General features: G+C 45.8%; 3 protein-coding genes across 8 annotated transcripts; 1 reads left to right on the top strand and 2 right to left on the bottom strand.

Annotated features, from left to right (window-relative positions):
• Window positions 1-5,297: 5,297 nt before the first annotated feature.
• MRTFB (myocardin related transcription factor B) lies at window positions 5,298-93,724 on the bottom strand. 6 transcript variants are annotated; one of them, XM_080556929.1, is made up of 17 exons: window positions 93,631-93,724; window positions 91,247-91,291; window positions 71,395-71,612; window positions 39,776-39,841; window positions 36,067-36,122; window positions 35,403-35,478; window positions 34,260-34,421; window positions 33,542-33,726; window positions 25,609-25,749; window positions 23,806-24,053; window positions 22,054-22,207; window positions 18,912-19,937; window positions 17,325-17,468; window positions 14,294-14,452; window positions 13,858-13,995; window positions 12,686-12,746; window positions 5,298-10,702 (listed from the first exon to the last, which is right to left on the bottom strand). In XM_080556929.1, the coding sequence occupies exons 3-17, from the start codon at window positions 71,546-71,548 to the stop codon at window positions 10,164-10,166; spliced, it is 3,309 nt and encodes a 1,102-aa protein (XP_080413055.1). In that variant the 5' UTR covers window positions 71,549-71,612; window positions 91,247-91,291; window positions 93,631-93,724; the 3' UTR covers window positions 5,298-10,163. The 6 variants fall into 6 exon arrangements, with proteins under 6 accessions (XP_080413055.1, XP_080413056.1, XP_080413058.1 ...); XM_080556930.1 differs by lacking the exon at window positions 93,631-93,724 and adding an exon at window positions 93,353-93,557; XM_080556932.1 differs by lacking the exon at window positions 17,325-17,468.
• LOC308178385 (DNA repair endonuclease XPF-like) lies at window positions 71,911-124,717 on the bottom strand. Its single transcript, XM_080556943.1, has 13 exons — window positions 124,390-124,717; window positions 123,671-123,851; window positions 120,666-120,861; window positions 119,098-119,305; window positions 117,863-118,043; window positions 117,392-117,520; window positions 116,696-116,806; window positions 114,868-115,459; window positions 114,011-114,103; window positions 113,211-113,323; window positions 93,631-112,135; window positions 91,247-91,291; window positions 71,911-90,787 (listed from the first exon to the last, which is right to left on the bottom strand). Exons 1-11 carry the CDS (start codon window positions 124,714-124,716, stop codon window positions 111,402-111,404), a joined length of 2,865 nt encoding a protein of 954 aa, XP_080413069.1. The 5' UTR covers window position 124,717; the 3' UTR covers window positions 71,911-90,787; window positions 91,247-91,291; window positions 93,631-111,401.
• Window positions 124,718-168,398: 43,681 nt separating this feature from the next.
• LOC308178391 (uncharacterized protein) lies at window positions 168,399-171,591 on the top strand. Its single transcript, XM_080556955.1, has 2 exons — window positions 168,399-169,143; window positions 170,322-171,591. Exons 1-2 carry the CDS (start codon window positions 169,115-169,117, stop codon window positions 171,529-171,531), a joined length of 1,239 nt encoding a protein of 412 aa, XP_080413081.1. The 5' UTR covers window positions 168,399-169,114; the 3' UTR covers window positions 171,532-171,591.
• Window positions 171,592-248,459: the final 76,868 nt, after the last annotated feature.

Below are 248,459 nucleotides of genomic sequence, written 5' to 3'. Positions count from 1 at the left end.
TGTGGGGTTTGTCTCCTGTCTGGCTCTGGAATGACAGTGTTGCTGAGCTCACCCTGGCAGTTTTGCAGGGGGCCGGTGCAGACTTAGGCAAAACACAGGCCACGCATTTCTCCCCTGTGGATGGTGATGCCTTAACCAAAACCAGTATGTCTGAAAGCAAATGAGATCTCTCTTTACAGGAGTCCTTGAGACCAGAGTATTTGACACAGCATTCCTGTGTCAGTGCTTTACCTTCTGGGTTCCTTGGACACTGTGGCTTCGTGACTTTACCCCCTTCAAGAGGGGACTGAGAGTAGGACATCCTAGAACGATGTTCTCAGAATTACCTTTGAGGGCAGGGGGCTTGCTGAGACAGACCTGCTCACATCAGAGATTAATGGAGAGGACTCACATGTGCTTTGGATCTGTCAGATAAGAGATTTCTGATTCTTCAGTCATTCTGCTGTATGTATGGTTTCTGTCTGACTCATCCTCTCCTCTCCTCTCCTCTCCTCTCCTCTCCTCTCCTCTCCTCTCCTCTCCTCTCCTCTCCTCTCCTCTCCTCTCCTCTCCTCTCCTCTCCTCTCCTCTCCTCTCCTCTCCTCTCCTCTCCTCTCCTCTCCTCTCCTCTCCTCTCCTCTCCTCTCCTCTCCTCTCCTCTCCTCTCCTCTCCTCTCCTCTCCTCTCCTCTCCTCTTCTCTTTTTTCTTGGTGTTCCAATTTATAGCTACAAGGACTTGAGGTGAACGTAGTTGGCAGAGGACCAGATAGATTCTTGGCTACTTACTCCAGTCTTCGTTGTCTGTTATCTCGGGCTATCATATCTTTAGGATAGACAATATTTGATTAATTTTGGAAAGTTCTCCTGTAAAAGGTTTCTGCTCATGTCTCATTTATACTTTTTGGAGGGTTTTGCCCAACACGCTATTGTAGTGTTTCTCAGGATTTTGATACAGGATCTCTTTGGTGACAGATATTATCTAATTTTTGCTTAACTCCAGCTACCTTAATACAGAAGTTAAAAGACTGAATCACTTTATACTTCTGTTTGAAAGTGTCTTTTATGCTGGTCATTACCCTTGTTTGAGCTCTGTGTTGAAAGCCCTTATTATTTATGCTGAATCCTCCTTGGGGAGCTTACTGTTCTGATAAAAGCTGCTTTAAAACACAACCCAAATTTACTAAAGGAAAGTCTTTAGAAGGCTCTGACACTGAAAAGATGTCAGAGATTTTGCCCAAAAAGAGAAAACAGCATTTATTTATTTCTTTATTTTTCCTTCCTAAGCATCATTCATATGAAACGAAGCTGTTGCTTTAAGACAGATCTTTGTTGTCTATTTTAATGTACAAGACTAGGGCTTTCTGAAAATCTCCCTGTTCCAAAGAGACAGGACAACAGTAACACAGTATTTGTGCACCTGTATAACTGTGTTTATACGCTGTGGGGGTGCTGCTATGCTCCTCAGTTACCAATTAGCGGAGGTCAGACTTTGTCCTCGCTTTATAAAAGAATGCTTCTTTACACTATTTTCACTTTTAATCAACAGCAGTTGTCTTGGAGGGATTCAAGAACAATGAAGTGCTATGGCAGAGTGATCCAGCAGTCCCAGTTCTGCAGAGAAGGCTGGAGACTCATTGTCAGGTAACTTGTGGATAAATTTGGTTTTGTCTCCTGTCTTGCTCTAGAATGACAGTATTGCTGAGCTCATGCAACACTTAAAGGGAAAAAAAAAGTTAAATCTTAGATGCTCCTGTAAGGAATGGTCCAGCAATTCGTGCCACTAAGGGATTTGAAGGGTTAACATTGAGGCCTGGGTTTAGGCGAGAAGAGAACAAAGGGATTTCTTCAGAGAAAAACTGCTGACTCTGCACGGACGTGCAGTAACTTCTGACAGCCGGCCAAGAGACCACTAGATAAGGAGGAAGAATATGAGCCTCCCCGTTCGAGCGGCCCCCGAGAGACTAATAGAGACTGATAAGCAGGCGCACCTGGGGGGACTTCAGATTCGGGAAACCAATTATAATAACCCTGCCTCTTCTAGAAGTAGTAATGAATATGTATTAGCCTAGGAGCATAAAAACCAGCCGCCTTACGTAACAGGTGTGCGTCCTGGTGGAGCAGAGACTCCCGGTGCACCCAGCGCTGTTTGCTTGCCTCCATTCATTTAATAAATTGTAAACTTTGATTGTAATCCTATTTGGGACTCAGTCATTTATAACACTCCCCTTTATTTCTTTGGTTCTCTTTTAGGATGTTCTCAATGGGGTTGTAGACTATATTGTGGCGCATGGGGAAATGTGTGCGATTTCTTTACTATCAAGGAAAAAATCCCAACTTGAGACAGCACAAATGTTCTAAGAAATCCATCATTTTTAAGCACCATTTTTATAATACACAACCAGCTAATAGGCAGAAGTAGATAACATTTAAAGTTGTACAGAAGAAAGGTTCTTGTGTTGATGCCATTTGTAGAGCATGGTCTAATATATTCAGTTCTTATTGAAAGGCAGGCTTTAGCTTGTGGAAGAAGTCAATTCAGCATGATCGCAAGCTTCAACAGCCCTCCCCATGTTGGTGTTTACTCTGTAACACTAAAAGGAGCACAGTTTGTGGGGGAGGGTTATGTGTTTATAGCTCTCTGTAACATTATCAAAATACTAAATTGCTAGTTGGGACCCAACAAGAGATTTATCACTGATACACTCTAACTATTATACTACTAATTCTGCAATGCACAAAGGCGTAATGAAAAACTGCTCTTGTTTTCCGATGTTTGTGTTCGGAGTGTGATACCTGAAGGTGAGTTTGTGGCACATACAGCCTAAAAACTTTTAGAGTGATTTAAGTTCATACAGAAAAGGTATTTTACAAGACTTACAGGGCATATTGTTCAGTTTTATGGGTTACTTCTATATTGATAGTAGATGTGGTTGTGTAATAAATCCTAATGTCATCAGCATCAAACAGCCTTTAATAAAGAAAGGGTGGGTGATCTATTATGGGGATTGCCTCCACATGGAAATATCATAGCAAAAAATGAAGCAGCTTCATGATGAAAATAATCGGGTGCAAGTTGAAAAGCTCATAGCACTTTCTCCTGAAGAAATGCATAGGGCTGTTTGTTCTAAAACATAAGCTGTGCAGAATACAAAATGCAAATATGAAATCCCACAATCCAGCACATCTCAAAAACTTTGAAACAATTTAGGAAAGTCATGAATGACAGTTGGTATAGCCCTGTCTACATCACAAATCACTTTCTAATCCTTTCTGTGACTTACCATTTTGAAATATCCCTTATTTTCTCATAGGATAGACTTATGCTTTGTACTTACTTGGGTTTTAGAAATTCTTTTCTGTTGTTCAAGAATTACAGGTAGGTCCTAACCAGAAAAATGGTACAAACACTATTCCATTCTTGTTTAATCCAATATTAGTACTATAAAGTGTCTTGTAGCTGATGAGAACACCCCTGTAAACTTACTTGGGCATTATTTCTGTCAGTGACACTGTGACTCAGTTGGGAGCAGAAGCCTGTGTTACAGGTGAAATACAATCCAGTAATCTGCAGTTATATTTTAACAGCTTTTGACTTAATTCTATGAGGCCTTAAAGGTTCATTTGCATAAGTGAGCAAAATGTTGCAGTAACAGCTGAGGTTACACTAACAGTCAAACACACACAGCAGCCTACCTGGGGAATGTTCATAAGCTTGTCTGGTCTCACAGGCACAGCTTTTTAAGAGACGTAGTGCTGTGGCCTGATCTGAGCAGGTCATTGGAACCAATCCCTCTGCTCCAGGGCAGTGACATGCCCGAGGCAGCAATCATTCACAGCAGGAGTGGGTGCCGATCAAATGCCTCCTTTGTTCTGTATTTTGAGTTGCCCTTTTTCTTCCCTGAAAAACCTCACTTGGAGGAAGCTGTAGGTTTTTCCTTCTTCCTTTTTCACCCTGGCACTGTGAGGCAGAGCAGTATCAGAGTATCGTCTCACTTTTGCTCTAGGTTTTACACCTGACTTAAAGTCAGATTTAAAATGCGTTTAAGATGTGTGGCAGGTTTATGATGCGTGGCCTATTGTTCCCCTCTCTACCAGAAAAGGATGTTGACTAATCCAATATTATCTTCAAGAGGATTTTGCAAGAGACTTGACTCTCAGTGGCTGACAAAAACATGTACTAGAATCATTACCCATACTAATTTTTTCCTAGTCTTACCACAGCTTCCTGACTTTTGATGGATTTTTCTTTTTGATGGGAGGGGTTTAAACTAGTGCTTGTTCAGTGATCTTTTTAGTACTCCCACAAACAGTCAATGGATACATTATGTAATTTTAAAGTCTGCTCTGGTGCTAGACTTTAGAGGACTTACATGAAAGGCTATTTGGCTCATAATGGAAAACAAAAAAAATTAGGAAACATACAAAGTTACTCAATACATCTCTGCAGTTAGTATGCTGTCAGAGCAATTACCACATGGTTACTCTTTGGATAGCCCAGGAAAAGTCATCCATTCCAAACTGTACTTACCTTCTAAAAATTACCGTGTAAATGTTGCAATATTTTTTGAAAGCTTATTTTTTGAAGATTGGATTGAGCCAAACAAAAAGTCATTTTTTAGTGAACTAGTAAATAGATGAAGTTTAGGGGATGGTGAACATCAGGTGCAGGTGCACATCATGCAGGTGCACATCATGAAAGTGAGATGACATTAAGTAAGGACTGTATGGCTCACAAGCTGTGTAAAAGGTCATTGTTTACAATTGTTTTAATTTTTATGAAGCCACTTCATTTCAAATATATTGAAGAATAGCACAGGTCCAATGTATGCATTACATAAGATAGTTTGGAACTCATACATAAATTGGGATTATTTTTTTTATGACAGAAATACTGAATAAAACACTTATTGAAGGTAAAAGAAAGCTTTGCCTATTGCTTTCGTCCTGATCTGTTTGAAGGTAGTTAATAGCTCTATAAATCAGGGTATCTGCATCAGGGTTCTTACCTTACATTTCATTGAGACAAGAATAACAGAGAAGACAGAGAAGGAGTTAACATACTGGTATTGCTTTTTGAAAATAAACAAAAACTTTGGAAGTTCAGGACATCTTTATTCTTACAGATTTTGTCTGACTCTAAAGACAAGCCGTCAGACTTTTGGAGTTTGTCGTCTAAGTCCAGATTTCATTCTCATTCCTTTCTGTGAGAAAGGTACTGGGAAGCATAGTCAAAATGTTTTTGACTCACAAGAATCAAAATTTCAGTAACTATTAAAATGGCATTTTTTGCTTTTATTAAGTAAGCACAGACAACTAAACACAGTTTTCATTTTTTATTTGGGACACTTAGCAAAAATGCTGAAATATCAAACATTTCCTCAGTAGCTACAATATTGCCACTATGTACAAAATATTTGATAAATGTACTACACATATAAAAATACAGTATGCATTACATATATACAGTACAATGTGCAAAACATATGGCATTCAAACATATGGAATTGATTTTAGGGGTGCAAACAGCAAATACAAAGGCATCATGGTTTCTTATAGAAAGGCAATACATAAACTGACGCCCTGATTGCCATAATTCGCATTTAGTAAAGTAGTGCTTAAATGAAGATGGCCCTAGAAACAGGTATCTATCTTCTTCTTTTCACAAAATGAGATGCTAAGACATAATTATGACTATGAAAATAAGAAGAGAAACACCTACTAGGGTTAGCGTTATTTCTACTGCAAGCAGTACTGTGAGGAAAATCCTATCTGGAAAAAAAGCCTGTGCTAGTACTTAATACAAATTTCTCAAACAACAAAAACAAATCTGCACTGTTAAACATCAAAAACAGCTTTGAAAATATCTACATCCTTTATTTTAAAAAAGTATGGGTAACACTTCCGGGATTTACTTTCCTATGCTTCAAAATACAAAGTGCCTCCTTTGGCAATATAAATGGCAATGCTTTGGTTCCTATTTAAATTTTTATATTACTATAATTTAATTTAGACTGTCTTTTGAATATCTGAGCTGTATTTTTTTTTTATAAAAATAGTGTGATTATATAGTTGTTAGCCATTCCCTGCCTCTTAGTGAGAATTTGCTCTCATAGCAAGAATAGCTTTTTTGGCTAGATTTCTAAAAATGCATTCATGCGCTTTTAAGTTATATGTCTATATATTCAGTATTAGACAGTACAGAATTATGTAGGTGTCTCTTTTTTGCACTTTATATTTTTTCTTGTAGCAAATAAAAGGAGTATTTGAGATTATTTCAGGTTTTAATGGATACTCTTTATTGGCCATGTATATACTATATGCAAGTCCATTCCACGTATCTCATGCAAAAGAAAAACTTGTAGTGTGGTCTAGAAATCATCAAAAGGTAATTTAAGAGACCACAAAATAAAGCGATTCGACAAAACGTTTACTAGAGATAAGTGGAAGATCTTTTTTTCCAGTTTTAATAGAATTTGCTGTAAGTTTATAATATACTGAAGATGCAATCCAAGTAATTGTATACATCAGTGAGCTTTATTGTGTTTTGATTACATAATGCCCTTCCAGTTAAATGTATTCTGTGATTGCATTTTCTCTGCCTTGAAAGCAGTTCAACAGCTTGTGCTTGGTTTCCAATTATGGTGCCTATGCTTTTCAGGCAACTGAATGTTTGAGATTATGTAACAGAGAAGTTTAAAGCTGAAACTTCTGTTTTGATCACCTGCTTCCTTGCAGACAAACCCTGTTGGTGAATTTAGAAGTACCTTGAAAGGAAATTTCAGCATTGACTGCTTCTAAAAGCTGTGGCCTCAGCTTTTTAACGGGCTGATTCTGCAAGCCCACACTGCTGGATTAGACCCTAAATTTCTGTAAAGAACAACTGCATAAACTGATTTTATTCTCAGATACAACCGCTAAATTTATGACAATGATTCCTTAACTATTTGTAATGTTAAATAAAATTTTGACTGTAAACTTAGTTGCCTTAACTAATGCTGTATGGCACTAAAAGTGCGTAACAAATACCATTTCTGTATTAAATGCAGGATGCTACTCCTCTTGATTAACATTAGCCCTGCAAAACATGGCCAAGCTCTCTCCATGTCTAGAAGTGTAAACACCAACTTTTGAATTTCACACTGATAAAACGGTATTCTTAATTACTTTGTAAGCATTTACTAAGAGCACATTTAATATTACGTCCTCTGTTAGCATATGGAAGCCATTTTATGGCAAATTTAGTGCCAGTGCATTCCTTTGCAACTGTTCTCTTAATGAGAAATATTCAGTTCTGTACAGTCAAACTGCACAGTCATGATTACATTTCTAAGATGTGTTGTATTTGTATTACAAAAATTGTCATGTAAAACATGCACACACAAAAATCTAAGCAAAATCTATTTTTGCCATAACCGGCGTATGTAACTATGGCAAATATATCACATTCCAGAACAAAGTCTAAAGCAAACCATTATATATAAGATTTTAATACACATAACCCTGAAATATACAAAAAAGAAAAAAAATCACACATTCCCTACACTAGAGTATTTGTACTTTAAAAACTAAAATGATCCCTTAATTTTTTTAATTATTATTATTTTTTGCAAATAGACTTTTAGAGTAAGAAAGCTATACTGTACTGGTAACAACACATCTCAGCTGTTTCAGTTTATTTCTGCACATAGATTCCTATGGATTAATTAACATCCTACACTGCCAATGAGGATAGTTTTGTAGCAAGATGACTTTGCCAGTTTTAAGCAATATTTACATGCACATAAAAAATGACAGTACAGTTGCTCTAGGTTAATTTATCCTCTAGCAATAAATTTACTTGCCTCTTATTTAATCAGGAGGCAGGGTCAAAAAGGGGTCATTCTAACCATACATACGTGTATGATGTGTGGTAAATCACACATAATTCATTGACAGTACTGTAGAACAATATAAATTTCATTCAGATTTGTTCCTATCAGACCAAGAGTCTTTAATTCTTATTTTAGTAATAGCTGAGGGCACTTAGTATCTCAGAGTATTAGCTCCCAAGCTAATATGATGAAAAGGAATGCAAAAAGTTGGATCTATTTGTCCAATGTTATTAAAGAATCATATAGCATCAAAATTTAAGGCAGACAGTCCACACATGATATTGTACTCAAGTATAGTAGGCACAGCAAGAATGGATGTATGTCTTTCAGCTTTTGTAGTGAAAATCTTGATAGACTGTTTTTCTGTCCTTAAAGTAAATCCTGGCCAGTAAAACTACTGAAGATATATAATGATTTAAAGTGCAGGTGGCTGATGTGATGCCAGTTTAAACCCTCAATCATTGATATAATTCAGTATTTTATCTGAAGTCAATGGAATTTTCTAACATTGGTAAAACAGACTGCACTGGTTATCTGGAGACACAGAACTTGCAGATAATTCCACGAAATTTTATGACAAAAGTATTTACTTTGATATTAACATGATTTTTTTTTTAATGTGATACAGATTATTAAGCAGTTAAAAGGTACTTTTTGTTTTGGTACTGTTTGATACATATTGTTACTCCAAGAAGTAAGCAAAAGCTTCATGCCATTTCAAATTTTGTTCCTACAGAACTTTGGATTTTGAAGTTTGGTGTTGAGGAAGGCGTTCTGAGATAAGATCAGTTTTCACACTGGAATATGTATTTCCTTTCAATTGTTCATGAAATAGGGGACTGTTTCCTTTTCTCTTAATTTAGAAATTCCCTCATGGAATAATTCAAATTGTATTTGATTATAAGCCTACGTCATCCATGACAACATTTAACAGCTATCACCTGAGATACAACTATGGAATTTTGAAGTATTTTGCTTATACTAGCTTTTTTTTTTTTCCCTGACTGCTTTCATAATAGACTGAGGAACAACAACTCAGGGCTTAAAAGTGTATTTTTACGTGCTGTGCTATGAGTTAAGAACCTTATTTCCACTGTTGTCTATACATATGAAATATGCCTTCTCATCCCAATACTGCTTATTTGCCTTTTATAGTTGTGTGCTATTTAGGATTCTTACTGAGCAATTTCTGTTTAGCTTCCCTGATGCTATGTAGTGGTAGACAAGGCTATTCAATAGATACAGATTCTGTTAGAAATGATGGTTGTCCTGTCAGTACTGTCCTGCAGCTTGGCCTGATCCTACAAACACCCTTCATTGAGGGCATTGGGACTGTTCTTGCACAGATGTTTGCAGGATCATAGAGCATAACCGCATTAATTAAACTTTTCTACTTCCTCCATATCTTCTAATATGCTGAGATACTGTATTCAATGAACTAACAAATATCCTGAATGACAAATTAAATTAGGATATTTATTATTTTCATTATGGTAATCTGTTGCTTAAAGACCACTGTTCCCCTCTGTTCACAAAAATAAGCTATACAAAGTTGAAAAGAGTATACAAATAACTGTCTGATATACACATTAAAACCTAGCTATTAAATCCAGAGCATTGCAATAGAAAATTCAGTGTTCTCAATATTACCTGGCCTAGCTACAGTGGATTTCTTGCAGTTACACTTAATATCCCTTTGGATGCAGTTAAATTCTTCCCTCATGATTAAAGAATGGGGGAAGAGTTTTAAAAACCACAAAACCAAAATATAAAAAAACTTGAACAAATTTAGAGACTAGAGATATGAAATTTCACTGAACCAGCCAGTGCTTCTACTTGCCTTTGCCCTCACAATTCATTTTGAACCTGGCTCAGGCTATCCACAGGAACAATGAAGTGCAGTGATACCTCACCCTCTCTCAAACGACATCTCACTGGGTCAATATAGACATTTAAGCCTCACTTTTTCTTCTCTAAGATTATCCACATTGTGTTGTTCATTTAAGCATTACAAAGTCAGAGACATAACTTTTCATATTTGTGATGAGTTTCCCATGGGGTACTTCTAATCAGTAAGCATAATCATCCTTTCTTGACTTGTGAAATACAGCTTCCAGAGGGCCCTGATCTGCATTAATGATAGAAGCATAAAGTAATTCACCGTTGTAAACTTGAACATCAATAAGGAATTACTTTCAAGCATTTGTTCTTCCAAACATTGCTATCTTAATTATCTTAACTGCAATCAGAATAGTGTAATAATGGACCTCTGCTGGAAAGAGATTTGCAGGTCATGTTCTCATTGGCTATAGCTTAATCCCAGTGCAACTGCAGGTCTTGTGGATCTAGAAAGTCAGTCGAAAACACGCTGGGGGCAGTAGAACTGAGAGGGGTGAGTCCAGATGAGGAGCTGGGCATTGTAATGTCTAGCCATTCCATATTGTCTAAATTTGTATCAGGAAGGTCAAGAGATAGACAAGAATTATTAGTGGTAAACTGTGGGTCAGATGTTTCCATGGGTGAATGAGAGTGATCTAAAATGCTGGAGTGATTAAGCAGATCATTCTGGAGGTCTTCAATTAAAGAAAATGACTCTCTGTCTTCACTGCTGCTTGTCAATTGAGGAATTTCATTACCTGAAGTTAAAGTTCCATCCAAGAGGGCTTCAAGCTGATTTTCCAGACTTATAGACAAGCTGGTTGTCGGTTCTAAGGACACAGGAGGAGGGGCCATTTGGATTTGGGGTGGGGGGCGGGATATCACTGTGTTCACTGGCATTGTAGTGATATTGGCTGTTACTGGTCTCATTTTAGAAATGGGAGATGGTTCCTCCTTTATTGGAAGGGAAATCTCTGTAATAAAACAAATAAACCAGAATTCAAAAAAAGATAATGACATATACTGTAAAACTTCTACACCTTTTTTGCCCACTTTGAGATGTACCTACAGTAAACTCAATGGAGTAAAACTCATTTTGCTGTTCTGATAGTACAAACACTACGTATACATCAGACTAACCATGCCAGATACTCCGTGAACAACAAAATATTTTAAAACAAATTCTGGAGTTCTGCTTTCAAGTAATACTCCAGCTGATGAGAATACTTGTATCAATGAGAAAAGGAATAGTTCTCTAGATGACAGCTTTACCTCCTTCATGTTTATAGTTCTTCTAACTAGAATAATTATAGAACCATCTACTTCCCCACATAGGAAACAGTATCTGAACCAATTTTCAATTCCATACCTGTTTAATACTGTGTCCACTGTGACGAATTATCTAAGAGATCATTTAATGTGATTAGGATGCTTTCATAACTGATTCTAGAATTTGAAAACTACTCTTCTGTCAAGGAGAGTAATTTAGTGGTAGTAGCAGTAAAAGGAAATAAAGCAAGGTAAGTTCCAATTAATTCTTACATGTGAATGGAGTCCAAAAATAAGATTAGGTCTAGAATGTTTGACAGACAAAAATATGTGAGTAAATCCTCTAGCACAGATGATGTTTCTGCCAACAAAAATGCACTTGACCATATATTTTGTACCTGTTTTCCAAGGAAAACGTACATTTTTTTTATCTGTGTAAGAGCATCAATAAAATGATTGCTCAGTAAAGGCAAAACATTAGGAAATTAACCTTCTCACTCTCCTAGAGTACATTAATAAACTAAACATTTTTCAATGTAGAACTTGCAATGTAAGTGCAATAGCCCTGAATACTTATTTCCTTTTTCATAAAGACAATCAGAAAATGTTCTTGCTTTTTGTGGCAACTTGGCAAATACAGAGCAGTTGTTACCTTAAAATCAAATAGGTTTAGTAATGCCATATTTGAAGCAAATACTTAAATAAGCACGCTAATGTTTCATACATTCTCTGTTTCAGAGGTACAGCTTCTTTGAACTACTGATGCAATGTTTTAATAAGAGCAATGAAAGCATTTGTAAACTTAGTATGAGTTGTTCACTGCGCAAGTCACTTATCTTACGCTGTCACTGTCTACTCCATTTTCTTCAGCTGACTTTGCAATTTGCTTTGAAAAAGAGAAAAATACTTGGATGCTTAGAATATGGCTAAAATCTTCTCACAGCCTACAATCAAATCACTTATGTTCTGGCATTCACTGCTGTCAAAATCTTTACAAGACAGTAGTACAAAACATTAAATTAATTGAATTGCTTCACACCAGAACTTTTCCCAGTATTGTAATGGCATCTTAGTCTACAAAGCCTAATTATGCCTAAAAGCCTCCTGTATAAACTGCAAAGCTACTTTATATATTGCTTTGGTTATTTCACTTCCTTTCTGATAGCTGTCTTGTTTCAACTAACATAGAAAGTTGTTGCTCATTAATGTCTCTATGTAGTTCATACATAACATTTCATTAAATATAACCCTGTGTTACCAGCTCTAAATATCAAAGATACACTACTGGAAAACAAGTAGTATCAACATGCTTTTGCTCTTCCCTTATTCTTTTTATGGTATAATTTCAGTATAATATGGACTTGTGCAACTTTTTCAATCTTTATAAAGTATGTCTCTGCTAATGCAAGGTGCTATTTTAATCACTTGAATACTGTGTGGATTACAGAGAAAGTCTGCCTGGGCTAATTTGCAAGAAAAGAAGTTCCATAGCTGCTTGACTGTATGTGTTTTCGTAAATGTTTTCTTTTATAGGTAATTAACACAAACTTTCAGGAATACTAGCTTCATTCAGATTGGATACCTCCTGTCACTGGCAGAATTCTTTCCTTTCAATCCATTGAATACAGTACTGAGTTTTTATTATGAGGTTTTAAATCTCTCCATCACACAGATGTTACTTGGCTTACCTCCACTCTTGATGAGAATATCAAAAAGATCATCCATCTGCTGACTGTGTGCACTGGAAATCTGTAGTGCAGGAGAAAAGGGTTATTCTTTTACATGCAGTATGAAAGTAGTATTTCTAAGCTGATTGATCCTAGCCTCTCTAAGTAGTACCTAAGTACTAACCTATGATCAAGACCAAAATTCTTCTTATGAAATTGTCAATCTAGATAATAGAGAGTTTGGAGAGACACTTGTAGAATTCCTCTGGTTGGTTTCAGTACAAAGGAATAGGAGAAAAAATATGAAAAGCAACACAAAGTTTTCATGAAGGCAACCTAAAAGAGAGATGCAGAAAACTAGGGATAAGAAGGGGAATTGCTAGCCCTGTTTTGCAGAAGGGAAATATTCGGAATAGCAACTAGACTATGGGGGTGCAACCTGAACTGCTTTCTCTAAGAGACAACTTGTGAATAACCATCATATACAATATAGTTTGTATCTGTTTTTTGTTGTTTTTTTTTTCCCCATGCCAATAACATATGAAATGGCATTAGATAGTCATGCTTCTGCCTGAGTGCCTGCCACCACAAAAACAGCACGCAATACTAAGTCAATATGAAAGTATCTCTTTTGGGATAATTCTGAAACGCATGAGGTTAGGGATGCTCATTAGGTTTGTTTGCAACTTTCTTAGAATCTGAAGGATATCACAGTAAACTGACAAAGCACCCTGTAGGATTATTCACCAAGCTCACTAAATAAAGCCTCCTTTCAAGCAAGCACGTTTGTTCAAGTGTGTATATATGTTTCCGTATGTGCGTATAAACACACTCATGCACACATTTTCCTCAAGTTTCCTCAGTTTGGGAAAGTACTTTTCAATGTACTTTCTATGCCTGAAATCTGGGTATCATACATCCTTGAAACAAGTCCACTGAATGACAGTTATTGTTAAGTAGCAATAGCAGCGTTATCCCGATTATATTTATCGTCAGCTTGATAATTTAAGACTTATTTACGTCTGTTAATTTCATCAAAAAAACATGAATCCTGCAGTTAAATACAGTTATGAGAATATTAAGAGTACCTTAGAAAATCTTGACGCCAAAGAAAAAACTGCAATAAACAATGACTCTGATAATTCTGAAGAAACAAAATACTTTTAATAAACTAAACAAGCAAAAATAACTACCTCACGGTGAGATGTCTGAATATTGCGGGTCTGTTTTATAGCCTCTTCATAACGGGGGGGATCTTTTGTCTTGGATACTGTGTTGTTGAAGAGAGATTGCTGAACGATATAAGGCTGGGCTTGAGAAGGAGAGCCAGGCTGCATGAAATAATAAAAAAAAAGTCTAAACATACATTTTAATGAAATTGAGATGTATCATGTTGTACAGATTATAGTATTCTGCCATACCAATCTAAATATTTACAAACAACAATAGTATAATATGAGGGATAAAATAAGTTTTTACTTTCTCACACACGATATATAAACATATGTATCATTAAAATATACAATATGTTATTCCTCCTTGAGAGACCTGCAATATATACAGTCACACATTATTTAAAATGATTAATATAAAAGTGAACTTCATGGAGCGCAGTTGGACTGATCTTACCTTACTAGGAGTAGCAGGTCCATTCTGAACAGACGGAGCCTGATTGCTTCCAGTATGAATGTTAGAATTTGATGTTTTATTAATAAAAGACTGTGAAGGTGTTGTAACTGGTGCAGTCTGATAGGAAAACACTGTATTGGATGTGGTAGGTGGAAAAACCTGTAAAGGATTAATATATCAGTCTTAGTATTTTTAATAATTAATAATATTGGGTAAATGGCATTTAATGAAGTTTAAGACTTTTTTTTTTTTTAAATACTTGCTTGCTTAAATTCCCTGTTAAGGGGATGTTATCTGTACCTGTTCTTCCCTCCAGTGGATTAATGTGTAAATCTAGAGCTATTATTCTTTTAAAGAAACTTTGTGCCATGACATGCTTTAGTCATCCCTGATAAGTAAAATATTCTCCTGTGATCTTCCAGGAAGCATTATGTAGTGTAATTTATTTTTTCTGATATACATTCAAAAGAGTATGGAACAGTTTAATACAGTGTGCATAACTTCCCCACTTAGTGGGTAGTCAATACAATGAACCACCTTCTAGCCCGATACAAATGAGAATAGAGTAGTTCAGTTGGAAGGGACCTACAAAGATCACCAAGTCCAATTGCCTGAGCACTTCAGGGCTGACCAAAGGTTCAAGCATGTTCCTGAGGGCATTATCCACGTGCCTCGTGACCACTGACGGCCATGGGGCACCAACCACCCCCCAGGAAGCCCAGCCCAGTGTCTGACTACCCTCCCGGGCAAAGACTATTTTCTGGTGCTCGGTATTACCCTCCCCAGGCACAGCTCTGAGCCATGCCCCGCATCTCATTGCTGGTTCCCAGGACCAGAGACCAGCACCACCCTCTGCGCTTCCCCTCCTCAGGGAGCTGTGGAGCCATGAAGCCACCACTCGGCCTCCTCTCCTCCTGACTGGGCAACCCCTGTGCCCTCAGCCTCTCCTCACAGAACATGCCTTCATGCCTGTATGAGGCAATCTGAGTGCATAAGACTGTTTTAATTCAGTTTCACTCCCGGATACCTTTGTGACAAAGGTGTGACAAATCTGAGATCAGGGATGGAGATAAGGCTAGGAAAAGCTCTGTGGAGTGCAGCCTGAATACCAACTGAGGTCTGCTCTGAGAGGGATTAATGCAGTTTGTTGGCCACGTGGATCACCTGTGTGAAAACTGTTGCCCTTTCTGTGGAGAGGTCTCCTTATTCCTGAATTAACTCAAGAACCAGGGCCATTTGGTAGCTAGAATGCGGAGAGACACCACAAGTATGTAGCAGCAACCAAGTGGAATAATCAGCTGGCTTGCATAAAAAGCTGAGCTGCCTGAGAAAGTCTGGAGGAATTTGAGGGAAACTAATTCTAGAAAACAACTGTTTATGGAGGTGATCGTTATTAGGAAGACTAACTTCACTAAAAAATGTTAAATTAACAAACAGCATTACTCACAGTTCATTAGCTGGAATGGCCCAGGCTGCTTGCTGAAACACCTAAGGCTCAGGAACGCAAACAGCAATCAGGTAGAACTAATACTGAATGCATATTACAACTGTCCTGATCTATTGTACTGCATTGCTGTTTTCCATTCTGACGTAAAAAATCATGCAATTACACTGTCTGGTTTCCTGTGTAAGGAACTGCAGTAGATGTGAGCAGATCAGCAGGACAGGCTGGCTGCTCAGCTCCAGCACCACCAGATGCAGGCTGAAGCCTGCTGGAGCGATCCAGCACGGTGTTCTCCACGGTAACTGCACTGAATGGGGAAAGACCAGAGGGCACAACTCCTGGCTATCTCCTGCAATCACTTCCACGAAGTCCTTCACAGCAAGGGAAGCAAACTGCCAGTCTCTGGCACAAGTATGTGCCTGAGGATGACTGGAAAATTTCTACAGGGGAGCTGTCAAATTACCAAAATACGGTTAGCCCCTTACCAAATCCCAGACAGGTTGGAGGAAATCTGCTTTTTGGATATGTGTCAGTCAGTTTTGGCTTCAGTAGGGTAACCTCACTGCCCATTAAACAGCTTTACCCGGCAGCCTGCAGAATGATGATGCTCATTTAGCTGTGTTCCCCTTTACTAGCAAGCTGTCTAGAGAGTGGCAGTTATATAACTTACCATCAAAATTATCCTTTTCATTTTGAAATTTTAATAGTTTCTAAATTATCTTTCTTTGGGGCAGACTGGAAAACCTTGTTCTCTTAAGTCATGGAAGCCATAGAGACCACAGCACTGATAAGGAAGCCAAACCAATCTCTTGGTTTCTGGATGTGGCTCAAAGGAAGAGAAAGCTATTTCTTTTGTGGTGGCTGGTACTGGTATCAGTTACCATATGAACATGACTGGGTTGGCACTCGAAGCTGTGCATCTAGTGCTGATAAACATCCGTTTTGGAATGGGAACTTTCAGGGCTGATAGTTTTGGATATAGAGGAAGAGAAGGATTTCTCTCTGCATTGTTCCCTGCATTTCTCTAAGAGAAGTATCCTAGGTATAGTGGGGTTTTGACTCACTGGACTTGCTGTCCCTAGTGCCTGAGTCCATAGCTTTCTTCATCAGTAAGGATGAAATCAGCAAGGAAAGGAGGAGCACTAGAAGGAACTCCTGGAAATGAACGAAGATCTGTAGTTACAGACAAAAGCTTCCTCTGAAGAGCTGCCTACCAGAATCTTCCATTTTGAGCTGGTGGCAAATAGGAGAAACTGACTGGTATATTGCTAGTATATTGCTTGTGCCAAGCATAAGGAAGAACAAAGTGAGCGTGTGCCATAAGAGTACCATTAAGACCAAAAAAAAAAAAATAGTCTTTAGCCTTGTATATTTATTTGCAGCTGAAAAAGCAGTCCTACAAGGACTGAAATTTTGGAAAGAGAATGAGTTACTAGCCCATGTTATCACAAGAAAAACATGGTACAGAGATGTTAAGTGACTTGATCATTTGTATGTGACACACATGACAAAAAAGACTGTAAAAGCACTGCCTAGAATTAGAATACACAACAGTACATCGCTTAATGCTTATCGCTATCCACAAACCTTTCTGATTTGTTGGGTCTGACCAAGTGCATGCTGCATGATGGTGTTTGGTTTTGATTGTGGAGTATGCATCTGAGGTGCTGTCTGGCCCAGGCCAGAGGAAGGTATTTGTGATGGGGTCTGTATTCCAGCTTGTGATTGAGCCTAAAGGGTGAAGATAAAATATTTTCATTATTTGTACCTCACAGTAAATCACATTATGTTAAAAGCTATTCTATAGGTTATGCAGAATATCTATAGCATTTATTCTAAGAGGTATCAATGAGAACTGTGTACAGGAGACAAAATGTTTTTATTCTGTCTGGTACTGGGGAGTTCCCAGCTAGAGGGTAGTGTTTATTTTGGTAACAGAGTTTAAAAAAAGATGAAGACAAACTAGAGAGGGTCCGTCAGAGAGCAATGAAAATAGCTGGAGATGCAGAGAGCACAGCCAGTAAGGAAGAATTAACTGTGTTTCAGTAACCTGAAAGACAAAACTGATGATGCAACATGACAAGACTTCCATCATATATAAAAGTTGTTTTAAGAAGATCATTGTACTTTTAGTGACTACTGCTGTTTTTAAAGGCAAGACGTGTCTGACTTCAAGAAAGAGCGTTTGAGTTGGAAGCTAGGAAAACTTTCTGCAATAGCAGTGAAGTGAAATACCAGAACAAGCTGCTTAAGGTTGTTAGAGAATTCTAGCAGGATTCTAGAACAATTTAGACAAAGATCTGTCTGGGTGGGCAGTTACCAGGAGTTGCTCTTACACTGTAGATGGTAGGGTCCAGCCCCATCAGAACTTTACAGCCCTCACATGTGTTGCTAAATGTGACGGCACACATGCTAACACAAAGCCCTGACTCACAGCATGCCAAAACAGCAAGCACACACCGGCACTGAAGAAGTGCTCTGCTAGCACAGTAACCGTGAGGCCTGCAGGGGATTACATCCAGCTAGCAGGCAATAGCAGCGCCATGAGGAGGTATATCCTTCATTCTACCACAGGTCACGATGTTAAACTGTTTCAACCTGGTCAGATACCTCATAGCTCTGCATTTATATCCTATTTGGGTTTATGCTGTATTTATTCACAGTGATACTACCTTATAATCAGCCTAGTAACAATATTTGTGTAACCATGGTTTCTTTTTATAACTCCACTGGAGCACTATAATCTAGGATTCCCATTTTTAAATGTAATAAGCCCTCACCACACAAGGAAGTTTGAACACATTTTGAAAACAGGTATATCTCAAAATAAAATGCTGATTTTTAAGCTGTTTCTGTTGGAGGTAAAGTGGTGGAATTTGGAAGTATAAATCTAAAACCACATGCACAGAGGCAGTAGCGGTATACAGTAAGACAAATACTATTCAAGAAAAAGAGTCTGGGAAGCCAGAACTCTTTGCAAGATTACAAAGAAAGCAAGTATTAGAAGAAGTTATAAACAGGTTGGCTAATAAATGTTACTAAGCTTTTCTCTAAAGCAAAAAACAAGACTGATTTTTACCAGTGAATCTTACAAACAGCACATTTATCTATCTATATTAAATTAAGCAAATATTGACATGTAGTTTGCAGGATGAAAAATGAAAACACCTATACCTGTAACTTTATATTTCCAACTGGTAGCTGCACTGAAGTGGTAGAATTCGGTCCCTGGATAGATAGTGGAAGGAGCAGCTGTGCAGTTCCTTGGGTAGTCAGTAAAGCTTGAGGTTGGGCAACAACTGCAGTTTGTGGCTGCCTCTGGGGATTAACATAAAATTGAGAAATGGCGTTCTGAGGTTCAGCTTTAGCCACAGGTATCTCCTGCTTGATAACAACCGCCTTTTTGGCAACTGGATTCTGGCCACTAGTGTATACCGATTGTCCTAAAGAATGACTAGCTGCAGATACAGATTGGCTTGTGCTCAAGCAGTCAGTAAGAGCATTTTCATCCTTGACAGCAGCACTGAATTGCTTCTGTTCCAAAGCAGCTGAGTTACCAGAAGTCTGAGAGTGTTGCTGTTGTCCCCTCTTTTCAACCTCAAGTTGCATTTTCAGTACCTCCACAAGTTTTTGCTCTTGTTCCAGTTTCCTTTTGAGCTCTTCAATCTGTTTTTCTTTCTCTTGAAGCTTGCGGTCCTTTTCTGCTACATCAAACTCCATGCTTGAGATGCTTCCACTGCTGCGATTCTGATTATCATCACTTGTATTTGCTCTTAGTGGTGAAGTACTTAAGAACTGGGATGGAGACATCATGGTCATCACTTCTGTGAAAGTATCTGCCATACTTGTATCATCTGTGCTTAGACTAGATTGTTCTGAAGGAGAGGGAGATATAGGCAAAGGAGAGCTAATGTTTTCAGTATTTACTACTTCGCAGCCAGGTCCAGTAGTTGTTTTTTCTGAAGGAAAACTGGATACTGTATTAGCCACTGTTTTAGTAAGTGTTGCAACAGGAAATGCTACAGCCACTTCCCCAGTGTTACCTGTGGCCCCAGTAGAAGTAGTTACTGTAACAGAGCTAGTAGTAGTGACTCCATTGTTATTAAGATCTTGATATGGTTTCAGACGCTCAATAAGATCTGTTTTTGTTCCAGACACTGGTAATCCCCTCAATTTCAACTCCATTTTAAGCTCTGCTACCTGAGATAAAATAAAGTTTGACAGTAAAATAAATAAAAACGTATTTATATATATTTTACCTTATTACATTTTAGTAAGAAAATATATTTTTCAGCATATTCACTAGTAATTCCACCTCTGGGTTCTGACAGTGTGCATGATCATAAGCACATTTCCACAACCAGCAACTTACTTTCAGTGGTTACCTGGCCAAAACCTTAGTAGTGTTCAGTTGCTGTACAATGAATAGTTGCAGAGTTACGCTGAATTTTCATACCTATTATAAATTTGAAAATGAAAGCACTTCAATTGTGGGCTAAAAACTTCTGAAGAAAAGCTGCAGAAGGTGGCAGCAATACAAATAAAAGCTCTGAATACTAGCATGCTGAACCCTTTTATCACACTACCAGGACAGGTAGATGTGTTTTACCTGAAATTTATCAGGTAATTTGCATGGCTCAGTAGACATATCAAACACAAAAGGCTTTCGTTCTAATTAGCAATTGAACGGTTACAGCTATGTGCTAAATGGGTTTCTTTCAAAAATTAAAAAGCAGAAGCAGTCAAAATTAATCTAATCTCTGATAGAAAAATATCCTCAATCCTCACAGACAACGTAGAATGCAAATGCGTTGAGTGTAAATTAATCCTGTGCTTCAAAACATGTTATAAACACCTCTCTCTAAAAGAAGTTGAGGTAGAGTGATCTCAGTAATCTTTCAGTGCTTTGCTGGTCTATGGTTTTGAAGTAAGATCTTCATGATTAGGAAATGAAGAAAAGTCATGGAAATATCTGTGCATAACAAGTTTCTAAGAACCACGTCAATTTTATGTTAAGTATCTGTCCACCTAACAATGATAATCAACTCCCCTCCAAGCTGCCCCCATCTAGTATCCCCTACAGACTTCCTTGAGATAGCATTCCAACTTTTCGATTTTTCTGCAGTGCATTTCTAAATTCTAAATTATCAGAACTGATTTAGATGACTCAGTGTTAAAAACACCACCAGCAGCAGGTATTGCTTAGGTTACTGTTATCGCACTAGCAGGAATACCAATAAATTATGCAGAAATGGTGAGAGAAGAACTTCAATCTCTGCAAAGAAAAAATTCAGGCATTAACTGATATGGTTTAATATCTTAATAACTTAAAGATTCCAAAGCTTATTTCAAACACCATAGTTTGAATTGCATCTTATAGACTTATTAAATATGGAATTATTAGCTTTATCTTATAAAAATGCATTACTGTTCTGAGAATCTCTTCTTCAGAAACCTCAACTTTTATTCCTTCAAGTTTTTAAAAAATACCCACCTCTCAAGAACCCAACGCCTCGGTAAAGGAAGAGAGAAATTAACGGCCCACTAGATGTCCCTACTCCTCAAGTTTGGCTCGTATGAGTACTTGCTATTGAAAGTATCTGAATCTAACTCCCCTCCCGCCCCCAATTTTCTTCAGATTCATTTACAGTAGGTCCCTCACAGTATTAATCCTTGTTAAAGTTTTTCAGAAGGAAGAATTGTACGCGGTACATTCATACTAGAATTTAAAAAGAGTCTATAGTTATTTATAACTTCAAGGTTTTCTGAAATTTAGTATTCCTTTTCAGATGATGTGCTGAACTCCGATGAGAAAATCTCTATTTTCTCTTCTCTCTTAGTAGTGTTATTTCCACGTAAACTTTATACCAGTAACCCCTCTGAATATGTATTAGGACATCTTTTCAATTTTATTGCTTAACTAAACCTCTTCACTGATATACTAAAATTATTGTCCCAGTGTTAAAATCTGCCAGAGGGAAATTTGACATGAAGTACACCTCACAGTTTAACAAAGCTACCATCAAATTACGTACTTATACAATGTCTGAAATTCTTTGTCCTCTTCTAATTCTTTGGGAAAGAGATGTCATTGTCAGAGCATGTGCTTGTGAGGAGGCTAAATCAAAACAAATATTTTAAGTCTGGAAGAGGCATGTATGAAAACTTCACAGCTCTATTCTAAACAGTTGAGAGAAAAATACACTTTTCCTTGTTAAATAATATCCAGGCTTATTCTTGACAGCAACGATTTCCATGAAATGACCTCTACTGATGTTTAAGAATAGACAAATTTAAATTTATTTATTTTTTTTACCTTCAAGTCATCCAAGCTTGAAGGTAGAGGTCCTGGTTTCCTGCTAGGAATATTACTGTTTTGTCTTGGTGAGTTGGCAGCTGATGTTTGTGTATTGTTGTTCAAAGTATTCAGTGGCGTTTTGCCATTGTTATTCTGTTTGTCATTCAGTGGCCTTCAAGTGATAAGAAAAATGGGGACAATAATGTTAGTGCTAAATGCATATTACATATATATATATTTATATATTGTTTTCAGTCAAGAATCTGTGATTCTGAATCTAGCACCTATCAACTTAATATATAAAATACATATTTATTATATATTAAATATTCATAAATACACATTGAACATGACTAACATAAAATATTTTTAATAGAACAGCACAGAGAAAAGAAAACATATAGAGAATATTATGTTGATATTTCATTTGTAGTTAAACATACAAATTTAAGCTTCACAGTTTTTACTGTTGTCTCAGTATCCCTGAAAGATACCATGGACTACAAGATCAGTTTATACAAATTCATCATCAACTAGGGCAACCTGTTATTTTTTTGTTTGATGTCAGTTAAAAAAAAAAAAAAAGCTTTAACTGTATGTACATACAGGTCCAGTGTCCACAGAAACAGAATAAGGACCCATGTGAAGGCAGTTTCTTCTGAAGATGATGTGTTGAATCAGCTATACTCCCATAAAAAGAATCTCATACAAGGATCTCAAAATAATTGTAAAAAATTTTAAAATGCCACCATTTACATTGGATACCATAAATCAGCTCTTTATTTCTTTCAAGCGATTTATGAGGAAACGTTTCTGAAATGTCAGTAAACGGAACATAAGAAGCGTGGGTAAGCAGGCAGAAACATCTCTAGTCCAAATGTTAGGATACATGGTAATTATAAATATAACCACAGATGGTATCTTTTACTTTTCTAGCCTCACTTGCTGAGGAAAAATAACTCAGCAAGAACTCACTATAAAAAAAGTTGAAAGCCACTTGAATTTAAGATTGTGACTAACTGTGGCATGTTACACTAGAAGCACTTCTAGGAAAAAAAATGCTGGTCTTAGATGGCAAGAATGAAACTCTGCAGACAGTCAGCTTCTCTTTCTGCTAAGAATTATTTTTCTGACTGCTTCTAGCTATAAATCAGAGAGTACACTTCTCAGCGTTGAAAGTGCTGAAGATCAACACTGATGGAGTTCATATAAGCATTAGCGATGAGGCTATAGAGAACAGGCAATTTCACCTAATTTAAAGACTCTTTTTACTTGAAAACAGCAAAAGTGGCCTATGCAACTGATGTAAAAAGACAATAAAAACACCAAAATAGTATGTGTCTTTGTAAAAGCCACTGTCTATATGTTTCTCTTCTGCTCGGCATACCTCTATCAAATTTGAATGAAAAAGGTTACAAAATTTTCTGGCTTTCACATAAATGCTTTTGAGCTTCTTTCATATATGCCTCTGGTTGGAAAACATGCATCTGTCAGGTAGGAGATTTGGTTTCCACATCAAACTAAAAATAACTAGGACCAGTTATAGGCTTATCAGACTTCAAGAGTATTTTAAGAAGAGAACTACCTCATCACTTTGCTGTTAAATGAGGTTAAATAATAACCACATTGATGCCATTTAAGTTTTCTTGGATTCCAACTGTCTATTAACATTTGCAAAACACATTTACTTTTAAGGCAAAAAGTCTGCAACTGCTATACATATATCCTCATTAAAGGACACTTAGAAAATACAAACAGAGCTTCACATACTTCAGTGGTGCAGGTAGAATTGCCTGGTAGTTGTAGTGTTGTTGTTGTTGGCTCAGGATCTGCAGCTGCAAAAACAGTTGCTGCTGTTGTAGCAAACGAGCATAGTTGGAGTCCATCTGTGGCTCATTCTTCTCACCTTTCTGATCAGGTGGAATATATTGATGATACTTCAATTTTTTCACCCTTGGCTTAGGTTCCTTACATTTCTTGCTCCGATGCTTATCATTTGGGTTCTTTGGGTGGCTTTGCTATTTATGGATGGAAAAGATTGAAACAACTATCACAGCAGCAAGCAGTTATTCAAGATACAAAGTATACAGCAATGTGTTCGTTGCAAAGAGAGTTGCCAAATACATATGCAACCCCACCCAAAAGCATTTCTCACCATCCTTGAAAAGTTAATGTACTCGAGCTGTTTTATACTGTGTGCACAAGAAGGGGGCCATCAGAAATTACAGTTGTTCTAATATGTGAAATATAATAATAATTGTATATATATGTGTTCTAAATATAGTTATCATAACATGTGAACATTCTGTTAATAGATGGCACAAATGAAGCTAAGGGATTCTGCTAATCATGACCTGTCATTATAAAGAAACATTCTTCTTAAAGAGCTAAATCCAAAGCCACTCAGCACTTCATACATGTAAACGCTACTACCTTAAACTCCATCTGTAAACAGGATTGCAGGTCAGTACCTACAGGTCTAGATTAAAAGCACAGACAGTCTTAAATACTACAATATTACTTTAATGGAACTTTCAGCACCCTTTTATCAGCAATACCTGCACATTTGGTAAAACCCTCTTCCTTTAAAGCTCTTTGAAATCATTTTGAGTGAAAAGTTAAAGGCAGTTACCTAGTCATACAGAAGGTATCAAAACAGAAATCCTGTGTTGATCCATGCACAGTTATTACACAGGTTGCCTGTTTTGGGGATATCTAAATTTGTCATTAAGGTCCTGCAATTAGGTAAGCTGGTACAAGCTTAGATAAATTCAAAGATTCCACTAGGTAACTCCAAATTTATACTACAAATTGCCTATTACAAGTTATCCTTGTAAATTTAATTGAGAATTAGTTCCATGTAGTTAGGTAGAAGTCTACATATACATATATATAATAACTACAGAGCTGAAGACCTTTGGCAAAGTTGCTGAATTGAAATATAAACATTTTTCAACACAAACCATTTTCTAATTGTATTTGAAAAAGTTTTCCATGCTGCTGGCTAAGTCAGTTCAAAAGAAAGAATTAAGCGCACTTTTCTGATCTTCAAATACAAGGATACAGTAACTTAATGGGGCTTTATGCTCATACAGTAAATGAACTATGAAAATAGTTGTGGGAAGGGAACAATGCTGTTCACTAGTTTGGCTACACATAGATTATCAATGTAGTTGCCTCTGTTCCTGTTAAATTATTCCCTGTACAAAACTAGATTAGAATATGAATTTCTCCAACAGAAAATCAACATTGCAAAAATCTATTCTTTGTATTTCTCTATGCATTTTCAAAAACTTCAGTAGTTATGTAGCACATAATTCTGCTTGAAAGTTTTGGTCAACTGTACTGTAAGGACCTCCTGAAATAATGAGCCAGTTCTTACACGTGGTTAATAGCTGATCTTAGCATACCAAATCTTTCAGTCAACAGCACAGTATGCTCTCCTGAACACTGACAGCAGTTGTTGCTGGTTATTGGCACTATAACATTATTCACTTTTTTTCATTAAATATAGCATTGGGAAACAAAACAGATTAAGAAAAGTCTTCAGATGCCATTCTTTTAGATATGTACCTTTACTAATGTTGGCCCGGGCTTTGCTGCAGATACAGTATTTGTGGTCATGGTGGTTGTAGCAGTAGACCGTGTAACCTGTTGTTCGATTGTAGGGGGAGTTTTGAGGAATTCAGGAACTGGAGAGGTTAAAGGTGGATACTAGTATTAAAAAAAAATATAAGGAAAAAGAGAAACATTAAAAACATCCACCATCTGAATAATCAAAAAAAATGTGAAAAGGTTAAGACAATTTACTATCACGTCAAATCTGAAAAATAATTTTAGAAGGAATGGCAAAAATAGGACTCTTTCATGTACATGTACACAAGTGTGCTATAAATGCACATTTTGGCACACTTCAAATATAGCAAGTAAGAAACTGTTTTCTTACCTTTACTTCTTATTTGCATTTTAACTGCTGCATCTAAAGGTATCCAAAATCTGCTTTTACTAATACAGGATTTACTTCTTGTCTCACCAAAGCAAAATAGGAATTGATTTTAATACCAATTTTTACAGTATATCATAATATTTTACAACAAACATTTTTTCTTATTTAGTATTATTTTTTTTTAAAGTAAAAAGCATGATAACCCAAAAGGATTTATAAAACATACCAAAAAAGCCCTCCAAAAAGGCTTTTTCATAACCTATACGTTGTTGTTTGCTTTGCTTTTTCTTCTCTTAACATACATGAAAAACAAATAAACAGAAAGGAAGCATCATGAGAAAATTTTATTTCAGTAAAAAAATTACTAACTGTCTCTCTTACACATTCATAAAAAAAAGAGTTAGAAGGACCTTCAGAAGTAACCTCATCCATTTAAGTCAGGAACATTTTGCCAAAACTACTCCTACCATATATTTGTCTCTGGTGGGTAGCCCCAGAATTAAATCAACAAATTGATGCTACTACTTAACTTTGTAATTGCAAAATTCTTCGAGAACAGACAGCTGTCACTGAAGTACCTTTGTTCCTAGCATTGTAATGATAAAAGAAGATAATGATAAAGGAAGAAATCATGTCTTTAACTTAAGTCAGAATTACAGGAAAAGCTGTAAATTTCTTTCCTTAGTAGTGTTAGCAAACACTTGTATATGAAGGCTTCTACAACCGGAGAATCACAGACTTTAAGGATGTCAAAAGTTCCTATTGTTTTATACAGAACTGTGTAGGGAATTCTATTAATTATATAATTTTACTAATATAAAAAGAGAGAGAAAAGTTAAACATAACAGAAGGAAGAATGGAATGCATTGTTACTAACTGTGACCAGAGCTACTACCATTTGTTATTACTCTGTTTGAAGCAGCATTTATAATACAACATTAAAATTTGACCCTGGGTACACTACACACTGCACTTATAGTGAAAGTGCCTACTGAAGTTAAAGAAAACACAGTATTTAGAAAAACACGACTTTATTACTTGCACAGTTGAGGCCTTCACAGTTTTCAATCTGTAAAGTCAGAATTGTGTGCAAGCAAAGACAATCTTCTCACCCAAGCTATTATTCTCAGGAAAATCCTTCATGAAGGTCAAACATACAATCTTCTCACCCACGCTATTATTCTCAGGAAAATCCTTCATGAAGGTCAAACATCAACACAAGAAAATGAACTTCTTGGTTCAGAACGATCACACAGCGGCTGAACAGACACGTAATTCGAAGGGATAACTTTCTATAGTAGTTTCACAACAACTACAGTTCTGACTGTGGCAGGAAGGGCATTTCTTTTGTATTTGACTTCCAACACTATTATGCTATTATGCAGGTATAACCCAGTAGCCTGGACTTTACTGAGTTTGTTCCCTTGCTGTTACAAGCATTAAGTGTATAATTTCTTCTGTAAACTCACTGAATTCCATATAGGCTTAGGATTTTTTTCATTATTATTCTCCTGGCACCACTGCTCCTGCCAGAAAATTCCCAAATGTTTTCTTACATAATAATAAAGTTTCAATGAGCTTCCCTTTGTCATATCCATTCATTCTGTGCTGAAATATTTTTCTAATTTAAAACCTATTTCCCTGGGTAGTGAATATCCATTAGATGGGATATAGAATCTAAACATAAGCAGATCTCAGACCTTGTCTTTCTAGCTAAACTTAGTTTTATTCTTTTCTCATAAAAGAGATTTTCCATTCTCTGTTCATCCTGTCCTCTTTGTTACAGTTTTCCGTAGTCTCTCTTGGACATAAGTAACTGGAAACATATAGAATATTCCACATTAAGTCTCACTAGATCCTGGTACAGTGGGATTAAAACTTCTACTGGGATCCTCTCTTCCAATGCACTTGCATTTTTACAGAGGATGGACACTGTAGCTCACAGTCACTCCGTTGTCCCCTAATTTCCTCCTCAGTCTTCTTTAAGTCAGAGTCCCCAGGTTTCCACATTTCTTTTTCATGGGAAGAAAATGTGGTATACGTTTCTTTTAAAAATTATTCCATTTCTATTACCCCTAAAAAACAAATCAAATGGTTCCTTCTGCATAATAACAGTCCAACTCTCTGCTAAATAAGCCTTACAACTTTTGCTATGTGGCCCATTCTTAAAAGTAATGTCAAAATTGTTAATGGTAATATGAAATCAGCCTGTCCCAAAATCAACTCCTGCAGACTGCTATCATCAACCTCCTTTCAACCCAGTAGTTCCTCTTTCTGTCTTATTTCTTCTAATCTCCATCTTCTCCAGTGTTTAATACTATTAACACTTCTATTCTACACTTCTATTCTGTTCTATTAACACTTCTGCTAGTGTTTAATATTGTACTGTGTTTATCCAGACAGACGACATAGTTCATTTCCCTTGGTTAAGAAACTCCAACTGCCAGCTGCAGTCAGCTATATCTACCTTGTCTTAACCTATCTAAACTACATAGTGCTTTTGATTCTTCTTTCCATTTTTTTTTAGCTAAATATTTTCCAAAGTCTCAATCAGCTAAACTCCTGGCAATTTTCACTTTGTCCATAAGACAGAACTTTATTTCTGGTAATATTTTTCCCACTTTCTTAACAGCAGTGTCTGTGAGATGTCTGTGATTTCAAAACTTACGTGACTGAAGCACAGACAGCTGCATATGCAGTACAACGTATTTGCAAGAAACCAGCTCTGTCTCTTACCACTAGGTGAAAAAGCAAAATGTAGCCCAGCCATCCAGAGGAGTAAGTAACTTCTGATACTGTTTTACTGAATTGCAAGATTCAGTATGCCATGCCTAGTCACTGAAACATTGCACACATGCCTGTCTTGCTGCCATGTCAGTTTCTGGTGTCAGGCTAAAGATATAAATGCCTCTATTTTTATAACCAACTTTCAAAGTGTTTGCTCTGGAAAGCATCCCTTATCTACACAGTATCTGTTATTTGCTGGACTTGCATAAGAATTGGCAGGGGACTTTAGAGGGACTTACCCTTTAAAAAAGGTGTGTGGATGCTGTATTCTAACATACTGTATTCCTGTTGCCATCAATTTTTAAAGGCCTACTGAAATTATAGCAGTAATGTTTAAAAAAAAACCACCTAGTTGGTCTTTGAATCAAAACGTCACATACCAGATTACCCTAAACAGGAGAATAGCCTATGAGAACAACTGCATAATGATAATACAATAAAAACACAATAAAAACCTTTAAAATGGAAAAGTTGGTGTCTTTCTAAAAACAATCTCTTAAATTCTATTGCTTGAAACTCATGGTGTTAAACAATCTCATTGCCATAGAGTAAATTACTTTTTCCCTACATTGTTATCTTAAACTACAAACAATTATTGACTACATGAAACACAAAGCTTTTTACAGACTTGCCCATTTTACTGCAAGTGCCAGATGAAGCAATGAACCATGCATATCATTTACTTATATTTTTAATCTTAGTTTAAAAAAAAAATTAACATCATAAAGTAATATAAAGATTACTTCTTATGAACAGATCTTCTATTTCCAATTACAGATTATATTATTTATAGGCATTTTCTTCTAACTGCAAACAAGCAGTTTGCAGGTCAATATATTGCAGTCACTTAGCAGTGAATCTATTACAAAAGCAGTTAACTACATTCTTTCTCATCAAGCAAACTTTTTCAGCTGTTTTAAAGATAACTGTTTTGAAGATAACTGTTTAAAGTCTTCAGAATTGTGAACACAAGAATCTGATCTGTTTAGAGTGGTGTGATTAAGCACCTAATCCTTACCAGATGCAAATACATCAGGTGAAATCAAGTTTTGGGTCATCAGTCAATGAGAGCTGAAGGTTCTCAAAGTTATGTTACGTTCTCTGAGGCCTAGAAATGTGTGGAGGAGGAAGCTTTGAAAAGAATGCTGGCTGTGCTTCACTATTTTCAAAACATTCTTTGTACTTTCTGTTGCAATAGAATGTAAAATTTGTCAAAGGAAATTAAAAGAACGAAGGACCAATTTTCCAGACACATCTCCTGTAGAGACATGCTGTGCTCTTATTCTTTAATTGAAAAGGAACAATAAGGTAAACATCTGCTTTATTCTGCAGAGGAACAGCTTTGTGTTTTAGATCTGTACACGGAAGTGGCTGTAATGTGTTATCAAATCCATAAGCAGAGGACTGTAGTTCTATTTGAAGTGCTTTTCCAATTAGCTTCAAGTGCTCTGTTACTTTGTTGGTGCAGTCGCATATCTATCTTGTGCTTCCTACTTGAAAAGCTTTTGGCATCTATTGCTTTGAGTATTTTTATTTAACTCTCCATTAGGAACCCAACTCTTTATTTAGGAATCTAATTTCATGTGGTTTGTTTTCAGTTTATTCAACACAAATTACATTCTCTTGACATGAAACTCAATTCATACCCTAATTTGTACGTTAGGGTACAATGAAATGGAACAGATGTGCTGTACTTTGTGTCCAGCATTGTTTTTGAATATGAATTCTGCAATACTTTTTGAATTACTGCAGTAGTAAGAAAAACAAGGAGAGAGTACTGAGTTGTCCATGGCCATTAAAACAACTGCACGATAACGTCCTTGGAGGACAGACAGTATCTATCTCATATATAGCTGTTTAATTTAACTTTACTTTGTACAGTAATAACTCACTATTTAGTTCTATCTTATCTTTTGTTTTTGTCTTATTTTAAAAATCGCAGCATAGTTCCCTATGCAGAGCTCTGGTTTTGCTACAAATCCTCTGGCAGTTTAAACACATAAACACATTTTCCAAAAGCATGCTTATTAAAAGGACAAGCATGAAAATAACACGAAGTGCAAAATTATGCTTCTTTTCTCCTTCGCGCAACTAAGAAAGTGATGAAGGAACCCTCTTAGGAAGTCCCCCTGGAAAAAATCCAGTACAGATTATAGTTGATCAGCAGTAACCTAAGAAGATGTATCACCCATCTATTGGTCAAATTGTAATACATCCTTAAATTTTTCAAAAATAAAATTTAATATTTGTGCCACACAAGCTAAACCAACTTGTTTTTACTGGGTACAGATGTGCATAAAATGAAGCAAGCTTAAGTGCTAAAGCTTTTGAATTTCCATCCTATTCACGCTATTAAAAGAAATACTACTGTATTTAATGGAAAATGTTTTTGCCAATTAAACAAAATTTACAACATTACTAAAATTTCTGCACTTGTATATACACCGTGTGGCATATTGGTATCAAGTACACAAAGCTGAATGCAATATTATTAAACTGATCTAATTTATAAATCACTTCACCAAGTGATTATAAATCACTTCATCACTTCACTTCATTTAGAAATCACCTAGGTGATGAAAACCTAAGTTTTTCCATCAAGGAAATTACCGAAGTGTAAATATAGTAAAACACATCAATCTAGAATATAAATAATAATTCTGTGATATTGTAGCTGCTTTTTTTTTATGCATAACAGGAAGATGGGCTTACTGGGAGAAATAGTTCAGGATCAAGGAGTTTCTTCTAGCATATGCAATTGCTCAGCAGATGTGTATTTGATTCAGTAACCAATTAAGCATTGATACAAGGCAAAATTTTTGTTACTATTAATTTCAGCACATATACACAAACTTGTGTTTGCTCTAGGCAAGTAGAACTCAAAATGTAAACAATTTGTCAGTTGTTTAGCTGTCAGTTTCAAATAACAAACAAATAAACAAATGAGCGGAGATGAATGCTGCTGAATCTTCACATGTGAATCTAGCTCAGAGAAGTCTTAAGAGTGCCTTACAGAAGATTGCACCTAGAAAATCCACACTTCTGGAGGAATCTCTATCATCATCTAACCTAACAATCCTAAGAAAAGTAGAACTGGCAATAAAAAATAGTAGTCTCTAAAAATATCTTCAAGCACTTCATAAAGGACAGGATGAGTATACACATCCATAGATCCTAACTCTTAATGTCAGTTACTATTCAATGCATATTTACTATACGTAATAATTATTGTAAGAATAACACACATAGATAGCAAGACAATGAATTGAATGCTTAATGTGTTAGTAAGATGCAAAAGAGGGGAACTAAAAATTCAAAAAAACTCAGGTGAAATATAGGAGGAGGGAGGGTGTTGTGATGTGAATTCATTAGAAAACATTCAGATTCAGTCACAAGTCAACTGGAAATTTACTTTGGTTTAGTTGCTCCGTGTCACCCACACGAGGCAAGTGCTAGATGCTATCAGACAACATGTAACAGCTCTGCTGCCTTTCCCTCCTCTGAAGTCTTAATTTGCATCTCTTTATCCAGACAAAAAATTTCGTGAAAGTTGCAGAAATCTAGTTAAAAGCAAAGACTTCACCTCTTTCAAACCGGGCTTAAGTTAGTCAGTGAATTTAAAATTATTAGCTGAGGCATGACAGAAAACAGCACAAGCTTCATCTTCTTAAGCTAAACAGTACCCTGTAAATAGATACATCCATCTCTTTATTAATGAATAAACTTAGTGATTAGTTCAAAGGTGAAGACAAAGATATGCGTGGCAAGTGCCTTGTAAGATATTCAAGAAAGCATGCAGGTAATTGACTAACCATGACTAACCAAGCATAACCATGTGCTTTCAGTAGTTAACAGAACATTAAAGAAATTCATTTGTAGCATGATGTTTGTTTCATTACCGTTTTGGCAAATTATTTTACATCAGTATTTTTATAATGTGTTTAAGGTAGAGTAGGCAATACTAATGTCCAATTCAGATCATAAAATTAAGTTTGGTTAGAATAGTTCTCTTTCAAAACTCATTTTTGGAACTCTTGTTAAAAACAGTGAAGTGTTGTTCAACTCAAGATCTCTCTCACTGTTCAGTGGACAGTAAATTTAACTTTAAAACACTAAATCAAACTTAGATTCCACGAATATACTGTTCTTTAAAACCTTATACACTTAAATGCTCTACTATAAAGACAGTATTTCATATGCCATGGCACAGTTACTTTCTTTTGCTTATAAGTTACTTAAGAAAATACTAAAAACCTCTTTGAAAAATCAACATGGAGGTTACTTTCAATGCTTAAATAGTAAATTCCTTAATAAGTATAGAACATCTATAGGAGAGAACATGTAAATTATACGGGAAATTTTATTTTTATGGACTGTCCTGGAGATAATGGAACTGACACCAACTGTTGTTGTTTCATCTAAGTATACTTCTAAAGTAAGTTCAAGACCTTGTCCAGAATGAAGACAAACATTAAGTAATCAATAACAGCTGGAGTAAACCATGGATATGATCTTTTAAGCAATTTCTGGGAAAGCCATAGCTGTCCTACTAGCCATACTGAATTTCAGTGAATTTATGGAATGGGAATTTCATCACTGCCAACAATCAAACCAGGACGCTAATTTATAAACACTTAACAGAAAAATGGAGTCCCAGACACTCCTTTGCAACAACAAAGGTATTCATTTCATATGAAACTATGCCCCATATCTATAATGCCAGACCAATAAAATACACTGTGGAGATTTTGCTTCAATATTTTAAAACTGTACCTGCGTTGAAGTAGTGGCATTTTGTGTTACTGGTGATGGTGAGTCACTTGTTTTTGGCTCACCAGGGGAAGCAGCAGAACCCTGGGATTCTTGGCTGGCTGGCTGATCTGGTGATAAAGCATCACTGCTGTCTTCATCAAAGGAATAATCATCCAAACCTTGAGGATAATTCTCTTGTCCAACTGCTAGAATGTTTACAAAGAAACAAGCAAAACAATTTATTTCTTTTTACTTATACATATTAAACTTAGACATTGGTGGCCGAATTAGTTAGTTGCTGGAAACTGATCAGTTTTCAGGACAGTCTGAGCATAATGTATTTAAGTATTAATTGTATTTTTAATAGTAATTACAGCCATATAAATCATATTAAATGAATCAATAAAACCGAATGCATAGCAGAAGTTCCTTTTAGTAAGAGACAAAAAGGTATGTTCAACATATTTGCAGTGCACACAGACAGCTATGACAGATTAATGGCCATGTTTATTTCATTATTGTTAGAATTTTTATTAAGAAGTATTTTTAGAGTATTACACTATGTATTTCTAACTTAGTTTTGAATTAAAATAGTTTTGAATAAAAAAACTATATTCAATTAAATGATGACAGTCATAATTCATGACAGAAAAATAAGAACTAGTAAACTTTTAAGTATGTTTTCTTCTAGTGAACTTTACTCTCAAGAGTTAATGTAAGCTGCGTCTCTTCTACTTGCCTATAATTGCTTCTTTAACACTGGAATCTACAGGCAGAATATTTTTTTCTACCAGCTCCATAGGGCCAGGCCTCTGAGCGATCTTCTCATTCAGATCATCTGCCAAGCGAGCTCTCTTCAGTTTCATCTGAGTGGCTTGTAGCGAAGGCTCTGCAAAGGTCTCTAAAAGATATGTTGATTTAAATACTCTGTTCCATCCCTTCCCCAGTTTCAAGACAACCAGCATTGTCTCATCTTTGCAATAACCCTTCTACTTGTATCTATCTTTATCTGTCTTTGCTACAACCATTGTACTTGTATTAAAAGCATTCAAGAATTATTTTAAAAATTCTCAAACTAATAGTAAGATTATAGATATATACTATGAATAGATGTTTTCCACCCCATTATCATGCTTTTTTTTTTTTAATAAATATAGCCTCTTCTAAAGAAGTGGTAATACTTTTGGTAAACATGTCCAAGTGTAAAGCAGGGAATATAAAATAGCAAATGCTAATTATAATCTGAAGATAGCATTTGCTGCTCTGATGTTTACCAGTGTGAGCTATGGTAAAGATTTAACTGATAACTGATTTTTCCATTAGAGAATCTTCAAAATTGTATTTCATGAAAATATGGAGATAGTCTGTCCATATGGAGATTCCTCTCTGGGTTTAGCATCCAAATGCACGTTTTGAAAGATAATGGATATTAAACTGACTTAGATTATGGTTATTTGGTAATGCCTGTATTTGGTGAGATTACGGTGAAACAGTAATCCAGCCCCATTCGTAAAAGAGACTATTGTTTCTAATGACCTGAGCAGCAAGGAAAATAACAAGGCAAGCAAAAAGTCAAGTTTATTAAAGATTGGGTGGTGTTTTTTTTGTTTTTTTTTTTTAAATGTACAAAACTGCCAGGTTATTTTAGGGTAATGAGTAGAACTTGAAGTTCTACTATACAGTTGAGAATACACTGCCACAGTTATATCTATTATACTGATTGAGAATACTGTTTACAACAGACACTGTAAAAGCAGAGAAACAGAGCATATAAACATTTAAAAATAATTCACATCAAAGCCTAATTCAGTTAGAAAGCTGAGTGTGTAGCAGAAGTTCCTTCTAACAGCAGCTGAACAGGGACATACATCTGGGTACGTACCTTCGAGGATGTGCATTCTGACCAGCTCAGACCGGTCTGGTCTGCTGCGAATCTTGTGCTTCAAAAAATTTTCAGTCTTCAAAGAAATGAAAAAATGTTACTAGTATTTATCAGAAAAAGCACAAAGAAGTTGGTACATTTGTAATTCACTGATGTCCAACAATGAATACTTGCAGTTGCAGTCAGATAGGTGGACATCTCTGTTAGAATGGGGATACTAGAGAGGATTTTGCTTTGCTATGTTTTGTTTTCTCAGTCAAGCAGTGTTAATGAATTTCTATCTTTCCAAAACAAGTTGGGAACACTTCTGGATTTGATCCCTTACCCCCCACACACTAAATCACAATGCTACAGAATAGATATTTGCTAAAGAAGCATACAACACAAGCATAATTTAACCCAAGGATCCTTTCCTTAGACTACAGGTAGATACGTGTTACAATTTGACCATAGTTTATCCTGCACACCTGTTTAATCTGTGAAGGATTAAGAAACTTCCCCTGAGATTTGACACAAGTATGTTAACAGATTCTTCTAAGATACAAGCACATATTATTACTGTAATGGTAGGATTTATTTTTTTCAAGCAATTTGAGAATTAGTATCCTGCAAACTGACTGTCCATTTTCAGATGTTAATAGCAAGTTTACAGTAAGTGGTTTACCCTGGCTCGCTCCAGGCTCTTTATCTGCTCATGGAATGCAGCTGGACTTTTCAAAGCTGTGAAGGGAAAGTAAAGGTTAAGTTACCAGGAAGTGATTTCCAAAAGAAATACTGTAGTCAGTAGGATTGTATGGCTGTTTAACACCATCTCAGATCTGTGTTTGCATCTGACCAGGCATACATTCGACTCATGACAGTTATACTCCTCTCTGTTAAATATAATTGAATATCACTCCTATACAGAACACACAGAATATATGATTTTAACAGAAATCACCACATAACAGTTAACTTTTTCACTATGTACTGGGGTCTGTTTACTGAAATGGTTCCACAGCAGAAATTTTATGAAGTGGGGTTTAGAGTACCAACACTGTTTCATTTATTCCACTGTATTACTATCCATCTATACCTCATCCTTGCTGTTGCTAGGGAGACATGAATTGTCCTTTAAGAACTATTTGTGCTGATTTTTTTTTAAGAATTTTGTAGAAGCCTTAAATGTTCAGATTTGAAAACAGGATGATCTTACATCATATATCATTTCAAAGCAATATTCAAGAAGACAGGTTGTATTCAGAAAGCCTGTTCCCTTACTATGAAAACCATGCAACAGCAGCAGAAAGCCTTTGTACTACAAAAAAAAAATGTGTACTTCTGAAATAAGAAGTAAAGTTCCAGGTAAATCGCTGGAACAGTACAGCTGGAAAGGACCTCGAGGAATCACCTAGCTCTTCTCTACCCACTCAACCCACTCTGGCAGACACTGCTGACTGACAGCCATGTGTATTGTCTTTCAAAACTTGCAGAGACAATTCCAAGGAAGATATGGCTGTGTTGCACAATTTGACTCCTCCTTCCTATGATTTAAATCCACTGCTTCTTTGCAGCACAGACATCTACCTCAGAGACGAAGCAAGCTTACTTAACAGTAAGTGGTGATTTTTATGATACACAGCCCATGTGTACAGTCCAACAGTAAGTGTATCTGTGCTTTACTACGGTAGACGAGAACATTATCCACAGAGGACAAACTCTCACTCTTCTTGATGCTTAGCAAAGAAATTGGAGTGCAGATGGTGCTATTTAATTGCTCTCACCCATAGGGCTGTATCTTGAGGAACTATGGGGGAAAGGAGAACCTTTGCAAGGTGCGGAATATCAGTTACAGCAAATAATCTTTTTCCAAGTGGGTAAGCACGTTATAGCAAGTGGTGAAAGGTAAATAATCGATAAACCTCTCCAGCTAGGAGGAAGATTTCAGTGTCCTTACTGTAATCAGTGATTGGTACTGGTCAGTGGCACACTGCACCAACCCTCGGCACGTTCTGCATGTTCTGTGCTGGTATGGCTGGGAGTACAGGTGGCCACAAACAGCAGCAGCCCTGCCATAGCAACTGAAAGCTCCTCAGCTCTGGCAGACTGTGCTCTGTGCAGGTGGTCTGCCTACAGCCCGCTATCTGCTTTAACAGCAGCTGCATGCAAAAAGCCCAGATCCTGCATTTCTTAGTGGTGTATACTAACAGCTCAAAAAGAATCTGTGCCAGTCAAAGTTTTAGAAAGCCATCCTGACACTGAGCGTGAAGTCTGCCCTAAAAACAGGAGGCTTAGAGAAGAAAGATGGCAGGCTTATTTCCTGTTTTTTTTCCTGGTTACAGTGTAACACCAACATCATCTTAGGATAGAGTCCGGAGGACATTATGGGGAATGATTCATAAATATATACATTTCTCCTTCTCTTGGAGCAGAATTAAAAGCAACCAGAAGAGCTACCATCAAGGACAAAAGTGAGCAGGATGCCAGGAGTACCCATCAGAGTCCATATCATGGGATTCAAGTCTCACCACAGATCTAGGTCCCAAAAGGGCATATACTCTGATGGAGTCTTCATTAACTGTAGGGTACAACAGAGGCTGTTATTTGGGAAAAAAACTGAAAAAGCAATGACTTGAACTTTTAACTGGAGAACAAAGCCTGGTAATTCTTCAGGTGAAGCTGAAGCAAGACCAATAGGAGGGCTCCCACTTTTTGAATGAAACTTATTCAGTTCCTGAAGATAATCAACACTACAGACCTGAGAAGGTGAAGATGCTTTAGTGAAGCAATCTGAAGCCTTATGAGTACTCGGAAACATTCAACATGAGATTAGCTTTAAGATACTGTACTTTCAAGCTAGAATTCACTGGTTCACACTGAGCTATTTATAATTATATATATTTTTAACAAGAAAAATCACTGCACAGCTGAATGTTTTCTACACTTGGATCTGTTATCTGGAGCCCGGTCTCATCCCCCACTGTCCACTTATGGATTCTCAATGTTCTCTGTGCACCTCTCATTCTAAGGCCAGGCTGCTCTCCAAAACAAGTTAGAAGACATCATACAAAACAATCAGCACAGTCACTGGGATCCCAAGTAGAGGAAACACCAAAAGATATCTAAGGGAAGGGTTAAATGCAGTTGACTTCTAGGCTACTGGATTTCTTTATTCAGGAGGACCCTCTTATGATTCCTAAATTGATTTTAGGTATCATAGTGCTGCTGAAACAACCACTATCTCTAGCAGACTGAAAGCAATAAGGGAGAATATAGATTCCGACAATAAAGTGCAATTACATGAAGCTTGCCAATTACTTTCAAAATACAAGTGCTGTGAGTTCAGACATCCAAATGTAACAAATATCCAAATTTACAAACATTATTTGCTTGTCAAAGTACTATAAACTGTAGTTAAATTCAAATGGTGGAACTGAGAGATAAAAATGGTTTACTGAATAACTGCTAAGTTCTTGCACAACTGTCAAGGATGGCAGGTATCCAGGTCAAAGAGTCAGGAGCTCAGCATTACAGAACCCTGACAGCAATCCAGCTGTATTTATGAACTTTGTGACGTTGCTGCCTTAGCAAGACACTTCACCCTAAAGGTGATCAGCAACATCTTAACTCTTCAAAGATGGCATCTAAAGGCACTCATTGAATGTCTACCAGTACATAATTTGTTTTGGAAGAGAAGAATACCAAACTCTTACACCAACTTAGATGGTTTGCCAGATGTGGAAAATAGACCAGGAACTTCTAGCAACTGGAAAAAATGTTCTAAAATGATCTTCTAAAGAAAAAAAACAAACCAACCCACAAACAAATAGCTTCTTTGTGTATTCCTGGAAATGTATTCATACTCAGTGACAGCAAGAAAGGTGAAGGCAAAAAAGGCCAATGCATAGCACCTTCTGCATTAGGTCATATGGTCCAGAGTACGATACCCAGCCGACGTCATTGCCTCATGTCCTGTAGCATCACAGCTACCGCCATACAAGATTTAACACAGAAGACGTTTCTTGGCATGCGTCATAAATTCTGTGTGTCCTTTGTTTTTGTTTTGGAACCCTTGCCATCCTACTCTTAAAAGACTGCTGGCTTTGATATTGATGTCTACTCATTCATAAAATTCAATTTATTTCAGTAAGATTAGTCATAATTTGAAAAGAGAAAATAAAATGAGATTTCTGCAAATCCTTGCATTTTCATCACAATGGCTGTTTTAACTGAATGCTCATTTAGATTACCAAAAAGATCCCACTGGTCCTTTCAAATGATAAAGCTATTTTTTAATGATTCTCAGGGAAGTGCTAATCTCCGTTATTTTACATACTGAGTTCATAATTAATACAGTATAGTAATAAAATTACTAGAAATAAAGCAAGTCTTACGTGGCATGATGCCCTGGTCCACCAGCTGTTCTCGTGTCCGTCTTTGTTGTAGCCTCAGCTGAAGTACTGAAAAAAGACAACATTTGTATGTAAACATACCTCGTAAAGTGTAAAACCAACTTTCAAAAGATGCCAAGTATTTCAACTTTAGAAATATTTTTGCTATATACATTCAGTAACCTGATAGTAACCTCTAAGACAACTATCATTAATGATCAACTGCTATTAACATAATTTGGAACAATTGCTTCCAATCCCTATTTATAATGGCTTTTGCTGCTTTTTAGTCACATCTGATAAAGGGTCTATTTCATACGTACGTCCACTCCTCCTACCGCTTAGGTCTCATAACAGGTATTAAGTATTAGATCTTTTTCTTTGTAACGCTATTATTAGATAATAGATTCCAGAGAACATAGTGAGGTATAAAGAGTTCATACCATAAACTGCAACGTGCAATGATTATAGAGCCTTTGTAAACGTGTTAAACCAATCCTACATGACTGCACTATGCTGAGATAGAGATGATGTTTGCAGGGATTTAAAAAAGAAAAGCTGTATACATTTAGTTGATCCTTATGGATTTTATTTTTAAAACATGAAGGCTTATTGTACATGTAAATCAATCAATATTGTTGAAATGCAAGGAGCTGAAGCTAGATTTTAGCTGACTTATTTAAAAAAAAAAAAAAAGGTGATACAATCAGGAAGAGTCCTTATCTCTAAACATCAGAAAATGTTGTTTTCCTGATTCAGAGACATGTTGTTATCATAATGATTTAAGGACCAAATAAAACCAATATTGTCAAATTTGGAAAAACAGGTTACAATTTCAGAGATAATTTATGTTCATTACATTTAATAAAATGTACAAACATTGTCGTTGCTACTCTAAGTATGACCAACACAACACACATTAAATACTAGACCAACAACCACACAAAAACTATGGGGAAGGGCAGGAGTGGCCCAAAACTTAGCTTGACCTGTTGAAATGATTTTAAATGTTTGGAATGAGACAAATGGATCTAAACTGATCCAGACTTTTAGTTCAGTAGACAGCATGAATTTCAACATTTAAAATATTAAGTCCTGAAAGCTACCCAGTTTAAAAAAAATAAAAATAACATATCTAGTCATAGACATAATCTTAGAAACATACTGTGTTTTGCTTTTAGAGAATACAAATCCTAGGGTTAAGGCTTAGATGAAGTGCCACTTCATGTTGTACCTTATTCAAAACAAGTCTGGTTAAAGCCTCTTAGTGTAAATAATTACAAATTGTACACGCCACAGACAGGAAAAGGAAACAGACTGAGACTTTGCTGATTAATGAGTGTCTCCCCTTGAGCTATATAATTTCAACTATTTAGGGTGAAAAGCACACCATCATCTAGAAGACAAAAATTTTCAGTCAAAGATCAGTAAATCTGAGAGATTACTTTTTTAAAAAATATTCTTCCTCTTCTTTTCCTATTTATACTGGCAACATCATCAAAAGTTAACAACATGCAGTGCATTTTTTGAGTCTGACAATACCTATTTTTAGCTATGCAAATAGGAAGAGCTACTCCTAACTGAACACAGAAATAACAGGAGTGCAAACTGAGCCCTTCCAGCTATTGCACCTCAGTAGCCTTCTCCAGGATATCACACACTCTTACTTGGGACATTGTTTATTCTGCCTTTAATTATCCCTGCTTCAGAGACAAACACAGTTTGAGATGAACAGCGTCTCACATCTGACAGGCCCAAAGAATTAGGCATTTCTGTGCAGGTGAACCACTGAAACATTTAAAACATCTTGTTTCTTTGTTATGTACTTGAATCTGCCATGATACCCATGTATAACTAAAGCCATTTCCAAGTTCTGTGCATTCACTAAAAAAGAGGACTCAACAAGGGCCTAAATTAACACCACTCATTCTATAGGGCTATTGAAGTGAGTGATGCCTTACAACACTGCATCTTTAAGCAAGCCATCGCTGTGGTAAATGATGAGTTAGTAGAATGGGTCCAGAAGAGGGCCACGAAAATGATCAAAGTGAAGGCAGGCTGAGGGAGTTGAGGTTGCTCAGCCTGGAGAAGAGAAGGCTCCGGGGAGACCTCGCAGTGGCCTACCAGTGCCTAAAGGGGGCTGCAGGAAAGCTGGGGAGGGACTCCGTGTCAGGGTGTGTAGGGATAGGACAAGGGGGAATGGCACTAAACTTAAAGAGGGTAGGTCTAGATGACATATAAAGAAAAAATTCTTTAAAATGAGGGTGCTGAGGCCCTGGCCCAGGCTACCCAGAGGAGCCGGGGGTGCCCCATCCCTGGCAGTGCCCAAGGCCAGGCTGGATGGGATTTGGACAGCCTGGGCTGGGGGAGGTGTCCCTGCCCATGGCAGGGGGGGGTTGGAATTAGATGACCTTTAAGGTCCCTTCCAACCCAAACCATTCTATGATATTGCTTAGACATAAAGGCCCCACACTTTCCAAAACTAGAGCATTTTGTTGTAAATCTTCCCAGAAAAAAAAAAAAAAAGTTTGTTTATTCTACTGTTCGCTCCCCCTTGTGGTTGTACTGATTTACACAGGACTTCATGTATAACTGTTACCCTAATGTGAAATTTCATCTCTTGTTCAAGATGCTTGGTCAAGAAAAAATACATGGAATATGCAATATTTACATTCTCAAATGCTGCCTTGATAATTTATTATGGATGTATGATTATGACATGCTGTTTCCATTGTATTTCACAAGGAAGCAAAACAAACTAATGCATTGTCCAGAACATCAAAATGAATGCAATTTCTAAAAATTAGGCTAAGGACAAACTTCATTGTTTTCAGAATTTGAAAGGAACCAGCTTATTTCCTGTTCTGCAGTACAGGAAGGATACTCCTCTGCCTTAAGCGTTACTACCAGGAATAGCAAGGCAAATCCTGAAAACAAGGGCATTATTTTCTTATGTGACACAAACATTGAGAATTTAAATACACACATTTCAGGGCTGTGCCACGGCAGTTGTGTTCAGAGTTCACAATATTGTTACACAAGAATTGCAAAGGACAGAAATGAGAGAACACAAAAGCAACAGCAGTAGAAAGTAAAGTGATGGAAAGTTATTCAAAATTTCCTGCATTCCTGTGAAAACTTAAAAATACCTGCTTTAATTTTTTGTACTTTCCAAGGAATATTAAATGGCTATAAGAAGTTAACTGAAGAATTATTTTATAATAGATTGATTGATTTATTTTTGGTCTTCCTTAATTCACGTTGCTCCATGTAAATTGTGACCTTTTCACATGGTGTCTTTTATTATGAGAGGCAAACTTGTGCTGCCTGTAGTCTTGAACCAATTAAAGAACTCAAATGGTGCTGGTGGCACACTCCTTCTATGGCTGGTTCTTAGGTTGGGCTTGGCAGCATCTTTCTTCACATCTTTCTGCAAAAAGCCGCTTGTTGTTGTTTTTTTTTTTTTTTTTTTTTTTAAGAAGAGGCCAATCTGACCCCAAAAAAACAGGGCATAATCATGTGCAAACACATTCCTATGCAACTGTACGCTCAACTTTAAAAGTCCACAAAGTTTATAAAAGTATATGTGAATTAAGAAAAATAATGTACATTACTAGCACATTATTAACGTACATCTTAGCACATTATTAGAGAAAACTGCAAGAAATGCACATTTCAATGGAAATGCATTTTAAGCATGCAGTGTAATGTTGTAATGTCACACTTCTAACCCCGGGGCTAGTTCTCTAGCATTTTTGTATTGCGGTATCACAAAGCACTGAGAAATCCACTAGCAGTTGTAGTATTTACAGGAAAACAAAACACTCTGGTACACTCTTGGTTTGGATTCTCCTGCTTGAAACTGATAGCTAGTCTTAAGACTAGATGGGCAATCCCTTTAAAACCTTAAATAAGTTTTACCTATCCAAATGACGTGAGACAATTTATAACCAGCATGCCAAGACTACTGTATTTCAGACCCAATATCTGTGGTCTTGAGTAGACTAAAACCTGAGTTTCTTCTTTCTTTGCTCATGGCTATGCTTTCTCTTACACTACTATGAAGCAGTGAAAAGGGCTGAAAAGCATGTCCTGCTCTGGGCAGGAATCACATTTATGCTATGCAGCTGTATTTAGTCCAGATTTACACCATACCTAGATTCATCTTTCCTGGAACACTAAACATACTACAAACCCAGATCGTCTATCAAACCTTTTACCTAGTTAGTTACAAGGTAATTTTGAAACACATGCTTCTTTATTGCAGGCTCAAGGTCTTCACGCAAAATTCTCTCTTCTACCATAAGTTGTGTTCAGGGTGGAGCTGATACACCTCATCGGACACAGCAAGTAAATCAACTAGTATTTCTTTGAAGAATTCCATTACCTGCAATGCAGTGAGTCAAGTAGCAAATGCAAGCAGAATTACAACCAGCATGGGAATGCTATCATTGATGTGAATCACCTACCAATACATAATAGGAAAGACATTTATTAAGAAAAAATGCATTTGTGGTATGTGGAATGCTTTTTACTTAGAAAAAAAAAATACAAGCTAAGAAATTAGTTTGACTGTTAAATTGCATAGAAAGGAGTGGAGATTTATCAGCATTTTGTTTTTTATTACTCCTAGACCTGCCTGCCCCAGATCCAGATATTGACATGACTCTCAGACTAAAGCTTTTCCATCTTTCATATGAAAAGAATCAGATTTCTATTTGGCATTCTACTGCACTAACACAGATGCTTACCACTAGGTCATGTGATTGCATTGCACAGTCTAAACATATCCTACCATCTCAGCATTTAGCAGTTATTGCATTTTAATTTTTCACTAGCAAGTTGAAAAGGCCTCATACTGCAGACTGCCAATACAATTAAGCTAATTAACTACTCCAATGCTTCTAATACATACTTCCTTGTATTCGTTTGAAACATTTTTAAAGGTTTGCCTGAGGTGCATTCAGCTGCTGAGATTTCTCTGGAAAAAAAAAATCAAAAAACCCCACAGCGTACCAAAGTCTCTGTGTCAAAGTGCTGTTTTGAACCAGCGCTAGGAATATGCAAGCTATAGTAAGGTACCATATGGCAGCACTGGTACACTGTCAGGGAGGTACACACTTAGAACACTGTAAGCCCACTGTTGTGGGCTGTTGTGACTTGTTAGGTGTGCTGCAGTTCGTGCAGCTTCCTGTTTCTGCTTTCTGCATGGTGGGAGTCAGGAACAGGGAAAGGCTCCGACTCCCTCTTACACGCAACTGCACACGGCCCTACACCACAGAAGCATCAACACAGCAAAAACATACCCAGTGGATGCGTTATTTGTATTTGTGCCTGATGGACTTTGTCAGTTCTTGAAATTAATGTAGCTTGGCCATGGCTATGATTGGCAGCATTCACACAGGAAATGCGGAAAGGAGAGACAGAAAGTAAATCTACTCAGCAAAAAATAACGCTAAGAATGTGGGTAGCTTATCTCTTATTTTCCACCTGCTTCCAACCAGTTCTTTAATGAACATTTATTTACTCCAAATGTAGATGATGGGAAATCCTGCTATATAATTTATGAATGTATTGTATCTATGGTTTGTGGCTTCAATTATGATCAGATATTTGGCTTAAGCTTTGCAGAAAGAGTGAAAAGTGATCTATATCCTCAACAATGTAGTCTTAGAAGATAGTATGTAGAGTACTATGGCAGAAGGATGAGAAAAGCTGTAAGTATGTAGCTGCACATAAACTGTATGTGCATAGATGTTAAGTTCTAGCATTTTTTGGCAGAAATATGTGTAACAAATATTTATGGTTTCTGATAATACTACTTGCACACCCATCACCTGTTAACCTACACTGGACATCACATATGTTTTTGAAGTTGTCCCATGTGTGTCTTGACCAGTCATAAAAACTGTGGATTTTGAAAGCTATCAAAATTGATGTTACTCACTCACTAAATAAATATCAGGAACGTATGTATTACATAGTCAAGAAAGGACAGCCTGTAGCATGACTAATAGGGAAGCACTGCAAGGAGAATACTGAAGAAAAGACAACTCATAAAGATAGGATCAGAAGATAATCATTGAATATTTTGACTTGATCAGAGCAAGGAGGTTCAACAGAAACAAAGCTGGATGAAAACCAGATGTTTGCTTTTGCAATCAACTCAAAAATTAAGAAGGAAAGAAAGAAGTTTGGTGTCAGATTTTTGTTGTTGTTTAAATATTGAACAATTAAATGTGTTACTAAAGAACAAAAAGTTTCTAAATAGAAATTCACTGTGAATGAAAAAAAATGTATTTTTTTAAAAATTGAAAAGCTGAAAAAAATTGTACTTTTCCAAAGCAAGCAAACCAGGAAAAAAGCTAGTATTTATACATCAACAAGATGTAAGGAACTAAAATAACTTTAGCCACATGGAGACAAAAATCAGGAAGCAGAGATGTTTCTAAGGAAGAAATGGCAATATCTTTACAAGAGTTGAATCATCTAGACAAAAGTCGAGTCAAAGAGGATATTTGACTTAGGTCTGAGTGCCAAAGCAGATGGTCATGGTACAGGCAGTAATGACCTTTATATTGTCATTATAGTTAGGCAGACTGAGCCCTACAACTGAGCAGACACGCATTTTAGACAGACTAGTATCGTTATAATGGAGATGAGCCTGTAATAGGTATAAAGGAAGGGAACTAAGAATGAAGTTTGTGAAAAGCTAGAAAGGAAATAGGAACCCACAAAGCAGCTGAAGTAACAGCCAGAATGGTATGGAAGAAGGCAGTCATGTAAACTAAATCACAAGTTTTTAATAAGGAAAATATGATGAAATTATATTCAAAGATGAATGAAAGATGTGAGAATGGAGCTCAGCTTTGCAATTTTGGCAAAGAATTGCTGATGTATTTCAGTGAGAAACTCTCTATACAATAGATTGCAGGTTAGTTTAACGTAATTAAATCTAATACAGACCTTGTTTACTATATAGAGACATAGAAATCCATATAGCAAAAGATTTCTTTAACAGTCAGTAGCACATAACAAGGTAAATCTAATAATGATGGTTGAGACAGGAGAATAGAGCTTCCAAATAACGTGAAACCTATTGAGGCATTAGACAAAGTTATTATACTGTATTTTTTGTTCAATTTATTATTGTTTTTTAATAAGCATTTACAGACAAAACAGTGACATCTGGGGAAGGGAGAATTCAAAAGACACAAGATATTATAAAACAAAGTCCCCCTGGGGGGTGCTTCTTACTCAAACATAGTATTTAACAAATTGTTCTTATCTGGCTGCACCCATTCAGCTTGTTGCCTGATTGCTTGCTTCTCACTTTCACACTTTTAAAATCAGTTACCTACATAACATCTAAAATCATAGACAGATCTCCAAAATAAAGGCCCAGAATTGACAAAGGTTTAAATATGTTAATATGCTGCAAACCTCAGTAATACCATTCCTCATTTTTAAAATGCATGTGCAAAAGAAGGGCTATGTTAACACCACTGAGCAAATATAGTCGCTAAAAGACAGAACAAATATTTTGCACTTTAAATTATCTGGCAGGAACGTCCTTTCACACCACTGCCATGCTACAGAATTGTCTTCGAACTGCTTCTGAATAAAAACCATGCACAGAGAGGTCAGCCAAACTCCTGTTTTGTCAGGGGAAGGAGGGCGTTTTGTTTTATTTTCAAGTCAGTGTATGATTTCAAAATTAACACTTTAGCACAAAGCCAAGAGATTCCAAAATGTCTGTATGTTTTCTCTGGGCACTGCAATTATCATTTAAACTTACATAGTTTATTTATTACTTAATGACAGAAAGATGATGCATAATCCTTCCTCAGAGCAAGGAGACCAGGTTATCTGACTCACAAAGTCAGTAGAAGTCTTCTGATTTCAGGGGAGCTATAGGTTTTTCACCATCTGAAAAACCACAAGTGCCAGAGGCTGGCGCTCCCAACTCTTACCATTTCTTCCCATGTTAGCATATCAGGGAACCACCAGTTCTATATCCACGGGAACGGAGAGGATGGTATAAAACGGAGAAGTCTCATCTTGAAACATATTTTCATACAGTAGTAAATTTTACCAAGTTAATGGCCTCTATTTTCAAACACTGACTACTGTTCAAGTTCACAAACACTAAGGCCTATAGAGGCCAACCAAGCAGATCCTCAACACCTCGCTATGCTGGTTTGAATGCAAGAAAGCCCAAATAAATAGGCACTTAATTAAGTATACATCCCGTTCCGTAAAAGATCCTTTGAAAGGTAAGAAATTTAGAATAGTCCGGTCAGGTCTTACTCAGTGTGAGCAGCAGAGTAAGTGAAAATTAAGTGTATTACTAAAGAGCAAACAAAGTTTGCATATGATTTGCAGCCATCACTCTGTTACAAATCTAATTTGTATCCTATAGAAAAGGTGTCTCAAAGTAGTACTATATAATCACAAGCACTGGAATGTAGAGGCCAAAAATAAATTGATAGTTGTCCAGCAGAAACAACACTATCTACACTGACTGGCAAGCTTTCACCACTGCTTCTTGTCTTGAAAAAATACCAGAACTCATACTGTGTGCAGTAATTCTAGCCCTAATTCCACATCTAACACAATTATGTATCCTATTAATTTCTAATCAAGTTTAAATTCTGTCTTTTTTACAGAGGTACTATGAAAGCATTAAAATAATTGTTGACATTTAACAATTAGAGATGAAAGACCAAATCACTGAGGTGTTCATTAGACAGTGCACAGTTCTTTAAAATGACAGCAAGAAGAAAAATCATGTACTGACTTTTCAAAAATGTTCTTTATGCAATCAACTCATTATTTCTTTCAAAGTTAAAATCCAGCCGATATGAGATATTTAAGTCCTTAAAACTGCAAGTAAAAATGGGAAAATGCCATCCCCAACATTCCTGTATACTCCCTTGGAAATTTCCAAGAGTGGTAGGAACTCCAGTGCGGGCTGCTAGGCTGGCTGCCATGGAAACAGACAGTGCTGGAAACAGGGCCGTTTCCTTTAAATTAAAATCTGTTGCACAGAAAGCCCTGATTTCTTTTTGCCAGCTTAGAACAGCTTTTACACAGCCAAAGTCTCTAACATGTTGGGCTTGAAGCACAGAGCAATAGATGTTAACAACAGATGTTCTAGCTGCACTGAAGGACTGCTGCAGAAGGTAATTCTATCTATTGTATTGTGCATATTGTAAAATACAATCCTCAGTCAGAAGTTATTTATAACTAGTTATTTGGCACCAGGACTATAAGATTAATACAAGTATAGGAGTGGCAGGGTGGCAGTACAGTAGGAGAGAGTATTATATCAGATGGCAGGTGGACTACACAAGCAATCAAAGCATCAGATTTGTATTAGAATTCTGGACTGACCTCACAACAGATTACAGAATTGCTAAAATCAAGCATCAACTACTTAACTACACACCTCTTTTCAGTTGTTACCCTTGCAACCCCAAACAGCATCTGTTCACACAAGTTTACGTGGCATTTTCTAAACAGAACGTAATTTACACTAAGTAAGGCAAAAAAAAAAAAGTAATTTACACTAAGAGGCAAAAGTTTTGCATTCTCCTGTCATAAACGTTTATCTCTGAACTCTATATGGTGTTGTGCTAAGTTTATATTAAATAACTCATTAAATGCTTCATTGAGACAAAAACAGTTAAACTTTTCAACTAATTTTAATTTTTCTGTGAATAAAAATGAAAATGTAGTAAACTGAATGCTTTATACACTAAGTAACATAAAGAACAGGTTATACAGTGTGCACATTTGAGGAAGTTTACAAAATATGGTAACTAGTTTGCACCCAGTATTACTCTTTTTGTATGTGTCCAAACCCAAAAATTTGATTATGTAGTGTTCTTTTCATTTGTAGGGCACGTCAAAGAAGGAAGAAAGGTGAGGGAAAAGCTATGAAAATATTTGCTACCTGTAATTTGTTGGAAGTGATTCTAAGTTGTACAGCATTATACACAAATGCATTAAAATTGTACACAAAATACATTAAATTTTTTGTACTCACCTCCCACCAGCCTGAAGATGTTAATATAATGTTAAATAATTTTAAATAAATAATTCAAAGAAATCTGACACTACCTAAACCTGTGAATGTGTTACTCAGGTTCAAAAACCTTCAAAATCCTCTTGTATGCCAAAGTACCATTTAAAAAACAAGTCTCTTCTATTTATTTTTACAAAAAAAATATCCTTACTCGTTCTTTCATATTTTAATGTATTTTTTTCTATTATTTTGTATGTGAATTTCTGCTAAGACTATATCCTACATAATTTAAGAAAAGTAAAACTGTCTCTTGTTCATACTCATTTTAAGCAGTTACTCAGTCATACTTCATTTCGGCATATAAATTATAGCAGTAAGACTACTGAGGGCCATTTCAGATAATCTCATCAGAGCTCTGGAGGGAAATCCTTCAGGACCTCCAAATCTTTTAAACTACACTGCAGTGATTTAAGCTTTGTCTGTGAGCCAGTAATATTGTACATATAACTGTTTCTAGAAGTAACATTATCAGACAAAGTAGAAAACAAAAAGCTAGATGGGAAAGATAGCTAGATGTAAACTTAACATTTAAAAAAAAATATGAAGCATAACTTATCATCAGTTGAGAAGCTTAAATGACAAGGAAACAGAACAGTCTGTATCATATCTTATTGCTATGGAATATGTTGCTTAGAAACAAGTCAGAACATGCAAAAGCCTCCAAACAAATTACTGAAAGGTCTGCTGGGATGAATATATACACACACATATATATATATATACGTATGTATGTATATAGATCTAAAAAGCAAAACCTGTATTTTCACAATTCTTTAAAAATGAAAAAAATCACTACCATCTCGGGTAGAAAGTCTAAATAAACTGAAGCTTTCATTTCAAGCACTTTGTAAAATTGCATATATTCAGTATATTAACAATAAGTACATATTCTAAATCTGCAATATTCCTCTGCTTAGTACAGTCTTCTGATTTTATTTTTTTAAACTTATTTGACATTTCCTCCAATACTGCTGTCAGCCAAGAAATGTACTGTCAAGGGACTCATGAAAGTTGGGTTCAAATTCTACATCTAGTACAGACTTGCTCTGTGATAGTTTGGAGCATATTACATTGAATGATGACAGATGATTTCCAGGCAAGCCCTCTTGAGAGAAGGTACTACCCTCCATTTTCCAGGCTCTTCCGAGGCACAGAAGGACCAGCAAACAAAACACATACCCAAGCAGATCATCCAGGTCACAAGATTACACGTCAGTTTAAAACAATGAAGAAGGTGGGTTTACACTTAAGTGCCTGATCGCAAACTGAGATGTAAGCTATGGCATTGTGTCAACTCTGCTACGTAAACAACATCCAATTTCTGTGGGTGCCTGCTCTGTGGATGACTCAGATTGCTTGCAGTGACAGCAAAGTCACTACATTAAAAAGAATGTCGCATTAAAAAGGCTGAGGTATATACATGCATTGTTGGATGCGTTGTGAAAGGAAAGAAAAAACCCTCCAGCACAGCAACAAAACAGACAGTGGTTTCAGAGTGTGGTTTCATATCTTAATGTGATCTAAGACCTGAATGCTGATGAAAAGACAATGAATGGTCTCTTCCTCTCTCCAACCACCGCTGTTCCTCTTGCATCAATACTGGCAAAGGTGCAGGCTGCCAGGTCAGTGCAATCTGGCTGAAAACTAAGACTACAGAAAAAAACAGTCTTCAGTGATACCGACTCACTGATCCAGCTTGCTTCAGGGTTACATAGTCACTAATACCAACATAAGGAAGAGGTTGGCAGGGATGGATGAGACTATGCCCACTTTTGGCAGCAGCAGTTTTAGGCCTAAACTCTGTGAAAGTTTTAAGAAATCTTGGCATGACTGGAATTGCCATAGCAAGTTTCCTTACAATTCCTGGTTATCCCTCATATCCTCTAACTGTATCTAGATTACATACAAAATCAAACTAATACATTGTGACCTTGGTTTATTAAAGTATTTAAGCGTGTATCTATTATAATAGTACTACCATATACTTATTGTCTGTTCAAGTGTTATACTGAAGAAAAAAAGTGGAATAAGCATTGATTTACTTGTAAGACATACAATTCTCTCATTGTCATCAAAGAAACTGTTTAGAGTAGATAAAGTTAAGAAAGTTAAGAATTTCAATACAGCCTCACAGGATCAGGATATTTGCATTTATAGTGCTTCCTTTACTAAGTCAACAGGCATACTATTTTTTCAGCATTTTACTCATCTGTGTCTTGAGAAATACATCTGATAGAATGCCACTGATGAGCGAGGACATAAAACACATCAAAAAAAAAAACAGAGCTTTTTTGAATTTTTTTTTTTTTTTTTTTTTTAATACCAGCAAAGTCCTTAAGTATTACATGCTACCACAGGAGAGCAGTAGAGGTCAAGAGTACCACCAATACGCAACATGCCATCAATAGCAGGAAATCTGTTAAAAAACAATTCTCATTCAATATTGATTTGTTGCATGGGAGGAAGGGAAGAAACCACTCCTGCCTAAATGTGGTAATCTATTAACCAGACAGCATGAAGACACTTCCAGCAAGCACCTGAGAAGTCCCTGTACTTCACTCATTCTACCCTGTATCCTGTTTCTAGCACTTACCAGTCTCCGGTTCCTCCCGAAGGCCATAAAATCGAAAAGGAATACAAATATAGGAAATAAATTATGCTTTAAGGTGGAAAAAAAAATCCTTCCTGGTTATTATTTTTTTTCCTTACAGTAACCTGCAGGCAACTAGTAACTCTGAAGCTCAGATTAATATATGAAAGATAGGACCATACTGATCTGTTTAATCAATTTTGTACTCTCTTCAACAATTTTCCTGCATGGTCATACACTCTTGCATGAGCTCAGCAATCTCTGTATCAAAACAATTTAGGGTACAAGGTAAAATTGCCAATGTTCACTTCACTCCTCAGTTAGAAACCTCATCTGTAGCCAAAACGTATTCCTAATAGACACATTGTTGATCACTACCTCTTTCTTCCTAAGCATATGCACAAAGATGTCCTGATTTCATCCAAAGCTTTTCACCTGAATTTTTAAAATATTATGGCTGCTCACTTAGCATTGGAAGTCAATGCTTTAGGAATTTCTAAAAGTTATTTAGCTATCATTGTAGAGTAAGCCTTAGAGAGGAAGTCTTTTTTATTCCTTGTTCATGCAAAAGGTAATTTGATAAGAAATCTTACTAAGAAATTAAGAAAATGTTATTAAGAAATTCTGTTTTCACAGAACAGACAATATGTAAGATTTTTTATTTTTATCTTTTTTACAAGAAAGTAGGATAAGTAAGAGGATTTCTTCCAGTGCTATCAGATACTTTAAGAGAGAGGGGGAGAGAGAGAGAGAGAAGTCATTAGCATAAGCAAAGAAAAAAAATCATCTTTGTAATGTAACCTTCCGATGCATTTAGTATTAATTTGCCGAAGTCAGTGTTGGGATTTGTGTTTCCACCAAAACTCTTCTTCCCTGTAAAGAAATACCAAGCAAAAAAAGGGCTGCACCTAACAATACTAATTGCTGAAATACGCAAACTATCATCTCAGGATTTTTATATTTATCAAATCTGTGCAAAATACATTAGGAAGCAAAGGTTATGCCACCTTCTGAATTACATAGACCTCTACATATTTCATCCAGGACTCCCCCCCCCCCCCCCCCCCCCAATTTTTTTAAAAATTTTAACCATACAGATGGTATTCGTATGTATTGTTGTTTCAGAGCAAGAAAGGGATGATGATGATTCAGGTGCTAAAATAGTCACATCTTAATTTGAATTTTAAAGAAAAAAGAGAAAGAATCCCGCCATGAGCTAATTTAATATATTCTGTAAAATGAGAAGTGTTTTAAAACTATTTATGCTGTTATCTAAATAATTTATTAAAATTAACTGCAATTGAATTTTTCTAAACCTGCAAAATACCTGAACTACATATGTATATTATAAATGGAAAAGGTGAAGGTCTGCTTTAGCTTCTCTTGTTTAAAACCAGTCACATTTGCTATGCCTTCAATAATTCATTCTACAATAAAGAAAATTCTTGGTTTTGCTTAGCTGTAGAAGGAAGAAAGGCTGGAAGAGGAGATCCTGTAGTCCATTCATACTCTCAAAAAGAGGTTCATTATTTTAATTATTAGGTTGCAAAATTCAGGAAAGATAAAAGAATTAGGAATATTCACTCGTGAAAAGTGAAAGCAGTGAATAGGTACTAAAATAGAGAAAATGAAGCAAAAATAGTGATCGTGGAAAACAATCACATATTCTTTTATGCACTGGATAAACTCCAAACAGTCATGAATTTAGACTGTACAAGTGTCCCCTAATTGTAGGTTTTTTCCTACTCTGACAGACAGTCATTATTGTAATGTACATTCTTTCAGCCACTTGCTATGTAACTGACATACTCAAAAAAGACTGAAGACAAAAATTAATGTGGTTACTTATTAGCCCACCTACAAGATCCATCATGCTACTGAATTTTTTATTTTACTTATTTCTCCCCTTTTTTCTTGGTAGTTTGCATTTGTTAGTATTTTCCCTACAATTTTTTCCAAAATTGTATGCTTATTCCTCTGTCCCTCTCCAAACTTCCTTGCCTTTCTTTGTTCCTGCTGCCCCACACAGCTTCAGAGGTCGCAGCAGCAGGTTTGAGTGAACCTGCTTGGGGTCGACAAGGCATCCACCATGAAAAAGAAACCACTGTTGGCCCTTTCTCTCAATCACTGTCTTTCAGGCAGTACCTTTGTGCTGTAAGGGAAGCAGAACTGTTATGCTCTCAGCCACAGACAGTTACATGCATCAGTGCTGTACTCATTCTCTATCTTTTTGATCAGTGTTTCTCCAGCCCTAACTTAAGAGCTAAGTAACGTGTTTTTTTTTCCTGTTTAAACAAACTGTCAGTTACTAAATTCCGTAAGGAATACAGGGTACCTTTTCACGATCTTAATTGTTATTAATTTCCAAATTAAAAACAAAACCAAACCCAGCACTGAAATTCTGAGAAAAGCATCCTGTATAGCAGGGGTAGGGGAGGAAAGCAGTCTTGTCACAAGAACGAGGAAAAAATCTCTGCATCACCAGACAACCCAATGATATCTGGAGCAAAAGCCAAGGCAGAGTGCTGGAAAAGGGGTGAAGGGATTTTGTCTGCTACAAAATACAGCTTGGTTTTGGCTCATTACAAAGTTGGAGTTTGAGTCTTGATCTGCAAAGAGCCTGGTATGTTAACATGCACCAGCTAACCAAGTGTCCTCTGCAGGGCTGGCAGCTGACCTGCAGAGGTCTCTTCCCTCTCTCCCTTAACACAGGCCAGCTAGATGAATACCTCGAGCTAGAAGGAATGAGACAACTTCCATGTCTCAGCTGTATTACTGCCACAGCCTAGCAAATACTTAAAATGTATGTTTGTCAGCCTTAAACAAAGCTCTATGTATCCTCAAACTATTGACATTTTGCAAACTAATGCTTGTAGATTGTGTCAATTTCACACACAATCTAAAAGCAATCATATACGGAGATATAAATTAATTTGATAAGCAGGTATCTGGAAAGCAGGCTCAAATCTAATGTGTCAGGGGGAGGAGGGTATTCTACAAAAGACAGTAGCTGAGAAAAGCAGTGCAGTGTTGACAATAAGATAGCAATTCATGTCTATAACGGCTTGTGGGGTTTTATTTTTAGTAGTGTTATATTTTACGATCATTGTTTCATTGTATTTATTTCAACAGTGCCATTTTGAAGCATTTTGTGCAATATTTACAGAAAATTTCAGTCCTTCACGAATTTAGCACTACATTTTACTCTGAAGAGAGTAATCACTCATTTTTCTTCATACAATTTCTATCAAGCTATTACCAGCATTATTTTAACAGTCTCAGGTAATTTCTAAATTTAGCTTTTAGAGGGTAAACAATACCTAATTTGATGAACAAAAATACTTCTTGACATACAGTACGACACCGCAAATACTTGAACTGAATATGCACAGTACTTCTGCATTTCCCGTCCCCAAGCAGCAAGTGACTAACCTTCCTTGAGACTTTTCTGGCTGTTCACCTCCAGGCATTCCTTCTCCTTCAATGGCTTAACATCTCCTGCAGGTAAAATCTCGGAAAAGCCCTGTTGCTGCTTCTTGGAGCTATCAATCATGATGAGAATCCTTTAGAATGGCAACATCCAGCATAGGAAAAAATACTAATAAGTCACCAAGCAGTACACTGCTGCCCCAAATGCTGCTTCCAGTTTCTTTCTCCTAACAAATGAGCAATTGCATCTTCCCACAGGCGAAAGCAGCCATCATCCTTCACTTTCGAGGTTGACCTGCAATATGCTCGGTCTGCTTTGGAGCCTGTAACTCCCTCAGACACCAGGCACAGAGCATGTGAAGCACAACTCCCAAATCCCCACCTCTCTTCCCAGACAACCACTCCCCCTTTTCCTTTAGTTATGTTTGCTTCCTCTGCACATTCGTGTTTCAATATGCAGCTTGATGGTCAATCATCTGACAAAGAATGAGTCAAGCAGTTAAAAATAAATCCAGCAGTTGCTGAAGGAGCAGCATTTGCTGATACCTAAGACAAACTAATGCTGAGGACTGTGTCCCTTCCCCCGCTTCTCTGCACGCTGCTGTAGGCAGCAGAAATACTTGATCTTTGCCTGACTGGCACATTCATTTCTTAAGTTTCATGAGTAAACAAAGCTGCCTATTAGCATTTGAAAAAATTATGTTGAGGAACCTCCTCCCTGCTACCCCCCGCCTTGTTTCAGAGATTTATCTAGCAGACCTAAGTGGGAAAAGCCATTCATGGTTCCCATGTGCTTCCTTGCAATTTAAGAGAGATTCCATTCCTTTTTGTACATATTGAAAAAACAAGTATTTTATTATTTTCCTTTCTGTATTACAGTTACACTTCTCATTGTTCCCAGCAGTTTTAGGAATATTACCTTGCACAGCTTCTGATCTGCCATTCTCTCCAGCATTTTACATTCATCTCACACGAGTCATTAATTTCAATGTCAATCAGGAAGGTTTGGAGAAAGGGATCTCCCTCAAATTACCTGGCATGAGCTGTACAGGAACAGAAGACTAGAAGACTAACTCACATTTCACTTACCTAGAGCAAATAAACTATACATCATTTTAAATAGTCACAGTATGTCAAAATTAACTACAGCAGATGCATTTTCCCTTCCCTTTGGCCTAAAAACATCATTATACAGACTTTCCATATCCCTACTTTATATTTTAAATCCTTCAGCATGAAATTATGAAGGCCATCTCCACTCAGAAAACACGTTTCGCTCTTACGGCATCAGATTTGAACAGATCGACATGCAACAACAAACTCCTGACTCAGAACTGGAGACTAGAGAAAAGTCATTTTGCCTCTTCGGATCTTTCTGCAAGACTAGCATCATTCAACACAAAGGAGTGCAAAGGTTCTTCGCCTGATCAGTGAACTCCCAGGCACTTGTGGTGGGGCTGCACAACAAGTAGCACCACTTGAAAGTCTCTCTTCCACTACCTTCCTGCTGCTGGGAGGAGGAATGCCAGAACTGCTCCCATCTGTGAGCTTACAGGCAAAAGAAAAATTCCTGCAGCATAAATGATTTGAGGCAGCTTTCCCAGCCTAAAGATTTGTTGTTTGCACATTGCGTATTTAAAATTTATCAGCTTAAATTACAGTTTGCTTAAATACTAATTATAGGCAATTCCCATACATCTACTTTTGCAGTGATTTTTCTCAAACACAAGAAGAAAAATTACCACGGAAGAACTCATCATAAATCAAATGAACTTCCTCACTGCCTCCAGCCAAATATTAAGCAAATATTAAACAAAACTACTGTTGAGAAACTCCACATATCCAGAAAATAAATTCCAAGCAAAATAAAAAAATTAGGGCTCAGGTTTTGGTCACTTTTTTCTTTTCAAATTCTTGTAGTGGATTCTCAACATGTAAGTTGGTTTTAATGCAAAAATTTAGTGGAAATTTGCTTTGTTGGCAAAAGGAAAGAAAATACTACATGCAAAAGTGAGTGTAGGAAAAAGATTCAAGAAAGCTGCTGACAAATGGCTGGCAATAGCATGGTGAGTAAGATGACCATGAGGCAAAGGCAAATAAATGCCTTTCTCAGGCACATGAAATACTGGGTTTCAAAGGAAAATATGCAACAGCTAACAGCTTTATTCATAGTTACTCTTCAAAGCAACAGAAGTATGGGAGTTAAAGTGCCATCTTTCACATTCCACACAATTTGTATTATTACACTAGACTGCCAGTCGCATCTTTTCTTAGTGTTGCATTAACAAGTTTGTCATTTTCCAATACTGAAAATTACAAACTGAGAAAAATTGAAACAAAAGTATCTTAATGTCCAGTAGTTAAAAAGTGTAGTATGTGTGCAGACTTTCTTTGAATTCTACATTTAGGACTTAAATCATTAGGCATATTTTAAAGATTGTTCACAGCACTTCTGTGTTTATACACATTTTAATGAAATTGTAATATTTAAATTAAATCTGTTGCAATTTTGCTGCTGTAAATATAACCGTCTAGTTAATCTAAAGGTTTCTTTCTAGAATGCAAATAAGTACTGTGTTTTGGTTTTTTTTTTGGCCTTGGGAAAAAAAAAAAGCTAGCCCTCACTAATAGTTGAGTACAAACTGAATTTTAAAAAATATTAAGGGACAATCACTTTTCATCCAATCAAAAACTAAAAGATTTCCTTAAGAGCAGGATATTCCACAGTGCTATCAGCCAAGCCCAGTACTTGAAAAATGTCTCTCTTGCATTAGGTTAATAAAGGAAAGACCCTACTACTGCAAGTAAAGCTGGACACGGATCCATTGGAATCTGACTTGGAAAACAGTTGAGCTGATAAACAAATGTCTTAATTTAAAGCCCTTCCCTGCCATTTTTATTCATATTGAATGGCACTTTACTCCAGCATTTAAAATTTTATTCAATGGCAAAGTACAGACTTCACAAGCAGAAGTGGGGTCGTTCTGCTTCTCTACCACAAGTATGTTTTGTTATTTTTAGTAATACCATGTTACCTGAGAGGAGTGAGTCACACTGCTCTCGAGAAAAGAAACAATACAATCTAATCTACAGTTTGACAGAAATGTTAAATCTTTTTTTTTTTTTTTAAACTGAATTTTCCCAGTTGAACAGCATTTGAAGAACTATTTAAGTGTCTTCTGCAATTTTAAGAGAGTACCTCTCACCTCAAGACTTTGCGGTAGAATCCGTTAAGCAAGAAGTATCGATACCACAGCTGCTAAAGATTTTGGGAGGGTTATCTTGTATAGGAGACGAACCTCCTCAAACAGCAGAGGAAAAAAATAAGCAGAACAAATGAAGTGAATCCACAAATTTAAAAGGTTCTATCTGAAAGAGGTTGGTCACATTAAAAATAAATATATATATAGGACTGTGCCACTTGATAATAATACTTTTGTTGAAATCCTAGTAAATTTCAGAGTTCAGAGAATGGAGGATTCACCCACTCTCTCTTTGTAAGGTCAGTGTTTATTTTCCAACATCACCTGTTTCTTACAAAACAGACTTACGAGTCTTACCAATGAAAAGTTACAAAAAGGAAACATAATTAGGCTGTTTTATTAAATATTCACTGAATAACACAACTACCAAATGAAATGCTATATATCTGTTTAAAATTGTCAAATGTCATTTAGTCCTACTATATACCAAAGAACATTTAAGAAGTGATGAAGGTGATAGAGGTTTCCCATTCATTCTATTAGAAAGACTCAACCTGCACAACTGCAGAGAAAGACGTTTTGGAGGACATGTTAGTAGACTGCAGATTTACACAGTAGCAATACATTTAAAAAATCTATTCCTATGGCTATAGTCTAACCCCAGATCAGGTACAGATGCAAGTCATTTTTATAGTTGTACAGATCAGTGCAGGGGCAGACATCAAGATGAAGCTAGACCATTTTTTCCCTGTGTGTTTGCAAGTGGCAGGGGTTTAGTGCAGAAAATTCCTGGCTTACAGAGAGATATAGAAATCTTGAGGCTAAGTAAATATGAAATCTGAGTAAATAAAATAAAAAAGATTCACAGGCTGGATCTCCATGGTACAGTACAGTGCAAAGACACACAGATTATCTCTGAAAAACATCTTACGTGGATACACATCTTATGTGTTGTGTTTTATACAGCACAATAGAAACTGTGAAAGCTTGAGCAGACTAGAGGGAACAAATGTTAAAGTGGCAGAAGAAGAATAATCTGCTAACAATAGAAAAGAGTGAAGGAGAAAGAATGACTGGAAGGAAAAAGGTAACTAGACACTTCATGATACCTTTGTATCTCAGGGAATCTCATATGAGCAATAACATTAAAAAAAAGCGAAGCAGTTTTGCTTGGAAGAACTACTACTATTCCCTGTACGTGCTGTATTTTAAGTAAAAAAAACACAGTTTTAATTCGCATCAAGTTGATTTGTGTTCATGTACATTAGAGAGTCTAATTAGATGATTTCCACAGGTCCATCTCAACCTTATTATTTTGTATTATTGTATTATTATAACTTAGGACAATATCCAACTTCTTGAGTACGAAAGAACTAAAGACTCATATAGGACCAGTGGATTGTGTCCCAAAAACAATCTACTCTTTGTCTGCAGGATGGACATACCACAAACTGTTACTGCTCTATGATACTCCCTTCATTTCCCATTTTGATTTTTAAATCATTGCAGATGGCATTTATTTTTTATTTTTTAAAAATTTCTTCATTACATTGTCATCTGCTAAAGTGACTACTACTTGCAATATTTATTGTGTTCTATATGCAAGTGGTAACCCAGCATTTAAGAATAATGCAAAAGTGTAGTATCATTCAAAAGCCAAATTACAACTTTGCCGCTGCCAAAGGAGATGTTTCCAACTTCTCTCCATTTCTCCTTCTCCCTCCTCTCTGTCCATGTTCCACCCCCAGCTCTAACCACACAATCATCTTGCCTCCTTTGTACTGGCTCTGGTCTAATCTCACAGTAACCCAGTTCAAATAGTTGGCCTGCCAAAAAACAAAACCAAAAAACACATTCATTTTCTTGCTAGGAAATTATGCCATTAAGCAGTTGCATTGGCTAATCCTGTAACTGGATGTACACAGGAGCCAATAAAAGAAATGCACTGAACAAATAAGGAGTGGAAAAGAAGGTAAGATTGGGGACCTCCACTTTTTGTGAAACTATCAACTGTTTTTAAGTGTCATTTCAAATGACCATCCTCAGATTTCAGTAACAGCAGTAAGGTAGCTTCAAGCTAAATGAGTACTAACACAGATTTTCTTCTGTACTTACATTTCAATAGCCAAAACCCTTTTTCAAATAGCTAAATTTTCACCTCATCCTTCTGCTGCTGACTGTGCTTAAATACAGAATGTTCTGTAATATCTGAAAGAGAACGACTCATTTCCAAAGTAAACGTTGAGTGTATAACCTCTCTGATCTAAACATGTACCTGTTTCCAAAGAAATATTTTCAGCAGTACAAATAGCTGGATCGCGCTGAGGATCATACAAAAATCATAACGAGCTAGAAATAAAACTGTGGCTAAAACACCAGTTTCTATCAAACACCAAAACACAACCATCTCTTACAGCTAAAAGATAATCGTAAGCCATGTGTATTGTATCTATCAATTGCAGGTTTAAACTGGGGTACAAATAACATCAGTGGATCAAAAATGGAAGCTGAAGTAAAAGATACATGAGGTGCTTTTTGTTTTGATATAGAATATATCTCTTGGAATTTGCGTTATATTCAGAGGGTAGAAGTACCTCTCCTTTTAATTTCAATTTAAGTTGTATATATTGCATATAAGTGGGTGAAATGAAGAATAAAGGCTTCAGAATGGAATGTCTCTGTCAGTTAAACGAAAACCAAGCAACACCTAATTTAATAACAATGTATTGCATAGTGTTTTCATACACGCCTGTTTGTTTTTAATGTAAGCAAAGTGGTATTGTTTCTTCCCATCCTCCTGCAACACAGACTTTCAAGTGCTCTACCAACCTTCAGCCTATAGAAAAATCATTATTTAGAAAGAGGAATTGCCTGCTTGAGGTTCTCCAAAATCACAAGGTACAGGAGGAAACAATGCAGCTACACCAGGCTCCCCACAGTGCCTGCCTGCCTGCCACTCGGCATAGCCCTGGTACCTTTTTATGCATCAGTGGCCTGGTGAGCCAAGCACTAACAGTGTGCAACTTTAACCTCGTTAAACAAATAACTAAGCAACAACTGCTTTAAAAGTACATTCCAAGTCATCACATCGTATGGAATTCATTGCTCTGCAATCAGATGGAAAACCCAATACAGATGAATTTAAACTCCAGACAAATAAATAAATAAGAGCAGAGGTAGGCATTTAAGCTGTTTCACTACCATGAGATTTTGAAGTGGACAAAAAAAAAATTAATGTTGTCAGTGTTCACTGTCTAAATGAAAGATTCCCCACCATTTTGCACCCATGTATATGCATCTAGATAAATACATATATAAAAGTATATATGTAAAAAATACATAAAAATACATAAAAATACATAAAAATACATAAAAATACATAAAAATACATAAAAATACATAAAAATACATAAAAATACATAAAAATACATAAAAATACATAAAAATACATAAAAATACATAAAAATACATAAACTATTTTTAGATAAATACTATTTATATGCAGTTTTAACTGCACATATACACATCTAACAGCATATAAATTTATACACCTATATAAAAGTATATTATACATAACTTTTTAAGGCCAGTATTCGGTCACCCACCATGCCATCTATGATTTGCTAAGAGCTCATATAATAAATTCTGCACATCACGTACCAGTTTGTTTGCACCACCTTACCATCTTGTAGTGGCTGTATCACAAGCTAACATTTCAATGATAACATAGGCAGCTAGGATTTAGCTCTAGCAATTTAAAATAATTATACAGTGGAATTTAAAATTAACATTCATTTCTAGCTATGCATGTAGTTATCCACAAGGAATTTTTTCAGGGGAAAAAAAAGTCAGAATAAGTCAGTTTGATCAAGAGATCTCTTTAAAAGAAAGCATACTTTCCATATCTCCTGTAATCAGTCAAATGCCAAGCCCTCTAAAAGGATTTTTTTCATATATACCAGATGCCTTAAATAGAGTCAGTCACAGGTCATGTCTCCCATCTTAATCTCTTCACAATAAGCAGACAATTAAAATAAAAATCTATAAATCAAGCTAAAATGACAGAATGTTTGTTTAGAAGTTTACCAAATGGAATGACCCTGCTGGAATTCTTTCATGTAGCCTGTGAAAATGTCAGAATATATTCCATTTAAGAGGTCACAGTCCCAAGAGAGCTCTGAGTTTTGGCCTGTATGTCTTTTCACATGCTTTAACATTTGAAAATTGTTCCTTGTAGACACTGACTGATGCCCTGGGAATGCTAGGATTGTGGGAATTGGCAGTACCAATGACAAAGACAGACTTACTGAGAAATGAGTACCTACTCATTTTGCTCTCTCATCTTATAACAGATAAGACAACATTCAAATTTTATGGGGGGAGGGGGAAGGCAAAAGAATCCTCACGAAGTCATTTGTTCTTTCTGCTGACACCATGCCTTAAAACAAACAAACAAACAAACAGACGAACATATATTAATTAAAACATCGTGTGTTCTTACAATGGATTCTTTAGTAGAATATTTGTACTGGATGTTCTGTGGACTATTAAAACTTAAAGGAGAGAGAAATCACAGAACAGCTGAGATCTTGAGATCATCTAATCCAACCTCCCTGTTCTAGCAGGGTCAGCTGAAACAGGTTGCTCAGATCTGTGCCCACTCAGGTTTTCACGGATCCTACAACCTCCCTGGGCAACCATTCTTCATTTATAACTTACTCTATACATCTATATGGTACATACTATATACAGAAGTATACACGTATGCACACACAACCTACGGTATTACATATATACACCTCTAGAGTGTACTTTCATAAATTGTATACTTCTTTATCTAGGTTTGTCTTTTTACAATACACTTCATTTTTTTTGTTGTTGTTGTTGTTTACTTTCTTTGCAGGAGGGCTTTGCTGTTAATCACATCTGTATGCTGTTTTCCAGATCTCATTGCTTACAGCTTAGTGACTGTGAAACTTTAAATTTAAGGTGACATTTCCAATTATTTTCTGTGCCACTCTATTACTTTAATCAGAACTAAGTTTTCCATTTGTTGTTCCCACTATCCATTTTTCTCTGCTTTTGTCTCTCCAAACTGTCTCAAGAAAGTAACTTCTATGCACATTAGCCTACTCTGTACCATTAGGAGAGAAAAAAACATGCCTAATCAGAGAACTTAAAGTGGGAAAAACTGACGTAGATGAACACAAGGAGAATATCCCAAATTTGCCCTGATTCCCTAGCATCAAATTTGCAGGTTGAAATCTATTAAGTGCAGAGAGGATTAAGAATTTGTTCAGAAGCCGTAAAGCTATTCAAGAACGTATGATACCAGTGCTACTTAATGAGGGAGTGAAAGATAAGAGATAACAGGAAAAACAGTATGCCCACAACTCTTCTAGATGCCAGAAAATTTCCCCTGGTGCATCAAGTTTATCTAAACAATATCATTAGGTTAAGTGCAACACAGATTTCATTTAGTTATTTTGAGAACTGTCTGTATCGCAGCTGGCTCCATGGATCTTTTAGGACTACACAATACACACCACTTGGATTTTTTTTTTTTTTTTATTATCTTCACAGTAATTCACTACAGTTCCCCCAATTCCTATAGGAGATATAGTGGCCTATAGGAAGCTGTCATTCTCATCTGACTCAATACCTTAAGGTCTTGGTTCCTGAATGTTCCTGTTCTTATGCAGCCTAAGGCACTAATTTCATAAGACTAATTTCTTTTAATAGGGATTTTTCCAGTCTTGCCTTTTAAAGATGTTCAATGTCCCTCAAGGTTTTTTTCCTGACAAACCATCCAACATTCTTATCTCTTCACAATTAGCTCAATTCTCCTGTAAAACATTAGCTGCTGGCCATTAAAGATTAATGCACAAGATCTAGCAGACAGCCACGGTAGACACATCACAATTTCTTCTACCCTCCTCCAGCACAAACGGGACAATTCGACACAGAACCGAAGGCAACCTTGTATGTAGCTAATCTGAGAAGCAGACACCCATGAGCAACATGGGGCAGAACTCTTTTGCCACACAATGCAAAGGACAGAGCATGTGCACACACACAATCTGTTTACAGCCAAGACCAAGAGCTGAAGTGGGCGGATAAAGTGGTAAAGGACAGTCAATGGCCTGTATAGGATCCAACCAATTACCCATTTTACAAGAACATAACCGAGCACTCATCTGCAGATACTGACTGCACAGAAGTAACTTACTGTCTCTCTTTCAGAAACCAGTAGCCATTGTCACATGAAGGCAATTCTGGCACAATGGGATAGGTTAGGAAGCCACTGGAAAGCCAAGATAGTTTGCTATTGAAGGCAGAAGCTAGAAACTTTTGACTCTGCTGGTAACCTTCAAACAACTCTGATTGCACAGCTCCTGACAGTAAGACCTTCACACCTACCTCTCCCAGCCCAAATGGCATGCTCACCAGTGCTGGGAAAGTACTAATTCAGCACGCAGAAGGCTTTGCTCTGGCAGTACTGCTTTTCTTTGATGGTATCCGCATGTGCGATCCCTTCCCACCCTTTGGCTCTGGAACAGCAGTTTGGAAGGCTGCATGCAGCACCATCCCCATCCACCCTCCTGCTGTCAGCAGCAGACAACCTGTTCTTCCCTCCCTTGCCACCTCCTGGCTCTCAGACAGAAGCTTGTGAAAGTGCGGTACAGTACGTGGGCAGCACATTGTTCTGACTAGTACTTCAGCTGTGCCATGCTGCCTGCCTGCCTGCTACTTTTGTCATTCTTCCTCCACTGCAGTCCAGCTACACAACACCTAGTCATCATTTTTCTTCCTCTCGCTCCCAAAGAGCCTCATCTGTGTCACTTTTCTCCTCTCCCAGCCGCTGGCCTTCCTAACAACATAGCAGCCTGACACAGATGAGTCCTTCCAGCTTCAAGCACAGGTGAACTGTACACAATCAAGTATCCTGCAGGCAGGAATGCAAACCAGGAGCCTCTTAAGACTACGGCACTCTGCTTCCCAATCTCCATTTACGTGAGCAGTCCAACTGCTATGCCACAGCCATGGACTATATGCCAGTGGCTGCTGTTAAGACTGCCAGAATTACAGGTATATCTTCAGTGTCCAATCACCAGGGATGAAAATCAGAAGCACTGAAAAGATAACTTTTGCTGCTTTCTGACAAGTTGAACAAGAACTGGCTTCCAGAGGACAGGCATGATAATTCACTGCAATCAACTGAGAACAAATTTACACAATCAATGTGTTGTGTGTATTGACTAATTATCCAGAAATAGATGCGGACTAATGAGAAGCTCAAATTTAATCAGCAATTCAGTATTCCCCACAGCTGTCAACCTGAAAACAGTTGGTCAAATTAAAAGGGAAATGTTAAAATTTTGGCAGTCTAGAAGACCACCATGTAACATCCTAGAAAGGTGATTCTTTGTTATTACACACAAACACATACACTGAGTTGTTATTACAGATCAATACATACAATGTTTTATAAACAGTTTGTTGTTCTAATCCCCCAAAATTAAAGTAAATGTTTGCTTTAGTGATGACTCCGTTAAAGTATTTCAGCCCTGCAATAAAACCTTTTACCTAGCAAATCAACTTGAAAACTCTTATTACTTGCCTTACAATTAGAATATGAAACGTTAATCAGTTAATATTTCTCTTTCAGAGTCTTTTTGTAATGGAATGAATTAAATTTGAGAGGACAAGAATATTTTGCTGCTCTTTTCTCTCCCTCACACTCTCCGAAGAATTTACCCCTTTGTCTTTATTCAGGGAGTAAACTCCTGCATTTAGTAAATGGCTGGAGAAGTTTAAGATGCTCTTTCCCTCCAACTGCTTGTCATTGGTCCTCTACTGGAAGGTACCACCTCTTCAACAGAGCTGGCAGAGCACGTAAATGTTTCTTTGTCAACTCAAAGGACAACAGTTCCTGTGGAGGTTAATCTGCACCATGAGATTTTGAACTAAAAAATATTGAGCTATGCTCACCTGAACCATAATGCTAGTTTTGCTGTATGACTGATTGCTGGAGACAGACTGGGCAGGGGAAGGGAAGTAAACTGTAAAAAAAAGAATGAAGTAGTATCATCTCAAACTCACCAGGCATGTGCCTGCAATTTCATTGCATGTTTCTGTTACCCTTCTATAATTGCCTCCATGTAAAACCAAACCAAACCATAAACCTCACACACCTGTAGTGTCAATGACAAAGCCTGAAATGCAGTTTCTGTACTGACTTGGGGAAGTCAGCTTAACACTATGCAGAACAACACTAGAATAATTCAGCCTTCTACTGGACTACTGCCAAAAGTCTCCCTCAAGTAAACAAAGTTTAAAGGATGACTACCGAAGCTCACAGTAATTATAATGCTTCCTGCATAAAATTATTCAACAACAAAAAACTTATATATTCCATATTTTTCTATTGAATGCCATTGTATTTTTGTGTGCTGAAGTCTCATATACTTACAGACTTTATAAAATACTGACATGTTAAAATACTCCAGAAGAAATCCAATTTTGGATTTTCTTCTTGTCCAAACAGATAGTAAGTATTGAAGCTACTTTTAGTATGAATACATCAAATTCACATTTTACTTCTATGATTTTTCTCTTGACTTTCACCATTTCTACCGAATTTTAGTCTGGATTCTCCTGTGAATCAAAATGACTAAATTTGAAATTACAGGTGAACAACAGTTTGGGTGCTCTGGAGGATCACAGAGCCCACAACTCCGACTGCTCTTTTAAGAAAATAATCTGAACACAAAATAGATATTTCTTCCAGAAACACAATCAGTATAAAGTCAGATATAGTCAGCTCTTCCCCATAAGGACAGGAAAAGTATTGGGATGCTCCTCTAAGTACACTTCAGAATTTACTGAAAGAGTATTCTCTGTGGCAGGATGCTTAAACAGTATTAGAAAGATCCATACAACTGAAAAGGATAGGAAATTGCACCGGTGCCCATCAAACACTTGTTTATTGTATCTACCAGACTGTATTCCTCCAAAAAACATGCTCCAACACTATGAATTCTGTCCCTTCTGCAGTTCTATTTCTTGAGCTTTTTCTTTTTTAAAAATCAATAAGCTTATGCTTACAACTGTCTTGAAAACAATTTTGAACCAGATGACTTAGTGTTCTAAAAAGACCTCGATGATGTGAGGCCATGGCCCATTACATGAACTTTCTACAATTAAACTTTGTCAGAGAGGACATTAAAATCTTTGTGGGTGGCCTGATACTTACTCCAGACAAATGCCCAAAAGGATCCTAAGTAATAAGAAGAATTGTGATAAATAACGATGGCTAACTGTTCTTAAGTCAACTGGCACAGACGAATGAAAGGCAGCTTCTCAAAATCTTCATCCTCCCCCCCTACACTTTATTTATGAAAATCTCTGCTCTTATTTCCACAAGCCAAGCATTAGAATCTCTTGCTGCTGCCATTTCTTTGGAAAATAAACAATTAGCAGCTTTTATTTGAAGACAACGCAAAACCTACCTATAAGTTATTTCACTAATTCATGAAAGAAAGAAAAGAAACAACTGTCTGATATGGAAGAACTAAAAATTAAATACTCAACAACAAACATGGTTAAGTTTAGGAGTTGATGCTGCACACCTCGTTTTACTGCTTGTTTGACAATTTATTTGTATTCCTAAAAGCAGAAAGGTAACAGAAGAATGAAATTAAGTGAACAGGGTAAATATATAATTAACACACTCATAGCAAGGTTGCTCATTAAAGAAATTTAGAAGCTAACGATCTTAGAAGGCGTTTTTGCTTTTAAATTTAGTGAAATCTTGTATTACTAGCCTTCAGAAAATGCAAGGTTTGACTTCAGAGTCAACATACACACCTGAGTCATCCATTTCAATTTTACAGGCAATTAAAAAAAATAAACAAATTTCCCAGGGGTATAATTACAAACAGGGAATGCATAAACCCACTACATTCTCTTCTTCATGAGGTTTATGAGTTAAGTGTTGGCATGTTTAGTCTCATTATGGAATAGCTTTCTTTAAATATGTATTTGTGGTGCTTCCTTGACAAAATGGTAAAAGATTATGAGCTATCTTGTGAGCTTTTGGTACAGAAAAACAGGTTATCAGTTGGACATCAAATAATAAGGGCTTTAAACTAGATAGGGCTTTAAACTTGAGTCGAAGGGGAAAGGAGATAAAACCAGGCACGCCGGTGATGAGCTAAGGGATGGTGCGCTAGAATCAGAGGGACCGTGTGCTAGTGAGGTCCTTTGGTCGGCTACACAAGGTGCTGCGTGTAGGGAGGTGCATTTGAAGTGCTTCTACACAAACGCACGCAGAATGAGGAATAAAATGGATGAGCTGGAAGTCTTGGCCCAGTCCCACATCTATGACATCATCGGCGTAAGCGAAACCTGGTGGGATGAGTCCTGTGGCTGGTGTGTTGCAATAGATGGTGACAGGCTCTTCAGGAGGGACAGGCAGGGTAGGCGAGGTGGCGGGGTGGCGATGTATGTGAAGAATGGGCTGGACTGTGTGGAACTTCAAGTCGGCGATGGCAAAGCTGAGAGCCTCTGGGTAAGGATTAAGGGACAAACAAATAAAGGGGATGTCATTGTGGAAGTCTATTACAGACCACCTGGCCAGGACGACAATGCTGATGAATTATTCTTTGCAAAACTAAGAGATGCCTCGAGATCAACTCCCCTTGTCCTTATGGGGGATTTCAACTTGCCAGACATCAACTGGGATCACCACACGGCTGACACTAGCAAGTCCAGGAGGTTCATAAAGCACCTCGATGATAACTTCTTGGTGCAGGTGCTAAGGGAGCCAGCTAGGAAAGGCGCCCTCTTAGATCTGTTGCTAGAGAACAGAGAGGGTCTTGTGGGAGACGTGGCAATTGGCGGCCGTCTCGGTCATAGTGACCATGAACTGGTTGAGTTTAGAATTTATGGTGACAGAAGGAAACTGCCACCAAAACTTCAGCCCTGGATATGGGGAAAGCAGACTTCAGGCTGCTCAGGGAACTAGTCAGCAAGGTCCCCTGGGAAACTGCTTTTGAAGGCATTGGTGTGCATCAGTGCTGGCCCATCTTTAAGCACTGCCTCCTAAAAGCACAAGATCAGACGATTCCAAAATATCGGAAGTCAGGCAAGCAGGGCAGAAGGCCGGCCTGGCTGACCAGGGATCTTCTACTGGAGCTTAGGCAAAAAAAGAAAGTGTACGGCTGCTGGAAGGAGGGTCAGGCAACAAGGAAGGAACACAGGGATGCTGTTCGTGTTTGTAGGGAGAAAATTCGTGTGGCCAAAGCCCAACTAGAGTTGAAGCTGGCCATGTCTGTGGGAGACAATAAAAAAGGTTTTTTTTAGATATGTGAACAGAAAAAGGAGAACCAAAGAAAACATAGGTCCGCTACTTGATGGGGAAGGTCTCCTCACAGACAATGACACAGGCAAAGCAGAGACGTTTAATACCTTCTTCGCCTCTGTCTTCAACACCGATGATGGACTTCGGGACCCAGGGGGCCCTGAGCTGGAGGACCATGACGGTGGGAATGACAAACTCCCAACCGACCCTGAACGTGTGCGGGATTGGCTGCTCCACCTGGATCCATACAAGTCCATGGGTCCGGATGGGATTCACCCCAGGGTGCTTAAAGAGCTGGCTGATGTCATCGCGGGACCTCTCTCAATTATTTTTCAACGATCTTGGGAATCTGGAGAGGTCCCAGTAGACTGGAAGCTGGCAAATGTTGTGCCAGTTTTCAAGAAGGGTAAGAAAGAAGACACTAGCAATTCCAGGGCTGTCAGTCTCATGTCAGTGCCTGGTAAAACTATGGAGAAGATGATCCTTGAGGTTATTGAAGCGCACCTGGGGGACGATGCAGTCATTGGTCCCAGCCAACATGGGTTCATGAGGGGTTTATTTATCTTTATTATTTTTGCAGAAAAATCTGTTCTTGCTAATTTTCCCTTTTTGTCTGGTATTAACACAACTCCTTTCAAAAATATCCTATTAATACGTCTCTTATATACTATCTGTGGCTTAAAAAATATTTAAAAATATAAACCTCTCTATTCTATAGGCCTCAGCAAAGTACTCCAGTTGGAGTTTTAAGGTCATGACAGGTGAAGCTGATCAGGACAGATTTTATAGCAAGCAATCACTGTAGCACTTTACATAATGTGGATTGGGAAAAGCAAGTGAAGGCAGTCAGTAACATTATTTGAAGAAAGCAAACAAACTACGTTATTCCCATTGCATACATTTAAGCACCCCTGAGTAAAGGAGAACAGTCACTTTTGCACTCACCATTCTTCCGTTCGTTGAGGGGAGGTAAGTACTGACTGGACTGCAAGGAGAGTTCCTTGAACTCATGTGCAACTGCTTCACTGTGAGGACTAGGAGCAAGCCGGGTTAGGGAGCCAGAGTCGTCCTCGGCATCCGCTGTCCCCAGGTGATCCATTGTGTTAAAATCGGCTGGACACAGGGAGAGCAAGTGGTCTCAATCACGCTACAGTTGATAAAAACTAATGAAAAAAAAATCATGTAGAAATGTTACTGCTGGCTTCTGGTCAGTTTCTCTGCACACAAAATTCTACTTTAAAATGATAAACTATCTAAAATTTTTCCACATAGAGCACAGGTTTGCAAAAATGCAGTTAAGCAACGTATTTACATGCAATTTAACAGTCATTTGGTTCTGAGAAGCAGGACAGTTTCTCTGCCAGTTTTACAGAAGACCTACAATGCTAACTTTCAGCACCGATATCCAGAAGCTCCCATGCACTACCTTCTAGCACGTTGACAGACAGTTTGTCAGTGAAATTTCTTTTTTTTTTCTGTAGATTTTATTAGGGAATGCTGAATTAACACATAACATACAGACAACTTTTAATTTTCTGAAACACTCCACAATTTTCCTTAGGTTTAATAATCAACTTTGATATTAATTCAGGACTTGATACCACCAAAGAGCCACATAAGGATTTGTTAATCTTTAATCGCTCTAACAAGGAAGGGTTGTTGCCATGAAAATTTTAAAATTAATTGTACTTCATACTAGCCACTCATTGTAAAATAACCTACAGACTGGAATATAAGTCCTAATTTATTATTTATTTCCTTTCTATCATTCATGTAGTACTTAGTTGGCAGTGAGAAAATACAGAAGCACGGATTACTAGTACAGGCTTTTCATAGCTCACAGAACTCTATCAAATCATTAAAACTTCATTAAAATCACTATGGACTTCAAAAAAGTTCATCCATGGATTCTTGGAAACATAAGCAATACACAATAAGGAAAATTCATGAGGATACATAAAGCCAAAGAAATGTCTCACTATTGTTAAATTGTTTAGTTATAATTTTTTTTTCTTCAGAAACACCACTGCTGCCAATACTCAGCCTTAAACTTCAAACTTTAGGTCTGCACAATATAAATACCTTATGTGTTGGGGTGTACATTTAAAGGCCATTAACATACAATCCATGTTTCAATGACCACAACCAGAATATATCAAGTGACGTTTAAAAAAAATTAAAGATGACAAAAATAATGGTCTACACTACAGAAGGGGGTAAAAATCTTGTTGCTGAAAGCACCAATTTGAAAGTAAGCAATATAACTAGTACTGCTTGATATGTACTTCAGTAGAACAATTATGATGGTTAAGTACATATTTTTCATTATTTTCCATAGTTACCAATTGGTGCTTTCACATTAAATGAAGACACATTAACTTACTGTTATGCAAGATTTTTTTCTTTGTTCTTAGCTTTTAGAAGAATAATTTACCCAGCTCTCATTTGATTTACTGACATTACACTCTCCTCAAACTCCCACTCACACATACAAATTAAGTACATTATTAACCAAGCAAGTTTCTTCAGAGCAGAATTTAAGTGAAAATTTAGCTGCTTATCTGCTTGTAATCATGGCATTTTATCCATGGTGTATTGGCTATGAGTTACACATTGGAGTCACTTTTCAAAGAGATCAAACCACATCAGCTGTATTCATTAATTTAAATCCACATGAAAATTAATAAAACACCTTGTATGAAAGGTTTAACATCTGTTATATGCTGCATGTTAGCTTTTGACTCTATTCCCTATGTCAGATAACTAAATATCTTGCTTTAAGTTAAGCCAATATAACTTTTATCACTTCCACAACATGCAGATAAATTAGCTTAAATGTCCATTCGTTAATTTTATTTCCAGGATTTTGTATAAACGTGGCTCAGTTATCCTGATTCAACTGAGCACAAGGCAGGCCAGAATTACAACCCACGTCAAATGATATCCCTCATTGCACTGCATTGTAACTCAAAGTGACTTCTTACACAAAAAGCAGCTCGAATCTGACTGAATCAGGTGAGAATGGCCCTTTTGTCACCTAATGAGCCCTTGCCCCAGAGTAGGGCTACCAGCTGCTCAGTATCTCGTCTTGGTAAGTTCTGAAAATGAAATTCCACCACCTTCAGGAAACCTCACCGAGAATTCTCCCTCTGCATCCCCCTCTTTGAAAAGAACTTCTGCTGCTGCTACCTATGACTGCTGTGTCTTGCTGTTTTGCTGTAACACAGGATGATACTGCTGTTTGTGCATCTCAAATCTGAGTTATTGCTATGGTTTCATACAATATCCAAACTCGGTTAGGTTACTAGGAAGCCTCTAAAAACAAAGTTCTCCAATTCAGAACTCTAACCTTAATTTGAAAGTTAAGCAAAGCCTCAGATATTGCAGGTTCCTTGTCTTAAAAACTTTGGAAAAACCTTAGTAAAAAATGTGCACCATTTTAACCACTAAAAGTAAATTTAAAAAATAATTAAATAAACACTAAGCCTAAACATCAACTATTTATTGATATACCATCCTTTAACAGTACAGAATTTCACAGCAACAGGACTCTATGAAGCAAAACCAAAAGATGCTGTAGTGTGCAATAGCAAATGCCACCTGAAGTACCACAGCAGATGTAGGAAGCTATTCCTATTGTTTCCTCAAGCTGCTGTCTGCACTGACCGACAGAGCTGGGTGAGGTCACAACGCACTGTTACATGCAGAAGGTCCTCCTTCAACTTTTGCTGTAAGGGTGCTGTAAGACCTTTCACTTTTTGGCTGTTAGAAGTCCAGGTATATTCCCAAGTGGTCTTCTAACACTAGAGCAAAAGCCAAACTACATTATAATGCTTCTAACACTTCTAATACAACTGCTTGGCGATCAGCAACTGAAACACGAAAACAGGAGGAGAAAACATTAGTTTACCTTGATTAAAATTAAGCCCTGACCAATGAATACTTTATCCAGACATCATGTGCAGATGTGAAAAACTCTTATCAGATTTACAATTTAATGTACCATACCACAATACAATTGTAATACCGTTACAGTGAAAGAAAATACATTTGCCTCCCCTTTCTCATTTATTTGAATCCTCCTCAGTCTTGAAGAAGTATTTCATATTTGCCATCTGCATTTACAGATGGTAACCATCATCTATGTAACCATTGACTTTAGGCAGGCCTAGACACAAAAGTGTATTAATAACTTAAAGCTCAAATGCAACAGTAAAATGCAACAGTAAAAAAAAAAAAAAGTACATGAAAAAATACTTTCTTTCTTTGAAATATCCAGACTGTTAATGGAAGTCTCAATATTCGACTCTGCACAACCTGAGAAAGCACCATTTCCTACAAAGCCAATCTGACAGACAGCAGTCAGTTGTTACTTCCAGGGTTTCCACTCCCTTCAAATTAAGGCATCTGAAAGTTGATTAAGTTGTATGAACCATCATTCTGTTCGGTATGAAAAACATTTCTATTTACAAAGTTTTGAAAAATGTAATACTCTTTTGTTTGTAGCAATTAAAATAAAACTACTCCGCTCTACCAACTGTCCCAAAGGCTTTCAGGTTTGGGGGATTTTTACACAGAATTAGGCAAAATGGGTAAGAGTAGTAAAGTGAAAACTAGAACAAAATTATTCTCCTACTTAACATTCAGAATAGGTTATCAAAATAGAATATGCACCAACCCTGGAAGCAAGGCTTCAGTTCCCATTTATCTGACAGGCATGCAGAAGCAATGTGCCAGTGCTGGCAAGGAGCCGCTGTACAGTGTACCCGTCTTATGTAAGCGTTCCCACAGATTGTAGGTGGTTGCTATCTTTCTTAACTGCTGAAGACAAACGCTTCTTTTAAACATTTTATCTTCAAAAGACAAAGTATATTTCCTTAGAAAAACCTTCAGAAGGGGGAAAATGCATACTTCTCTGCCACTTGGGACACCAGAGCTGGTATTTTATTCAGCATAACCTGTGAAATCTGGATGGTATTAGGTACTTAAGCCAGCTTGTGTTATACAAAATTGGCTGTAAAAAACAGCTCAAGAATCACAGTGCATTTTAACTGGCCAAGTCAAATGGCTGGTTTTTAACAGTTTCACTCATTTACACCTGCAAGGAACTTAGGTCACTTCCAGTTTCTCCATTTATAAAACTTAAGAAAATTTAAATGATGCAGCTATCAGTTTGTAATACACCAGAATCTTCAGTGGGAAAAATACTAGAATTGCAAATGGGTGTGGTTTTTTGTTTGTTTTTCAGTGTTTCAGGAAACACTAAAAAAGACTCTTAAGAGCTCAAGCACCATATCCAGCAGGTTACTGTAACAACTGCCAACAAAAGTCATTTCCATTAAGCTCTTTGACCTCCTTGTCTGTGCCTTGGAAGAATCAAAAATCTGCATACTGGGGACAATGGTCTCTAACTCTAGGGTGGTAATAAGCATTTAGAGGACAGCTACAGTTTCAAATATAATTTCAATTTGCCCAGCGAGCATTATCATTTTGTATCTGTGACAATATGCTCAGTCACAATATGAGACTAATTTGGCAATTCCTCTTTCCACTCTCATAAGGGCAAGAACTATGCTATCACAATGCAGCTGGCCCTATCAAGTGTGTAGATATGCCTACAATAAATTTCCTCTCTAATCTTCAAACTAGCTGAGTCCCAGTGGTCGGACTCTTGGAAGGCTCTCAGTACCTCCCTTCTTCCACAGAATCAATACAGACAGCACTTGGACATAAATATTCAAAATACAGAGGAATATTTGTAGCTAACATCTGCCATAGGGTTCAGTGAGCTGAGTGATTTCCCAGAAAGAAGAGCTGGGGATTAACTACCCACTTCAAGGAGAGGAAAAGATGCAACGTTTTTTAAAAAAAATGACTCCTCTTGGCATGCTACTTTATCAGCAAGGCACCCCTTAAGAAAAGAAAATTAAGAAAGAAGTAGGGCTGGGCTGCTGAAGTCCGTCTCAAGTCAGTTTACCTGTGCAATTTGCTCAAGGGAACCTGCTTTGGCAGGGGGGTTGGACCCAATGATCTCTCGCAGTCCTTTCCAACCACTACAATTCTGTGATTCTGAAGAAATACAAGATCCAGGTGTCTGCTACCAAAACAAATAATGCATTTACACGGTGCTGCTCTTCAGGCTACTACATAATGATTTCACGGTGACCTCTAAAACGTTCTATGATGTGTTCTAATTAGAAGATATTAGCACCTCTATGTACAATTTTATTTCAGCTGCGCTTGCATCCTATTATGCTTCTGAGATATTAAATTCCTACATGAAAAGCTATTAGGCCTCCCTTTATAGTTATTCTGAATACCTTTTTCTGCATGTGTATACAGATTTTTTCCCCAAATTCTGAAGACTTACAAAATCAAAAGATAAACAATAATAAAAAAACCTTTGGAAATACTTATAAAGTATTTAAAAGACACTCAGACCTATTCTGCGAAATCACTAGCCTGTGTCTTTTATACAAATTTTAATATATTGGTGTTTTAAAAATAGTGAGGATGTAAACCAACCAACCAACCAACAACAAAAAAAAAAAACAACAAAAAACAACCAACCCTTTTGCATGTAGCACTATAAGAATAAACTGTTACAGAAAAGTTGCCCCCCCCCTTCTCCTTGTAGGTTTCAAATCCACTTACTGAAATAGCTTTTCGAACCAGCAAAGCTGAACACACATGACTGAGTACAAAATGAACATAGACATGGAAAGTAATTGTTATTAATAACCATTATCAGTAAATCAACTGATTCATCTAATTAATTTTTGACATTCAGACTTTTACTGATTAGAGAAAACATTGTTTCAAATTGAGTTTGCCTCTGTTGCAAGAACAATGCTCATTTTGTTATCTGTTAAGATTTATGTCCCTCGTTTCACATAATTCCATAGTGGATGGGAAATTATTGAGATTAATTTTTTATAACTGTCTACTCTACCTATATTAATACAACTGAACAGACACTACAAGACCTCCAGAAAATTCACCACTTTTGCATATTACAAAGATAATGCTAAACTGAGTTTCTCTTTATGGAAATCTTGAAATCTTAAGCATTATGACCAATTAAAGTCTGAAAAGCAATGTGCTACAGTAGCTAACTATGTAAAGAACTGAAAATTACTTGTATCTGGACAGAGGCAGGGAATGAGTCAATAGAACACAGGGAAGCATTCCTCCCTGAACCATCTCCAGACCAAACAAAGGCACCTGGTACATAATGGGAGATGTGGCCTGCTCTAAGTGTAAATTAATTATCAGGTAGAGAGCTTGATTCTGTGATGGCAGCCTCTCACAGCTCCGCTAAACCCCAAAGCTGGTAGCTTACCCAGTTGTCATGTAGAGCAATACAGATGATTTTTCACATTATTGACCCCTCAAAACTCATCTATTTGAATATAATTTGGTAAAAACTTCTAGGTCTCCCATAAACCTTCAGCGGAAAGGATGTAGTTCATGGCAATGTTGTGAAGCTTAGCATTTAAATACTTCAAGGTCTCTTTTGAAATTTTTAAAGTAATTAGGTACATTACAAAAAAAGTTCTGTGTTTACCATTAGTGAACTTTAAAATGGTAATTAATAAAATTTTCCCAAGATTTTAAACTTCTAACAAATATTTTAAGTAAAACAAGACAGGGTTCAATATGCGTAGCATACAAGTCACTGAAACCAAACCAATCCCTCAAGATGGGATTAATGTTTGAATTGCTTACTGACTATAGAACTTTTCAAATCTACCAACTTCCTTTAAGAAACAGTTACAAAAATAATGCAGTGTGCACCAAAATCCATGAATAGATGGTCTGACAGACCAAACAAAAAAGCTGAGTCTAGGATTAGCTGCCTCTCAAAGATAATGTACGGTTAACAACTTTCTTGAAGGAAGGGTATGAACTGCTTTGCTAGTCTATCATGTGAAAGGGAGATATGGTCACCTATGCAGTTGTGCAAGCTATTTAAAATTAAGCATCGATGCTAGCATCTATTAACCCATTCTGATAACCCAGAACATCTTTTAACATAACTTCTGCTGACGCAGTCCTTTTTAACTAGAAGCTACATTATGCTTAACTTCTAGTACAGTACTATTTGTAGCAGAAATCCAGTAAGTTCATGACGGTTTAACTCATGTTGAACACTCCAGATCAGGATATGAAGATTTGTTATTTCATTTACAACTAGTAAATCCATCCTTCCTAACAGCTGCTACCTAAGCATTCAGTACCAGCAAGAATTACGGCAACAACACTTTAAAGGCTTGTCATTAGGAAAGGACATCCAGATACAGTCTTCAACATTTTATTTGTTTATTAATTTTGATCATCTTATGAACAGACATAATTTCATCTTATCATTTTTGTGGATATTGTTAGTATTGTCTCAATATGGGCATTGTTGGCTAAGTCATTCAGCTGAATCAACTTTTAAAATACATGTAAGGCTGTTATAGCACACCTTCACTAGTTCTACAAAAATAAACAGCTTCATAAAAATACCTTAAAATAGACAGGTAAAACATGAAACAGTATCTTGTTTAGATATGACACACAGATGCACACACATACATAGTACAGGGGATGGAAATATGCCCTTTGTAAATGGTCAGTGAAATCCAGATGTGACATTCCTATTTGTCAGTCTGACATCAATGTTGATCACCATTTTCTTTGCATTTGCTTTAGTACTGTACCAAAATTTAAAATGTCTGTGTTAACGCAAGTAGCAAGTAAATTTATACTCAACTTAGAAAACTACACAAATTCTATATAGAGTAAGAAAATGTAACTGCAAGATCAACTCCAATTTACCTGCCAGAAAGCAAGTTCAGTTCCTCTGGACTACGGCAGAACTCTATGGAAGGACTTTATAAGATAATGTGTCCCATGATTTTCTGTGGCTAGGAAACATAAATAGTGTAGCTAGCAGAATGTATTTATGTAATTGAAGTTGACAACCTATAAAAATCAAAACACAAATGTCCATTTTGGTATTATAAAAGCACTTGATAGCTCAAGTCCAGAGTAAGGGTCAAATATTTATACGAACACATCATATGATTGCTAGATATTTTAGTGTCATGTCCTGTCCTAAAAGTGTGCATTTATTTAAGAGAGAGAGAGAGCGCTTTTTCAAAGAAGAATTCTGACAGTTCAGAAAGTAACACTTATCAATAAATTGGATCAAACTCTTTAACATGTTCACAGAGTCCTTTGATAGCCAAAACATTGCTCAATTTTAAAAACAAGTGTTGGTAGAACTTCCAAGGCATTTCAGAAAAGGTTAAACAACTCCATGATTTCATTTGTTTGCTTAGCTACTTCAAGACGTTCCCATTTATGACTAAGCTGCAGGTGCTATTCTGTTTACTTTAGTGCCTGTAAACCAAGCCCTTGAATTGAACAAAGCAAGGAAAGCATTACGATTCAAGTCAAAGAGGAAGGAACTGCAGGACTGTTTCCCGTTAAACATGCTACTCTCTACCTTCCTTCACGAGCATGACTGAATGTCACAGAATGATTTCTGTAAAATGAAATTTCTTGAAAAAGATATACTTTGCTTCTTTTTATTTCTACACACTGTTACAGGGATTAGCAAAATACTGTATTTCAATACCAAAAGACTAATATTTAACCTTTAAAAATACAATAAACTTATACAGGACAGAACTTCAATTATTATTACATTCAACAATTAACTAAATACTAATTTGACATGAATTCAAAATCACGTTGCATAATTAGGGCTTGTTAGCAACTTCAATATAAGAGATTTTGCAAATATCAGAGCGAGTATGTCTGAACTGCAACTCAATGCACATAGCCAGATGATGCTGTTAAGCAGTCCCTATTCATAACCTCAAGACAGCACAGAAAATCTCTTTCACAAACCTATTGTTGCCTGTTAACTTGTACCAACACAACTATTTTCAGATATTAACAATGCAAACAATAACTTGAATTAGCTCCCATGGAAACTAGTCAACTTGTTATTCTTAATTTCTAAAACTTGTCCAATTTAACCCACTAGCGGACAAAAGAAAAACGTAGAAGGTGACAGATTAACGTGTGAAAAAATCAACATTCTGTAAAACCTAAGTAGCAGCTGTTTACCATGCTTTCTTCATATGATTTATGCTAAGTGCTTAGAGTTCTTCTAAAATAAGGATTGTCTTTTCTGGCCTCCTCTCATTTATGATCATATAACCTCCCTGTAAAAAGCATGGCAGAGCATTCTATGTCTTTAATTGTCCCAAACAACTGGGTTTACTTTGAAAGTTATTAGAAGTATTTAATCTCCTCCATTCTGTTTCTTTTAACTAGAAATAAAATAGAGGCCTAGTACCAAAAGATTAATGTCTGACTTAAAAGTTCAAGGGACCAGCTCTTCTTTTTAACAACTTAGTTTACATTGGACAATGTAACATTTTAAGTAGCAACAAAAGTACAAGCAAAGATAATTAAACTGTAAGTTTTTAGAGAATGTTTATAGTGCTGCTGTCCTGATCAGACCAAATCATTCGATGATCTACAACTGGAAGATTTTGAAGACTCCCAGGGTTTGTTACCCTGGGATAACTCACAGCTACATACATTATATACATGTATTCATCACACGAATGCTGTGTGGATATAAATGCCCATCTTTCTCAGCTAACCTGAAGCAGTGACACAAAGTTTTGGCAGTCCCAATCCCACTTCATTCTACTGCCTACCCTTCTACTAAACGTGAATTATTCTCCAATGTATTTATCATTATTCTAGAGTCAGAATGAGATCAATAGTCAATATACTTCTCGCATTTCCTACTCCAGTTAGCCAAAACTGTTACTGGAACTGGACAAATATGACTGTTTGGCTTAAAAGTATTAATCAGGGCTTACCAAGTCTACTACAAACTTTAGAACACACTTAAAAGGTAAACAGCACAGTGGTTTCATCACTTATTTATCAGCTGTTATTTAGACCATGGCTTTAGGAGGACAACCTCTTTCCTCCCCAGTCTTCAACTTCTGTTTTCTCGAAGTTTTACCTACTAATACAGCAGAGCCAAAGAACAATTATTACACCTTACCTAGAAGCAAACAGTACAAAGTGTCATATTAAATTTGGTAACAGTGAACCAAAACAGTGAACAGTTTAACAGTGGTTCTACTGCTCACATCCCACATCATATGAAGTGACCTCATTTTTTATGCAGCAGAGACAAAAGTCAGAATGTGGACGCAATTATATCATCTGTAATAGATTTACACCTCACAGCATCCTCCCAAGACCTGAAGTCCTTTTTTTCATAGATACAGTCATGAAGTATACCAAGAGAACGCTAAATCTATATATATAATCAGAGGCTTTCAGGTAAAAATAAACAAAAAAATAAAACTCCAACTTCCTAAACACTGGAAATTAAGCATGAAGATATATCAGAAACAGGATATTTTGGCTTTAAAAATAAAACAATACTTTTTACAAATCCAACCTTTTTACTTCTCAAATCTACAATGCATCTAAGAAGACCCACAATACTCCCTGCTACCAAGGGAAGACCACAGGAAGGGAAATCGTATCACATTGTTTCTTTACGAGTACTGAACAACAATTATGAGTAGATCAAGCTTAATCCCCAGATCAACACCCATACTCTAAAATAACCACAAAAAGTATGTTATTAGTATGGTGCCTGAAAACTCTGATGTTCTAAACAGTTTAATGCTATAATCCACAGTCCATGCCCTCACTGCTTTAAGAAGCAATTTCTCACGATCTCCAAGACTAAAATGAACTGGAATTCCATTTCCATACTGAAATTAGCTAAAGACTAACAGGGTAGAAACTTTGGGTCAGGAGAGTTTATGTTGCCTAAGGCCACTTTAAAAGAAGTCTTATCTGTTAAACTATTGTGTGTTCCTATATTTCATTCGTTACAAAGCTGTTTGATTAAAATAAATAAATAAAAGATGGTAACTATAAAACTGTTTACTATAGATTTCTGCACAAATTGTTAGACTTAGCAGCTGTAACACATCTAAATTCTCTATTTCTTGGGATTTTCTCTGATTAGAACTTCAAATGAGAAAAGCCTTCCCTTTGTAAAACAATTCCCCCTGTAAAGCCTTCAATCTTCCCCTTGTAAAACAATTATCATTCTCATGCCCCTCCATTTTAAATTAAACAGAAAAGGTTCTCCATTTATGCAGAAATGGCCGATTTCAAGAATAAGCTGATACAGAGAAGAACATACTGGCCTTCAGAAATACTTCAAAACCACTCAACAGCAAGTTAATAAACACAGAAAGAAGGCCTCTTGATTTGAAGATAAAAAATTTTACAGGTGTAGTCTGAAGACTGAGAAAGCCTGACTGCAACAAATTATTTCACTCAGCCAATTAAGACTGATTACTTCCAAAAATCATCTTAAAGGAAAATAATATTTATAAACTTACCAGTTAAAGTGATAACACAAAGAATCAACTTAACACTCATATGAGTTTGAAAGACAGACCGTCTGTAAACTGCCCCCCAATAAAGAACAGAGCATTTCTAAAATAAAAAAGGAAAACACTGTTAATGAATTCTGTTATACTAATATAAAAAGTGCAACATTGCCTTATTATTACCAAACTTCAACATCTTACTAAAGGTCACTCCCTAACGAACACCTGCTACTACTAGAACATCTACTTCAAAGGTTTAAATAATTTAAACTATAGTTATTGACTAAGTAGGTCTGATGACTAAACACAGGTCATTTTTCTTAGAAGCACCAAGTTCATCCGCAGTTATGCTGGATGACCAAATTACCCCCTTGTCAGATGACATGCACCATCCTATCTCTGGTTATTATGACCCTGTCTAAACTGCTGGGTCAACAGAAAAACCCTTAAAACACAGACCAAAAAAAATGTTTTTAATATATTTTCCTAGTATCCTTCTGCATGATGCAGAAAAAGCTCTTACTGAACATTGAGAACACATCAAAACTAGGGTAACAGACAATTTACAAACTCTTAAGTCTGAAAAATAGTTCAAGCCATAATTTCTCTCCTACACAGTAATTTAAATTTTATTCATGCAATAGACATTGTTGGTCTTCCAACAGCACAACAAGAAATGTACTTGCTGTAATATTCCTTCTGATATGTAAGACATTTCCATCATCTAACGGTCATCAAATGTAATTTATCAGGGTATGTTCCAAAACACTTTGGCTAGTGCAATTTACTAACTCTGAAACAAAGTATTTAATCATGAATATAGCAGTCAAAAAGGCTGAAAAATGTATCCAGTGCCACTCCTTCCTGAAAGACACATGGTTTTGAACCCCATTAAAACTGTTTTTGCAAAAATACTACAAAGTTTTGTTCGAGACTCTGTTGGGAAACTACTGATGATCTGATCAAAACAAGACACTCATCAAGCATTGACTGTTAAGATATAATCTCTAGACCATATAATCTCTAAGCCCCATTTTTTTTCTTGTGGCTTTATTTCATTACTTTTTTCTGGCAACAGATCACTGTTCTTCGCTTCTCTTGATCAATTCAGTAACTGCTTTCCTTCTCAATTCCTCTTCCCGTATTTGCTATTTCTTCTATCCTCCATGTATCACTAAATCAATTCTCATATCACACCTATCTCAGATTCCACTTTACCCATCAAAAGTGCTCTGTGTGTTTCCTGGCTATATCTTTTCTTCTCATGAGCACGTGCCTCAGAGAGAGAGAGATTATCTGGAAACCAACTCTCTTGACTACATCCACGTACTGCTACAGAACTCCATCTTTTGGATTATCTTCTGGCCCCGCTACTGCCCCCAAATATTTAAGAAACTGTCAATTTAGAACTGTGCCTAGGCTCAGAAGTCTCCTTTCAGTTAGTTGATCTGTTTTAGTCTGAAAAAAAGGAAAGAGAATGGTATGTATTGTACAGTGTCTTTTCCATCCTCCATTTCAGATTTCTAGTTTCTCTCCTTATTGTCTATGTTTACTTCTGCTCAAAGCTTCCTCAGGGCAGAAAAAGATGCACTAAGTAGGTTGCTACCATCTGCATTTCAACCCTTCCCAGAGTCGACCTTTCTGTATTTTCCAGTTTTATGCAATGCTTTTATAAGATTAGGCTCATTTTACAGGACCTGGTAAGAGAGCAGTCAAGTGGTTAAGCTGGCAGAACAGAGGAAGGGTGGAACATCTGGCAGAGGAAGGAGGGAGTCATTAACCACTCAACTCGGATCTACCGCAGCCAGAACAGTTTGCCTCACCATGCTGATCTGACTCCGCGAGAAATCAGCCATTACACGCTGTTATTCATAGAAGCAGAGAAAGTTGGTTTAAACTGTCTACAGATGTAGAGTGAATTATTTGAAGCTTGTTTCACCTTGGAAGATTTATAAATCCTGTAGCCATAAGGCTGGTTTACATTTTGCACAAACTGATAGCATTTGCTAAAACCTTAATCTCGCACCAAGTGAAAGAATGGGTACTGCTATACTGACATTGACACAAAGGAGCATTAATATAAATAACCCATACAAATTCAGAAATAAGAAAGACTGTGTAAGCAGCAACTTCTCTTTAATCAAATATTTACTAGAAACAAGGTGACTAGCACCCTCAAACAGGATATTTATTTTTTTCTGCTGTACAGAAACCCCAGATGAAATTGTAGTGTCATACGTTAACCAGAAAACGAGGTTTTCCATTATTCCTATAAATTCACATAATTGTCTGATGTTGTGATTATATTCATTATTTACCTAAACCATAGCCGAACTCCAGAAACATTGGAATTGTTTAAAGAAATAACAGCAAGTCTCAAACAAATAACCCATTACCTGATCAATTTTGCTTTTAGTCCTATTCCTCAGTATTCCATGATAGCAAGTATTGCTGTCACTTTCACCACTTGCAGTTGGTATTTATATCTTACTGCAGGATTCTCAAGAATACATTCATCACTACAAATTCAACTACTACCCTAGAATACAAGCATTAAAACCCACTATTTTACTAAACAAACAAACAAAAACACTTAAAGTGAAGATAAACTTTAAAACAGAGAACTAACATGCAAAGACATTATTGTCAATTTTGCATTCAATGGTGCTGTTGCACAGGAGTATTAAGTCAACGAGCATCTGAATTTGTCTGTCTTCAGAACTGTCTTAATAGGTGTGAACACATTTCCTTCTGTTGTTGGACACAAAGCTATAAAACAAGAGCTGAAGTAAGCGCAAGGATAACTAAGAGTGACAGTGTGTGAACAAGCATATTGCCATTGAAGAAAATTATGGTACAGATTTGAAATAATACAAAATCAGACTTCACTACTCAATGGTGTCAAGAGCTGGTTCAAAAAGACTTCTAAAATTATATTTTCTAATTCACGTGGCATATAAATCTTTAACAAAAATCTTACACTGAATATATTTATGTAGAGGATAGCTATACAAAGAGTACAACTTACATAATGAAAAAAAGCGGAGAATCATTAAGGAATTCCTTTTGGTTACCTGTTTTGAGTTGTATTTCCCACCAATGTGTTTTTGTGACGATATTTTTTAAAGAAGCAGCCCTAAAAATATGCTATAAAACTATCTCCTACCAAGTAACACGATATCATAATGAATAACCAAATGCTCCAAAATAGCCACAGAGATTTATTAGTCCATTCAAAAACTCCTTAAATAATACACAAATAGTACAGTTCAACTGTAATCAATGTAAAGATCCCATTAATTTCTGTCATTTTAGCATATTTAGCAAGCTCCATTTTCAAAATGCACACATTCCAAGTCCCTTTTCCACTGCATAAGCACCAAATAAATAAAATACAAACACATCCCTTTGCTTCCACATGTACAAAGTTACTTACGTATAAAAAAAAAAAAATCAAACCTGCTGAGAATGATGGCTAATTCGCTACATACAAAAATACTTGTAACGCATACCACTTATGCAGATAGCATTTTAAAACACAAAACGAGATTACTGGTGACGTAACACCTCCTTATAGATAACATTTAAGTATAAACACTTACTCAGACCATAATTCACTGCTTAGATTGATGAATATTCGGTGTAAAATTGATCATCTGTACATAAAACTTACTGCATCTATGATACTGTGATGCAAGAACAAATACATCCACCACAATGATATTTATACAGCGATTTCTTTGCTTATGCTAAGGCACAGCTATTATTTTCCTAAAGCTTCACTAGCGTCTGGTCCTAAATCCTGAAAAGCTTGAAGCGTACATTCAACTTTGTGTAATGCATGTAGCATCATAAATGAATGCTTAAAGCTTTTCAGGATTACTTTAACAAAGAATACATTCTCATTTTTTAAAAAAGGGGAACAAAATAAAGGATTGTGCCAGAAATGTAATTAGACAGAATGTCAGTAGCTGGCTTTTTTTTTTTTTTTCTTTTTTTTGCATAGGAAATACTGAGAAACAACAGCCACTTACAGGTATTAAGTGGACTTTAGTGGCATACACCAACTTGAACTCTATTTTCACAAGTTTCTTTGCTTCTGAATTTTTATGAGCTACCTCTCCTTCATTTAAAATAAGGAATGTCTGACAAACTAATGTTAATGTCTCCAGAATTTTTAAATCAAATTTTCAGCAAATGTTTCCTAGCCTTCTAGTAGACTTCTAACATTAGAAACAAAATCTGGAAATGAAAATGCCATTGTCCACACTTTTCAGGGCTATAATCTAGGGCTGATTACCTTATAAATTCACAGTTTAATAAAGGAAGAAAAACAGGGGTGTTGTCTTTTTTTATTTATTATTTTTTAAATGTTTGGTTCATTTGTGTTACATTCAGTGTGAAGATCAAAAAGGAGCTCAACTATGACTTCTCTCTCATTTTGTTGCTTTTGGCATCTTGCCCAGGTTTAAGCCAGTTTTCAAACATTTAAATAATGACTTTAGCCAAGTACCCAAATATGAAATCTTAAAATACTGAGTCAACGATCACAGAGATTCAGCTTATTGCACAAGTGCATAACTGTTATATTAACATCTGGATTTAATAAAAGTAATCTGAACACTGTTTAATAAATTCTGTAATGTGAATTTGCTTTGGAGATTCAGGATGTGGAAGATTTTTGTGGTAGTAGCTTAGACAGAGCCTCAACAACACTAAAGAGTAGTTTTACAGCAGTTGTCAATCTTTACCACAGAAGAAAAGTTTGAAAAAGCTTTGTTCCAAAGTGAATTATTATGGAATTTAGGCTCTCGAACTTCAGATGATGAATACTGTTTACAAATTGATGCCAGGAAGACGGGTTCACTGTGCTTAGTGCAGCAGAGAATAATTTCATTTAAAGATGCAAACATGAAACGTTCATGGTTGTGATGTGCAAATAGGCTTAATTTCAGTGTTTGATCTTTTTAGGCATGCTGCTAGAAAAGTAGCAGGTAGATTCACTGTAAGAATCAAAGGCTGCAGATACACTAAACCAGAACATGAAGTGGTTTGCCAAATGTAAGCCAACCAACCTTCTCTTCTACAAGTAGCCTGAATGCATCCCAAAACCACGCCTAATCTTCAGATTAAAACAAGTTCCTCCATCTTTAACTGTTTCCAGTTGCTAATTTTTTTTGCCTAACACTACAGTTGCAGGGTGCTGATTTATAAGTATTTGAACTGACTTCAGTTGAGATGTTTTTTCCCCCCAATTTCACCAATACTCTTTCTGGCTCTGCCCTCTGTTTTGCTTCTGGTACTGGCACTCACATACCACTGCCAATTTTGAGGACTAGAATTGCAAAAAAAAATGTATTTTTTTTATTTCTTTTTTTTTTTTTTTTAGAAACAGGATTTAATTTTCCATCAGATCAGCTACTTCATCTGACCCACTATGTGGCTCTCACTGCATAGAAAAGAGACCAAAAGATCACAGATAAAGCAACAGTTGGGCCACTCTTTTTCAGCAGCAACATAAACCTACAAAGTATTGTATTTACTTTGACAGAGAAAGTCGTTGTCATCCTCACCCCCCTTTCCTCATGCTGGATAGGCAACAAATACTGGAAACTTACATGAGTCTTGCCTCAGGGGGTTAAAGCAGCTCAGCATTAAGTTCACCCCTTCAACTACACATGAGCACAATTCCCACCATTGTCAGCAGAATGGTGTACTGGCTGTTCCTACGTACCACCTAAGTCTGTATTTTTGGTTATCATGAGAGATGAATAATACATCTATAATGAATGATTATTAATCAACACAGAACAAGATTTGGCACAACTACAAAATTGAGAGGACTTTTCATATTTACCTTTAGTATGCAGATAAACTGCAAATTACTATACTGTGATTAGAAAGAGACAGTAAGTTAACAAATCCAGCAGTGCAGTTATAGAATATTGAAGTGGACTATGATTACATTTTCATTTTGGCACCTTCCTGTTTACTAAGAACATCATTTATTCATTTCTCATGCTACATTTGCCTTTTTTAATACAACAGTTAAGAGTTTAAAAGTGATTTGACACAATACTGATACAACAGCAACTGAAATACTATTTTTAATTAGTCTGTTTCCTCATTTCTTACTGATTTTAGAGGTGAATGCTTATCACCAAATACAATTAGTCTTTGAAAAACAGTGATTTGTTAACAGTTCAATCTTCCACAATTTTCTTCCAGGTACATGCAATTGAATGATTTCTTCTCCTGTTTCCTCCAAAAGTTTAGACTCCGATCTCATCCATCCCTAACAACTACTTGATCGATTCTCTTGTCACTGTCATATACCCGTACAGTATATAAAAGTCTTACTGGAAAAAACATCATTACTCTTCATACAATACCAAATAATTGTCAGGACTTTTTTTGAACTCTGAGATGGATGTATTAATGTTTTGTAAAGTCAAACACTGACAAATCTGTTCCAAGTACAGTGGAAATTATAAAGTTTAGTTTCCTATAAGCTTATGTTCTCTGTCTTCTAAATATTTATCTGTAACTCCAGTTCCCAGCTGTGCCCCACTTGTGCTATATGGGTAGTCCAGAGTAAATGTATTTTGACCGTCCAGCCAGCTGCTGCCAACCACAGTAAATAACTGCTGAACTCTGTCTGCCTTTCCCTGACGAGGCTGCTGGGGGTTTTCTCTACTAACTTCAACCTGGTGAATATTATTAAGAAATTAGTTGTTTGAGATAATTTTCTCAGAAATGTGATTAAAGCTACTTGTGTAAGACCTGTATAAAAATTACAAGAGAAGGCAATATATAGACAAGGCAGCAGATAGTACAACCCAACTCAAAACCATCTAGAAGCTATCCAAGTCACCTCTTTGGTGCTCTTCAAAGGAACAGTTTTTCAACAGTCTTTCACAAGTGATTAGGTGTAGCACAGAGAAATGACATGTTGAGCATATCTAAGTGCATTATTGGTAGTGTTCACTGCATCTTAAGACTACGGAATAAATATGAGTCGATGAAGTATCTGATAACACTTAAAAACCAGGAAAGTCAAACTTACCCCATTAGTCAGTACGTTTACACATATGGTAAGTCTGCATGAAGGCTGACCACCACACTCTTAGAGCCATGCTTAACAATTCTTACTAAAAATGGAAATTGTCTTTGTTTTTTAAAGTCTGACTGTACATGTGCTTATCTTTACTACATCACACTCCCTAGCCAGGATACTCTGGTGGTAGATTCTGGTCTGTTTCAGTTTGTAAGCAGATTTGCTAGAACACATCAGTGCTCCAGATACATCGTACGTTCTGCATGCATCCAGAAGGTTTTGTACTTCTTGCTCTTCTTCCAGTCTCTGGAGCAGTTCTTAGCCATCAAACTTGTGTGCAGTGTCTGGCTTTTTCAGTAGAGGTGTAGCCAACACTCTGTAACTTCTTAGAAGGGCCTCAGTGGAAGTAATCAAGGAGGCTTTAAGCTTGGTGCTCTGCCTTGGTAATTCTGAAAATAAAACCATCCCTTCCTAGTTCCCCAAAACAAAGCTCTTTCTTCTTCCCATACAAAAAGGTGGGGAGGGAGGGGACAGGATCAGAGTTTTCACCAATTCTGTAGTAGCTGGACATCAGAAGCATGCTGTTTCAAAACTGCAAATATTTAAGTTGATATAACTTACGTCCTTATTTTATGAAGCTACTTGAGCCCCTAGTCTTACCCTAACACTTACTGAAGTACAATTCTAGCAGCAGCCGTTAAACGTTCTTAGTTACTCCCTTTGAGAAATAAGTTTCCTCATCTATAACTGGATGTAATTAATCAAAATGCATCGGTCTGGTGGTACTGTGGAAGTGCTGTACTGTAACGTGTTCTGCTGGTACTAGCCTGAGTCGCTGTAAAATAATTGTTAAAATAAACAAAATGCAGTATTGGCCAAAGTTTCAGTTACCAATATCAAAACTAACATTTAGAAAAAGTCTAACAAAATCTGCAAAGGCTTGCAAGCACGACAGTCCTTTAAAAAAGAGAAAATATGATTTAATCAGCATAAGAGTATTTAAAGCAAAATTCTAAGAGATGATTAAAAAACACTCATACCCAACAACTAAGCAGAAGTATCACAATGATTTGCGTTTAGCTTATATATCATGGGTAATATGTATCCCCAAATTCCTGATTGTATGAGAACATATCTCTTCGAAAACCTTCCCTTTCTGACAGTAGTATAAAACCAGCATAATTTAAAGTGATACACTGCTCATTAAAAAAATAGCAGCTACATCATAGTTTCGTTAAATAAAAAAAACCAACACAACTTAAAAGTTTTAATAGGTTTAAGATATAGCACTTACCTTGTATTTTTATCCTCCTTTTATAGTGTCTGTTTCAACACATTTCTGGTCAATGGGAAAGTAAAGATAAGAAAAACAAAAGTTACAAAAAACGTCACAAAGGTTCTTTATTTTAAAAATTACATATGGTATTTTGGCTAGGAAACTAATACATTAATACAAGTTGTTCTTTCTTAGCTTTTGCACTTTTGACGTTGAAGTATCTTCTTGGGTTAAAAACCCTGAAGGTAAACTGATTTCAATATGCTCTAGACTCATTCTTTAGCACCTTTCACATTACTGCCCAAACTAACACACTAATTTTGTCTTTCTAGTTACCTCTGGCAAGAATAACAGTGCTAGAGGTGCATTACCCACCCCTTTTAACTCAAGTGCAGTACAAAAGACAAGTTCTAGCTCCTTCAAGTCCTACTTGCATAATCCCTTACAGTTGGAATGTCTCCACACTTGAAAGTTTAAATGCTCTTTGTATCTAATCACTTGAACTTCATTTACTAACAGAAATATATTTTAGTTACGTCTAGATTCCAATATGAAGGAACCTTTATGAAGAAAAAGGAAACTGTTCACAAAGTTTGTCTTTTTGCTATGACAACACAAACGTATTTCCTCAATCATCAATCCTTAATTTATTTGTACATTTTAGAATATGTCTGTACATAGATGATCTTAGAGGTCTTTTCCAACCTGAATGACTCTGATTCTTTACACACACATGATTATGCCAGCAGAAACCTACTGCGTACTAAATTTAGGAAAGTTCAAAAATCACAGTTGCCTTTAGAGTTGGCATTTATTAAACGCCGTTTCATACAACATTAATGAGTTCTTCCAATTTTGGCTTTGATCCCATAGGTATCAAAATATCCCAGACAACTCAACCTCGCAGAGTGGTTCTTGTTCTGAGAGATGAGTCCTATAGATAGGGTTTTACTTCTTGTAAAGGTTTGCATGCCCAAAGGCTGAAGCTGATGTTATGGTTTCTATATGTATCAATGACAGAGGTTACAACACATAAAAAAACATACATGCCAGAGGAAGAGGTTAAAAGACGAATACCAAAATGGACTACAGGAGGAAATGGTCTAATACTAAGAGGTATCCCATTTTCCTTCCAATAATTAATTATTCAATAATCAAAATGTCATTTTATTTTTTAAAAAGCAAACACTACCAACTATATTCCATATCCAACAACACATTAATCCATAATATCATCGTGAATTATCTATGTTGATTTCTAGGCTGACAAGCAATGACTTATGTATATAAACATTAAATTTGGCTGAATATCTGTGTATTAACCTCCACCTTTAGAGCTTTTTAAAAAAAAAATTCAGCAGAATCCCACAACTTAAAAATGGTAAATATTTTTACATGATTTTCATGTTACTGTGTAACTGCTCCTAAAAATTCACCAAGTCCAGTCTTCTACTTTTCTCCAAATATATTTAAGTTGTGAAAGTTGCCCTGTGCTTCCAGTAACATACTATGGATTTTCAGCTTCCATGTGTTTTTATTTTCTTAAAAAACAGTGTGATTACCAGACAGCACTGATAACGTCAAGTTTTAAACACAAGTTATACCACCAAATCATAATTAGCCCCAACTAATTACATGGGAAAGAAAACTTCAGGAAGGAACTAGATAACATGTCAAACGTTAAGAAAATAACTTCATGAAATGCCAGCTGTGCCTTTGAGAGCTCTAAAACACCAATTAATTCAAAACCTGGGCATTCTTCCACCACAAGGCAAAAGAAGTGGCGTGAAGAAGGGGTGTAATCACCTTCCCATAAAGGTGAACTTTAGAACACAGCAGGCTCACAGCACAGTCAGTCAGTCTCGATCTTTTAGACGCTGACAGTGAAGTTATGCGCTGTTTGTCAAATATGCACAAAAAGATGATTTTATAACATTTACTTCCCAATTTAACAAATTGTTCACTTTAAGTCCTGTAGGTTTTTGCGCTGCAGTCGCAGAAGCCCCAGTAGCACCTCTCTGTACTCGGACACAGCACCAACCCCAGGGGCAGAATAAAGGCAGATGTTTATGGCACCCAAAACACACACAGGTACGCTGCTCCCTCCCTCCTGCAGAGCCTCACCCCACTCCTTTCCGTCCGTGCCCGTACAGCTGCTGCAGGCAGCTTCCCCTCCAGAGCGACGAGCACACACCCGCCTCCCTCCCGACCCACCGAGCGCCCGCCCCAGCTCGGAGCACCATCGGGCGGTGCAGGCCGAGCCCCACCGCCTGAGGCAGAAGCGAGGCGCCCACGGCAGCCTGCTCCCCGCCGGGCCAGGCCGACCCGGGCCCAGCCCTGCCCGCAGCCCGCAGGCCCCGCGCCCACCCCCCGCCCCGCCGGCCCCCGTCAGCCCCGCTCACCCCCGCTCGCCGCCGCGGCCATGTCCTCTCGCGAGCTCTGCGGCCGAGACCGCCCTCGGGCACGCGCCTCGGCCGTTGGCCCGCGGGCGGGGAGGGCGGCGGGCGCGCGCGCGTCGGGGTTGCGCGGCCGCCTCACGCGTGGGGAGGGAGGGGGCGGCGAGTGCCCGGATGGTGCAACTCAGCCCCTCCCCCACCCGCGCGCGGGGCTGCCCCGGCGCTGAGGTGAGAGGGGGGTGGAGGCGCGGAGGGGACGGCGCTTGGGCATTTAAAGAGTTGTTTGGGTTGTTTAGCGGGCTGTGAAGTGGTATTACTTCTATTCCTTTTGAAATAGGATACGTATCTTTTACCTTCCTCTACATTACACTTAGCTAATCAGATTTTAACCAGTTTCAGAAACAACCTAAGAAGACCAATGACCCAGATACTGAGCAGTGAGCTGTGTGCAGATCTCGTTAAAACCTGTGATTTACTCCAGATTTATTTGTGCCACACTTTGAGTAAAATAGTTCAGATGTGTGGCCGCTGTTAGAAGCAGCGCTGCAAACAACTTCAGCTAAGTACTCAATGTGTCGCATTTAATAAATTAAGGTTCCAAAGCAATTACGGTGAAATTCAACAAAATCAATTTGTATCTCAAATTGCATATTTCTAAGAAAATGGGGAAAAGGCTGTATAATGGCATGGAGGTTAAGATCTTACTTCTGCTTTGCCATTATGCTATTTGGAGATGATCCTAAAACTTCTAAAACAGAGAAAATGATAAAAGGCATTATTTCAGTGAGTGTCCATTGTGCCCAAATGTTACCATCGCACACTGAGAGAAATGACAGGCTGAACTCGGGGCTGGTTATAACATCCAACCAAACAGCTAAGCTATCGTTGTTAACAGAAACAGCACAAAGAGTAGCAGAGGTGGTGTGCCTAACAGAGAAGTAGGAAGACTTGCAGTTAAAAAAACTCCAGTTCCTTTAGTTCAAGGCCTTTTTCCATGAAATGATGCTTTTAATTTGGTCAGAAATTTGTAATGATAAGGGAAAGACATTTACGAACTGACATTTATTCAACAATATTTGCATTTTAACACAAACCAGGGATTCAGCTGAACATGGCTACATCTCTATCTCTAACATTTAGTTTCTATGGACAAATCAAGGAGGCTTCGTCAAGTCATCCCAACGACCATGCCTAGAACATGTACATCATCCTTCAAAATGACTAAATATTCAAATCTATTTTTTTTCACAGTTTTGGAGTAAAAACTTGCTCTAGGGAGTTCTAGGAAAACTTATAATTAAACAACAATTAAAAAATCCCCACCTACATATTCAACAGTGCACACAAAACCTACAGCAATAGAGGAAACTGATGTATTTATGTTATAGTAAAGAAGTTTGGCTGGAACTGGTACTGAAGATGAGTTTAATGCACAAAGGTATCTCCTGAGGGTATTTGGACTTTTTTTAAAAAACCGAGTTGCACTAGACAGTGCATGAAAAGGAAAATGCATTTAAACAAGCAAATAAGTACTTGAAAACAATTTCTGACTTATAATTGCTCCCTGGAAATGTCCAACACAACACAATAGCTCTGCTCTTTGAGCACCACCTTTCCTGTCTTAGGCATGAACTTTTACAAAACTTCCTTCTGTCTGCAGAAAAGTTCAACCACAGAACTCAGCACTTGCCTCCAAGAATAACAGTGAGCCCCTTATGCCCTTACTTGCAATACTTGTAAATAGAGGTGGAACAATTTGAACAGGTAGAGTAATGATGTTGAAAGGAAAGGTGGGCCTACTTTCTCACTGCTGCTGGTTTTGAGTTCTCCTGGTATAAACTGCTAAACACAAAAAGCAGACAAATTATACAATGTCAGTATTTCAAAATCCAAAATATTGCATAAATTCAATATTTGTTATGATTTATAACAAGTATTTATTTCAACGTGAGATTGTAAGCTGTATATTTTAGAGGATAGCATTTAAAGAAAAAATGCAAAAAAAATTCAGAAACTATATATGCTTTTTAGTTCTAGTACAAGCATTATGTAAAGAATTTTTTCTAGAAATGTAGACACTGATCAGTTTTATTAATGAGAGAAAATTCATTAAAGCACACCATAAACATATTCTGTAATTAATGTTAAATTAGCACAAAATTACCAAATTCACTCCTACAGTTTTATATAATTTTACACATTTCAAAATCATATCAAACACAATCTGTGCTAGTACAATTATCAGCATATTTGTCTGAGGTGTGCCTGTAAAAACCTTACATGCAGTGTGGTGCTCAGAGTGATGTCTTTTCCAAAAGCTTCCCAGCAGTTCTTTTCTCAAGCATACCAGACAGGAGCGGTTTTATTATGGGTCTTTCAGGCAAGAAATCCATATATGAGTTGATACAGAGAAGAAGCATATTCAGTTGTCCAGAAATATTAAGGATGTCTTGTTGTCATTCCTCATCTAAATATGAACGTGGAATTCCACTGCTGCCAATACAATAACCAGTGCATCTGATTGACTAATTATAAATAATAACTTCCTACTGCTGTTTATTGAAACACATGGTCTTACATGTATCCAGCAGGTCTTCAATTATATTTTTCTGTATCTGACATATAAGTATTTTTTAAATATATAGAAGAATCACATCGGCTTTCTGGGAAGGAAATTCATGTGTACCACTCAATAAAACCACATTCTGAGTAATCTCTAGCAAGGAGTTTTTAAAAATATTAGTGTACATTTTCAAGTAATGTTTTTTTTTTTTCCTTCAGGCATTGTGATGTTCATTTGTAACATCCTTCTCAAGAAAGCACTTGAAGCCTGCATCTCCTAACACAAATAACTCAAGTACTTGGTTTAAAACATAGCCAAATTTATGCTGCTTTAGAGACAAGCTTTATTCGTGGGTTACCTTGCCAACCACAATTAGCACCCACTCAGATGAAGTGTATCATACAGCTACACCTCTTTACAAACAGAAATGCCATACAAATGAATTATGCTAACCATAAAAATAGTTTTCTTATTTTTTCTCATCATAAGAGTATCTTGAAGCTGTTAGGACTTCTTTAAATGCTGTTGCAGAATGTGTTGGAAATATACCTCCACTGAAGCACTGGAAACAATATATCCATATCCATAAAATCAATTTCTGCATGTACCATGAAAATCTATGCATTTCAGAGTATTTCTGTAAATCTGTCTTTACCCAGGAGCACCACTGAACCACAGCATTTTTATTTTTTTCTGCTCAGGTTTCAGTTAGTACATAGGGTTTGAGATCTTGAATGGTTATTGAATGATTAACTGTAAGGAGTTTAAATTATGTGTTATTAGAATCCATCAGATGAGAAAAACATTTTATAATACTTCTTCATTGCTGCAAGCATTTTTGTCAGAAAGTAAGTCCAGTTTCTCCAGCATGTCTACAGAGCATACTCAGTCCTCAAAGGAAGACCACTGAAGCCCAAGAGTAGTTCAAATACAAGGTATGTCTGCAGAAACTGCTTGGTAGGAAATTTTGATTGTGTCCAAGCTAGAAGGAAACTTTCTGGTCACATTGCAGATGTAGTTACCTTATTTTCACTTTCCAGAGAAATAAATCCACATTTCTTTGGCTAGGTCTTTAAGGGGCAGATAATAACTCTGTCTTCTGTCACTCTCAAATGAATAGTAATTATTATATTCCAAAATATTCCTTAAAGGCCTGAGATCAAGATAAGAATGAAAAAAAATAGTGCATACATTAGTACAGGATATAGTTTAGAGGAGTTAGTGGAGCTCTTGTAAGAGGTCTAATGCTTTTATGAGTAATTTGAAATAATTGAGGGGAAGGTGGATAAGCTGACTTGTTGATACAGCGTGTTTGGATTTGAATAAGCTTTTAACACTTTTATTACAAAGGCTGTAACAAAAAGTAAGCATAGTTAAAAATGGATGGTTCTCACAGAAAGTCCAACAGCTCCTGAGTGCACCAGGACACAAAGGACAGGGGTGTTTCTGTGACGTGTCCTACCGTGGCTGCTCTCAGAGGGAGGACACTAGTCCAGGTGTACGTCTGGTCCAAGCTGCAGCAGTAGCGCTTATTTCTGTATGATAAGGAGACTGAAAGAGAAAAAGACAGTATTTGTCAGCAGAATAGTTAAGAGTGAAGCAAAGGAAACCCCCAGCAGATAACTGGTTAAATTAGTAAGCAGAAGTTGGCTGTTAATGCCTGAGGTTGTAGCATTAACACAGCAGTTACAGATATTAATTATGAATTTAAATTCTGTATTTTCATTTGTTTGAAGGTTGAATGTTAGTGATACTAAACATTAAAAGCTTCCGCATGTCTCTTTTCTCCAGATAACAGCAAGCAAAACAACCAGCACGAGAACCTTCACTAAATAGTTTTGTTTCTGGAAAAATGAAAATATTTATAACCTTTTGAAATTCAAAGTTAAAAGTAGAAATATATGCAACTACAAGACATATGATATGAATAGTCATCTTAAGCTTTTTCTTAACATATGAAAAATACTGAGGTCTGCGTGTTGCATGCCTTTAGCAGTAATAGTAATGCACAGGTTGTTGTGACAGTGTTTTCTTTAAGAAGCAGTTGTTGTCATTGATTATAAGCAAGTTGCCTAAACTTTTCCTGTAGCTAGCTTTTTCTGTAGGCGTGTGTTTATGGTTTGAATTAGTACCGTACACAGTTATATCTTCTTTTTTTTGAACTGAGTTTTTGATTTGCTATATAAATGGGATGTTATATGGTATCTCCTAAAAAGCAGAAACCAGGAATCAAGTATGGCTCAACAAAAATGGTTTGTTACAATGTGCCAGCTGTCCGTGTAGTCTGAATACAGTTTATCCAGATCTTCCCACTCTTTCCTTTCCTCTAATCCTATTCATAGCTTCCTTGTTTCATAATTTCTTCCTACGCAGTATATGAATCCCCTATATCATCCCATTGTGCCTGTGTTACGCTTTTCTACCTGTTTTTCCTCTTGTGTGGGTGCAGCCCCACCTCTGAACACATGCATATTCCATGTCTGCCACCTCATGCCTCTTCTCTCCTCCACTGCCTCTTCCTTTGAGCAACAGGAAGCATGCCAGAGCCCCCTGTTCTTTCATGTCCCAGCCCTAGTCCTGCAGATTCGTAGAAGTTTGAAGCGTGCAGGGATGAGACTGGAGTTGCCTACCCATAGGCTGCAGTTATTGTTGCCTGCTTCTTGTCCTTTTACTTACAGCTGCTGGGAAAGAATGGATAAATAAAACATTCTCTGCTTCTCTTTCCTCCAGGTGTACCAAAAAAGAGGGAGGCAGGCACTGCTGACTGTCACTGCTGTAAAAAATTTGGCGTGGGACATATCCTTGCTCTGTAGGTGTGAAGCATAGACCCACAGCTATTCCCAGGAAGCAGGTGACTATAAATGCCCAGGTTGTTAAAGTGATCTTGCACCTTATGAAATATCTGAAAGGTTATATGAAACCAAAAGCTTCTTCAGCAGGCAATACTCCGTACCCTAAATAGCAATGGCCTGGTCAGTGGCAGAACAATGCAGTTGCTCGGAATGTGGAGGGGTGGCTGCGCTCTGTCTGGGCACAACTGTTGCTTCTGTAAGTGCTGAAGCATCTGAAGGAGCACAAAAAGATGTAGACAGATGTGTGCGGTGTCAGGACAGCAGTGGTATGAGAAGTGGTTGTTAGCTGTGTGGCTCGAAAGGCTGCTGCAGTTAGCTGACGAGACTTAGGGAGCTTTCTGGGCATCCCTTGGGGAAATGATTTTCTATGGAGCTAAGGATGGATTCTGTGTTTCTGTGGTGGAATCTCCATTAAGTCTTCTTGCCAATGGGGAAAAAAAGAAGTTCTAATGAAATTACTTATTTATTGGTCTTCAGTAAAGGGTCTACCAAGAATTAGTATTATTGCATTTTGATTATTAGCATCTTGGTGCCAGTTTAGCTGACCTTGCAAGAGCCTCCTGCCCTTGAAAGATCCTGAACTCTTTGTCAATTGCTTCTCTTGGTCTTTGAGAATTAGGATTTCTGAAATGCTTGGTTGTGCACCAAAGCATTTGAGGAGAGCATATTTTAGGGGGGATGTTTGTTATTCAGTTTTGGAACACTGGCAGCCAGCTGTTTATGTCTAAATGAGAGAGAGAATTCCTCACACAAAGAGGTAGTTAATTTAATTTTCATTTTTGTCAGAATGCCCAGAGCATTGAATGGGGTCTGATCATTGGAACAACATCCTTAATACAGATTGGAAGAATTATTACAATTAGTTCACCACCACCACAAGAAAAAATCTGGGATCTTTTTAGTGCAAATTGAAACTGATGATGAAAATACAGAATCAACCATATGATCCTCTTGCCTTTTGTTTGATGTGAGTTCAGTTTCTCATGTAAAGCTCTGGTTTGAGATGCAAAAAGCACTTCCTATTGTCCTATTGTACACAGGATATGAAAGCTCTGCTCATTCCTCATTGGAGACTGGAGAGTTCATGGTCTACTTGTCCCAAGCAGTAATTAAGACCTTTTCCCAAGGGATGCAAATATCTCAGTGCCATCTTATTTCGTTATAGAGCATTTTGAAATAGAGTTATAATGAGAGCTTGGCAAAAGAACAGTTTAAAATGTAAAAATAGCAAAATGTGCGGAGGCTGCTGTTCATTTTGTAAGTCAGAGCTTGTGACTAAGGAATGCTGCTTAGCAACAAAGGGGGAAAATCTGAAGGTGATCACATCATCTTGCACTCCCTGAAAATTAATTATTCATGTTCATCCTACCTTTCCGGCACCATCCTTTGCATGTCCCTGTTCTGCTTGCTCCTTGTGATTAGAACGATGTGACAGGTGGAGTGGTGTAACCCAGCCTTATCGTCACCAATGCTCATGCTGAGGCAGCTGTGATACAGCCCGAGAGTGCTGGCTCAGGCTCCTCTTCTTCTCTGTCCCATGCTGCTGCATATGTGTCCTTATCCTCATGGACCAAGACATAAATAGGTCCTAAGGAGGATGGAGACCACAGACTGCAGCTTCTATAGATGGCTGTTCTATGAAGCACACACTTCGTCTCAACCAGGAGCACTCAGCACCCCTTGCTATAACTCCTCCTCTGCAGCTTCTCACACCTCCTTTTGGACACCAAAGTCCAAACACTTTGGCTTCATGTGTCTTTTTGTGGGACTTCAAAGAGCACAAGGTTGCTTTTGTTTCTGGGTTTGATTTTCTTTAGGAAATTATTTGGACCCCAGGTCAAAAAAAATATTTTAGAAACATTGCCAATTAATTACTCTCTGATTTGGGCATTTGGGAAGCTGTAAAGTTCCCCTTTGATTCACTTGCCACAGCCATCATTCAGCATGCACAGAGTGGAAGGCATAAATAGAGTGTTATAATTTGGCTAGTGTTTGATTTTTTAATCTGCAGATGCTTTCTGTGTGAATCAAGACTTACATTGCCCGTGCCATTAATCACTTTGCCAGGCTTAGAATGTAAGTACCTCATACCCGAGTGAAGAATTCATTCTTCATATTCGAATCATTCAATTCAAATACTTTAAAGGGATGCTTGTACTGGGGAATTAACAGAGATTTACTGGGGTGAACTTCAATTTTAAATTGTAGTTTTGACACAATGTAGCATAGGAGTTTTTTTTTTTTTTAATTTACATTTTTCTTAGTTTCTTTTTAGCCCTAAAACAAGGCTCAAGTGGACAAGTGGTATATGGTGTTGTCAGCTGTTCATGATCTACTATTGGTTCAGTAGAGGAAGGAACCCCACGCTCTTGTCTTGGAGATCATATAGGTCCATCTTAAGAGTTTTAGACCACCTTGACATATTGCTTACTGGGAACTAAGGTGGATTTATAACTGTAAAATCTGGGGTACTCTTGACAGGAAGGTAGTCTGATGTACCAGTGCATTTACAAAGTGATATAGTGGTACTATTTTTGGCTCCTAAAAAATTACAATACAATAACTGCTAAATAATGACTTTTTTTTTTGTGGTTACTTATATATTAATTCTCCAATGTCCTAATTAGTTAGTAAAAGTAAAGGTGGACTAGATCGCAAGTTACAATTTACGCTTTTGCAAATTTCAGGTTTCTGTCATTACCAGAAACTATTAGTTTAGGTGAAGAAATCTTATAAAAATACAAAAAAAATGCTGCCTGTAAAAACGTTCAAAAGGCTTTGCTACATAGTTCTTCTGGTGGTTGTATGTTTTTCACAACCATACTCAATCTAAAGTCAGCAGTTAGCTCACTGGTTCCATGTGAGCATTTTTATTATGAAATGAAAAACAATTTGTTAGGCTTTTAGGCTTCAGGTGTGCCCTACCAAAAGCACAAAGCCATTGCTCCTCCAGCTCTAATGACCCATAAGAGCTAATAGTAAGCACCTTCCTAGTGTAAAATGTGATTCAGAGAGATGTGATCACGAAATATTAGATCACGAGTGCAGGAAGCATAAGTTTTTCAAATACAGAGTGATAAAGCAAAAGTGGTAAAGTAAGAAGAGGGGATAGGACACATCTTCTCTGCTAAAAGAGAGAGGTAGACTCTCTCCTGTGTTGCATGACCATTTCTTCCCCATGTTTTCCCTTTTTCCTTTGCTAATGTTAAATAAAGAGTTCTCATTGCTATTTCAGTCTATTTTATGCAGTACTTATAAGATGCCTTGATCTTCTAGTTGGCATCTGCATATGTGAAGAAAAAAGCCATTATATACCTGACTGCTAATTTGAGTTTCCAAATTGAAGATTTGGATGTTTTGAAGACACAGTTGAAAATGAGGCATTATTTACTGAAATCCCAGTGTCAGCTTTGAAAATTAAGCTTATGATGAAATAAGATGTTTCAAAATTGAAGCACTGACTGCATTCTCCTTCTTCTCTAGGCCAAACATATGTTCGTAATCCTTTGTACTTATTATTTCTTAACACACAATAACAAATTGAGTCCACACAAGCTTTTTAGATAAATGAAAACATTTCATAACTGATTTGGCCTTGATCCTGTTTTGGAATCTGCTGGTTTAAGCAGAGGAACCCTAACAATAAGGGCCAAGTTAATTACAGTTGCTAAGAACTGTAGATTTTCTAGGTCTGAGCTGGATATCACCTGCCAGTCTGAATTTCTCTGTAGTGTTTGAAACTGATGCCTTGAACAAGGGCTGGAACTGCTGCTGTCATAGCTGAACAGTAACTTCTGGGCTCCTGACTCCGCACCACTACTTAATACCTGTTCGTCCTCTCTACGGGGTACGGTTAGAGACTACCCAGAAGGTAAGAAGAGGCTGACTGGAAAGGTTTTCCCATTGAGCTAGCAGTACCACAGCTAGCTGCCACACTGGAGGTGGCAGAATGTTTCTTTTGTGGCTGAGGCTCGCTCAAGGTGAATTGATGCAGAAGTGCTAGGAATCAAGAGAAATTCTTCAGTGTATGCTAGTCAAAGGAATATTAAGACTTTTACCTGAAAGTGGTAATAAATAACTGTATCTCAGAATTGAAGAAGCATAAAGAAGGATACAAAAATGAGACTAATAAGGTATGAACTGACCTACGAGTCAGTTTGTAATTTCAGTTTCATGCTTCATCATAGACTTGCTTTATCAACTTTGGCATATCCCTTTGCCTTTAGTTCTTCTGGCTCCCTGTTTGTCAGACAAAATAAATACATCACCAAGTGCACGACAGAATTAAGTTCTTTATTTTATTATCTATCAAACACGCACAATACTCTCCTCATGAGAGTCTGTTTGGTATTTGATTACAATTTCTGTTCTTTCAGCCCCAAAAGGGTCAGGTTACAGACCTTCACACAGTCATTAAAAAGACCATTACTGTATTCATATAAGAAATCACCAGCAAGCCTGTCCCATTACTGTGCCTGAATTACTGAACTTGATATGCTACTTTTTACCTTGTCTATGCATTATTGCACAGACCAAGACAGTGAGGACCCATGTATACTTCTGATACATTTGAAGAAACAAAGCAAAAGAGCAAAACCAGGATTTTCTTATCAAGCCTTTAACACCTATTACAGCTAGAGTTAAAAAAATAATATACCTGTTTAAATCTTTCTAAAATCTGTATTTTTTTCTGAGATAAAATTTGCAGTTAATTTATTAGTTTAAATCATTACTCAAGGTAAACAAGATCTGCACAATACCTTGGAAAAAAATGTGATGATAGTCTTCCCTGATTGACTGAGAATACTTGGAAGCCTCCCCTGCCCCATTAGAATCCTTAATTGTTTTTTGATTTAAGTGTTTAACAATTTTTACATTCAGTAAACACTCCAACCCCCACTTAAGAGCATGAATGCTTTGTTCTTGAAATATTGTGCTGTTCATAAGCTTGCATTTAGATAAGAGGCTGTTCATCTTCAGACAACAAAACCATTAAAACAGGATAGAAGATAGCTCTGATTTGCAGCAACTATCCTAGCTGACTGTTCTGGGAATGATCTTCAGAATTACCTCATTATTTATTCTTGGTGCAGTCCACCAATTAAACAAACAGTTTTATATATAGAAACAGGGATGGGCTTAGCTTACTTTTTCAGGGTCATTTTCAGAGACAGACACTGAAGATGTGCAGGCTCGTATTACCCAACATAGCAGACACTCTGTGTGTGTGTGTGCATGTGCAAATGCACATGTATGTAGTTACACGCTACTGGAAAAGTTGATAACGAAGGAAGGAAAGTCAGAGATTCCCAATGGATGTGAGTTGAAACTCCTCTGTCAGGGGTAGCACGTTATTCAAAGCACCAGAAATATGGCAGGGATACCTAAGAAGCTGCTGGAGGCAAGGAAGAAAAAATTAATCACATTTTAGTGGTAGTAAATCTTTGTGGAAGATTAAGATCACAATTTGATCATTCAAACCTTCCCATCAAGTAAATACAAGTCAAAAAAGAAAATAGTGATTTTGGACTTGTCAGGGGGTGATGCACAATATAACACCTTCTATTATTGAAAAATAAATAATAGTTTACTTTAATGGCTAAAGGAAATATAATACAGCAGATTTATTGCTGCAGTTCAGGGCATTGGTTGAAATATTTTCACTTTCTGAAAGACTCTTTATAGACAGCATCTCATGCATCAAGATTTGCAGTAGAACATGCCTCAAATGTTTCTAGGTGTTTTTTGTATTTGGCATGAGTTCCTTGAAGGATCTCTCAATTTTTGCTGTTTTGGTGTAGCTGAACATGATCTGAACGTTTACATGTCCATTAGGAGCATCTCTTGTCTCCAACTAGTAGTCATAGCACAATACTTTCAGACTGCAAGAATAATAAATGCAGTATAACATTCTGTAAGTTACAAAAAAAGTGGATCGACAGACTTCAGAATGCGTATGCTTTAGCAGTTAGACTCACATAACAGTTTAACAGAAACATACAGTGAATTTTGAAGTCTGTAGTTTTTTCCAACTCTGAACATCTGCAGATTTTAAAGATGAAGCAAGAACAAAGCGTACGTTGGCAATCAGAAGAGCCAGGTAGGGGGATTTGGTGGAAGAAAATTTAAATGGAAGTAGGAGACGTAGTCAGCGTTAATATTCTTAGCTGTTGCAGATCTCCAAAGTCCTGATACAAATGATTATGCATGGAATACAAGTTATTGCAGGCTCTGAATATTTGACAATTATATTACTGTAATTTGTTAAAAGGGTCATGTGATATAAATGCCACAAGAAAATTTGCAACTTCTTCTATTTACGCTTAAGATTCTAAGAATTTTGCTGCAGCTAAAGTTTCATTATTTCTAGGGTTAAGAATATTTTATACTATCAACTGATTATAATTTTATAATTGTATCTATATTTGGTCTGTTTTTAGTTCATTTCCAAAAAATTATATCCAAAACACAAAGATTACATCTTGCAAGAACTGCCAAGAGGTTGCTCTGTGTTTTCTCTACATGTCAGTTTTCCAAGCGTGACATGCCTCGAGTCTGAGACCAACATGGAAATGAAGCGCAATATATTTCTGATATAAGCCCTTTGATGTTCAGAACTGGACAAGGCTCCAGTGCAGCCAGTCTTAAAAAGAGCTCAGTGTTACTTCTGCTCAGTACACATCACAAACTGCAGCAGTACAGTAGCAGCATTGCTGAAAGGCAAACAAGTGGACAACAATACAGTTAGGGTAAAAGAACAACAACAACAAAAAAACATAGGAAAAGCCTATGAAAGGTAGAAGTTGAATGGAGAACCTGAGAATAATGCAAACACAGCAATCATAAGAAAAAAGTTTCAAAGAAGCCATAAAGCCAGTTTCTGTGTGTTTCTGTGGACAACGTGCAATTGTTGCTGAAGAGAGATTACAGACCTGTTTCACAGAATCTACTCTGGAAATTTCTGTTCTTGCTAATCCAATTATGTGTTATTCCAGCATATATGTGTGAGCTTTCTGAGTACAGGCTTATGGAATTTGAATTCAATTAACTAGTTATTGAAGGGAAGGTGGAGCAGTTGGGAACAGTGATTTTAAAATAAAACTTAGGAATTTATACTATATTTACAATATATATTTGTACTTATTCTGAAAAATTTACCATTAAAAAGTACACATTTTATTCTGGCATTCCAAAAAGTCCTCCTGTAAGGCTCCTATCTAAAAAACTTTGATTAGTATTCCCTGTTGGGGTTGCTAACTTAGTCATTTCTGAAATCTAGTTCAGAACCAAGTAATTTCTTTGAACCTAGTTCATGAAATGGAATCACCTTTTTATTTACAGAGGGAAGCTTTTGCAAACAGAACTGGTAAATGCCATCTAAAAACCAGTATCTATTTAACCGTAATTTAATATTCCAGGGAATACTGTTTTATAGCAGTTGTGGATTAAGATCATTTTGCCATGCTCTAAAAATCACACTAGGATTAGTACACGTGCAGGCCCATTTTGATGTATTGCAGCAACGTCTTCTGTTTAGACAACAAATCACCATAGCAGTGCAGTAGCCCTGGTTACACTCACTAAGTTCTGTAAAACTAAAGAACTCGTCCCTTAGGCAACCGTTGGCTAGCCAAGCTATTGAAAATTTCTTCCAGGTTTTCAAGACAGTGCTGCTGAGAACATCTCTTGCAGAGAAGATTGTAAAGAACAGATCAAAAAAGTAAAGTAAAAATGGCTATCCTACTTACATTGAAATATCTGGGAGATGAACTCTTAACATTTTGTACTCAAAATAAGAGGCACTGAAGCTTTAAAACATACTTGAGTATTTCCGTGTACAACCTTATCAAAACATTTAGTCACGTACATTCTCTCTCTCTCTGGCTTTTTTTACAAATGGAGTAACTTTTTTTCCCCTTCAGACTCTACTAGCTGATTTCAAGGATAAAAGGGAAGTTAATGGTTCTAGAGTTTGTTTTCTAGAGAATTCTCCTAGTCCCTTTTTATTTAGTGTCTGTTTTTCTGAGCTTTCCAATGTATACGTAAAATTAGCTGCATCATGTTAGTAGGGAAAAGAGCTAAGAGTTTGTTTATATTCAGTAATTAGGCTTCTGCTTCCCTTGAAGAGGCTGAAGAGAAGCTAAAGCTAAGGAACAAACTTCAAATCACAATGTTTCATCTATTGAAGCTAAAGAGAGAACTGTGGCTCTGAATTATCACTCCACTACATTCTGGGTCAAATTTCAACGTGACTGTGTCTGAACATGATTTTTAATGGCCAGTGGAGGGAGGCAGGAAGGTTTAATATTTGCTAATAGAGTATCTTTAAAAGTTTTTGCTATTTTTCTGTGCCACGTGTCTGGCAACCTTTCAAATTTATACTTTAGAACTTACATCTTGATTTAAAATAAACAGACCAAACCAACTACAGATTACAAGAGATTTACCTAACAATTACACACTACTAGTCTCACCAAACTTACTGTTAGCAGTTAAGTCATTTTTAACTGATAAACATTAAGAGAGATTCTTTATATTTAATTCTTCCCACATATCTTGTAGATGAGGGATATTATTTCTCATGCTAACTTTAGAACAAGCTAGAAAATAACAGAAAGGAGAAACATGACTGGCAAATGCATTCATCATTTATGGATTATTCTTGACTAGGTTGCTAGCCAACCATGGAACAGAATATTTAGAAATACTATTCAAGAATAGAAGTTTTGGAGAGGATGACTTAAAGAAAAAAAACTGTAAGGAAAAAGTGTATACAATCAAAGTTATGAACAATTACTGCATATATTGCCAGTGATTATATTTTCAAGTTAAGAAGGTAGATCAGTCAAGTAGATGTTAAGGACTTTATATCAAAACCAACAACAACAAACAATGGGTTTATGCTTGTGTTGATTCTGCAAACATCCAGGATTCTTGCTATTATATCCAGAAAGAGTAAATGTGATATAATTACAAAGTATTACGAAATCCTGTAGCAATAATTTGATTTTTTTCAGATTATAACCCTACTTGCATTTCTTAAAACCGCATACTGTAGAAAACAGATCAACTGAATATTAATTTAATTTAGACTGTCTTTGTGTAAGAGCTAAAGAGAACTTCTTCCTAAAATAGCACTTACAAAAGGATTGTAAACCTTGGTAGCACCCAGCTTATGGAGCCTGAAATAAAAGCTGTCAATTGGTTAAGCAATGCACGACAAGTTTCTTTAACAATCCTCTGTTATGTTTCTTTATGCTGTTTGGCACAACAAAAATGTATTCATTCAGTAACTTTTATGGCAGCTTTTGGATTCTATTCTGCAGTCACAGAAGTGGAATTCTGGATGACTGAGGAAAGTTTCAGAGACAGATGTTTTCATTTTTACAAATTATTTGTGGTTTTGCTGTCACTCTGCAAATGAGAAAGCCTCACAATCATAAAAATACTTGCATTCAAGCTTTTGCACTTCTTTTAGGAGTCGCTGCTTTTCCACAGTATGGCTGTATGTTTTATAAGCAGTGTGGATTTCTCTGCAGCTGGCTTATATTTAACTTTTGCAAACATAAATTTGAAAGCAATTAATGTTCATGCAGAAAAAGTCATTTTGAAGATAAAGTTTGTTTTGGTTAGGGAACTGCTCAGACAACAGGGCAAGCAAAAGGCCTTCTTGGCAGTTGTAGCTAGAAACTGCAAGTGTCACCACTACTGGAAATAGTATCCAGATAACCAGATAACTTAAACATATGAACTACAACACAACCTATCCTGTGCAAAACAATGTTTGCCAATATAAGCTGCATTTGTTCCAAAAAGAGATTTTGTTTTTATTGTTACTCTACAAGAAACATTAAGCAAGCAAAGCCTAGGAGAAAGCTCAGAAACAAGCAGCTTGCTAACTTACTTCCAAATGGTGCATAAAACACCCCAGTTTCATGTATTAAGTGTCTATTTGTTTTTAGATAGCACAAACTTCGAGTCAAGCAATGACAACATATGCGCAATTTCTTTACTTTTGATGAAAGCAAGCTAAAGAACACTGTAAGGCCAGGGAAGACATCATATGGATTTTCATCATTTACCCAAAATACTTCGTTGTGTCTGCATACAGGTGAAGTGTGACTCGGTGGTTTGGTTATTTCAGCATTAAGGGGTTTCACAACACAACGTATCTCCCCCATCTGTTCACAGTTAGTACCTACTGTTCCAGAAGTTCAAACCACTGACTTGCATTTACATATTACTATAACCTAAACAGTAATCTAACCTCATAACATAAGATACCCACTCACAAGTAATAAAGCCATGCAATAATTGCAATATATTTTAAAGAAAAAAATCATGCAACAGAAAAAAAAGTCACAGTAATTCTACACAAACAAAATTTAATCTGATTATTTCTTGATTGCCTTATATGACTTTGATCTAGCATACAAAACAAAGCTACAACTTTTTTAACCTGTTCACATACCCACACAAACAACCAAACCAAAACAAATAAACAGTTAATACCTTAATGTACAATACACGTTTGGAAAGGTTGTTCAGCTCCTTTTTTTTGTACCAAGCTCTATAGGACATGCATTCAAGATAGTTATGCTTTTAGTACCATTTTCTGTTTTCTTAGCACCACTTTAATGGCATTCTCAACACCGAACATTTCTGACCTTACTGCTTTGAATAAGAAAATCTCATGGAAAGACTTCCTTCTATATTAAATGAAATAAATTAGAATATAGGGCAACAGAAACCCTCATCTTAGCTACACATTAAACATAAAAAACGTTCAAATCTCAATACAAACAAATCAGAAAGAAGACGTATGTACAATTACCATAATTTTAAATTAAATTTGTTTAAATTAATCAATTTAAATTTTGTTATTGATCTATTTAATACTGAAATTTGCACCTGCAGAATAATGTTCACTTTGGAAATCTGTCACAGTTCAAGACTATAAATTAACAAATTCATAATTCACCCTTAAAATGCACAGCATACTTTAAATCTTAAAGTGCACAATACAGTTTTTTCTGAGCTTGAATACAAAAAAATTAATACTTTCTCCTTTAATTATAGAAATCGTGTCATTAGAATTAGAATCTTACAAATATATATATATGCAAGTCGTGACAAAGATTTTGTAAACAGCCAATGTGAATATGTTAGAGAAATTGGTAATGACCCATCTTTTAGCAATCACAGTTTGTTATATAGCTGTCATATCAAAGCTCAGTGCATAACACATGTTTTTAACAACGTACATATTCACAAACTATTAAAAAAATCATGTTTTCTCCCTGCTTTATGCTACATAGAATGCTAAAAGACACCTTCCAAGTGACAATAGCTTTACTGAATTTATTGACAGATGGTCTATTTAAGATATTAAAATGCAAGTGCAATAGGACATAGGAATAAGACAATATTCGAAGAACTGTTAATACTTTCAGAAAACTACTGCATTATATGAGAGGAAATATTCTCTGGTATAAAAGAATTGTCCCAATTGTATACCTGTATTTCTACTTTCAAGTGAATGAGGTGAAAGAGCTATCAAAACTGACTGAAAAGTAAAGTATCTTATAAGTATAAATAAGGCACATTGAGAATAATATTGTATTGTGCCATCATGGACATGTCACAGTGTCCAATCAAGACCAAAGGAATGCACTTTACAAGATGTAGTAAGACAGAGCTGTATCAATTTTGGAATGTCAAAAATGACTATAACTTCTAGTAAAGTAGGCAAATATAATGGACAACATACCATTCAATTACAGTTTACTGTGGCGAATGTTTATGATGAAGTTCTAAAATTCATGACTAATTCCAAGTATGTTCTTATAAAGTAGTTAAACTCCTGGCAAGTGATCATGATGTGTTTCAAACAGCTCCACCACTATCAGTGGAAAACTGGCAGTTTCAAAAAAGCAAGACGTTAATAACAAAAATGGCAAAAGCAAAGTGATATATGATGCATCAGGTGACACAATTAATCAAAATGTACATTTTTTGCTTTAACAAGACATAGCTTTCAAAAGAAAACACCTCTATCTATTAGTCTTAGCACTTAATTTTAATGAGCTTGATGAAGAATTTTATTTCATTCAGTGCTAATATAGAATTTATTATGTACTATAGAAAGAATAAAAAGTATTTGTGTTCCTCTATTAAAACTTTCTTTTCCTCATAAAGCTTGCCTACAGTAATAATTAACTTAAATGTTAAAACTGATGGAACAGCATTAGCAGGAAACAGCTGGTTAACTCAGAGGGCATTTGTTAAAATATTTCATGTACCTTGCCAAAGTCCTGTGTGAGAAAAGCTCATCTATAACTTATGTTGTTCAGTTCCATTAGTCATCTTTTGTTTTTTTCTTTAGATATTGCCTCTTTGTAGGTCACGTGAATAAAGTCATACAGTTGTGTGGCATTGATGGTATTACCCAAAATTTCAGAGAGTTTATCCTTTGACAGAGTCACTAGCTCTGCAATGCTTTTTACGTGGTTCATTAAGGCACAGCAGTTTTTTGCATTAATACCTGGCATTTTTAGTAGAAAGTCCTGAGGGCCAGGGTTATACTTGTCTGACTCAGAAAGAGTTTCAGAATCTGCTGTTATAGCCATTGCTGTTTCTGCATCAGGTTGTGGATGGTTTTGTTTTAACTCTTCAAACAGTTCGGCAGTAGCATGGGGAGAAGGACACCACAGGATACGTAACTTTGGGAAATGGAGTGTAAGAAGAGTTAGTTTAGAAGTAACGTCACTACTGGAAATCTCCTGACGTAGAGAACCTTGCGGAATCAAGGAAAAAGGTTTGTTAGGATCAAATTCAATCAGAAGAATTGGTCGCTTATAGTAACGGGACATCGAAATGCATTGTGTATACAGTCTTCCATTGTTTAAGGAACCAATAAGATCACTGATACTTTTCCGCTCTACACAAACATCAGGAGTTAAGATATAATCTCCAACTTCCAAAGTAACAGGCTCAATGTCAATACCACGACGATGAATCAGTGATGGAAGCTCACTACGAAATTCCCGCATGTCCACTATTATAGTTTGTTGAGTACTCTTCTGTTCCTGTCCACCTGAAGAGCAAAATAAAGAGTTAACCAAACTAACACATGACCTCCAACTCTAGCTATCCCATGTGATGCCAACACTTCCATAATGGATGAACTTCACCTTTCACATTATACCTCAAACTCAGCAGTATAATAAATCTAGACTTTATTTAATTTTAAACTTTAAAGACAAATGAGTTGCCACATTATATACTATAGTTTATGGAGTATACTCTGCAGTTTAATAGAACTATCATGTTACCTTCTATACACCGTGTAGTGACAACGAGATATATTAAACTGTAGAGGAAAATTACTTAAACGTGTGAAGAAAATGTCTAAAATGTTTCCTGCAAAATCAGATAATGAAGCTGCTGCTTTTTATTTCCAGCTGTTTCCCACAAAAATATGGCATTTCATTGTAGAAGATATATTTTAACTTCTATAGATCTATCTGTAAAAGGACACATGAAAAGATCGCAGCATTGAGGTGACTAAAGACATCACAGCAAAGATTAGAGAGCATATGGTAAAGAAGAGCAAGATTTCAAAAAATGACAGCTAAGAAAAATAGAGGCAGAGCTGTAAAGATGAAGACACAGTACACATCAGAGGAAGGGAACAAAAATACAGTTAGAAATGCAGCAAAGGAAAAAAAAGATGCTTTATTGGAAAGAAAGACAAATACATGATCTGCAGTTGTTCATTCAAGCAATCTGTTTCGCCAAGATCAGAAGTCCCAAACATTGACTAGTTCAAGAACAAAACACATCACTTGACTATCTGTAGACTTCAGTTTTAATGTTTTAGTTTCTTTCCACCTCACTGAAGGCAACAGGCTGCCCAGAAACAATCCAAATGGTAACTGTCTTAATGGTAAAATACTTCCTTAACCTATAATTTCTTTTCAAAGAAAAACATACTTCACTGCTATTTCAGAATGACAGCAAGAGATGCACTAAGGTAGATAATGCTTCTTTTCCATCAGGACTGCAGAATCCATGTGCCTCTACCACACAGATGCTTTGGACAAGATTTAAACAAAATAGGTTACAAGCCTCAGCTCAGAGCTGCGAGCCCAGCTTCAGAAACCACTCACCTGCTCTGCGTGTGTCAGTGGAAACAGAGGCAGGTTTAGCATCCCTCAGAAGGTCTAAGTTTGTTTCATCTCTTCCTTCTCTTTCTTCAGGAACAACCATAGTGGCCCTTTCTCTAAGGAACCACAAACAAAGAATCACTGAAAAATTGCAATTATATATGACGAATACTTCATAACATTTACGTACTGTTCACTGAGATGTAAAATTACATGTAGTTGAATACTAATTGCAAACCCGACTAGAAACGCAATTCATTAGGATTTCCAGATTGTTTGGGCTAGATTCTGAACTTTTATTTTCAATTTGTAGTACTTCTGAACATCTCTCTATATTTTTTGAATTTCATAGAGCACATACAACAAAAGAACTAATGACTAGTACTAGGAGTATAACCCAGTGAGAAGACATTATCTCATGCAGTCTAAGAAAATAATTGGTTTGGTCCTGAAAACTACTTAAGTCATGAAAGCCTTCGAAATACCCTACAACATAGGTTACCTGCAGACAAAAACACATTTTCAGAAGTTTCTCAAAAAGGAGAATCTTAAACAATCAAGTAAACTACCAGTTATGCTGGGTAGTCTTTGAACTTTCATATTAAAAAGCCAAAGTATCAGGTACTCTGAAAAGGAAGGTTTTGTTTTTTTCAATCGATAAGAAAAGTCTCTTTAAGAATCTAAGAAGCAATTGAATTAGGAGTTTACTTAAAGCCTTCACACAGTTAAGAACTTCACCATTTGAAATGTGACCACTTAAGGGAATTATGTAAGAAATTAATAACAAAGGTTAATTTTGTTACCGAATGAGTTTTTCAAAGGCTTCCTTCTCTTTTCTCAGAGCTGTCAGATAGCGCTGTTCTTCTGTTGAGCTTCCATATATGAGGAAATACACCCTGTATGTTTAGAGGGGAAAAAAAACACAAAACTATTTAGTAAATTAAAAGAAGACACTAAAAAACGGTATTTAAGATTAGTAGCAGTAAGTGCCTGAAAAGTTGATATTTGCCTTAAAAAGGTAAGCTGAAAACATCATTTTTTTTTTCTGCAAAGATACTCCAGAATCAGCAACAAAAAACCTTATATCCATTTTTCCCTCTTTTCTTAAGAAGAATTAGGCTTACTGAAATTTTGGGATTCAACCAGGGTGGACTCAGATTTTAGTCAGACACAAAGCAAATATAATGAAGAAGTTACTTTCTTACTATTTTTAAAATCTTCCCAGAAGAGTATGTATAACTAACTATAATCTCCAATTGTCCTGATTTAGGAAAAAAAAAAGAAAAAAAAGAAAAACAAACAAAAAAACCCACACAAAACACCAAAACATATAAGACTTCAAATTGTGTATTTGCATGAGGATATCTTATCTTCTACATAGAACAAACTGCCTTTTATAGAATGGACATTTTATTACAGGTGTGTTTCCGTTATTAAGGGACTAAATACCTAGTGGGAAGTAAAAATTATCTTGCAATTACATTCGACATAGTTTTGTTTAAAATTAAAAAGAAAGCTAAACAGGAATTAAAAGGTAGCTTAAGAAGATCACTAGATGCATTTTGTGCCTTGACTGTCAGAAGTGCACAATAGATGTTTTTTTTCTTTTAAGACTAAAATTAGACCAAGAACAGTCTTGATTATCACCAAGTTCACTTGCCTCAGAGGCTTTCCAGGCCTGCTTGCCTTGTAGATTTCCAGCTGCCGAACAAAAGTTAGCTCTGCATCATACAACACAACATATCTTGGTTCTACTTCATGCAGTACCCTGGTGAGAGCATAGGGATCACTGCAACCCTGCAACGGATGAATAATTGTGAGTGGGTTTTTGAAAATACCGTAGTAAGAATCTGAAGGTAAGTTCACAGGGAAATCTTCAGGAATGGTCTCATCGATACTGCCTTCTTGGCTACTGTTTAACTCTTTGTTATCTTCCACATCCAACTCCTCTTTGTTTTTCTCCTCAGTTTTCCCTATCATTTGGATTATAGTCTGGTCTTGCTGCTTCTTGTGTTTGTTTTGTTTTGAAGAAGTTGCGAGTTTGTTTTTTTTGGCTTGAGGCCCTGTGTCTGGTCTGGCATTTCCTTTGGACTTGACGGCTTTTCTGTCCTTAATCCACACATCTCCAGCTTTCTCATCCTTTCCAAAGGTTTTGTTATACAGTCTCGTTAAAAAGGCTTCTGCTCCATCAGTAATATACTCCCTGAGCTGTGCACAAGCTCGGTCATCACTGGCACAAATAAGCACTTGCCCTGCAGTCAAGAAACAATATCATGTTTATAATCTGTTATGATGTACTTCTTTTAATCCAGCTACAAGACACCTTGAGCAAATTGTTTTTAATGATCCTAGATGCGTGCCTGCCAAATGCCTTTTACAGTTGGTGGTCACAGTTGTTCTGGACTTCCAGGGAGTGTAAATTGCATCGTATTTTGTATTGAACCAAGATTAGAGAAGGTTAATAAAAGTTCAGCATTCCTTATTCTTACACCACCTAAAACAGTAAGGTTTTACTTTTGACCATTTGAAATGAAGCACATACAGCATGGGCTGAAACATACTCAGATGCTTACTTTTTATTTTTTTAAACGTGGGATAAGACAGAACTTAATTGAGACTATTCTAGTTTTCAGCCTTTGTCAGCTGTGTTAGGGAGTCCAAAAAACACGTTTCACACAGTATTATTGACGTTTGTGGGCCCTGAATAACAATTCTCTGCAAGCTGACTCAGATAAACTCCTACAACACTAGGTTAGAGAGCCAGTTCTTATCCATTGTCAGAACACTGTGGGTGGGAGAAAAGAGCACTTTTTTACCCTTACTATTTCCTAAAATAAAACTTGGTGAAATTTAAGGGGATGAAAAGTCCTAAAATAGGAAAGGCAGCAACGCAGTTATTTAGATACACACTCACCTTCTTCTCTCTACCCAAGAAGCTGCACCTCCTGGAGAAGTGATTTTTAGGTGCCCAAGAAAATGTATAAGACAGAATGGGCAAAAGATGGAATCTCTGTTTCTTTGAACCTGAACCAAGCAGTACCTCAATTACTATAGTTCCAGCCCTCTGAAGGTCCATGCCCCTCTGCAATCCAAGCAAGGGGACTATGTTTGTCTGAACAGTTCAGGGAAGACTGCGTAACAGACCGATAAAGCTTGTAAAGCTATGAAACAGTTCTATTTCTGCATTACTTTAATTGCTGTTAGAAGGCTGGAACATGTACAAGTTGCCTCGTTATTTAGAACAAAGACCACAGCAGATGAGATCTTTTGATTTGCACTGGGATAAACTGAATAGATAATTGTCTTATAACTATCTATCCTACCGGTGAGGATATATAAAACGCTTTGTCTTAAGTCTATAAATTACTGTTTAAAACCAGCTCTTTAGTATAATCACAGTAAAGAATTAGAGCTACCCCTTTCAAAAGTCAAATAGAAGAGAAAATCAGATGTACTGTGAAAACTTCATTCATTTAGTATTTTCTCACCTGGACCACCGAAGTCTTCACTGTTCTTATTCTCATTTTCAATCTCATTCAGTACTTCTCTCAAAGCTTCCCATTTTGGGTTACTTTCTAGAACCAATTCCCTTTTCAGTTCTGAAACAAAGTAAGATTAAACATAGCAGCTTTTACAGCCAAAATACCCTTCAGAACTTTAAATTAGTGGTTCAATGTCAATAGTGTGATGGTTGTTGGCAAGTACAATATTCAACAGCCTACATATGTGACTTGTTTTGCTGATGGGGTAGGAGAGTACTCTTACAGAATCATTTAAAAATGGGGAAAAACGCTCTAATGAAGCAAAAAGTTAAAATATTGACTTGTTCTTCAATTCTGAAACTCTTGAATAAAAAAATATATATGTATTTAAAGTAATGGCAGCTTCTTATCCCTTCATATAAAATGCAAAAGATCAAGCTGAAATCTATGTAATTCAAGAACAATCCATAAAAGCTCTCCCAATGATCAGATAAGTAAGCTGAAAAGAATGCCTTTTGTTCGTGACTTGTTCGTGACTGTTTTATGTTGTTTATTATATGCTTTTTGAACAAAGATTATGTCTCAATATATCCCAGCTACCAGACTGGTAGAGCTGTGTCAGATCCTGTAACAAACCACAAGTAATAATATACAGAGTGTTTGAAATTGTGTTACACTTTCAAAATTAGGAGCGATCAGTACCATTTTCCTTCTTTACATCACTGTTTCCAGAGACTTTGCCTTTCTGATTCAGTTTCTCATCTGCAATGCGATAAACTCTTGCTCGAGCATTTACAAACATCGAAGTACTGGAGTCAAGAAACAGCCAACCTAAACAGAAAAAGAAAACATTAATAGTTTGACATTTGAAGTGTACATGCTTCAGACATTTCCAATAATAGCCTCACATCTCTCATCTGGATTACCTGTGCTACCTGCTTACTATGTAATTACTAGCTTAATAAAAGACAGAAATGTGATGCAAATCTCACGCTGTTAAGTAACAGCAGTTAAGTGGGAAGATGAAAGCATTATCTGTCAATAAAAACCTACGCCCGTATGGCTGGTTACATAAAACCTAATTAGATACCTTCATATGTTTAGGAATGTTAATTAAAAATATCATAATTTCTCTGTTTCATGCATTAACTTGTATGGTTATTCAGTGTTTACCTGAATTCTCACCAAAAGCTTTTTCACTTGCTTTCAGTGATTCCAGAAGATTGAGGAAAGTGACACAATCATACTGAGTTAGATACTGTAGCAAAGTACGCAGTACTTTCAAATCCTGGACCAAAGATTTTGTCTTAGCTCCAAGCTGATGCCAGAGAGGATCTAAGTAGTGACGTATTGTCTAGAAATATAAATTGGAAAATTCAGGATGTCAGATTTCTACTATACTAATCAAGATAGAAATGCCCTTTTTTTCCTTTACAGGAGATGCCACTTGCCACTTTTTATCCCAACTGGGATAAAAAATAGCCAAGTCAAGATGTGATGGTGAGACATTTATTTTGATGAGTAACCATTTTTTGCAAAGTTATAATATAGATGCCATTATGTAAAGTCATAAATTCAACAAATACATGCAATTCAACGATTAGCAGCTATATACAATTTAATGCTTTCAGTACATCTTTTCCTTTCTATATTAAGGAAAAATAAAGGTATTACAAGCATCAGTTAAAAAAAAAAAAAAAGGAAAAATCTTATTTTACAGGTACTGGCCTATGCCTTTAGTGTTTAGCGTTCTTTATTTAGCTAAAGTAGAAAACATTAAAATGTCTTTTAATTTTCAAATTAATATGAGTATGATGCAGATACACAACGTAGAAAGCCAGAGGAATAAAAGCCTCCAGCTTTTTTCAAGTACAGAAGGCTTCACATCAACAGTAAGTATCAGTTAATAAGTGTTTCACTATGATGACTGAAATTTATGATTTTACCCTACAGAAAGCATACGCATGCCAAACATGTTGCAGATCTGTCCATTATAACACTGCACACACTGTTAATGGACATATAGGATGGTTGAAAATACAACAGATGCATGCACGTGCATATTATTTACACAAATGTGCTTTACAGTGCTTCTCCTAATAAAGAAAATAGAAAATACAGGTATGAAATTCAAATGAATGGGGGGAGGGAATAATACATACCTATCTCTAAATGATATTATTATTATATTATTACACCAACCACAGATCAGGATGTTCTTGATATAGGGACTTTTCAAATGAAAGGCGAACAATCATACTAATTCACCAAAAATCCTGCTAGTAACCGTAACATCATCTGCTGGTTATTTATTTATTTTATAAATAATATTTTTGTTTGCATGATGGATAGTTTGAAGATCTACATCCCTTTATAATTAGGCATATCAAAACAATCAAAATGGTTACCTTGTCAAAAGGTTTACCAATAGCATTTTCTAAAGATAGATCTTCTACTTCAAGAGCTGGATTGTAACGTTTGAGTTCTCTCAAACACGCATTCAAAATGTCCAGGATTGAAGTCTGGATAGCAAGCATAGCAGGGGTCATCGACACATGTATTTCCACCACTTCAGGTTTATGCTTCTCTAAAAAGGAGTTCACTGCTATATGAAATCTATGAGGAAAAACAGCTTATTAGGATTCACATGAATGTTTTGCTTGATACTGTAATTATAAAGAAGTTCATATAAACTAAAGTTACAAACGATTTAAATGTAAATTAAGCTAAATGCAAGATGAATCCACTTCTACAGATGCGAAGACTGCAGTCTTATGAATGGTCTCATAAAACCATCTGATGATTTCACAATTATGACTGTTCTCATTCTAGGCATATGAGCCTGTAGCTCTGGTGACTGATCCATGGAGAACTACTGCACTAGATTCCACATCATCATTACAAGTAACAAACCTCAAAGGAAAAAGAACAACAACAAAAATCTCATAAGGAAGAAACTGTAATGGGCTCACAAATCCCTTGAAGTCACATGGATCTGCTGGCAGATAATTTAACATCCCCAGCTTTGGATAAGTAGCAGGTCCTTGTTCCAACACAGCCTCTATAAACCAATCTGAACACACAGTTACAAAGGTGCCAGCTTATTTTACAAACAGAATAAGGCACGGAGAAGAACACTATGTCTGAAGAACTCTGAAACTCAATGAGCATTTTCCTTACTTTGTGCTGCACCCCCAGGTCTTTTCATGGTTCAGAAGGCAAGAATGAAAATTCAGAGAGCTTTGTGTTGTTCATTTCTGCATCTTTGTAATACCAAAAGGTAGAGTTTATAATGCAGAGTGTGAGTACACAAGATGTACGTTCTAGACTGGACAGAAAAAAAAAAAAAAAGGCAGACCTCCTGCCCAAGGCAAGAACACTGAATGGGTAATCAGCTGAATTGCCCAGTCCCATTTCAGGCTCTGCTCCTGGAAGACTTAATGCATGCCACAGACTTGGCAGCTTGGTTTCCATCAGTCATCAAGAAATATTCTTTATATATCACATACATGAAAAGGAAAATTAAAACAAAACAAAACACAACACAACCTTACACAAAGAAATAAATATCCATAGAGTTTCACCACAATCAGAAAAAAAAATACTTCCATAAGCAGTGAAACTGTGAGACTGTGTTCCTGTTACTTCATGGTTTAAATTATCTGTTCAATAAATTATGTTTTTCTTAAGCTATTTAGATTATCACTTTCTGCTGTGATTTCTACTGGCTAAAAGCACAGCTATACCGTAAGGTTCAGCCTCCTAAAGATTTAATTCGAGTCTATTTTCAAAAATACTTAGAGAAATTTAGGTCTTTAAGACCATTTCTTCTGTCACAAGTTGAATGAAATTAGTTTCAGAATACAAATAGGGAACGGAGATAAGCAGATCGACTACATAAACCTCATTTTGTTAGGAATCCATGGTAGCAACCTTAATAATTATAAGATTTCAATGAAATAAAGAAGTATCTTACCTTGGCCACAGGTAAAGTTTCCTGACAAAAAGATTTCGCATCACTCTTTCCACATGGCAAAAGCCAGTGTTAAATGCAACCGCATTATCTGTAAAAGCTTTAATGAAGCCTTGCTTGTTCTTCTGGCGATAAAGCCGCAAGATAAATGCTTCCTGGCAGGACTCAATGATTCTGTGTGCCTTGTATACCAAAATGCCTGACAAAATAAAAGGTTTCCAAGTTACAAAGTAGTAAAGAGAACTTGAATACTGTATACATTTTCCAAGTCTGTCTTACTCTTCTAACTGTTTTTGTTAAACAAAGTACAATAGGAATTTCAATCTTCTAGAATGACACTGAACAAATTTTTAAGGGTTCAAACCAAGTGATTCCTCAGTTTTAGTACCATGGAACCTCCCAGTAACAGAGCTGGGTTAGTGATGCATCTTGAGCCAAAAAAAGCTTGCACTCAAATGGCAGGACCTAACAGCTTTGAAAATTCTTTACTCTTAAAGAAAAACTTGAACACTTGAACTCATGCTTTTTGAAAGGGAGAAGAGCGAATGCAAGACCTAACAGTATTTCTGCAAAGCAAGTTTGATAAGTTCAAGACCGTGAGTTTTGAATTCTTTTATTACACAAATTCTGTAGTTAGAGTTGTCAAATATGCTTTTTTTTTTTTTGATAACAGTTCAAGTATTTGTGATATTCAAAGAACTTCTGAAAACATTTCTGGTGCTTTTTTCCCCCCCTTCTATGAACATATTCCCACTTGAGGACAGAAGGGACCTTAAATTGAGCGATTACACCAACATTTTTCTTCATGGCTCTGGGTATTAGGAAAAAAAGATTTATCATATACATTTTAGTACAGAGAAATGAAACAATAGTTGAACTACATTAAGCATATTGAGGTAAACACTTTTGGGATTTACACTTCACTCAGCCAAAACCTTTTAAAATCAAGGCTTATTCTTCCTCATACTTAATTGTGTAAAATGACACATTGTATTTTTTCCACTCTGCCCCTAGTGACAAGGCCTATGTGACACTTACCTGTTCACAGCTTCAATGGAATAATAAATGCCTTTCGAAAATGGAAGCAAAAGACATCAAACAAAGGCTTCATTATGTACCTTGATAAGCTGACAAACTTACAGTGCATCTAATTTCTACAGCAAGTTTCTTCAACTCAGCATCTAGCCATTGATTTTGATGTCTTTGTTTTGCAAATTAGAAAGCATCTATATGAAAAGGATTTTCATTCAACTGCTAACCATTCATGATCAAGTCATGGAATAATCCACTGAAAGATGGATAAAACATTCATACATTTCTCCCACAAAGTCATTTTTTTCAGGACATAGTAACAATTGAACTCATTTCTGAATATCGTCAAGTTTCTCAAGACGTGACTGAATGGACATTACAGGAGACAGAGAGTTTGTTACAGGCCAATGAGACTATACTATTTGCTACAGCATTTCTATTTGGCCCAAACCACCAGGAGTACTTACGTATTGCAGTGATAATTTCTTATTTTCATTCAGCTGAATTTACGAGTTCATGAGCTGTTCATTCACATGTGATTCTTCAGTGATTTTATAAACGATATTTCTAACACTTACCAACACTTTACTGTATTTTTTCTATGTTAGTTCCTCAAGAAACACTATTACAAGCTTTTGTTGGTTTTGTCGTACAATTTCACACACACGTAGTACGTTTCCAATACAAACGCGCGTTACCCAAGCTTTAAATGAAGCACCAGGTCTGTAAAAACTGCTGTCACACTGACCTCCAGTGTCATGACGACGAGTATAACAACTCTGTGTCATTTCAGGTCAGTAGTTTAAAAAAAATCTTTAGTGCATTTATTCCTTTCATCCACACAAAACCCAAACGTGTTTTATTTTGTTTTGCATTTTTCCTCAGGATAAGGGGGAAAGGTGAACAGGAAGGAGCCAAAGGGAAGAACAGAAATTGAAGGAGGTGCCCAGAAACTGTTTACTTTTTTTTTTTAAAAAAGTTGGAAAAAACAGACAAGTCTAGAGTCCATTTGCCTTAGCATGAACCTGTTCGATATGTTTCACAGATTTGAGGTTTTAAAGGTTGACTAAAAGGAAGGAGATACAGCTTATGAAGCAAAAACTTACATTCTTCTACACAGTTAGTATTCTGTTGCATTTAAACATTATAAAGATGTTAATATTTATATACCAGTAAAATATTCTTATACTCTCAGGCATCTGTTTTACTCGCTCTTCAGGCTGTAAGAGGGTTTCCAGCTTAGACAAGAACATAAAAACAACTGAGGTCAGGAGGAGAGGGGGACCAGAACATTAGAGAACAAGACAATTGGAACATCTTTCATGTGTAACTTCTATATAACAACAAATAAAGTCACAAGCTATGCCCAAAAATCTTTGCGAAGTTTTAACAACATTATTTCATAATATTGCTATTTAGACAGCATCCAAGATATTAGAAGAAGATTAGTAAGACGTTATTTTATTTGACGGGAAAAATCATCAGGACTAATTCATTAATGCAAAAACCAGCAAGTGTGCATGGTTGATAAATATGCAATCTAAAATCAGTTTCAATCACAGGCCATTTACGTTGAGTATTCTGGACACTATTTTCTCAAGTATAATCAGTTATTTTCCTTGGAAAGCAATGCAGCCACTCTGAATTTCCATGTTTCTTACGTCATGGCATGGTTTAACTGCTGATTGTTTTCCAGTTTATTATTGATATCAGAAAGCCATACAGGGATATTATCCACTGCCTAAAAAGAATGTGGATGATTTCAAATTGTGTGATTAAATAAAGCAAACAAGTTTAGAGCAAAGATGACCATTAAAAAAAAAAAAGAAAGAACTACATATTTGTTCCTTTTACCCCAGTCTTTGTAAAAAAAAAAAAAAATAATTCTTCAACCTCAACATCAGTCAGTCGGACTCTTTCAACAGAATTACACTTAATGTATTTTCAGTCATGGCTTGACTTCATTAAGCTCTTACCAGTAATGAGGTTTGCAGGAATTCTGTCGGTAAGGAAATCTACCACGAGGATTCGACTTGTTGCAAAGAGAACTCCTCCTTGTGTGTAAAATTCATAGCGAGTGTTACTTGCAATCTCATTGGTAACACGCCGAGGAAGATGAACAACTCCATCTGACCTCAGTTGATCAATAAAATACTCCTAAAACAAATGCAGTAAAATCACAACAGACTTCATTCTGACAACTGATGAAATGGATACAAAAAGAATCGCAATTAGTCCTATTTTATTAGTTTTGCAGAGCCGTCCACAACCACATAAAAACATGACAGTGTAAGATACTAGGTAAGGAAGTCAGAATTATGGTGATGTTTTATTTTGATGTTTTACTTTGCTAAGTTTCAAACCCTTTCAGGTGACTTAGAAACATTAGTATTTTCAATAGCAGTTAGACAATATTTAAGAAAGTACAAGACTCTGACACTCGATGGATCTTAAGTACCCTGAAAATTTTTTCTTGCGTTTTTCAAAGTATTTTAACAGCTCTTTTTTTCAGGGAGCAGGCAATACTAACTTAAGGCTCGAGAAGTGACAACGGCCCGTCGCGGCCCGCCAAACCGCCGCGGAAGAGCCCCCAGCCGCCAAACACCATCTCCAAGGCGGCAGCAGCCGGCGGGCAGCCTCTGCTCGGGCCCGGGCAGCCGCCTCCATACCTCCTTCCTCCTCCTCCTTCCCTCACCTCCTCGGCGGGGCTCGTGTTCAGCACCAGCACCAGGCTGGCAGGCTCGCTGTAGAGGCGGAGGAAGCGCAGCAGCAGGCGGTCGATGCCGAGCCCGCGGGCGCACACCACCAGCCCGTCCTGGTGGAAGAGGTCCAGGAAGATCTGGCTCTCGTGCTCCAGCAGCGCCGCCATGGCCGCCGGCCCCAGCCCGTCACAGCGGCGCCTGCCCCCGGCCCGCCTCGGCCTCGCCGCGGCTGCGGGAGCGGCGCCCTCACGCGGCTGGAGGCGCTGCCTCCACTCGTACTTGAGGGTCTTCTGAGGGCCCGGGTCAGGTACGGAGGTCATTTTTTATTATAAATGGTTCATTTTTAGTCACAGACTAGAGGCATTTCTTAACCAAGTGTAAGGAATAGTCCAGCAATTCGTGCCACTAAGGGGTGTGAAGGGTTAACATTGAGGCCTGGGTTTAGGCGAGAAGAGAACAAAGGGATTTCTTCAGAGAAAAACTGCTGACTTTGCACGGACGTGCAGTAACTTCTCACAGCCGGCCAAGAGACCACTAGATAAGGAGGAAGAATATGAGCCTCCCTGTCCGAGCGGCCCCCGAGAAACTAACAGAGACTGATAAGCAGGCGCACCTGGGAGGACTTCGGATTCGGGAAACCAATTATAATAACCCTGCCTCTTCTAGAAGTAGTAATGAATATGTATTAGCCTAGTAGCATAAAAACCAGCCGCCTTACGTAACAGGTGTGCGTCCTGGGGGAGCAGAGACTCCCGGCGCACCCAGCGCTGTTTGCTTGCCTCTATTCATTTAATAAATTGTAAACTTTGATTGTAATCCTATTTGGGACTCAGTCATTTATAAGAATTGGGGGCTCGTCCGGGGTGGTCTTGGTTCCTGAATTCTGACTTGATCTAGGAGGGGCGCCCCCACCATTTGGTGGCTCCTGTTCGAGTCAGGTCGGGGCTAATGCCATCTTGAACCTGAATAAGGGCAAGCAAAGATTTAGATTTTTTTATGAGCTCCCTTTGCCGGCTGCAGCACTATATTTTGCCCGTAATTCTGCGCGCGAAGATCCGAACGAAGACGACGGAGTCGTAAGTATTTAAGGCGTATACCGTTCGGTTGGGTGGGATTCGGTTGCCTGTGTGTGTGAGAGTGTGACTGAGACGGAACGTAGTTCCGAAGCGATTGTGGAGGTCTTCTAACCGCGGTTCCGATCTCCCGCGAGGGACTTGGCCGGTGAAGGACCGAAGCGATTCCTATAGGATTCGTGGGTGGGTGATAGGTCCTAAACCCCCTGCAAGACACTCTCACTAAGGCAACCAAGGGCTGTAGGAATTGCCACAGTAAAATTCCTAGATGGGTCAGACAAAATTGAAGACCCGGGACCAGAGAAAAGGGAGCAAATTACCAGACATACCACCAGAAAGTCCATTAGGGATAATGATTAGAAATTGGAACGATAGGGGCCCCAGAAAAGGGAAAAAGTAAATTAAAAATGGTTCAGTATTGTATGACAGAATGGCCAAAGGAGCCTTTAAGACCACATGTCTTTTGGCCCGTTTTCGGATCCTTTGAAGACTGGGTTTGCCAGGCCTTAAATATACATGTTAATTCAAAGGAACCTTTTAGCCAGGAGGAAAGTGATTATGCAGGATTATGGATCAGGATCTCACGTCCTTTTCCAGCCTCAATATTTACACTAAAAGCAGACGAGAAGTTTGACGAAGAAGAGAACAAAAAAATAAAAAAGAAAAAAAAAAGGAAAAAGAAAAAGATGATGAATGGGAGTCATTGGATAACCTACCACCTCTATATCCTAACAATCCACCCCCGGTGGTGCATCTTGTAATCCTGTTTTGTTCTTAAATGTTTTGACTGTGTCAAGGAGGAAGGTGGGAGCATTATCTAAGTAACAGTTTAGAAGTTTGTGTATATTCGCGGTGGTGTTCGGTCAGTTTCCCAAGTATCGGGGGAGCGGGGCTGACTGATTATCAAAGTGGTAGAACGGAGAGTCACTTCTTTGGTGGTTCGGGCCTGAGCTCTGGGAATTTGGTAAGAAGGGGGAGAGCGAATTTATTTAGGCCTCAGTACCTTTTTAAACCCCCATCTTGACGGATACACAGGAGTGATTCCTTGTTTTGTGTAGGCTTACTAACAAAGTGCATGAGAAAAATTAGCATTTGGCTTGAAATTCGGTCTTATTGAAATGTAAATTTTGTGGAAAAGGTGTTATTGTTTGTCTAGAAGACAGAAGGCTGAGTGCTTCAGGTGTTTTTCCGAAGTCCTGCGGATTTATGATTGGAATGGGGCTCATTAATAATCTGAAATAGTAAAGTTTGTATGTGGAAAGAAGAGTTTAATCCCAGAGAATTGGGACATTTGGGAAGAAGATTAGGAAAAGATAGTAAAAACCTGCAATAAAAAGGTTTGCGTGGAAATTGAAACAAGGGACAGTAACTAATATAAATAAATAAAAGGGAATGGGAAATCAAGGAAAAGGGGAAAATCCAAAAAAAAAGACGTCCTAAAAAAAAAAAAGCCTCCTTGGGTGCATATTGGCACATTGGAAGGATATTGTTAGAAATGGGGGCACAGAAAGCAAGAGGACTTTCACTAAGTATTGCAATCAATGGTGGCCACTATATAAACTAAATGGCCACTTTATGGATCAATCGACTATAACAGTGTCTTGCAATTAATGTTTTTGAGGAGAGAAGGAAAATAGGATGAAATGTTGTATAGTGATATGTTGTTTCAGCATGTTGGAGGGAAAAGGTTTGGAATTAAGTTGGCCCCTGACTGAGCATTTGGTGTTGGCATTAGAAAAGTACGGGCTGGAGAAAGATAAAGGAAGTGTTAAAAGGGTTGTTGAAGGTGTTAAAGGTTGTGTGGCATGTAGTATTTAACAGAGCTGTTTGAAGTTGAATGAGCAGGGAAAGAGGATGTAGGAATGTTAATAGTTCCGTCTCAACCCGAGGCTGAGATCTCTAAATCGCGGGTGTGAGCCCTCTGGGGCAGGGGGACCGTGATGGGTCCGAGAGAGTTGTCGTGGAAACAAAAAAGCAGCTAACTCTTGAAACAACCTGAGTTCCTGTGTGAGCTCAGATTGCCAATGGGACCGCTCAGGGAACTTTCAACGATTGCATTCCCCTGACCGACCCCCTCACTGAGACCCTAATCACCCCGGAAATTATGTAAATACTAAAATCTGGTTAAATTGGCTATTGGGAATTGAGAATCTGTTCCAACAAGGTCCAAAAGAAACCCCTATGGAATTTATGGAATTTTTGAATTTCTGGACCAACTTTGAAATGCAATGAAAAAAAAAAATGGACCTGGCTTAAAAAAAAAAAAAAAAGAGACAGAGAGGCAACTGGCTAGCCTCTTTCCAGGGCAATCAGCCCCTGATATCAGAAAGAAATTGTCTTAGGCTGCAGGACAAACTTACAACAGTCAGGAATGATGGGGACCTGGGGCATCTACCCTAGCAGGTCCACTAGTTGAAATAAAGCTAGGAAATGAAGACAGAGGCTTGAATTTTTTGTTGGTTATGGGAGCTTCTTTCTCTGTGTTAATTAGGCTGTAAATGTAATAGGAGCAACATATTCAGTGTTAAATAGTTTAAAAGGACGATTAGGAACTAAGACAACTACAATAATTGGAGCCACAGGGAAAGAGGAGGAATGGTCATTCTTACAACCCCTTGATTTGCGTTTTGGGGGTAAGGAACTAACCCATGAATTTTAGTATGTACCAGAATGCCCGATGCCACTCTTGGGACGGGATCTATTAGCCAAATTAGATGCAACAATAACCTTTGAGGATGGAGAATTAATAATGAAGGTACCTGAGTCCAAAGTAGGCCAAATCCTAATGATCAAAGATAAACCCTTTGTTAATATTCCAAGAGAAGTAGAAAATGCAGTTATAGCAACAGTACGGGAAACAGATGTACCAGGGAAGTCGAAACTGGCACAACTGGTAAAGGTGGAATTAAAGGAAAGAGCCAAACCTGTTTGAATCAAACAATATCCACTTAAGATAGAAGCTAGGCACGGGAATGGTGAAAATTATTGACAAATTTCTCAAATATCAGATTCTGGAAGAATGTAAATGGGAATACAATACTCCAATTTTTCCAGTAAAGAAGCCGAATGGCGAGTATAGATTTGTACAAGATCTTAGAGCAATAAATGAAATAACAAAGGATATTCACCCGGTAGTAGCTAATCCTTACACATTGTTAACATCTGTGAAAGGGAAATATAAATGGTTTACCGTGATAGATTTAAAGGATGCCTTCTTTTGCATACCTCTTGATAAAGATAGTAGAAAATTATTTGCCTTCAAATGGGAAAACGTATTGAAGTTTTTGGACCACATATGGTAGGTAACAACCGTTTTGGAACAAAGGGGGGGGGGCACTGGTTATCACCCAGCTGGATGATGAAATATCAGGCAATCCTAACTGAACAAGATGACATAACCTTGAAAACGACTAACCTGTTATATCCAGCAGTATTTCTAGGAACCGTTCCAGAAGAAGGACCGTTGGAACACAATTGTGTGGAAATAATCGAACATACGCCAGCCACAAAGATTTGAAGGATGTACCCCTTGAAAGGTATTCAGTGGGAATACCACACTCCGTGGCACCCACAAAGCTCAGGGAAAGTAGAAAGGATGAATCAAACAATAAAACAACAATTGGCTAAGTTAATGATCGAGACACAGCTGCCCTGGACGAAATGCTTACCATTGGCACTTTTAAACATAAGAACTAAACCACACAGTGAGACTGGATTATCATCATATGAAATGTTATATGGTATGCCTTATTCTCAAGGGATGCCCCTAGGGAACAATGTAGTTGAGGATCATAGTATCCAGAAATACATAATTACCATTGGAAGGAGATTACAGGAGATAAGAGAAATTGGCATGATGACTCAGACACCACCTTTAGGATTTGCTATTCATAAAATACAACCAGGAGACAAGGTCTTAATAAAAACCTGGAGAGAAGAATCATTGAACCCCCAATGGGAGGGACTGTACCTTGTTTTACTTACTACTGAAACAGCTGTGAGAACAGCAGAAAGGGGTTGGACCCACGCATCCAGAATAAAAGGACCAATAACTACCGAAGCCTGGAGGGTTGAGTCCACTCCTGGGGAACTGAAACTGAGACTAAAGAGGAACTGATATCCCAGCAATGAGGTTCTGCATGAATTAAGGGCACTGGATAAAGAGGACAAGGCTGAAGGGAGGAAAGGGAGAAGGCAAGACCGGGGTAGGACCCTCCACTGCGGCGTGTATGGTCTACCGAGGGAGGCAACCCCTATGGGTATTGACCGCTGAGTGAGAGTGCCTCGACCGGACTTCTCCCACACCAAGATCAGTTTGTCCTGAGAAAAATAACATGAGAACCTTTTAAACCCATAATAAAATTGTGATTAGTTTTTCCAGGAGCTGGATCACCCTGAAGGGCTGAATGGTAACACAAGCTCTGAAAGCGGGCCCAACCTCATGACTGAAGGCGCTTCCCACACTCTCAAGATTGGACGGCGAAAAAGGCTTATAATATGACAGGTCGCCAAAGAGAACTGAATTGTGACTGTAAGTGGAAACCCAACGTGGGAGCTTGGAAGCGTGCATATACGAGTACAAACGGGGCAGACATTGTAACAGGACCACTCGGTAACAAGGACACTCTGTATTATCACGCCCCAAAGGGTAAAGATGGATGGGATGGTCATTTTCCAAACGGGACGTGGGCCCTAAAGGGACATTATTGGGTGTGTGGCAAACATGCTTACAAGAGGCTACCCGGAAACTGGTCGGGAATATGCTATGTGGGGTACATAAGACCCTTGTTCTTTTTATTGTCACAAACACAAGGAAATCATTTAGGAATAAGGTTATATGATGACCTGAACAGAGTAAAACGATCTATTGATACTTCCTTATCCGGGGATAGTGCCCAAAAATGGGGAAAGGATGAATGGCCTCCTGAAAGAATCATACAGCATTATGGGCCAGCTACCTGGAACCCGAATGAGTTGGTATCAGGAGCCCGAGAACCTATTTATAATTTGAACCGAATAATTAGGTCGCAAGCTATCCTCGAAGTTGTAACCAATCAAACAGCGACGACCTTGGATCTTCTGGCTGATCAATCCACTCAGATGAGGAACGCTATCTTTCAACGTAGAATGGTCTTAGACTATTTACTAGCAGAAGAAGGGGGAGTGTGTGGAAAACTGAACGATTCTAATTGTTGTTTACAAATTTATGATAATGGAAAAGTGGTTAAGCAGATAACAAAAGAAATTAAAAAGCTAGCCCACGTCCCAGTACAAACTTGGAAAGGTATGGATTGGGATTTCTTTTCATGGTTGCCCGGTGGACCATGGGTTAAAAGAATGCTATTTTTATTTTTATGTGGTGTAATGACATTATTGTTTATACCTTGTATGATACCTTGCTTTACGTTGTTGATACGGCGGATAATAAATAGCACCCAATTTGTGATGACTTTGGGAGAGAAAAGGTGATGTCTCGATAATGATGCTTAAGAAATGGACACCCCGAGAACTGACTGATGAAATCCAACTGCTACTAACAAAAGTTGAAGAAGAGACACGAATTGATGATATTAAAAAAAAAAAAAAGGGAGGAATTGTAAGGAATAGTCCAGCAATTCGTATAGTCCAGCAATTTCAATAGCAGTTAGACAATATTTAAGAAAGTACAAGACTCTGACACTCGATGGATCTTAAGTACCCTGAAAATTTTTTCTTGCGTTTTTCAAAGTATTTTAACAGCTCTTTTTTTCAGGGAGCAGGCAATACTAACTTAAGGCTCGAGAAGTGACAACGGCCCGTCGCGGCCCGCCAAACCGCCGCGGAAGAGCCCCCAGCCGCCAAACACCATCTCCAAGGCGGCAGCAGCCGGCGGGCAGCCTCTGCTCGGGCCCGGGCAGCCGCCTCCATACCTCCTTCCTCCTCCTCCTTCCCTCACCTCCTCGGCGGGGCTCGTGTTCAGCACCAGCACCAGGCTGGCAGGCTCGCTGTAGAGGCGGAGGAAGCGCAGCAGCAGGCGGTCGATGCCGAGCCCGCGGGCGCACACCACCAGCCCGTCCTGGTGGAAGAGGTCCAGGAAGATCTGGCTCTCGTGCTCCAGCAGCGCCGCCATGGCCGCCGGCCCCAGCCCGTCACAGCGGCGCCTGCCCCCGGCCCGCCTCGGCCTCGCCGCGGCTGCGAGAGCGGCGCCCTCACGCGGCTGGAGGCGCTGCCTCCACTCGTACTTGAGGGTCTTCTGAGGGCCCGGGTCAGGTACGGAGGTCATTTTTTATTATAAATGGTTCATTTTTAGTCACAGACTAGAGGCATTTCTTAACCAAGTGTAAGGAATAGTCCAGCAATTCGTGCCACTAAGGGGTGTGAAGGGTTAACATTGAGGCCTGGGTTTAGGCGAGAAGAGAACAAAGGGATTTCTTCAGAGAAAAACTGCTGACTTTGCACGGACGTGCAGTAACTTCTCACAGCCGGCCAAGAGACCACTAGATAAGGAGGAAGAATATGAGCCTCCCTGTCCGAGCGGCCCCCGAGAAACTAACAGAGACTGATAAGCAGGCGCACCTGGGAGGACTTCGGATTCGGGAAACCAATTATAATAACCCTGCCTCTTCTAGAAGTAGTAATGAATATGTATTAGCCTAGGAGCATAAAAACCAGCCGCCTTACGTAACAGGTGTGCGTCCTGGGGGAGCAGAGACTCCCGGCGCACCCAGCGCTGTTTGCTTGCCTCTATTCATTTAATAAATTGTAAACTTTGATTGTAATCCTATTTGGGACTCAGTCATTTATAACACAAGGAAGCTGGCTGATCTCAGCCTGCGCTCCACTGACTTGCGGAAAATTGACTCCACAATCAGGTTGTAAAGTAGGTATGTTTATTCAGTGCTGGTCAGCACAGGGGGTAGACCCACCAAAGTAGTGCGCACCTGACACGGCAACTTGCCTTGGTTATATGCAGTAAAGAGTTACATATGCATGAAGTTTCACAATACGCCTATACATATTCATAACCTGTCCCCGCTTCATATTAAAATTAGTTCCAAGGAGTCATTTCCATAAATTCCTCCCATCTGATCTTGCACAGTGTCTCCTGGTGGTGGTTGTCGGGAGTCCTGGGGATGAAGGTTGATGACTCTTCCTCGTCACCGCTAGTTGACCTCTTGTCTTTGCACAGACTCAGTTGCTCCTTGGCTCTTGTCCACCCGCAGGACCAGTTTCTGCCAGTTTCTTAAGATAGGCTCACATTCTTATTAAGAAACTGACCTTGGTAAGGGGCCCAAGGCTTCTTGCTTTAGTTAATTTGCACAATGCACCATAGTTAGCAAAGACACTAAGTAGCATCCTAGTTTAATGCTGTCAGCGCTCTATCTCTACTTGATAAGATTCCCCTAACTCCCTCTCACCATCATGAGGTAGCAGCACCTCAGCTTGGCAGTGTCCCGCTGAGAGGAGCCCCAGGCCTGCTCCCAAAATGGCTGCCAAGGCAAAAATATAAAATAAAACGATAAATCTGGACATTTTCTGGGCCTGCCACAGGGCAGGCGGGTGCTGCTTTGGTCGGGCCACATGCTAGCAAATTTAGCTGTTGAATGTTGTTATAAATGACTGAGTCCCAAATAGGATTACAATCAAAGTTTACAATTTATTAAATGAATAGAGGCAAGCAAACAGCGCTGGGTGCGCCGGGAGTCTCTGCTCCACCAGGACGCACACCTGTTACGTAAGGCGGCTGGTTTTTATGCTACTAGGCTAATACATATTCATTACTACTTCTAGAAGAGGCAGGGTTATTATAATTGGTTTCCCGAATCCGAAGTCCTCCCAGGTGCGCCTGCTTATCAGTCTCTGTTAGTTTCTCGGGGGCCGCTCGAACGGGGAGGCTCATATTCTTCCTCCTTATCTAGTGGTCTCTTGGCCGGCTGTCAGAAGTTACTGCACATCCGTGCAGAGTCAGCAGTTTTTCTCTGAAGAAATCCCTTTGTTCTCTTCTCACCTAAACCCAGGCCTCAATGTTAACCCTTCAAATCCCTTAGTGGCACGAATTGCTGGACCATTCCTTACATTAGGTTTCACAGAATCACAGAATCACCTAGGTTGGAAGAGACCCCCAAGATCACCGAGTCCAACCTCTGACCTAACACTAACAAGTCCTACACTAAACCATATCACTAAGCTCTACATCTAAACGTCTTTTAAAGACCTCCAGGGATGGTGACTCAATCACTTCCCTGGGCAGCCTATTCCAATGCCTAACAACCCTTTCAGTAAAGAAGTTCTTCCTAATATCCAACCTAAACCTCCCCTGGCGCAACTTTAGCCCATTCCCCCTCATCCTGTCACCAGGCACATGGGAGAACAGACCAACCCCCACCTCGCTACAGCCTCCTTTAAGGTACCTGTAGAGTGCGATAAGGTCGCCCCTGAGCCTCCTCTTCTCCAGACTGAACAATCCCTCAGCTCATACATCTCATAACAGCTCCCTCAGCCGCTCTTCGTAAGACTTGATAGTTTACTATCCCCTAAACTCACTAGCTGATGAATTTTAAGAGGTTAACAGCCATAGTCCTGGTGTTTGTTACCTTGCATCATTACCTCACCGAATACATCTTTGTTCTTCTTCATGTTTTAGTGAAAACAATGATCTGCTGGAGATACAATTATAAAAATAAGACTGTGAAGCAAAATTCTCTAAATCAATGCATGGCTTTATTATCCAGGTTACCAAGGAAATATATTTAGCTTTTTAAAAATATGAACAAATTTATTTTCTGAGGAAAACAATAAAAACAGAAATGCTGATGTTTATCTGTACATATAAAAACACATTCAAAATTGAAAAAAAATAGTATTTTTGAGATTTATTATAACCCATCTTATAGCCACATTTCTTCATGTTCTTAGAACATTTACTTCTACAGTGGGCATTTTCTATAATCTGTGATGGACTGAAATAGAATTTTTTCCAGCAGTCTACATAAAGAACAGCAGTCTACATAAAGAATTATTTGCAGATTAAACAAACAACCAAATAAACAAACAGAAACACAAAAAAACCCTTTCCCCCATAAAAGAAAAAATATATATTTTTTTCAGTGAAACTATTTTAAAAATTAAATGTGACATGCGGCTTAAAAATGACCACCAGTTAAAGAACTGGTCTGCCTATGGTCTGATGGTTAGGGCACATTAGTAAGGGAAGTTAGGTTCTCATCCCAGATTGTCTTTGCACAGACTGAGACCCTGGAATTACCAACTCCTTCCCCTTAACTTTCCTCTTAGGTATAATTGCCATACAAAAACAGCAACTGTGTTCACTTTGCTTTAAGTAAACTCAGAATTAAACTTAAGCAGCTGTTAATGATTTCCAGTGTTTTTTTATCCACAATTGCAAAGCTAAATGAAAAGCTTTAAAGATAGTTTTTAATAAGTTCCCTGAACAATCTTAATTTTGATTTATTTCTCCACACGTGCATCTTAGATAAATAGTGACCATGTAGAATATTCCACTTTAATAGTTTCTTTATATAAAAGTCATGAAATACGTTGAGGTTTCCTTATTGTAGCAATGTATATCAATAACAGATGGATCAAGTGTATTAATGCATTACTTACATGCAAGTCTGGCCTATGTTTCTAAGGGAGGTGATTGTATTCACTTGGAAGTGTTTAGCTGTTCATTTCATGGAAGTACTTTCACTGATTAACTACTTTGGTACTAGCAAAAGAAACGGTGATTCAATGGGAAGTGTTTCATTGTGGCTGGATGTAGAGGGTATCACAAGTGCACAAGTGTTTGCACAGCTGTGGCCAACGTAGATTTGCGGTACAGCAGTGGCAATGCAAATCTGGCTTTGACATTTTAGTTGAACATTTTATGTTTCCTGAGCCCTAAGTGAAAAAATGTTGGAAAAACATTATCTGAGTGCTACAAGTTGTTATTTGTGAAAAGAAATGATCTTGCAATGTTATTACTTAAAAACTGTTTGTTTGAATTGCAGATATGTATCACAAATAGTTGGAACTTGCAGTTCGATGAGTATTTATCCTTCTGATTCCAACGGAATAGCTATAAAATGCAGGGATTAGAACATACAAATTACTCTCACTTACAACCAAATATTTTATTAGATTGCTATTTTGCTAAAGAGATGTCAAAATATCTTGTGGAGGAATAAAGCTAAGGTCCTACTGACGCAGAGCCCTGATAAGCATGTGTTTAGGCACCAGGAAGCAGCTCTGAAGCCACGCAGTGCCTCAGCCCGTCACTGCCATTGCTCCCTGTGGTGAAAGGAGTCGCGTGTGTTCCTTCCAAAGTACAGCTGCTTTGTGGGCACAGCAGGTTGAGTAACTGCTTTAAAAGCTGCACTCCCCAAATCATGTGCTTGCTATGTAAGTGAAGATCCCTTTGCATAGATCAGCACTATTGCTGTGGTAGCATCCTGCGGGCAAAGCGCAAGAAAAGACAAAATTATAACTGCACCTAAGTTTTTGTGTTAAAATGTCATTACCTTAGAAGTTAATATGAAGTTATCAGTTTTATACAGACATTTTTCCTGAGACCTATTATCAGATTTACAGTTTCTCCCATGCAGAAGTAGCTGAGCAAGGAAACATACTAACATGACAATTAGATATCTTTTCATATTAATTTGCAAATTGTAAATGTGCAATGAATGTTGTTTTACATTTCTAATTAGAATGCTTGTATCCTGTTGCTGAAATGGGATATTGCTGCTGACATAGGATCCCATCTGTAATAATTTCCTTAACCCTTGAGTAGCTGCATACAACTGCAGGCTCTTCCCTGAAGGAACATTCTGATTCTCTCTGTGGGGCAGATTCACACCTCTGTAACTTCCTGTCTTTTAAAGAGAACCTAAAGTTAACGTGACAAAAACTTTCCTGATATATGGAATTTTCCATTTCTCTGAGCATTTGGTTATAGAAGACACATGGCAAAGGCAGCAGTTGCAGCTTTTACTGTGTTGTACAAACATAGACAGCTTTAGCCTGAAGCCTTTCCATATGATTTCATTTTGGGGAGATTTGTTATGGGTTGTTCTAGGATGAATGGAAAGCATGATGACTTTTTTTTTTTTTTTTTTTTTGCTTGTGGAACTATGAACTAAACTCTGTATTAATTGTATTAAGTCTTTTTAAATTAGAGACTGGTCTAAGTAGACAATGGAGCACACTTTTTCACCTCCTTTATAAAAGCCATATCAAGCACCAAAAAGGAAGACAAATTAGAACCAACAGCCTTCACTGATGTCTCAAAATCAAATAGAGTGAATTTCACCATTGCAGAGAGGTCTTCTTATCATTTCACTGCTGAGCTGCTGCTCATACAGACTTTTTGCAAACATTTCTGTTTGATTTGGGCCCCTTAACGCTGTCAGAGTCTAAAGTGAGACGTGTTTTAACGAGGCAGTGATGATTGTATTGCAGAGCTGTTTGTATTCAGAGCACAGTCAGCTGCAGAGCTCTGGCGGTGAAGCTGTCAGTTTTTTTATGGGTCTCTTGCCCAAGGTGCAAGACATACCAGTGTTAGGATTAGAAGTTAGGAGTTTAGAGTATGTTGTTGTATAGGTTGAAACAATAGAAAAGCTTTCATTTTAAAACAAATGAAGTCTGGTATTTATGGCTGTTCTGTTGCTATCTGCGAGAGAAAAACTGAATTTACTATCCAAGGGTGCATATCTCCTTCCAGAGTTCTTTAGTACAGCAGAAGCACTAAGTCACCTTAATTTAATTACTGCTTTCTAGGAAGAGAGATTTAGATTTCTGAACAGAGAAAAAGACTCATCCCTGCTTCGACTGTGCCACGTAAAACAGGACTTGCAAATAAATTGAATGGCTGTCTACCTAGCTGACCTATGCCAGTGAAGTAAGGAAGGGTGGTTAACAGCTTAAGGAAAGAAAAACTAAGTGTCCAATTCAAAGCAAGAGGTATAGATCCTTGATAGTACATCACTGTTTTCTTACAATGTTTTCATTTGGGGCAGTTGAAAGTGAGAAACAATGCTATCTCCTATCAGTGTTATTTTCCAAAGGTAAAAGTTCAGGGACTGTATTACTGGCTCTTCCCTTTATTTCAGTGATTGTTGGCTTTTATATCCTAGTTTGAATGAATTGTATTTCCAAGAAACACATCAAGAAAAAGAACCTTCTCGTTAGTAAAAAGTACCTGGAACATCTCCTGAGCATTTATGAACTTGAATGAATTTCCTGGGATTCATCATGCAATACAAAAGTCGAAATCGGGAGCTACATCTTTACTTGCATTTCAGATCAATAAGTCTTTGCTTTCAGTAACTCTATCCAAAAAGTTAAATATGTGCCAAGTTATCATACCTCTCAGATTTCTTAGTAAGATTGTATTATGAATGTGTTATCTGTTCTATTTTTAATGACATTTTGAATTCAATTTAAAATAGAGAGGAAACTGTTGGCTTACATTCTTCAGAGCCTGTAGAAAACCTTTAATATGAAGCAGCAATAATCAGTTCATAGTTAAGACTGAAGCTGGCTCCTTAGTTTAGACCTGAATAGTTAGTTGTCTCTCCTGAGCTCCAGGAGTTCTTTGAATCACTTTAAAACTTCATGTTAGTCAGATAAAATATTTTACAAATACAATACTCAAAAATCTCATCTGTACATTTTCTTACTTCGTTGAAAGTATAAGACCTGCCCCCATAATTTCATTCTTTTGCTAAGAAAACAAGTACATTACTTTAGATGTATAATCTTTGTATGCTAATGAGGAATTATACAATAACAAACTTTGTGGTATGCGAGAGTCAAACCACGCTACAGCCAGGAAAATGAACAGAATTCTAAAGATGTAAATCCACATAAGTAAAGATACCATTAAAGAGGTATGGATTAAATGATTCTTTATAAACTGCCGTTTAAACCAGCAACATAAGCATAACATAAGAGACAGAACTAGAGTTACACAGGGCTTTGTTAAAGAAGTCTGCAGAGATCTGAGGCAGCCTCCTGAGAAAGAAAAAAACAAAATTTTTAGATCCAGACAAAATAGCAGATAAAGTAGGAAGCTACCACTAATGCTGGTACAAGATCAACCTAACAACTGCATTTTTTTCTTTGATGTATTTGATGGAGGTACACATTTCTTGCTTTTTTCTTTCTTTTCTTTCTTCCCTCCCCCTCCACCCCACCCCCCACCCCACAAGGAAGGCTTCAGTGTAGAAAGCAGTAGAAAGACTTCTTGAATCCTGGGTTTAAACAGAAATATGCCCTATGCAGAAGGATACGTGCTTCTAGAAATCTAATACTTTGATTCATTCTTTCAGATTTTCCATTGCTGCCTTTCACTTTCCAACTCTCAGTTTTATTGCGTATTCCCCTCTGGCATCCCAGAACTTCATGCTGTAATCCCAGTCTGTCTTTCCTATTCATTTCTTATGATTGCTTTGGTCTGACTTTTTTTTTTTCTTTTTCCTGTATGTAGGAGCCTTGCTTAAATGTATTAATTTGTTTGGACAATAAAGGTATATTTATTAATCTAATTGACTCTGTGATAAAGCCAAAAGTTTACTTTTCTTTTTTTATTCTATTATTAAGAACAAATAGTACGTTTCTTTTCTTTTGGACATTTTGAGCAATACCAATATTTTTACACATTAGTCAACAAACTTTGATGATGATATCCCAGGGAAGGGTTTTAGAGAAGCAAAATCAATATCCTTGCTATATCGGTGTTACAATTTTTGTGCTTTATAAACAAATATACATATTTTCCAAAGTAATTTTAAGAACCGACCATTATTTTGGCTTATACAGAAGTGTGATTAATTGTAACTTGCTTTATGTTTTGGTCACCTTTTACTCTGAAAGCCCAGGATGTGGTTTGACAGTATGAGAAATCTGGCTTTACGTCGGACAATCACTATCCAAAATGCTGTGATGATGTGACACGATTATCTGTGAGGTTAATGTTCTGCCACTTCACATTCATGAAAAAAAATGGTGGATTAATACTAAACCAAGTGACATTATGTGAGAATAATTGTTGTTTGTCTTCTGATTACCAGAATAACACTGGCATAAAATTTGCATCATGTGCTTTGCTTGACAAACTGTGCTTGTTTGCTTACCTCTGGCAGGACGTGTGACTGACAGCAGTGTGGAAATCAGGCGTTTCCTAGGGGTTGTTTGCTGTGGGGAGCTTTGGTTGCTGGCTTAGGACACTCGAACTAAAAAAAGGTAGAAAAGGCAAAAAAATTAAATAGTGTGCTGAAAAAGTGAATGTGACGTGGCATCAGATACAAGTTAACTGAAGATGTAACTTTGCCCTTCCTAGAGTGACCTTAAATCCCAACCTGAAAAGATATCCAATAGGCAAACTAATTTATACTGCCATGAATCTAAACTAGAGCTATGGGTCTAAAATAAGTAAGGAAGTGTCATTAAAAAAAAACATAATCGCACAAATATGGGTGTGCAGAATTTGCTAATAAATTCCCTTCTCTAAGAGCATAAGTTAGTGCTTATCAACAACAACGTTAACAAAATATTACTGTAAACCTTCAATAAATCCAAGTGTTTGTGGACTTTTGCTTTGTAAGACTGTAATAAGATGTACCTGAAAAAAGAAAAGTGAGCTGTTAGTGTTTGAAATGCAGCCGACTTCTGCAATAATACTTGGGGTGATATTCTCTTTTATATAAATTTTAGGTACATAATTTATATACCTACAAAGAACAAATGCTAGTTCATCAGAAATAACGTTTTTTTTAACCATCATTCGGAATAGTACTTATATGCATATTGCATTTGCTAGTTTTATTTAACGAATCAATATCAAAAGCATTGCAGTGACACTCATAAATAGGGGTTGAGGCTGACAGGAACAATTGTGGGATCACCTCTGTTTTGTCAGCAGGCAGGCTACTGCAAGGAAGTGAGATGAAATGATGAAAATATTGTGGACTATTCATTAATACCTTCATGTGGTACAAATACAATAGAATAAGCTGAGAATATTTCATATAAAAGAAATGAAATCAGGGCCATCACTGATGATCTCTGATGCCTTGCCCTTGCTACCTGACCCCATTATTGGCCTGCTGGAAGCCTGAAAATGAACGGCAGGGCTTGAATATTGTTACACCAGATTTTTCAGTTCTGCTGGTCAAGGCAGGTTACAGTTATGATTTGATTAAGGAAAGAGCATCCTTTTTGGCAGTACTGGTAGGGGCCGTTTGGGAAGTTCAGGCAGAAAGGGATTCTGTAAGGCTCACCCACCTCAATATCCTCCCCAAAGAACCGGGAAGATGGGAGAAGGCGAAGGCTTTTCCTACACAGTGCTTTGATTTTCTCTTGCAATTTGAACTTCGAAGTCTTAGGCAGTATTACATTTTCTTTTGCTGTCATTGTATCATGATGTGCCTCTGATACTTAAAGGTTGAATTCCTGGAGATGGTTTCCATAGCAATTACAGCTTTGAATATTCATGGCACTGCTTGCTCATTGTCTCAGTTTTTTGAAGGACTTTTTTACCAGTGTGTTGGGTCTAGGATGGAGTCACCTCTCCCTGCAGCAGCTCACACAGTGCTGTGCTCTGCACTGGCTGGAACAGCACTGGTATCACTCCAGTGTTGTGTCTATTGCTGCATAGTGCTGGCACAGCATCAGGACTCCCTCCAAGCCCCCAAGAGCCAGCAGGCTGGGGGGGAGCAAATGATGGGGAGGGGACATCGCCGGGGCAGCTGACCTGAACCAACCAAAGGGATATTCGCGTCAGAAGGGCGGGGCACGGCAGTTCGCGCAGGCAGGGCGAGCAGGGAGGGCGGAGAGGGCAGAGTTTCCCCCCCGCCCATAAGAACAACATCTTTAATGGCTGTCGACCGCTAGCTAGGCTACAATGATCTTCACCAGGCAGAGCGCTCTCTCTAGACAGTCTGTGGCCACCCAGACTGACTGCCTGCTCAACAATGCGGCAGTTCAGGTCTCTGGGTGCAGGGACTGTCTGAGCCTGTTGCTGCCATCTGAGGGAGGCAGAGGCACCGTGTGTGTGAGGTGCGAGCAGGTGGATGACCTGGTCCGCCTGGTGGCAGAACTCAAAGAGGAGGTGGAGAGGTTGAGGGCTATTAGGGAGTGTGAGCGGGAGATAGACTGGTGGAGTGACTCCCTGCAGGGCCTGAAGGAGAGGTACTGGGGTGAGACACCCCAAATGGGTATGGACCCCCTGCCCTGTCGCTGTTGGGCAGAGGGAGGCGACCTAGAAGTTGAGGAGGGATGGAGACAGGTCCCTGCTCGACCCTTCAGGCAACGCCCTCCCCTACCGGCCCCACCTTCCCAGGTGCCCTTACACAACAGATTTGAGGCCCTGGAGCTTGAGAGACCAGTGGGTGAGGACGAGGTAGAAAGTCTACCCAGGAGGATGCCTAGGGCGAGGAAGCCGACTCCACACCTCAAGACTGCCTCCACCAAGAAAGACAGAAGGGTGATCGTAGTAGGCGACTCCCTTCTCAGGGGAACAGAGGGCCCTATTTGTCGACCTGACCCTACCCATAGGGAAGTCTGCTGCCTCCCTGGGGACAGGGTCAGGGATGTTGCCAGGAAGCTTCCCAACCTGGTTCGCCCCTCTGACTGCTACCCTCTTTTGACAGTCCAGGCTGGCAGTGATGATATTGATGAGAGAAGCCTGAAGGCTATCAAACGGGACTTTAGGGGACTGGGACGGTTAGTGGATGGAGCGGGAGTACAGGTGGTGTTTTCATCTATCCCTGCAGTAGCAGGGAGGGGTACCGAGAGGACACGGAAAGCCCACCTGATTAACACGTGGCTCAGAGGCTGGTGCCAACACAGAAATTTTGGGGTTTTTGACCATGGGGCGCTTTACTCGGCACCCGGCCTGATGGCCGCAGACGGGTCCCTATCTCTAAGGGGAAAACGGATCCTAGCTCAGGAGCTGGCAGGGCTTGTTCAGAGGGCTTTAAACTAGGAAAGAAGGGGGATGGGGCTGAAAGAAGGCTTGTTGGAGCTGTGCCGGGGGAACAATGGCAAAGCCGGGGAAGAAGGCAATGGCCCGACTGAAGTGCATCTACACTAATGCACGCAGCATGGGTAACAAACAAGAGGAGCTGGAAGCCATCGTGCAGCAGGAAGGCTATGACTTGGTTGCCATCACAGAAACGTGGTGGGACCACTCTCATGACTGGAGTGCTGCAATGTCTGGCTATAGGCTCTTCAGAAGGGACAGGCAGCACAGAAGGGGTGGTGGTGTGGCTCTCTATATTAGAGAGTGTTTAGATGTTGAGGAACTCGAGGCTGGGAATGATAAGGTTGAGTTCCTATGGGTTAGGATCAGAGGGAAGGCCAACAAGGCAAGCATTCTGGTGGGGGTCTGTTATAGACCACCGAACCAGGATGAGGAGACTGATGAGGAGTTCTACAGGCAGCTGGCAGAAGCCGCGAAATCGTCAGCGCTTGTTCTCGTGGGGGACTTCAACTTCCCAGACATATCCTGGAAGCACAACACAGCCCAGAGAAAGCAGTCTAGGAGGTTTCTGGAGAGCGTGGAAGATAGCTTCCTGACACAGCTGGTTAGAGAGCCTACCAGGGGAGGTGCCCTGCTAGACCTTCTGTTCACAAACGGTGACGGACTGGTGGGAGATGTGGTGGTCGAGAGCAGTCTTGGGCAGAGTGACCACAAAATGGTTCAGTTCTCTATTCTTGGCGAAGTCAGGAAGGGGACCAGTAAAACCGCTGTCTTGGACTTCCGGAGGGCTGACTTTGAGCTGTTCAGGACACTGGTTGGCAGAGTCCCTTGGGAGGAGGTTCTGAAGGGCAAAGGAGTCCAGGAAGGCTGGGCACTCCTCAGGAAGGAAATCTTAATGGCTCAGGAGCGGTCTGTCCCCACGTGCCCAAAGACGAGCCGACACGGAACTAGACCGGCCTGGCTGAGCAGAGGGTTGTGGCTCGAGCTTAGGAGAAAAAGGAGGGTTTATAATCTTTGGAAAAGAGGGCGGGCTACTCAGGAGGACTATAAGGATGTTGCGAGGCTGTGCAGGGACAAAATTAGAAAGGCCAAAGCTCATTTGGAGCTCAATCTGGCTACTGCCGTTAAAGATAACAAAAAACGTTTTTACAAATACATCAACGCAAAAAGGAGGACTAAGGAGAATCTCCATCCTTTACTGGATGCGGGGGGAAACTTAGTTACAAAAGATGAGGAAAAGGCTGAGGTGCTCAATGCTTTCTCTGCCTCAGTCTTTAGCGGCAAGACCGGTTGTTCTCTGGATACCTGGTACCCTGAGCGTGTGGAAGGGGATGGGGAGCAGGACGTGGCCCTCGCTATCCATGAGGAAATGGTTGGCGACCTGCTACAGCACTTGGATGTACGCAAGTCGATGGGGCCGGATGGGATCCACCCGAGGGTACTGAGCGAACTGGCGGAGGAGCTGGCCAAGCCGCTTTCCATTATTTATCGCCAGTCCTGGCTATCAGGGGAGGTCCCAGTCGACTGGCGGCTAGCAAACGTGACGCCCATCTACAGGAAGGGCCAGAGGGTAGACCCGGGGAACTACAGGCCTGTTAGCTTGACCTCAGTGCCAGGGAAGCTCATGGAGCAGATTATCTTGAGTGTCATCACGCGGCACTTGCAGTGCAACCAGGCAATCAGGCCCAGTCAGCATGGGTTTATGAAAGGTAGGTCCTGCTTGACGAACCTGATCTCCTTCTATGACCAAGTGACGAGCTTGGTGGATGAGGGGAAGGCTGTGGATGTGGTCTACCTTGACTTCAGTAAGGCTTTTGACACCGTTTCCCACAACATTCTCCTCAAGAAACTGGCTGCTCGTGGATTGGACTGGCGTACGCTTTGTTGGGTTAAAAACTGGCTGGATGGCCGGGCCCAAAGAGTTGTGGTGAATGGAGCCAAATCCAGTTGGAGGCCGGTTACTAGTGGAGTCCCCCAGGGCTCAGTGCTGGGGCCGGTCCTCTTTAATATCTTTATCGATGACCTGGATGAGGGGATCGAGTGCACCCTCAGTAAGTTTGCAGATGACACCAAGTTAGGTGCGTGTGTCGATCTGCTCGAGGGAAGAAAGGCTCTGCAGGAGGATCTGGATAGGCTGGACCGATGGGCTGAGGTCAACTGCATGAAGTTCAACAAGGCCAAGTGCCGGGTCCTGCATCTGGGGCGTAACAACCCCAAGCAGCGCTACAGGCTGGGAGATGAGTGGTTGGAAAGCTGCCTGGCGGAGAAGGACCTGGGAGTACTGGTTGATAGGCAGCTGAATATGAACCAGCAGTGTGCTCAGGTGGCCAAGAAGGCCAACAGCATCCTGGCTTGCATAAGAAGCAGCGTGGCCAGCAGGTCTAAGGAGGTGATTGTCCCCCTGTACTCGGCTCTGGTGAGGCCGCACCTCGAGTACTGTGTTCAGTTTTGGGCCCCTCGCTACAAGAAGGACATGGAGGTGCTCGAGAGAGTCCAGAGAAGGGCAACGAAGCTGATGAGGGGTCTGGAGAACAAGTCTTACAAGGAGCGGCTGAGGGAGCTGGGGTTGTTTAGCCTGGAGAAGAGGAGGCTCAGGGGAGACCTCATCGCTCTCTATAGGTACCTTAAAGGAGGCTGTAGAGAGGTGGGGGTTGGTCTATTCTCCCACGTGCCTGGTGACAGGACGAGGGGCAATGGGCTAAAGTTGCGCCAGGGGAGGTTTAGGTTGGATGTTAGGAAGAACTTCCTTACTGAAAGGGTTGTTAGGCATTGGAATGGACTGCCCAGGGAGGTGGTTGAGTCACCATCCCTGGAGGTCTTTAAAAGACGTTTAGATGTAGCCCTTAGTGATACGGTTTAGTGTAGGACTTGTTAGTGTTAGGGCTGAGGTTGGACTAGATGATCTTGGAGGTCTCTTCCAACCTAGACGATTCTGTGATCTGTGTGTAATAAACACTCCAGAATTGGAGGTCCATCACTGCTACTGAGAATACTTGTTTGAATTATCTTTTAAGCAATCATATCCCTCCCTCATCCAGATGTTACAGAGCATAAAGGATAATAGATCATTCCAAAGAAATCTGCACTGCAGTCATCATCAAAGTGAGTAAATAAAGGAGAGCTGATAGGACACCACACACTGGGCAAATCACTGTGATCTTCAAAGAGAAAGGTAATGGATTTCTTTTTCTAAACATAGTTTTTCTTTGAGATTCAGAGGCCTTCATGTTAAATTCTGTATTTTTAGCTCCCAAATGACCATCTTGAGTTAAACTGCAGCAGTTTATTAACATCAGAGTAAGAAAGCAATGACAGATCACTGTGATTCTTCTGTCCTTGTACAGTAATCAAAGAATCGTTTACTAATAGACTGACTTGCTTCCAAAAGCAGAAATCACACAGCTCCATCTCTTGGAAGACACAGTTCCCTGTGTTCACATCCTAGAGATGACTTCTGCCTTTGTTATTGCTTTAGCTTTAGATATTTTTACCTACAAGGTTTTGCCTAATACAGATATTTTTCTTTAACGTGTAAATTACACATCATCATCAAGAGCAGGAGCAATCCATCTAATATTTTTATTTACATTCTTCCATTTTTTTTTTTATTTGTCCATAAGATTCTCCTAAACAGGTTCATACTTTAACAACTCATGTTTGTACCTAGTGTTACCAACAGAATCAAGTGTCAGGTGCACATTCTGCACAAACAGGTGAAGAATTGGCTACTTGTTCCTTCTGTCCTCTTTCTTTGTCCCGTAAAATGTCGAACTCCTTACAGAAGTGTCTTCTGCAAGCATGCCATAAATTACCACGAAAAATATTTGATTTTCAGTCTAGTTGTACTTCTTAGCAGGGAGCATTAGCAATCCAGTTCAGGTGGCAAGAAAGCACAGGACAGCAGAGTTTTTCTCATTCCATGTAAATATGTAATATTTTCATAATCTAATATTGTTAAAGTGAACCAACTCATATCAACTTTAACCTCAAGTGAACAAGGTAACTTCTCACAAGATTAAGAAAAATGCCTTCCTGGACATGATTAAAGATTCTGGAGACAACTGTGGCAGTGATCCTTACTCCTTTGTTGCAGTCTCATTGTTCCACTGAGAACTTGGGAAAGGACTGTACATCAGAAATAAGCATGTTACCATATGTACTCCATAGATGCTGATTCTATTACTGTTGAGTTCCCAAGTGTAGTCTGTATCTTCCTTCTTCCTCCGCCCTCCTGTGATAAGATTGGCATTGCAGGGAGAGAGAGCTTTAAGTCTTCAGCAAACACAAGTTCATAGTTATCCCTTGTGCATTTCTTCAGCAGCTTCTTAGACGATTGTCTAAGATTATGGCACCACTTACCACAGAAGGTAAATTCCTAATTTAAGATTATGTCATGAATACAAACTAAGACTTTTAGAGTAAGAAAAAAAACTAAGAACTCCAACCTTTCTGGGCAACAAGGGCCTCTCTTTACAGTGGTGATTCTTTTGCCTGACATGTTATAATATTTATCAATCTACTCTTTTGTCATTGAGGGAGTATTTTATGGGAAATAAGAGAAAAGTAAACATCAAACAAAAATTCCCACATTCAAACAAATATTTACTCTGCCCCATATATTCACTGTTTCCTCCAGAGTCCACATTTAGGACACTTATTCACCAAGTTTTTCTTTTAATTTTGTTCACCATGCAGTATGTGCAGTGACCAGGTCACAACCATCATGTTTTCAAGGAACAGCAAAAAAGCAATTTTAACAGGCATAATCCACATGTGAAACTCTCTACTTAATATCAGCAAGTCAATATCAAGATGAACTACAGATTTACTACTAAGTTGCTAAATAGGGGTTGACCAAATTGGAAATGAAAAATCTTAAATCATTCAACTATGTAGTCTTTATGCATAAACCTCTGTGCCATGCTACCAGGAAAACTTTCATTTATTTTTTTTTACTTTTGGCTTTATAACATAGGGAAAGTTTATTATTGTATTTGTGAACAGAGGTCTACACACCAAGATCCGTGATGAAGAAGTGCCTTGGTCTTTAGCATGTAACTCAGTGTAAAGACTGCTACATGTTTTGATATTTGAAGCAATACTTGGTATTTGGAGAATAATGTATTTTCCATAAAAATTGCAGTCTAATGTAATATTTGTCCATCAGATTAACCCAGCCCCTATTCACTGAAGTTTTCTGAAAAAGCAGTGAGTAACATGACTCACGGGACTGGTTGCAAATTACTCTGGGAACATTTTTCCCATTAATTTACAATTGAAATGTGTGAGTAGTCAGGAATGACCACAAACATTCCCTCAAGTCTTCTAATTTAATTAAAATGATAAATGATCACAAGTATTTTCATCTTTTTTAATTAGTTTTAAATTAATGTTCAGTGTGAGAGCCAAAAGTCCTAAGAGAAAAAGTAAGGAATTGTGTACAGGAGCTTCTGCTGATGTGCCAGATCTGCATGATGAACGTCCATAAGCAGATTCAGAAGTTTGTAACGTGCTCCATTTGAACAAAACTGATTAATTTTCTTTCACATTTTTCATCCCCACAACAAAGCAAACAATGTATAACACACATAGAAACACACACACACAAAAACACTGCTTCAAATACAAACACAATAACCAAAACCAGCTGCTTATTAAAATATAGTTTTGGACTACAGCAGCCTGAGGCTGTCTGAATCTACATACAGGCAAAAAAATGCAATAGCCAAAATCTTCTAAAAATCAGGCAGTCTCTATTTTTAGCTAACATGCCAAGACATGAGAAGAAAAAGTGCAGACTGGCATCTTGATTCTTTCCCTGCAAAGCACTTTTCACGCCCCTTGTAAGACGATTCGTCACCACTTCACCCCACTAGACTTGCCTTCTCTGATGAAAAACATTTGGGCAGTCCTCTCTTCTGGTAGAAGTCAAAATAGCAACTCTCTAGATATGACTGAGAGGAAAATGCCTCATCTCTTCCACTAACGTTTTTATTATATGAAATTTCAGGAATAGTATCGACTTGATTTCTCTTTATTCAATTTTGAAGTAGTTTTTGTTTCTCTGAGAAGTATTACTCTGAAACTCGAGAAACCAAAAACTAAATAAAGGATGAAGGAAAAGAACCAAAGGAAAGGATTTGCCAAGTTTCATACCCCACCCCACCACTATCTATCAATGCTGACAAGAACCATCTACCTCTGAAAATGGGTGGATGCATTAGTTCATCCTCTCTATCCAATCAGTCCATGGACCGTATTCCAGAATCTGCCAACAAGGCTGCCAATCAATGCCAGTCTTGGTATGCTTTTCTGTGATATGGACACCTATTCAAGAGCAATTGGACCAATGCTATCAAACTGCTTTATATCTGTCTCTAAAGAACCTTTACATGACTTCGTAGCTTGCACTTACTACGTAGATTATCCAGGTTGAAATATGAATTCATAGATATGGAAAATACACTCCTCCACCCTAAAACAAGCTGTATGGTGGAGTTTATAGTTGGAAGCACTCTTAGGCTTTGCAAGAAAATGCCAAGAGAAAAGTCCCCTAGAAAGAGAAAGGAATTGTTCAATAGGGCTACAATTATTTCATTCCCCAAAAGCAGGTGATAAAATGTTATGCTAATTTGGATAAATATTAAGAAAGTATTAAAGCAGTATTACCAGACAAATCAAACAACAAAAGAGGTGCTAAATATTACAGCTTCTACAAATAATAGTTTTTAATGATACTGTGTGTTGTGTATGGTGTTTAGAAGGTAATTATGCACCAACTGCGGTTCTAGTCTGGCACACTTAATCAGCTGTAACCCTATGTATTTTGTATTTTCATTATTTTACTGCATACCATTAAAATTCAAATGTTATCAAAACATGACATCAGAAACAATTTACTATTTCTTATTTTAGACTGAAAAAATATGACTAAATGTTAACAATAAGGCAGGTCATTCTAGGTTTTTTTTTGTTTGTTTGTTTTTTTAAAAAAGACAAAATATAGAAAAAACATACCTGAATCTGCTGTGTTTCCTAGTCATCCATTTATCTATTTATTTTCCAATACATGTGTATTTGGCACTGAAAGTGTAATCCTGAAATCCCTGGTAATCTAGCTGGGAGATTTGGCTGCAAAAGGAATCAAACATTAGACTTAAGTCTGAGAGAATTAAAAAGCAAAATGCCCAGAAGCCATGGCAGGTTACCAGTTTTAATATAAAGGCTCTTGTTTTATTCTGCATGAATATGAATATGATTTTTTTGATCCTAAAGTACTTTAATCAATGTTCAAGGGCTTTTAAGAACCCCATTATATATCTCTTTTATAGGATTATGAACATTTGAAAATGGGGTCACAAAGCAACGCTTCAAAGGCTAAAAAGTTAGATCAAGAATATTTTCCAAAATTCTTTCAAAGTAATTTAAGTCAAAGGCTCTGCCCAACGTACATTGTCACATTCAAAGTATTAGCATTCCCTGTGAATTTTAGATACATCTTTTCTTTCTTACAGATCTTAATCTTCTCCCTTCTCTTTCTAGGATTTCTAGGATGGCTAGGATGATAACCTGAGCTCTCAAATGAAGGAGCAGGTTGATATTACTTCATTTAATAAAGACATTGCTACCAATACTGAGTTTTATATCAGATAAAATAAATTCAGAAATTAATAATACATGAACAAAACTCCTAAATCTAGAAATAAAATGTCTGTTTTAAAATGAAAGTGTCCTGTTGAACTAGGAATATTCATGCACCCTATTAAATACTGAAAAAAAGGAAAAAAACTATTTAAAGTCAGAATCACCAATACCGGACTCCCTCTTCTACATTCTAGAACTCGTTGTCTGTGTGGAAGACTGAAGGAAGTTGGGTGCTCTTAACATTAGCCCAGTTAACCTTCAATATAATCTACATTTCAGCCAGCATATTATTGTTGAGGAACATCAAAAATAATTTAGAATATATTTGCTTAATTAAGAAGAGAATAAGTGCGTACAAACCTCAAGTGTTTTAGTGTCATAAACAACCTTGAATTCGTGATGCTATAAAAAGAGGACTGCAAAGAACCATCACTTCAAATAATGATGCAAGAAAAAAAGATTGTATGTGAAGCTTCTTTACAGTAAACCATGCTTTTACAATATTTATGTATGTTCTTGGCTTCATATGCTCCAGGGTCACTATTAAATTTATAACAATCCGCATTATCTTGTGTTCTGTATCACAATAAAAGTTTCTGTAACAATATATGTGTTATCATGGATGTCTTTTATTTACATCAAATAAATCCTAGGCATCTACTGTTTAAAAAAAAAGGGGGGGGGCAAACTGCTACACCTAAATAAATAAAAATAAAACCTATAAAGCAATTTTAAAGATACACTTTTCAGTACTCTCTAAGAGAAAGGATAGGAGTAGGTGGCAACACAATATTGCAGCAATGTCCCAGATCTGGTTCTCTAAATATTGATATGAGCCTTCTCTTCAGAGTCCTATATGAAGAAAATAGTTTCTAAATGTAATTTTTCAGTCCTTTAACTGCACACATTCCAACAGATAAACTCCCTCTTGTTGTTTATCATTTCCCAGTAAGAAAATACACAGAAATCTACGTACAACTGGAGGGTTCCAACACCGTTCTTTAAGCTAATATGGCTGCGTAGCTATAAAGAACAGGCTGCCACTACATGTATCTGGTAGCAGAATCTAGAATTCATCTCTAAATTCTTGTCTAAAACGTCTGCTGAAAGCAAGTGCTCACATTTAAAAGTGCTGACAACCTGCAGCAGGAATTCTACAGAGATTTAAGACAATATTAGCTTCTCAAACTACTAGGAAGAAAACTTTAAGAAAATCCACAGAAAGTTTAGTATACCTGTCCCAGGAATGTTTGAAAAAGTGTTTGAGTTCATTTCTTAATAAACGAATGGGGCAAGATTCTGCAGCAGCAGATCTGTCAGGAGGCAGCAAGTAATACAACAACTGATCCACTGAACTAAATTTGACAAAGTGTGAAAAGTATCGAGAGACATTTATTTGTGACGAAGAACTCAAATAGCTTCCATTCATGATAGATGTTCTTCTGTTCTTGTTTCTGTAACTTCCCAGTGAACCGCAGTGCTGAATTAATTGAACTGCCAACTTAGGTTTGCTTTTCTTCTTTGTAAAAGTCACTGTCCAGAACAATTCACTGTTACTATATCACTACGGTATCATGTAGAAGATGATGCTTATATATCATGTATACACATGCAACAGACATAAAGGAGAATTTTTGTCACAACTCAGAAATCCTGTCAGTAGATCATTCAAAGGCAAAATGCAGCAGAGAATTGGGTCAAATCTACTTATTAGTACTTGCTTTTTAATTTCTATATTATTATACATTACCATATAACAGTAGAGTTTGAAGATCCCAGACTGCCCTTGATCCTATGCTGTGAGTCAGTGGACAAACACAGTGCAGGGCTTTACAGGTGCCACCTGCAAATTACGGCACTTCTCACTCTGTTGGGCTCACTCTGAAGAACAGCAAAACAAAGCATGTCCACACATCTCAACCACCCTGAGCCTAACCTGTGACAGATTTCCATGCATACAACACCTTCTGAACTGAAATGGCTGTGGCACACCTACATGCTCCATTGAGGTACAAAGGTGTTGGAGATAACAATGTTTTTTTTTTTAAATTGCCATATTATTCACTATGTTTTGGGCAAACATAGCAAAGCCATGGTTAAAACAGCCACTCCCTTTTTAAAAAAATGTCTCAGCAAATTCCCTTTGGAGCTCCTTAATAAAGATTTAACTTCCACCATCCATCTGGTTGAGGTGGTTTTGCTCGGGTGGGCAGTCGAGCTCCACGACAACCGCTCTCTCACTCTGCCCCCCTCCAAAAGAGGAAGGGGGAGAAAATACAACACAAAGAGCTCAAGGTTTGAGATGAGAATGATTTAATTAAAGGGAAAGGGAATGGGGAGAAAAAGAAACAAAAGAAACAATAAGACCGCACGGAAGCACAGAGAGAAAGAAAAAAAAAGTTATTCTCTACTTCCCATCAACGAGCAATGTTTGGCCACGTTCTTGGAAGCAGGGCCTCAAAACTCGTAGCGGTTGTTCAAGAGGACAACCTCCTCCCCCACGAAAGCCCCCCCTTTTTATCACTGGATGTGACATCAGGTGTTATGGAATATCACAGAATCACAGAATGACAGAATTTTTTTCTTACTCTAAAAGTCTTAGTTTGTATTCATGACATAATCTTAAATTAGGAATTTACCTTCTGTGGTAAGTGGTGCCATAATCTTAGACAATCGTCTAAGAAGCTGCTGAAGAAATGCACAAGGGATAACTATGAACTTGTGTTTGCTGAAGACTTAAAGCTCTCTCTCCCTGCAATGCCAATCTTATCACAGGAGGGCGGAGGAAGAAGGAAGATACAGACTACACTTGGGAACTCAACAGTAATAGAATCAGCATCTATGGAGTACATATGGTAACATGCTTATTTCTGATGTACAGTCCTTTCCCAAGTTCTCAGTGGAACAATGAGACTGCAACAAAGGAGTAAGGATCACTGCCACAGTTGTCTCCAGAATCTTTAATCATGTCCAGGAAGGCATTTTTCTTAATCTTGTGAGAAGTTACCTTGTTCACTTGAGGTTAAAGTTGATATGAGTTGGTTCACTTTAACAATATTAGATTATGAAAATATTACATATTTACATGGAATGAGAAAAACTCTGCTGTCCTGTGCTTTCTTGCCACCTGAACTGGATTGCTAATGCTCCCTGCTAAGAAGTACAACTAGACTGAAAATCAAATATTTTTCGTGGTAATTTATGGCATGCTTGCAGAAGACACTTCTGTAAGGAGTTCGACATTTTACGGGACAAAGAAAGAGGACAGAAGGAACAAGTAGCCAATTCTTCACCTGTTTGTGCAGAATGTGCACCTGACACTTGATTCTGTTGGTAACACTAGGTACAAACATGAGTTGTTAAAGTATGAACCTGTTTAGGAGAATCTTATGGACAAATAAAAAAAAAAAAGGAAGAATGTAAATAAAAATATTAGATGGATTGCTCCTGCTCTTGATGATGATGTGTAATTTACACGTTAAAGAAAAATATCTGTATTAGGCAAAACCTTGTAGGTAAAAATATCTAAAGCTAAAGCAATAACAAAGGCAGAAGTCATCTCTAGGATGTGAACACAGGGAACTGTGTCTTCCAAGAGATGGAGCTGTGTGATTTCTGCTTTTGGAAGCAAGTCAGTCTATTAGTAAACGATTCTTTGATTACTGTACAAGGACAGAAGAATCACAGTGATCTGTCATTGCTTTCTTACTCTGATGTTAATAAACTGCTGCAGTTTAACTCAAGATGGTCATTTGGGAGCTAAAAATACAGAATTTAACATGAAGGCCTCTGAATCTCAAAGAAAAACTATGTTTAGAAAAAGAAATCCATTACCTTTCTCTTTGAAGATCACAGTGATTTGCCCAGTGTGTGGTGTCCTATCAGCTCTCCTTTATTTACTCACTTTGATGATGACTGCAGTGCAGATTTCTTTGGAATGATCTATTATCCTTTATGCTCTGTAACATCTGGATGAGGGAGGGATATGATTGCTTAAAAGATAATTCAAACAAGTATTCTCAGTAGCAGTGATGGACCTCCAATTCTGGAGTGTTTATTACACACAGATCACAGAATCGTCTAGGTTGGAAGAGACCTCCAAGATCATCTAGTCCAACCTCAGCCCTAACACTAACAAGTCCTACACTAAACCGTATCACTAAGGGCTACATCTAAACGTCTTTTAAAGACCTCCAGGGATGGTGACTCAACCACCTCCCTGGGCAGTCCATTCCAATGCCTAACAACCCTTTCAGTAAGGAAGTTCTTCCTAACATCCAACCTAAACCTCCCCTGGCGCAACTTTAGCCCATTGCCCCTCGTCCTGTCACCAGGCACGTGGGAGAATAGACCAACCCCCACCTCTCTACAGCCTCCTTTAAGGTACCTATAGAGAGCGATGAGGTCTCCCCTGAGCCTCCTCTTCTCCAGGCTAAACAACCCCAGCTCCCTCAGCCGCTCCTTGTAAGACTTGTTCTCCAGACCCCTCATCAGCTTCGTTGCCCTTCTCTGGACTCTCTCGAGCACCTCCATGTCCTTCTTGTAGCGAGGGGCCCAAAACTGAACACAGTACTCGAGGTGCGGCCTCACCAGAGCCGAGTACAGGGGGACAATCACCTCCTTAGACCTGCTGGCCACGCTGCTTCTTATGCAAGCCAGGATGCTGTTGGCCTTCTTGGCCACCTGAGCACACTGCTGGTTCATATTCAGCTGCCTATCAACCAGTACTCCCAGGTCCTTCTCCGCCAGGCAGCTTTCCAACCACTCATCTCCCAGCCTGTAGCGCTGCTTGGGGTTGTTACGCCCCAGATGCAGGACCCGGCACTTGGCCTTGTTGAACTTCATGCAGTTGACCTCAGCCCATCGGTCCAGCCTATCCAGATCCTCCTGCAGAGCCTTTCTTCCCTCGAGCAGATCGACACACGCACCTAACTTGGTGTCATCTGCAAACTTACTGAGGGTGCACTCGATCCCCTCATCCAGGTCATCGATAAAGATATTAAAGAGGACCGGCCCCAGCACTGAGCCCTGGGGGACTCCACTAGTAACCGGCCTCCAACTGGATTTGGCTCCATTCACCACAACTCTTTGGGCCCGGCCATCCAGCCAGTTTTTAACCCAACAAAGCGTACGCCAGTCCAATCCACGAGCAGCCAGTTTCTTGAGGAGAATGTTGTGGGAAACGGTGTCAAAAGCCTTACTGAAGTCAAGGTAGACCACATCCACAGCCTTCCCCTCATCCACCAAGCTCGTCACTTGGTCATAGAAGGAGATCAGGTTCGTCAAGCAGGACCTACCTTTCATAAACCCATGCTGACTGGGCCTGATTGCCTGGTTGCACTGCAAGTGCCGCGTGATGACACTCAAGATAATCTGCTCCATGAGCTTCCCTGGCACTGAGGTCAAGCTAACAGGCCTGTAGTTCCCCGGGTCTACCCTCTGGCCCTTCCTGTAGATGGGCGTCACGTTTGCTAGCCGCCAGTCGACTGGGACCTCCCCTGATAGCCAGGACTGGCGATAAATAATGGAAAGCGGCTTGGCCAGCTCCTCCGCCAGTTCGCTCAGTACCCTCGGGTGGATCCCATCCGGCCCCATCGACTTGCGTACATCCAAGTGCTGTAGCAGGTCGCCAACCATTTCCTCATGGATAGCGAGGGCCACGTCCTGCTCCCCATCCCCTTCCACACGCTCAGGGTACCAGGTATCCAGAGAACAACCGGTCTTGCCGCTAAAGACTGAGGCAGAGAAAGCATTGAGCACCTCAGCCTTTTCCTCATCTTTTGTAACTAAGTTTCCCCCCGCATCCAGTAAAGGATGGAGATTCTCCTTAGTCCTCCTTTTTGCGTTGATGTATTTGTAAAAACGTTTTTTGTTATCTTTAACGGCAGTAGCCAGATTGAGCTCCAAATGAGCTTTGGCCTTTCTAATTTTGTCCCTGCACAGCCTCGCAACATCCTTATAGTCCTCCTGAGTAGCCCGCCCTCTTTTCCAAAGATTATAAACCCTCCTTTTTCTCCTAAGCTCGAGCCACAACCCTCTGCTCAGCCAGGCCGGTCTAGTTCCGTGTCGGCTCGTCTTTGGGCACGTGGGGACAGACCGCTCCTGAGCCATTAAGATTTCCTTCCTGAGGAGTGCCCAGCCTTCCTGGACTCCTTTGCCCTTCAGAACCTCCTCCCAAGGGACTCTGCCAACCAGTGTCCTGAACAGCTCAAAGTCAGCCCTCCGGAAGTCCAAGACAGCGGTTTTACTGGTCCCCTTCCTGACTTCGCCAAGAATAGAGAACTGAACCATTTTGTGGTCACTCTGCCCAAGACTGCTCTCGACCACCACATCTCCCACCAGTCCGTCACCGTTTGTGAACAGAAGGTCTAGCAGGGCACCTCCCCTGGTAGGCTCTCTAACCAGCTGTGTCAGGAAGCTATCTTCCACGCTCTCCAGAAACCTCCTAGACTGCTTTCTCTGGGCTGTGTTGTGCTTCCAGGATATGTCTGGGAAGTTGAAGTCCCCCACGAGAACAAGCGCTGACGATTTCGCGGCTTCTGCCAGCTGCCTGTAGAACTCCTCATCAGTCTCCTCATCCTGGTTCGGTGGTCTATAACAGACCCCCACCAGAATGCTTGCCTTGTTGGCCTTCCCTCTGATCCTAACCCATAGGAACTCAACCTTATCATTCCCAGCCTCGAGTTCCTCAACATCTAAACACTCTCTAATATAGAGAGCCACACCACCACCCCTTCTGTGCTGCCTGTCCCTTCTGAAGAGCCTATAGCCAGACATTGCAGCACTCCAGTCATGAGAGTGGTCCCACCACGTTTCTGTGATGGCAACCAAGTCATAGCCTTCCTGCTGCACGATGGCTTCCAGCTCCTCTTGTTTGTTACCCATGCTGCGTGCATTAGTGTAGATGCACTTCAGTCGGGCCATTGCCTTCTTCCCCGGCTTTGCCATTGTTCCCCCGGCACAGCTCCAACAAGCCTTCTTTCAGCCCCATCCCCCTTCTTTCCTAGTTTAAAGCCCTCTGAACAAGCCCTGCCAGCTCCTGAGCTAGGATCCGTTTTCCCCTTAGAGATAGGGACCCGTCTGCGGCCATCAGGCCGGGTGCCGAGTAAAGCGCCCCATGGTCAAAAACCCCAAAATTTCTGTGTTGGCACCAGCCTCTGAGCCACGTGTTAATCAGGTGGGCTTTCCGTGTCCTCTCGGTACCCCTCCCTGCTACTGCAGGGATAGATGAAAACACCACCTGTACTCCCGCTCCATCCACTAACCGTCCCAGTCCCCTAAAGTCCCGTTTGATAGCCTTCAGGCTTCTCTCATCAATATCATCACTGCCAGCCTGGACTGTCAAAAGAGGGTAGCAGTCAGAGGGGCGAACCAGGTTGGGAAGCTTCCTGGCAACATCCCTGACCCTGTCCCCAGGGAGGCAGCAGACTTCCCTATGGGTAGGGTCAGGTCGACAAATAGGGCCCTCTGTTCCCCTGAGAAGGGAGTCGCCTACTACGATCACCCTTCTGTCTTTCTTGGTGGAGGCAGTCTTGAGGTGTGGAGTCGGCTTCCTCGCCCTAGGCATCCTCCTGGGTAGACTTTCTACCTCGTCCTCACCCACTGGTCTCTCAAGCTCCAGGGCCTCAAATCTGTTGTGTAAGGGCACCTGGGAAGGTGGGGCCGGTAGGGGAGGGCGTTGCCTGAAGGGTCAAGCAGGGACCTGTCTCCATCCCTCCTCAACTTCTAGGTCGCCTCCCTCTGCCCAACAGCGACAGGGCAGGGGGTCCATACCCATTTGGGGTGTCTCACCCCAGTACCTCTCCTTCAGGCCCTGCAGGGAGTCACTCCACCAGTCTATCTCCCGCTCACACTCCCTAATAGCCCTAATATTAGATCTGAGCAGATGTAAGTATGGTAATTCATCAGCAGAATGGAATACTGGCTTCGAAAGCAGTAACTGGAAAAGATCAAGGAGTCATAATAGAAGAATAATAGAACTTGAGTGCTTGGTGCAATAGATGCCTTTGCATAAGAAAGTAATACAATGTTTTCCTGAATAAGCAAGGAAAGAAACAGAGGTAAGGAGAAGGGATTATTTTATTTTATTTGTATTGTTTTTCTTCTTTACATGGCATTGGTCAGCCTGCCTGAGGAGACTAGAAAGAAATGGGGAATTGAAAACTTTCAGAGCCAGGGTTTGACATCAGCAGAACAGAACAGAAGCAAAGAGCAGGGAACGCTAGGATTCTCTCAGCTCAATGTAGACCAAAGATCATGCAGACAATAGCCTGAAGATAAGAGTACTTCCACAGCATACCAAGAATCTCTTCTTTAAAGGTTCAGTTTTTGAGGTGTTAATAACCTGGGATATGCCAACTGTGTATTTACTGATCAAGCAGGTGTAGACCGAGCTAAAAAGGGTGTGATTACACCAGGCCTCCTGGGTCAAGTGGTGATTGTGCAAAAAGATTCAAGAGCACTCAGGGATACTGGCCCACTTGAATTAACATGGGCACTGCTGTTTTGTTTGCAACATTGTTAAATCACTGCAAGTCTGACATTTGATGAGTTTTCCTGTTTTTTATTGTTTTGGATTATAATGGGTTAATGATTACAAACACTTTTCAAACTTTAAAAAATGATCCTATTACAGCTGATAAATGTAAGCCTGGTTTCCAATATGTGCACTCAAGCTACAGCTCCCTTTTTCATTCATATTTCATTGCTAAAATCTAGCTTCTCCCCTGATTCCCAAATGCACATCCAAACTACTCTGATCCCTTGCTTGTGGCTGGGTGAGAAGCAGAAGACCTGTGACTGTGTCTGAATTACATGTAAGCAGATTGGGGAGCTGATACACACACAGTGATCAGTTTACTGGTATGTCAAGCATAATAGATAATTGCTGAGCTTACATAGCAATATTTTCCTCACTGGGAAGACTCATGTCAGTCTTTGTCTCCTACTCAGCTGTCAGTTCTCATGGAAACTTATTGGAACTTGATATCTTTGAGACCATGTCCTTTTGTCAGATTTGATCAAAATTAGCCAATTCATTCAAAAGTTAGGAGGGAGGGGATGAGAAATGACAGGTTGGCGGTACATCTGTGTAATTTATTTCCTTACAAAACTGGCATGGAAATCAAAGTTTTCTAATTTTCAAAACAGGCAATCAAAATTCAGTAACATGCATACAACTGAAGCTTCTAGAAATTCGGATAATTTATAAGCACAACATACTATGTTGTAATCACAATGTTGAGTTTCATCGTTTTGGGTTTATGTGCATACCTTTGAGTTTGTGGATGTGTATCTCCAGTCACCTGATCACATTCACTATGGAGAACCTTCTGGAGGATAAAAAGTAGATTGTTTACCAGTCTCTCTTTCAGGCTGTTAATCTAACACAAAACAATTTGGGGAAAAACAAACAAACAAACAAACAAACAAAAAAACCAACAAAACAATTCCAGCAATGACAACAAGAGTGTTGATTGTCCGCCTGCTTTTTTGGGTTTAAAAAAATATTTTAGCCAAAGAGGAAAGCTGAAGGAAATAGCTGATAGCAAATGACAACTATGTTTCCACATCTTCTTAAGCTCTACTAGGCTTTTTGTTGTAGTGAACTGACCGGCCTCATACTTTTAAAATATAAGTAAGAAAGATATTGCTTTTATGAACATTAGGTAGACAAAGGAGATCACATAGTTACTGAATTGGCAGTCTGTGGATTAAAACTCTCTTGCAGAGTTTCTCTTCTTTGATTATGCGTTTCTGAAGGCAAGGAACGTAAATGACTTTTAAAGAAGTTAAAATATTGCCAACACTATGTAAGTAATAATGAAACAATGTATGCCAAATCCATGTATTTTTTATTTTATATGAGATAAAATGAACCACACAACTGTTTTGTTTCCCCTACTTTACTTTTTTACACATTTGCCATAAGACTTTTGAGCTGTGCCAGTCTTTAGTTTGTAAGAATATTCTTATATTTGAAGAAGGCAAGAGAAATGATGCTGTGGTACAAAAAAGGGATTTTGGCTCTGCACAATATTGCAGCTAGATAGATTTTTTTACCTTCACAGTATCTGTTGAGAAAGATATGATTATGTATATTCTGTTACTAAATCATATTTATGAAAGAATGGGAACTCTATAATATGATTCTCCCCCTCCCTCTACAGGTAGAAAATGTAAGAACCTGCTTGGTTGAGACATACTTAAAAGAATTTCAGAAATGAATAATCCACATCCATAATGTCACTTGAATTGCATGCCATGAGGGAAAGCATGAAAAGAAAAGGGCAGGCATTACTAGTCAAGCTTTACTTTTCCACCACCAGTAAACAACATTTTAAGTGAAACACAAAAGCAGTTAAGTGTGTGAAATTCATAATATGAAAAGGAGGCATGTAATGACAGGGAGAGCTTCTGAAATAACTTAAAGAACCAAATGAAAGTGCTTTATTTGCAGGTAAGTATAGTGCAGCCTACACACTTCAATCAAGCCAGCAGTAGGCTTTAATAAGTGATAATAAAGTATGAAAGGTGGTTTTCTGAGAAGGATGGAAAGATGCATGTACTTATTGCATGTAATTATGTATCCAGTAAACAGACACCAGAATATCTGCTCCATGTTGCCTTGCACTGTGGCACCCAAACAGCAGAGTAAGTATCCACGGGCTTAACTGAAGCTGAGTTTGCATTTTTGACCTGGTGAGTTTAAAGTTTATGGGATAGGAAAGGTCAAAAATGATAATCAGGCTAGAAAAACATTCATGTAACTGCTTTGCTCATATCCTGACTGTTACCAGGCTGTATAATTAAAAGACGATGAAATACTTAAACAGTGTGTATTGGAACATAACAGTTTATTTAACTAGAATGACATAGCTATCTTGTTCACTTGTAGATACAATTTGAAGTCCATTTTATCTTGGCACTCAGATGTAGTATTTCTATACTGTGAGAAACACTCTGTAGCCAATAACATAGGCTCAGGTGAGGATCTCAATGAAGTAGTAATTTATTTGCGATTGCAATGGCCGGCGTCCCACAAGCAGGAGTGCGCCTACTAGTCACACAGTACAGTTTATATACTTTATTTCTCAATGACCGGGACCCTCCCATGTTTCCCCATTGACTGGGTAATCCAGGTTCACAACCTATCCGATGCTTCACAGACAATGCATGGCCTTCAGTTGCCGGCCTGTTAAATTTCAAATTTCTTTTGACTTTTTTACTGTTTGAAGTGGTAATGTTTCTTCACTTATCTGACTTGACTTGGCACCGTGATTTTCACCTAATTGCTCTAAGGAGTCCGGTTGTCTGCATTTTACAAGGTTGTCTGTTAAGCTCTCTTATCACTGCAAGCATATCTCAATACCACATTCCTTCCCTCTAAACAATGTAACTCTGCAATAACAACATTTTTATTCCCATGATTCCTCCCTTTTCTTCTTTATAAATTGTTGATTTTTGCAAAACTTTTCTCTAAGGTGTAATTTGGTAGATATCTTCCTCTTCTTCACTTTCTTTGCTTTCCATCTCCTCTAATATCATCCTCTTATCTGAGTAAGGTGGTGGCTCCATGGTCATTTTTTTCAATAGTGCAGATTCAATTAACCAATGTACTAGTCCTCTTACACAGAGGATAATGCAACAACCAATGGCTGTCAAAACTCCTGCTACTATGATCAAGGATGTAAATATGGACACTACCAACCCTTTCCATTTACCAAACCAAGATTCCAACCATCCGGTGATGGAAGTGTCTGTTCCTAAGTTTTCTGCCAGTTCACTGGCAAGGGTGGTAAGTCCTTGCAATGCTCTAGTTACTGTGCCATCCAGGGCAGTATTTTGTTGGGTATAAAAGTGCAACAATGGTTGCTCAGTATCACCCACACACCTCCTTTCTCTGTGAGCATCATATCTAATGCTATTCTGTTTTCCCAAGCCATTTTGCTGGTGGCATCTAGTTGTTCAGTGATCCCTCTTATCGCATCCCTTGCATAATTTATGAATCTCTGCTGATTATAATAAATATAATTAATCCAATCCACATTCTTATTGATTGTTACCCACCAGAACAGTGACTCAAACCCTGATGCAATTTGATTCCTGGCTTTATGTTCATCGGGAACTCCTCCAGACACCCCAGTAGAATCTATGTATATTCTTTCGTCAAATGATACTCCTAAGCTTCTTTTACTTCTGGATACATGTGATGTTTCTTTCTCAAATGCCAGGGTGAAGGGTATAGCTAATTGAACAAGTGCACAAGTGCATCCCCAATTAGATGGTAGGGTGGACCATAAGATCTTCCCTCCACAGTACCACCAGAGATCTGCCCTGGGGATCTCAAGTCTTGACCAGTTTTCCATCAAGTCCTTGGTAGCATTCAAGGTCCTCGTTCACAAGGCAAATTCTCCCAGATGCTGGGTAGCACTCACACCCTGCTGTGAGAGGCAAGCTGTATGGTTACCTATAACTGTAGAGAATGCAGGGGGAACCCTGATATTGCTATCACGCAAGGAAGGGAATAGCAAAGAGAGAGATTTACAGGCCTCATTTCCGCAGGCAGTCTTTTCTTTGTACAATGCAATCATACATCGCATCCCCTGGGAATCCTTGGTCTACACCAATGGGAAGGGTACTATCTGGGCAATCGGTCATCCCGAGGCACGAGGATAGCAATTGCTATAGTTGAGACTCTGGACAGTATATTTGACCCATTCTATCCAGGCATTCACATCCCCATACCCTGTTTCAATCTCAAAAGTTTGAACTGCCTCATTTCAAAGAGGGTCTCCTGTTTTCTCTCCTGTTTTCTCCTTGAGTTTCTCCCTTTCTCTGATGGCAATAGAGGATTGTTTCCATACAGCTATTCTCAATCTGGCTGTTGGGTCTCTCCCAGTTATTTGTTCTCTCTGCTCAATTGTCGCTGGATATTTAAATCTCCCCAAGCTAACACCTCACAAGCATCAAACATGACGGATTGTGGTACATAACCCTCTGTCACAGTCACCCGTATTTTGATGGGGTATCTCCTCTTACTATTATCTGGTCATGTCTTTTCCAAGTTGCCAATTGACCAAGGCCTTCTCTGAGGCCTACAATCACTAGAAACAAAATTAATAGTTGATTTTTCCCTGTCATTATTTTTAACCCTTAGGTTTCCAAATAATTATCGATACAAAGAATAAGATATATGTACTGCTAGAACAAAAACCCCTTGGGAGCACTTCGATTCGCTATAGGCCATTCCTTTCTCTCACTCACAAGCCACACACATTAGTTACCTGTGAAAGTAAAAGGTTAGTTTACAATTGTAAGCTTTTATCCCGCTCAGAGTCCACTATGAGATTTTTCTATTTGATTTCAAGTTCCAACAAGTCTTCTGTAGGAACAACTTCCCAGGTACTAGGGTCAACGGGTGCCTTCACTTGAGTATAGTGAGTCCAACCTTTTTCCGCAGTTCTTACAGCTGTTTCAGTGGTTAGTAATGGTCCTTCCCATTCAGGCCAGAGCTGATTCTTTCCAAGTCAGAATCAGGACCCAATTTCCTGGGTGATGGTGGTGAATGGGGAATTCCAAAGGTGGGGTTTGAGCCAGCAGCCCATGGGTCCTGAGAGATGACAAAGAAGAGGACAACCCCAGAATACAGTTCTTAAGAAAACTCTCTTGTTTCGAATTGTGGTATCTCATCCCTTCTGCCCAGATAGGGCAATCTGAACAGCATCTCATATGGTGAAATTCCTATATCCTTTCTTGGTGCTGTTTGAACCTGTAGGAGTAAACATTTTATCCAAGGAAGTTGGGTTTCTAGCACTAATTTAGTTAACTGCTTCTTTAATGTCTGGTTCATTTGCTCCACCTTTCCAGAAGAGGAGGGGTGCCAGGGGGAGTGAAAATCCCACTCAATCTCTAAGGCCTGCATTAACCCTTGCAGTACTTGTGAAGTGAAATGACTTCCTTGATCTGAATCAATGTTTTCAACTATCCCATATCTAGGGACTATTTGCTCCAGTGATACCTTAGCCACCGTGTTCGCAGTGGCAGATACTGAGGGGAAAGCTTGCACACATCCAGTCATGTGGCCAGTTAGGACAAACAAATACTTAAGTCTCCCTACTTCAGGTAACTCAGTAAAGTCTACCTGTATACTTTGGAAAGGTCGAATCCCTGGCTTCCATCCCCCTCTAGATGGGTTACGGATGACCTTTCTATTTACCTTTTGACATCCTCCGCATATTTGCTTCACTAAAGTGTATATTCCTACACAGACATACTTTCTTAGCAAAACATCACACATTGCTTGCATCTCCCAATGACTCTCTTGATGTAAAACAGTTAATATTTGCCTCATTGGTGCTTTATTCAGCATTTCTCTCCCATCAGGGAGTATCCATTTTCCCTCAAACTTTGTGGCTCCTGATTCATTAAAAAAATCTTTCTCTTAAAACTTCTTAGTTCTTTCTTGGTTTCCAACAATTCCCTGAATCCTCTCTAGATTTATTCTCTGTTTTCCCTCAGACATTAGATGCCTTAAATACGTGACTTCTCTTTCTGCATATTGTAATTTATTTTTCAGTACTCTCAAGCCCTGCTTTCCCAGAAAGTTGAATAGCTTGTTAGTAGCTTCCTTTACAACTGTTTTCTCCTGTCCTGACAATAAAAGATCATCCACATATTTGTAACAGTAATACCTCCTCGGGAGGTTGTAATTGCTCCAAAATCTGTTCTAGAACTTGTCCAAATAAATTGGTGGCCCTGTAAACCCCTGAGGTAAAACTGTCCATCTGTATTGTTGCTTCTGCCCCCATTTCAGGGTCTTTCCAGTCAGAGGTGAATATATCTTTGCTCTCAGGTCCTGAGAGCACTCCATTAATAACACTGTTATTCCAGTCTAACAATTTACTATTTGAATGCCCAATTTCATTATCAAATCCCTTCCCAACAAGTTAGTCCCTGCCTTGGGTACATACAATAATTGCCCAGTGACCATTTTATCCCCTAGTCTCAGCTTGGTATCCCCCAAAAGTGGCACTGCTATCCCAGCCCATTCTACCCCCATCACTTTTTAGGGTTTCATTAGTTAATTTAATCCCTGATACTTTACAGGCCAGTAATGATCTAGCTGCTCCAGTGTAATGGGTTCGACAGCAAGGTTCGGGGGTGGGAGGGGCTGCAGTGGCAGACCCCACGAGAAAAATCCAGAAGCCTTCCCTTGGCAGATAAGGGACCATTTCATCCGGCCCCAAAGGGGCCCACTGCTGCCCAGAGCCAAGCCATGAACAACACAGCCCATGCCTCTGTGAGAGCACATCCAAGAAAATGAAAACAAACAAACAAACAAACAAAAACCTGCTGCTGAACAGCAGCTGGGAGAGGGAGGAGTGAGAAACCTCCCCACAGACACCAAAGTCAGTGCAGAAGGAGGGGGAGGAGGCGCACCAGGCGCTGGAGCCGAAGCCCCCCTGCAGCCTGTGAAGCAGGCTCCCCCCCCCCCCCCCCGCGATACTTGGGAAACTGACCAAACACCACAGCAAATATACCAAAACTTCTAGACTGTTACTTAGATAATGCCTACATCCTCTTTCCCTGCTCATTCAACTTCAAACAGCTCTGTCAAACACTATATACCACACCTTTAACACCTTCAAAAACCCTTTTTAACACTTCTTTCTATCTTTCTCCAGCCTGTACTTTCACCAAAGTCTCAGTCATTGGCCAACTTAATTCCATACCTTTCTCTATCCAGGATGCTGAAACAACATATCAGTATACCATATTTCATCCCATTTTCCTTCTCTCCTCCTTCTTCCACTCCGGGTATTCCTACCTGAAGTGGCCAGCCTGGCCACACTTAAAACATCTTCTCAAAGCCTGTCCCTGCTAGGATTCAGGCTGCAACACAGGTAGCTTTCCTTGCGTGCCATTACTTCATCTCTCTTCCTCTCCTTTCCATCCTGGCCCTGACTCCCCCTGAAGATTTTCTTCCTCTTTCTCCAACCCTCTGCCTCACTACCTGCTACACTGTCAATACCATTAGTTTTGCTCTCTGCTTTTCCTTCTCATCTCCTCTCCTGACATACACATTCAGGGCCTCCCGCAGGAGGGTCCCCCAGTGACTGTTCACTACATCCCCCCACCTTCTGGAGCTTTTTCTATGTATCTTGCCAGGCTTTAATCACAAAATGAACTTTCAAGAGCCCTTGGGATACCGGGTCCTCAGGATTCATCCCTGAGTACTTTCTCATTCTGACCCCAAGTCTCTTATACGATTTCTGTGTTGCACACTATTATTATTCTAGCCAGGATCAGCAAGTGGGTATTTCTGCCCTGTCGGTATTACCCCTGGTCCTGGAGGACCTCTTTCCCGTTCTTGTATAGCAGCCCTCCTGATCATTCCCCTTTCTTCCCCTGTAAACAACATATTTATAGACATAATTTCCCCCCCAAGAGTATAAGTTAGGTCCTAGGAACCGGTCTAAGAGTTCAGCTAGCCTGATGGGGTCCTCAGTTAAAGACTTCATCTCCTTCTTAAAACCCCTAACCTCTCTGCTGGTAAGGAGGAGGGGGTGGGGGGAGTTCACCTAAGAGGATACACAGTTAGTGTTAGTACTGTTAGTATCAGGGAAGGCAAAATTCTCAATATCTCTTCTACCTTGTTCTAATTCTTGCCAGAGCCTAGAGTCCATGCCTTCTCTAGGGACAGTGTTAATTACAGTCCCTGTCTCCCTTCCTGGAGCGACTGCTGCTGCCACCGGTGCAATACTAGGATTATAGGGAGAATAACTTGGCTCCTTCTCCAAAAAAGGAATCTTATTGTTTACATATAAATTTAAAGCCTGAATTTTCACCAGATCCGTATTTTGGCCAAAATACTTGTTGTGGTTTAACCCGGCTGGCAGCTAAATACCACACAGCCGTTCGCTCACACTCCCCCCTCCCTCTCTGGGATGGGGGAGAGAAACAGGAAAGTGAAGCCTGTGAGTTGAGATAAAGACAGTTTATTAAGACAGGAAAATAATAATAACAATAATAATAATAATAATAATGATAATAGTATTAATAATAATAATGTGTACGAAACAAGTGATGCACAATGCAATTGCTCACCACCCGCTGACCAGTGCCCAGCCTATCCCCGAGCAGCTGCCCCCCCCCGCCCCCCCCCCTCCGGCCAGCCACCCCTATATATTGTTTAGCATGACGTCAGATGGTATGGAATACCACTTAGGCCAGTTTGGGTCAGCTGTCCTGGGTCTGTCCCCTCCCAACTCCTGCTGCACCCCTAGCCTGCTCGCTGGCAGGACAGAGCGAGAAGCTGAAAAGTCCTTGACTTGGTGTAAGCACTGTTCTGCAACAATTAAAATATCAGCATGTTATCAGCGCTTTTCTCATCCTAATCCAAAACATAGCACCCTACCAGCTACTAGGAGGAAAAATTTACTCTGTCCTAACTGAAACCAGTTGTTTCCTTAATTGGTTCTTTTGTCCAGACTGATACACAATATTTAACCATTTTCTTCTTTTATCATTTCCTCTAATTTTGGGACTATTTTTCCAATTTCTTATCATTCTTCAGGAAGAACTGTCGGTAGGTACTCCCCCAGGGATATCTCCCTGTCCCCTGGAACCCATGTTTTCCCATTTCTCCTAGCCATTGTCAGTGTGCTGCTACAGAAATTTACCTCCTGCAGGGTACCACACGCTAACATTCCGATTCTGGAAAATGGGGGTGTACTGCCAAGCACTTTACCGTGCAAGAGGTACCGCACACCTATGAGTTTACCAGATTCCCTGGTGTACTGCCAAGCACTTCACCGTGCAAGGAGTACCATACACCAAATTTCCCGAGACTCTTCCTTTCTCTCTCTTATCTCATGCTTTGTCCGTGTCCGGCCACGCCCCTCACGGAGCTACGGAACCATGGATCAGGACTCCACACTCGTTTCGTACAAAAGTATGTCTCAATCACAAGTCGCACAGAGTCTCACCCGACCCCCAAGACAATACTTAATATTTCTTACCTTGGTCTGTGCACAGAGTTACCGGATCAGTTCTTAAACCCGGAGTGCCTACCTTCTTCCCTTCCCCAGTACTACATGGATCCTGCCTCTTTAATCACTCTCGGGCCCTCTGTCAGCGCTCTGCAGAACCACCACGGTCGATGCACAGGACTGCTGAAATCAGCGGGGCATGCCTTCCTGCTGCTGTGGCAGCAGGGCTCCCTGGTAGGTGATTGGCTCCTGGACGAGCGCCCAAATTGTGAGAAACTCTCTGTAGCCAATAACTTAGGCTCAGGTGAGGATCTAAGTGAAGTAGTAATTTATTCACGATTGCAACGGCAGGCGTCCCACAAGCAGGAGCGTGCCTACTAGTTCCATAGCACAGTTTATATACTTTTTTTCTCAAGGACTGGGACCCTCCCCTGTTTCCCCACTGACTGAGTAATCCAGGTTCACAACCTATCCGATGCTTCATAGACAATACATGGCTTTCAGCTGCTGGCCTGTTATAACTCAAATTTCTTTTGACTTGTATACTCTTTCAGGTGGTAATGTTTCTTACACAGTGATTTCTGCCTAATTGCTCTAAGGATTCTGGTTTTCTGCATTTTACAAGGTTGTCTGTTAAGCTTTCTTATCACTGCAAGCATATCTCAATATCACTGCAAGCATATCTCAATCTCGCCCAGGGGCCTGCCAGGGGGCGCCGGCCAGGGTCCACCACAGCACCTGGGGGCCCGCTGGGGGTCGACGGCTGGGGTCCGGCACAGAGCCCAGTGGCCCACCGGGGGGTGGCTGCTGGGGTCTGCTGCGGTGCCTGGGGGCCCGCCTGGGGTCACCGGGGTGGGTCCTCGGGGGCGACCGGGGTCCCGCCGGGGGTCACCGGGGTGGGTCCTCGGGGGCGCCCGTGGTCCCGCTGGGGGTCATTGGTGTGGTTCCTGTGGCGCGCCTGGGGACTTGCTGAGGGTCACCAGTGTGGGTCCTTGGGGGAACCTGGGGTACCGCTGGGGGTCACCGGGGTAGGTCCTCGGGTATGCAAGGGCACTTGCCGGGGGTCACGGGGTGGGTCCTCAGGGGCACCCGGGGTCCCACCGGGGGTCACTGGGGTGGGTCCTCAGGGGCGCCCGGGGGCTTGCTGGGGGTTACCGGGGTGGGTTCTTGGGGGATCCTGGGTTCTTGCCGGGGGTCACCGGTGTGGGTCCTCGGGGGCACCAGGGGGCTTGCCGGGGGTCACCGGGTTGGGTCCTCGGGGGCGCCCGGGGGCTTGCTGAGGGCCACCGGGGTGGGTCCTCGGGGGTGCCCGGGGTCCCGCCGGGAGTCACCGGAGTGCGTTCTCGGGGGCACCCGGGGGCTTTCCGGGGATTACCGGGGTGGGTCCTCGGAGGCGCCCGGGGGCGTGTCACCGGGGTGGGTCCTCGGGGGCACCCGGTGTCCCGCTGGGGGTCACCGGGGTGGGTCCTCGGGGGCACCCTGGGGCTTGCCGGGGGTCACCGGGGTGGGTCCTCGGTCGCGCCCTGGCTCCTGCCGGTGGTCACCGGGGTGGGTCCTGGGGGGTGCCTGTGGGCTTGCCTGAGGTCATCGGGGTGGGTCCTCGAGGGCGCCTGGGGTCCCGCCGAGGGTCACCTGGGAGGGTCCACTGGAGCGCCCGGGGTCCGCCGGGGGTCACCGGGGTGGGTCCTTGGAGGCGCCCGGGGTCCCGCCGGGGGCCACCGGGTTGGGTCCTCGGGGGCGCCCGGCGGCTTGCCGGGGGGTCACCGTGGTGGGTCCTCGGGGGCGACCGGGGTCCCCCGGGGGTCACCGGGGTGGGTCCTCGGGGGCGCCCGGGGGCTTGCCGGGGGTCACCGGGGTGGGTCCTCGGGGGCGCACGGGGTCCCACCCGGGGTCACTGGGGTGGGTCTTTGGAGGCGCCAGGGGGCTTGCCGGGGGTCGCCGGGGTGGGTCCTCTGGGGCGCCCGGGGTCCCGCCGGTCGTCACCGGGGTGGGTCCTTGGGGGCGCCCGTGGTCCCCCTGGGGGTCACCGGGGTGGGCCCCCAAGGGTGACCGGGGCCAGCCGGGGTTCACCGCGGTGGGTCCTCAGGGGCGCCTGGGGTCCCGCGGGGATCACTGGGGTGGGTCCTCGGGGGCGCCCGGGGTACCGCCGGGGGTCACTGGGGTGGGTCCTCGGGGGAGACTGGGGCCATCCGTGGGTCACCGGGGTGGGTCCTCGGTGGGTGCCCGGGGTCCCGCCGGTGGTCACCGAGGTGGGTCCTCGGGGGCGCCTGGGTCCCGCCGGGGGTCACCGAGGTGGGTCCTCGGGGGCGCATGGGGTCCCACCGGAGGTCACCGGGGTGGGTCGTCGGGGGCTCCCAGGGTCCCGTTGGGTGTCACCCAAGTGGGTCCTCGGGGGTGCCCGGGGTCCCGCTGGGGTTCACTGGGGTGGGTCCTCGGGGGCGCCCGGGGTCCCGCCGGGGGTCACCGGGGTGGGTCCTGGGGGCACCAGGGGGCTTACCGGGGGTCACCGGGGTGGGTCCTCGGGGGCGCCCGGGTCCCGCCGGGGTCACCGGGGTGGCTCCTCGGGGGCGCCCGGGGTCCCGCTGGGGGTCACCAGGGTGGTCCTCAGGGGCGCCCGTGGTCCCGCCGGGGGTCACCAGGGTGGGTCCTCGGGGGCGCTCGGGGTCCCGCGGCGGTCACCGGGGTGGGTCCTCGGGGGTGCCCGGGGGCTTGCCGGAGGTCACTGGGGTGGGTCCTCGGGGGCGCCCGGTGTCCCGCCGGGGGTCACCGGTGTGTGTCCTCGGGGGCGCCCGGGGTCCTGAGGGCGTCACCAGGGTGGGTCCTCTTGGGCGCCCGGGGTCCCGGCATGGTCACCGGGGTGGGTTCTCGGGGGTGCCAGGGGTCCTGCCGCGGGTCACCGGGGTGGGTTCTCAGTGGCCCCTGGGGGCTAGCCGTGGGTCACCGGGGTGGGTCCTCTGGTGCGCCCGGGGGCTAGCCGGGGGTCACAGGGGTGGGTCCTCGGGGGCGACCGGGTTTCCGCCGGGGGTTACCGGGGTGGGTCCTCGGGGGCGCCAGGGGTCACGCCGGGGGTCACAGCAGTGGGTCCTCGGGGGCGCCCGGGGTTCCGCCAGGGGTCTCCAGGGTGGGTCCTCAGGTGTGCCCGGGGTCCAGCCGTGGGTCACCGGGGTGGGTTCTCGGGGGCGCCCAGGGGCTAGCCGGGGGTCACCGGGGTGGGTCCTCAGGGGCGCCCGGGGTCCCACCTGGGGTCACCGGGGTGGGTCCTCGGGGGCGCCCGGGATCCCGCCGGGGGTCACCGGGGTGGGTCCCCGGGGCCGCCCGGGGTCCCGCCAGGGGTCACCGGGGTGGGTCCTCGGGGGCGCCAGGGGTTCCGCCAGGGGTCTCCAGGGTGGGTCCTCGGGTGTGCCCGGGGTGCTAGCCGGGGGTCACCGGGGTGGGTCCTTTGGGGCGCCCGGGGGCTAGCCGGGGGTCACCCGTGTGGGTCCTCGGGGGCGCACAGGGTCCCGCCGGGGGTAACCGGGGTGGGTCCTCGGGGGCGCACGGGGTCCCGCCGGGGGTCACCGGGGTGGGTCCTCGGGGGTGCCCGGGGTCCCGCCGGGGGTCACCGGGGTGGGTTCTCGGGGGCGCTCGGGGTCCCTCCGGGGGTCACTGGGGTGGGTCCTCGGGGACGCCCGGGGCCAGACGGGGTCACCGGGGTCGGTAATTGGGGGCGCACGGGGGCTTACCGGAGATCACCGGGGTGGGTCCTCCGGGGCGTCCGGGGGCTTGCCAGAGGTCACAGGGGTGGGTCCTCGGGGGCGCCCGACGTCCCGCTGGGGGTCAACGTGGTGGGTCCTTGGGGGCGCCCGGGGTCCCGCCGGGGGTCACCGGGCGGGTTCTCGGGGGCACCCGGGGGCAGCCAAGGGTCACCGGGGTGGGTCCTCTGTGGAGCCCGGGGTCCCGCCGGGGGTCACCGGGGTGTGTTCTTGGGGGCGCCCGGATCCCGCCGGGGGTCACTGGGGTGGGTCCTCGGGGTGCCCGGGGTCCCACCGGGGGTCACCGGGGTGGGTCCTCGGGGCGTCCGGGGTCCCGCCGGGGGTCACCGCGGTGCGTCCTCGGGGGCTACCGTGGTCCCGCTGGGGGTCACAGAGGTGGGTCCTCGGGGTGCCCGGGGTCCCACTGGGGGTCACTGGGGTGGGTCCTCGGGGCGTCCGGGGTCCCGCCGGACGTCACCGCGGTGGGTCCTCGGGGGCTACCGTGGTCCCGCTGGGGGTCACCGGGGTTGGTCCTCGGGGGTGCCCGGGGTCCCGCCGGGGGTCACCGGGGTGGGTTCTTGGGGGTGCCCGGGGTCCCGCCGGGGGTCACCGGGGTGCGTCGTCGGGGGCACTCGGGGTCCCGCGGGGGTCACCGGGGTGGGTCCTCGGGAGCGCCCGTGGTCCCGCCGGGGGTCACAGGGGTGGGTCCTCGGGGGCGCCCGGGGTCCCACCGGGGGTCACCGTGGTGGGTCCTGGGGGGCGCCCGGGGCCCAGCCGGGGGTCACCGGGGTGGGTCCTTGGGGATGCCCGGTGCTTGCCGGAGGTCACCGGGGTGGTTCCTCGGGTGCGCCCGGTGTCATGCCGGAGGTCACCGGAGTAGGTACTTGGCCGCAAACGGGGTCCCGCCGGGGGTCACAGGGTTGGGTCCTCGGGGTCGCCCGGGGTCCCGCCGGGGTCACCGGGGTGGGTCCTCGGGGGTGCCCGGGGGCTAGCCGGGGGTCACGGGGGTGGGTCCTCGGGGGCGCCCGGGGTCCCGCCGGGGGTCACTGGGGTGGGTCCTCGGGGGCGCACGGGGTCCCACCGGGGGTCACCGGGGTGGGTCCTCGGGGGCGCCCGGGGGAAGCCGGGGGTCACTGGGGTGGGTCCTCGGGGGTGCCCGGGGGCTAGCCGGGGGTCACGGGGGTGGGTCCTCGGGGGCGCCCGGGGTCCCGCCGGGGGTCACCGGGGTGGGTCCTCGGGGGTTCCCAGGGGTAGCTGGGGGTCACGGGGGTGGGTCCTCGGGGGCGCCCGGGTTTCCGCCGGGGGTCACTGGGGTGGGTCCTCGGGGGCGCACGGGGTCCCACCGGGGGTCACCGGGGTGGGTCCTCGGGGGCACCTGATGGCTAGCCAGGAGTCACCGGGTTGGGTCCAGTTGGGCGCCCGAGGTCCAGCCGGGGTTCACCGGGGTGGGTCATCGGGGGAGCCCGGGGTCCCGCTGGGGGTCACCGGGGTGGGTTCTCTGTGGCGCCTGGGGGCTAGCCGGGGGTCACCGGGGTGGGTCCTCGGGGGCGCCTGGGGTCCCGCCGGGGGTCACCGAGGTGGGCCCTCGAGGGTGCCTGGGGGCTAGCCGGGGGTCACCAGTCTCGGTCCTCGGGGGCGCCGTAGGTCCCGCCGGGCGTCACCGGGGTGGGTCCTCGGGGGTGCCCAGGGGTGAGCTGGGGGTCACCGGGGTGAGTCCTCGGGGGTGCCCAGGGGCTAGCCGGGGGTCACCGGGGTGGGTCCTCGGGGGCGCCAGGGGTCCCGACGGGGGTCACCGGCGTGGGTCCTCGGGGGTGCCCAGGGTCCGGCCGCGGGCCACCGGGGTTGGTCTTCTGGGGCACCCGGGGGCTAGCCGGGGGTCACAGGGGTGGGTCCTCGGGGGCGCCGGGGTCCCTCCGGGGGTCACCGGGGTGGGTTCTCGGGGGTGCCAGGGGTCCTGCCGCGGGTCACCGGGGTGGGTTCTCAGTGGCCCCTGGGGGCTAGCCGTGGGTCACCGGGGTGGGTCCTCTGGTGCGCCCGGGGGCTAGCCGGGGGTCACAGGGGTGGGTCCTCGGGGGCGACCGGGTTTCCGCCGGGGGTTACCGGGGTGGGTCCTCGGGGGCGCCAGGGGTCACGCCGGGGGTCACAGCAGTGGGTCCTCGGGGGCGCCCGGGGTTCCGCCAGGGGTCTCCAGGGTGGGTCCTCAGGTGTGCCCGGGGTCCAGCCGTGGGTCACCGGGGTGGGTTCTCGGGGGCGCCCAGGGGCTAGCCGGGGGTCACCGGGGTGGGTCCTCAGGGGCGCCCGGGGTCCCACCTGGGGTCACCGGGGTGGGTCCTCGGGGGCGCCCGGGATCCCGCCGGGGGTCACCGGGGTGGGTCCCCGGGGCCGCCCGGGGTCCCGCCAGGGGTCACCGGGGTGGGTCCTCGGGGGCGCCAGGGGTTCCGCCAGGGGTCTCCAGGGTGGGTCCTCGGGTGTGCCCGGGGTGCTAGCCGGGGGTCACCGGGGTGGGTCCTCGGGGGTGCCCGGGGGCTAGCCGGGGGTCACCGGGGTGGGTCCTCGGGGGCGCCAGGGGTCCTGACGGGGGTCACCGGCGTGGGTCCTCGGGGGTGCCCAGGGTCGGGCCGCGGGCCACCGGGGTTGGTCTTCTGGGGCACCCGGGGGCTAGCCGGGGGTCACAGGGGTGGGTCCTCGGGGGCGCCCGGGGTCCCTACGGGGGTCACCGGGGTGGGTCCTCGGGGGCGCCGGGGTCCCTCCGGGGGTCACCGGGGTGGGTTCTCGGGGGTGCCAGGGGTCCTGCCGCGGGTCACCGGGGTGGGTTCTCGGTGGCCCCTGGGGGCTAGCCGTGGGTCGCCGGGGTGGGTCCTCTGGGGCGCCCGGGGGCTAGCCGGGGGTCACAGGGGTGGGTCCTCGGGGGCAACCGGGTTTCCGCCGGGGGTCACCGGGGTGGGTCCTCTGGGGCGCCTGGGGTCCTGCCGGAGGTCACCGGGGTAGGTCCTCGGGGGTGCCCGGGTTCCCGCCGCCGGTCACCAGGGTTGGTCTTCTGGGGCGCCCGGGGTCCGGCCGGGGGTCACCGGGGTGGGTCCTGGGGGGCGCCCGGGGTCCCGACGAGGGTCACCGGGGTGGGTCCTCGGGGGCGCCCGGGGGCCAGCCGTGATTCACCGGGGTGGGTTCTCGGGGATGCCCGGTGCTTGCCGGAGGTCACAGTTGTGGTTCCTCAGGGGCGCCGGGGTTCCCGCCGGGGGTCACCGGGCTGGGTCCTTGGGGGCGCCTGGGGTCCCGCCGGGGGTCACTGGGGTGGGTACTCGGGGGCGCCTGGGGTCCCGCCGGGGGTCACAGGGGTGGGTACTTGGGGGCGCCCGGGGTCCCGCCGGGGGTCACCAGGGTGGGTCCTCGGGGGTGCCCGGGCACTGGCCAGGGTTCACCGGGCTGGGTCCTTGTGGGCGCCCCTGGTCCCGCCGGGTGTCACCGGGGTGGGTCCTCGGGGGCGCCTGGGGTCCCGCCGGGGGTCAGCGGGGTGGGTCCTCGGGGACACCCGGGGGCTAGCCATGGATCACTGGGGTGGGTCCACAGGGGCACCCGGGGGCTAGCCAGGAGTCACTGGGGTGGGTCCTCGGGGGTGCCCGTGGTCCCGCTGGGGGTAACCGAGGTGGGTCCTCGGGGGCGTACGGAGTCCCACCGGGGTCACCGGGGTGGGTCCTCGGGGCGCCCAGTGTCCCGCCGCGGGTCACCGGGGTGGGTCCTCTGAGTCGCCAGGGGTCCCGCCAGGGGTCACCGGGATGGGTACAGAGAGTGCACTGGCACCAGTGGGGATGCACTGCAGTGAGTCCAGAGAGTGCACTGGCACCACTGGGGATGCACTGCAGTGAGTCCAGAGAGTGCACTGGCACCACTGGGGATGCACCCCGGTGAGTCCAGAGAGTGCACTGGCACCACTGGGAATGCACTGCAGTTACTCTAGAGAGTTCACTGGCACCACTGGGGATGCACTGCAGTGAGTCCAGAGAGTGCACTGGCACTACTGGAGATGCACTGCAGTGAGTCCAAGGAGTGCACTGGCACCTCTGGGGATGCACTGCAGTGACTCCTGAGAGTGCCCTGGCACCACTGGGGATGCACTGCAGTGACTCCAGAGAGTGCACTGGCACCACTGTGGATGCACTGCAGTAAGTCCAGAGAGTGCACTGGCACCACTCGGGATGCACTGAAGTGAGTCCAGAGAGTGCACTGGCACCACTGGGGATGCAGTGCAGTGAGTCCAGAGAGTGCACAGGCACCACTGGGGATGCAGTGCAGTGAGTCCAGAGAGTGCACTGGCACCACTGGGGATATACTGCAGTGAGTCCAGAGAGTGCACTGGCACCACTGGGGATGCACTGCAGTGAGTCCAGAGAGTGCACTGGCACCACTGGGGATGCAACCCGGTGACTCCAGAGAGTGCACTGGCACCACTGGGGATGCACTGCAGTGAGTCCAGAGAGTGCACTGGCACCACTGGGGATGCACCGCAGTGAGTCCAGAGAGTGCACTGGCACCACTGGGGATGCAGTGAAGTGACTCCAGAAAGTGCACTGGCACCACTGGGGATGCAGTGCAGTGAGTCCAGAGAGTGCATTGGCACCACTGGGGATGCATCCCGGTGACTCCAGAGAGTGCACTGGCACCACTGGGGATGCACTACAGTGAGTCCAGAGAGTGCACTGGCACCACTGGGGATGCACCCCGGTGAGTCCAGACAGTGCACTGGCACCACTGGGGATGCAACCCGGTGACTCCAGAGAGTGCACTGGCACCACTGGGGATGCAGTGCAGTGAGTCCAGAGAGTGCACTGGCACCACTGGGGATGCCCTGCAGTGAGTCCAGAGAGCGCACTGACACCACTGGGAATGCACTGCAGTGAGTTCAGAGAGTGCACTGGCACCACTGGGGATGCAGTGCAGTGAGTCCAGAGAGTGCACTGGCACCGCTGGGGATGCAGTGCAGTGAGTCCAGAGAGTGCCCTGGCAACGCTGGGGATGCAGTGCAGTGAGTCCAGAGAGTGCACTGGCACCACTGGGGATGCACTGCAGTGAGTCCAGAGAGTGCACTGGCACCACTGGGAATGCAGTGCAGTGAGTGCAGAGAGTGCACTGGCACCACTGGGGATGCACCCCGGTGAGTCCAGAGAGTGCACTGGCACCTCTGGGGATGCCCTGCAGTGAGTAAAGAGAGTGCACTAGCAGCACTAGGGATGCAGTGCAGTGAGTCCAGAGAGTGCACTGGCACCACTGGGAATGCACTGCAGTGAGTCCAAGGAGTGCACTGGCACCTCTGGGGATGCACTGCAGTGACTCCTGAGAGTGCCCTGGTACTACTGGGGATGCACTGCAGTGACTCCAGAGAGTGCACTGGCACCACTGGGGATGCAGTGCAGTGACTCCAGAGGGTGCACTGGCACCACTGGGGATGCAGTGCCGTGAGTCCAGAGAGTGCACTGGCACCACTGCGGATGCACTGCAGTGACTCCAGAGAGTGCACTGGTACCACTGGGGATGCACTGCAGTGATTCCAGAGAGTGCACTGGCACCACTGGGGATGCACTGCAGTGAGTCCAGAGAGTGCACTGGCACCACTGGGGATGCAGTGCAGTGAGTCCAGAGAGTGCACTGGCACCACTGGGTTTGCACCCTTGTGAGTCCAGAGAGTGCACTGGCACCACTGGGGATGCACCCCGGTGAGTCCAGAGAGAGCACTGGCACTACTGGGGATGCACTGCATTGACTCCAGAGAGTGCATTGGCACCACTGGGAATGCACTGCAGTGAGTTCAGAGAGTGCACTGGCACCACTGGGAACGCACTGCAGTGACTCCAGAGAGTGCACTGGCACCTCTGGGAATTCCCTGCAGTGAGTCCAGAGAGTGCACTAGCACCACTGGGGATGCAGTGCAGTGAGTCCAGAGAGTGCACTGGCACCACTGGGGATGCATCCCGGTGAGTCCAGAGAGTGCACTGGCACCACTGGGAATGCACTGCAGTGAGTCCAGAGAGTGCACTGGCACCACTGGGGATGCAACTCGGTGACTCCAGAGAGTGCACTGGCACCACTGGGGATGCACTGCAGTGACTCCAGAGAGTGCACTGGCACCACTGGGGATGCACTGCAGTGAGTCCAGAGAGTGCACTGGTACCACTAGGGATGCACCCCGGTGACTCCAGAGAGTGCACTGGCACCACTGGGGATGCACTGGAGTGAGTCCAGAGAGTGCACTGGCACCACTGGGGATGCACTGCAGTGAGTCCAGAGAGTGCACTGGCACCAGTGGTGATGCACCCCGGTGAGTCCAGAGAGTGCACTGGCACCACTGGGGATGCACTGCAGTGAGTCCAGAGAGTGCACTGGCACCACTGGGGATGCCCTGCAGTGAGTCCAGAGAGTGCACTGGCACCACTGGGGATGCACTGCAGTGACTCCAGAGAGTGCACTGGCACCACTGGGGATGCACTGCAGTGAGTCCAGAGAGTGCACTGGCACCACTGGGAATGCCCTGCAGTGAGTCCATGGAGCGCACTGGCAACCCTGGTGATGCACTGCAGTGAGTCCAGAGAGTGCACTGGCACCACTGGGGATGCACCCCGGTGAATCCAGAGAGTCCACTGGCACCACTGGGGATGCACCCCGGTGAGTCCAGAGAGTGCACTGGCACCACTGGGGATGCACTGCAGTGAGTCCATAGAGTGCACTGGCACTACTGGGGATGCAATGCAGTGAGTCCAGAGAGTGCACTGGCACCACTGGGGATGCACCCCGGTGAGTCCAGAGAGTGCACTGGCACCACTGGGGATGCAGTGCAGTGAGTCCAGAGAGTGCACTGGCACCACTGGGGATGCACTGAAGTGGGTCCAGAGAGTGCACTGGCACCACTGGGGATGCAGTGCAGTGAGTCCAGAGAGTGCACAGGCACCACTGGGGATGCAGTGCAGTGAGTCCAGAGAGTGCACTGGCACCACTGGGGATGCACTGAAGTGAGTCTAGAGAGTGCACTGGCACCACTGGGGATGCAGTGCAGTGAGTCCAGAGAGTGCACAGGCACCACTGGGGATGCAGTGCAGTGAGTCCAGAGAGTGCACTGGCACCACTGGGGATGCACTGCAGTGACTCCAGAGAGTGCACTGGTACTACTGGGGATACACTGCAGTGACTCCAGAGAGTGCACTGGCACCACTGGGGATGCACTGCAGTGAGTCCAGAGAGTGCACTGGCACCACTGGGGATGCACCCCGGTGAGTCCAGAGAGTGCACTGGTACCACTGGGGATGCACTGCAGTGATTCCAGAGAGTGCACTGGCACCACTGGGGATGCACTGCAATGAGTCCAGAGAGTGCACTGGCACCACTGGGGATGCACTGCAGTGAGTCCAGAGAGGGCACTGGCACCACTGGGAATGCACTGCAGTGAGTCCAGAGAGTGCACTGGCACCACTGGGGATGCACTACAGTGAGTCCAGAGAGTGCACTGGCACCAATGGGGATGCACCCCGGTGAGTCCAGACAGTGCACTGGCACCACTGGGGATGCACCCCGGTGAGTCCAGAGAGAGCACTGGCACTACTGGGGATGCACTGCATTGACTCCAGAGAGTGCACTGGCACCACTGGGAATGCAGTGCAGTGACTCCAGAGAGTGCACTGGCACCTCTGGGAATTCCCTGCAGTGAGTCCAGAGAGTGCCCTGGCACCACTGGGGATGCACCCCTGTGAATCCAGAGAGTCCACTGGCACCACTGGGGATGCACCCCGGTGAGTCCAGAGAGTGCACTGGCACCACTGGGGATGCACTGCAGTGAGTCCAGAGAGTGCACTGGCACCACTGGGGATGGACTGCAGTGAGTCCAGAGAGTGCACTGGCACCACTGGGGATGCACCCCGGTGAGTCCAGAGAGTGCACTGGCACTACTGGGGATGCAGTGCAGTGAGTCCAGAGAGTGCACTGGCACCACTAGGGATGCCCTGCAGTGAGTCCAGAAAGTGCACTGGCACCACTGGGGATGCACTGCAGTGACTCCAGAGAGTGCACTGGCACCACTGGGGATGCACCCCGGAGAGTCCAGAGAGTGCACTGGTAACACTGGAGATGCACTTCAGTGATTCCAGAGAGTGCACTGGCACCACTGGGGATGCAGTGCAGTGAGTACAGAGAGTGCACTGGTACCACTGGGGATGCACTGCAGTGAGTCCAGAGAGTGCCCTGGCACGACTGGTGGTGCACCCCGGTGAATCCAGAGAGTCCACTGGAACCACTGGGGATGCACCCCGGTGAGTCCAGAGAGAGCACTGGCACTACTGGGGATGCACTGCAGTGAGTCCAGAGAGTGCACTGGCACTACTGGGGATGCACCACCGTGAGTCCAGAGAGTGCACTGGCACCACTGGGGATGCACCCCGGTGAGTCCAGAGAGTGCACTGGCACCACTGGGGATGCAGTGCCGTGAGTACAGAGAATGTACTGGCACCACTGGGGATGCACTGCAGTGACTCCAGAGAGTGCACTGGCAAGACTTTGGATGTACCCCGGTGAGTCCAGAGAGTGCACTGGCACCACTGGGGATGCAGTTCAGTGAGTCCAGAGAGTGCACTGCCACCACTGGGGATGCACTGCAGTGAGTCCAGAGAGTGCACTGGCACAACAGGGGATGCACTGCAGTGAGTCCAGAGAGTGCACTGGCACCACTGGGGATGCAGTGCAGTGAGTCCAGAGAGTGCACTGGCACCACTGGGGATGCAGTGCAGTGAGTCCAGAGAGTGCACTGGCACCACTGGGGATGCACTGCAGTGAGTCCAGAGAGTGCAATGGCACCACTGGGGATGCACTGCAGTGACTCCAGAGAGTGCACTGGCACCACTGGGGATGCAGTGCAGTGAGTCCAGAGAGTGCACTGGCACCACTGGGAATGCAGTGCAGTGAGTGCAGAGAGTGCACTGGCACCACTGGAGATGCACTGCAGTGAGTCCAGAGAGTGCACTGGCACCACTGGGGATGCAGTGCAGTGAGTGCAGAGAGTGCACTGGCACCACTGGGGATGCACTGCAGTGAGTCCAGAGAGTGCACTGGCACCACTGGGAATGCACTGGAGTGACTCCAGAGAGTGCACTGGCACCTCTGGGAATTCCCTGCAGTGAATCCAGAGAGTCCACTGGCACCACTGGGGATGCACCCCGGTGAGTCCAGAGAGTGCACTGGCACCACTGGGGATGCACTGCAGTGAGTCCAGAGAGTGCACTGGCACCACTGGGGATGGACTGCAGTGAGTCCAGAGAGTGCACTGGCACTACTGGGGATGCACCCCGGTGAGTCCAGAGAGTGCACTGGCACTACTGGGGATGCAGTGCAGTGAGTCCAGAGAGTGCACTGGCACCACTGGGGATGCCCTGCAGTGAGTCCAGAAAGTGCACTGGCACCACTGGGGATGCACTGCAGTGACTCCAGAGAGTGCACTGGCACCACTGGGGATGCACCCTGGAGAGTCCAGAGAGTGCACTGGTAACACTGGGGATGCACTTCAGTGATTCCAGAGAGTGCACTGGCACCACTGGGGATGCAGTGAAGTGAGTACAGAGAGTGCACTGGTACCACTGGGGATGCACTGCAGTGAGTCCAGAGAGTGCCCTGGCACGACTGGTGGTGCACCCCGGTGAATCCAGAGAGTCCACTGGAACCACTGGGGATGCACCCCGGTGAGTCCAGAGAGAGCACTGGCACTACTGGGGATGCACTGCAGTGAGTCCAGAGAGTGCACTGGCACTACTGGGGATGCACCACCGTGAGTCCAGAGAGTGCACTGGCACCACTGGGGATGCACCCCGGTGAGTCCAGAGAGTGCACTGGCACCACTGGGGATGCAGTGCCGTGAGTACAGAGAATGTACTGGCACCACTGGGGATGCACTGCAGTGACTCCAGAGAGTGCACTGGCAAGACTTTGGATGTACCCCGGTGAGTCCAGAGAGTGCACTGGCACCACTGGGGATGCACTTCAGTGAGTCCAGAGAGTGCACTGCCACCACTGGGGATGCACTGCAGTGAGTCCAGAGAGTGCACTGGCACAACAGGGGATGCACTGCAGTGAGTCCAGAGAGTGCACTGGCACCATTGGGGATATACTGCAGTGAGCCCAGAGAGTGCACTGGCACCACTGGGGATGCACACCGGTGAGTCCAGAGAGTGCACTGGAACCACTGGGAATGCACTGCAGTGAGTCCAGACAGTGCACTGGCACCACTGGGGATGCACTGCAGTGAGTCCAGAGAGTGCACTGGCACCACTGGGGATGCAATGCAGTGAGTCCAGAGAGTGCACTGGCACCACTGGGGATGCAGTGCAGTGACTCCAGAAAGTGCACTGGCACCACTGGGGATGCAGTGCAGTGAGTCTAGAGAGTGCACTGGCACCACTGGGGATGCATCCCGGTGACTCCAGAGAGTGCACTGGCACCACTGGGGATGCACTGCAGTGAGTCCAGAGAGTGCACTGGCACCACTGGGAATGCACTGGAGTGACTCCAGAGAGTGCACTGGCACCTCTGGGAATGCCCTGCAGTGAGTCCAGAGAGTGCACTAGCACCACTGGGGATGCACTGCAGTGAGTCCAGAGAGTGCACTGGCACCACTGGGGATGCAACCCGGTGACTCCAGAGAGTGCACTGGCACCACTGCGAATGCACTGCAGTGAGTCCAGAGAGTGCACTGGCACCACTGGGGATGCAACCCGGTGACTCCAGAGAGTGCACTGGCACCACTGGGTATGCACCCCGGTGACTCCAGAGAGTGCACTGGCACCACTGGGGATGCACTGCAGTGAGTCCAGAGAGTGCACTGGTACCACTAGTGATGCACCCCGGTGAGTCCAGAGAGTGCACTGGCACCACTGGGGATGCAGTACAGTGAGTCCAGAGAGTGCACTGGCAGCACTGGGGATGCACCCCGGTGAGTCCAGAGAGTGCACTGGCACCACTGGAGATGCAGTGCAGTGAGTCCAGAGAGTGCACTGGCACCACTGGGGATGCACTGCAGTGACTCCAGAGAGTGCACTGGCAAGACTTTGGATGTACCCCGGTGAGTCCAGAGAGTGCACTGGCACCACTGGGGATGCAGTGCAGTGAGTCCAGAGAGTGCACTGCCACCACTGGGGATGCACTGCAGTGAGACCAGAGAGTGCACTGGCAGAACAGGGGATGCACTGCAGTGAGTCCAGAGAGTGCACTGGCACCACTGGGGATGCACTGTAGTGACTCCAGAGAGTGCACTGGTACCACTGGGGATGCACTGCAGTGACTCCAGAGAGTGCACTGGCACCACTGGGGATGCAGTGCAGTGAGTCCAGAGAGTGCACTGGCACCACTGGGGATGCACTGCAGTGACTCCAGACAGTGCACTGGCACCACTGGGAATGCACTGCAGTGAGTCCAGAGAGTGCACTGGCACCACTGGGGATGCACCCTGGTGAGTCCAGAGAGTGCACTGGCACTACTGGGGATGCACTGCAGTGAGTCCAGAGAGTGCACTGGCACCACTGGGGATGCAACCCGGTGACTCCAGAGAGTGCACTGGCACCACTGGGGATGCAGTGCAGTGAGTCCAGAGAGTGCACTGGCACCACTGGGGATGCACTGTAGTGAGTCCAGAGAGTGCACTGGTACCACTAGTGATGCACCCCGGTGAGTCCAGAGAGTGCACTGGCACCACTGGGGATGCAGTACAGTGAGTCCAGAGAGTGCACTGGCACCACTGGGGATGCACCCCGGTGAGTCCAGAGAGTGCACTGGCACCACTGGGGATGCACCCTGGTGAGTCCAGAGAGTGCACTGGCACCACTGGGGATGCACTGCAGTGAGTCCAGAGAGTGCACTGGCACCACTGGGGATGCACTGCATTGACTCCAGAGAGTGCACTGGCACCACTGGGGATGCAGTGCAGTGAGTCCAGAGAGTGCACTGGCACCACTGGGGATGCACCCCGGTGAGTCCAGAGAGTGCACTGGCACCACTGTGGATGCAGTGCAGTGAGTCCAGAGAGTGCACTGGTACCACTGGGGATGCACTGCAGTGACTCCAGAGAGTGCCCTGGCACGACTGGGGATGCACTGCAGTGAGTCCAGAGAGTGCACTGGCACCACTGGGGATGCCCTGCAGTGAGTCCAGAGAGCACACTGACACCACTGGGGATGCACTGCAGTGAGTCCAGAGAGTGCACTGGCACCACTGGGGATGCAATCCGGTGAGTCCAGAGAGTGCACTGGCACCACTGGGGATGCAGTGCAGTGAGTCCAGAGAGTGCACTGGCACCACTGGGGATGCAGTGCCGTGAGTACAGAGAATGCACTGGCACCACTGGGGATGCACTGCAGTGACTCCAGAGAGTGCACTGGCAAGACTTTGGATGTACCCCGGTGAGTCCAGAGAGTGCACTGGCACCACTGGGGATGCAGTGCAGTGAGTCCAGAGAGTGCACTGCCACCACTGGGGATGCACTGCAGTGAGACCAGAGAGTGCACTGGCAGAACAGGGGATGCACTGCAGTGAGTCCAGAGAGCGCACTGGCACCACTGGGGATGCACTGCAGTGACTCCAGAGAGTGCACTGGTACCACTGGGGATGCAGTGCAGTGACTCCAGAGAGTGCACTGGCACCACTGGGGATGCAGTGCAGTGAGTCCAGAGAGTGCACTGGCACCCCTGGGGATGCACTGCAGTGACTCCAGACAGTGCACTGGCACCACTGGGAATGCACTGCAGTGAGTCCAGAGAGTGCACTGGCACCACTGGGGATGCACCCTGGTGAGTCCAGAGAGTGCACTGGCACTTCTGGGGATGCACTGCATTGACTCCAGAGAGTGCACTGGCACCACTGGGGATGCACTGCAGTGACTCCAGAGAGTGCACTGGCACCACTGGGGATGCACTGCAGTGAGTCCAGAGAGTGCACTGGCACCACTGGGGATGCACTGCAGTGAGTCCAGAGAGTGCACTGGCACCACTGGGGATGCACTGCAATGAGTCCAGAGAGTGCACTGGCACCACTGGGGATGCACCCCGGTGAATCCAGAGAGTCCATTGGCACCACTGGGGATGCACCCCGGTGAGTCCAGAGAGTGCACTGGCACCACTGGGGATGCAGTGCAGTGAGTCCAGAGAGTGCACTGGCACTACTGGGGATGCAGTGCAGTGAGTCCAGAGAGTGCACTGGCACCACTGGGGATGCACCCCGGTGAGTCCAGAGAGTGCCCTGGCACCGCTGGGGATGCAGAGCAGTGAGTCCAGAGAGTGCACTGGCACCACTGGGGATGCAGTGCAGTGAGTCCAGAGAGTGCACTGGCACCACTGGGAATGCAGTGCAGTGAGTGCAGAGAGTGCACTGGCACCACTGGGGATGCACCCCGGTGAGTCCAGAGAGTGCACTGGCACTACTGGGGATGCACTGCATTGACTCCAGAGAGTGCACTGGCACCTCTGGGGATGCCCTCCAGTGAGTAAAGAGAGTGCACTAGCAGCACTAGGGATGCACTGCAGTGAGTCCAGAGAGTGCACTGGCACCACTGGGAATGCACTGCAGTGAGTCCAGAGAGTGCACTGGCACTACTGGAGATGCACTGCAGTGAGTCCAAGGAGTGCACTGGCACCTCTGGGGATGCACTGCAGTGACTCCTGAGAGTGCCCTGGCACCACTGGGGATGCACTGCAGTGACTCCAGAGAGCGCACTGGCACCACAGGTGATGCACCCCGGTGAGTCCAGAGAGTGCACTGGCACCACTGGGGATGCAGTGCAGTGAGTCCAGAGAGTGTACTGGCACCACTGGGGATGCACTGCAGTGAGTCCAGAGAGTGCACAGGCACCACTGGGGATGCAGTGCAGTGAGTCCAGAGAGTGCACTGGCACCACTGGGGATATACTGCAGTGAGCCCAGAGAGTGCACTGGCACCACTGGGGATGCACACCGGTGAGTCCAGAGAGTGCACTGGAACCACTGGGAATGCACTGCAGTGAGTCCAGACAGTGCACTGGCACCACTGGGGATGCACTGCAGTGAGTCCAGAGAGTGCACTGGCACCACTGGGGATGCAATGCAGTGAGTCCAGAGAGTGCACTGGCACCACTGGGGATGCAGTGCAGTGACTCCAGAAAGTGCACTGGCACCACTGGGGATGCAGTGCAGTGAGTCTAGAGAGTGCACTGGCACCACTGGGGATGCATCCCGGTGACTCCAGAGAGTGCACTGGCACCACTGGGGATGCACTGCAGTGAGTCCAGAGAGTGCACTGGCACCACTGGGGATGCACCCCGGTGAGTCCAGACAGTGCACTGGCACCACTGGGGATGCAACCCGGTGACTCCAGAGAGTGCACTGGCACCACTGGGGATGCACTGCAGTGACTCCAGAGAGTGCACTGGCACCACTGGGGATGCAACCCGGTGACTCCAGAGAGTGCACTGGCACCACTGGTGTTGCACTGCAGTGACTCCAGAGAGTGCACTGGCACCACTGGGGATGCAGTGCAGTGAGTCCAGAGAGTGCACTGGCACCACTGGGGATGCACTGCAGTGAGTCCAGAGAGTGCACTGGCACCACTGGGAATGCAGTGCAGTGAGTGCAGAGAGTGCACTGGCACCACTGGGGATGCACCCCGGTGAGTCCAGAGAGTGCACTGGCACCTCTGGGGATGCCCTGCAGTGAGTAAAGAGAGTGCACTAGCAGCCCTAGGGATGCAGTGCAGTGAGTCCAGAGAGTGCACTGGCACCACTGGGAATGCACTGCAGTGAGTCCAGAGAGTGCACTGGCACTACTGGAGATGCACTGCAGTGAGTCCAAGGAGTGCACTGGCACTTCTGGGGATGCACTGCAGTGACTCCTGAGAGTGCCCTGGTACTACTGGGGATGCACTGCAGTGACTCCAGAGAGTGCACTGGCACCACTGGGGATGCAGTGCAGTGACTCCAGAGGGTGCACTGGCACCACTGGGGATGCAGTGCCGTGAGTCCAGAGAGTGCACTGGCACCACTGCGGATGCACTGCAGTGACTCCAGAGAGTGCACTGGTACCACTGGGGATGCACTGCAGTGATTCCAGAGAGTGCACTGGCACCACTGGGGATGCACTGCAGTGAGTCCAGAGAGTGCACTGGCACCACTGGGAATGCAGTGCAGTGAGTCCAGAGAGTGCACTGGCACCACTGGGTTTGCACCCTTGTGAGTCCAGAGAGTGCACTGGCACTACTGGGGATGCACTGCATTGACTCCAGAGAGTGCATTGGCACCACTGGGAATGCACTGCTGTGAGTTCAGAGAGTGCACTGGCACCACTGGGAACGCACTGCAGTGACTCCAGAGAGTGCACTGGCACCTCTGGGAATTCCCTGCAGTGAGTCCAGAGAGTGCACTAGCACCACTGGGGATGCACTGCAGTGAGTCCAGAGAGTGCACTGGCACCACTGGAGATGCAGTGCAGTGAGTCCAGAGAGTGCACTGGCACTACTGGGGATGCAGTGCAGTGAGTCCAGAGAGTGCACTGGCACCACTGGGGATGCATCCCGGTGAGTCCAGAGAGTGCACTGGCACCACTGGGAATGCACTGCAGTGAGTCCAGAGAGTGCACTGGCACCACTGGGGATGCAACTCGGTGACTCCAGAGAGTGCACTGGCACCACTGGGGATGCACTGCAGTGACTCCAGAGAGTGCACTGGCACCACTGGGGATGCACTGCAGTGAGTCCAGAGAGTGCACTGGTACCACTAGGGATGCACCCCGGTGACTCCAGAGAGTGCACTGGCACCACTGGGGATGCACTGGAGTGAGTCCAGAGAGTGCACTGGCACCACTGGGGATGCACTGCAGTGAGTCCAGAGAGTGCACTGGCACCACTGGGGATGCAGTGCAGTGAGTCCAGAGAGTGCACTGGCACCACTGGGTTTGCACCCTTGTGAGTCCAGAGAGTGCACTGGCACCACTGGGGATGCACCCCGGTGAGTCCAGAGAGAGCACTGGCACTACTGGGGATGCACTGCATTGACTCCAGAGAGTGCATTGGCACCACTGGGAATGCACTGCTGTGAGTTCAGAGAGTGCACTGGCACCACTGGGAAAGCACTGCAGTGACTCCAGAGAGTGCACTGGCACCTCTGGGAATTCCCTGCAGTGAGTCCAGAGAGTGCACTAGCACCACTGGGGATGCACTGCAGTGAGTCCAGAGAGTGCACTGGCACCACTGGAGATGCAGTGCAGTGAGTCCAGAGAGTGCACTGGCACTACTGGGGATGCACTGCAGTGAGTCCAGAGAGTGCACTGGCACCACTGGGGATGCATCCCGGTGAGTCCAGAGAGTGCACTGGCAGCACTGGGAATGCACTGCAGTGAGTCCAGAGAGTGCACTGGCACCACTGGGTATGCAACTCGGTGAATCCAGAGAGTGCACTGGCACCACTGGGGATGCACTGCAGTGACTCCAGAGAGTGCACTGGCACCACTGGGGATGCACTGCAGTGAGTCCAGAGAGTGCACTGGTACCACTAGGGATGCACCCCGGTGACTCCAGAGAGTGCACTGGCACCACTGGGGATGCACTGGAGTGAGTCCAGAGAGTGCACTGGCACCACTGGGGATGCACTGCAGTGAGTCCAGAGAGTGCACTGGCAGCACAGGGGATGCACCCTGGTGACTCCAGAGAGTGCACTGACACCACTGGGGATGCACTGCAGTGACTCCAGAGAGTGCACTGGTACCACTGGGGATGCACTGCAGTGAGTCCAGAGAGTGCACTGGCACCACTGGGAATGCCCTGCAGTGAGTCCATGGAGCGCACTGGCAACCCTGGTGATGCACTGCAGTGAGTCCAGAGAGTGCACTGGCACCACTGGGGATGCACCCCGGTGAATCCAGAGAGTGCACTGGCACCACTGGGGATGCAGTGCAGTGAGTCCATAGAGTGCACTGGCACTACTGGGGATGCACTGCAGTGAGTCCAGAGAGTGCACTGGCAACACTGGGGATGCACCCCGGTGAGTCCAGAGAGTGCACTGGCACCACTGGGGATGCAGTGCAGTGAGTCCAGAGAGTGCACTGGCACCACTGGGGATGCACTGAAGTGGGTCCAGAGAGTGCACTGGCACCACTGGGGATGCAGTGCAGTGAGTCCAGAGAGTGCACAGGCACCACTGGGGATGCAGTGCAGTGAGTCCAGAGAGTGCACTGGCACCACTGGGGATGCACTGCAGTGAGTCCAGAGAGTGCACTGGCACCACTGGGGATGCACCCTGGTGAGTCCAGAGAGTGCACTGGCACGACTGGGAATGCACTGCAGTTACTCTAGAGAGTTCACTGGCACCACTGGGGATGCACTGCAGTGAGTCCAGAGAGTGCACTGGCACCACTGGGGATGCAATGCAGTGAGTCCAGAGAGTGCACTGGCACCACTGGGGATGCACTGCAGTGAGTCCAGAGAGTGCACTGGCACCACTGGGGATGCACCCCGGTGAGTCCAGAGAGTGCACTGGCACCACTGGGGATCCACTGCAGTGAGTCCAGAGAGTGCACTGGCACCACTGGGGATGCACTGCAATGAGTCCAGAGAGTGCACTGGCACCACTGGGGATGCACTGCAGTGAGTCCAGAGAGTGCACTGGCAACACCATGGATGCAGCCCAGTGAATCCAGAGAGTGCACTGGCAAGACTGGGGATGCAGTGCGGTGAGTCCAGAGAGTGCACTGGCACCACTGGGGATGCACCGCAGTGAGTCCAGAGACTGCACTGGCACCACTGGGGATGCACTGCAGTGAGTCCAGAGAGTGCACTGGCAACACTGGGGATGCACCCCAGTGAATCCAGAGAGTGCACTGGCACCACTGGGGATGCACTGCAGTGAGTCCAGAGAGTGCACTGGCACCACTGGGGATGCACTGCAGTGAGTCCAGAGAGTGCACTGGCACCACTGGGGATGCCCCCCGGTGAGTCCAGAGAGTGTACTGGCACCACTGGGGATGCAGTGCAGTGAGTCCAGAGAGTGCACAGGCACCACTGGGGATGCACTGCAGTGAGTCCAGAGAGTGCACTGGCACCACTGGGGATGCAGTGTAGTGAGTCCAGAGAGTGCACTGGCACCACTGGGGATGCATCCCGGTGAGTCCAGAGAGTGCACTGGCAGCACTGGGGATGCACCCTGGTGACTCCAGAGAGTGCACTGGCACCACTGGGGATGCAGTGCAGTGAGTCTAGAGAGTGCACTGACACCACTGGGGATGCACTGCAGTGAGTCCAGAGAGTGCACTGGCACCACTGGGGATGCACTGCAGTGAGTCCAGAGAGTGCACTGGCACCACTGGGGATGCACTGCAGTGACTCCAGAGAGTGCACTGGCACCACTGGGGATGCAGTGCGGTGAGTCCAGAGAGTGCACTGGCACCACTGGGGATGCACTGCAGTGAGTCCAGAGAGTGCACTGGCAACACTGGGGATGCACTGCAGTGAGTCCAGAGAGTGCACTGGCACCACTGGGGATGCACCCTGGTGAGTCCAGAGAGTGCACTAGCACCACTGGGGATGCACTGCAGTGAGTACAGAGAGTGCACTGGCAACACTGTGGATGCACCCCAGTGAATCCAGAGCGTTCACTGGCACCACTGGGGATGCACCCCGGTGAGTCCAGAGAGTGCACTGGCACCACTGGGGATGCACTGCAGTGAGTCCAGAGAGTGCACTGACACCACTGGGGATGCACCCCGGTGAGTCCAGAGAGTGTACTGGCACCACTGGGGATGCAGTGCAGTGAGTCCAGAGAGTGCACTGGCACCACTGGGGATGCATCCCGGTGAGTCCAGAGAGTGCACTGGCAGCACAGGGGATGCACCCTGGTGACTCCAGAGAGTGCACTGGCACCACTGGGGATGCACTTCAGTGAGTCCAGAGAGTGCACTGGCACCACTGGGGATGCACCCCGGTGAGTCCAGAGAGTGCACTGGCACCACTGGGGATGCACTGCAGTGACTCCAGAGAGTGCACTGGCACCACTGGGGATGCAGTGCGGTGAGTCCAGAGAGTGCACTGGCACCACTGGGGATGCACTGCAGTGAGTCCAGAGAGTGCACTGGCAACACTGGGGATGCACTGCAGTGAGTCCAGAGAGTGCACTGGCACCATTGGGGATGCACCCCGGTGAGTCCAGAGAGTGTACTGGCACCACTGGGGATGCAGTGCAGTGAGTCCAGAGAGTGCACTGGCACCACTGGGGATGCACCCGGGTGAGTCCAGAGAGTGCACTGGCACCACTGGGGATGCAGTGCAGTGAGTCCAGAGAGTGCACTGGCACCACTGCGGATGCACCCCGGTGAGTCCAGAGAGTGCACTGGCACCCTACGGATGCACTGCAGTGACTCCAGAGAGTGCACTGGTACCACTGGGGATGCACTGCAATGAGTCCAGAGAGTTCACTGGCACCACTGGGGATGCACCCCGGTGAGTCCAGAGAGTGCACTGGCACCAGTGGGGATGCACCCCGGTGAGTCCAGAGAGTGCACTGGCAGCACTTGGGATGCACTGCAGTGAGTCCAGAGAGTGCACTGGCACCACTGGGGATGCACCCCGGTGAGTCCAGAGAGTGCACTGGCACCAGTGGGGATGCAGTGCAGTGAGTCCAGAGAGTGCACTGGCACCACTGGGGATGCACCCCGGTGAGTCCAGAGAGTGCACTGGCACCACTGCGGATGCACTGCAGTGACTCCAGAGAGTGCACTGGTACCTCTGGGGATGCACTGCAATGAGTCCAGAGAGTGCACTGGCACCACTGGGGATGCACCCCGGTGAGTCCAGAGAGAGCACTGGCACCACTGGGGATGCACCCCGGTGAGTCCAGAGAGTGCACTGGCACCACTGGGGATGCACTGCAGTGACTCCAGAGAGTGCACTGGCACCACTGGGGATGCACTGCAGTGAGTTCAGAGAGTGCACTGGTACCACTGGGGATGCACTGCAGTGAGTCCAGAGAGTGCACTGGCACCACTGGGAAAGCACCCCGGTGAGTCCAGAGAGTGCACTGGCACCACTGGGGATGCACTGCAGTGAGTCCAGAGAGTGCACTGGCACCACTGGGGATGCACTGCAGTGAGTCCAGAGAGTGGACTGGCAACACTGTGGATGCACCCCAGTGAATCCAGAGAGTGCACTGGCACCACTGGGGATGCAGTGCGGTGAGTCCAGAGAGTGCACTGGCACCACTGGGGATGCACTGCAGTGACTCCTGAGAGTGCACTGGCACCACTGGGGATGCACTGCAGTGACTCCAGAGAGTGCACTGGCACCACTGGGGATGCACCCCGGTGAGTCCAGAGAGTGCACTGGCACCACTGGGGATGCACTGCAGTAAGTCCAGAGAGTGCACTGGCACCACTCGGGATGCACTGAAGTGAGTCCAGAGAGTGCACTGGCACCACTGGGGATGCAGTGCAGTGAGTCCAGAGAGTGCACTGGCACCAGTGGGGATGCAGTGCAGTGAGTCCAGAGAGTGCACTGGCACCACTGGGGATATACTGCAGTGAGTCCAGAGAGTGCACTGGCACCACTGGGAATGCAGTGCAGTGAGTCCAGAGAGTGCACTGGCACCACTGGGGATGCACCCCGGTGAGTCCAGAGAGTGCACTGGCACCACTGGGAATGCACTGCAGTGAGTCCAGAGAGTGCACTGGCACCACTGGGGATGCAACCCGGTGACTCCAGAGAGTGCACTGGCACCACTGGGGATGCACTGCAGTGAGTCCAGAGAGTGCACTGGCACCACTGGGGATGCCTTGCAGTGAGTCCAGAGAGCACACTGACACCACTGGGGATGCACAGCAGTGAGTCCAGAGAGTGCACTGGCACCACTGGGGATGCAGTGCAGTGAGTCCAGAGAGTGCCCTGGAACCACCGGGGATGCACTGCAGTGAGTCCAGAGAGTGCCCTGGCAACGCTGGGGATGCAGTGCAGTGAGTCCAGAGAGTGCACTGGCACCACTGGGGATGCACCCCGGTGAGTCCAGAGAGTGCACTGGCACTACTGGGGATGCACTGCATTGACTCCAGAGAGTGCACTGGCACCACTGGGGATATACTGCAGTGAGTCCAGAGAGTGCACTGGCACCACTGGGAATGCACTGCAGTGACTCCAGAGAGTGCACTGGCACCACTGGGGATGCCCTGCAGTGAGTAAAGAGAGTGCACTAGCAGCACTAGGGATGCACTGCATTGAGTCCAGAGAGTGCACTGGCACCACTGGGAATGCACTGCAGTGAGTCCAGAGAGTGCACTGGCACTACTGGAGATGCACTGCAGTGAGTCCAGAGAGTGCACTGGCACCTCTGGGGATGCACTGCAGTGACTCCTGAGAGTGCTCTGGCACCACTGGGGATGCACTGCAGTGACTCCAGAGAGTGCACTGGCACCACTGGTGATGCACCCCGGTGAGTCCAGAGAGTGCACTGGCACCACTGGGGATGCAGTGCAGTGAGTCCAGAGAGTGCACTGGCACCACTCGGGATGCACTGAAGTGAGTCCAGATGGTGCACTGGCACCACTGGGGATGCACTGCAGTGAGTCCAGAGAGTGCACAGGCACCACTGGGGATGCAGTGCAGTGAGTCCAGAGAGTGCACTGGCACCACTGGTGATGCACTGCAGTGAGTCCAGAGAGTGCACTGGCACCACTGGGGATGCACCCCGGTGACTCCAGAGAGTGCCCTGGCGCCACTGGGGATGCACTGCAGTGAGTCCAGAGAGTGCACTGGCACCAGTGGGGATGCACTGCAGTGAGTCCAGAGAGTGCACTGGCACCAGTGGGGATGCACCCCGGTGAGTCCAGAGAGTGCACTGGCACCACTGGGAATGCACTGCAGTTACTCTAGAGAGTTCACTGGCACCACTGGGGATGCACTGCAGTGAGTCCAGAGAGTGCACTGGCACTTCTGGGGATGCAATGCAGTGAGTCCAGAGAGTGCACTGGCACCACTGGGGATGCACTGCAGTGAGTCCAGAGAGTGCACTGGCACCACTGGGGATGCACCCCGGTGAGTCCAGAGAGTGCACTGGCACCACTGGGGATGCAGTGCAGTGAGTCCAGAGAGTGCACTGGCACCACTGGGGATGCACTGCAGTGAGTCCAGAGAGTGCACTGGCACCACTGGGGATGCAGTGCAGTGAGTCCAGGGAGTGCACTGTCACCACTGGGGATGCAGTGCAGTGAGTCCAGAGAGTGCACTGGCACCACTGGGGATGCAGTACAGTGAGTCCAGAGAGCGCACTGGAACCACTGGGGATGCACTGCAGTGACTCTAGAGAGTGCACTGGCAGCACTGCCGATGCACCCCGGTGAGTCCAGAGAGTGCACTGGCACCACTGGAGATGCAGTGCAGTGACTCCAGGGAGTGCACTGTCACCACTGGGGATGCAGTGCAGTGAGTCCAGAGAGTGCACTGGTACCACTGGGGATGCACTGCAATGAGTCCAGAGAGTGCACTGGCACCACTGGGTATGCGCTGTAGTGAGTCCAGAGAGTGCACTGACACCACTGGGAATGCACTGCAGTGAGTCCAGACAGTGCACTGGCACCACTGGGGATGCACTGCAGTGAGTCCGGAGAGTGCACTGGAAACACTGTGGATGCACCCCAGTGAATCCAGAGAGTGCACTGGCACCACTCGGGATGCAGTGCGGTGAGTCCAGAGAGTGCACTGGCACCACTGGGGATGCAGTGCAGTGAGTCCAGAGAGTGCACTGGCACCTCTGGGGATGCACTGCAGTGACTCCTGAGAGTGCACTGGCACCACTGGGGATATACTGCAGTGAGTCCAGAGAGTGCACTGGCACCACTGGGGATGCACTGCAGTGACTCTAGAGAGTGCACTGGCAGCACTGCCGATGCACCCCGGTGAGTCCAGAGAGTGCACTGGCACCACTGCGGACGCACTGCAGTGACTCCAGAGAGTGCACTGGTACCACTGGGGATGCACTGCAATGAGTCCAGAGAGTGCACTGGCACCACTGGGTATGCGCTGTAGTGAGTCCAGAGAGTGCACTGACACCACTGGGAATGCACTGCAGTGAGTCCAGACAGTGCACTGGCACCACTGGGGATGCACTGCAGTGAGTCCGGAGAGTGCACTGGAAACACTGTGGATGCACCCCAGTGAATCCAGAGAGTGCACTGGCACCACTCGGGATGCAGTGCGGTGAGTCCAGAGAGTGCACTGGCACCACTGGGGATGCAGTGCAGTGAGTCCAGAGAGTGCACTGGCACCGCTGGGGATGCACTGCAGTGACTCCTGAGAGTGCACTGGCACCACTGGGGATGCACTGCAGTGAGTCCAGAGAGTGCACTGGCACCACTGGTGATGCACCCCGGTGAGTCCAGAGAGTGCACTGGCACCACTGTGGATGCACTGCAGTAAGTCCAGAGAGTGCACTGGCACCACTCGGGATGCACTGAAGTGAGTCCAGAGAGTGCACTGGCACCACTGGGGATGCAGTGCAGTGAGTCCAGAGAGTGCACAGGCACCACTGGGGATGCAGTGCAGTGAGTCCAGAGAGTGCACTGGCACCACTGGGGATATACTGCAGTGAGTCCAGAGAGTGCACTGGCACCACTGGTGATGCACTGCAGTGAGTCCAGAGAGTACACTGGCACCACTGGGGATGCAACCCGGTGACTCCAGAGAGTGCACTGGCACCACTGGGGATGCACTGCAGTGAGTCCAGAGAGTGCACTGGCACCACTGGGGATGCACCGCAGTGAGTCCAGAGAGTGCACTGGCACCACTGGGGATGCAGTGCAGTGAGTCCAGAGAGTGCACTGGCACCACTGGGAATGCAGTATAGTGAGTCCAGAGAGTGCACTGGCACCACTGGGGATGCAACCCGGTGACTCCAGAGAGTGCACTGGCACCACTGGGGATGCACTGCAGTGAGTCCAGAGAGTGCACTGGCACCACTGGGGATGCACTGCAGTGACTCCAGAGAGTGCACTGGCACCACTGGTGTTGCACTGCAGTGAGTCCAGAGAGTGCACTGGCACCACTGGGGATGCCCTGCAGTGAGTCCAGAGAGCGCACTGACACCACTGGGAATGCACTGCAGTGAATGCAGAGAGTGCACTGGCACCACTGGGGATGCAGTGCAGTGAGTCCAGAGAGTGCCCTGGCACCACTGGGGATGCACTGCAGTGAGTCCAGAGAGTGCATTGGCACCACTGGGAATGCAGTGCAGTGAGTCCAGAGAGTGCACTGGCACCACTGGGGATGCAGTGCCGTGAGTCCAGAGAGTGCACTGGCACTACTGGGGATATACTGCAGTGAGTCCAGAGAGTGCACTGGCACCACTGGGGATGCACTGCAGTGAGTCCAGAGAGTGCACTGGCACCACTGGTAATGCACTGCAGTGACTCCAGAGAGTGCACTGGCACCTCTGGGGATGCCCTCCAGTGAGTAAAGAGAGTGCACTAGCAGCACTAGGGATGCACTGCAGTGAGTCCAGAGAGTGCACTGGCACTACTGGGAATGCACTGCAGTGAGTCCAGAGAGTGCACTGGCACTACTGGAGATGCACTGCAGTGAGTCCAAGGAGTGCACTGGCACCTCTGGGGATGCACTGCAGTGACTCCTGAGAGTGCCCTGGCACCACTGGGGATGCACTGCAGTGACTCCAGAGAGCGCACTGGCACCACAGGTGATGCACCCCGGTGAGTCCAGAGAGTGCACTGGCACCACTGGGGATGCAGTGCAGTGAGTCCAGAGAGTGCACTGGCACCACTGGGGATATACTGCAGTGAGCCCAGAGAGTGCACTGGCACCACTGGGGATGCACCCCGGTGAGTCCAGAGAGTGCACTGGCACCACTGGGAATGCAGTGCAGTGAGTCCAGAGAGTGCACTGCCACCACTGGGGATGCACCCCGGTGAGTCCAGAGAGTGCACTGGCACCACTGGGGATGCAGTGCAGTGAGTCCAGAGAGTGCACTGGCACCACTGGGGATGCAGTGCAGTGACTCCAGAAAGTGCACTGGCACCACTGGGGATGCAGTGCAGTGAGTCCAGAGAGTGCACTGGCACCACTGGGGATGCATCCCGGTGACTCCAGAGAGTGCACTGGCACCACTGGGGATGCACTGCAGTGAGTCCAGAGAGTGCACTGGCACCACTGGGGATGCACCCCGGTGAGTCCAGACAGTGCACTGGCACCACTGGAGATGCAACCCGGTGACTCCAGAGAGTGCACTGGCACCACTGGGGATGCACTGCAGTGAGTCCAGAGAGTGCACTGGCACCACTGGGGATGCAACCCGGTGACTCCAGAGAGTGCACTGGCACCACTGGTGTTGCACTGCAGTGAGTCCAGAGAGTGCACTGGCACCACTGGGGATGCCCTGCAGTGAGTCCAGAGAGCGCACTGACACCACTGGGAATGCACTGCAGTGAGTTCATGGAGTGCACTGGCACCACTGGGGATGCAGTGCAGTGAGTCCAGAGAGTGCACTGGCACCGCTGGGGATGCACTGCAGTGAGTCTAGAGAGTGCCCTGGCAACGCTGGGGATGCAGTGCAGTGAGTCCAGAGAGTGCACTGGCACCACTGGGGATGCACTGCAGTGAGTCCAGAGAGTGCGCTGGCACCACTGGGAATGCAGTGCAGTGAGTGCAGAGAGTGCACTGGCACCACTGGGGATGCACCCCGGTGAGTCCAGAGAGTGCACTGGCACCTCTGGGGATGCCCTGCAGTGAGTAAAGAGAGTGCACTAGCAGCACTAGGGATGCAGTGCAGTGAGTCCAGAGAGTGCACTGGCACCACTGGGAATGCACTGCAGTGAGTCCAAGGAGTGCACTGGCACCACTGGGGATGCACCCCGGTGAGTCCAGAGAGTGCACTGGCACTACTGGGGATGCAGTGCAGTGAGTCCAGAGAGTGCACTGGCACCACTGGGAATGCACTGCAGTGACTCCAGAGAGTGCACTGGCACCACTGGGGATGCCCTGCAGTGAGTCCAGAGAGTGCACTGGCACCACTGGGGATGCACTGCAGTGAGTCCAGAGAGTGCACTGGCACTACTGGGGATGCACTGCAGTGAGTCCAGAGAGTGCACTGGCACCACTGGGAATGCACCGCAGTGAGTCCAGACAGTGCACTGGCACCACTGGGGATGCACCCCTGTGAGTTCAGAGAGTGCACTGGCACCACTGGAGATGCAGTGCAGTGAGTCCAGAGAGTACACTGGCACCACTCGGGATGCACTGAAGTGAGTCCAGAGAGTGCACTGGCACCACTGGGGATGCAGTGCAGTGAGTCCAGAGATTGCACAGGCACCACTGGGGATGCAGTGCAGTGAGTCCAGAGAGTGCACTGGCACCACTGGGGATGCACTGCAGTGAGTCCAGAGAGTGCACTGGCACCACTGGGATGCACCCTGGTGAGTCCAGAGAGTGCACTGGCACCACTGGGGATGCACTGCAGTGAGTCCAGAGAGTGCACTGGCACCACTGAGGATGCACTGCATTGACTCCAGAGAGTGCACTGGCACCACTGGGGATGCAGTGCAGTGAATCCAGAGAGTGCACTAGCACCACTGCGAATGCACTGCAGTGAGTCCAGAGAGTGCACTGGCACCACTGGGGATGCACTGCAGTGACTCCAGAGAGTGCACTGGTACTACTGGGGATGCACTGCAGTGACTCCAGAGAGTGCACTGGCACCACTGGGGATGCACTGCAGTGACTCCAGAGAGTGCACTGGCACCACTGGGGATGCACCCCGGAGAGTCCAGAGAGAGCACTGGCACTACTGGGGATGCACTGCATTGACTCCAGAGAGTGCATTGGTACCACTGGGGATGAAGTGCAGTGAGTCCAGAGAGTGCACTGGCACCACTGGGAATGCACTGAAGTGACTCCAGAGAGTGCACTGGCACCTCTGGGAATTCCCTGCAGTGAGTCCAGAGAGTGCACTAGCACCACTGGGGATGCACTGCAGTGAGTCCAGAGAGTGCACTGGCACCACTGGAGATGCAGTGCAGTGAGTCCAGAGAGTGCACTGGCACTACTGGGGATGCACTGCAGTGAGTCCAGAGAGTGCACTGGCACCACTGGGGATGCATCCCGGTGAGTCCAGAGAGTGCACTGGCACCACTGGGAATGCACTGCAGTGAGTCCAGAGAGTGCACTGGCACCACTGGGGATGGAACTCGGTGACTCCAGAGAGTGCACTGGCACCACTGGGGATGCACTGCAGTGACTCCAGAGAGTGCACTGGCACCACTGGGGATGCACTGCAGTGAGTCCAGAGAGTGCACTGGTACCACTAGGGATGCACCCCGGTGACTCCAGAGAGTGCACTGGCACCACTGGAGATGCACTGCAGTGAGTCCAGAGAGTGCACTGGCACCACTGGGGATGCACCCCGGTGAGTTCAGAGAGTGCACTGGCACCACTGGGGATTCACCCCGGTGAGTCCAGAGAGTGCACTGGCACCACTGGGGATGCAGTGCAGTGAGTCCAGAGAGTGCACTGGCACCACTGGGGATGCACTGCAGTGAGTCCAGAGAGTGCACTGGCACCACTGGGAATGCCCTGCAGTGATTCCAGAGAGCGCACTGGCAACCCTGTTGATGCACTGCAGTGAGTCCAGAGAGTGCACTGGTACCACTGGGGATGCACCCCGGTGAATCGAGAGAGTCCACTGGCACCACTGGGGATGCACCCGGGTGAGTCCAGAGAGTGCACTGGCACCACTGGGGATGCACTGCAGTGAGTCCATAGAGTGCACTGGCACTACTGGGGATGCACTGCAGTGAGTCCAGAGAGTGCACTGGCACCACTGGGGATGCACCCCGGTGAGTCCAGAGAGTGCACTGGCACCACTGGGGATGCAGTGCAGTGAGTCCAGAGAGTGCACTGGCACCACTGGGGATGCAGTGTAGTGAGTCCAGAGAGTGCACTGGCACCACTGGGGATGCAGTGCAGTGAGTCCAGAGAGTGCACTGGCACCACTGGGGATGCAGTGCAGTGAGTCCAGAGAGTGCACAGGCACCACTGGGGATGCAGTGCAGTGAGTCCAGAGAGTTCACTGGCACCACTGGTGATGCACTGAAGTGAGTCTAGAGAGTGCACTGGCACCACTGGTAACGCAGTGCAGTGAGTCCAGAGAGTGCACAGGCACCACTGGGGATGCAGTGCAGTGAGTCCAGAGAGTGCACTGGCACCACTGGGGATACAATGCAGTGAGTCCAGAGAGTGCACTGGCACCACTGGGGATGCAACCCGGTGACTCCAGAGAGTGCACTGGCACCACTGGGGATGCACTGCAGTGAGTCCAGAGAGTGCACTGGCACCACTGGGGATGCACCCCGGTGAGTCCAGAGAGTGCACTGGCACCACTGGGGATGCACTGCAGTGAGTCCAGAGAGTGCACTGGCACCACTGGGGATGCAGTGCATTGACTCCAGAGAGTGCACTGGCACCACTGGGAATGCAGTGCAGTGAGTCCAGAGAGTGCACTGGCACCACTGCGAATGCAGTGCAGTGAGTCCAGAGAGTCCACTGGCACCACTGGGGATGCACTGCAGTGACTCCAGAGAGTGCACTGGTACTACTGGGGATACACTGCAGTGACTCCAGAGAGTGCACTGGCACCACTGGGGATGCACTGCAGTGAGTCCAGAGAGTGCACTGGCACCACTGGGGATGCACCCCGGTGAGTCCAGAGAGTGCACTGGTACCACTGGGGATGCAATGCAGTGATTCCAGAGAGTGCACTGGCACCACTGGGGATGCACTGCAATGAGTCCAGAGAGTGCACTGGCACCACTGGGGATGCACTGCAGTGAGTCCAGAGAGTGCACTGGCACCACTGGGAATGCACTGCAGTGAGTCCAGAGAGTGCACTGGCACCACTGGGGATGCACTACAGTGAGTCCAGAGAGTGCACTGGCACCAATGGGGATGCACCCCGGTGAGTCCAGACAGTGCACTGGCACCACTGGGGATGCACCCCGGTGAGTCCAGAGAGAGCACTGGCACTACTGGGGATGCACTGCATTGACTCCAGAGAGTGCACTGGCACCACTGGGAATGCAGTGCAGTGACTCCAGAGAGTGCACTGGCACCTCTGGGAATTCCCTGCAGTGAGTCCAGAGAGTGCCCTGGCACCACTGGGGATGCACCCCTGTGAATCCAGAGAGTCCACTGGCACCACTGGGGATGCACCCCGGTGAGTCCAGAGAGTGCACTGGCACCACTGGGGATGCACTGCAGTGAGTCCAGAGAGTGCACTGGCACCACTGGGGATGGACTGCAGTGAGTCCAGAGAGTGCACTGGCACCACTGGGGATGCACCCCGGTGAGTCCAGAGAGTGCACTGGCACTACTGGGGATGCAGTGCAGTGAGTCCAGAGAGTGCACTGGCACCACTGGGGATGCCCTGCAGTGAGTCCAGAAAGTGCACTGACACCACTGGTGATGCACTGCAGTGAGTCCAGAGAGTGCACTGGCACCACTGGGGATGCACCCCGGAGAGTCCAGAGAGTGCACTGGTACCACTGGGGATGCACTTCAGTGATTCCAGAGAGTGCACTGGCACCACTGGGGATGCAGTGCAGTGAGTACAGAGAGTGCACTGGTACCACTGGGGATGCACTGCAGTGAGTCCAGAGAGTGCCCTGGCACGACTGGTGGTGCACCCCGGTGAATCCAGAGAGTCCACTGGAACCACTGGAAATGCACCCCGGTGAGTCCAGAGAGAGCACTGGCACTACTGGGGATGCACTGCAGTGAGTCCAGAGAGTGCACTGGCACTACTGGGGATGCACCACGGTGAGTCCAGAGAGTGCACTGGCACCACTGGGGATGCACCCCGGTGAGTCCAGAGAGTGCACTGGCACCACTGGGGATGCAGTGCCGTGAGTACAGAGAATGCACTGGCACCACTGGGGATGCACTGCAGTGACTCCAGAGAGTGCACTGGCAAGACTTTGGATGTACCCCGGTGAGTCCAGAGAGTGCACTGGCACCACTGGGGATGCAGTTCAGTGAGTCCAGAGAGTGCACTGCCACCACTGGGGATGCACTGCAGTGAGTCCAGAGAGTGCACTGGCACAACAGGGGATGCACTGCAGTGAGTCCAGAGAGTGCACTGGCACCACTGGGGATGCAGTGCAGTGAGTCCAGAGAGTGCACTGGCACCACTGGGGATGCAGTGCAGTGAGTCCAGAGAGTGCACTGGCACCACTGGGGATGCAGTGCAGTGAGTCCAGAGAGTGCACTGGCACCACTGGGGATGCACTGCAGTGACTCCAGAGAGTGCACTGGCACCACTGGGGATGCACTGCAGTGAGTCCAGAGAGTGCACTGGCACCACTGGGAATGCAGTGCAGTGAGTGCAGAGAGTGCACTGGCACCACTGGAGATGCACTGCAGTGAGTCCAGAGAGTGCACTGGCACCACTGGGGATGCAGTGCAGTGAGTGCAGAGAGTGCACTGGCACCACTGGGGATGCACTGCAGTGAGTCCAGAGAGTGCACTGGCACCACTGGGAATGCACTGGAGTGACTCCAGAGAGTGCACTGGCACCTCTGGGAATGCCCTGCAGTGAGTCCAGAGAGTGCACTAGCACCACTGGGGATGCACTGCAGTGAGTCCAGAGAGTGCACTGGCACCACTGGGGATGCAACCCGGTGACTCCAGAGAGTGCACTGGCACCACTGCGAATGCACTGCAGTGAGTCCAGAGAGTGCACTGGCACCACTGGGGATGCAACCCGGTGACTCCAGAGAGTGCACTGGCACCACTGGGTATGCACCCCGGTGACTCCAGAGAGTGCACTGGCACCACTGGGGATGCACTGCAGTGAGTCGAGAGAGTGCACTGGCACTACTGGAGATGCACTGCAGTGAGTCCAAGGATTGCACTGGCACCTCTGGGGATGCACTGCAGTGACTCCTGAGAGTGCCCTGGCACCACTGGGGATGCACTGCAGTGACTCCAGAGAGCGCACTGGCACCACAGGTGATGCACCCCGGTGAGTCCAGAGAGTGCACTGGCACCACTGGGGATGCAGTGCAGTGAGTCCAGAGAGTGTACTGGCACCACTGGGAATGCAGTGCAGTGAGTCCAGAGAGTGCACAGGCACCACTGGGGATGCAGTGCAGTGAGTCCAGAGAGTGCACTGGCACCACTGGGGATGCACACCGGTGAGTCCAGAGAGTGCACTGGAACCACTGGGAATGCACTGCAGTGTGTCCAGACAGTGTACTGGCACCACTGGGGATGCACTGCAGTGAGTCCAGAGAGTGCACTGGCACCACTGGGGATGCACTGCAGTGAGTCCAGAGAGTGCACTGGCACCACTGGGGATGCAGTGCAGTGACTCCAGAGAGTGCACTGGCACCACTGGGGATGCAGTGCAGTGAGTCCAGAGAGTGCACTGGCACCACTGGGGATGCATCCCGGTGACTCCAGAGAGTGCACTGGCACCACTGGGGATGCACTGCAGTGAGTCCAGAGAGTGCACTGGCACCACTGGGGATGCAGTGCAGTGAGTCCAGACAGTGCACTGGCACCACTGGGGATGCAACCCGGTGACTCCAGAGAGTGCACTGGCACCACTGGGGATGCACTGCAGTGACTCCAGAGAGTGCACTGGCACCACTGGGGATGCAACCCGGTGACTCCAGAGAGTGCACTGGCACCACTGGTGTTGCACTGCAGTGAGTCCAGAGAGTGCACTGGCACCACTGGGGATGCAGTGCAGTGAGTGCAGAGAGTGCACTGGCACCACTGGGGATGCACCCCGGTGAGTCCAGAGAGTGCACTGGCACCTCAGGGGATGCCCTGCCGTGAGTAAAGAGAGTGCACTAGCAGCACTAGGGATGCAGTGCAGTGAGTCCAGAGAGTGCACTGGCACCACTGGGAATGCACTGCAGTGAGTCCAGAGAGTGCACTGGCACTACTGGAGATGCACTGCAGTGAGTCCAAGGAGTGCACTGGCACTTCTGGGGATGCACTGCAGTGACTCCTGAGAGTGCCCTGGTACTACTGGGGATGCACTGCAGTGACTCCAGAGAGTGCACTGGCACCACTGGGGATGCAGTGCAGTGACTCCAGAGGGTGCACTGGCACCACTGGGGATGCAGTGCCGTGAGTCCAGAGAGTGCACTGGCACCACTGCGGATGCACTGCAGTGACTCCAGAGAGTGCACTGGTACCACTGGGGATGCACTGCAGTGATTGCAGAGAGTGCACTGGCACCACTGGGGATGCACTGCCGTGAGTCCAGAGAGTGCACTGGCACCACTGGGGATGCAGTGCAGTGAGTCCAGAGAGTGCACTGGCACCACTGGGTTTGCAGCCTTGTGAGTCCAGAGAGTGCACTGGCACCACTGGGGATGCACCCCGGTGAGTCCAGAGAGAGCACTGGCACGACTGGGGATGCACTGCATTGACTCCAGAGAGTGCATTGGCACCACTGGGAATGCACTGCTGTGAGTTCAGAGAGTGCACTGGCACCACTGGGAACGCACTGCAGTGACTCCAGAGAGTGCACTGGCACCTCTGGGAATTCCCTTGAGTGAGTCCAGAGAGTGCACTAGCACCACTGGGGATGCACTGCAGTGAGTCCAGAGAGTGCACTGGCACCACTGGAGATGCAGTGCAGTGAGTCTAGAGAGTGCACTGGCACTACTGGGGATGCACTGCAGTGAGTCCAGAGAGTGCACTGGCACCACTGGGGATGCATCCCGGTGAGTCCAGAGAGTGCACTGGCACCACTGGGGATGCACTGCAGTGAGTCCAGAGAGTGCACTGGCACCACTGGGGATGCAACTCGGTGACTCCAGAGAGTGCACTGGCACCACTGGGGATGCACTGCAGTGACTCCAGAGAGTGCACTGGCACCACTGGGGATGCACTGCAGTGAGTCCAGAGAGTGCACTGGTACCACTAGGGATGCACCCCGGTGACTCCAGAGAGTGCACTGGCACCACTGGGGATGCACTGGAGTGAGTCCAGAGAGTGCACTGGCACCACTGGGGATGCACTGCAGTGAGTCCAGAGAGTGCACTGGCACCAGTGGTGGTGCACCCCGGTGAGTCCAGAGAGTGCACTGGCACCACTGGGGATGCACTGCAGTGAGTCCAGAGAGTGCACTGGCACCACTGGGGATGCCCTGCAGTGAGTCCAGAGAGTGCACTGACACCACTGGGGATGCACTGCAGTGACTCCAGAGAGTGCACTGGTACCACTGGGGATGCACTGCAGTGAGTCCAGAGAGTGCACTGGCACCACTGGGAATGCCCTGCAGTGAGTCCATGGAGCGCACTTGCAACCCTGGTGATGCACTGCAGTGAGTCCAGAGAGTGCACTGGCACCACTGGGGATGCACCCCGGTGAGTCCAGAGAGTGCACTGGCACCACTGGGGATGCAGTGCAGTGAGTCCATAGAGTGCACTGGCACTACTGGGGATGCACTGCAGTGAGTCCAGAGAGTGCACTGGCAACACTGGGGATGCACCCCGGTGAGTCCAGAGAGTGCACTGGCACCACTGGGGATGCAGTGCAGTGAGTCCAGAGAGTGCACTGGCACCACTGGGGATGCACCCCGGTGAGTCCAGAGAGTGCACTGGCACCACTGGGGATGCAGTGCAGTGAGTCCAGAGAGTGCACAGGCACCACTGGGGATGCAGTGCAGTGAGTCCAGAGAGTGCACTGGCACCACTGGGGATGCACTGAAGTGAGTCTAGAGAGTGCACTGGCACCACTGGGGATGCAGTGCAGTGAGTCCAGAGAGTGCACAGGCACCACTGGGGATGCAGTGCAGTGAGTCCAGAGAGTGCACTGGCACCACTGGGGATGCACTGCAGTGAGTCCAGAGAGTGCACTGGCACCACTGGGGATGCACCCCGGTGAGTCCAGAGAGTGCACTGGCACCACTGGGAATGCACTGCAGTTACTCTAGAGAGTTCACTGGCACCACTGGGGATGCACTGCAGTGAGTCCAGAGAGTGCACTGGCACTTATGGGGATGCAATGCAGTGAGTCCACAGAGTACACTGCCACCACTGGGGATGCACTGCAGTGAGTCCAGAGAGTGCACTGGCACCACTGGGGATGCACCCCGGTGAGTCCAGAGAGTGCACTGTCACCACTGGGGATCCACTGCAGTGACTCCAGAGATTGCACTGGCACCACTGGGGATGCACTGCAATGAGTCCAGAGAGTGCACTGGCACCACTGGGGATGCACTGCAGTGAGTCCAGAGAGTGCACTGGCAACACCATGGATGCAGCCCAGTGAATCCAGAGAGTGCACTGGCAAGACTGGGGATGCAGTGCGGTGAGTCCAGAGAGTGCACTGGCACCACTGGGGATGCACTGCAGTGAGTCCAGAGAGTGCACTGGCAACACTGGGGATGCACTGCAGTGAGTCCAGAGAGTGCACTGGCACCACTGGGGATGCACCGCAGTGAGTCCAGAGACTGCACTGGCACCACTGGGGATGCACTGCAGTGAGTCCAGAGAGTGCACTGGCAACACTGGGGATGCACCCCAGTGAATCCAGAGAGTGCACTGGCACCACTGGGGATGCACCCCGGTGAGTCCAGAGAGTGCACTGGCACCACTGGGGATGCACTGCAGTGAGTCCAGAGAGTGCACTGGCACCACTGGGGATGCCCCCCGGTGAGTCCAGAGAGTGTACTGGCACCACTGGGGATGCAGTGCAGTGAGTCCAGAGAGTGCACAGGCACCACTGGGGATCCACTGCAGTGAGTCCAGAGAGTGCACTGGCACCACTGGGGATGCAGTGTAGTGAGTCCAGAGAGTGCACTGGCACCACTGGGGATGCATCCCGGTGAGTCCAGAGAGTGCACTGGCAGCACTGTGGATGCACCCTGGTGACTCCAGAGAGTGCACTGGCACCACTGGGGATGCAGTGCAGTGAGTCTAGAGAGTGCACTGACACCACTGGGGATGCACTGCAGTGAGTCCAGAGAGTGCACTGGCACCACTGGGGATGCACCCCGGTGAGTCCAGAGAGTGCACTGGCACCACTGGGGATGCACTGCAGTGACTCCAGAGAGTGCACTGGCACCACTGGGGATGCACTGCAATGAGTCCAGAGAGTGCACTGGCACCACTGGGGATGCACTGCAGTGAGTCCAGAGAGTGCACTGGCAACACCATGGATGTAGCCCAGTGAATCCAGAGAGTGAACTGGCAAGACTGGGGATGCAGTGCGGTGAGTCCAGAGAGTGCACTGGCACCACTGGGGATTCACTGCAGTGAGTCCAGAGAGTGCACTGGCAACACTGGGGATGCACTGCAGTGAGTCCAGAGAGTGCACTGGCACCACTGGGGATGCACCCCGGTGAGTCCAGAGAGTGCACTAGCACCACTGGGGATGCACTGCAGTGAGTCCAGAGAGTGCACTGGCAACACTGTGGATGCACCCCAGTGAATCCAGAGCGTTCACTGGCACCACTGGGGATGCACCCCGGTGAGTCCAGAGAGTGCACTGGCACCAGTGGGGATGCACTGCAGTGAGTCCAGAGAGTGCACTGACACCACTGGGGATGCACCCCGGTGAGTCCAGAGAGTGTACTGGCACCACTGGGGATGCAGTGCAGTGAGTCCAGAGAGTGCACTGGCACCACTGGGGATGCACTGCAGTGAGTCCAGAGAGTGCACTGGCAGCACAGGGGATGCACCCTGGTGACTCCAGAGAGTGCACTGGCACCACTGGGGATGCACTTCAGTGAGTCCAGAGAGTGCACTGGCACCGCTGGGGATGCACCCCGGTGAGTCCAGAGAGTGCACTGGCACCACTGGGGATGCACTGCAGTGACTCCAGAGAGTGCACTGGCACCACTGGGGATGCAGTGCGGTGAGTCCAGAGAGTGCACTGGCACCACTGGGGATGCACTGCAGTGAGTCCAGAGAGTGCACTGGCAACACTGGGGATGCACTGCAGTGAGTCCAGAGAGTGCACTGGCACCACTGGGGATGCACCCCGGTGAGTCCAGAGAGTGCACTGGCACCACTGGGGATGCACTGTAGTGAGTCCAGAGAGTGCACTGGCACCACTGGGGATGCACCGCAGTGAGTCCAGAGACTGCACTGGCACCACTGGGGATGCACTGCAGTGAGTCCAGAGAGTGCACTGGCAACACTGGGGATGCACCCCAGTGAATCCAGAGAGTGCACTGGCACCACTGGGGATGCACCCCGGTGAGTCCAGAGAGTGCACTGGCACCACTGGGGATGCACTGCAGTGAGTCCAGAGAGTGCACTGGCACCACTGGGGATGCCCCCCGGTGAGTCCAGAGAGTGTACTGGCACCACTGGGGATGCAGTGCAGTGAGTCCAGAGAGTGCACAGGCACCACTGGGGATGCACTGCAGTGAGTCCAGAGAGTGCACTGGCACCACTGGGGATGCACTGCAATGAGTCCAGAGAGTGCACTGGCACCACTGGGGATGCACTGCAGTGAGTCCAGAGAGTGCACTGGCAACACCATGGATGCAGCCCAGTGAATCCAGAAAGTGAACTGGCAAGACTGGGGATGCAGTGCGGTGAGTCCAGAGAGTGCACTGGCACCACTGGGGATTCACTGCAGTGAGTCTAGAGAGTGCACTGGCAACACTGGGGATGCACTGCAGTGAGTCCAGAGAGTGCACTGGCACCACTGGGGATGCACCCCGGTGAGTCCAGAGAGTGCACTAGCACCACTGGGGATGCACTGCAGTGAGTCCAGAGAGTGCACTGGCAACACTGTGGATGCACCCCAGTGAATCCAGAGCGTTCACTGGCACCACTGGGGATGCACCTCGGTGAGTCCAGAGAGTGCACTGGCACCAGTGGGGATGCACTGCAGTGAGTCCAGAGAGTGCACTGACACCACTGGGGATGCACCCCGGTGAGTCCAGAGAGTGTACTGGCACCACTGGGGATGCAGTGCAGTGAGTCCAGAGAGTGCACTGGCAACACTGGGGATGCACTGCAGTGAGTCCAGAGAGTGCACTGGCAGCACAGGGGATGCACCGTGGTGACTCCAGAGAGTGCACTGGCACCACTGGGGATGCACTTCAGTGAGTCCAGAGAGTGCACTGGCACCGCTGGGGATGCACCCCGGTGAGTCCAGAGAGTGCACTGGCACCACTGGGGATGCACTGCAGTGACTCCAGAGAGTGCACTGGCACCACTGGGGATGCAGTGCGTTGAGTCCAGAGAGTGCACTGGCACCACTGGGGATGCACTGCAGTGAGTCCAGAGAGTGCACTGGCAACACTGGGGATGCACTGCAGTGAGTCCAGAGAGTGCACTGGCACCACTGGGGATGCACCCCGGTGAGTCCAGAGAGTGCACTGGCACCACTGGGGATGCACTGTAGTGAGTCCAGAGAGTGCGCTGGCACCACTGGGGATGCACCCCGGTGAGTCCAGAGAGTGTACTGGCACCACTGGGGATGACCTGCAGTGAGTCCAGAGAGTGCACTGGCACCACTGGGGATGCAGTGCAGTGAGTCCAGAGAGTGCACTGGCACCACTGGGGATGCAGTGCAGTGAGTCCAGAGAGTGCACTGGCACCACTGCGAATGCACCCCGGTGAGTCCAGAGAGTGCACTGGCACCCTACGGATGCACTGCAGTGACTCCAGAGAGTGCACTGGTACCACTGGGGATGCACTGCAATGAGTCCAGGGAGTTCACTGGCACCACTGGGGATGCACCCCGGTGAGTCCAGAGAGTGCACTGGCACCAGTGGGGATGCACCCCGGTGAGTCCAGAGAGTGCACTGGCAGCACTTGGGATGCACTGCAGTGAGTCCAGAGAGTGCACTGGTACCTCTGGGGATGCACCCTGGTGAGTCCAGAGAGTGCACTGGCACCACTGGGGATGCACCCCGGTGAGTCCAGAGAGTGCACTGGCACCAGTGGGGATGCACCCCGGTGAGTCCAGAGAGTGCACTGGCACCACTGGGGATGCACCCCGGTGAGTCCAGAGAGTGCACTGGCACCACTGCGGATGCACTGCAGTGAGTCCAGAGAGTGCACGGGTACCTCTGGGGATGCACTGCAATGAGTCCAGAGAGTGCACTGGCACCACTGGGGATGCACCCCGGTGAGTCCAGAGAGTGCACTGGCAGCACTGGGGATGCACTGCAGTGACTCCAGAGAGTGCACTGGCACCACTGGGGATGCGCTTTAGTGAGTCCAGAGAGTGCACTGGCACCACTGGGAATGCACTGCAGTGAGTCCAGACAGTGCACTGGCACCACTGGGGATGCACTGCAGTGAGTTCAGAGAGTGCACTGGTACCACCTAGGATGCACTGCAGTGAGTCCAGAGAGTGCACTGGCACCACTGGGGAAGCACCCCGGTGAGTCCAGAGAGTGCACTGGCACCACTGGGGATGCACTGCAGTGAGTCCAGAGAGTGCACTGGCACCACTGGGGATGCACTGCAGTGAGTCCAGAGAGTGCACTGGCAACACTGTGGATGCACCCCAGTGAATCCAGAGAGTGCACTGGCACCACTGGGGATGCAGTGCGGTGAGTCCAGAGAGTGCACTGGCACCACTGGGGATGCACTGCAGTGACTCCTGAGAGTGCACTGGCACCACTGGGGATGCACTGCAGTGACTCCAGAGAGTGCACTGGCACCACTGGAGATGCACCCCGGTGAGTCCAGAGAGTGCACTGGCACCACTGGGGATGCACTGCAGTAAGTCCAGAGAGTGCACTGGCACCACTCGGGATGCACTGAAGTGAGTCCAGAGAGTGCACTGGCACCAGTGGGGATGCAGTGCAGTGAGTCCAGAGAGTGCACTGGCACCACTGGGGATATACTGCAGTGAGTCCAGAGAGTGCACTGGCACCACTGGGAATGCAGTGCAGTGAGTCCAGAGAGTGCACTGGCGCCACTGGGGATGCAATCCGGTGACTCCAGAGAGTGCACTGGCACCACTGGGGATGCACTGCAGTGACTCCAGAGAGTGCACTGGCACCACTGGGGATGCACTGCAGTGAGTCCAGAGAGTGCACTGGCACCACTGGGGATGCACCCCGGTGAGTCCAGAGAGTGCACTGGCACCACTGGGAATGCACTGCAGTGAGTCCAGAGAGTGCACTGGCACCACTGTTGATGCAACCCGGTGACTCCAGAGAGTGCACTGGCACCACTGGGGATGCACTGCAGTGAGTCCAGAGAGTGCACTGGCACCACTGGGGATGCCCTGCAGTGAGTCCAGAGAGCACACTGACACCACTGGGGATGCACTGCAGTGAGTCCAGAGAGTGCACTGGCACCACTGGGGATGCAGTGCAGTGAGTCCAGAGAGTGCCCTGGCACCACCGGGGATGCACTGCAGTGAGTCCAGAGAGTGCCCTGGCAACGCTGGGGATGCAGTGCAGTGAGTCCAGAGAGTGCACTGGCACCACTGGGGATGCACTGCAGTGAGTCCAGAGAGTGCACTGGCACCACTGGGAATGCAGTGCAGTGAGTGCAGAGAGTGCACTGGCACCACTGGGGATGCACCCCGGTGAGTCCAGAGAGTGCACTGGCACTACTGGGGATGCACTGCATTGACTCCAGAGAGTGCACTGGCACCACTGGGGATATACTGCAGTGAGTCCAGAGAGTGCACTGGCACCACTGGGAATGCACTGCAGTGACTCCAGAGAGTGCACTGGCACCACTGGGGATCCCCTGCAGTGAGTAAAGAGAGTGCACTAGTAGCACTAGGGATGCACTGCATTGAGTCCAGAGAGTGCACTGGCACCACTGGGAATGCACTGCAGTGAGTCCAGAGAGTGCACTGGCACTACTGGAGATGCACTGCAGTGAGTCCAGAGAGTGCACTGGCACCTCTGGGGATGCACTGCAGTGACTCCTGAGTTTGCTCTGGCACCACTGGGGATGCACTGCAGTGACTCCAGAGAGTGCACTGGCACCACTGGTGATGCACCCCGGTGAGTCCAGAGAGTGCACTGGCACCACTGGGGATGCAGTGCAGTGAGTCCAGAGAGTGCACTGGCACCACTCGGGATGCACTGAAGTGAGTCCAGATGGTGCACTGGCACCACTGGGGATGCACTGCAGTGAGTCCAGAGAGTGCACAGGCACCACTGGGGATGCAGTGCAGTGAGTCCAGAGAGTGCACTGGCACCACTGGTGATGCACTGCAGTGAGTCCAGAGAGTGCACTGGCACCACTGGGGATGCACCCCGGTGACTCCAGAGAGTGCCCTGGCGCCACTGGGGATGCACTGCAGTGAGTCCAGAGAGTGCACTGGCACCAGTGGGGATGCACTGCAGTGAGTCCAGAGAGTGCACTGGCACCAGTGGGGATGCACCCCGGTGAGTCCAGAGAGTGCACTGGCACCACTGGGAATGCACTGCAGTTACTCTAGAGAGTTCACTGGCACCACTGGGGATGCACTGCAGTGAGTCCAGAGAGTGCACTGGCACTTCTGGGGATGCAATGCAGTGAGTCCAGAGAGTGCACTGGCACCACTGGGGATGCACTGCAGTGAGTCCAGAGAGTGCACTGGCACCACTGGGGATGCACCCCGGTGAGTCCAGAGAGTGCACTGGCACCACTGGGGATGCACTGCAGTGACTCCAGAGAGTGCACTGGCACCACTGGGGATGCACTGCAGTGAGTCCAGAGAGTGCACTGGCACCACTGGGGATGCACCCCAGTGAGTCCAGAGAGTGCACTGTCACCACTGGGGATGCAGTGCAGTGAGTCCAGAGAGTGCACTGGCACCACTGGGGATTCAGTACAGTGAGTCCAGAGAGCGCACTGGAACCACTGGGGATGCACTGCAGTGACTCTAGAGAGTGCACTGGCAGCACTGCCGATGCACCCCGGTGAGTCCAGAGAGTGCACTGGCACCACTGGAGATGCAGTGCAGTGACTCCAGAGAGTGCACTGGTACCACTGGGGATGCACTGCAATGAGTCCAGAGAGTGCACTGGCACCACTGGGTATGCGCTGTAGTGAGTCCAGAGAGTGCACTGACACCACTGGGAATGCACTGCAGTGAGTCCAGACAGTGCACTGGCACCACTGGGGATGCACTGCAGTGAGTCCGGAGAGTGCACTGGAAACACTGTGGATGCACCCCAGTGAATCCAGAGAGTGCACTGGCACCACTCGGGATGCAGTGCGGTGAGTCCAGAGAGTGCACTGGCACCAGTGGTGGTGCACCCCGGTGAGTCCAGAGAGTGCACTGGCACCACTGGGGATGCACTGCAGTGAGTCCAGAGAGTGCACTGGCACCACTGGGGATGCCCTGCAGTGAGTCCAGAGAGTGCACTGACACCACTGGGGATGCACTGCAGTGACTCCAGAGAGTGCACTGGTACCACTGGGGATGCACTGCAGTGAGTCCAGAGAGTGCACTGGCACCACTGGGAATGCCCTGCAGTGAGTCCATGGAGCGCACTTGCAACCCTGGTGATGCACTGCAGTGAGTCCAGAGAGTGCACTGGCACCACTGGGGATGCACCCCGGTGAGTCCAGAGAGTGCACTGGCACCACTGGGGATGCAGTGCAGTGAGTCCATAGAGTGCACTGGCACTACTGGGGATGCACTGCAGTGAGTCCAGAGAGTGCACTGGCAACACTGGGGATGCACCCCGGTGAGTCCAGAGAGTGCACTGGCACCACTGGGGATGCAGTGCAGTGAGTCCAGAGAGTGCACTGGCACCACTGGGGATGCACCCCGGTGAGTCCAGAGAGTGCACTGGCACCACTGGGGATGCAGTGCAGTGAGTCCAGAGAGTGCACAGGCACCACTGGGGATGCAGTGCAGTGAGTCCAGAGAGTGCACTGGCACCACTGGGGATGCACTGAAGTGAGTCTAGAGAGTGCACTGGCACCACTGGGGATGCAGTGCAGTGAGTCCAGAGAGTGCACAGGCACCACTGGGGATGCAGTGCAGTGAGTCCAGAGAGTGCACTGGCACCACTGGGGATGCACTGCAGTGAGTCCAGAGAGTGCACTGGCACCACTGGGGATGCACCCCGGTGAGTCCAGAGAGTGCACTGGCACCACTGGGAATGCACTGCAGTTACTCTAGAGAGTTCACTGGCACCACTGGGGATGCACTGCAGTGAGTCCAGAGAGTGCACTGGCACTTATGGGGATGCAATGCAGTGAGTCCACAGAGTACACTGCCACCACTGGGGATGCACTGCAGTGAGTCCAGAGAGTGCACTGGCACCACTGGGGATGCACCCCGGTGAGTCCAGAGAGTGCACTGTCACCACTGGGGATCCACTGCAGTGACTCCAGAGATTGCACTGGCACCACTGGGGATGCACTGCAATGAGTCCAGAGAGTGCACTGGCACCACTGGGGATGCACTGCAGTGAGTCCAGAGAGTGCACTGGCAACACCATGGATGCAGCCCAGTGAATCCAGAGAGTGCACTGGCAAGACTGGGGATGCAGTGCGGTGAGTCCAGAGAGTGCACTGGCACCACTGGGGATGCACTGCAGTGAGTCCAGAGAGTGCACTGGCAACACTGGGGATGCACTGCAGTGAGTCCAGAGAGTGCACTGGCACCACTGGGGATGCACCGCAGTGAGTCCAGAGACTGCACTGGCACCACTGGGGATGCACTGCAGTGAGTCCAGAGAGTGCACTGGCAACACTGGGGATGCACCCCAGTGAATCCAGAGAGTGCACTGGCACCACTGGGGATGCACCCCGGTGAGTCCAGAGAGTGCACTGGCACCACTGGGGATGCACTGCAGTGAGTCCAGAGAGTGCACTGGCACCACTGGGGATGCCCCCCGGTGAGTCCAGAGAGTGTACTGGCACCACTGGGGATGCAGTGCAGTGAGTCCAGAGAGTGCACAGGCACCACTGGGGATCCACTGCAGTGAGTCCAGAGAGTGCACTGGCACCACTGGGGATGCAGTGTAGTGAGTCCAGAGAGTGCACTGGCACCACTGGGGATGCATCCCGGTGAGTCCAGAGAGTGCACTGGCAGCACTGTGGATGCACCCTGGTGACTCCAGAGAGTGCACTGGCACCACTGGGGATGCAGTGCAGTGAGTCTAGAGAGTGCACTGACACCACTGGGGATGCACTGCAGTGAGTCCAGAGAGTGCACTGGCACCACTGGGGATGCACCCCGGTGAGTCCAGAGAGTGCACTGGCACCACTGGGGATGCACTGCAGTGACTCCAGAGAGTGCACTGGCACCACTGGGGATGCACTGCAATGAGTCCAGAGAGTGCACTGGCACCACTGGGGATGCACTGCAGTGAGTCCAGAGAGTGCACTGGCAACACCATGGATGCAGCCCAGTGAATCCAGAGAGTGAACTGGCAAGACTGGGGATGCAGTGCGGTGAGTCCAGAGAGTGCACTGGCACCACTGGGGATTCACTGCAGTGAGTCCAGAGAGTGCACTGGCAACACTGGGGATGCACTGCAGTGAGTCCAGAGAGTGCACTGGCACCACTGGGGATGCACCCCGGTGAGTCTAGAGAGTGCACTAGCACCACTGGGGATGCACTGCAGTGAGTCCAGAGAGTGCACTGGCAACACTGTGGATGCACCCCAGTGAATCCAGAGCGTTCACTGGCACCACTGGGGATGCACCCCGGTGAGTCCAGAGAGTGCACTGGCACCAGTGGGGATGCACTGCAGTGAGTCCAGAGAGTGCACTGACACCACTGGGGATGCACCCCGGTGAGTCCAGAGAGTGTACTGGCACCACTGGGGATGCAGTGCAGTGAGTCCAGAGAGTGCACTGGCACCACTGGGGATGCACTGCAGTGAGTCCAGAGAGTGCACTGGCAGCACAGGGGATGCACCCTGGTGACTCCAGAGAGTGCACTGGCACCACTGGGGATGCACTTCAGTGAGTCCAGAGAGTGCACTGGCACCGCTGGGGATGCACCCCGGTGAGTCCAGAGAGTGCACTGGCACCACTGGGGATGCACTGCAGTGACTCCAGAGAGTGCACTGGCACCACTGGGGATGCAGTGCGGTGAGTCCAGAGAGTGCACTGGCACCACTGGGGATGCACTGCAGTGAGTCCAGAGAGTGCACTGGCAACACTGGGGATGCACTGCAGTGAGTCCAGAGAGTGCACTGGCACCACTGGGGATGCACCCCGGTGAGTCCAGAGAGTGCACTGGCACCACTGGGGATGCACTGTAGTGAGTCCAGAGAGTGCACTGGCACCACTGGGGATGCACCGCAGTGAGTCCAGAGACTGCACTGGCACCACTGGGGATGCACTGCAGTGAGTCCAGAGAGTGCACTGGCAACACTGGGGATGCACCCCAGTGAATCCAGAGAGTGCACTGGCACCACTGGGGATGCACCCCGGTGAGTCCAGAGAGTGCACTGGCACCACTGGGGATGCACTGCAGTGAGTCCAGAGAGTGCACTGGCACCACTGGGGATGCCCCCCGGTGAGTCCAGAGAGTGTACTGGCACCACTGGTGACGCAGTGCAGTGAGTCCAGAGAGTGCACAGGCACCACTGGGGATGCACTGCAGTGACTCCAGAGAGTGCACTGGCACCACTGGGGATGCACTGCAATGAGTCCAGAGAGTGCACTGGCACCACTGGGGATGCACTGCAGTGAGTCCAGAGAGTGCACTGGCAACACCATGGATGCAGCCCAATGAATCCAGAAAGTGAACTGGCAAGACTGGGGATGCAGTGCGGTGAGTCCAGAGAGTGCACTGGCACCACTGGGGATTCACTGCAGTGAGTCCAGAGAGTGCACTGGCAACACTGGGGATGCACTGCAGTGAGTCCAGAGAGTGCACTGGCACCACTGGGGATGCACCCCGGTGAGTCCAGAGAGTGCACTAGCACCACTGGGGATGCACTGCAGTGAGTCCAGAGAGTGCACTGGCAACACTGTGGATGCACCCCAGTGAATCCAGAGCGTTCACTGGCACCACTGGGGATGCACCCCGGTGAGTCCAGAGAGTGCACTGGCACCAGTGGGGATGCACTGCAGTGAGTCCAGAGAGTGCACTGACACCACTGGGGATGCACCCCGGTGAGTCCAGAGAGTGTACTGGCACCACTGGGGATGCAGTGCAGTGAGTCCAGAGAGTGCACTGGCAACACTGGGGATGCACTGCAGTGAGTCCAGAGAGTGCACTGGCAGCACAGGGGATGCACCGTGGTGACTCCAGAGAGTGCACTGGCACCACTGGGGATGCACTTCAGTGAGTCCAGAGAGTGCACTGGCACCGCTGGGGATGCACCCCGGTGAGTCCAGAGAGTGCACTGGCACCACTGGGGATGCACTGCAGTGACTCCAGAGAGTGCACTGGCACCACTGGGGATGCAGTGCGTTGAGTCCAGAGAGTGCACTGGCACCACTGGGGATGCACCCCGGTGAGTCCAGAGAGTGCACTGGCACCAGTGGGGATGCACCCCGGTGAGTCCAGAGAGTGCACTGGCAGCACTTGGGATGCACTGCAGTGAGTCCAGAGAGTGCACTGGTACCTCTGGGGATGCACCCTGGTGAGTCCAGAGAGTGCACTGGCACCACTGGGGATGCACCCCGGTGAGTCCAGAGAGTGCACTGGCACCAGTGGGGATGCACCCCGGTGAGTCCAGAGAGTGCACTGGCACCACTGGGGATGCACCCCGGTGAGTCCAGAGAGTGCACTGGCACCACTGCGGATGCACTGCAGTGAGTCCAGAGAGTGCACGGGTACCTCTGGGGATGCACTGCAATGAGTCCAGAGAGTGCACTGGCACCACTGGGGATGCACCCCGGTGAGTCCAGAGAGTGCACTGGCAGCACTGGGGATGCACTGCAGTGACTCCAGAGAGTGCACTGGCACCACTGGGGATGCGCTTTAGTGAGTCCAGAGAGTGCACTGGCACCACTGGGAATGCACTGCAGTGAGTCCAGACAGTGCACTGGCACCACTGGGGATGCACTGCAGTGAGTTCAGAGAGTGCACTGGTACCACCTAGGATGCACTGCAGTGAGTCCAGAGAGTGCACTGGCACCACTGGGGAAGCACTGCAGTGACTCCAGAGAGTGCACTGGCACCACTGGGGATGCAGTGCGTTGAGTCCAGAGAGTGCACTGGCACCACTGGGGATGCACTGCAGTGAGTCCAGAGAGTGCACTGGCAACACTGGGGATGCACTGCAGTGAGTCCAGAGAGTGCACTGGCACCACTGGGGATGCACCCCGGTGAGTCCAGAGAGTGCACTGGCACCACTGGGGATGCACTGTAGTGAGTCCAGAGAGTGCGCTGGCACCACTGGGGATGCACCCCGGTGAGTCCAGAGAGTGTACTGGCACCACTGGGGATGACCTGCAGTGAGTCCAGAGAGTGCACTGGCACCACTGGGGATGCAGTGCAGTGAGTCCAGAGAGTGCACTGGCACCACTGGGGATGCAGTGCAGTGAGTCCAGAGAGTGCACTGGCACCACTGCGGATGCACCCCGGTGAGTCCAGAGAGTGCACTGGCACCCTACGGATGCACTGCAGTGACTCCAGAGAGTGCACTGGTACCACTGGGGATGCACTGCAATGAGTCCAGGGAGTTCACTGGCACCACTGGGGATGCACCCCGGTGAGTCCAGAGAGTGCACTGGCACCAGTGGGGATGCACCCCGGTGAGTCCAGAGAGTGCACTGGCAGCACTTGGGATGCACTGCAGTGAGTCCAGAGAGTGCACTGGTACCTCTGGGGATGCACCCTGGTGAGTCCAGAGAGTGCACTGGCACCACTGGGGATGCACCCCGGTGAGTCCAGAGAGTGCACTGGCACCAGTGGGGATGCACCCCGGTGAGTCCAGAGAGTGCACTGGCACCACTGGGGATGCACCCCGGTGAGTCCAGAGAGTGCACTGGCACCACTGCGGATGCACTGCAGTGAGTCCAGAGAGTGCACGGGTACCTCTGGGGATGCACTGCAATGAGTCCAGAGAGTGCACTGGCACCACTGGGGATGCACCCCGGTGAGTCCAGAGAGTGCACTGGCAGCACTGGGGATGCACTGCAGTGACTCCAGAGAGTGCACTGGCACCACTGGGGATGCGCTTTAGTGAGTCCAGAGAGTGCACTGGCACCACTGGGAATGCACTGCAGTGAGTCCAGACAGTGCACTGGCACCACTGGGGATGCACTGCAGTGAGTTCAGAGAGTGCACTGGTACCACCTAGGATGCACTGCAGTGAGTCCAGAGAGTGCACTGGCACCACTGGGGAAGCACCCCGGTGAGTCCAGAGAGTGCACTGGCACCACTGGGGATGCACTGCAGTGAGTCCAGAGAGTGCACTGGCACCACTGGGGATGCACTGCAGTGAGTCCAGAGAGTGCACTGGCAACACTGTGGATGCACCCCAGTGAATCCAGAGAGTGCACTGGCACCACTGGGGATGCAGTGCGGTGAGTCCAGAGAGTGCACTGGCACCACTGGGGATGCACTGCAGTGACTCCTGAGAGTGCACTGGCACCACTGGGGATGCACTGCAGTGACTCCAGAGAGTGCACTGGCACCACTGGAGATGCACCCCGGTGAGTCCAGAGAGTGCACTGGCACCACTGGGGATGCACTGCAGTAAGTCCAGAGAGTGCACTGGCACCACTCGGGATGCACTGAAGTGAGTCCAGAGAGTGCACTGGCACCAGTGGGGATGCAGTGCAGTGAGTCCAGAGAGTGCACTGGCACCAGTGGGGATGCAGTGCAGTGAGTCCAGAGAGTGCACTGGCACCACTGGGGATATACTGCAGTGAGTCCAGAGAGTGCACTGGCACCACTGGGAATGCAGTGCAGTGAGTCCAGAGAGTGCACTGGCGCCACTGGGGATGCAATCCGGTGACTCCAGAGAGTGCACTGGCACCACTGGGGATGCACTGCAGTGACTCCAGAGAGTGCACTGGCACCACTGGGGATGCACTGCAGTGAGTCCAGAGAGTGCACTGGCACCACTGGGGATGCACCCCGGTGAGTCCAGAGAGTGCACTGGCACCACTGGGAATGCACTGCAGTGAGTCCAGAGAGTGCACTGGCACCACTGTTGATGCAACCCGGTGACTCCAGAGAGTGCACTGGCACCACTGGGGATGCACTGCAGTGAGTCCAGAGAGTGCACTGGCACCACTGGGGATGCCCTGCAGTGAGTCCAGAGAGCACACTGACACCACTGGGGATGCACTGCAGTGAGTCCAGAGAGTGCACTGGCACCACTGGGGATGCAGTGCAGTGAGTCCAGAGAGTGCCCTGGCACCACCGGGGATGCACTGCAGTGAGTCCAGAGAGTGCCCTGGCAACGCTGGGGATGCAGTGCAGTGAGTCCAGAGAGTGCACTGGCACCACTGGGGATGCACTGCAGTGAGTCCAGAGAGTGCACTGGCACCACTGGGAATGCAGTGCAGTGAGTGCAGAGAGTGCACTGGCACCACTGGGGATGCACCCCGGTGAGTCCAGAGAGTGCACTGGCACTACTGGGGATGCACTGCATTGACTCCAGAGAGTGCACTGGCACCACTGGGGATATACTGCAGTGAGTCCAGAGAGTGCACTGGCACCACTGGGAATGCACTGCAGTGACTCCAGAGAGTGCACTGGCACCACTGGGGATCCCCTGCAGTGAGTAAAGAGAGTGCACTAGTAGCACTAGGGATGCACTGCATTGAGTCCAGAGAGTGCACTGGCACCACTGGGAATGCACTGCAGTGAGTCCAGAGAGTGCACTGGCACTACTGGAGATGCACTGCAGTGAGTCCAGAGAGTGCACTGGCACCTCTGGGGATGCACTGCAGTGACTCCTGAGTTTGCTCTGGCACCACTGGGGATGCACTGCAGTGACTCCAGAGAGTGCACTGGCACCACTGGTGATGCACCCCGGTGAGTCCAGAGAGTGCACTGGCACCACTGGGGATGCAGTGCAGTGAGTCCAGAGAGTGCACTGGCACCACTCGGGATGCACTGAAGTGAGTCCAGATGGTGCACTGGCACCACTGGGGATGCACTGCAGTGAGTCCAGAGAGTGCACAGGCACCACTGGGGATGCAGTGCAGTGAGTCCAGAGAGTGCACTGGCACCACTGGTGATGCACTGCAGTGAGTCCAGAGAGTGCACTGGCACCACTGGGGATGCACCCCGGTGACTCCAGAGAGTGCCCTGGCGCCACTGGGGATGCACTGCAGTGAGTCCAGAGAGTGCACTGGCACCAGTGGGGATGCACTGCAGTGAGTCCAGAGAGTGCACTGGCACCAGTGGGGATGCACCCCGGTGAGTCCAGAGAGTGCACTGGCACCACTGGGAATGCACTGCAGTTACTCTAGAGAGTTCACTGGCACCACTGGGGATGCACTGCAGTGAGTCCAGAGAGTGCACTGGCACTTCTGGGGATGCAATGCAGTGAGTCCAGAGAGTGCACTGGCACCACTGGGGATGCACTGCAGTGAGTCCAGAGAGTGCACTGGCACCACTGGGGATGCACCCCTGTGAGTCCAGAGAGTGCACTGGCACCACTGGGGATGCACTGCAGTGACTCCAGAGAGTGCACTGGCACCACTGGGGATGCACTGCAGTGAGTCCAGAGAGTGCACTGGCACCACTGGGGATGCACCCCAGTGAGTCCAGAGAGTGCACTGTCACCACTGGGGATGCAGTGCAGTGAGTCCAGAGAGTGCACTGGCACCACTGGGGATTCAGTACAGTGAGTCCAGAGAGCGCACTGGAACCACTGGGGATGCACTGCAGTGACTCTAGAGAGTGCACTGGCAGCACTGCCGATGCACCCCGGTGAGTCCAGAGAGTGCACTGGCACCACTGGAGATGCAGTGCAGTGACTCCAGAGAGTGCACTGGTACCACTGGGGATGCACTGCAATGAGTCCAGAGAGTGCACTGGCACCACTGGGTATGCGCTGTAGTGAGTCCAGAGAGTGCACTGACACCACTGGGAATGCACTGCAGTGAGTCCAGACAGTGCACTGGCACCACTGGGGATGCACTGCAGTGAGTCCGGAGAGTGCACTGGAAACACTGTGGATGCACCCCAGTGAATCCAGAGAGTGCACTGGCACCACTCGGGATGCAGTGCGGTGAGTCCAGAGAGTGCACTGGCACCACTGGGGATGCAGTGCAGTGAGTCCAGAGAGTGCACTGGCACCTCTGGGGATGCACTGCAGTGACTCCTGAGAGTGCACTGGCACCACTGGGGATATACTGCAGTGAGTCCAGAGAGTGCACTGGCACCACTGGGGATGCACTGCAGTGACTCTAGAGAGTGCACTGGCAGCACTGCCGATGCACCCCGGTGAGTCCAGAGAGTGCACTGGCACCACTGCGGACGCACTGCAGTGACTCCAGAGAGTGCACTGGTACCACTGGGGATGCACTGCAATGAGTCCAGAGAGTGCACTGGCACCACTGGGTATGCGCTGTAGTGAGTCCAGAGAGTGCACTGACACCACTGGGAATGCACTGCAGTGAGTCCAGAGAGTGCACTGGCACTACTGGAGATGCACTGCAGTGAGTCCAAGGAGTGCACTGGCACCTCTGGGGATGCACTGCAGTGACTCCTGAGAGTGCCCTGGCACCACTGGGGATGCACTGCAGTGACTCCAGAGAGCGCACTGGCACCACAGGTGATGCACCCCGGTGAGTCCAGAGAGTGCACTGGCAACACTGGGGATGCAGTGCAGTGAGTCCAGAGAGTGTACTGGCACCACTGGGGATGCAGTGCAGTGAGTCCAGAGAGTGCACAGGCACCACTGGGGATGCAGTGCAGTGAGTCCAGAGAGTGCACTGGCACCACTGGGGATATACTGCAGTGAGCCCAGAGAGTGCACTGGCACCACTGGGGATGCACACCGGTGAGTCCAGAGAGTGCACTGGCACCACTGGGAATGCAGTGCAGTGAGTCCAGAGAGTGCACTGACACCACTGGGGATGCACCCCGGTGAGTCCAGAGAGTGCACTGGCACCACTGGGGATGCAGTGCAGTGAGTCCAGAGAGTGCACTGGCACCACTGGGGATGCAGTGCAGTGACTCCAGAAAGTGCACTGGCACCACTGGGGATGCAGTGCAGTGAGTCCAGAGAGTGCACTGGCACCACTGGGGATGCATCCCGGTGACTCCAGAGAGTGCACTGGCACCACTGGGGATGCACTGCAGTGAGTCCAGGGAGTGCACTGGCACCACTGGGGATGCACCCCGGTGAGTCCAGACAGTGCACTGGCACCACTGGGGATGCAACCCGGTGACTCCAGAGAGTGCACTGGCACCACTGGGGATGCACTGCAGTGAGTCCAGAGAGTGCACTGGCACCACTGGGGATGCAACCCGGTGACTCCAGAGAGTGCACTGGCACCACTGGTGTTGCACTGCAGTGAGTCCAGAGAGTGCACTGGCACCACTGGGGATGCCCTGCAGTGAGTCCAGAGAGCGCACTGACACCACTGGGAATGCACTGCAGTGAGTTCAGAGAGTGCACTGGCACCACTGGGGATGCAGTGCAGTGAGTCCAGAGAGTGCACTGGCACCGCTGGGGATGCACTGCAGTGAGTCCAGAGAGTGCCCTGGCTACGCTGGGGATGCAGTGTAGTGAGTCCAGAGAGTGCACTGGCACCACTGGGGATGCACTGCAGTGAGTCCAGAGAGTGCGCTGGCACCACTGGGAATGCAGTGCAGTGAGTGCAGAGAGTGCACTGGCACCACTGGGGATGCACCCCGGTGAGTCCAGAGAGTGCACTGGCACCTCTGGGGATGCCCTGCAGTGAGTAAAGAGAGTGCACTAGCAGCACTAGGGATGCAGTGCAGTGAGTCCAGAGAGTGCACTGGCACCACTGCGAATGCACTGCAGTGAGTCCAAGGAGTGCACTGGCACCTCTGGGGATGCACTGCAGTGACTCCTGAGAGTGCCCTGGTACTACTGGGGATGCACTGCAGTGACTCCAGAGAGTGCACTGGCACCACTGGGGATGCAGTGCAGTGACTCCAGAGGGTGCACTGGCACCACTGGGGATGCACTGCAGTGAGACCAGAGAGTGCACTGGCACCACTGCGGATGCACTGCAGTGACTCCAGAGAGTGCACTGGTACCACTGCGGATGCACTGCAGTGATTCCAGAGAGCGCACTGGCACCAGTGGGGATGCACTGCAGTGAGTCCAGAGAGTGCACTGGCACCACTGGGGATGCAGTGCAGTGAGTCCAGAGAGTGCCCTGGCACCACCGGGGATGCACTGCAGTGAGTCCAGAGAGTGCCCTGGCAACGCTGGGGATGCAGTGCAGTGAGTCCAGAGAGTGCACTGGCACCACTGGGGATGCACTGCAGTGAGTCCAGAGAGTGCACTGGCACCACTGGGAATGCAGTGCAGTGAGTGCAGAGAGTGCACTGGCACCACTGGGGATGCACCCCGGTGAGTCCAGAGAGTGCACTGGCACTACTGGGGATGCACTGCATTGACTCCAGAGAGTGCACTGGCACCACTGGGGATATACTGCAGTGAGTCCAGAGAGTGCACTGGCACCACTGGGAATGCACTGCAGTGACTCCAGAGAGTGCACTGGCACCACTGGGGATCCCCTGCAGTGAGTAAAGAGAGTGCACTAGTAGCACTAGGGATGCACTGCATTGAGTCCAGAGAGTGCACTGGCACCACTGGGAATGCACTGCAGTGAGTCCAGAGAGTGCACTGGCACTACTGGAGATGCACTGCAGTGAGTCCAGAGAGTGCACTGGCACCTCTGGGGATGCACTGCAGTGACTCCTGAGTTTGCTCTGGCACCACTGGGGATGCACTGCAGTGACTCCAGAGAGTGCACTGGCACCACTGGTGATGCACCCCGGTGAGTCCAGAGAGTGCACTGGCACCACTGGGGATGCAGTGCAGTGAGTCCAGAGAGTGCACTGGCACCACTCGGGATGCACTGAAGTGAGTCCAGATGGTGCACTGGCACCACTGGGGATGCACTGCAGTGAGTCCAGAGAGTGCACAGGCACCACTGGGGATGCAGTGCAGTGAGTCCAGAGAGTGCACTGGCACCACTGGTGATGCACTGCAGTGAGTCCAGAGAGTGCACTGGCACCACTGGGGATGCACCCCGGTGACTCCAGAGAGTGCCCTGGCGCCACTGGGGATGCACTGCAGTGAGTCCAGAGAGTGCACTGGCACCAGTGGGGATGCACTGCAGTGAGTCCAGAGAGTGCACTGGCACCAGTGGGGATGCACCCCGGTGAGTCCAGAGAGTGCACTGGCACCACTGGGAATGCACTGCAGTTACTCTAGAGAGTTCACTGGCACCACTGGGGATGCACTGCAGTGAGTCCAGAGAGTGCACTGGCACTTCTGGGGATGCAATGCAGTGAGTCCAGAGAGTGCACTGGCACCACTGGGGATGCACTGCAGTGAGTCCAGAGAGTGCACTGGCACCACTGGGGATGCACCCCTGTGAGTCCAGAGAGTGCACTGGCACCACTGGGGATGCACTGCAGTGACTCCAGAGAGTGCACTGGCACCACTGGGGATGCACTGCAGTGAGTCCAGAGAGTGCACTGGCACCACTGGGGATGCACCCCAGTGAGTCCAGAGAGTGCACTGTCACCACTGGGGATGCAGTGCAGTGAGTCCAGAGAGTGCACTGGCACCACTGGGGATTCAGTACAGTGAGTCCAGAGAGCGCACTGGAACCACTGGGGATGCACTGCAGTGACTCTAGAGAGTGCACTGGCAGCACTGCCGATGCACCCCGGTGAGTCCAGAGAGTGCACTGGCACCACTGGAGATGCAGTGCAGTGACTCCAGAGAGTGCACTGGTACCACTGGGGATGCACTGCAATGAGTCCAGAGAGTGCACTGGCACCACTGGGTATGCGCTGTAGTGAGTCCAGAGAGTGCACTGACACCACTGGGAATGCACTGCAGTGAGTCCAGACAGTGCACTGGCACCACTGGGGATGCACTGCAGTGAGTCCGGAGAGTGCACTGGAAACACTGTGGATGCACCCCAGTGAATCCAGAGAGTGCACTGGCACCACTCGGGATGCAGTGCGGTGAGTCCAGAGAGTGCACTGGCACCACTGGGGATGCAGTGCAGTGAGTCCAGAGAGTGCACTGGCACCTCTGGGGATGCACTGCAGTGACTCCTGAGAGTGCACTGGCACCACTGGGGATATACTGCAGTGAGTCCAGAGAGTGCACTGGCACCACTGGGGATGCACTGCAGTGACTCTAGAGAGTGCACTGGCAGCACTGCCGATGCACCCCGGTGAGTCCAGAGAGTGCACTGGCACCACTGCGGACGCACTGCAGTGACTCCAGAGAGTGCACTGGTACCACTGGGGATGCACTGCAATGAGTCCAGAGAGTGCACTGGCACCACTGGGTATGCGCTGTAGTGAGTCCAGAGAGTGCACTGACACCACTGGGAATGCACTGCAGTGAGTCCAGAGAGTGCACTGGCACTACTGGAGATGCACTGCAGTGAGTCCAAGGAGTGCACTGGCACCTCTGGGGATGCACTGCAGTGACTCCTGAGAGTGCCCTGGCACCACTGGGGATGCACTGCAGTGACTCCAGAGAGCGCACTGGCACCACAGGTGATGCACCCCGGTGAGTCCAGAGAGTGCACTGGCAACACTGGGGATGCAGTGCAGTGAGTCCAGAGAGTGTACTGGCACCACTGGGGATGCAGTGCAGTGAGTCCAGAGAGTGCACAGGCACCACTGGGGATGCAGTGCAGTGAGTCCAGAGAGTGCACTGGCACCACTGGGGATATACTGCAGTGAGCCCAGAGAGTGCACTGGCACCACTGGGGATGCACACCGGTGAGTCCAGAGAGTGCACTGGCACCACTGGGAATGCAGTGCAGTGAGTCCAGAGAGTGCACTGCCACCACTGGGGATGCACCCCGGTGAGTCCAGAGAGTGCACTGGCACCACTGGGGATGCAGTGCAGTGAGTCCAGAGAGTGCACTGGCACCACTGGGGATGCAGTGCAGTGACTCCAGAAAGTGCACTGGCACCACTGGGGATGCAGTGCAGTGAGTCCAGAGAGTGCACTGGCACCACTGGGGATGCATCCCGGTGACTCCAGAGAGTGCACTGGCACCACTGGGGATGCACTGCAGTGAGTCCAGGGAGTGCACTGGCACCACTGGGGATGCACCCCGGTGAGTCCAGACAGTGCACTGGCACCACTGGGGATGCAACCCGGTGACTCCAGAGAGTGCACTGGCACCACTGGGGATGCACTGCAGTGAGTCCAGAGAGTGCACTGGCACCACTGGGGATGCAACCCGGTGACTCCAGAGAGTGCACTGGCACCACTGGTGTTGCACTGCAGTGAGTCCAGAGAGTGCACTGGCACCACTGGGGATGCCCTGCAGTGAGTCCAGAGAGCGCACTGACACCACTGGGAATGCACTGCAGTGAGTTCAGAGAGTGCACTGGCACCACTGGGGATGCAGTGCAGTGAGTCCAGAGAGTGCACTGGCACCGCTGGGGATGCACTGCAGTGAGTCCAGAGAGTGCCCTGGCTACGCTGGGGATGCAGTGTAGTGAGTCCAGAGAGTGCACTGGCACCACTGGGGATGCACTGCAGTGAGTCCAGAGAGTGCGCTGGCACCACTGGGAATGCAGTGCAGTGAGTGCAGAGAGTGCACTGGCACCACTGGGGATGCACCCCGGTGAGTCCAGAGAGTGCACTGGCACCTCTGGGGATGCCCTGCAGTGAGTAAAGAGAGTGCACTAGCAGCACTAGGGATGCAGTGCAGTGAGTCCAGAGAGTGCACTGGCACCACTGCGAATGCACTGCAGTGAGTCCAAGGAGTGCACTGGCACCTCTGGGGATGCACTGCAGTGACTCCTGAGAGTGCCCTGGTACTACTGGGGATGCACTGCAGTGACTCCAGAGAGTGCACTGGCACCACTGGGGATGCAGTGCAGTGACTCCAGAGGGTGCACTGGCACCACTGGGGATGCACTGCAGTGAGACCAGAGAGTGCACTGGCACCACTGCGGATGCACTGCAGTGACTCCAGAGAGTGCACTGGTACCACTGCGGATGCACTGCAGTGATTCCAGAGAGCGCACTGGCACCAGTGGGGATGCACTGCAGTGAGTCCAGAGAGTGCACTGGCACCACTGGGGATGCAGTGCAGTGAGTCCAGAGAGTGCACTGGCACCACTGGGTTTGCACCCTTGTGAGTCCAGAGAGTGCACTGGCACCACTGGGGATGCACCCCGGTGAGTCCAGAGAGAGCACTGGCACTACTGGGGATGCACTGCATTGACTCCAGAGAGTGCATTGGCACCACTGGGAATGCACTGCAGTGAGTTCAGAGAGTGCAATGGCACCACTGGGAACGCACTGCAGTGAGTCCAGAGAGTGCACTGGCACCTCTGGGAATTCCCTGCAGTGAGCCCAGAGAGTGCACTAGCACCACTGGGGATGCAGTGCAGTGAGTCCAGAGAGTGCACTGGCACCACTGGAGATGCAGTGCAGTGAGTCCAGAGAGTGCACTGGCACTACTGGGGATGCACTGCAGTGAGTCCAGAGAGTGCACTGGCACCACTGGGGTGCATCCCGGTGAGTCCAGAGAGTGCACTGGCACCACTGGGAATGCACTGCAGTGAGTCCAGAGAGTGCACTGGCACCACTGGGGATGCAACTCGGTGACTCCAGAGAGTGCACTGGCACCACTGGGGATGCACTGCAGTGACTCCAGAGAGTGCACTGGCACCACTGGGGATGCACTGCAGTGAGTCCAGAGAGTGCACTGGTAACACTAGGGTTGCACCCCGGTGACTCCAGAGAGTGCACTGGCACCACTGGGGATGCACTGGAGTGAGTCCAGAGAGTGCACTGGCACCACTGGGGATGCACTGCAGTGACTCCAGAGAGTGCACAATGCACCAGTGGTGATGCACCCCGGTGAGTCCAGAGAGTGCACTGGCACCACTGGGGATGCACTGCAGTGAGTCCAGAGAGTGCACTGGCACCACTGGGGATGCCCTGCAGTGAGTCCAGAGAGTGCCCTGGCACCACTGGGTATGCACTGCAGTGACTCCAGAGAGTGCACTGGTACCACTGGGGATGCACTGCAGTGAGTCCAGAGAGTGCACTGGCACCACTGGGAATGCCCTGCAGTGAGTCCATGGAGCGCACTGGCAACCCTGGTGATGCACTGCAGTGAGTCCAGAGAGTGCACTGGCACCACTGGGGATGCAACCCGGTGAATCCAGAGAGTCCACTGGCACCACTGGGGATGCAGTGCAGTGAGTCCAGAGAGTGCACTGGCACCACTGGGGATGCAGTGCAGTGAGTCCAGAGAGTGCACTGGCACTACTGGGGATGCACTGCAGTGAGTCCAGAGAGTGCACTGGCACCACTGGGGATGCACTGAAGTGAGTCCAGAGAGTGCACTGGCACCACTGGGGATGCAGTGCAGTGAGTCCAGAGAGTGCACTGGCACCACTGGGGATGCACTGAAGTGGGTCCAGAGAGTGCACTGGCACCACTGGGGATGCAGTGCAGTGAGTCCAGAGAGTGCACAGGCACCACTAGGGATGCACCCCGGTGACTCCAGAGAGTGCACTGGCACCACTGGGGATGCACTGGAGTGAGTCCAGAGAGTGCACTGGCACCACTGGGGATGCACTGCAGTGAGTCCAGAGAGTGCACTGGCACCAGTGGTGATGCACCCCGGTGAGTCCAGAGAGTGCACTGGCACCACTGGGGATGCACTGCAGTGAGTCCAGAGAGTGCACTGGCACCACTGGGGATGCCCTGCAGTGAGTCCAGAGAGTGCCCTGGCACCACTGGGGATGCACTGCAGTGACTCCAGAAAGTGCACTGGTACCACTGGGGATGCACTGCAGTGAGTCCAGAGAGTGCACTGGCACCACTGGGAATGCCCTGCAGTGAGTCCATGGAGCGCACTGGCAACCCTGGTGATGCACTGCAGTGAGTCCAGAGAGTGCACTGGCACCACTGGAGATGCACCCCGGTGAATCCAGAGAGTCCACTGGCACCACTGGGGATGCACCCCGGTGAGTCCAGAGAGTGCACTGGCACCACTGGGGATGCAGTGCAGTGAGTCCATAGAGTGCACTGGCACCTCTGGGAATTCCCTGCAGTGAGTCCAGAGAGTGCACTAGCACCACTGGGGATGCACTGCAGTGAGTCCAGAGAGTGCACTGGCACCACTGGAGATGCAGTGCAGTGAGTCCAGAGAGTGCACTGGCACCACTGGGGATGCACTGAAGTGGGTCCAGAGAGTGCACTGGCACCACTGGGGATGCAGTGCAGTGAGTCCAGAGAGTGCACAGGCACCACTGGGGATGCAGTGCAGTGAGTCCAGAGAGTGCACTGGCACCACTGGGGATGCACTGAAGTGAGTCTAGAGAGTGCACTGGCACCACTGGGGATGCAGTGCAGTGAGTCCAGAGAGTGCACTGGCACCACTGGGGATGCACTGCAGTGAGTCCAGAGAGTGCACTGGCACCACTGGGGATGCGCTTTAGTGAGTCCAGAGAGTGCACTGGCACCACTGGGAATGCACTGCAGTGAGTCCAGACAGTGCACTGGCACCACTGGGGATGCACTGCAGTGAGTTCAGAGAGTGCACTGGTACCACCTAGGATGCACTGCAGTGAGTCCAGAGAGTGCACCTGCACCACTGGGGAAGCACCCCGGTGAGTCCAGAGAGTGCACTGGCACCACTGGGGATGCACTGCAGTGAGTCCAGAGAGTGCACTGGCACCACTGGGGATGCACTGCAGTGAGTCCAGAGAGTGCACTGGCAACACTGTGGATGCACCCCAGTGAATCCAGAGAGTGCACTGGCACCACTGGGGATGCAGTGCGGTGAGTCCAGAGAGTGCACTGGCACCACTGGGGATGCACTGCAGTGACTCCTGAGAGTGCACTGGCACCACTGGGGATGCACTGCAGTGACTCCAGAGAGTGCACTGGCACCACTGGGGATGCACCCCGGTGAGTCCAGAGAGTGCACTGGCACCACTGGGGATGCACTGCAGTAAGTCCAGAGAGTGCACTGGCACCACTCGGGATGCACTGAAGTGAGTCCAGAGAGTGCACTGGCACCAGTGGGGATGCAGTGCAGTGAGTCCAGAGAGTGCACTGGCACCAGTGGGGATGCATTGCAGTGAGTCCAGAGAGTGCACTGGCACCACTGGGGATATACTGCAGTGAGTCCAGAGAGTGCACTGGCACCACTGGGAATGCAGTGCAGTGAGTCCAGAGAGTGCACTGGCACCACTGGGGATGCAATCCGGTGACTCCAGAGAGTGCACTGGCACCACTGGGGATGCACTGCAGTGACTCCAGAGAGTGTACTGGCACCACTGGGGATGCACTGCAGTGAGTCCAGAGAGTGCACTGGCACCACTGGGGATGCACCCCGGTGAGTCCAGAGAGTGCACTGGCACCACTGGGAATGCACTGCAGTGAGTCCAGAGAGTGCACTGGCACCACTGTTGATGCAACCCGGTGAGTCCAGAGAGTGCACTGGCACCACTGGGGATGCACTGCAGTGAGTCCAGAGAGTGCACTGGCACCACTGGGGATGCCCTGCAGTGAGTCCAGAGAGCACACTGACACCACTGGGGATGCACTGCAGTGAGTCCAGAGAGTGCACTGGCACCACTGGGGATGCAGTGCAGTGAGTCCAGAGAGTGCCCTGGCACCACCGGGGATGCACTGCAGTGAGTCCAGAGAGTGCCCTGGCAACGCTGGGGATGCAGTGCAGTGAGTCCAGAGAGTGCACTGGCACCACTGGGGATGCACTGCAGTGAGTCCAGAGAGTGCACTGGCACCACTGGGAATGCAGTGCAGTGAGTGCAGAGAGTGCACTGGCACCACTGGGGATGCACCCCGGTGAGTCCAGAGAGTGCACTGGCACTACTGGGGATGCACTGCATTGACTCCAGAGAGTGCACTGGCACCACTGGGGATATACTGCAGTGAGTCCAGAGAGTGCACTGGCACCACTGGGAATGCACTGCAGTGACTCCAGAGAGTGCACTGGCACCACTGGGGATCCCCTGCAGTGAGTAAAGAGAGTGCACTAGTAGCACTAGGGATGCACTGCATTGAGTCCAGAGAGTGCACTGGCACCACTGGGAATGCACTGCAGTGAGTCCAGAGAGTGCACTGGCACTACTGGAGATGCACTGCAGTGAGTCCAGAGAGTGCACTGGCACCTCTGGGGATGCACTGCAGTGACTCCTGAGTTTGCTCTGGCACCACTGGGGATGCACTGCAGTGAGTCCAGAGAGTGCACTGGCACCACTCGGGATGCACTGAAGTGAGTCCAGATGGTGCACTGGCACCACTGGGGATGCACTGCAGTGAGTCCAGAGAGTGCACAGGCGCCACTGGGGATGCACTGCAGTGAGTCCAGAGAGTGCACTGGCACCAGTGGGGATGCACTGCAGTGAGTCCAGAGAGTGCACTGGCACCAGTGGGGATGCACCCCGGTGAGTCCAGAGAGTGCACTGGCACCACTGGGAATGCACTGCAGTTACTCTAGAGAGTTCACTGGCACCACTGGGGATGCACTGCAGTGAGTCCAGAGAGTGCACTGGCACTTCTGGGGATGCAATGCAGTGAGTCCAGAGAGTGCACTGGCACCACTGGGGATGCACTGCAGTGAGTCCAGAGAGTGCACTGGCACCACTGGGGATGCACCCCGGTGAGTCCAGAGAGTGCACTGGCACCACTGGGGATGCACTGCAGTGACTCCAGAGAGTGCACTGGCACCACTGGGGATGCACCCCAGTGAGTCCAGAGAGTGCACTGTCACCACTGGGGATGCAGTGCAGTGAGTCCAGAGAGTGCACTGGCACCACTGGGGATTCAGTACAGTGAGTCCAGAGAGCGCACTGGAACCACTGGGGATGCACTGCAGTGACTCTAGAGAGTGCACTGGCAGCACTGCCGATGCACCCCGGTGAGTCCAGAGAGTGCACTGGCACCACTGGAGATGCAGTGCAGTGACTCCAGAGAGTGCACTGGTACCACTGGGGATGCACTGCAATGAGTCCAGAGAGTGCACTGGCACCACTGGGTATGCGCTGTAGTGAGTCCAGAGAGTGCACTGACACCACTGGGAATGCACTGCAGTGAGTCCAGACAGTGCACTGGCACCACTGGGGATGCACTGCAGTGAGTCCGGAGAGTGCACTGGAAACACTGTGGATGCACCCCAGTGAATCCAGAGAGTGCACTGGCACCACTCGGGATGCAGTGCGGTGAGTCCAGAGAGTGCACTGGCACCACTGGGGATGCAGTGCAGTGAGTCCAGAGAGTGCACTGGCACCTCTGGGGATGCACTGCAGTGACTCCTGAGAGTGCACTGGCACCACTGGGGATATACTGCAGTGAGTCCAGAGAGTGCACTGGCACCACTGGGGATGCACTGGAGTGAGTCCAGAGAGTGCACTGGCACCACTGGGGATGCACTGCAGTGAGTCCAGAGAGTGCACTGGCACCACTGCGGACGCACTGCAGTGACTCCAGAGAGTGCACTGGTACCACTGGGGATGCACTGCAATGAGTCCAGAGAGTGCACTGGCACCACTGGGTATGCGCTGTAGTGAGTCCAGAGAGTGCACTGACACCACTGGGAATGCACTGCAGTGAGTCCAGACAGTGCACTGGCACCACTGGGGATGCACTGCAGTGAGTCCGGAGAGTGCACTGGAAACACTGTGGATGCACCCCAGTGAATCCAGAGAGTGCACTGGCACCACTCGGGATGCAGTGCGTTGAGTCCAGAGAGTGCACTGGCACCACTGGGGATGCAGTGCAGTGAGTCCAGAGAGTGCACTGGCACCACTGGGGATGCACTGCAGTGACTCCTGAGAGTGCACTGGCACCACTGGGGATGCACTGCAGTGACTCCAGAGAGTGCACTGGCACCACTGGTGATGCACCCCGGTGAGTCCAGAGAGTGCACTGGCACCACAGTGGATGCACTGCAGTAAGTCCAGAGAGTGCACTGGCACCACTGGGATGCACTGAAGTGAGTCCAGAGAGTGCACTGGCACCACTGGGGATGCAGTGCAGTGAGTCCAGAGAGTGCACAGGCACCACTGGGGATGCAGTGCAGTGAGTCCAGAGAGTGCACTGGCACCACTGGGGATATACTGCAGTGAGTCCAGAGAGTGCACTGGCACCACTGGTGATGCACTGCAGTGAGTCCAGAGAGTGCACTGGCACCACTGGGGATGCAACCCGGTGACTCCAGAGAGTGCACTGGCACCACTGGGGATGCACTGCAGTGAGTCCAGAGAGTGCACTGGCACCACTGGGGATGCACCGCAGTGAGTCCAGAGAGTGCACTGGCACCACTGGGGATGCAGTGCAGTGAGTCCAGAGAGTGCACTGGCACCACTGGGGATGCAGTATAGTGAGTCCAGAGAGTGCACTGGCACCACTGGGGATGCAACCCGGTGACTCCAGAGAGTGCACTGGCACCACTGGGGATGCACTGCAGTGAGTCCAGAGAGTGCACTGGCACCACTGGGGATGCACTGCAGTGACTCCAGAGAGTGCACTGGCACCACTGGTGTTGCACTGCAGTGAGTCCAGAGAGTGCACTGGCACCACTGGGAATGCACTGCAGTGAATGCAGAGAGTGCACTGGCACCACTGGGGATGCAGTGCAGTGAGTCCAGAGAGTGCCCTGGCACCACTGGGGATGCACTGCAGTGTGTCCAGAGAGTGCCCTGGCACCGCTGGGGATGCAGAGCAGTGAGTCCACAGAGTGCACTGGCACCACTGGGGATGCAGTGCAGTGAGTCCAGAGAGTGCACTGGCACCACTGGGAATGCAGTGCAGTAAGTGCAGAGAGTGCACTGGCACCACTGGGGATGCACCCCGGTGAGTCCAGAGAGTGCACTGGCACTACTGGGGATATACTGCAGTGAGTCCAGAGAGTGCACTGGCACCACTGGGGATGCACTGCAGTGAGTCCAGAGAGTGCACTGGCACCACTGGGAATGCACTGCAGTGACTCCAGAGAGTGCACTGGCACCTCTGGGGATGCCCTCCAGTGAGTAAAGAGAGTGCACTAGCAGCACTAGGGATGCACTGCAGTGAGTCCAGAGAGTGCACTGGCACCACTGGGAATGCACTGCAGTGAGTCCAGAGAGTGCACTGGCACTACTGGAGATGCACTGCAGTGAGTCCAAGGAGTGCACTGGCACCTCTGGGGATGCACTGCAGTGACTCCTGAGAGTGCCCTGGCACCACTGGGGATGCACTGAAGTGACTCCAGAGAGCGCACTGGCACCACAGGTGATGCACCCCGGTGAGTCCAGAGAGTGCACTGGCACCACTGGGGATGCAGTGCAGTGAGTCCAGAGAGTGTACTGGCACCAATGGGGATGCAGTGCAGTGAGTCCAGAGAGTGCACTGGCACCACTGGGGATGCAGTGCAGTGAGTCCAGAGAGTGCACTGGCACCACTGGGGATATACTGCAGTGAGCCCAGAGAGTGCACTGGCACCACTGGGGATGCACACCGGTGAGTCCAGAGAGTGCACTGGCACCACTGGGAATGCAGTGCAGTGAGTCCAGAGAGTGCACTGCCACCACTGGGGATGCACCCCGGAGAGTCCAGAGAGTGCACTGGCACCACTGGGGATGCAGTGCAGTGAGTCCAGAGAGTGCACTGGCACCACTGGGGATGCAGTGCAGTGACTCCAGAAAGTGCACTGGCACCACTGGGGATGCAGTGCAGTGAGTCCAGAGAGTGCACTGGCACCACTGGGGATGCATCCCGGTGACTCCAGAGAGTGCACTGGCACCACTGGGGATGCACTGCAGTGAGTCCAGGGAGTGCACTGGCACCACTGGGGATGCACCCCGGTGAGTCCAGACAGTGCACTGGCACCACTGGGGATGCACTGCAGTGACTCCAGAGAGTGCACTGGCACCACTGGGGATGCACTGCAGTGAGTCCAGAGAGTGCACTGGCACCACTGGGGATGCAACCCGGTGACTCCAGAGAGTGCACTGGCACCACTGGTGTTGCACTGCAGTGAGTCCAGAGAGTGCACTGGCACCACTGGGGATGCCCTGCAGTGAGTCCAGAGAGCGCACTGACACCACTGGGAATGCACTGCAGTGAGTTCAGAGAGTGCACTGGCACCACTGGGGATGCAGTGCAGTGAGTCCAGAGAGTGCACTGGCACCGCTGGGGATGCACTGCAGTGAGTCCAGAGAGTGCCCTGGCTACGCTGGGGATGCAGTGTAGTGAGTCCAGAGAGTGCACTGGCACCACTGGGGATGCACTGCAGTGAGTCCAGAGAGTGCGCTGGCACCACTGGGAATGCAGTGCAGTGAGTGCAGAGAGTGCACTGGCACCACTGGGGATGCACCCCGGTGAGTCCAGAGAGTGCACTGGCACCTCTGGGGATGCCCTGCAGTGAGTAAAGAGAGTGCACTAGCAGCACTAGGGATGCAGTGCAGTGAGTCCAGAGAGTGCACTGGCACCACTGCGAATGCACTGCAGTGAGTCCAAGGAGTGCACTGGCACCTCTGGGGATGCACTGCAGTGACTCCTGAGAGTGCCCTGGTACTACTGGGGATGCACTGCAGTGACTCCAGAGAGTGCACTGGCACCACTGGGGATGCAGTGCAGTGACTCCAGAGGGTGCACTGGCACCACTGGGGATGCACTGCAGTGAGACCAGAGAGTGCACTGGCACCACTGCGGATGCACTGCAGTGACTCCAGAGAGTGCACTGGTACCACTGGGGATGCACTGCAGTGATTCCAGAGAGTGCACTGGCACCAGTGGGGATGCACTGCAGTGAGTCCAGAGAGTGCACTGGCACCACTGGGGATGCAGTGCAGTGAGTCCAGAGAGTGCACTGGCACCACTGGGTTTGCACCCTTGTGAGTCCAGAGAGTGCACTGGCACCACTGGGGATGCACCCCGGTGAGTCCAGAGAGAGCACTGGCACTACTGGGGATGCACTGCATTGACTCCAGAGAGTGCATTGGCACCACTGGGAATGCACTGCAGTGAGTTCAGAGAGTGCAATGGCACCACTGGGAACGCACTGCAGTGACTCCAGAGAGTGCACTGGCACCTCTGGGAATTCCCTGCAGTGAGTCCAGAGAGTGCACTAGCACCACTGGGGATGCAGTGCAGTGAGTCCAGAGAGTGCACTGGCACCACTGGAGATGCAGTGCAGTGAGTCCAGAGAGTGCACTGGCACTACTGGGGATGCACTGCAGTGAGTCCAGAGAGTGCACTGGCACCACTGGGGTGCATCCCGGTGAGTCCAGAGAGTGCACTGGCACCACTGGGAATGCACTGCAGTGAGTCCAGAGAGTGCACTGGCACCACTGGGGATGCAACTCGGTGACTCCAGAGAGTGCACTGGCACCACTGGGGATGCACTGCAGTGACTCCAGAGAGTGCACTGGCACCACTGGGGATGCACTGCAGTGACTCCTGAGAGTGCACTGGCACCACTGGGGATGCACTGCAGTGACTCCAGAGAGTGCACTGGCACCACTGGTGATGCACCCCGGTGAGTCCAGAGAGTGCACTGGCACCACAGTGGATGCACTGCAGTAAGTCCAGAGAGTGCACTGGCACCACTCGGGATGCACTGAAGTGAGTCCAGAGAGTGCACTGGCACCACTGGGGATGCAGTGCAGTGAGTCCAGAGAGTGCACAGGCACCACTGGGGATGCAGTGCAGTGAGTCCAGAGAGTGCACTGGCACCACTGGGGATATACTGCAGTGAGTCCAGAGAGTGCACTGGCACCACTGGTGATGCACTGCAGTGAGTCCAGAGAGTGCACTGGCACCACTGGGGATGCAACCCGGTGACTCCAGAGAGTGCACTGGCACCACTGGGGATGCACTGCAGTGAGTCCAGAGAGTGCACTGGCACCACTGGGGATGCACCGCAGTGAGTCCAGAGAGTGCACTGGCACCACTGGGGATGCAGTGCAGTGAGTCCAGAGAGTGCACTGGCACCACTGGGGATGCAGTATAGTGAGTCCAGAGAGTGCACTGGCACCACTGGGGATGCAACCCGGTGACTCCAGAGAGTGCACTGGCACCACTGGGGATGCACTGCAGTGAGTCCAGAGAGTGCACTGGCACCACTGGGGATGCACTGCAGTGACTCCAGAGAGTGCACTGGCACCACTGGTGTTGCACTGCAGTGAGTCCAGAGAGTGCACTGGCACCACTGGGAATGCACTGCAGTGAATGCAGAGAGTGCACTGGCACCACTGGGGATGCAGTGCAGTGAGTCCAGAGAGTGCCCTGGCACCACTGGGGATGCACTGCAGTGTGTCCAGAGAGTGCCCTGGCACCGCTGGGGATGCAGAGCAGTGAGTCCACAGAGTGCACTGGTACCACTGGGGATGCAGTGCAGTGAGTCCAGAGAGTGCACTGGCACCACTGGGAATGCAGTGCAGTAAGTGCAGAGAGTGCACTGGCACCACTGGGGATGCACCCCGGTGAGTCCAGAGAGTGCACTGGCACTACTGGGGATATACTGCAGTGAGTCCAGAGAGTGCACTGGCACCACTGGGGATGCACTGCAGTGAGTCCAGAGAGTGCACTGGCACCACTGGGAATGCACTGCAGTGACTCCAGAGAGTGCACTGGCACCTCTGGGGATGCCCTCCAGTGAGTAAAGAGAGTGCACTAGCAGCACTAGGGATGCACTGCAGTGAGTCCAGAGAGTGCACTGGCACCACTGGGAATGCACTGCAGTGAGTCCAGAGAGTGCACTGGCACTACTGGAGATGCACTGCAGTGAGTCCAAGGAGTGCACTGGCACCTCTGGGGATGCACTGCAGTGACTCCTGAGAGTGCCCTGGCACCACTGGGGATGCACTGAAGTGACTCCAGAGAGCGCACTGGCACCACAGGTGATGCACCCCGGTGAGTCCAGAGAGTGCACTGGCACCACTGGGGATGCAGTGCAGTGAGTCCAGAGAGTGTACTGGCACCACTGGGGATGCAGTGCAGTGAGTCCAGAGAGTGCACTGGCACCACTGGGGATGCAGTGCAGTGAGTCCAGAGAGTGCACTGGCACCACTGGGGATATACTGCAGTGAGCCCAGAGAGTGCACTGGCACCACTGGGGATGCACACCGGTGAGTCCAGAGAGTGCACTGGCACCACTGGGAATGCAGTGCAGTGAGTCCAGAGAGTGCACTGCCACCACTGGGGATGCACCCCGGAGAGTCCAGAGAGTGCACTGGCACCACTGGGGATGCAGTGCAGTGAGTCCAGAGAGTGCACTGGCACCACTGGGGATGCAGTGCAGTGACTCCAGAAAGTGCACTGGCACCACTGGGGATGCAGTGCAGTGAGTCCAGAGAGTGCACTGGCACCACTGGGGATGCATCCCGGTGACTCCAGAGAGTGCACTGGCACCACTGGGGATGCACTGCAGTGAGTCCAGGGAGTGCACTGGCACCACTGGGGATGCACCCCGGTGAGTCCAGACAGTGCACTGGCACCACTGGGGATGCACTGCAGTGACTCCAGAGAGTGCACTGGCACCACTGGGGATGCACTGCAGTGAGTCCAGAGAGTGCACTGGCACCACTGGGGATGCAACCCGGTGACTCCAGAGAGTGCACTGGCACCACTGGTGTTGCACTGCAGTGAGTCCAGAGAGTGCACTGGCACCACTGGGGATGCCCTGCAGTGAGTCCAGAGAGCGCACTGACACCACTGGGAATGCACTGCAGTGAGTTCAGAGAGTGCACTGGCACCACTGGGGATGCAGTGCAGTGAGTCCAGAGAGTGCACTGGCACCGCTGGGGATGCACTGCAGTGAGTCCAGAGAGTGCCCTGGCTACGCTGGGGATGCAGTGTAGTGAGTCCAGAGAGTGCACTGGCACCACTGGGGATGCACTGCAGTGAGTCCAGAGAGTGCGCTGGCACCACTGGGAATGCAGTGCAGTGAGTGCAGAGAGTGCACTGGCACCACTGGGGATGCACCCCGGTGAGTCCAGAGAGTGCACTGGCACCTCTGGGGATGCCCTGCAGTGAGTAAAGAGAGTGCACTAGCAGCACTAGGGATGCAGTGCAGTGAGTCCAGAGAGTGCACTGGCACCACTGCGAATGCACTGCAGTGAGTCCAAGGAGTGCACTGGCACCTCTGGGGATGCACTGCAGTGACTCCTGAGAGTGCCCTGGTACTACTGGGGATGCACTGCAGTGACTCCAGAGAGTGCACTGGCACCACTGGGGATGCAGTGCAGTGACTCCAGAGGGTGCACTGGCACCACTGGGGATGCACTGCAGTGAGACCAGAGAGTGCACTGGCACCACTGCGGATGCACTGCAGTGACTCCAGAGAGTGCACTGGTACCACTGGGGATGCACTGCAGTGATTCCAGAGAGTGCACTGGCACCAGTGGGGATGCACTGCAGTGAGTCCAGAGAGTGCACTGGCACCACTGGGGATGCAGTGCAGTGAGTCCAGAGAGTGCACTGGCACCACTGGGTTTGCACCCTTGTGAGTCCAGAGAGTGCACTGGCACCACTGGGGATGCACCCCGGTGAGTCCAGAGAGAGCACTGGCACTACTGGGGATGCACTGCATTGACTCCAGAGAGTGCATTGGCACCACTGGGAATGCACTGCAGTGAGTTCAGAGAGTGCAATGGCACCACTGGGAACGCACTGCAGTGACTCCAGAGAGTGCACTGGCACCTCTGGGAATTCCCTGCAGTGAGTCCAGAGAGTGCACTAGCACCACTGGGGATGCAGTGCAGTGAGTCCAGAGAGTGCACTGGCACCACTGGAGATGCAGTGCAGTGAGTCCAGAGAGTGCACTGGCACTACTGGGGATGCACTGCAGTGAGTCCAGAGAGTGCACTGGCACCACTGGGGTGCATCCCGGTGAGTCCAGAGAGTGCACTGGCACCACTGGGAATGCACTGCAGTGAGTCCAGAGAGTGCACTGGCACCACTGGGGATGCAACTCGGTGACTCCAGAGAGTGCACTGGCACCACTGGGGATGCACTGCAGTGACTCCAGAGAGTGCACTGGCACCACTGGGGATGCACTGCAGTGAGTCCAGAGAGTGCACTGGTAACACTAGGGATGCACCCCGGTGACTCCAGAGAGTGCACTGGCACCACTGGGGATGCACTGGAGTGAGTCCAGAGAGTGCACTGGCACCACTGGGGATGCACTGCAGTGACTCCAGAGAGTGCACAATGCACCAGTGGTGATGCACCCCGGTGAGTCCAGAGAGTGCACTGGCACCACTGGGGATGCACTGCAGTGAGTCCAGAGAGTGCACTGGCACCACTGGGGATGCCCTGCAGTGAGTCCAGAGAGTGCCCTGGCACCACTGGGGATGCACTGCAGTGACTCCAGAGAGTGCACTGGTACCACTGGGGATGCACTGCAGTGAGTCCAGAGAGTGCACTGGCACCACTGGGAATGCCCTGCAGTGAGTCCATGGAGCGCACTGGCAACCCTGGTGATGCACTGCAGTGAGTCCAGAGAGTGCACTGGCACCACTGGGGATGCAACCCGGTGAATCCAGAGAGTCCACTGGCACCACTGGGGATGCAGTGCAGTGAGTCCAGAGAGTGCACTGGCACCACTGGGGATGCAGTGCAGTGAGTCCATAGAGTGCACTGGCACTACTGGGGATGCACTGCAGTGAGTCCAGAGAGTGCACTGGCACCACTGGGGATGCACTGAAGTGAGTCCAGAGAGTGCACTGGCACCACTGGGGATGCAGTGCAGTGAGTCCAGAGAGTGCACTGGCACCACTGGGGATGCACTGAAGTGGGTCCAGAGAGTGCACTGGCACCACTGGGGATGCAGTGCAGTGAGTCCAGAGAGTGCACAGGCACCACTAGGGATGCACCCCGGTGACTCCAGAGAGTGCACTGGCACCACTGGGGATGCACTGGAGTGAGTCCAGAGAGTGCACTGGCACCACTGGGGATGCACTGCAGTGAGTCCAGAGAGTGCACTGGCACCAGTGGTGATGCACCCCGGTGAGTCCAGAGAGTGCACTGGCACCACTGGGGATGCACTGCAGTGAGTCCAGAGAGTGCACTGGCACCACTGGGGATGCCCTGCAGTGAGTCCAGAGAGTGCCCTGGCACCACTGGGGATGCACTGCAGTGACTCCAGAAAGTGCACTGGTACCACTGGGGATGCACTGCAGTGAGTCCAGAGAGTGCACTGGCACCACTGGGAATGCCCTGCAGTGAGTCCATGGAGCGCACTGGCAACCCTGGTGATGCACTGCAGTGAGTCCAGAGAGTGCACTGGCACCACTGGAGATGCACCCCGGTGAATCCAGAGAGTCCACTGGCACCACTGGGGATGCACCCCGGTGAGTCCAGAGAGTGCACTGGCACCACTGGGGATGCAGTGCAGTGAGTCCATAGAGTGCACTGGCACCTCTGGGAATTCCCTGCAGTGAGTCCAGAGAGTGCACTAGCACCACTGGGGATGCACTGCAGTGAGTCCAGAGAGTGCACTGGCACCACTGGAGATGCAGTGCAGTGAGTCCAGAGAGTGCACTGGCACCACTGGGGATGCACTGAAGTGGGTCCAGAGAGTGCACTGGCACCACTGGGGATGCAGTGCAGTGAGTCCAGAGAGTGCACAGGCACCACTGGGGATGCAGTGCAGTGAGTCCAGAGAGTGCTCTGGCACCACTGGGGATGCACTGCAATGAGTCCAGAGAGTGCACTAGCACCACTGGGGATGCACTGCAGTGAGTCCAGAGAGTGCACTGGCACCATTGGGAATGCACTGCAGTGAGTCCAGAGAGTGCACTGGCACCACTGGGGATGCACCCCGGTGAGTCCAGAGAGTGCACAGGCACCACTGGGGATGCAGTGCAGTGAGTCCAGAGAGTGCACTGGCACCACTGGGGATGCACTGCAGTGAGTCCAGAGAGTGCACTGGCACCACTGGGGATGCACTGCAGTGAGTCCAGAGAGTGCACTGGCACCACTGGGGATGGACTGCAGTGAGTCCAGAGAGTGCACTGGCACCACTGGGGATGCACTGCAGTGAGTCCAGAGAGTGCACTGTCACCACTGGGGATGCACTGCAGTGAGTCCAGAGAGTGCACTGGCACCACTGGTTATGGACTGCAGTGAGTCCAGAGAGTGCACTGGCACCACTGGGGATGCACTGCAGTGAGTCCACAGAGTGCACTGTCACCACTGGGGATGCACTGCAGTGAGTCCAGAGAGTGCACTGGCACGACTGGGAATGCACTGCAGTGACTCCAGAGAGTGCACTGGCACCACTGGGGATGCCCTGCAGTGAGTCCAGAGAGTGCACTGGCACCACTGGGGATGCACTGCAGTGAGTCCATAGAGTGCACTGGCACTACTGGGGATGCACTGCAGTGAGTCCAGAGAGTGCACTGGCACCTCTGGGAATGCACTGCAGTGAGTCCAGAGAGTGCACTGGCACCACTGGGGATGCAGCCCTGTGAGTTCAGAGAGTGCACTGGCACCACTGGAGATGCAGTGCAGTGAGTCCAGAGAGTACACTGGCACCACTGGGGATGCACCCCGGTGAGTCCAGAGAGTGCACTGGCACCACTGGGGATGCACTGTAGTGAGTCCAGAGAGTGCGCTGGCACCACTGGGGATGCAGTGCAGTGAGTCCAGAGAGTGCACTGGCACCACTGGGGATACACTGCAGTGAGTCCAGAGAGTGCACTGGCACCACTGGGGATGCACTGCAGTGAGTCCAGAGAGTGCACTGGCACCACTGGGGATGCACTGCAGTGAGTCAAGAGAGTGCACTGGCACCACTGGGGATGCACCCCGGTGAGTCCAGAGAGTGCACAGGCACCACTGGGGATGCAGTGCAGTGAGTCCAGAGAGTGCACTGGCACCACTGGGGATGCACTGCAGTGAGTCCAGAGAGTGCACTGGCACCACTGGGGATGCACTGCAGTGAGTCCAGAGAGTGCACTGGCACCACTGGGGATGGACTGCAGTGAGTCCAGAGAGTGCACTGGCACCACTGGGGATGCACTGCAGTGAGTCCAGAGAGTGCACTGTCACCACAGGGGATGCACTGCAGTGAGTCCAGAGAGTGCACTGGCACCACTGGGGATGGACTGCAGTGAGTCCAGAGAGTGCACAGGCACCACTGGGGATGCACTGCAGTGAGTCCAGAGAGTGCACTGTCACCACTGGGGATGCAGTGCAGTGAGTCCAGAGAGTGCACTGGCACGACTGGGAATGCACTGCAGTGACTCCAGAGAGTGCACTGGCACCACTGGGGATGCCCTGCAGTGAGTCCAGAGAGTGCACTGGCACCACTGGGGATGCAATGCAGTGAGTCCAGAGAGTGCACTGGCACTACTGGGGATGCACTGCAGTGAGTCCAGAGAGTGCACTGGCACCTCTGGGAATGCACTGCAGTGAGTCCAGAGAGTGCACTGGCACCACTGGGGATGCACCCCTGTGAGTTCAGAGAGTGCACTGGCACCACTGGAGATGCAGTGCAGTGAGTCCAGAGAGTACACTGGCACCACTCGGGATGCACTGAAGTGAGTCCAGAGAGTGCACTGGCACCACTGGGGATGCAGTGCAGTGAGTCCAGAGAGTGCACAGGCACCACTGGGGATGCAGTGCAGTGAGTCCAGAGAGTGCACTGGCACCACTGGGGATGCAGTGCAGTGAGTCCAGAGAGTGCACTGGCACCACTGGGGATGCACCCTGGTGAGTCCAGAGAGTGCACTGGCACCACTGGGGATGCACTGCAGTGAGTCCAGAGAGTGCACTGGCACCACTGAGGATGCACTGCATTGACTCCAGAGAGTGCACTGGCACCACTGGGGATGCAGTGCAGTGAGTCCAGAGAGTGCACTGGCACCACTGCGAATGCACTGCAGTGAGTCCAGAGAGTGCACTGGCACCACTGGGGATGCACTGCAGTGACTCCAGAGAGTGCACTGGTACTACTGGGGATGCACTGCAGTGAGTCCAGAGAGTGCACTGGCACCACTGGGGATGCACTGCAGTGACTGCAGAGAGTGCACTGGCACCACTGGGGATGCACCCCGGAGAGTCCAGAGAGAGCACTGGCACTACTGGGGATGCACTGCATTGACTCCAGAGAGTGCATTGGCACCACTGGGGATGAAGTGCAGTGAGTCCAGAGAGTGCACTGGCACCACTGGGAATGCACTGCAGTGAGTCCAGAGAGTGCACTGGCACCTCTGGGAATTCCCTTCAGTGAGTCCAGAGAGTGCACTAGCACCACTGGGGATGCACTGCAGTGAGTCCAGAGAGTGCACTGGCACCACTGGGGATGCAACTCGGTGACTCCAGAGAGTGCACTGGCACCACTGGGGATGCACTGCAGTGACTCCAGAGAGTGCACTGGCACCACTGGGGATGCACTGCAGTGAGTCCAGAGAGTGCACTGGTACCACTAGGGATGCATCCCGGTGACTCCAGAGAGTGCACTGGCACCACTGGGGATGCACTGGAGTGAGTCCAGAGAGTGCACTGGCACCACTGGGGATGCACTGCAGTGAGTCCAGAGAGTGCACTGGCACCAGTGGTGATGCACCCCGGTGAGTCCAGAGAGTGCACTGGCACCACTGGGGATGCACTGCAGTGAGTCCAGAGAGTGCACTGGCACCACTGGGGATGCCCTGCAGTGAGTCCAGAGAGTGCACTGGCACCACTGGGGATGCACTGCAGTGACTCCAGAGAGTGCACTGGTACCACTGGGGATGCACTGCAGTGAGTCCAGAGAGTGCACTGGCACCACTGGGAATGCCCTGCAGTGAGTCCATGGAGCGCACTGGCAACCCTGGTGATGCACTGCAGTGAGTCCAGAGAGTGCACTGGCACCACTGGGGATGCACCCCGGTGAATCCAGAGAGTCCACTGGCACCACTGGGGATGCACCCCGGTGAGTCCAGAGAGTACACTGGCACCACTGGGGATGCAGTGCAGTGAGTCCATAGAGTGCACTGGCACTACTGGGGATGCACTGCAGTGAGTCCAGAGAGTGCACTGGCAACACTGGGGATGCACCCCGGTGAGTCCAGAGAGTGCACTGGCACCAGTGGGGATGCAGTGCAGTGAGTCCAGAGAGTGCACTGGCACCACTGGGGATGCACTGAAGTGGGTCCAGAGAGTGCACTGGCACCACTGGGGATGCAGTGCAGTGAGTCCAGAGAGTGCACAGGTACCACTGGGGATGCAGTGCAGTGAGTCCAGAGAGTGCACTGGCACCACTGGGGATGCACTGAATTGAGTCTAGAGAGTGCACTGGCACCACTGGGGATGCAGTGCAGTGAGTCCAGAGAGTGCACAGGCACCACTGGGGATGCAGTGCAGTGAGTCCAGAGAGTGCACTGGCACCACTGGGGATGCACTGCAGTGAGTCCAGAGAGTGCACTGGCACCACTGGGGATGCACCCCGCTGAGTCCAGAGAGTGCACTGGCACCACTGGGAATGCACTGCAGTTACTCTAGAGAATTCACTGGCACCACTGGGGATGCACTGCAGTGAGTCCAGAGAGTGCACTGGCACTTATGGGGATGCACTGCAGTGACTCCAGAGAGTGCACTGGCACCACTGGGGATGCACTGCAGTGAGTCCAGAGAGTGCACTGGCACCACTGGGGATGGAACCCGGTGAGTCCAGAGAGTGCACTGGCACCACTGGGGATCCACTGCAGTGACTCCAGAGAGTGCACTGGCACCACTGGGGATGCACTGCAATGAGTCCAGAGAGTGCACTGGCACCACTGGGGATGCACTGCAGTGAGTTCAGAGAGTGCACTGGCAACACCATGGATGCAGCCCAGTGAATCCAGAGAGTGCACTGGCAAGACTGGGGATGCAGTGCGGTGAGTCCAGAGAGTGCACTGGCACCACTGGGGATGCACTGCAGTGAGTCCAGAGAGTGCACTGGCAACACTGGGGATGCACTGCAGTGAGTCCAGAGAGTGCACTGGCACCACTGGGGATGCACCGCAGTGAATCCAGAGAGTGCACTGGCACCACTGGGGATGCACCCCGGTGAGTCCAGAGAGTGCACTGGCACCACTGGGGATGCACTGCAGTGAGTCCAGAGAGTGCACTGGCACCACTGGGGATGCCCCCCGGTGAGTCCAGAGAGTGTACTGGCACCACTGGGGATGCAGTGCAGTGAGTCCAGAGAGTGCACAGGCACCACTGGGGATGCACTGCAGTGAGTCCAGAGAGTGCACTGGCACCACTGGGGATGCAGTGTAGTGAGTCCAGAGAGTGCACTGGCACCACTGGGGATGCACCCTGGTGACTCCAGAGAGTGCACTGGCACCACTGGGGATGCAGTGCAGTGAGTCTAGAGAGTGCACTGACACCACTGGGGATGCACTGCAGTGAGTCCAGAGAGTGCACTGGCACCACTGGGGATGCACCCCGGTGAGTCCAGAGAGTGCACTGGCACCACTGGGGATGCACTGCAGTGAGTCCAGAGAGTGCACTGGCACCACTGGGGATGCACTGCAATGAGTCCAGAGAGTGCACTGGCACCACTGGGGATGCACTGCAGTGAGTCCAGAGAGTGCACTCGCAACACCATGGATGCAGCCCAGTGAATCCAGAGAGTGCACTGGCAAGACTGGGGATGCAGTGCGGTGAGTCCAGAGAGTGCACTGGCACCACTGGGGATGCACTGCAGTGAGTCCAGAGAGTGCACTGGCAACACTGGGGATGCACTGCAGTGAGTCGAGAGAGTGCACTGGCACCACTGGGGATGCACCCCGGTGAGTCCAGAGAGTGCACTAGCACCACTGGGGATGCACTGCAGTGAGTCCAGAGAGTGCACTGGCAACACTGTGGATGCACCCCAGTGAATACAGAGAGTGCACTGGCACCACTGGGGTTGCACCCCGGTGAGTCCAGAGAGTGCACTGGCACCACTGGGGATGCACTGCAGTGAGTCCAGAGAGTGCACTGGCACCACTGGGGATGCACCCCGGTGAGTCCAGAGAGTGTACTGGCACCACTGGGGATGCAGTGCAGTGAGTCCAGAGAGTGCACTGGCACCACTGGGGATGCATCCCGGTGAGTCCAGAGAGTGCACTGGCAGCACAGGGTGTGCACCCTGGTGACTCCAGAGAGTGCACTGGCACCTCTGGGGATGCACTTCAGTGAGTCCAGAGAGTGCACTGGCACCACTGGGGATGCACCCCGGTGAGTCCAGAGAGTGCACTGGCACCACTGGGGATGCACTGCAGTGAGTCCAGAGAGTGCACTGGCACCACTGGGGATGCAGTGCAGTGAGTCTAGAGAGTGCACTGGCACCACTGGGGATGCAGTGCAGTGAGTCCAGAGAGTGCACTGGCACCACTGGGGATGCACCCCGGTGAGTCCAGAGAGTGCACTGGCACCACTGGGGATGCAGTGCAGTGAGTCCAGAGAGTGCACTGGCACCACTGCGGATGCACCCCGGTGAGTCCAGAGAGTGCACTGGCACCCTACGGATGCACTGCAGTGAGTCCAGAGAGTGCACTGGTACCACTGGGGATGCACTGCAATGAGTCCAGAGAGTTCACTGGCACCACTGGGGATGCACCCCGGTGAGTCCAGAGAGTGCACTGGCACCACTGGGAATGCACTGCAGTGAG

The sequence above is a fragment of the Anser brachyrhynchus genome, assembly GCF_964034855.1.
Source record: "Anser brachyrhynchus genome assembly, chromosome: 15".
NCBI lineage: Eukaryota > Metazoa > Chordata > Aves > Anseriformes > Anatidae > Anser > Anser brachyrhynchus.
Note: the sequence above shows the minus strand (reverse complement) of the source record. Positions and strands in the feature narration are given on the sequence as shown.

Coding starts and splice junctions, on each gene's coding strand:
- LOC308178391 (XM_080556955.1), top strand. CDS start 169,115: ATGCAAGGGCACTTGCCGGGGGTCACGGG. Junction 169,144..170,321: donor CACTTGCCGGGGGTCACGGG/GTGGGTCCTCAG, acceptor GTGGTCACCGAG/GTGGGTCCTCGGGGGCGCCT.
- MRTFB (XM_080556929.1), bottom strand. CDS start 71,548: ATGGATCACCTGGGGACAGCGGATGCCGAGGACGACTCTGGCTCCCTA. Junction 39,842..71,394: donor CCTCAACGAACGGAAGAATG/GTGAGTGCAAAA, acceptor GTCTTTTTTCAG/TACTTCAGCTGAGGCTACAA. Junction 13,996..14,293: donor GACCTGCTACTCCTAGTAAG/GTAAGATCAGTC, acceptor TATTTCATGCAG/CCTGGCTCTCCTTCTCAAGC.
- LOC308178385 (XM_080556943.1), bottom strand. CDS start 124,716: ATGACCTCCGTACCTGACCCGGGCCCTCAGAAGACCCTCAAGTACGAG. Junction 119,306..120,665: donor AAACTTTACCTGTGGCCAAG/GTAAGATACTTC, acceptor TTTTCCTCATAG/ATTTCATATAGCAGTGAACT. Junction 118,044..119,097: donor TTGGTAAACCTTTTGACAAG/GTAACCATTTTG, acceptor TTATATTTCTAG/ACAATACGTCACTACTTAGA.